General features: G+C 35.2%; 22 protein-coding genes and 4 pseudogenes across 26 annotated transcripts; 13 read left to right on the top strand and 13 right to left on the bottom strand.

Annotated features, from left to right (window-relative positions):
• Positions 1–2469: 2469 nt before the first annotated feature.
• LOC144425876 (2-Hydroxyacid oxidase 2 pseudogene) lies at positions 2470–2775 on the top strand (annotated as a pseudogene).
• A 2527-nt stretch (positions 2776–5302) lies between these two features.
• LOC144425875 (sodium- and chloride-dependent GABA transporter 3-like) lies at positions 5303–7844 on the bottom strand. Its single transcript, XM_078115635.1, has 4 exons — positions 7722–7844; positions 7385–7591; positions 6212–6385; positions 5303–6061 (listed from the first exon to the last, which is right to left on the bottom strand). Exons 1-4 carry the CDS (start codon positions 7842–7844, stop codon positions 5936–5938), a joined length of 630 nt encoding a protein of 209 aa, XP_077971761.1. The 3' UTR covers positions 5303–5935.
• Positions 7845–7975: 131 nt separating this feature from the next.
• On the bottom strand, positions 7976–12377 carry LOC120345679 (sodium- and chloride-dependent GABA transporter 2-like). Its single transcript, XM_039415213.2, has 10 exons — positions 12222–12377; positions 11667–11798; positions 11159–11331; positions 10461–10543; positions 10139–10271; positions 9732–9866; positions 9496–9599; positions 9085–9178; positions 8419–8562; positions 7976–8071 (listed from the first exon to the last, which is right to left on the bottom strand). Exons 1-10 carry the CDS (start codon positions 12367–12369, stop codon positions 7976–7978), a joined length of 1242 nt encoding a protein of 413 aa, XP_039271147.2. The 5' UTR covers positions 12370–12377.
• Positions 12378–19730: 7353 nt separating this feature from the next.
• On the top strand, positions 19731–29142 carry LOC120345991 (sodium- and chloride-dependent GABA transporter 2-like). Its single transcript, XM_039415614.2, has 13 exons — positions 19731–19912; positions 20328–20459; positions 21708–21880; positions 22634–22716; positions 22908–23040; positions 23328–23462; positions 23808–23911; positions 24206–24299; positions 24817–24960; positions 27070–27207; positions 27346–27552; positions 28178–28351; positions 28490–29142. The coding sequence occupies exons 1-13, from the start codon at positions 19765–19767 to the stop codon at positions 28613–28615; spliced, it is 1791 nt and encodes a 596-aa protein (XP_039271548.2). The 5' UTR covers positions 19731–19764; the 3' UTR covers positions 28616–29142.
• Positions 29143–35947: 6805 nt separating this feature from the next.
• Positions 35948–37003, bottom strand: LOC120345682 (2-Hydroxyacid oxidase 1 pseudogene; annotated as a pseudogene).
• Positions 37004–45815: 8812 nt separating this feature from the next.
• Positions 45816–67344, top strand: LOC120345469 (sortilin-like). Its single transcript, XM_039414926.2, has 17 exons — positions 45816–46084; positions 46432–46571; positions 47796–47883; positions 48415–48578; positions 49731–49888; positions 50454–50581; positions 51645–51792; positions 58923–59032; positions 59679–59825; positions 60212–60323; positions 60793–60961; positions 62063–62250; positions 63087–63276; positions 63539–63734; positions 64400–64569; positions 64984–65146; positions 65572–67344. The coding sequence occupies exons 1-17, from the start codon at positions 45866–45868 to the stop codon at positions 65587–65589; spliced, it is 2508 nt and encodes an 835-aa protein (XP_039270860.2). The 5' UTR covers positions 45816–45865; the 3' UTR covers positions 65590–67344.
• Positions 67345–68658: 1314 nt separating this feature from the next.
• On the bottom strand, positions 68659–74020 carry LOC144425751 (P-selectin-like). Its single transcript, XM_078115326.1, has 9 exons — positions 73833–74020; positions 72608–72790; positions 72071–72256; positions 71358–71543; positions 70855–71055; positions 70312–70443; positions 69770–69921; positions 69419–69567; positions 68659–68822 (listed from the first exon to the last, which is right to left on the bottom strand). The coding sequence occupies exons 1-9, from the start codon at positions 73903–73905 to the stop codon at positions 68681–68683; spliced, it is 1404 nt and encodes a 467-aa protein (XP_077971452.1). The 5' UTR covers positions 73906–74020; the 3' UTR covers positions 68659–68680.
• Positions 74021–74193: 173 nt separating this feature from the next.
• LOC120345468 (sushi, von Willebrand factor type A, EGF and pentraxin domain-containing protein 1-like) lies at positions 74194–86915 on the bottom strand. The gene is made up of 28 exons (XM_078115634.1): positions 86804–86915; positions 86482–86594; positions 85764–85942; positions 85297–85346; positions 85040–85211; positions 84405–84504; positions 83784–83937; positions 83262–83427; positions 83069–83171; positions 82167–82320; positions 81244–81415; positions 81063–81165; positions 80579–80732; positions 80273–80438; positions 79858–79960; positions 79602–79755; positions 79026–79208; positions 78490–78675; positions 78229–78397; positions 77859–77955; positions 77271–77421; positions 76858–77043; positions 76540–76722; positions 75985–76170; positions 75561–75732; positions 75023–75125; positions 74762–74915; positions 74194–74405 (listed from the first exon to the last, which is right to left on the bottom strand). The coding sequence occupies exons 1-28, from the start codon at positions 86862–86864 to the stop codon at positions 74194–74196; spliced, it is 4086 nt and encodes a 1361-aa protein (XP_077971760.1). The 5' UTR covers positions 86865–86915.
• A 3580-nt stretch (positions 86916–90495) lies between these two features.
• LOC120345788 (integrin alpha-X-like) lies at positions 90496–105081 on the top strand. Its single transcript, XM_039415336.2, has 10 exons — positions 90496–90761; positions 96614–96702; positions 97596–97726; positions 99177–99294; positions 100014–100188; positions 101606–101678; positions 102470–102612; positions 103049–103154; positions 104131–104248; positions 104906–105081. The coding sequence occupies exons 1-10, from the start codon at positions 90520–90522 to the stop codon at positions 105022–105024; spliced, it is 1314 nt and encodes a 437-aa protein (XP_039271270.2). The 5' UTR covers positions 90496–90519; the 3' UTR covers positions 105025–105081.
• Positions 105082–105170: 89 nt separating this feature from the next.
• On the bottom strand, positions 105171–108281 carry LOC120345789 (phospholipid scramblase 1-like). Its single transcript, XM_039415337.2, has 2 exons — positions 107689–108281; positions 105171–107269 (listed from the first exon to the last, which is right to left on the bottom strand). Exons 1-2 carry the CDS (start codon positions 108078–108080, stop codon positions 106843–106845), a joined length of 819 nt encoding a protein of 272 aa, XP_039271271.2. The 5' UTR covers positions 108081–108281; the 3' UTR covers positions 105171–106842.
• A 1752-nt stretch (positions 108282–110033) lies between these two features.
• LOC120346048 (phospholipid scramblase 2-like) lies at positions 110034–112701 on the bottom strand. Its single transcript, XM_039415682.2, has 2 exons — positions 111763–112701; positions 110034–110769 (listed from the first exon to the last, which is right to left on the bottom strand). The coding sequence occupies exons 1-2, from the start codon at positions 112152–112154 to the stop codon at positions 110355–110357; spliced, it is 807 nt and encodes a 268-aa protein (XP_039271616.2). The 5' UTR covers positions 112155–112701; the 3' UTR covers positions 110034–110354.
• Positions 112702–117615: 4914 nt separating this feature from the next.
• On the bottom strand, positions 117616–120574 carry LOC120346372 (phospholipid scramblase 1-like). The gene is made up of 2 exons (XM_039416088.2): positions 120204–120574; positions 117616–119336 (listed from the first exon to the last, which is right to left on the bottom strand). The coding sequence occupies exons 1-2, from the start codon at positions 120551–120553 to the stop codon at positions 118922–118924; spliced, it is 765 nt and encodes a 254-aa protein (XP_039272022.2). The 5' UTR covers positions 120554–120574; the 3' UTR covers positions 117616–118921.
• A 1692-nt stretch (positions 120575–122266) lies between these two features.
• LOC120346316 (uncharacterized) lies at positions 122267–125485 on the bottom strand. The gene is made up of 3 exons (XM_039416025.2): positions 125279–125485; positions 124288–124526; positions 122267–123238 (listed from the first exon to the last, which is right to left on the bottom strand). Exons 1-3 carry the CDS (start codon positions 125465–125467, stop codon positions 123190–123192), a joined length of 477 nt encoding a protein of 158 aa, XP_039271959.2. The 5' UTR covers positions 125468–125485; the 3' UTR covers positions 122267–123189.
• A 2888-nt stretch (positions 125486–128373) lies between these two features.
• LOC120345686 (uncharacterized) lies at positions 128374–135316 on the top strand. 2 transcript variants are annotated; one of them, XM_078115387.1, is made up of 11 exons: positions 128374–128506; positions 129197–129278; positions 129983–130115; positions 130348–130571; positions 130821–130955; positions 131668–131755; positions 132301–132475; positions 132972–133047; positions 133568–133777; positions 134109–134247; positions 134530–135316. In XM_078115387.1, exons 1-11 carry the CDS (start codon positions 128433–128435, stop codon positions 134772–134774), a joined length of 1581 nt encoding a protein of 526 aa, XP_077971513.1. In that variant the 5' UTR covers positions 128374–128432; the 3' UTR covers positions 134775–135316. The 2 variants fall into 2 exon arrangements, with proteins under 2 accessions (XP_077971513.1, XP_077971512.1); XM_078115386.1 differs by having other exon boundaries at positions 129197–129284.
• Positions 135317–136345: 1029 nt separating this feature from the next.
• LOC120345998 (uncharacterized) lies at positions 136346–141520 on the top strand. 2 transcript variants are annotated; one of them, XM_078115491.1, is made up of 6 exons: positions 136350–136632; positions 138183–138302; positions 138529–138706; positions 139465–139647; positions 140354–140464; positions 140879–141515. In XM_078115491.1, the coding sequence occupies exons 1-6, from the start codon at positions 136478–136480 to the stop codon at positions 141089–141091; spliced, it is 960 nt and encodes a 319-aa protein (XP_077971617.1). In that variant the 5' UTR covers positions 136350–136477; the 3' UTR covers positions 141092–141515. The 2 variants fall into 2 exon arrangements, with proteins under 2 accessions (XP_039271559.2, XP_077971617.1); XM_039415625.2 differs by lacking the exon at positions 139465–139647 and having other exon boundaries at positions 136346–136632; positions 140879–141520.
• Positions 141521–142692: 1172 nt separating this feature from the next.
• On the bottom strand, positions 142693–148791 carry LOC120345530 (mRNA export factor RAE1-like). The gene is made up of 11 exons (XM_039415011.2): positions 148605–148791; positions 147749–147873; positions 146862–146954; positions 146652–146729; positions 146475–146570; positions 146024–146095; positions 145429–145536; positions 144829–144938; positions 144347–144419; positions 144015–144209; positions 142693–143547 (listed from the first exon to the last, which is right to left on the bottom strand). The coding sequence occupies exons 1-11, from the start codon at positions 148660–148662 to the stop codon at positions 143461–143463; spliced, it is 1095 nt and encodes a 364-aa protein (XP_039270945.2). The 5' UTR covers positions 148663–148791; the 3' UTR covers positions 142693–143460.
• A 3945-nt stretch (positions 148792–152736) lies between these two features.
• Positions 152737–157459, top strand: LOC144425729 (NADP-dependent oxidoreductase domain-containing protein 1-like). Its single transcript, XM_078115281.1, has 6 exons — positions 152737–153035; positions 153441–153640; positions 154055–154235; positions 154903–155066; positions 155562–155754; positions 156445–157459. The coding sequence occupies exons 1-6, from the start codon at positions 152860–152862 to the stop codon at positions 156593–156595; spliced, it is 1065 nt and encodes a 354-aa protein (XP_077971407.1). The 5' UTR covers positions 152737–152859; the 3' UTR covers positions 156596–157459.
• A 4100-nt stretch (positions 157460–161559) lies between these two features.
• LOC144425801 (phospholipid scramblase 1 pseudogene) lies at positions 161560–163795 on the top strand (annotated as a pseudogene).
• A 125-nt stretch (positions 163796–163920) lies between these two features.
• On the top strand, positions 163921–166945 carry LOC144425800 (phospholipid scramblase 1 pseudogene; annotated as a pseudogene).
• A 7-nt stretch (positions 166946–166952) lies between these two features.
• On the top strand, positions 166953–174939 carry LOC144425799 (magnesium transporter MRS2 homolog, mitochondrial-like). The gene is made up of 12 exons (XM_078115469.1): positions 166953–167091; positions 167468–167538; positions 168150–168186; positions 168750–168862; positions 169797–170000; positions 170538–170668; positions 170747–170863; positions 171953–172121; positions 172553–172635; positions 172972–173089; positions 173281–173391; positions 173465–174939. Exons 1-12 carry the CDS (start codon positions 166980–166982, stop codon positions 173597–173599), a joined length of 1401 nt encoding a protein of 466 aa, XP_077971595.1. The 5' UTR covers positions 166953–166979; the 3' UTR covers positions 173600–174939.
• A 2863-nt stretch (positions 174940–177802) lies between these two features.
• LOC144425683 (melanoma-associated antigen D2-like) lies at positions 177803–179538 on the bottom strand. The gene has a single exon (XM_078115192.1). It carries the CDS (start codon positions 179494–179496, stop codon positions 178855–178857), a length of 642 nt encoding a protein of 213 aa, XP_077971318.1. The 5' UTR covers positions 179497–179538; the 3' UTR covers positions 177803–178854.
• An 8081-nt stretch (positions 179539–187619) lies between these two features.
• Positions 187620–193166, top strand: LOC144425874 (uncharacterized). Its single transcript, XM_078115633.1, has 7 exons — positions 187620–187778; positions 190163–190318; positions 190857–191013; positions 191325–191533; positions 191855–192005; positions 192798–192959; positions 193032–193166. Exons 1-7 carry the CDS (start codon positions 187620–187622, stop codon positions 193106–193108), a joined length of 1071 nt encoding a protein of 356 aa, XP_077971759.1. The 3' UTR covers positions 193109–193166.
• A 618-nt stretch (positions 193167–193784) lies between these two features.
• On the bottom strand, positions 193785–202430 carry LOC144425861 (uncharacterized). Its single transcript, XM_078115608.1, has 4 exons — positions 201501–202430; positions 200625–200743; positions 195969–196204; positions 193785–195632 (listed from the first exon to the last, which is right to left on the bottom strand). The coding sequence occupies exons 1-4, from the start codon at positions 202400–202402 to the stop codon at positions 195072–195074; spliced, it is 1818 nt and encodes a 605-aa protein (XP_077971734.1). The 5' UTR covers positions 202403–202430; the 3' UTR covers positions 193785–195071.
• A 14819-nt stretch (positions 202431–217249) lies between these two features.
• Positions 217250–226971, top strand: LOC144425658 (thyroid receptor-interacting protein 6-like). 2 transcript variants are annotated; one of them, XM_078115112.1, is made up of 9 exons: positions 217250–217329; positions 217778–217932; positions 221408–221545; positions 221914–222111; positions 223099–223216; positions 223614–223729; positions 224194–224324; positions 224817–224937; positions 225627–226971. In XM_078115112.1, the coding sequence occupies exons 2-9, from the start codon at positions 217792–217794 to the stop codon at positions 225744–225746; spliced, it is 1083 nt and encodes a 360-aa protein (XP_077971238.1). In that variant the 5' UTR covers positions 217250–217329; positions 217778–217791; the 3' UTR covers positions 225747–226971. The 2 variants fall into 2 exon arrangements, with proteins under 2 accessions (XP_077971238.1, XP_077971239.1); XM_078115113.1 differs by lacking the exons at positions 217250–217329; positions 217778–217932 and adding an exon at positions 219775–220046.
• Positions 226972–232845: 5874 nt separating this feature from the next.
• Positions 232846–236665, top strand: LOC120346007 (uncharacterized). The gene is made up of 3 exons (XM_039415637.2): positions 232846–233489; positions 233958–234042; positions 234588–236665. Exons 1-3 carry the CDS (start codon positions 233474–233476, stop codon positions 236101–236103), a joined length of 1617 nt encoding a protein of 538 aa, XP_039271571.2. The 5' UTR covers positions 232846–233473; the 3' UTR covers positions 236104–236665.
• Positions 236666–238131: 1466 nt separating this feature from the next.
• LOC120345683 (uncharacterized) lies at positions 238132–250749 on the bottom strand. Of its 2 annotated transcripts, XM_039415220.2 has the most exons (26): positions 250591–250749; positions 250178–250273; positions 248893–248966; positions 248578–248719; positions 248408–248492; positions 247898–247944; positions 247758–247814; positions 247557–247681; positions 247067–247289; positions 246596–246766; positions 246031–246105; positions 245729–245849; positions 245390–245655; positions 244984–245214; positions 244691–244792; positions 244183–244325; positions 243812–243967; positions 242707–243458; positions 242313–242465; positions 241685–241951; positions 241268–241498; positions 240910–241049; positions 240541–240821; positions 240028–240191; positions 239038–239160; positions 238132–238692 (listed from the first exon to the last, which is right to left on the bottom strand). In XM_039415220.2, exons 1-26 carry the CDS (start codon positions 250612–250614, stop codon positions 238304–238306), a joined length of 4638 nt encoding a protein of 1545 aa, XP_039271154.1. In that variant the 5' UTR covers positions 250615–250749; the 3' UTR covers positions 238132–238303. The 2 variants fall into 2 exon arrangements, with proteins under 2 accessions (XP_039271154.1, XP_077971221.1); XM_078115095.1 differs by lacking the exon at positions 246596–246766.
• Between the last annotated feature and the right edge of the window lie 1143 nt (positions 250750–251892).

The raw sequence follows: 251892 nt of genomic DNA, 5'->3' as shown, positions 1-251892 counted from the left end.
CACTGCTGAAGCACAGAAAGATTTTAAGGAGGCCACAGAACTATTGAAAATTGCTAGTTTTATTTGTATCACTATCCTTAATTTTGATTGTAGTACCAATGATTGACGATGCTGTTTTCTGCCACTGAATGGTAATTTTCATTCTAATTATTAAAGGGAAAGTGCCCATTTTCGCAGAAAGATTTTGGTTTTTTTTTGTAATTTTTATCTTGAATTAAAAGTTAATGGGCCACGAGAATTTTTGGGCAACGAAAATGAACCATAAAAGAAGAAAAGGTTGAGAACCACTGGTCTAAGCCAGTGCTCTTCAACCGGGTATACAGTATACCCAAATGTATACCGGACCATAAGTTGGGTATACAGCTGATAAAGGGTATACGAAGGGTGTACAGCCTAAGTCATGGATTCTAAACTGTAATATATTGAATTATAAAATATTCAAGCGAAGACAACAATGCAAACAAGGCGCACATGAAATATAAAATGGTATTTACGCGAAGACCGACTCAAGCACATTGTTACGTCACAAATTATATAGATAATGTGGGAACATGTCTGGGTAGGTGATTTTGGCTGCCATGCATGTTGCTCGATTTACAGTGAGCAATATTCCCGTTCACGCTAAGGAAAGGCAGTCAAATCAGAACGTCTATAACTAGCCTATTAGATTGCATGATAATATTGCAGTACAATCTGTGCTTGAAATTTAATGTCTATTTAGGTATTTAATGAACATTGGTATTTGTAAAGTATACAAAGTTCTTGAAAATTGTAAAAGGTATACCACGATAAAAAAGGTTGAAGAACACTGGTCTAAACTAACCACAACACTGGCCAATTCAATGACCTTTGTAATGTGACAATATGTCAAAGGATTTTGTCTATTTTTATATTGAAATACCACAAAATGCGATTTTTTGATTACCCTCTAGCAAATGCGACGCGGGCCACAGATAATGTGATTTTTGAGGGCTCTGCAGCTATATATATATAACGCGGGCCAAAGATTGTGATGCTACAGTCTACGTGTAGTACTAGGGCCTGGGTTTGAACCATCCTGATATCAGTAATCAGTAATTTATTTCTTCATCATGCTGAAAGTACGAACTATAAATACACAAATTAAAGAAAATGCAAAAAAAAATCGCATCCCAGGGTGAAAGGAGACGCCGAAAATCAAAGCTGGTTATCGAGCGGCGGCACCCTTGGGTAAGTCTAACAGTAACTTGATCAATAGAATAAAATCGAAATAAATGTTTGATAAATAAATTTGAACACGACCTGGTATATATACCAAGCAATCGCCGTTTCAACAAAAGGAAGGCCAGCCACCCAATGCACAACAGTCTACGTACCGGTAAAGTGCGAGACATGTTACATCACAGTAGAGATGAACCATTAAAAACTAACGAGACTAATTTTACAGTGTTCAATCAATTGTAACTCATTAAACAATGCACAGGGTATAATTAAAAGACTCAAAGCATTTTTGTACAACGGGCATGTAAACATTTTGTACATACACTGCGTAGAATTTCGTGAAACGGAATCTCCATGTCATTCGAAGAAATAAACCGTACGGCATAGTTTAAAATGCGATAGGAGAATCCAATGTTATTGATTGCGAAGAAATGTCATCGCAGAATTAAGATCGCAAAATTAAGTGTTGTCGAGTAGATTAAAATTTCTTCACACAACATTTTAATACTGTAGTAGCCTACAATGAAGCTCATTTAGATTTAGTCCACATGTAATTTCTCTTCAGTAATCGTGTTTCATCCCAGGGTGAAAGGAGTCGCCGAAAACCATCAGTAATCGTGTTTCGCTACACATGCAATATGGACAACTGTATTCGCGTGAGAGATTTTGAAATGATGACCGCCAAGCTATTACCCAGAGGACTTCTGGATTTTTTCAGATTTGGGGAAACTGACAGCCAGACCCTTGTAAAAAAATTAACAGGTTTCGATTCTTGGCGTTTTCAACCCAGGGTTCTACCAGCAGTTCTATGCTTGGAAGAAACATAAGCTTCCCAGCGAAAGCCGTTCCGGATGTTTTGCGATGGTTTCAGCTGTACATAACAAAAGATAGATTGGTTTTTAAGAAACTAGTTCGAAGAGCAAAAAGAAACGGGTACAGCGCTATAATTGTAACGGATGATTATGTTGCTCAAGGTAAGGAATACGTTAACTTGTACAACGACAATGCAACCATCCCAAGTTTGGCAACTAAAAGTATCCAAGAGAATTTCTATGAAGATATTTTTGAAAGGATGGACGTCTATGATTTGAGTATGGACCAATCGATAACTTGGAAGGATATTGGTTGGGTAAGAAGTATCTCTGATCTACCAATCATAATCACGGGAATAATGACCGTGGAAATTGCCTTGGGAGAAGTGGAACATGGCGTTGAGGCAATAGTCGTTTCAAATCATGGAGGACGGTCCTTACATGTACAATACCTGCAATGCACGCACTCTCGAAAATTGCAAAAGCTGTAAACGGAAGATGTGAAAGTTATTTAGATAGTGGGATTAGAAATGGCGGTGATGTAGTAAAAGCAATTTGTCTTGGTTTGAATGCTGTTTTCGTGGGAAGGCCTATAATTTGGGGTCTTGCTTGTGGTGGGGAAGAAGGAGCTCAAAAAGGTTTGGGAATATTACATGATGAATTCGAACTGACAATAAAATTGCTCAGAGTTAATTCTATCAAAGAATTACAATCTGTTCCTGATCTTGTCGTTCATGAGTCAAATATATTGTCACGACTATAATCAGGTTTTTATCCAAGCTGCGTAGTCGCAGAAACGTTTCATTCGAATTGGAGTTATACATACGTGAAACAAGAGAGCTGTGCTCAAATATATGGACACGCAGAGTAAATCGCCAGTTTCCGAAAATTGTATGCGGTAACTTTCCAGTACCTTATCGGGGTTACTTCTATATTACCAGATCAGGTCCCACAGACCACCGTTCGGCATAAAAAACTTCCCACATTCGCTAAACACCAGATCCACCGACAGACGCCGAGCTTGGAATCAGCTGATGTGCGTCCGCAGAACGTTCAGTGATGTCATAGCAAACAAAAAAGAGCTAAAAAATGTATTTGAAATAAATAAAAGTAATAAACTTCTGGAGAAAATTTCATCTTAACCACTGAAAATTTTAAAGCAATTGGTTCAGTAATCGAAGAGAAATGCGACTTTTCAGGTTTCCAACTGAGTGTGAAAAAAAAATGCAAAACGATCCATAGGTCCACTACGTGTCCAAAATAGAGACTGACTTTTGCGTTTGATTTGCGGATAACAATTTTACGAGTTTTAAAATTACCTCGACTTCAATGCTAAAACAATGTCAGACTCTGCGGACTTCCTAGCTTTGATATATTTATTACGTTATTGTAAGACATACGAATTACATGACGTTAATACGTTGATCTCAATATCCAGATATTTTAATGTAAAGGTCATTTTCAGGTAAAAGCTATTAATGTCCTGATAATTTCATAACTGATTTTAATTTTCATATGACTGTTTCATCAAGTCACAAATATATATGATTCCAGAAGTTAAAGAAACTCACTAAATGTATAGTATTAAAAAAATAACTTAATGAAGATCCCCAGGCAATGGCCTATGTCCAGTGGCATGCCTAGAGGGGAACCAAAGGGGCAACCGCCCCGGGCAGCACGTTCTAGGGAGCAGCAAAGCCAAGATGTAGAGTTTGCGTAATTACACATGTTTTTCTTAATGTGTTTTTATTTAATTAGAAGCTGACATAATGTGTTTAGACTTGTATGATTGACTGTGGTGAGTCAATAATGGATGTTTCAACGACCCTTGACCCCAGAAAAATTCTTACTATCCTATTTTACAATTGCAACATTTTTGGTGCTCATTTTTAAGGGTGGTTTCGCGAGTTAGCGCCTTGAACTAGTTTTTATGTTTTAAACAATTATTTTAATTCAAAATATGCAACCCTGTTATTTAATTAACATACCGGTAGAAAAGTTTAGCCTATTCTGTCACAGTTATTTCTAGACCAAATTTTGATTAGCAGCTATCAAACTATACAAGAAGACAGAATAATCATTGAGTTATTTGATTCGTACTGAAATTTCCGAAACATATGCAAAAACTAACAAATAGCATGTAGAAACGCGAAAACGAGGTCATGTTTACAATCATGCCAGAATATCTGTATGTGTGGCTGCTAAAACGTCAACTGATACGTCGCTTTTCCGAAGTGGAAACAGAGATTTTCCAAAAAATGCTAAAGATTTTTTTGCTTCGTTTGTTGAGCTTGGATGGAATGCTTTTCTTATTTTGTGCTACTCGATTGCTAATTGCGAACGATCTTTCTCAAAGTTGAAACATATAAAAAGGTCTTCGATGTCAAATTAGCCCCTGTCAAGTTTCTCTTTGATTAGCATCGAAAATAAATCCCTGACGAACGATGTGAAATGACTTGCTTTTTGTCAATAAATGAGTTCGATCTTATACATGTGAGTTTGTTGCTTAGTTTGATGATTCAATTAACCATACAAACATTTCACTCTTACTTGATCTTTAATTTATTCATTCTCACGCATAACAACATCTACAATTTCCCCGTTATATTTTTAATTAAAGTTAGGTATGATGGGCATCATTATCAGAAACTCGCCCCGGGCAGCAGAAAAAACTTGGCACGCCCCTGCCTATGTATCCATTCATGCCCTGAAAATTATCGTTTTACTTAGTGAACGCGTCGTTATTGAAAACTTCCTGGTTTATGTAAATGCAAGACGCATTCGATTTCCGCAACAAAAGGAAGGATGTTAACTCTTACGGCTTTATGCGCGACTGTAAACATCCCCCGCCATGACAATTTCAGCTGATGCTACTTTGGTAATTGGTATACGATTTTAGTTTGAGTTAAGAACTGAAATAGATGATAATGTTTCTAGGCGATTAAACGCATACCAAAATGACGCTACAATTCATGTTGAGATGACAAGCCGACAAACGCCAATTCCCAAACATACTACTCAACCGAGCGTCATTGCAGTACGATATAGTATAGGAAAAACAACTAACAAATAAATCTGACTGCTTGATGATTTTTAACTTCGCCCTATGAGTAATATTTTACGGGATTGGCCAGAAAAGTCAGTTCCAAGAGGATTCTAGCGCCTAACCCTGGTCTGAACTTTCAATGATCTCCCAAATTGTCTTATCTGCAATTTACTCAATTGTGCTGACAATACGAATCTTAATCCTTGCTTCGATGTAAGGTCAAACCAATGAACAACAGTTCAAAACTGTAGTTGATTTAATGTACCCGATTTATCATTTTTGGGGATAGTCAAACTCGATGTCATGGTCGATATTTTTCAAAGATATTATGTAATTCTACCGACTCTGAATAATATTGAATACACTGAATAATCTTTGGTAATGCAACAGTTATTTTTCAATGTTCAATTACGATACCAACTAAATCGAAGCAAAGAACTGTTAACGTCAATGCATCGAGCGTCACCGATAATTCGGCAAATCCGAATTATCAATGGCCCATGCCATTGAAATCAATAGTTCTAACGACGATTGCTACAAAGACAAAACACCAACCAACCATGTTCCAATACGGGTAAAGCGAATGCAATTAAAATACAACAATTCACCGATACATACAAACAGCCACGACATGGCCAGTTTCGACAACCTTACGAGTCAAATACGCGATGCGCATGCACTGCAAGCGGTGGCAAAATATATAGTAAGAAAATATAAACACTAAAAGTTTGAAATCCGGCCTAAGATAACTATTTTCATATCAGATTGGCCGTTTACAACGTAACATCTCTTTCAAATGAGTTCAGAACAACAAGGACAAACACAGTCACCATACAAAATGACAATTTTTCCAAATTAAAATTGAACTAATCAGCTCTCATAGAAGAGATTCGTTGCAACGGTTGTCAATATCATCGTCCTTGCTGTCTAATGTTTTTAAGTTCAACTCATTTTTGATTTCTTCTCTGCAACAATCACGAATTTGAATTGAATTTTTAAGTTTCTAGAAAAAAAAAAAGCAAAATGTTCAATCAAATCAAAAAGTTCTAAACTTGAATGGTGAATAGTTGTGTAGCTTTTTTCAAATTGTTTCTATTATACGGTATAAAAAATACATTATTGAGACGAAAACATTGCACGAACAACGCCTTACCTCCCAAAGTGTAGCGCCTTCTGTTCTGTACAGCACATACACTGCTCCAATAGGAATTGTTAGCATCGAACTCAAGGCAGTCATCCATCCTAAAGCATCCGCCCATGCAGGATAAACATACGATCGTCCAAGTGTGAGTGGGCGATAAGAAGATAACGAATATATTATTAGAGCCTGTTTATACAAAATTATCATTATAAATAACATGAACTAACAAGCGATCTATGCTTAAATAAATGGACACAAAAGTCGCGCATCAGTACGTCGAAGTTGCACTAAGTTTGCTGAAGAATGATCGACACACAAGCGTTACGGAATACCGTGTTCCCATGTTTCATGACAATGTGTGTCCATGAATTAATATTAAACAGCAACAATTTGGGCGAAATAACGTGTCCAAAGAAACAAAAATCGGCCATCCTTCTATAAGTACGGAAAATTTGAAATTTATTGATACTTTAGAGTTTAGACGCATACTGAAGAAATTTTTCCCGACAGCAACAACAAACAGTCAAAAATTCAATTCATATGGGCATTTCGTGTTCAATTATGAAACACAGGGATATGGTGAACTGCGTCATTCCCTTTTTGTTCCATATGAATAGTAGGTGCTATATTGGAATGCTATGTCAGCGGTTGTGTGATTTTAGTTTGGGTTATGATCTGAATTCCATGATAATGTCTTTATGAGATTAAACCTATACCATAATGGCAACACAATTGGGTGGCACTTTGGTATGCTATCGAGATCACGTTGGGCAAATGAGATCGCATACCTAAGTGGCACCCAATAGTCGAGTGTTTCATAGTCAAGTCAAGTTTATTTTTTTTTCATTCAATAAAAAAAAATATCACAAGCACAAATTACGAGAAAATTATAATTTGCATAGTTTTACGGGAGAAGGGAAGTCGTGGGGAACCAAAGCTGTCGAGCAGCGAAACCCGAGGTTCTATTATCTTATTCAAAAAGTTAGAATTCTAGAGTTTTGAAACCACTGATATTTACGGCGAGTACCGTATGAAATAGCTAACTAACACCGCTCACCAGAGACTACATAGTAGAAGTTATATTAATTGAAGCCATAAGACCAACATATGGATGGGGAATTCCCATCTCAACGGAATCACGACATAACCGACATCATTAAATTCAACAATTTCTAGATTGATTACCGTTGACAATGCGGGTCCGATAAATTTCCAGCAGATCTTCAACAAAATTCTCGAAACATCAAAACCCAGCATAAGTTTCATTTTATCACAAAATCGATCAACGCCATAAATCCAACCTATGGCTATAAATTCCACCAGTGAAATGAAGTACAGACACCATCCTGTTACTGCATATGAGTTGAAAATATTTAAAACATATATTCCTCCCTGTTAAAATCAGAATTAATGTCAGAAAAAATTGATTGTTCCACAAGACCTATTCTTTACACTGGAATGATACAATGATATGATATATTGAAATTATTTTCACCGCAAATATATTTGTACAAAATATTACCTTAGTCAGCATCGGTAATGAGAGAATGAATAAAACTGCTGCAGCGACTCCAGTCCAAATCTCGTTCGCCCAGTTAATTCTGAAGGTTCCATTACATTTGAACCCACGTACATTTGAACCCATGACAATTGCACCTGTATGCTATTGCACCTATGGAATTTTTTTTGTTTCACGGATAGTTAAACCCATACTAACCCTAACCCATGGGTTTTAGCACCCGCATATAGATTGAACCCGTGGATATACGCATAGGTTCAAATGTACATGGGTTCAAATGTACGGTCACCAATTCTGAAGAACCGAGGAAACTGATCCCTCATGCATGCGATGAGCGTTTCGTGATATACAAACTAAAAAACAAAAAAAACGAGTATTACAGTATAATAGGGACTTGTATTCATTTGCATATCATTTAGTTAAATTAGTAATGCAATTGTGGGGTATTGCAAGTAACATGACTGATATATAGAACGTAGACATACGCGATCACCATTTAATACCCATAAGTATGTTTTTACCTTCGAGTTTACCGGCGCAAGTTCTCGACTCCTTAACTGAAAGTGGAAAGAGTGCTGATAGACGAAGTACAAACGCACTGATCACTCAAAGACTTGCGAAAGGGACGTTAGTACAAAGTTAATAGTAAAATTAAATTAATTACTAGAACAACAAAACAAAATAAATGAACAAAACAAACCTGGCTATCAAACCCAAGCAGTAGCAACATGACAAAGAACAGTGCGCACCATACTTGAGGCAGAGGCAGCAATGATAACGCTGTGGGATAGGCAACAAAAACGAGACCAGGGCCTGAATTTGCAACTTCGTCCACCGTCGTATTCTAGATAACAAGAGAATGCTGCTGATTTATACGGGCACGACAGCCAAAACGAAGTAGTATCAAATCTTAAGCAGTACCGGTAGTCAGATCACTGAGATGTGATCATCGAACCACAGCACGCAATTCGCAATTTTCATGACGCCATGTCGCCATCCAACAAAACATTGAACTGAAAAACGAATCCCATAGAGCCCACAGATATTATTTAAATAAATAAAGTAATAGACTTCTAGCGACAACAACAAGCTTTGTCACGTGAAATGGTGCTGTAGTTGAAGAGAGAGACGATTTGTACAACAACATATTATTAACAAAACGATCCATAGGTCCATTTCATGTCCAAAAATTGAAAATGAAACTGTACAGGATGAAAATAAACTAAATGCAATACAAACACGTTCTCCGACGGTATGAAATAGATGGAAAAAATGGACGTGTTATCGATCCAATTCTCTATGAATTTTGCTAAAACGTAGAACTTCCCAAAGTTCAAAAGCGTGTAATATAAATGCAACTTATTACCTTCGAATAAGCAAGAAATCCGAGTATGGAGAACGTTGCGAATCCAGCAAGAAAGCTTATGACTGCATTAGCAACCATAAGAAATATTGAATCCCTGGTAAATAAAGAGCAGAAAAATTTGCCGAGTTCATAAAATGTCCGCTTCGGTTTTTGATAAGTTCTTTTCAGCAACCCCATTGATAGCGAATGTTTGTTCATTTGCTACTTTTGTTTTAACTGAGTTCTTATCTTGCTTCAGTGTTTTGCCAATTTGCTTAAAATAGTGACGCCAATCCGGAACTAAGATTGAATAGTTAGCTTTTTTTTATATCAAATGCAGGACAATTAACGTTTGAAACGTCACAGACATGCGCTAGCGTAGAATAGTTCGTTCGTCTGAACTTGAGAAGACTATGATAGTTCAATAAATACCTTAAAAAATTGTGATTAAATTTGTTGTATTGCCCGAGTGTCGCAATTCCTCCAGCACAAACTCCAACAGAAAACAATATTTGATCAGCCGCATCTCGCCAAACCTGAATTCAATAAATTTCAAATTATGGAAAAGATATATAAATTCGAAATCAAGTTTATGTTATATCACAGTTCTCATAGCAGCAGATAGGTACTAGTATGAACTTGTATATCAGTAATTCCTCTTCACTTACCTCCACTCCAGCTAACTTAGTTATATTCGGGCTCAGATATAAATCAATACCGTCTTGCGCTCCATCTAAAGTCACTCCTCGAACGAATACGACAATCAACATCACAAATGGCAACGAGACTGTGAAGTAGACGATCTGTAGAAGAAGAAATAAAAACGATCAGAAATTTAAGTAAATAGTGAAATGGCTGGGCCACTAATAGCGAAAATAGCATTCAATATTTTGGTTATATCCAAGTTCATTCCCAACACCTAATTTTAAACATGATGAAGAACTCTCTAACTTTTTGACGACGAACTCCTTCATATGAAACTACAGCTATATGCTATGCACTTTCTTAGAAGCATAAACACTAACTTGGGCTATGTTTTGACGCTAGTGAAAGACGAGGAAAAGATGATGCCAACCTTACTAGTCCATTGAATTCCTTTCCAAACGGCAAAGTAAGCGAGAATCCATATAACTGCATGGCATATAAGAAGGTCATATTTCATTTCTCCCAAATTTTCAATTCCATCTGTCATCCCAAGGATGCGATTGCTTAATACAAAACGTATATTATATTGCTTACAACCAAGATGTACCTTTCATACTCTTGTAATTTTATTTAATATATTCAGCATAAGAAATTTATGATATTGTATTATTTAGCAGAAAGGACGCGCGAAAAAAAAATCCCCTGGGATATTTTGAATTCATAAAAGATTATTGAGCACTATAGAAACGTACTTCCAAAATTCTTCAACGGAGGATTGTACTGTTGTTGAGTTCATATACAAATATGTTCTGTTCATCGATCCAGTGATATTCACCTTTAATGAATGTTATGAAATCATTCTAACTGATCAAATTAGAGCAATGTACAGACATGTAGAAACGAATTGCCTTTACTCGTGGGCAACAGAAAATCCACGTGGGATGGTGTCGCATAATCAAAAGAATTTTTTTTAAATCAGCAAAATCTGAGATGAGGTGAATGGCATGAAAACAAAAATTATAAGAGTATTAGCAGCCTTCAAGTAGAAAATTTCACCGCTGCAAATTTGGGAAAGATTTTCATAATATTTTAAAAAAAGGGCATGTTTTTATTCAACTAATTCCACAATTACAATTCAGTCAATTCAGAATTCTTTGTGTCCGAAGTCGAATATTACAAACAGCAGATTCAGAGTGATAATATGAAAACTGTGACGCCTTGTCCAGTTACTTACAAGTGTGTTGTGGTCACAACAATTCAGTCATAACTAGCTTTATCGGTACTCCCAAAATATGTGAACTAAGATGGCGGACACCGGAACGTAGAATGTACCCGCCATCTTGGTTCACATACTTCGGGAGTACCGCTTTATCAATGTGAGAACTACGCTAAAGAAAATTCACAAACAAAACCAAAACAATATGCTTGTTCTACGTTACATGTAGATTACCTGATTTTCGATAAACAGTGGAATGCAACTGTTCGTATTCCAGGTATTATCGCATCGTGTCCAAGATAAATTCTCAGTCACGGACGCAACAATCCATCGAAGAGTCCAAGTTAACAACACGGGGTAGTAAACATTGCATAAAAACATAATGATGGGGGACGCGAACCCCATTCCTTAAATATAAAACATTCCATGCTTAGTTTGGTTAGGTTGGTTAGTTAGATAATATCGATACGAACATAAATGATACCATTATCAGCAAATTTGGGATGCAAATAGGGATGTCGGATAAATATAGCTTAAAAAACTAAAGAATAAAAATGATAAAAAAATAGTTTTAATTGAATAATGAATTCCGAATTCCAGGTGTTGAATGTGGAAACTGAGTGTAACGTTTATTTATTTGTTTCTGACTCTCATGGAATCCAACCATGTCGAAATCAATAGTCAAAGGTGTTGCGCAAACTTAAAGCACAGGAATGTCTGCTCTATATATCGAATATATTACCTGAAATCAATGGGATGATCTTCCACACTTTCACAGCACTTCGTCCAGTATATTGCCCCAAAGCACTTTCCATCAAAACCAAGGGAAAAATCATAAATATCGCAAATATCAAGTAAGCAAACAAGAATGAACCTGTGTAAAACAAAACAGTTAAGAAGTTTTTATTACCTTTTCACGTTTTTGATCTAAGAAGGCTGGTGAAAACAGTCACTTATATATACAGTATATATATAAGAAGATGGAAATATCATAATGCTTCAAGTTCTGCACACCTGACAAAAATTTATCCATTGGGCAAGGTTTGAGGCAATCATCGTGCTTGATTGCGATTTTACAATATTAACAATACCAAATACTGAAACCAAATTATGAATTTGCACGATTGTAAATATTACCAGTTCATGAAAACGACTTCCTCCAATGCATGGAAAATGAAAATGATAAAGCTAACAATCATCCGTAGATGAAAGTATAATCGGTAATGACTTTGCCTTAAACGCATAACAGTAAATAAGTTAAAGTAATATATAGTAAAAGCTAATGAAGATTAGATACCTCCTCCATTTTTGTAGCAAATGTATGGAAATCTCCAAACATTACTAAAACCAATCATAACCCCCAGTAGATTAAATATGTAATCAAAATTATTTTTATAGGTTTGTTTCTGGACTCGAACTTCTTTCTTGTCTTTTAAATCGTTCATTATGAAAGCTAATTGCTGTAATATATATAAAAAATCAAAATTATTTGGACGATGCATATGACACACAATTGAAAAGTAAACTTACACAAACGAATTAAACGATATTGGTCAAAATTACTTCAGTATCTAATTCACAATTTCCTCTAAACGTGATTCTTCGCTTGCGTAGAATTAGAACAAATTGGGCATTTTGATGCCACTGCTACCATGGTGAATAAAATTTCTCACTCTGGTGGAGTGAGACAATAACTTTTGCATACTCAGGAAGTTATTGTAGAATCGTTTGTCAGTCTAGACACGCGATATTCGGCACTTCCGTTTTAAGCCTTGGCAGCGGAAAAACTTGCATTTGCACTTGCATACAATTAATTAATCAAATCAACAACTCGAATGAAAACATAAAAAATACAAATTTTTTGTCGATTTTAGTATTAATGTTCCCACAAAGCCTCCTTATTGGCAGTGGTGGAATTTTTGTATGTGTGTGTGCAGTCATGTGCACATTCAGTGCCCATTCGTTTTTGTGTAGGACCTTAGTCGCGATCTATTTTGAAGAATTTAGTCGATCGCGGTCGAAAGCAGGTTGGCGACCCCTGCTATATATCAGTATTTAATTAATGTTAGTGAGTTCGCTGCGAGTTTGCTTTGAAAATGGTTCGCGGCTAACAAAAGTTGGCAAGCACGGTTCTAGAATCTAGATCAGTGCTTGTCAAACTTTTTCAGTCCTAGATCCGCATTTCAAACGTCAAAGGTATGAAGAGCCGCACACAAACAACGCAAGGTAAAATAGCAACAATCCTTAAGAGCGTATTTAAAATACCAAATCATTGTAACAACACAACACACGTAACAACTAGGGCTGGGCAAAATATTCGAATGGCATTTTACTATTCGAATATCCGGTATCACGTGACCTGCGCCGCCCTGCTTGGACATCGAAATGGCGCGTCTCCAACTCAATCGTAAATGGACCTTTCCCCGAGCATCGACTTCCTTGTTTATTTCGTGACATTGGCCAATCAGCAAGATGCAAAAAGTGACGTAACAATGATCCCTTTTCGCACCCGCTCAGACACTTTCTCACTCAGACAGATTTTCAAGCGTGGTCGTAAACAGTACCTCATTTTTGCATTTTTGAACTCTATTCGTAGTTTTCTGTTGTGTTTCGGAAACTTAAATATAAATCAGATAATTCAATGATCACTCTGTCTTCCTAGGAGTTTTAATTTAATTGCAGTAATAAAAAATTAGTGTAGAGATAGCTGTGATAGACTAGGCTAAAATTCTTCATCGGGACTTTTAAAAAAAACAGATTGTTGTATTCGATGAATCATAATGATGGTTCGAAACTCATACCCCATTTTACAGGCTCCAACTCGCAAAAGTACTCCTAAAATAGCCCCGAAAATTTTCGGGGGTCAAAGGACTGGGAAAGATCCATTGTGCAAGATTTCCCAGCGGCGCTCGCTATCAAGAAAAAACGACAAATTTGAAAAGTCGTCTTTGCGTTGTGTGGTTATATGCTTATCTTTGAACTTTAAATATTTCCCAGATTTTAAACTCCGCATGGTTGGTGACATGTCATTAGCCATTTCTTGCATTACCGAACATAAAGTTGATTACAATTAAATGTTAAAATGACTTTTCGTTGTTAGGTCGTTAGATAACTCTAGTTATATAAATAGCATAAATTTAAAAATGACCAAAAGTTTTTCCAAAAGCTGGTATGCGTTACTTGTATGAAAAACATTCATTAAGTTGTAACCAGATAAGAAAGGTCATGTCCTACTATCTTTAAAGCACTTTGTATTAGCTCTTTAGTGATCCCTTCCACCCTTGGCCAAGTAATGTTCCGAATATGTAAACATTTTACCTGACCATGCATGACCGTTGAGCCAAGAGTAGAACGTGAAATCAATCGCGAATTTCGTTGTAACAATGCACACTGACTCGTTCACGAATTGTTGCGTCTATTATCTTCGAAAATGATTACAATTGTTAAATTTTGAAGCATTTGGGAAGTAATAATTAAGCCTTAAGGCGTGACATAATCAAAATCATTAAGTGAAGTGCTGAATTTGCAAATTCCGTAAACAAAATTTAGCATTGCTCAGTAGTGAGTATTTTAGCTATAATAACCATCGGGGTGTTGTTTTGTTGAAAAAAAAAACGTCAAAATTGCAGGAATAAGTTATAATTAGCGTCTGACCCTTTATTGGGCACAAACAGTAGTGGGATTCAGCCGGTCCGCACCGGTTCTATAGAACCGTCTTACGGAATTTTATGAGATCAGCGAACCGGTTAACATTATTGGTTACTGTCAATGATTTTATGTAATAGAACCGGGTAAAAAAAATATGACTTTTGTGATGGAATCGGCTGACAAAAAAATTGAATCCCACCACCGGGCACAAAGGCCTAAAATGCCTTTATTGCCAATTTATTTAATCGCTATTTTAAATCAACTTTCAGAATTCACGCAATCGTAAATTTGCTAGGTTTATATATCTAATACTAAAATAACACGAACACAATAGAAAAACATGAGAAACTCAATTATCATGTTAATAAATATCTGCATTTCGGTTACCGTTTACTTTAAACAGGCACGAAATTTACAAGCGGTGATAAGGAAGATCAAATCCAGGGCAGAGGATAAAATTCAGAATCAAATTAATTTGGTTTTGAAATCAGCCCTTATTGTATTTAACAGCTGTCGCCGATGTGAACGCAAGGGTATACTAGAAATATGTACTTCGATATCCGGTGGCCCCCTTATTCTTGCAAAAAAACGAGAAAAGGCGGGAATATAGAAAACCAACTTTAGGATATTGCCCCCGAAACGAGACAATCAGCGATTATGATGAAATTAACCATTAACCAGTAAAAAACGCAATATTTGCGACTTTTCAATGTTTCTATTAATTTCCAAATGGAGTATCTACCTCCGACGTTATGGATCCCTGTTATGTATAAAAAATATTCAATATTCGAATATTCGGTATTCGTTAAAAATATTCAAATCATTCGATTCGAAAAAAGATTTGATTTTGCCCACCCTAGACTAACAGCCATTTAATTTGGCTTTGATTTCTAATAAGTTTGTCAAAACGGGTCGTAATCGTGGAGGATGCAAGGTGCAGTAGCTGTTTGAGATGATCGTCATATATTTCGGGACTATTTTCGATTACGGAACAAAATTAAAATGCTATAGAAATTAAAATAATCATTGAGGTATTTGATTTATACATAATATTCGGAAATGCGACAAAAACTGAAAATCTACGAAAGCAAGCCAATGATTACAGCCATGTCTAAACTCTTTCCAAGTGAAAAGTGTCCGAGTGGACGCGAAAATTCTTACTGTTGGATCACTATTGCATCTTGCAGATTAGTCAACGCTACGCAAATGAACTCGGGGGAATTCATTCGACTAACTAATAGACTTCCGCATTCTAATTTCAAGTCAATGATTAGTTTACAATGAAAAATTTTAAGCATTAACAAGAGCCGCAGGAAAGGTTGTTGAGAGCCGCATGCGGCTCAGTGGTTTCATGAAATGACACTGGCTCTCTGGTCAATTGCAGACTGAAATTTAAACATTCACTTTATAAATTACTCTAGAAATAACAAATTTAAATGGTTGAAGGCATAGAAAATGTCTGACAGACAATTGCTGATTCTTCGTACTCTGGGTCTTCCTACTAAAATTCTTGATCCTCACTTAAAAATAGCGTATATTAAGTAGTACATTCTCAATTGTAAGATACATTTTGTATTATCTCTTGGAAAATTTTGTTTACTCGGTTCAAACACGAAGCAACTTCGGATGTAGCACCTTTGTGCAAATCGAATTATAAAACAGTGTATACGTTTGGCCCCCGCGTGGGTTCAAAAACCAGAATTTTGCCCGAGTATAAACATAGGCTGATCTATCGCCAGTTTGACAGATCCAGCTTATTCTCGCCGAAGCAATGCAATGTCGCCAAAATATCACTTTGCCTTGAATACCTCTAAAACTTACTTTTAACACTATTGTTATTCGAAGGGGCGCAAACAAGTAATTGACGGCAATGAAGTGCGTCTGCCGAACCGTAATTGTTCAGTGACAAAGCCAAACATTGTTGTTCTAATGCCACGATTTCTTGATCTGCAATTTCACAGACATTACCCCCAATACGGCGCTTATTAACAGTGTTGTACGAGCAGTACTGGATTAACCATTAAACAAAATAAATACGTGCTTAGAGCACCAGGGGTAAAAAGACACCACAAAAATTTCCATAGACAATTTTCAATGGTGCCTCAGTGTTTAATGAAACAATTCGGATTTGTCAGACGACACAGACCTCAATATTGGCCCGGTCGGAATAAAGTGATCGAGCACCATCCTAAATGTTTGTAAGTACGTAGGGGACTTTTTTTTCAAAAACAATAAAATTATGCAAATCCACAAGTAAGCCTGTAGAGGACAAGCGCAAAGTTCAGTAATTATCCACTTTCTTATTTTATAAGCTGAGGTTAACATTAAAAAAAGCATTTCCAATTTTTCTAAAATTGCTATTGTATTTCGTTTCCATCGCGTTATATCTTGTAGAAGTCAAAAATAGGGCCACTCAATCACATGGCTCTACGCCTATTTAACAGCCCGTCACGGTTGGCGCGAAAGCCGACAGCTGTCCTGACTGATGGCGAGTGGTGCAGCAATCTACTCGCATATCGACCCATGGGATTTGATTCTACGTTATAGGCACCTAGTGTGAATTGCCACCGAACCAAATTTATACTCGGTTATTGCAGTAATACTTGGCAAGAATTTCTCAGGTCCACTTGTGTCGGCGTTTAGAATGCCCGTGGACTATGTTTCGTGAGTCTCTTACTTTCTTTACTCGAGCACCTCTCTGATAATTCGAATAAAACATTGCTGTTAAAAACTATTTTGACTTTGGTACTAATCATTATGAACTAACAAAGAGTGCCCTTTTATAGAAAATATTAATACTATAAATTACACAGAGCAATAAAATACTATAGTATTATGATTACCTATGAATCTCATCAGGTTATATTAGTAAAAGTTGGAATTAATAATAGTAAGTTGGATAATCAATCTATGCGCGTGGTTGAAAGAGTAAACATAATCCAACAGTGGTACCGTATTGTTTGTTTCTGACGCTGAACGTAGGGAGCGATATTCCATGTTCAGAACAAATCAATACTTCTTGACAATCTCACCAACGTGGAGATAAACCGTATTTCCCGGCAAATAAGTCGCTTTTATAGACACAAATTTTTGACCTGATTTGAGAGGGGGTGGGGGGATTCGTCTTAACAGGCGAGTATGATAATTTTCATTTTTTTTTGGTGTCGCCTTATTATTCAATTCGGACCATAAAATATCTTAGGCTATAGCATCCCCTGACGCAACTATGATATATGTATAATACCATAATTACGGTAATGTGAGGTATATTTAATTCCTTTTTTTAACATAAATTTACTCGGTGGGATATTATCGCTGACCTAAGGTTTTTTACGAAAGGAATTGAAATTTTTTTCATTTCTTGCAATTTGAAGCGTATAAAATAGCTCTTATATATTATTTAGTATATTTCGCAAATTTTATCGTTATCCCGGCGTCGTTAATGACAATATCGTTCTGTTAAAGTTGACTTTTAAATCAAAAGTTAAATCAAAAGAAAATGAAATCAAACAAAAAAATTGGAAAATCAAAAATAATAATAATAAATAAAACAGAAAGGCACAATAATAAAAGAGTAATGTAGAATTTTGAATTTCATGTTCGTGTGCTCATTTTCGTACATTACATTTATCCAAATATCATATCCGTGTGTTGTAGGAGCGCGGAACGGATTAGGGCATTTACAGGTAAAATGCGTCCCCACTTACGGAATTTTCTACCTACGAAGGAGCTTCCGGAACGAATTGATTTAGTATAGTTTATAGGAATAGTTTCTACTGTAAATGGTTATTTTCTTGCGACAGAATTCAAATTTGTTGACTGACTCAATAGCCGTTATTGCCATACAATTATGACTGAATCATGAGAAATGTATTCGGATATGATGTATCTGAAAATATCTTCTTTCAACTTTGTAATGCCGCATTTCTATCACCAGCAATCATAGTTTTAATTTATTTGTTACATTTTATTAGTGTCCGGTGCTCTGGTTTAGCAAATATTAGTAATATTATTTTGAGGTAAACCCATGGGAGATAAATATGTATGAAATGTTTGTTCGAAGTGCACATCAAGAAAGGAAGTGATATCTGAGACGAAACGTAACGATAAAGATTATTTGTAACCGTTGAGTTTCTACAATCGGCTGCTTGATTAATCGGTCGACTCTAACAGCTCAGACTGCCGCTGGAAACGACAAAATATAGACAGGGCGGAACAGAAATATAAGATGAACAGGAAAGATAAGTAGCCTACTGACATATAGACATTTGATTTCCTTGCTGTTGAACGTTTTCGAATAAATCTAAACCGGGTATATGAAGTAGCGGGGATCATACAGTTGCTTACTATAGAAACAGCTTGCGATTTTTACAGTTAACTATGATTTGGCTTTTTATTAAACGAGTATATTGAAAAAAGACGAACGGCTGACATAAATTTATTTTCAATAAATTCATTCTAAAAATACTGAAACACATCACCCTGAAAATTATTCCGCTAACCTTTTTCTTGTTTGTAATGGCGTTTGTCTTTTTTTGAGCGTTTCAGCAGGGTTATTGGTGTTTTTAGATGTGGTGTTCTGACTGCTGGATTAGCTGGTATTCCTTTATTGAGCCAGTCAACTTGCTGACATATTTTTTTATAGTATTCAATTCATATTTCTTGTTTAAAAAAAATTTGATAATATCTAATTCAAGTTATCTACTTTGCATTTCTGTGAGCGCGTGGTTCGTGCTATATAAATCGGTTCACTGGCGAGTGTTTTTGTCCTACCTATGTTTGTAAAAATATCTTGATAAATTAGCGCGTCAAAATATTTAATACAACCATTTCGGAGAAAAACTATTTTATTTCATTCGAGTTCCAGTTTTCCTGACTCGTATTCGTTGTTTTGTTTTCGAAATATAGGTTGGCTTGTGATGAACTAATTGTCGCAATGCTATACTATCAGTGTCACTCATTGGCAATTCACTCTTTTCCTGTGGAATATGTTCCAGGAGGCAAATGATCTCGACCGAGTGTTTAATATTCCGTGCAGCATCGTGCATTTTACAAATTAAAAGATTAATGATCTGTAATTTCGACCAATATCGTTTAATTCGTTTGTGCAAGTTTAATTAGCTGTTGTGTGTCACATGCATCATCCAAATAATTTGAATATTTCATATATATTATAGCAATTAGCTTTCACAATGGACGATTTAAAAGACAAGAAAGAAGTTCAAGTTCAGAAACAAACCTATAAAAATAATTTTGATTACATATTTAATCTACTGGGGGTTATGATTGGTTTTAGTAATGTTTGGAGATTCCCATACATTTGCTACAAAAATGGAGGAGGTATGCAATTTTCGTAGCTTATACTAGATAGCTCTTTAACTTTTTTACTGTTAAAGTGTTTAAACTTTGAAGAGAAGTCGACTATCGAATATAACTTCATCTACGTATGATTGTTAGCTCTATTATTTCCATTATCCATGCATTGGCGGACGTGAAGTCGAATTCATGAACTGTCAATATTTACAATCGTGCAAATTCATAATTTGGTTTTAGTATTGGTAATATTGTAAAATTGAAATCAAGCACGATGATTGCCTCAAACTTGCCCAATGGATAAATATTTTGTCAGGTGTGCCGAACTTGAAGCATTATCCATCTTTTCGTATATTTATATATAAGTGACTGTTTTCACCAGACTTTTTAAATCGAAAACGTGTAAATATAATAATAAAAAAAATATTTTGTTTTGACACAGGTTCATTCTTGTTCGCTTACTTGATATTTGCGATCTTTATGATCCTTCCATTGATTTTGATTGAAAGTGCTTTGGGGCAGTATACTGGACGAAGTGCTGTGAAAGTGTGGAAGATCATCCCATTGATTTCAGGTAATATATTCGATATATAGAGCAGACCTTTCCGTGCATTGAGTTTCCACAACCCATATAACTATTGAATTCGACATAGTTTGATTTCATGGGGTTCGGGGCAAATTAAAAAAATAAATAAATAAATGAAAGGTACACCTTTCTTCCTTAATACCTAAAATTTGGAAGCGATTGATTTATTAATTGCAGAGAAAAGCGATTTTTCCGCACCAAAAAAGTCGCCCAACAACAACAACAACACTAACAACAACATAACAACGAGTTAGTGATAAAACGATATGAAGTTTGTTGGGATTTCAGCCGTGATGTTCATATTTAACCACAACAGTCGCGATGTCCTTGGGGAATTACCAAAATACAACATGTGTACAGTATTTGTTTTTGTTATTTTAATAAGTCTGTCACATGAATATTACCAATGGTCAAACGATAATCTAGATCGGAAAAAATGCAAAATAAAACCATTCTTTCTATCCTATTCCCGGCAATAAGAATGATTAGTTGTCGGGGAATTGTGACATCATAATGGAGTGTCTGCTGCATGTGTCTTCAGATGACGTGTAAAAGTCGAAAGCATTGTGATCATATTTATTCAGCAATCTTAGCTATACGAAACACTTGGTTGATAGCTACTTCACGGATTAAATAAAATGCAACATATTTATCGTTATTTGCACAAATTCTAACTAAATTACTCTGCTGCTGCGTTTTTTCTAACAATGTCCCATATTTAATATATATATTCAATAAACGGTGGAATATTGTCGTTTTTGCTAAATGATTCGTAGAGAAGGGCGATCATTCCCCAGAGAATTGTAATATCATAGTATGGTTGTGTCTTCATTTATTCTTCAGATCTTCCATCCTAATCCCCCGCAACTCTACATCTGGCACTCAACATCATTAAAATACACAACATGCGAGTGAACGAATGATAGACTATTGTCACGTAAACCAACTGATGCTTGTTAATAACTTATCCATACTGCCCAAATTCGGGGAATGCAAACACTGAAGCAATCAGTCTTCTAATTAAGTAATATATTAGTAATGGCGTAGAATCGTAGAATTCAGTTCCTAACCCCAACCTTAGGTTATAACTAATTTTTTTTAGTTTTTTAAGCTATATTTATCGGACATCCCTATTTGCACTCCCAATTTGCTGATAATGGTATCATTTATGTTCGTATCGATATTATCTAACTAACCAACCTAACCAAACTAAGCATGGAATGTTTTATATTTAAGGAATGGGGTTCGCGTCCCCCATCATTATGTTTTTATGCAATGTTTACTACCCCGTGTTGTTAACTTGGACTCTTCGATGGATTGTTGCGTCCGTCACTGAGAATTTATCTTGGACACGATGCGATAATACCTGGAATACGAACAGTTGCATTCCACTGTTTATCGAAAATGAGGTAATCTATATGTAACGTAGAACAAGCATATTGTTTTGGTTCTGTTTGTGAATTTTCTTTAGCGTAGTTCTCACATTGATAAAGCGGTACTCCCGAATGATGTGAACCAAGATGGCGGACACCAGAACGTAGTATATGTCCCAGATTAGGGTTGTGACATAATTTTAGGTAGAAATACTACGGGAGTCACTTGGTAGGCCCCGAACTCGTAATAGAACAAAAATAAGGAAAATTGGGATAAAGTTATGACCAAACCTTAACTGGTACACATACTACGTTCTGGTGTCCGCCATCTTGCATGGTTCACATATTTTGGGAGTACCGATAGAGCTAGTGATGACTGAATTGCTGTAGCCACGACACACTTGTAAGTAATTGGACAGAGCGTCACAGTTTTCATCTCATATTATCACTCTGCATTTGCTGTTTGTAATATTCGATTTCGGACACAAAGTTAAGGAATTGTGATTGTGAAGGTGGTTGAATTATAACATGCTCTTTTTTAAAATATTACAAAAATTTGCAGCAGTGAAATTTTCTACTTGAACGCTGCTTATACTATTATATTTTGTGTTTTTATGCTCTTTGCCTCAACTCAGATTTTGCTGATTTTCAAAAAAATTTTCTCGATTATGCGACACCACTCCACATGGATATTCTGTTGCCTCCGAGTAAAGGGAATTCGTGTCAATATGCCTGTACATTGCTCTAATTTAATCATTTCGAATTATTTTCTAACATTTATTTAACAAGGTGAATATAACTGGATCAAAGAACAGGACAGATTTGTATATAAATTCAACAACAGTACAATCTTCCGTTGAAGAATTTTGGAAGTAGGCTACGTTTTTGGTGCTTAATTTTATTTTATGAATTTAAAACATCCCAGGAGAATTTTTTTCGCGCATTGTTTTAGCGGAATAATACAATATCATAAATTACTTATGTTGAATATATCAAATAGAATTACAATAGTATAAAAACTATATCTTGGTTGTAAGCAATATAATATACGTTTTGATTTTAGCAATCGCATCCTTGGGATGACAGATGAAATTGAAAATTTGGGAGAAATGAAATATGACCTTCTTATATGCCATGCAGTTATATGGATTCTCGCTTACTTTGCCGTTTGGAAAGGAATTCAATGGACTAGTAAGGTTGGCATCATCTTTTCTTCGTCTTTCGCCAGTGAAAAACCATAGTCGAACTGGGTTAAAGTTTATGCTTCTAAGAAAATGCATAGTTGTAGTTTCAAATAAAGGGAATCGCTGTCAAAAAATTGGTGTGGGTGCTTCATCCTGTTTGAAATTAGGTGCTAGGAATGAACTGTATATAGCCAAATTATTGTATGATATTTTTTCATATTAATAGTGGTAGACCAATAATCTGTCTAGTGCACAAACTGTCCCTATTGTTTCTACTCGATTTTATTTTTCTTCTACAGATCGTTTACTTCACAGTCTCGTTGCCATTTGCGATGTTGATTGTCGTGTTCGTTCGAGGAGTGACTTTAGATGGAGCGCAAGACGGTATTGATTTATATCTCAGCCCGAATATAACAAAGTTGACCGATGTAGAAGTAAGCGCAGATGAATTACTAATATACAAGTTTATACTAGTACCTATCTGCTGACATGAGAACTGTGGCATAACACCAACGTTTATTTTAAATATATATACAGGGTGTTCATAAAGTCCCTTTACAGTTTCAATTTTATTATGAAATCAGTTCTCAATATATCCTAAACAGATTTATTGTTTTTAATCAGTAATTGTATTTTTACCTCTTTTGATACATCTGTGAGGGCCAAAACAATATATGGTATCGAGAAATTATCTTTAAAATTAAAAAAAAAATTAGGACTCCATGGACACCATATATATATATATATCTCTTCTATAATTTGAAATTTATTGAGTTCAGGTTTGGCGAGATGCGGCTGATCAAATTTTATTTTCTGTTGGAGTTTGTGCTGGAGGAATTGCGACACTCGGACAATACAACAAATTTAATCACAATTTTTTAAGGTATATTTTGATCTATCAGAATCTCCGTAAGTTCAGATGATCGAACTAGTCTACGCTTTCGCATGTCTGTGACGCTTTCGAACGTTGGACTGATTTTCCCGCAGTTGATATAAAAAAAAAACTAGCAAACTATTCAATCTTAGTTCAGGATTGGCATCACTTTTCCAAGCAAATTGGCAAAACACACAAAACAAAAGTTGCAAATGAACAAACTCACTCTTCTAATGGGGTTGCTGAAAAAACGGAGCGAAAATTTTATGACTCGGGCAAATTTTTCTGCTTTTTATTTAACAGGGATTCAATATTTCTTATTGTTGCTAATGCAGTCATAAGCTTTCTTGCTGGATTCGCAACGTTCTCCATACTCGGATTTCTTGCTTATTCGAAGGTAATAAGTTGTATTTATATTGCACACTTTTAAACTTTAAGAACTTCCACCTTTTAGCAAAATTCATAGAGAATTGGATCGATAATACGTCCCTATTTTGATCTGTTTATCGATGTCAGTTGATAATGATTCAATCCATACTGTCATAGAAAGTGGTTGTGTTTCATGTAGTTTATTTTCAACCTACAGTTTTATTTCAAATTTTCAATTTTGGACACGAAATGGACCAATGGATCGTTTTGTTAATATGTTGTTGTTGTGAAAAAACGCTTTACAGCTTGTTGTTGTCGCTGGAAAGCTATTACTTTTATTTATTTAAATAATATCTGTGGGCTCTATGACATTCGTTTTTCACTTCAAAGTTTTGTGTGATGGCGTCATAAAAATTGAAAATTGTGTTCCGTGATCACATCTCAGTGATTTGGAGTTCAGACTACCGGTATTGTAGAAAAGAGTTAATACTACCTCGTTCTGGTCTTCGTGTCCGTATATTCGAGAATCCTTTTTTGTTTTCTAGAATACGACGGTGGAGGAAGTTGCAAATTCTGGACCAGGTCTCGTTTTTGTTGCTTATCCTACAGCGTTATCATTGCTTCCTCTGCCTCAAGTATGGTGTGCACTGTTCTTTGTCATGTTGCTACTGCTTGGGTTTGATAGTCAGGTTTGTTTTGTTCATTTATTTTGTTTTGTTGTTCTAGTAATTAATTTAATTTCACTATTAACTTTGTACTAACGTCCCTTTCACAAACCCGTAGGCTATCAGTGATCAATTGGAACTCTTGTAACAGGACTCTTTCTACTGTTAGTTGCGGACTCGAGAACTTGTGTCAGTAAAATTGGAAAAAACATAACGTAACTGGTAGGCTTGCACGTAATTGACAAAAATCAATTCCGTAATTACGGCCAAATCGATTACGTAATGACCCCGTAATTGCGATATTTTTTCACACATTTAAACTTATCATAACAACAAATTGAATCCACTTTATTTTCGATTGGGACATCGAGTTTGGGTTTTCATATTCCTGGCAGTACTACACGCCGGCGACAGACGTTAAGACAAGAGTGAATTCAAATTAATTTTATTCTGATTTCTATTTTTGTGCTAGCTTTGATTTCCTTTATCACCTTAGCAAATTAACCGTCCCAATTTTATGCGATCAATTTTATCATTACCGACACTGGTATACGGATATTTATGAAACGATAGTTGACTTTTTTAAAATTGTATTAAAAAAATGACGGGTTTCCAATTTATCCATGCCACGACAGCGTATTTTCTCGTTTGATTGTACTTGCGCTTGCCTCGCGACGAAGACATGTTATTGCACCGTTTTTAACAATATTCGACTTTACTACCTAGTCAGCATTTTAAAATAATTATTGATGCCAACTTACTGACGTTATTCCGATTACCATGCTTCATTTTACATTAAACCATTTCGCGGCCTAAATGCTGTAACACTATTTGCAACAAATTTAGATCAAATATTAATTATTTGCGCATAATTTAAATACCGTACTTATATGATATTGCTTTTCCGAAAATACAAAGTTATATCGCAAAACAATGCATTTTGTGACATTTATTTTGCACTCACGAAAAAATTAACTTATTTTTCTAACTCAAATCGACGATCCTATCAGCCAAGATTGACACAAATTTGGTCGAGTGTCGGAGGTTTTTAATAATCAAAATAAGTTGCCGCATTTGGTAAAGACAGTTAATCATATTTGGCCGAAATATTGCGAAGCATTGTGAAAATATATTGAGCAAGGACTAGTCCGGACTGATATAAAACGATAAAACCGGTAACAGAACATCAAGGTTTTGTAATTGGAAATGGTTCTCGCACAGAATAAACACACTGGCTCATACTTGATATTTGATAGTAGTTAAATTGGGAATATTGAACTGTTAAAAACAAAAAAACGATCGTCGAAATTCTTAAATCTCGTTGCCTTGGGTAAATATAATCCAATGATCAGAACATTTTCAATTAAATACTGCACAAAGATAGTTATACATTAAACATTTAGGCTACAATTTAGCTTTTTTTTAAATTTCAATCATGCATTGTGGTGGAGAAATCCCACTATTTAAATACGGTAACTATAAAAATAGAATAGGATTCTGGATTCGATTTAAATATTCTAAAACAGTGGTTCTCAACCGCCGGTCCGCGAACCGTCAACGGTCCGCAAAGGATTTTTACCGGATCGCGGGAAATCCCGTCATATTGTTGTTTCTCTCCGTCTCAATCGCTTTACCGATGCCGAAAAGACGAAGTTGCGTTGGTTCATTACGCAATTTCTCTTCCATCGTCATATTGCTGTTTGATAAGCGCGACATTAATTATCACGGTGACGTATTGGCAATAGAGAGAAAAGTGAGAAAACGGCTGCAAATACTGAAGCTCTAACTTCTTCTACTTTTTAAACTTTCACTTTTTGCAATCGACGGAATTGCCTGCTTTGAAGAGAGCTCGTTTCAATGCGAAAGCGCTCGACCAATAATTACGACTTTACGTAATTCGTAACTTCCCTTCCGTAACTCGAAATAATTCCGTAATTCCGTAAATCTGTAAATTACGTGCAAGCCTAGTAACTGGGTTATTAATTTAGATGGTGATCACGTATGTCTACGTTCGATATATCAGCCATGTTGCTTGCAATACTTCACAATTGAATTACTAATTTTAGACTAAATATTACGCAAATGAATAAAGGTCCTTATTATATGGTAATATATACTCGTTGTAATTTTTAGTTTGTTTACCATGAAACGTTCATCGCATGCATGAAGGATCAGTTTCCTCGGTTCTTCAGAATTAAATGGGCGAACGAGATTTGGGTTGGAGTCGCTGCAGCAGTTTTATTCATTCTTTCATTACCGATGCTGACTATGGTAATATTTCGTACAAATACATTGCGGTTTAAATATTTTTCAGAGGTAATATCATTGCAATGTATAGAATATCTTTTACGGAACAATCAATTTTTTTCTGAAATCAATGTTTAGGGACAAAATTTCTGATTTTAACAGGGAGGAATATATGTTTTAAATATCTTCAACTCATATGCAGTAACAGGATGGTGTCTGTACTTCATTTCACTGGTGGAATTTATAGCCATAGGTTGGATTTATGGCGTTGATCGATTTTGTGATAAAATGAAACTTATGCTGGGTTTTGATGTTTCGAGAATTTTGTTGAAGATCTGCTGGAAATTTGTCGGACCCGCATTGTCAACGGTAATCAATTTTGAAATTGTTGATTCAAAGTATGTCGCGTATATCAAGCACTCGACTATTGGGTGCCACTTTGGTATGCGATCTCTTAACCGACGTGTACCACTTGTCTTGTCACCTTGGTATGCGTTTAATCACATTAAGACATTATCACGGAATTCAGATCCTAGGCCGACCCAAAATCACTGAGATTCCACAAACGCTGAGATTGCATTCCAATATAGCACCTACTATTCATATAGAACAAAAAAGAATGTCGTAGTTCACCATATCCCTGTGTTACATAATTGGACACGAGGTGTGCATATGGATAGTATTTCTGACTGTTTGTTGTTGTTGTTTGGGTGACTGTTGTTGTTAGAAAGATGGCCGCTAGAGGGTTGTTATTTTTGTTGCCTGCATGGGACACGTTATTTGGCCCAAAATGTTGCTGTTTAATATTAATTCATGGACACACATTGTCATGAAACATGGGAACACGTGTTTCCGTAACGCCGATCATTCTTTAGCAAACTTGGTGGTCAACTTTGCCGTATTATTGCGCGACTTTCGTGTCCATATATTTGAGCATTGATCGCTTGCTAAGTTGTTAGTCGATCAAATTTATAAGGATATTTTGATTGAACAGGCTCTAATAGTATATTCGTTATCTTCTTATCGCCCACTTACATTTGGACGATCGTATGTTTATCCTGCATGGGCGGATGCTTTAGGATGGATGACTGCCTTGAGTTCGATGCTAACAATTCCTATTGGAGCAGTGTATGTGCTGTACAGAACAGAAGGCGCTACACTTTGGGAGGTGAGGTATTGTTCGTGCAATGTTTTTATCTCAATAATGTATTTTGTTTTATACCGTATAATATAAAAAATTTTGAAAAAAGCTACACAACTATTCTCCATTCAAGTTTATAATTACCACATTTCGACTTTTTTCTAGAAACTTAGGAAATCGATTCAAGTTCGTGATTGTTGCAGAGAAGAAATTAAAAATGAGTTGAACCTAAAAACATCAGACAGCAGGGACAATGATATTAACAACCGTTGCAAGGAATCTCTTCTATGAGAGCTGATAATTTCAATTTAAATTAAGAAAAATTGTCATCCCCTGTAAATTGATGTTATCATTTTATAAGTAGTGGCCGTGTTTGTCTTTGTTATTCTGACCGCATGTAGACCAGATATTACGTTGTAAACCAGGGGTGGCCAACCTTTCACATACCATGCGCCACGTTTTAAACATAATGTTTCAGATGCGCCGTAAATCTCTTTTATTCCCACGCCTAATGTCCGCTTCTTGTTGAAATTATATAAATTTATAATACACACACATATATACACACGTATATGTAGTTTTTACAATTTACAACTTCACATGAATAGAAATTAAGCAAGGAAGTATAATAAATAAAACTGATCAATTTTATTTAAGTACCGCCTTTATGAGACTTTTGCTGCTGTTTTACTTTCGCCAGTTTTTTTTATTCTTGGAGTTAAGTTTGTTACTGAGAGGAGCAGTGCATTCTTCAAATTTAAATCTGTAAGTCTTGACCTCGCTTTGCTTTTAATTAACAACGAAGAGAGAAAGGTACGATTAAGAAGTAAAGTTAGGCGTAATATTGTGACAACAGGCCTTTAGTATCAATATCTACTCTACTCTACCCTCGATTCTAATTGGCCTTTGCTAATCAGCTTTTTGGCCTAGCGTGATTTTACTCCAGGCTTCTTCGAGATTAGTACTTGCGTCACAGTAAGCGATTTTACGCTTCGCTTTTGTTGACAACGATCATTTGAAGTTGGATGAAAAAGGTGGTATTTAGGGGTCATTTTCAGCATGTTGTGGGTTGATTTATAATGAATTTTTTAGGCTTGGGCAATTCAACTGGTTGTTCAATGGTTATTGGGAGATATTTGGGAAGTCTGGGCAATGGAAAATCCATGTTTCAAGCTGATAAATGACGATTTTCTATTTTTCCAGAAGTTCTGAACTTTTCAATTCAGTAGGGAAAAAATAGTAAATTTTACTAATTTTTGCTAAAAGTCTAGAATGAATGTCAGAAAGTCCGTTCAAAAGCTAACGTCGATAATCGTCTGTTGTTTCTAATTCCAACAAGCCGTAAGTGGCCGACATGGAGTAAGGAGAATAGATTTTAGGTACAATCAAAAGTCACCATGTTAATCGCAAAAAAAACGGCTTGGCGTGGAGAAGCCAAGTGCAATTAACAATTTTGGCATGAAAAGGGTTACAGATGCAATGCGCCACCTCTAATCATGCAATGCGCCACGTTTGGCGCATGCGCCATAGGTTGGCCACCCCTGTTGTAAACGATCAACCTAATATGAATCTAGGTTTTTGAGGTCGGATTTCAAACTTTAAGTGTTTGAATTCTCTTGCCATATATTTTGCCGCCGCGTGCTGTGGCTGCGCATCGCGTATTCGACTTGTAAGGTTGTCGAAATTGTCCATATCGTGGGCTGTCTCTATTATCGCTGAACTGTTGTATTTTGATTGCATTTGATTTATCCGGATCGGAAAACGTTTGGTGACAGTTTTGTCTTTATTGGTTTTGTAGCAATATGAGATACAACTGTCGATTTCAATAGCAGGGGCCATCGACAATTTGGGTTGGCTTGCAATTTTTTTATTTATCATTTATTGTAATTTGTATGCTGATTGTATATTTTCAACAAGGTGAAAAAATAAACAACTGATTACTGCGTTTGCCAAATTATCCGCGGCGCTCGCTGCTTTGACGTAGACAGTTTATTCACCGATTGGTAGTTTATGTGCTGGGATCTTCGTTAATCAATTGCGTCTTCTTTGCTTTGAGAAAATCGCTGTTCTTCGCCTTTGCCAACTATATAAAGTGACCTACTGCCACTGATTATTCGTATATGTTGAATTTGTGACATCTAACAATAAGATTGCGATTTTATGGCTGTCTTGTTTGTAAATAAAGTTTGGGGAGAGGTGGCAAGTTCCATATTGTCACGCTAATAACCGAATTGCGTAAGTAATTTTTAGCAGTTTCGAGAAAAACGTAAAAAACTTCCTAATGATATTGTTATGCCATTGAGAGTCAATAATTTGCCATGGTTCAATTTTTTTTTTCATCGTAGCCGGATTTAAGTTAATTTGTATCACGGAGTTAAGTGACGTCATAATGGCGCACTGTGACTCAGGCAGAAATGTGTCTATGACTTGGGGACATACGCAATTTTGTAACTTTACTATATGCACCAGTCCTGAAAACTAAACATTCCAGAAACGAATGTAATTCTCAGTATCTACAATGTCTAATCTTCAAAATAGCTAATCTGTTTCAATTACATTTTTTTTATGTTTAAAAATATATATTTCATCAATATAACACGCTCTGCACACCCACCGAAATAAGACTAAGATTAAATAAATATAAAGAATAAAACAGCAATGCACCCAATATAAAAGCCAACCAAGACAGTGAATATCACAAGTGCACGTCTTCCTATACTGTAGTATAAATTCAAATTATTACGCGCTAAGCTAGAATCCGAGATGCAAAAACTCGAAAATACTTCGCCGAGGTTATTTTGCCTTTGTGACGTCACAATAGTCCTGCGGTAACAATGATAATTCATTATGACGAAACAATTGCACAAATGTGCATGTCATACTAAATCTCCATTTTTATGGGTTTCGGAATTCTTAAAATAAAATCTGAGTCAACAGACATGTGCGCAGCATTACATAAATACCTATTTTTATAAAAAACTCAAAATCGCCAAAAATGACTTACGCAATTCGGTTATTAGCGTGACGATATGTTTTCCAATATGTCTCGTCTATAGATTTAGATTTCGGGCTATTAGAAGACGTGACATAAGATATTGATAGTCTCATTATTCTCTCATTCAAAACACATTTAATACCAGTGGTTCCATTACATTTGATCCCGTTATTTGACCCACGACAATTACACCTGCACACTATCGCACCTATGAAATTTTTTTTTACGGATATTTGAACTTATACTAACCCTCAGTGGAGGCGCGTGGTCATTTTGACAACCGGGGCAAGCTACTGCGGGACCAAGTCACCCCCATCTACGGGGACAGGATGAGCGCTGTAAGTTCTCCCATCATTTTATGAGTATAAAAACCATTCCATCGGTAACAACCAATCGGCAAAAGCGAAAATTTTTAACGATAAGAAAGTGTCTTTAAAACCGGTCCAAGTCAAGGGATTAATAAATATAGACATAGTTTATTTTGAAACCTCTTTCAAAAGGAAAGACAATATTTACCCAGATAAATACAATGACATATTAACAGAAACTTCGGGAAATCAGACAAAACCTAAAATAAGGTTTAAAACGTTACTATGAAGAAAGGAAAGGTAATGCAAAGATAAGGACATGCGTCGCTCACTCATAGATATATATGCTGCTAGACTTCTACTGCTTGAACATATATGCAACACGCCGCGGTTTTTTGGAAGCAAAATGCTCAATAACGCGCTGATTAAAGTCATGCATCCCAGAAATAACGTCTCTGTGAATGGATAAAACAGCCAAGGAATTTAATCTATCTTGCTTCATTGTGTTTCTGAGATACGTTTTAATACGCTTCAGCGTGCTGAATGTTCGCTCTGCGTCGGCGGAAGAAATAGGCGTCGTCAAAATGATGTCCAGAAATTTTGCAGACGCCGCAAAGGTAGTTACTAGAGTGTTATCTATGAGGAACCCATAGAGCGCGCAAGTTGATGTGCTGTTCAAAAAAGTTTGATTGGTGTATATACATCGCAATTCATTTTCCAATTCACCCACGTTTATCATGGGGTAAAATTTGGAGACAGTAGCCAACAAATGGATGGGAAATTGACGTGCAAATTTTGAAACATTTTTGGGGTTCATCAAAGAGAACGCGGCAGGGTGTTCAGTGCGCAGACGATCGCCTATTTGATTCACCAGAATGTCACAGCATTCCTTTGCAGACAAAATCAAACGCTGCGTTGTTTGCCCGCGGCGTAAAGAAGCACTCCATGTGTCGTCGTATTTTATTGTTTCCCGGATACGAGATACAGCATCGCAGAAGTCTGAAATACACGACTGCACAGACGCTCCATCCATTAGCCTTGACTGCAATGCGCCGTATAATACATCCACGTGATAGTATATTGTGGAGAAAAAATGAAAACTCACCATCTTCTAGCAGACGCTTTAGACCTGCCGCCTCCCTCACAGAGCGTTCGTCCCAAACCGGCGAGCTCTGAATGCCATTGAAACACTCAATGAGCTCAGACCTAATTTCGGACACGCCCTGCACAACGCGTGATTGGAAGTTCCAACGTGTTGGTGCACAAGCTGGGAGACGGCGGCTACATATCTGGCGAAGGAGGTCAGAGCGCTTCGGCGAAACGGAAAAAAAAGAAGAAAACCCCGAAACATTTGCAAAAAATATACGGACGAGAGGGGTATCAAGTCACATATTTTTAATAACGAGGTTAAATTGGTGTGCATAACAATGTAAAAAATGCGCATGAGGAAAATCTTCTTTTATATAAGCTTGAACACCATGTTTCGACCCACTCATGACTGCCGCGCCGTCATAAGTTTGAGCTATCAATTTTGACTTCGCGTTGTAAGGCTGTAACACTTCTTTCACTACAGCCGATATCCCGCAAGCCGTGCGATCAACGATTGGTACAAAGCTGTGAAATCTCTCGGTAGGTTTACCATCTTATACAAAACGAAAAATCACAGCCAGTTGGGAAACGCACGTGATGTCAGTTGTCTCGTCAGACTGAATTGAAAGGAACTGGCAATTCTCAATTTCCAGAGCCAAATGTTGTAAATAAATTTTATACATTGAGTCGAGCAAATCATTTTGGATATCCTTAGATGTCCCTTTCGAAACAGTTGCGGCATCAAGATGATCTCTCAATACTGTATCTAGGGATGCGGTGTATTCCACCATATCCAAAAATACCCCTCTATTAGAAGAGCCAGCCCGTTCACCGTGCCCACGGAGGGACAGCTCGTGACAACCAATGAACTTCGAAACATCTATCAATCGATCGAGAACATGGCGGTTTTTCTCGACGTTTTGGTTGTGCCGACGAATAGAAACCGCGCGTCCTTCATCCAACTGTGCTGCAATATTAACATTTCCGAATGTTCGGTATTTTACTGCATTGTCCAGATGCTCCATAGAAGATTGATGATCCCTGGCACGCTCGGAAAGATGTTTAAGATCTCTAAAACCAAATTTACACCAGCGTGAGTCACGGGCGGTAGCAAAAAGTAGGCAATAAAAACAAAAAAGTGCATTTTTGTCCTCGCTGTAACACAACCATTCGTGTTTTTGATACCAAGTTTCTGCGCAGAATGTACGCCGACGCTTTCCTCCGTCATGGGATTGTTCCAGTGAACAATTTTTTGGTTGATAAGGCCCAAGACGTTGTACCTCTAATTTTTGTTCCAGCGGCAGCTGCGAAAACGGAGTGCGAAGTAGTGCATCAACCATATTCATTATGAGGTTTAAGGCTAAGAAATGCGAAGCCTGAAAGAAGTGAGGAGCTCAAAAGGAATGTGGAAAATCGAAAGCAAATGAACTAAAGGTCTCTAACTGATTCAAATAGCGAAACAAGCGACAAAAACGAAGGCGAGGAAACTATCAACTCTTCAAACAACCAACGAACGAGAAGGAATGCGTGAATATGTCAACACGTTGTTGTAAGAAACGTCGGCATTGTGTCGTCATAATTTCGGGGCTAGCCCCTATGATTTAGTAAAAGAAACAGAAAACAAACGAGACAAACGCGGCGAGTGGAAGATAAAAGAGAGAATACGATATACAATGAGCAACCGGGGCAAAATCGGCGTCGCCCCGTCGATGTTAATTGGTTATCGCAAAGTTTGGATTCTTTTCGATGATTACTTATCGCTGTAATACCACGGTGAAACCAAGATGATGAGTAAAGTAAATATTGCTCGACTAAGCACGATAATTATAAATTACCTACACAGTTGTTGGACACGAAGTGGACATAACGATCGTTTCAAAATTTTGTTGTTATTGTTATTTGTCTCCGTCTCCATTTTAAAAAAATCGCTTTTCTCTTCGAATACTGGACCAATTGCTTTGAAATTTTCAGTGGTTGAAGATAAAATTTTTCTCCAGAAGGCTTTTACTTTTTTTTTTGCTATGACGTCATCAAAATTATTGCCATTGGGTGGCGCTACGTGTCCATATATTTGAGCATAGCTCTCTTGTTCTCAATCCGATGGTCATTTTCCACAGAACGCTTCATACAAAAGAGGAATGTCGAATCCATGCAACCAAATCTATTATTTCCTACAATTCGCCTGTATAATTTGTCAAATTGTTTGAAGGACCGGTACAACAAATCATACTACATCTTTTCCGGTCGTATTTAGAATTTCAAGAGTGCCGATGCCAGACATGAGTCATGACGGTTACGTTACATCCTTACAGCTGTTTCCACTCTGCTAGTTATTTTTCGTACAATAGCTATACCAACACACACGCACAGAAAAGAAATTGAACTAAAGTAACCAAAGCTGAATATAAGATTATACGATTATAAACAATAAGTGTTACATATACGCTTTACATTCGTTCTACGAGATATGGAAATCTCTTGAATTTACAGTGCAACACACCATTGCTTCGATTTAATTGGTATATATATATAGTAAGTAAACATGTGCTATTGAAATACAAATGTAGCTCATGTCGAAGATAAGAATTGTATTGATGATATTCAGTGTCGGCTTGCCATTTCGACATCAATTGCAGTGCCATATTGGTATGCATTTAATCTAGTAAAAACATTCTCATAGAATTCAGCTCATAACCCTAACTAAAATCACCGAGATCGCATACCAAGTTAGCACCAACTGAAATTGCCATGACGGGAAATGAAATCGTGACTTGATGAAACAGCTATATAAAAATTAAAATCAGTTGAATGAAATTATCAAAACAGTAATAGCTTATTGTAATAATAGTCCACCTGAAAAGGATCGGCGTAATGAAATAAATATATATATATTGAATACTTGTGCTCAACGCCATGTAATTCGTTTGCGTACATCGTGCAATAAAGTAATGAATAAATCCGTATTTCCTTTGACAAACCTTAGGGGTCAGCAGAGTCTGACGTTTTCTGGCATGAAAGTCGGGAGTAATTTAGTTATGCAGGTCGAAATTTTAAACATTCCGCTGCGTTAAACTGAATTTTATCATATAAGTCACAACTCGAAAAGAGTTTGAAACTACAATAAAACTCGCAAACGCTTTTTTTAGTCCAACATTTGTCATCTATTATTTGAAATACCTCTAAAGTCGAATGAAACGTTTCTGCGACTCCGCAGCTTGGATAAAAACCTGATTATAGTCGTGACAAAATATTTGACTCATGAACGACAAGATCAGGAACAGATTGTAATTCTTTGATAGAAGTAACTCCGAGCAATTTCATTGTGAGTTCAAATTCATCACGTAATATTTCCAAAACTTTTTGAGCGCCTTCTTTCCCGCCACAAGCAAGACCCCAAATTATAGGCCTCCCCACGAAAACAGCATTCGCACCAAGACAAATTGCTTTTGCCACATCACCGCCATTTCTAATCCCACTATCAAAATAAATTTCACATCTTCCGTTTACAGCTTTTGCAATTTTAGGTAGCACGTGTATTGCAGGTATTGTACTATGTAAGGACCGTCCTCCATGATTTGAAACGACTATTGCCTCAACGCCATGTTCAACTGCTTTCAAGGCCATTTCCACGGTCGCTATTCCCTTGATTATGATTGGTAGATCAGAGATACTTCTTACCCAATCAATATCCTTCCAAGTTATCGATTGGTCCATACTCAAATCATAGACGTCCATCCTTTCAAAAATACCTTTATAGAAGTTCTCTTCGATACTTTTAGTTGCCAAACTTGGGCTGGCTGCAATGTCGTTGTACAAGTTAACGTATTCCTTACCTTGAACGACATAATCAACCGTTACAATTATAGCGCTGTACCCGTTTCTTTTTGCTCTTTGAACTAGATTCTTAGAAACCAATCTATCTTTTGTTATGTACAGCTGAAACCATCGCAAAACATTAGGAACGGCTTTCGCGACTTCTTCTATCGTGCATGATGACCAAAAACTCATCGCAAAGCCAGTCCCGGCGTTTTCTGCAGCTTTGGCGGAGTCAATTTCCCCCCTTTGTGATGGCATTTTCTGTAAACCGAAAGGGGCAACGCATACTGGGAAGCTTATGTTACTTCCAAGCATAGAACTGCTGGTATCAACTCTTGAAACATCTCTTAAAACCCTCTGTTGAAAACGCCAAGAATCGAAACCTGATAATTTTTTTACAAGGGTTCGGCTGTCAGTTTCCCCAAATCCGACAAAATTCAGAAGTCCTTTTGGTAATAGCTTGGCCGCCATTATTTCAAAATCCCTCACGCGAATACAGTTGTCCATATTGCATGTGTAGCAAAACACGATTACTGAAGAAGAGAACTCCGAAAATTAGTCTGCATGTAGGCAAGAGCTACATTGTACTGCGTTATCAAAATATAGTGTAAACAAATCCTAATCCACTCTAATCAAACGACAACACTCAATCTTGCGTTCTTAATTCTGCGACGAAATTTCTTCACACACAATGGCAGTTGATTCTCCTGTCACGTTTAAAAGTATGCCGCGCAGTTTATTGTGAGCATCATGAAGTTTCCGTTTCATGAAATCTGAAATCACGAATTTTTACGCGGTGTCTGTACGAGATGTTTGGATGCTCGTTGTATTGAAATGCTTTGAGTCTTTTTAATTATACCCTGTGTCTTGTTTTTTTGATTGACAAATATTAAACATTGTAAAATTAGTCTCGTTGGTTTTTAATGGTCCATCTCTGCTGTGATGTAACACGTGATTTATATCAAGGTGGTCCAAACCCAGGCCCTCGTACCACACGTAGACTGTAGCATCATTATCTGTGGCCCGCGTCATATTAGCTGCAGAGTACTCAAAAATCACATTATCTGTTGCGCGCGTCGCATTTGCTAGAGCTAGAGGGTAATCAAAAAATCGCATTTTGTGGTGGTTTTTCATTATACAAATCCTTTGACATATTGTTACATCACTAAGGTTATTAAATTGGCTAATGTTATGGTTAGCTGAGACAATCGGATAAGTTAAGTAGCGTACTTATCTGGCTTAAATCGTTAACAAGCTTTCTGTATTTTTGGTCGGAAATATAGGCTAATAACATATGCTTCATAAAAAATCAAATGAAGAATCTATTAGCCTAGATTGGCTATACCCGCTGATAGCTGTTATGGCCTCACAATATTACCCCCTAAACTAAAGCATTGTCTTATGCCGCCAGCCTAAATCGCCAACCTAACAACAACCCAAAGCCAACCCAACACATGCTGCCTGCGTGTCAGAACATTTAGTGATCACCCTCACATTTGACAAAATTTTGTAATCGATCAATTTGCAACTTATTTTGTAAGTAGGAGTTTGAAAAGCAAGCAGACCAATTCGCACAGATTATAACTGCATCTGGGAGGGAAAATACCACAATGCTTGATATCGTAAGAAATGTTTGCATGCATTTTAGGGAACCTTGAGTCCTTAACTTTAAGCACCATTAGTCACGCTTTATGATTTTACATTGCCCATCTTTACTGTGACGTAATAGTCACTTATTCCCCCGCGCTTTACGGCCTTCTAGAACTTTCCTTGCCACGAGGTAGACTCTTGTTGCGCTTTGCTTATTGGGGAGGATTCTGCGCGACTGCAGATTTTATAGTTTATAGGTTTTACTCTTTTCTGGTTACATCACTAAATGATTATCAGGTAGGAATTCTAGAATTGATATGATTATGTTTTTCCATATATTGTGAGGATTGCTGTGTTTTGTTGTATCGAATATGTCGCCTATTGTTTTTATTTGTATCATAGCATACTTATTGCTGTTCTTTGAGTCCTTGTCAAAAACAGTCAATTTATCACTAACACTAATACTGTAATAGACTGTTGTCACTGACGTCAACATTAGATGTGTTTAAACAAGATAATAAAGTTTCTTTCAACGCAAGTCTACGGGATTGTTGGTGTACACGTTGCAGTGTGTGTTGGTCAGTTGGTGCATAGATTGAAGACATTATTTGGAGGCCCAAAGGACAGAAAGCGTCTACAGTTACCTTGTATCTTGGAGTCGCAGTGGGACACATTAGGTGCCGTACCCTACGCGTACTTATCCCACAGATAAGTCTGCAACTTGTGCCGGTGGTAAAATAATATACGGTAATCTAAAACGGCATTTTGGAATCTTGTGAGCAATAAGCATTTTCCAAAGTTACGGGTCTTTGCTTTGATAATCTTAACGATATTTGAAACGTCTTACATTTGCGAAAGCATTTTTTTTCGTTATGAATAGTCTGAAGCTAATACTAAATTTTGATGTAGATGTAGAACGATTTATCAATGACAAATAATGATCAAATGTGTTGGCACAATAAAGGTGTTTTATATTGCGCTGTTCACCTATTCTTGGAACTACCGAGGCCCGCGAACATTGAAAAAATAATTTTGCGCCACAGACGCCGACAGCCTTGGACCACTCTTATTTTTATATCCCCGCGCTTTGCGGCCTTCATTTTTCTTGCCACGAGGTAAACGCCTCTTGCATTTTACAGAATAGGCAGGGTGTTGTGCGGGCGTAGATTTGCTGTTTAATAGATTTTGGGGTATTCCTATGGCATACAGTCATACACGAGTCCCCGTTAAAAAAGTCACTTTATCACTAACAATGTACACTAAAGTTACTACATGACATCAACACTAGCCGTATTTAAGCTTGCATTTGTAAACTCCTTTTAAATGCATCTACACCTAGCTAGAAGGTTGCTTAGCTTAGAAGGTTTAGGATGCCAAGTTAGTCACGGGTTTGTGGAATTTTGTACTAGGGCTTCGTACTAGACTAGGGCTACTCAACTATTTTCTTCAGAATTTATAAATTACCGGGGTCCGATCATTCTAAAAATGATATTTTAATTATGCTGACATAACTTCAAATCCATCGTTTAACAAAATACAACAGCAATACTCATTACCAACTGTTATGAACTTTGACCGATGCTGCCAGCAACATTTTTTGAGGGGACGCTTGCCTTACGCGCCGTTTTAGACTACACACGGTGGCAGTACTTGGTTCGAAAAGCTAGCCGTGTGTAAATGTTGCTTCAACAGTCTTTTTATTATTTTACCTTTAATACTGACTAAGTTATGTTAAGTTGCATGTATTGTACAGTGACACGTCTATTTGTCGATTGGGTTGAGTACCGGTACGATACCTGGCAGTGGTGCACCCGTGTTGGTCCTGCAGTACCGTCAGAGGACCGAATATCGTGTCAAACTAGTTTATCGTGTACCTGAAAACAGTGAAATATTACGAAAAACGTTTAGTACAGCATTTCTCGGATCTACCGCCCAACCACATGGGAATACAAAGCAAAATCAACTCGTCCCCTCAAAAAGTCGTCACTCTCTGTCGAGTCGTATGAAAGTCGGTAATTATCACGCCTCGGTAACGGTATGACAAGTTTTAGTTTTCTAGCTCATTGAATTTCAACCGGCGCTCCGCGGAACAAAGGTGTTCCATGGGACATCCTTCAGCTGTTGCACTTCAAATTGTTGTCCCCTGTTTTATATTTTGGCATATTTTATCATAAAAAAAATCCATATTACCATTATTGCCTAAATATCCACCAAACACGTAGGCTATTTAGTTTTTAGGAAGATTCTGTTGCGTGTAATTAACCGAAACAATAGCTAAACAACATTTTTAACGGGAACGTAACAATTGAAATGCCGCTCGGAGGCTATTTCAAGCATGGTCGTGAACATTGTCCCGTTTTCGTAATGTCGGGCGTCATGGATCAAATTCTCATATGTTTTCAGAATTTAGATTTGAATGAAGCTGTCATTTTGTCTAATCACAGAAAGTGTGTCCGAGTGGTCGCTAAGCTTCAGTTTGCATCTTGCTGAAATGATAGGGAAGTAAACAAGTAAGTCGACACTCGGAAAGACATATGTTCATATTGCTATGGATCTTTACCCGACCTTTGACCCCATAAAATTCTTCTTATACTTTATCATTGCGAAATTTTCAGAGCTTATTTTAAGAGCGGTTTCGCGAGTTGGCGCCTGTAAAATAGGGTATCAAACCAAAAATAGGTGTTTTAAACCATCATTATGATTCATCGCATACAACAATTAAAAAAAAATATACCGGTAAAGAATTTTAGCCCAGTCTATCACAGCTATTTGTATGTATGTTTAGTCTATTTGCCTCAAAAATGTAACAGTATCTGCATAATAGTTTAACGGTATAAAAGAGACGGGATACCGGTACATGTTCAAGACCTTACTGGACTAAGACAAAGTTATACGAATGATGCCCTGGAATTGTATTTGTGCTCTCACGCATATCTTTAACTGCTCCTTACAATCTGGTAAATACATAGACCAGTTCAAATTATCCAAAGTTATTCCATTGTTCAAAAAAGGAAATGCAAAGGATGTAAAAAACTACCGACCGATCAGCTTACTTCCTGCATTTTTCAAAATTCTAGAAAAAATTATGTACAAGAGACTCAACCATTTCCTGGACCAAAAAAATTTCTTTTATTCCCAGCAATTTGGCTTTCGCCAAAATCACTCAACATCTCTACTTGTCAGTAAAATTTTAGGATTTGAAAAGAATGAGTATACTCTTAGCATGTTCTTGGACCTTTCAAAGGCATTTGATAGTATTGACCATGACATATTACTAGCCAAATTGTATCATATTGGTGTTAGAGATCAGAGTTATAATTGGTTCAAGGCTACTTATCAGGAAGGAAACAAGTAGTAATATGCAATGACTTAGCATCTAGCACATACTGTAATTTGACTGTAGGCACTTTACAAGGTTCTATTTTGGCTCCATTATGTTTTTCAATCATTATTAACGACTTTCCAAATTCTCTTCATCACTCTGATATCATACTTTTTGCTGATGACTCAACGCCATATCTTCGAGGCAAAGACTTGCCTGAACTTTTGATCAAAGCAAATACTGACTTGGAAAATATTCAAGCTTGGTTGTCTGCGAACAAACTCTAATTATCTCTCTAGCTATTAATTTGGAAAAAACTAAATATATGGTATTTAGCGCACCAAAGCAAAAGTGTCCAACACCGCAACAAAATCTGGAATTGAATGGAATAACGAGCTATTTGGGTGTAATAATTGATGATAAATTGTGTTGGGAACAGCACACAAACTTGAATCTATCTAAAACAAGGTCATCTCTAGGTGCTATTACGAAAATAGCCAACAATTTAAATACATCCTGTTTGATATCCCTATACCACTCTTTAATAGAAAGCCATATTCGATATTGCACTTCGACTTATGTTCATCGCCAAACGTTCATTATCAGAAAAATTCAAATTTTAAGTTTTTCATAGAGGAAATCGAGAAAAAGTTGATGACTTATTTAAAGAGTATGGGCTGCTACGTGTTGAGGATTCAGCTAAATTTGAACTATGCAGCATGATGTTCTCTAGCTACAACGGGCGACTTCCATCCAGTCTGAACAGATTGTTCCGAACAAACCCAAATTCAAATGGCAGAAATAAAAAAAAAATTTTCATTCCATTTGTTGCTAAAAGTATCTCACAAGAATCTATTGCAGTATGTGGACCAAAAGCTTGGAATTCCCTACCTAATGGCTTAAAAAAATCAAAATCAAACTCAGAATTTCGTTCCAAACTTATGCAACATTTGTTATCATCATATTAACCAAAATCTTTGTTTTGAACATATTACTGTTTCGGAGTTTATTTTTTTTAGGGAATTCGGTTACTAAGATGGGCTACTAGAGACTATTTGGATTGAAAGCACCAACAGGAAACTCCGAAGGATATCAAATCACCACTCAGTAGATGGCGACTTCAAACACCGCATGCTACCTCAGCAGGGTGCAATATGAAACAACGGACTGAATTAATATTTTAACTCACCCTTCTAATCTTATTATCATGCTTAATTAGACAAAGACAATAAAAACAGCAAATTAGGTTACAGATAGTAAATTACAATTACATCGTTTGCTAACACCGGTTGTGCTTCATTTACTATCAACATGAGTTTACCTGGTGGCAATCATGCACTAGTAAATTACAATTACATCAAATTTGAATTCAGCCATCAATAGAAACAGTTCTCTTTGTCAAAGTAGCACGCTGGGTCCTTTCTTTTTCATACAGGTCATTGCACAAAATCAAATATATATTCCTCCCTTCCCTCACCCCATGAAACTATATTAGGTACTCTATTGTGATCCTAATATAATTAGGGCAATCCATGACATGGAAACAATGCTTCTCTTTATAAAATATTAGCCTTAATTAAATAGTACTTTTATACATTTATTTTCTTCTGGAAAAAATACAATCATGACAGGTTTTGTGCAAATGCATTTCATTAAGTTTAATTTTCCTTTAATTCTTACCACATTCAGCTTGAATTTTATAAATAAAACAGGAATTTGACACACGAACTGAAGTATTTCACCAAAATCTGTATGGTTCACATTTTTGCTGAAACAGATATATTCCATCAAAGACTCTACTAGTACCCTTGAGTGACGCATATCATATAGGCACAAGAACCGCAAATTTATTTCTTATACTTCGCCCATTCATACTATATGGTCTCACCACTCAAAGGCGCTGTATTTGCGCCTAATTTTGATTTCATTGTTATGTATATGTTTATTTGGTGTTGTGTTGTCTCTATTTTTATATATTGTCTTGTCTTATAAACTCCCCTGTATAAACAGTTTTGTATACTCCACCCTTACCACTTTCACCACACCAAACGACCCATTGCCCCACCTTGCACAACTGTCTATATAAGGGACCATATTATACATATTTAATCTAATGTTTTTTGTTTTATATTTGTCAGAAAGGGTGCATGCCGCACATTTGTGTTTTAGGCCAGTACGGTCTTGTGCATGCATCCCGTCTTAAATATTAATAATTGTTCATTTATTTATTTATCACTATTACGAGACGAATAAACATACATACACACATACAAGACACAGATGTGCGATATGCACCTCAACAAGTATAACTGCAGTTTAGGACTGCTGCGTTATAGTAGGACAACAGACATGCAATATACAAATAAAACTCTTGTACAATAACAATACACAGTACAAAGAGGTGCCCAATGTTTGTCACCATAAGGGACAGTTCTGTCTTTACGGCCCACCTGGCGTGGTTACGGCAGCAAAATTTTACCTGCCATAGGTTTTCAATTTGCTGCCGCTGTAACGGCAGCTCGTCATTGGTTTGTGGCAGCTAAAAAGTCAGTCGCCATAGGTTTGCACGTAGCGGCCATGGTATGGAAATACCGCCATGGTTTTGCGGCAGCTGCGGACGCCACAGAATACTTGAAACTGCACTTGGAGGTTTGGGTTGCCTTAACTTACATACAGACAGATACCGGTACCGGTATAGCAAGAGCTGATATGATAGCCTACATGTCTGGGGTCTAGTATAGTTTAGTACCCCAAGTAGGTACCGTACTTCCTGTGGATGTGGCATAACAAATTTTGGATCTCCTGAAGTACACGCCGCACGTACTTCTAGTTGGCCTGGCTCAACAATATTTGCATATGTCATTCCTAACCCCCACCTGACTACGGTACGTCATGCGAAAACTACCGGTACATCACTGCAAATTCGCAGAGACGTAATACAGCCCTCCAAAGTTACGGATGGTCGCGCAGACAATCATCCGGAATCGAGCAAGCCACGGTATTTCTCTCGTTTTCTCCTCAATGCGATACCGATACTGCGATATGAGTCTAAGAGAGAGATCGCTGGGTCTAGTATAGTTTAGCAGTCTCGTGTAGTTTCGTACGGTACGGTACCTAACGTACGGTACTTCTAGTGGGCGTAGCATACCGTAACAATTTTCTGACATGTCAATCCTAACCCCCACCTGACTACGCCATCAAAAAATTACGTCACTGCGATGTCACAATCGCGTTATAGAGCTTGCTAAAGTATAGGGACTTCTCATGTTTTAAACTTGTTTATAGGTTTTGCGGGTCTCGTGTAGTTTCGTACCTAACATAGGATAGGTACTTCTAGTGAGTGTATCGCAATAATTTTTTGACATATCAATTCTAACCCCCACTTGACTATGCCATCCAAAAATTACGTCACAATCATGTCATAGAGCTCGTCAAATATACATACGATCGCCCGAAATGGCATCGGCGCCGACGATAAAGAACTGACTAATGTCAGCGATCTCTCTCATATTGGGATCGTTGCGACGAGAAAACGAGAGAAATAGTTATTCGATTTCGGATGCTCGTCTTGGACAACCGTTCGTATAGTTTGGAGGGCTCTATTACCGTACGTCACTGTGACGTTGTAGTGACGTAATTTTTGGATGGCGTAGTCAGGTGAGGGTTAGGATTGATATTTCAAAAAATTGTTATGCTACGCCCACTAGAAGTGGATTAGGTACGAAACTACATGAGACCCGGTTTTGCTTGCCCTCCAGAATTCTCCATTTTTAATTTATGTTTGTTATGGAGTTTTCGAAATAAACTATCTATCTATCTAGCTACAATAGTCCGAAATGGCATCTGTGCCGACTATACTGAACTCACTAACGTCAGCGATCTGGGTCTGGTATAGTTTAGTACCACATGCACTTCTAGTTGGCCTGGCTCAACAATTTTTGCATATGTCAATCCTAACCCCCACCTGACTACGTCACCGAAAAATTACAACATTTCGTCGTCACAGTGGCGTAATGAGGCCAAAACGTGCAGACGGTCACCCGAAATCGAGCAAGCTATTTCTCTCGTTTTCTCGTCACAACGATCACGATCAGAGAGAGATCGTCGGCGTTAGCGACTCGTTATCGGCGGCGCAGATGCCATTTCGGGCGATCGTAATTATACTTTTGCAATCCTATGACGTGATGGTGACGTCGTAGTGACATCATTTTTGGATGGCATAGTCAGGTTGGGGTTAGGAATGACATATGCAAAATTCGTTATGCTACGCCCACTGGAAGTACTACTTGTGGTACTAAACCTTACTAGACCCCATTTTTTGTTATCTAGCTAGCCGATCTGCCAATGCCATCAGCTGTCCATTTCTCTCAATTTTGTATTTTTGTTTCATACCCCAGTCAGAAATTTGGAAAATACTACCAATGGCGTTCATAAAATTTATATGCATATTAATCATCACTGTTTCGCTGATAATAACTGGTAAAGGTGAGGACACTGAAAGTGTTTTATCTATGCAAAAGCATATTGGTGGTGCAGAAAAACTTGTTACTTTGAAAAGGATTATTCGTGATGTTGAGACTGGGTCTGGTGAAACTGCGACCGACGAAGAACAAAATATATTGAGGAAACACACTGATGTGGTATGATAAAATTTTTTTGAAAAATCACTATTCTCTGAATTCAATCTGTTCAAAATATTCATCTAAAAAATTAGTTGTGTTAGACCAAAACAGCCCAGTTACGCACCCATACCCAGACGAGGAAGCAACCCATTAATTCCCTCTTCTTTCCAAGATAAACCTTACTTTGTTGTAATTACCAATTACCTACAGTAGTCATCTCTTAATTAACTAGAAAATTTAGTATGCAGCTACATTAGTACATGGAAATAATTTTTCCTAAATATTGAAAGAGTTTAATATAAAGTAATGTCTAGGCGTCCAACCTTTGCAATTCAATATCTATTATCGATATGTTATCATTTCAGCATGTGTTCAGCAATGACAGCAACCCATCAATATCTCTAATATGGACTGGTACAGAAGGTGCCTTAATTGCTTTAACAACAATGGGAAATGGGATAACCTTAATTCCATCAAGGCTTTACAGAAGTTCTAACTTTGGAAGGTAGATATGATTTTTTGCAAGAAGTGTTGTGTTCATTCAATGCACTAATAGCGGTCAAATACAAAATATGCTGGCACTAATGACTTAGAGCAGTGGTTGCATTCCCCAGACGTCAAACTAATTTTTGTGAACTCTCTTACTTTTAATGCATAAAGCAGGAATTGCTCAAATTTATTATTATGAACATAAGAATGTATGTCATGACAATGGCTATTGTACGCTGTTTGTTTTGTAGTAATTAGAACAAGCGAAAACACATGTCAGTTGTATCAACGTTTATCTTGTTGGTTTACTTGCTGAATGTGCCTATCGTTAATTGTCAGTTTAGTTTATTCTAATTATTAAAATTTGGCATTAAATATAAATGTCGGAAAGTTGGCGACGGGGGTCGAACATTTTAAAGTGGTCGGTCGGAAGATATTTATTCGTTGAGCGTTCGTTATATGTGATTTTAAAAACCTATTGCGAATATTTCAGTTATACTTTAATAATGACATGTAAATATTTGTATATAATATTATGTATTATGAATGCTATACACTCATTTCCTGTAATATTTTGTCTGATACACTGTTGAAGGGATTACCATTTTAGACAGGAAGCTTGACAACATATTGCTCGTAGATTGCACTCATGTGTCTTCATTTGATAATTCATAAGACACCCACACCTCTATAATACCTATGATACCATACATACAATATTCAAATATGAATATTTTCTTTGAGCAAGCTTAATTTCAACAAATATGAAGATGTAGTAAAGCAGTAAACTGTATTTCATTTTTAAGTTCGATGAAATTTTTTTTTATTGCAAATCTATACAAGAATGCATTCAATTTCAGGAAAAATCCATCTAATCTGGGGCTTATCACTGCTGTACTTTCTTATGGTATTATTGTAGAATATAATTCATAGTTTTTTACCTGGACTTCTTGTCTTTGTAGATGTATGTCAGTATGAAATAAAAAGTGTATGCCAGATATTTCATACTGGTTTACAATGTAAAATGAGTATTAACTTTGTTTAGTTCCAACTTTTGATCACCCTTGAGCCCTGGCATTTAATTTGGGGAGTTTGATTTTCTTTAATTCTAATTTATTTTTGTTCAGTTCAATTATTCGCACAAACAAAAATCATAATTTCGCATTATATGGAAGCCAATTTTCTCACTAGAATGTCGAAAGTCAAGACTGAGTGACAATCAATACTATTTGTTTTCTAGATCTTTTGTGGACATATCAGACAAGATCGAGCATGATAGAATTCTGAACAATCATGGAATGCTTGTCAGTCCAGTTGATTCCAACAATGTGAGTGTGTATTTTGTTTTTGAATTGCAGACATATATATGTATGGAATCTTGCTTACAATTTTAAAACCTAATGGATAAATGCTGGTATACAATTATTAGAAATGATATTATCTCAATTACGATCTACTAGTTTTTAATTTTTCTGGAACTAAATTGCTTCCAAATAGTAAATTGTTACGTACGTTATCATCATTAACTTATTTTGAGAATGGAAGATTTTGTTATGATTGATGAGCCTTTCTGTGTGGATAACATTTTGGTTAACATCCTGATGTCACATGTTAGTGGTCTCGGTTTTTCTTGGGAGCGAATCCAGCCCCATTGGCTTCTTTTAATCTTTCATATTGATGACTACATGGACAAAGCATTATTTGTAGTAAATTTGTCAAGTGCTACATAAAATAATAAATAACTCCCGTAGTATGTGTACCAGGTTAGAGTTAGGGCATAATTTTATTCAGATTTTCCTTATTTTAGTTTTATTACGAATTCGGGGACTTTCAATAGCAAGAAAAATTGTTTTTTCCAGGTGATGTTGGTCACTGATCAGAGTTTTTCCTTATTTGCTCGTGGGATGGATTACAGGAGCGTTGTGTATATTACTACAGATAATGGTCAAAGTTTTTCGAAGAGTAAACTCAAGTTTATAATTGATCCTAGTTCTGTCTATTTCAACAAATATGATACTTTGAAGTAAGTAAGACTGAAACTTGTTAGGTTGTTTCACTTGTTTTTTGATAAATTTTAATATTATCCCAGGAGAGTGGAAAGATAATATGGCTGAAGTGTGAAATTTCGCCTATCAAAATTCGGAATATTTAGAAATAAACCCATAAGAAAAAAAATTATAGTGGGATAAAAATGTCGTTTAGAGCTGAATATCGAGCGAGTTTTCAATCTTTATAATACTTTGTATAGTTCTAAAAAATTTTTTTTTAAACAGAATAAATTTTGCAAATGCTACCAAATATATTCAAATACCAAAATTACGGCTTCGTATAAGGTATAAGTATATATTGCAGATAGGTTTTGGTTTTTATTGAATTCTAAAAACTTTCACTGACTAAAAGCATTTTTTTATATAATAAAAAATTTATTGCACGAAATTCCATTGTTGAATGGTTTGATCGTATATGTTGTAAAGGTAAAAACATTTGTTAGCTGCTACATCATGTGACCATTACTATGCACAATTATTCCAGTCATATTTACATGAATGTGAAATGAATCATGTGATATTTATGAACTGCTACTCAAGATTGTAAAAATTGACATTCCTTTCATACATGGTTTGTCTGGTATTATACCAGATTCATTATATGAGCTGGTTAAATTTTAATAATTTGCCACCTTTAATACAATAAGGATTCGGGAATACAAATTCTTTCATATTCAATACCAAAACTGGTAATCTAATTCCGGGGTCATTTTAGAGGTGACATAATGTCAGAAGACATATTTCTGACTCATTGTTCCACTTTGTCAGCTGCTTTGTGGAATGTACTGATACAACATGATTTGCATGTTAGATGGCTGTTTTGCTATCTAAAATAACATATTCAATGAGATAAATCCGAAATATTTGAAAATCTATGTTATTGTATGATACAATTATCATTAAATTGCATTTGGACTTTATTCTGTTAATAAAATGTATGATATTGGAAATTTAAAGATCTTGAATTCAATGTTTTGTGGTTCTCTTTATGTAGCAAAATTTTTAATTTCAAGTTGAAAAAATATTAGGGGGGAATTTTTAACGTTGAAATTTTCAGTAATTATTTGAATTTGTTTGTTCTGATACCTGTTTATTATTATTAAAGCTTATCGTGATCATTTTTTTAGAATCTTGGCAATTTCATCTGACAACCATGGCTTGTGGATTTCTTATGATTTTGGTTTGGTATGGCGACATATATCTGATCATGTGATTCAAGTAAGATGGGATCCTACAGATAAAGACACATTTTATTATGCAAAAGATCCAACTGGGAGCATGATTTGTAAGTTATAATTTTATATCATACAACTTCACTTTCCAATGGTAATCTTCCTAATGCGTAGGCTTTCATGATGTATATTTAAGTAAAAATCTTTTTGGAAATAGGTGTTATTGACATTTATCGATCATTTACGATCTAGTTCATTCCTCCTTATCTTAAGTTTTTTTAGTCCAGGCTATTTCATGTACATTTTTAGCATTATGTAAAGGATATGATTTCCATATTCACTCCGGGGGAGAGGGAAAATTCTAAGCGACTTAATAATCATAACTGCAGCCAGTTGTCTGTTTACCGGTCCTTATTGGGCATGGGGTTAGTTGACCAGTTATTCTGTTCTGATAGATAGGCACGGTGGTGGAGAAAGCCATAACCACCAGTTATCACGTGAACCCTCTGATGGCTTGGAGTCCAGCAATCCTCTCACACATGAGCTATTTATTTTCCACATGATTCAACCCTACCCGCGTAAGGTGGCAAGTATATTCTTTACTTTAGCATGAGAATCTAAGTTCTTTTTCATTTATATATTGTCACTTTAAAACTACTATTTTCATTTTATCATCAGCTGGTGCCTTCAATAATGAATTGTATCGCGGTAAAGCATCGTATATAGAATCAACAAAAATTGCGGAACATATTTATAGCTTTGGTGTTCAAGGTGGATTCATCTTTATATCAGTGGAATTTCTTTCTGTGAGTGTGCATGTTAATAATGTTGGATTAAAATTAATATTTTTGGAATCTAAGTAGTTTATAGAATGTTTGGTACTCCCATAGTATATGTACCAGGTTAGGGTTAGGCCATAATTTTATTCCAAATTTCCTTATTTTAGTTCTATTATGGTTATAACAGACCCGCGGGGGTTCTCGAACCCCAGTTTTGTGAATCTTGCTCTAAGATACACCGTTCTTTTAATTTATTCAAAAGAAAATTAAACAAATGTACTTTATTTATTCATATCATTAATTCATATCCTTGCGGACACCCTGTGCAGTTATTATGACCCGTGGGGGTTCAGGGGGGAGTTTGGGGACTGTTTGTGTTAGCCAAGTGAACATCCCCCCTGCCCATAGGTTTCAGTCCTTTTACACAACTTGATGTAAAGTAGGCGAACAAAATTATTTATCTTCATATTGGTACACGCGCTTCTGAAGAATTATTCCTCAATTAAAAATTTTTCTTTTGTATACTAAGGGGTTTATTGAATGTTTCACTACGTTTTTTTTGTTGTCGTGCTATTGTAGAATTTTCTCTGTATATATTGGACCATCTATTTCATTTTTTGCCACTATGAATTTTTTCAATTTTTTTTTATAATTTTGAAGCCCAATATTTCACCCCAAGTTTTGCTTTTTTTATTTCATGAAATCATATGTCATTTGTCATCATGGTATGCACACACTTGATACAGTATTTGGTGCAATCACCTCAATATCATTAGATTGAATATTTTGTGACATTGCATAGTCGTTTAATATTAATGTTCGTATATTTGAGTACCAATGTCTGGTTTATAGCTATGATACATATATGAAACGTAGCAGATAAATATGCAGCAAAGCGATTTAAAATTCTTGAATTCATTCCAAGCTAATTTTTTCATTAAATCAACTTGATTACGGTAATTCGTACTCTTACTGTAACTGGAAGCAATAAGCAATACTGAAAATCGGAATAACATTATGACCTGACCTTAACCTAGTACACACACTACGAGAGTACCGTAAAAACAACTTATCATATCATTCTCCACAGCACAATGGAAGTAGAGTGATGCATGTGTCAAAAGATAAAGGTGTTACGTGGGATGCGGCTCAGATCCCTTTAATAAACAAACAACAGTTTTATTCTTTACTTGACATGTCTGAAGATATGGTATTTGTGCATGTGGATGCAGATGGAGGTAAATAGCGAATTTTCCAAAGTCATTTAAAATCGTTGGTGGTTAGCAAGTTAGAAGGGAGATGGGGATATTTTACTGTTTTTGTGGGTAAATATTGCCTCGTATTTCAGGGGCGCAGCCAGGATTTTTTCAAGGGGGGGGGGGGGGGGGTTACGGTGAAATAAAAACGCGTTTATAGGTCTTTAAAAAGATGTTCCGACGATGGCAAAACAACATGTGCGTCGCTGTGTCTCATTAGCCTTTCTTTGCATGTCCTACTTTCAGCAATCGCCGACCATTCTCTTTGGTCAAAACAAATCAATCAACTTTTCATTTCAATGCGCCGTTAACTATATTACTGAAAGTGAATTCGTCGCAAATTCAAATTCCTGTGATATTTGCACATAACGCTTCTCTACTTTTAGCGGCGATTTATCAACATATTATTACCAGTTTGTTAATAATGCATGCTATTACTTTTGGCAACAGGGTTAAATTGGTTTATCGTTGTTTCAAGCAAGAAATAAGCATTTGTTTTTTTCGCTTATTCAGCAATCGTAATTCAAATATTTCCCTACGCGAAAGAAAGTCTTCACTCCGCGGGGTGTCCTTGCGTTTTAGAGTTTCAAAGTGATGCCGAAAATGCCGATGATAGAGAAACACCGACACATGTGGCTATTTGTCGCCAGACCCTGCCCCCTTTGACAGGCGTCAATTCGTTTATTTTGTTTTGGCATGTCCCATTTCAACCTTTTAGTAATCGCCGATTATTACCCCATTGTCAACAGTTAAATAAAATGCCATCCAGTGTTAACTCTAAGCAAATTATGAGTGCGAAAGTGCTTCGCAGTCGAAAAAAAAAGTGCGAAAGTGCTTTTGCCGATTTTAACAAGTTAGGTGCCCTAGCCTTTCATATAACCCATTTAAAACGGCATAGATACTCGAAAAAGCGCTCCTCCGGTTAATATTATGAGTTACAGAGAAGCCTTTTCGTTAACGAGTTCCCTTTAAGCGAATTCATGTTTAATTAAAACAAGCGAATTCATCGGCAACGAAATGACATCTGCTAACACCTGCCGCGGACAAAACTTCCATGCAATGTATCACGGTGTCAGTTGCTTACTCGCGTAAACAGCAAAGACTTTCACATTTGTTACTCCTTCCATCTAACAGACACGAGGCAGGCTGGAAACCATATTAGTTACAGGGTGGATCGTTTGTACAAATCCCGTGCAAAATAATCAACTAATTAGGGTTGGATGCGCTGGAAATTCAACTTTTCAATTTATCCCTAAACCTAATCTGATAATTATTAATTTGTGATTTTGATCCACTTTGAAAGTCGCCACCCGCTGTTGTAAAAGATAGGTTAACCTACGTTCTCTCCGAAATATTACGCAGGATACTCCCCTGTTTTAGGAGATAGGTTGACCTACTTTCCTTTCAAACTTTTTCCTCCGAAATATTACACAAGATCACTTTGAAAATCCTCCGGTTCGTGAACTAGCGTGACCTAATTTCTCATTTACATTTATATTATACTATTTCAGAGCTTACCCAAAGACAAGTAATTTTTAAATGTCGACATGCCTTGGTTTGCGTGCGAGTTAGTTTAAATCGGGCAGAAAACATCATATATTGGCAAAATGTTCAGTAATGTCATGTACTTTCAGCATTCATAAATAGCACTCTTTGTAATGCTGCTGACCTAGTATCAAATATTCGCATCACAACGCCACTTGCGAGGTTCCCATATATTTCAATTACACTAATAGGAACGATGACACCAAAGAGTTTTTTTTTGCTAAGGTACACTAAATATAACGAGGGTGATTCTTGAGAAAAACATGAATATAAAAAATAAACGAATGATATGATAGTGGATCCCAAATAATTTTGAGAGTGTCTCGAAATACCAATCCATTTGATAAATAATTTTTATTCGACCACATGACCGCTGGTATCCTGAAAATTAATGTTGAAAGAGAATTACGCATTCTCAGATATCGGACATCCAGTCGCGATATTCAATCGTTTATATGCACAAATCTCACTTTAATAGTAATTGCTACCCAAGTTTGTGAAGTTTAGAAACCAACAAACAGAAAATAACTTATCCTAAAACACAATTAAAATTCAGTCGGCAATAAATTCGTCGCCAAGACGATGTCATACAAAACAAAAAGATTTGGTCGCGAGAGTTACGTGCGTTGTTTTTTAAGCAGAATGTAAAAAAATTTATAATTAATAAACGGGAGTTACGACGCCCTTAACACATCGTGTGTATTAAACTTCCCTGGTAAGTACTATTATTATTGTACTTATACACCTGTTGGAGTATTTCGGACAATTTCGAATTTAAAATAAATGAAAACCCGACATATAATAAAGACGCAAAAGAAAAATGAACATTTATTGAAAAAGTTATTATTTAAGAAAGACAACATGATCGTACAATTCCGCCAAAACCTCGATGTTCGCAAGTGGTATGATAAATAAATACTTCCCTGTATTTGATCAATTAACTTCAGCGTATCGTTGTTCTGCCAACAAACAGCCGGGTGCAAAATATTTCCGTCCTGTGATATGCTCACAAATATTCTCGATATTAATATCATACCCTCGCGTATGTACTTTCTATTAGCTCTTTAGTGATCCCTTCCATCCTTGGCCAAGTCATGTTTCGAATATGTGAACATTTTATTCGACCATACATGGCCGGCGGGATGTTAAAATTGTAAACAAGAGAGAGGTAAAATCAATCGCGAGTTTCGTTATAACGGCTCGTTTACGAATTGTTGCGCCTGTTATCGTCGAAAATGATTACATTTGTTGTATTTTGAGGCATTTAAGCAGTAATAATTAGGGCATGACATCATCAAAATCGTCAAGTGAGATCTTGAAATTGCAAATTCCGTAAATAGGATTGTGAATTATTCGGTAACGAATTCAGCTTTAAGGACCGTCGGGGTATTGTTTTGTTGAAAATTATTATTAATGTGAGAGCGCCAAAAACATACAGTCCATACCGATGCGACTGCAATTTATATGGTCGCAATTGGTGTGGCGCATTTATTAATAGTGTAAAATAAATTAAACGAATATCAATTATAACCAAGCCTGTCAGCGTGTTTATTTTCTGTGGGCAGGAATCGTAAAATACCACCTTGAGACAAATTCACTTCTATTATAAAATCTTAATTTTCAGTTATTATCGTTATATAAATACCGTGTGGCAACTTTTTAATTTATCGTCGACCGAAAAACCGCCCCACACTCGTCCAAACGTGTGTCGAGCTTGAACGACAGGAACAGATTCATCGACGACCTTAATTAGGGAAAATATGTATTTTATTGGGAATGCAAAATAAAAGTAACAAAACGCATTTTTTTGTGATATAACTTTGTATTTTCGGAAACGGGTTGCCGTGAAAGGTAAAATTTGATCTAAATTAATCGCAAAAAGGTTTTATTTTAAATGTAACAAAACACATTTTTCGAGATACAACTGTATTTTCGGATACCGGGTGTCATGAAGAGTAAAATATGATCTGAATTAACCGTAAATAATGTTTCATTCCAAATGTATCATGACGCATTTTTTGCGATATAACTTTGTATTTTCGAAAACGGGGCGTCACGAAAATTATTAATCTAATGTTTTATCTATCGTCTAACTAACGTCTGGAACACATCATTTTCGGGGAGAACTCTATCCCGCGAAACGTCATTTAATTTAAAATAGAGAATGTTTCACGCATTTCAAAACGGAAAATCACCAGTAAGTGGACAGGGATTCAACCCTCCGGATTCAGTATTCTATATCCCCCCTGTCAGAACTTTCTGAAGAATGGAACAAAGAACCCCTCAAACCGCCGCCGAAGGAGGGGAGTATTTTTTGCACTAATAATTAGGGCGTGACAATATCAAAATCGTCAAGAAACTGGTGAATTTGCAAATTCCATAAATAAAATTGTGAATTGCTCGGTAACATTTTAGCTATAATTATCGCCGGGGTATTGTTTTGTTGAAAACACGTTGGAACTTGAGGGAATTAGTTACAATTAGCGCCTGACCTCTATTAGGCATTCGAGCACTCGAAAAAAAAGCACTCGAACCCAATCTTTTTAGCATTAAGTCGCATAAGTAAAATATCCTGTAAAAGAAGTGCTGTTCATTAACGTCATCTCGTCTTATGACCACGCAGAAATGCCTTTATTGCCGAATTATTCAATCACTATTTTAAATCAACATTCAGGATTGTCACAATTTCAGATTTGCGAAGTTTATCACCATAGAAATACATGAGAAAGTTAATTATCGTCTTAATAAATATCTGCATCACGGTATGGACAATAATATTACCATTCCCATAAAATTGGGACGGTAAATTTACAAATCTTGATAGGTAATATTAAAGCCAACCCAAATGTTAATTTGAGTCCTCAATGTCTTCAACAGCTGTTGCCGATGTGAACGAACGGGTAAACCCGAAATATAAAACTTCGATGTCCGCCGACCCACAAGAATTCATATTTGTAAAAAAGAGAGGGCGGGAATATAGATTACCCAAAACCTGGATATCGCCGCCAAAACGATCGGTGACAAGAACAATTAGCGATTACAACGGAATTAACCAGTAAAAAGGCTTTGTTGTCGATTTTTTAATGTTTTCACCACGTTTATTCGGTACTCCTTAAAAATATTCGATTCAAAAAAATATTGAATTTTGCCCACCGTCCTCGCATATCAATGAGAAATAGTTGTGTAAATATTGCAAAATTACGGAAAATGCCACTCCTTTCAACATTGTGATTACAATAAAATGGCACTTAATGGTATTTTGTGAATTTGGTGATTTTGCAAATCTGTGACATGCTGCTAAAAGTTTCGTCTGATTTGAAAATCGTGCAGTTTGGTCACAATTCATCCGAAGTGACTATAACACATAACACTTTTATAGTCATTTTGAATTCATCGATATCATTGATAGTCACATGACCATTCCATTCAAAGAAACGCACTGCACTGCCTATTATTCCAACATCTGGTTTCGAGCGTTTTTTGCGGGAGAAGCGGAATCGGTGTGCTTGTATAATAATCATATTATAAACAAGAATTTTGCCGTTAATGCAAAAGCTTTATCTCCTATGTCTGCATCTCATAGGTTAGAATTCCCGTAAATATCGTTATGATATGCAGATTTGAGTTACAAAAGTACTAGTATGTTATTTATTTGTCAACTTAATACTCGAAAATATTTGTTAACTTTAAAATTTTTATTCCATTCAAAATCGGAAAAAAGTGCTATTTTTCTTCAAAATCGGAAAAAAGTGCTATTTCGCAGTCCCTAAAAAAAGTTGCGAAAGTGCTTCGCAATTTTCGCAAAAAAGTGCGCTAATAGTGAACACTGATGCCATCGTCATGATTTTAATTGAAATACCGCAAAAAATGTAAAATAAGAATAGAATGAAATATTAGCAATCATGAAACATTAAGAAATAGCATAAATTAATGATATTTGCCGAATGCCAATGGTTCATAAACTATTTTTGAGTCCGTCACGAAATATCAATCCATTTCCAAAATAAATATATTTGATGTTCCCGTATTTATAACTTCATAAAACGATTACAATCATTTAAAAACAAGCTCATGTATCGTACTGATTGGGAACGTCTGTCAATGTAAAACTCTTGCTTGTTGCAATTAACTGTTAATAAATTCTAATTTTTATTGCAATGCATCGAGACCTATATTACTGAAAGTGAAATCGTCGCGAATTTGAAATCCCGCGCCCGTGATAGCTGCATTCTGCGCATAGCGCTTCTTCACTTTCAGCGATAATTTAACTATAATAATTTAATTATAATTTAATAACATATTGTTACCAGTTTATTGAAAAGATCTGGAAGACAACGCATGTAACTGCTTTTCGCAGACAGACGATTCCAAACGAGTCTTGGACGAGTTTGCTACCCAAAAATCTCGAAGATTGAACATTATTCTTTAAAAAAAAATTTCCCTAAGATTGAACATTATATTACGATACTTTTTACTCGAAGACTGAACATTATTTTGCAATGCTTTGTTTTCGAAGATTGAATATTATTTTATGACACCTTTTTTCGATGCTGCCACATTTGGCAATCCTTTGTTAATGAACCATACATTTCCAATAATTCATTTTGTCTGTTATTTGCCTATGAACCTGGTGCCATCGCTTGTTAAAGATGCACTACATAACTAAAATTCGTAATTAGCGATAAGCCGATAACCAACGATAACGTATGTGATTAAAAGTATGGATGCGTTGAATGTGGCGAGGCGAGAGCGCGCTTGTGGAATAGTTTTGACGGCAATAGTGTGATACGTCCGTTGCTATTTGTGTCAAGTGAAAGGTAGTACAATTGTATTTAAAAATGTTTAGTGTAGATTGTCACTTCCGTGACCCCCCGCTGGCAACTAGATCCACTGCCGCGTAACAGCGATAACGAATCGTAAACATAAATAATAAATAAGGACGCTGGGCGAAAGTGATAACGCGAAGAATAAAATTATTGCAAGTGAACGTAACACTATTAAAAAAAAAAAAGATTCCAAAGGGGGGGTTACGACCCATGTAACCTCCCCCCTGGCTGCGCCCCTGTCGTATTTGGTGTAATTTTAGTAATATTGTTTATTTATTCAGTATTATTGTAATACATATTTATGAACACATTTTTCACTCTGTAAAAAGCCAGAGTGCTTGTGTATCATTATTCAAGGACCCCTTCGGATCAGGGAATCTCAAAATTTTAAAGCAGTACCCTCTTTTTAGAATTTAGAATCAAGTCTCTTGCCCCACCTCTAAGAATAACTAGCTTTATGTGCCTTCAAAAAATTGTGGGATGCGCGTGCGCCCTGCTGTTTGTGAACTACTGCTTTAGATTGAATAAATTACGAAAACACCTTTAATGCATAGTAAGGAAGGAAATAGGCAATGAGAGGAATATATTGAAAAAGTTTGGGCTCAGCAATTTTCACAGCTGCAGAATGTCAGGATTGTTTTGCTTTACATGGGTCATTGATAAATCGAGCCTTAGTTGATTCAGGATTCAATTACCGCAATTTAGTTGAATAATATTTTCTGAACTACTATTATTCTTTAGGTTCAGGTGATGGAAGTATTTATACTTCAGATGAACGAGGTATTATTTATTCAAAATCACTCGACCATCATTTGTATCCAAGTTTAGGAAGCGTGACTGATTTCTATAAGGTATGATATTGAATTATTTTATTGTCCATAACTCAATTTGTTGAATTTCTTAGAATTCATAATATTGAATGATTCGTATGAGCTTTTATATAGGGTTTGTTTGTTATCTTTGATAAATGAATGATTTTTCATTTCCATTTCTTTCTGTTATGAAAATTTGTTTCTTACTAAAATTTCATGTTTTTTATCATTTAATTCATTGGAACGTGGGCAATGTGTTAAATGCTATTATGCAGCCTGGATCTCTGGCTGATATATTAGTTACAGATGCAGTTATGAGTGTATCCATATTTTTTCAGAATACTAGATTACTCTGGTCGTTTGACCATTCTTCAATGTGGCAAATCTTAACATCTTTTATAATTATAATTGTGAGATTCAGATTCCCATAAATAATATTTTTATGAGAAAATTTGCTGAGAGCTAGGTCACACTCACTCACAAATATAGAAGATCGATCTCTGAGCAAAGTTATGGGCAACTACTAAAGTGCCAAAAGCCACTGAAATCATTAAACAGTAATTAGCAAAATGACAAGACGCTGTATGTTTGTGATCACAGTAACAATGGCAAATAATTGAGAAGAAGGCTGGCAATTGTGTATGACATGTTGTTGTAATCTCCTATTCACTTTTATATATTATAGGTTTCTAGTCTCGAAGGTGTTTACATAACATCACAACTCGAACATCAAGGCTCAACTATTCATTCAATGATTACTTACAATAAAGGAGGAACATGGCAAAATATTGATTCGCCAAAAAACAGCGTTTGTCCTCCTACTGAGAAAGTGGTAAGATGAAAATTTCATTGTTTACAGCTAATACAGGTATTGTGTACTAAACTGCAAGTCCTTTCTCCTTGTTTACTTTCTACTTCGGATCTATATCTGTCAGTTGCCACAAGGATGCTTGAACAAGATAGTATTATCAAAATAAATCAGAAAAACATAATCTCTTTCTGAGAAAATTTTTCTTGTTCAAGATTTTTTTTGGTTCTATTTTTGAAACCTTTTTTTTTCAGAATATTTCTTTAGTTCTAATCTCGGACAGTTTTAATCACAGACCAGAATTTTTTGTAGACTTTGGGTTAATAATCGTCAACTTGGATTACTTCATGCCAAAGGCACACTAACCTTCCCGAAGTGTTCAAATTGTTTATTTTTGTTTTGTTTTTCAGTGCTTTCTTCAAATTCACAGTTTGTTCAGTCGATCAAAAGGTGTAGCAATACCTGAGTTTCCTAAATCTTCTGCCAGTGCTACTGGAATCATCATTGCTCATGGAAATATAGGTAGAATAGTAATCTTCTTAAATCTTTATAAGACAATGTCTAAATATTAAAACCAACATATGGCCATATCTGAATTGTGCTGCAAGGTAGCATGACAAACTTCCTATGTGTCATCCAATTTTGTCTTGTACTGTATACTTTAGTGTTTTTATATTGGTATTGCCACACTTTCGCTAGAAGTGAATAAAGAGGAATGTACTTGAGGGGGGTTTCAAGTTCCCGTTGCCTACCCAATTTGACTACTTTTTGGTTTAGGATGGAGGCATTGCATTTAATCCAGACGTCTTTAACCGTGATGCCGACAATTATTATATCTGCAGGAGATAAATGGAACAATTACTATTTGGAATTGAATTGAATGTTATAAAACTTTGAGAGAGTACTTATGAAATTATGAAAATTTGATTCTAGATTAAACTTTATAATTTTCATTCTTACCTTTTATTATACATTCATGTTTTTACAACAGGTGACGCATTGAATTTTAATACTCCCGATGTATATATTTCAAATGACGGTGGATATTCATGGCTTCAACCTCCACATTTGAAAGGTCCTCAATTCTATGCTATTGGAGATTCTGGTGGATTGTTATTTGCCGTCAACTATTCAAAATCGGTTCCTACTAACGTTATAAAGTATGATTGGTTAGATGTATTGAATATACTGATATTCAGGTTTTGTTTGTTATTGCCCAAACAGGAAGTAAAATAACTCGAAAGAAAAATTGGGGTGGTTTGATTATTCACTCTTTCATGTAGGTATCGATTTTAATAATTCTGTGACTGTGAATAAGAATTGCCCCAAATGACAGAATTCTGTTTATTCATAAATTAAGAAAATGCTACATTTTTCAAATTACTATATTCAATTCATACTTAGCTACTTTGACTAGTCCAGCGTTTCTCAAACTGTGTTCTGCGAAACACTGTTGTTCCACAAACCTCTTGTATATATGTATGTTTATTTGCCTCAAAAATGTTACAGGAGCAAAACTCCTAGGAACACTCCTCTTCGGAGCAAAAAATTGTGACTAAATTGGTCGTCATGACGATCTCGGTCATACTTCGGCGACAAACAGGCATACAGGCCTTGCTATCTAAACAAGTGGACAGGCCTTGTGCCCGTTTGGGAAGTGTGGAGTTTTCGTTAACTGTTCACTATCGCCGTAGACTAAAATTTTTGGAACTAACCACACAGCAATTTTACCTTAATTTCTTAGACACTTTACTAGTCAAGGTCAGGAATTCAAAATATGAAGTTTATCTTACATGTGTACCCGTATTTGAAACTTTGTATATGTTTTACCCAATGTTGGGTGAAAGTCCCTAAACCTTGTGTTGTGAGTCAAGTCAATAACGAGTATCATAAGAGTCTCGAGTTGATTGAATCACTGAATTAACTAGCAGTTAATTGATGACAAGTTCAAGTCATTCCATTTAGCCACATTCTCGATAAATGGTGGAATTCACTCACAAAAAATTTTACATGAAATTTACTCTGAAAAAGCCTTTCGGCACTGTTTAGATGTAGGTTTGAAGTTTGTCCAAGTGAAATATTTTGTGGGTTTTCTTAATGAAATTTTCATAGAATACAAAATGCATTCTCTTTTACTTACCACAATCCAACTCATACAAGAGTATCTTATCATTCAAAATCTTAATGAATAGGCTCTTGTTTTTCTATTGCTCAACAACACTTTACACTCCCACTCAATCAAATGTTCACTTTTTATTCAGATATTCTATGGATGAAGGCCAATCATGGGAAGAATACAAATTCGTTGATTCGCCTATCCTAGTAACAGGCCTTTCTGTTGAACCAGGTTCAAGAAGTACAAGCTTAGGTTTATGGGGATGGGATAAGAGTGGTGATGGAGCATGGAGATCTATTACTATGGATTTCTCAGCTATTATGAAGAAACCTTGTATGATTTTTTTTTATCACTGTATCAACTTGATTTACGTTTATATTGAAGGTTTATAGCAGAGGTAGGCAAGATGTTTAAACCAGGGGCCAAAAATTTTCTCCACCTAGACTGGCGGGCCATGTAAGTGTGACGTAAAAAGTAACATGTTATGAACTACGGTATATTCACAGTGTGACAAAAGCAAAAGTGGAAAACAATAAGCCCAGAGCGTGCCAAAACTAAATGTGATCGCAATCTCAACAAATTCCTTGAGCTATTTTTTAGCTTAAACATCAAAATTTGGTTTCAGTTTGGTTGTAGCAGCCAGCATCAGGTGGGCCAGGTTGAATTACCCGACAGGCTAGATTTGGCCCGCGGGCCGTAGTTTGCCACCATCAGGTTTATAGCGTTGAATGGAAGCTATGGTTTTTGAATTCACGTTCAATGAAGGATTTTGCGCAAATGATTATATTTTTATTATTAATTCTGAATGTATTTGGGTGATCGGCTTATTTTGGATGTCCCTGATGACAACGATAATATTATTTTGTATTTTCGAAGCTTGACTATGCAATAGTGAAAGAGCATGAATTGTGTCAAATGAATGGTTATGAAATTGCAAATTCAACCTTCAAATTATTTTTTAAATGAATATTCAGAACAATGATTCAATACCAAAACATTATTATAGTAATTTTAAACAATTGTTGAGCAGATTTGGATTCACTCTGATTGGAATAAAAAATCTAAATGATTTTTTTTAATATAGACAGTAAGACTTTTAACTATTAAAAAAAATTCTCATCTCTCCTGAGTTTTATCATTTTGAAGTTTTGTGTTTCATCATTTTCTAGGTCAAAAGAGTGATTATCAAGACTGGAAAGCTCATGAATCGAACAAAGAATATGGAGAAGATAGTTGTCTTCTAGGTGCTGATGTGATTTTCAATAGAAGGAAGAAAGGTACTGTTTGTATCAATGGCAAACAATATCAGAATGCAGTAACATTGAAGCCATGTCAATGCCAGAAGACAGATTATTTGTGGTAAATATGGCAACTTCGTAGCAACTTTGTGACTATTTCTTTCTAATTGAGGAGATTTATCAGAAAAACCCAAGTTTGATCTCTTTCCATTGTGTTTTTGCTTATGTATCTGATCACTAAATAAAACTTGAAACTAAGATCTCTAATATTGGATGTCTAAACTATTATGTTCATGTGATAAGTTAGCACTATCATGCTTGTGTATATTGTCTTATATTGTATGTTTGCTGGGAAGATTTAAAAATCTCTTCCGTATTTACAGTGATTATGGTTATGTTCGAGAAGGCTTTGATTGTGTCAGGGATGGAGATTTTCAGGCAACACATATAGATATTTGTAAGAAAGATCAAGATGAAATTATAAAAACAAAAGGTTATCGGAAAATACCAGGAGATAAATGTCAGGGCGGTTTCACTCCAAATTCACAAGTCATTCCTTTGCATAAAAAGTGCAAACCTGTGAGTATTAAAGTTATTTGATAATTTACTGATCATAGAGCGAAGATCAACATGATGCTCCAGACAAGATTCTAGTTTAGCAGCCACTGAATATTCAAAATCTCTCATTATAGAAATTTATTGAAATTGTTCATTTCAGACCAGTGGTTCTCAACCCTTTTTTCTGTGGCCCACTTTTGTTGCACGAAAAATCCTGTGGCCCATTAACCTTCTTATGCAAGGGGAAAACTACGAGAAAAATTTTTACATTAATTCCCTTTCATCCAAAAACACTAATAAATGAAATGAAAATTATCACTCAGTGCAAAAAACCACATCATCATTCATTGCTATGACAATCAAATTCAACTAAATTTATGTAGCAATTTTTAATAGCTTATGGCCCCACCTAAAAATGATTCTTTGGCCCAGCAGTGGGCCATGGCTCAACAGTGATCTAGACTCACTACCCGATGTTGCATGAATGAAATGTCCTATGCTGCATTTGAAACACTCTGTGTTCCCATGTCTCGGTATTTACTTGTGTAAAGCCTTGCTAAGAGCAAATCTGTGAAATCCATGATGACATCTATTGGAAATTTTTTATAAAATTGAGGCTTCGCTTCAATGTTAATTGTTTTTACTTATTATATCATAAAATTTTTTTTATTAAAAAAATCTTTCAGAGTGAAGAGAAGAAAGATGATTTTGGTGTCGATAAGGATAATTTTTCACAATATCATCCATCTGGAGAAACAAAGAAATCGACATCTCCAGGAGTAATAGTTTTCTTGGTATTTGTTGTCGTTGTTCTCATCCTTGCACTTGTATATATTGTCAGAAAACGTCAAATGAGGTAACTTGATTTTAAATATGTTTTATTGATACACTAACTAGAAAAATGAATTCTATATGCACATGAAACTTTAACCAGATATACCCTTTGAAGAAGTTATTGAGAATATAGAATATATATTTCAATTTGTATCAGTCTGCCAAATATGTTATAACTTATATTATATACAAGTTTTGTTTGTTTTTATCGGGTGGTCTATAATCATAGATAGTATAGAAAACATCATAAAGGCACTTACATGAATATGTGCTGAATTTCACTCAGTTGTTATGCATTGTTTTTTATTGTGTTTCTGCCTAGTGATTTCCCAGATAACTGAGTATATTCAGTTATCGATTAGGTTTCTGCGGGACAAACTACAAATATTTCCTCTCTCATAATCTTTAACATAAAAAATTTTAATTATTGTTTTAGTGGAAAACGAGTAAAGTATGTTCCGTTACCAACATCTGAACATGCAGCAAGTTATGGTACTGGAGCAGAATCGAACTCACTTATGGAAGATGGTGCTGTGAATGGTACAACGCCTCGTCCAAATGGAAATAGTAGCATTTCATATCATGATGATTCAGATGAGGTATGATTGACAAATATCATTTTTGTTGCGTGGCCTTGTTGTTACATTACATTCAATTTCTCCAGAAATTACCTCAAAGTGAGAACATGCTCTTATTTACCATCAACGAGTATTGAAATTGTAAGGTGGCATCACTTAGAATATAGATACTCACAAATTTAATGCTGTGATACTTCCCATTACTATTGAGCAATACTTCAATGCCAAATACAAGATAAGCAATGAAATTTACTAGAAGGTAAAATCAATTAACTTTCAGGTTTTTGTTGAAAAAACAGGCGAAAAAAAATTATTATGCGATCCAGCTTTGGGTCACGACCCACAGGTTGGGAAACAGTGGCATAGACTTTTAGGTTGTAAGAGATTGGTGTTCATATGTTTGAGTTTGATCCTTGATTAACATTATTTTTTTTTCTGTTTTTTAGGACATGTTGATTAGTTGATGAGATAATAGTTGTGTATCCGTCCGGCATTTGTGCAGTACTATCGTCTTCTCAGCCAATAGATATTGTCGCTGTAGTAGAAGAGTTAGATTTTGTTCACTGATATTATGCAATGTATATTTATTTAATTTTGCTTGAAAATATTCTTCACCAAAGCCCAATACTGTCATTTCAACAACCTTGACATACGTGCTTTTCAAGACATTACCCCACACCACATGTGCCTTTTTGATGACAAATGAGTGGGCAGTCTCTTGAAAAACATAAATGTTTGAAACAATGCCTGCAGTCTTGGAAGAACAGGCACCTATAGTAATTATTTTTTTGGAACTCCCGTAGTGTGTGTACCAAGTTGGGGTTAGACCATTATTTTATTATAATTTTCTTTATTTTAGTTCTGTTAGAGTTCCATGTTAGCCAAGTGAATTTACCCCTTGCCCATAGCTTTCCATTCCTTTACACAACCTGATGTGGAATAGGCGAACAAAATTAGTTACCTCTATATTGGTACACAAACTTCTGGAGCGCCTATTTTTTGATCTATCTGAACACAAAGATTTATATTAAGTAGATTTGATTCTTCATCTGTGAAGGGTCGTGAGTTTTGAATAGATCGTTAAAAGTTGGACACAAAGTAATAATAATGTACTACAGGGGTGTGAAAACCTGCCAAATGTGGCCCACAAGGGAAAATTGTGCGGCCCACGGGGAAGTGCCAATTTGGAATCATGTGCAGCTCACGAAATGAGTTTTTAATTTAGTTTAATCTGGTACGTGCGAGTATCCCAATCCCTTTGCCTTGCAAAGCTTATAACACCGAGTTCATTTATTATCTATGACGTTACAGTTTCCTTTTTGTGCCTGCAGCTAATAGAAAGCCTAATATCTTGGATAAAGGTGCGGCCCACGGTTTCAACCACTTATTTGTATTTGGCCCCGCTGTATTAAAAGTTGCACATTCCTGATGTAATATATTGATTAAGCAGTCTTGCCAGAAATATATGGAAATTATCATTTATTTTGTAATTATTCTTGCTATTGCATTATATGTGCTTTGTGGTGGCACACAGTCGGGCAAAGTTGAAATATGTTTTGGAGAATTTTAACTATTCTTATTTACTCAAAGAAATATGTTCTACTTTTTTTCTATATATCTATTTGAGTTTTGATTAGGACTATTCTCAGCCCAATTATACTCTTCTGGATCATGGAACCCTGTCCAAATTTCTCAAGGTCCTTTTTCAAATGCTTCTCAAAGCTTTTTAATTTGACTGAATTCAGTAAATATTTCTATTATAGTTAACATGGCAGGTAGAATGCAGTTCTGCTGCAATTTGGTCTACATGCAAGCTCGTAATCTAGTCGTGGTCACCCATATGTTACTGCACTCAAGTTTATGTATTGTGTTTTTAAAGAATTATTAAATTCGTCGCAGTTGACGTACTTGCATTACCTCTCGTTTAATTTTGTGCAGGTTCAAGTTTTATGGTTTTCTACCATGTGGTTCCTTAGTTTTTTCATTTGCAGTGTTTATTGGTTCAACGAAAATTTTCAAATAATAATATTTGCTTGGTCATGGCGTAGCATGACAACCATTACCCTGTGTCATTAATTACCCATAGTATTAAGATATGATCTGTACTGAGCTATTGCATTAGTTATATTCACAATTTTGGTATTTGAAATGTGGTGCTTGTGAAGAACTTTTGTTTTTTTTTGTGGCCTTCCTACGAAAATATAATGCTATTGATAGAGGCTGCTGTGAAAAAGGTGATGTCGGAGCAAAAGTTTTTGTTCTGTTAAGACTTTAGAGAGATTTCCTTGATAGATGTTCCCCGACCAAGACCTCAGAAAAATTCTCCCCATACTTTACTATTGAAAAATTTTGAATGCTCACTTTGCGGGTGTTTTAGAGAGTTGATACTTACAAACTGATTTACATGCTCCAAACCATCATGTTCAACCTCGTGCCGCTTACACGTACTAATAGGTAATAGCTAATTTTGGCCTAATCTATCGCAGCTTTTCCGAGACTAATTTTTGATTACTGAAAACTGACGAAAAACGAGGCAATGTTTACATCCATGCGTGAATATCTATCTGAACGAAGTATGAGCGGCTGAAAAAAAAATAACAACTGTTATGTCACCGTAGACTTTTGCTGAATGGTCATTGTTACGGAAATCGATGCTCGGGGAAATATCCATTGGGATTGAAATTAGAAGCATCGTCGAACTGCAAAAATCAATGATAAACAAATTAGGATGAAATGTTTTTAAATAAACTACCACTAGGCGTTGTGACGCAGTGCGAGTTCAATCAGTTTCAATGAAGTTGCTTCTTCAGCAGTTTCTTCTTCATTCTTCATTCAAAAATATTCCGACTTTCAACATCGGAAAAATTCATTAATTACCATTCAACTTAACAGATACGTATTAATAGAAAAACACGAGAGCAATGCTCAAATATTTGGACACGGGAACTAAAACGAAATAGCACCGGTATCGAATACGTAAAGGTATCGTCGTCTTCCCGAATTCGACTGAATCGCAAAGCCGGAACCGCCACAAAACGAATCCCAGAATCCCAGAGAAATAAATGAGCGAAATAGTCTTCTAGCGACAACAACAGTATTTAATCATTGGAAATTGGCCCAGTAGTTACATAGGAAAGCGATTTTATCACAACAAGAATATCAACATAATAACAAAACAATCCATAGGCCCATTTCGTGTCCAATCAATAAATCAGGTTGAAACTTTTCACGACATAATTATATGCGAAAGATGATCGCACTCGTCGCCCATATGTCGGTTCATGCAATCAGCCTATGTTACATCAAGTTATGTAAAGGGACTGAAACCTATGAGCAGAGGGTATATTCACTTGGCTAACGCAAACAGTCCCCGAACTCGTAATGATAAAAATCGGAATAAAATTATGGCCTAACCCTGACCTGGTAAACTACGGGAGTTCCATTCCCTCTATATGAAATAAAAATACAATTGTAATATTTAAATATTGAATGATGTGGTACGACTAACAAGTGACAGACATTGAAGCAAGTAATGAAAGTGCATAGTTTATTATTTCAATTTTTGCAATCATCAGATTTTTTCTCACAAATGTAATTAGCATAAGTGTAGCAGTCCACGTCGTTCCAATCGAAGTTGCTAGAGTAACGAACACTTTTTGGCCATGCTGACGTCATCTTCACGCATCCTTCCGATTTTCTGAAAAACAAATAGATTAATTTCACATTGCTCACGAACGCTTGTAAATTATTTGGAATTTGTACCTTTAATATATAATAAGTAACGGCAATGAAATTCATCAATTTTGAAATTCACTATGTATGCTTGTCTATGGGAATCCCACGGGATGGTACGGCACACATTTATATTCCACGCGAAACAGTAGCCATGTCCCTGCAACTTGAATACGTCAGAGTGAATCTTAATCTTCATACTTTTTTTTACCTTTTGAATGTTTTTTACTCTCTCTTGTATCTATTGTTTATTTCGTGGTTGGACAACGACAGGGTTGTCAATGGGAATGAAATCCCCATGGTATGAGACAGAAAAATATGTCCCATGGACAAGCCTGGATATTTATAAATGTAAGGTATATACTATATATATAAAAAAAAGTTCGAGCAATCTGGCATACTGACCAAAAATTATTTTGGTTTCAGTCAGGAATGTGGAGTTGGAGTCGTTCTTGCCAAACTCTTCCGGAGTCTATTCTTTGTAAAAATAATTAGCTGTTTGACAAATTTTCTCTGTTTTCAAGCGACCACCCATAGTTTATGTATATATATATTTCTTACCTGTAGTTATCTGGTTGCTTGTGAAGTCCGTCACGTTCAAACCATCTGTGAAATTCTCCCAATGAATCTCCATCAGCCCACACAAAGTTTCCATCTTTAGCAGACAATCCTATCCAAGCGTCCGGAAGATTTTTTAATTCCATTATTTGCTGAAAATGAAATTAACATAAATTGACGATTAAGGCAAAAGTAACTTGGACGTAACAACAGCACACTGGACGCAATCATAGTATTATTTTAATATAATAATATTATTGTTTAAAGCTAATCGACCAAATAATTGTTTTAAAACTACCTTAAAATTGAGTTTTCGAGGTGATCCATTGTGATACTAAATGATATATATATTACCTGTAAAAACTGGTGTTTTCTGATTGTATCAACTTTGACCAGCTGACCACCTGCCAATTTACAGTTTTCTTCTGCCGCTGACCATGTCTGATTTTCACAGTGGAATGTATAACAGATTCCATCCAGTGACGCATATTCAACTTTACAACATTCTGCAAAATAATCAAAATCATTAAACCGATGCAAATAATTGACCGTAATCGTTTAACAAGGCATTTGTTAAAAAACTTAAATTTCAAAACTATAATTTGTTTCGAAGACCCGAAAACTAAAATTGTTTCCCCGCTTGAACGAAATTAATAAAATTTAATATAGCAGTTTTTCATGTTGAAGAATATCGTTCCACTTAAAAGAATGAAAGAAGTTTTACCAAGCTTCCACTAGTGCATAGACCACCCTTGTCAGTTATTTAAGAGCATGTAGCACATTCACTTTACATAACCTAGCAAAACCTCGGTCACATTGAAATTGGGCATTGCATTGCTAACTATTACGAACAATACATGTACGTGGAATCTTTGTCTAATATTTAAATAAGTTACCCTTCTCGTTGATAATTTTTTGTGGACACTGCCTTCCTCCGTTTTTGGACGGAATTCCTACAATGACTTTTTGAGTTCTCTTCCCATTATATCCGCATGTACTCCAAGCGCTCCATGACCACTCACAATCCACTATGAAAAGAAGATTTGGTTACAGATATTTCAATTATTGCGCCTCATTTAATGCCTCTTAATACTGCATTTGATATCAATTCTAATTATATATACATGTTTCTACAAAGGTAAAAATGTCATTGAAATTATGATAGTTATGTCAAGTTAAAAAAGTTGTATCCGAGAATTCCAGTCTTAGATAGCTGTACTTCTACGGCAACGGTTGAAAGTGTTAAAATTAAATTGGAAGGTAACAAATGCAGAGGGCCAATAGTTGATTCTACCTAAATTTATATTCGATAAAATGAGACATATTACTTGAATGTCATTGGGTAAAAATGATAAAATAAAATAGTTACTTTTTGTTATATATTTATGCCAGATTCGTAACGATGTGTAACATCAAATATATATATCAACAAAATTTACCAGGACAAGCAGCATCTGGTCCGATCCAAGTTCCTTTATCCGTACATATCTTTTTGTGCTGCCATGCATGAGCGGACGCTTTATAATTATTACAGATTGTTCTGCATTCAGAACCAACCGGGAAATCGCCGTCCTCGAGTTCTCCCGGGGAACAGACCAAAGTGTTGCCATCGTGATTGGGTAATTTCGGGCAAGTAATCCCTGATAAATTTAATAAGGTTTAATCACAGCATTAAATTTTTGGCTCATTCCTGTTTCATGTAAACGGCGTCAAATTTTTATTTCCAGCTCAAAAAGGCATTGCATGCACCGGCTTGTCGCATATATAGCCGATATGTTATGGAGTAAGGAAAGAAACGAGTGCTAGGGTCGTCGATGTATTTATTGATCGAGTCGGAAGGATCTTTGTCTTATTCTATAGCACAGTTGGGTGGATGTATGTGTATTTTTATCTAACGATAAATCGAATAGGAGAAGAAACTAAATCCTACGAGCGTTCTTACGTCGACACATTCCATCCATATCTGTCCATCTTCCAGTTGAATCACAATTCGTTTCAAATATTTTTCCTTCAAGTCTATAGCCTGTCATACATTCGAGTCGACAGAATGTTTGATACAATGAATTTGTTTTAATCTGTTGGCATTGAAACTCTCCATTTTTAACCGTGGGAGGCACCGAGCATGTTTCTGAAAAGAAATACATAACCATATATATACTATTTGTATACGACTATTATTACCGCCATTCGCTATAAGCATCAAGTATCCACCGATGGTACTCCTGAAGTATGCGCACCAAGATGTCGCACAACCTGAACCCTAAACTGGTACACAACCCGAGTTCAGGCTGTGCGCCATCTTGGTGCGCATACTTCAGGAGGTCCACCACCGATATCTAATAATATATATGTAAAGAGCTATTTTTTTTTGAATGACCGAATAGGCATATCCTTCCATTTTGTGGCCCTCCGGGGGTTAGGCATGGAGTTTAAACCGAAAGTGTGTAATTAGCAATGACAATCTAGATAAGACTAAAGCTTAACTCCAATTAGATTTTATCTTTCATTTTGCTATTGTTACAACTGTACGCATAGCAATATTCAGCCAATCATCAAAAAAGTATCAGTTTTTTAGTTGGGTTAGCGTTCCTTCAAAATGTCAACGCACACACACAAAAACACACATAGGAAATTTTAGTACATTATTCAACTTACCAACACAGGTCGTTTCTTCTCCTGACCAAGTCCCGTCTGTTTCACAGGATCTAATTTCATCTCCATATAATGAAAACCCCGGGAAACAACTTGTTTTGCAAGACGTTTTTCCTGCAGCTGAATTGTCACCAACACATTCTATTTTCCCGTTCAATGGTGTTTGGAGAACTGGACATGTTGTCGACACTACATAAGCGAGGCACATAATTATTAAAATACTTGTGTCTTATTATATATATCACATATTTATAGGCAAATTATATTTTCACTTATATTGGAGTTACAGTCAGATTTCAAATAAATGAGCCGTATGAATGGTTATTCAAACGTGGTGATGTAGCATAGGACAGCCTTCAAAATTAATTTGCATAAAATCAAAATCTCGTCTGTAGTTACACCAGCATGGCATATCATGTATTGTGAGGCGTTCACATCTATCCTACATGTTAAATAAAAAAGAAAACATTTCACTTTCTACAAATAATTTATTACATTTTCAATCACGCTGTCTGGAAAAACGTATAAATTGAAACTTACCGACACATTTGGAACTTTCTCCAGACCATATTCCCGAGGTATTGCATAGCCTAACATCTTGTCCAATTAATTGATAACCAGGATCACATGTAATTTTACATGCAGATGTGTAACCATCAATCTCAGCTATATCAACACAACTTATTGATCCGCGTGGTGGAGGTTGCGGTGGTTCGCAAGTAGCTGTAGAAGGGATAAATTGAAAATAGTTTTTTGAACTTGTGTTTAAATTCTGCAGAGTTCACGTACAAATGATAGCTCTTTATCTAATATTATTATAGGCAATGGAGATTTCCATTAGCTAATTTAATATATAACTTTCTACAATTACCAAAAATTTCTTTCTTGCGCAATTTGTATGTTAAGTATGCTTATTAAATGAGCCAGGGGTGTGCAACCTTTAATACAGGAGAGCAGATATAAATAACTGAACGAAACCGCGGATCGCATATTTTATTTAATAACATAGGCTTCCTAGTAGTTGCAGACACAAAAAGTTTGGTTAATGATCTTAGGACATGCGTTGTTGGCTTCGCACAAGGTAGCGCAACGTTATAGACATGATAAATTGAATTCAGGTATAGGCTTTGCGACGCAAAGAGAATAACTCGCACATACTAAATTGAACTAAATAAAACAAAAATCGTTTCGCGGGCCGCACATCATTCACTTCTCCGCGGGCTGCACAATTTTTTCTTGTGGGCCGCACTTGCCCGCGGGCCGTAGATTGCACACCCCGAAGTGGGCCATTTGACGTAACGACCAATAAATTTGTCAAATATTTAAACTGTGTTAAACAATAAATCCACAAATCGAAACCAAAGTTTAACAAGAATCACAGATGTACTCAAACAGCGCCAGAAAACTCAATCAAAGCAGATTCGTACATGACATTTATACAAAGAATACTCGGAAGATTGTTGTTCTAATAAATGGTTGACAACCTGCACATAGAGCTGGCGTGGCGTCCCATAGATGGGGATAAATTAAAAAAAAAAGATCTTTTTGGAAGTATGTTCAAACTAGTACATCTGTGTAACTGTAGTGTAGAAACTATTGGACAGTTCACGTACAAGCTCTTTATCTGAGATTCGAAAAACTAATGATGTACTTGAACAGCGCCAAAAAACGAACCAGCAGCACTCATTCACAGCAGATTTGTACTCGACTTTTATACGAAGAATACTCGTAAGGTTTTTTATTAAATGGTGGAAGTATTGCCGACCTGCGCATAGAGCTAGTGTGCCGTCCCATAATCCGCTGTCAAGGCAATTTCTTCTTGAAGAACCCATGACCATTTCGAAACCAGGAAAGCATTCAACATCGCAGTGTGTACCAATCCATTTTGTTTTGAAGTTTGGAGTACATATATATCTTCCATTCAAAGGTGGTATTATATCTTCGCAAAAGCTTGCTGTAGTGGAAAACATATATGTAAAAAAAATTAAAACAATTCAGTTACTAAAACTGTACTGAAATACCAATACAAACATATTTGGATATAGGATATTCGACGATATAACAGCTGAAAACTATGGTTATTACACCAAAATATTTCTTGAGAATAACGGTTCCGGTAATAACGGTTATTCAAGAAATGAATAGCAAAACTTGCCTGTACAAATGGGAGCATAACCCGACCATTGACCGTTGTTAAGACAATATCTCACTTTAGGACCGTTCAAACTTAAACCGTACATACAGGTTGTGTGACATTGCGAACCAAGTCCACTTTCTCCTTCGGGTCCAAAGCATTCAACAACTCCATTGTTAACTTGGAATGGATGGCAACCAATTTCTGTCATAAAACATAGACATTTGTTACAAAAATACACATTGACTAACTCATTATTTCAATGTTTCCAACCGTGGAGAAATTCTTTCCCAGGGAGAATTTTGCTATGCATTCGCTCTACTATTACTAATATATTTAGTTTTTTTTTCATTTTTACTACTAAATACTTTTGATGAACAAATAATCAAACCATTAATCGTACAAAAATCTGCGACTCGCGCATAACATTAGAAGCGGATCTATTAAAGTTCGAACAAATAAGGAGGTTTTATGCACTGGGAGGGGAGATAAAGAGTTCAGGAAGAAACAAAATGAGAAATTTAACAAAAAAAAGTTAGGGAAATGCACTATTTGATTACTTTTTTCACAGATATTATCCAATGCTGGATACCACGATGTTGATTTTTCATTTCTCTCAAGATCGCACGATGTGAACGTTGGACCATTGCTTATATACCCAACCTCACATTGCAAATTACAAACAGTTCCCAGAAAGCAGCCCATTTCATCACACTGAACAAGAAATATGAAAAATAATTATTTAATTTGACGCGGAATTTGTGAAGCTATCTTCACGAATCACTATTACGTGATAAATTTGCAAATAGGTAAGCACTTACCTCTTCCAAACATGAAATTTTTCCGTTCGGAACTTCTCCAAGTTCAGGACAAAATAAAATGTCTAAACTTCTTCCGAAATTAGAAACGTCCACTGCTATGCATCTACAAATAATTGTGAACAGATCATTGGCGGATATAAGGGGATGCAAAAAAAGTGACGGTGAAAGTGAATATATATATAAATCTTCACAATGCATACAGTATTTAAAAACAGAAAAATAACCACTCATTACAGTCAAGACTATTAATTTGGATAAATTTGAATGGTTGTAATATTTTTAATAAGTCCAATCGATTGATTCAATTGCACCATGAATAATTATTTTGACTTTCGATTAGAACAACTTTACCTTGCATAACTTTGTATTCAAATAAAAATTTATTGCAATCGAAAAAAAAATGTGAGATTGTCCACCGAAGTTCAGACATAATTCACAGTTTAAAACGAAAGTTATGCTTCGTGCATTGTTTGTTAAATTTCACAACGTGGTCGGTACATATCTACGCAATTTTATCAACTTGTGATCCCTATTTTACCTTGGTACAACATTTGACCACGATCCATCTTTATCGCATGTTATATTGGAGAGACTCAAGTCAGAAATCAAATATCCCGAGTCACAAACAACTTGACATATTTCATTCTGGCCGTTTCCTGTACATTTAAGATATCCGTTGTTTGGAAGATTCATCGGAGGACATTCGATTTCTGAAAAAAATGAAAAATAAAGTCGATTTCCACATTTTACAAAGTACAATATGTCATAAAACCTGATCCAGTGTCTATACTACGAATAGCTAGCAGAGTTTGCATGCTTGACTCAACAAACTTGTCGAGAACAGCGATGTGATTTCATTTGCAACCGAAGTTTTTTTTTCAAATTGTATTCGATTGGAAGGTATAAAAATTGAATGAAAATTTTCACCATATAGAATAAACGCTATACTATTGTTGTCTTACCCGTACATGTCACTTCTCTTCCTGTCCAAGTCCCATTAGCCAGACAAGCTTTGAGTTTATCACCTGATAATTTATATCCAGGAGAACAGCTAATTTTGCATGACATTTCTCCTGATACTGAATTGTCTCCAATGCATTCTATTCTGCCGTTTATTGGCGATCGAAGAGTTGGACATACGGTTGAAGCTAAAATTTTAGAAACTATTTCACTTAGAAATATTTCGGGTGGGTCCGTATGGTTAACTTTTTTATTGATTGAAATAATTGTAACTTAACATATTATAACAAAATGTTGTATACTATGATAAAGTGTGAAACATTTTCAATCGAGCATTTACATGTGCAAATAAAGTTATATATATTCTAGATTTACGTTCAGTGATTTGTTCCTATTTAGAATATGTTGAATTTTGCTATATTGCAGAATATTACAGTTGAGTTTATTTTAAATTTCATTCTGTGAACTTCTGGATCAATAGTGATATTCTTCTAAAAAAGTCTATTTTCACAGTGAACACCAAACTTTCAAGGACTCCATCAAGAATATAAACTCACGTAAGCATTTAGAATCTTTTCCAGACCATATTCCTAATGTGTCACAGTATCTGACATATTGTCCAATGAGTTGATATCCGTCGTCACACGTAAATCGACATGCCGATTTATATTCACCGGCTTCGTCCGTATCCACGCAAGTTATCGAGCCGTTTGGTGGAGATTTTAGCGGTTTGCATGACGCTATAATAAGGAGATATAAATGAAAGTATAAAAAATTACAATATGGTTATAATATACCCATGAACATGAGTCAATTTAATGATTGAACATACCTCATATACAAAGACTTTAAACATACAAGGACCTGATGCATACCTGTGCATGTTGGCATATCATTCGTCCACTGTCCATCGTCACCACAAACTCTCAAAGCAGAGCCTGATAGCAACAATCCATACATACAAGTAATGTAACACTTAGAGCCGATGCCTGCCTCACCAACTGGCCCAAAACATTCGACAACAGCATTCTTTACTTTGAAAGGCGTACAAACAACATTTTCTGCAAAAAAAGATAATCATTACATTTTATGCAACTCGATTTAAAATCAGATTAAAGCAATATTTTTTGTTCACGTTAATTCCTTCTCCCCTCCTAAACCAGGCTCTTAATAACACATACTCGATTAGTATTCAATATGAAAAACAAAGAGCCTTGGAATACATTTTAGACATAATGTGATAGGTTTAGCTATACTTCATCACATTAATTCTATTTTAATCGCAAACCTTCGCAACGTGTATGTTCTAACAGCGGAATCCATCTTGCCAATGTTTTCTCCCCGGGATCGCATGAAGTGGATGTTGGACCTTTGCTTGAATATCCATCTTCACATTGTAAATTACATTCAGTTCCCAAAGCACAGTTGCCCTCATTACACTGCAAACAATACAAATATATTTTATAATATTAAGTTATTGAACACGAGGTGGTGTCTGGATCGTTTTGCTTAGCGTTGTCGTTGTTATGGACCGATGGATGTAAAATTTTTGGTACTGGAAGGAAATATTCGTCAAACGGCTATCACTTTTTCAAAAACTTGTCCGAGTCTTAGTAGATCCAATATTTCACCCCAAATTTCATAACTTGTTTTATTTTAGTTCATTCATCCAAGCACTGTTTTTACTCCGGTATGTGTGACCCTCACGAGTCACGACTGCCCCGCGTTTTGATTTTGCGAATTCTATGTTCGCTCACATTCCGTGTGAATGGCGTAGTCTGCAGATTCTGCGGCTAGGTTATGGAACCTTCATGTCCATGTATTTGTGCATTGCTTTTTTTGCATTATTAAGTAATATGCCGTTAGTGGATCTTACCTCTTCAGAACAAGTTATTTTCCCGTTCACAATGTCGTTGATTTGAGGACAGCCTATAACTCCACTACTTCTTCCAAATGCTGCTAATCTGACGCATCTGAAAACGAGTGTAGGCTTAAAAGCATTACGATGTTGTCATAGTGACGTCGCGTTCAAATTATTAAATCTTTATCAAATCAGAGTGGGGAGATGAAGCTGTTGCTTTAGGGTTGTGTATAAATATATACGGTACTACTCAGAAACTGCATGAATGGGGAAATTACAAATTTGAAGTTATCAATACAATAGTTTATGACTGTCCTATCGGCGAACTATTATCACATCTAAATCATGACTTGCATGTATTCTCTTAGTACATCTACAGACTTACCTTGGAGGATGATCCGGCCATACTCCGTTGTAACAAGATATACTTGATACTGTACTGTCAGAAATCAAGTACCCAGCAGTACATCTGATTTCACACGTCTCAATGTTTTTGTTCTTCACACATTTCAGAACACCGTTCATTGGTCTTCTCAAAGTAAGGCATCGTTTTTCTAAATTGATTTCGTGATAAACTCAATAAAATGACATCTAGGAAACAGAATTCGTCATTATTTTATGATATTCTTTTTTTTCTGTAACATACCGTTGCATTTTGTATCTTTCCCTGACCAAGTTCCATCTGACATGCAAGCTCTTATGTCATCACCAAATAATATATATCCCGGTATACAACTCATCTTGCAAGAAAATCCACCAGGGATAGTTTGGTCACCAATACACTCCATGTTTCCGTTAACTGGTGGCTGCAGTTTTGGACAAACTGTCGACACTAAATGATAGTTATACTCAATTACATTTTTATAGAGTTAGTCGACTTTGCAATAAAGGAAAAATGCCTAATTTTATCAATGAAGTAGAGGCGGAAAAAAAAACATTTTTTTTCCCTTTTGCAGGTTTCCTGATATAGAGTTAGTCAGTCATACGGTGCTCGACTATTTTCTAAAAAAAATTGGATAAAACTTGTGTATTTTGTGAAACAAGATTTTATTTTCTGTTGCTATAAATTGTTGATTCAATCATGTTTTATGATCGTACCAAATAAGGATCAAGTAATACGAAAATGCGAAATGAAACACCCGTATTCAATACAGTTTCATACTTTCCAGGACGCTAACTCACCTATACATTTAGCATTTTCTCCAGACCACAATCCTGATTTATTGCAGAATCTAACTTCAGTCCCAACTAATTCATAGCCTGCATTACAAGTAACTCTACATGCTGATATGACATCATCGGTTTCATTTACATTCACACATGCTATGGATCCATTTGCTGGGGCTTCAAGTGGTTTGCATGATTCTGGAAAAAGTTGAATAACAATTGTAAGAAGCATTAAGAATTTGGGTGAAAATGAAGATTTATGTTAGTATGATGAAATGAGAAATTGTTTAGTAGTAACATCTGTCTAATTTTAATATCTATTAACGCAACCAAGACATTTATCAATGGTAAGTGTGAAATACTATTGTATCGAAAGTTATCAAAACGCCATGTATATATAGGTATTATGGAACTATAAATATGTGAGTGACTTTCACCATGTTCGATGGTTTAATACAAAAATATTCAAAAAAATATTACAGTTTGAAGAACTTGGTGGAATGAATAAAAAGTTCAAAAATAGGCGAAAGGAAGGCAACTGATTAAAAAAGTGAATCTCTGCATAAAGGTACACATGTTTGCAGTTCTCACCTTTACAAAATGTATCGTCTATTACGGGATTCCATGTGGCTGATTTTCCTCCCTTGATTGGATCACATGAAGTAAATGTTGGCCCATTGCTAATATAACCAGCTTCACATTGTATACTACAGGTAGTTCCAATCAAGCAATCTACTCCATTGCACTTCAAAACAATAAATAGGTTACAGGATGGTGAATTTGGTGAAGGATATTATTTTATTCAAACAATTATTCATTGATAAGGATAACGAATGATATTTCTTACATTTTCTGAGCATGTGATGTCGGCATGTGGTATTGTAGCGATTTCATCGCAGAAAACAAGATTAAAGTCTTTACTCCGTCCAAAATTTGATATCGCTTCACATCTGAAATGATTGAAACTCACTGTTAAGTCAAATCACATAATATCATAATGTCTTTTAAATTTGTAAGATTGAAAATACGGTACTCCCGTAGCATGTGTACCAGGTTGGGTTTAGACGATAATTTTATTCCGATTTTCATTATTTTTGTTCTATTACGAGTTCGAGGACTGTCTGTGGTAGCCAAGTGAATATATCCCCTTACCCGTAGGGTGCATTCCCTTTACACAACTGGATGTGAAAAAGGCGAACGAAATTAGTTACCTCCATATTGGTACACATAAGACATACTTCGGAAGCATCGGGAATTCTTACCTCGGTAAATCTATTGACCACGATCCGTTTCCAAGACATATTACATTTGATAACGAGGCATCGGAAATCACGTGACCAACATCACAAACAACTTCACACTTTTTATTGTACCCGGTTCCAGAACATTTCAGATAGCCGTTGATCGGTTCTTGCAAAGAGGGACAGCCTATTTTCAAACGAAGGTATGAAGTTTAATTTTGATTAAACGTTCAAATATTTAAATATTTTAACCAAAAAAAGCCCAAAGTGTTTCGATTCTATTTTTGTTTGACAATTTTTCTCTCAATACGTAAAATTAAAATATACCTTTACAGATTGTGTTTTCAAAAGTTGGATTCCATATTCCTAATGTTGCTTCAGTGTCGAGTTTGCATGAAGTAACTGTAGGACCAGTACTAATATACCCATCTTCACATTGTAAATTACACGTAGATCCAACCAGACAGTCTGTTCCATCACACTAAAATTAAAAAAAAAATTATTTGCTGTTTGTTAACATAAATATCTACTTTGAAAATTTGTAATCTATGGAAGTAAAACGGGTTGCTTAGGTGTAGCTAATTTCGATCGACGAATAGGTCTAAACCACTTAGTGAGGCATTAAATGAGACCAAAAACATCTACTTGCTCCCACATTCATGTCTGGTTGCGACAATTATAGAACGAGTATATCCAGCACACTTCTGAATATGTTATATAGTAAGAGTGTTGCAAAGAATCAAAGCAAGTTTATCAAATATTTTCAGCGCTGCAACGTTGGAAATAAAGGAAAAACGAATAAAAATCTTACATCGTCTGAACATGTGATGTTTGCATGTGATGTTGCGAAGATTTCCTCACAGAACACAAAATCAAAGTTGATGCTTCGTCCGAAATTCGACATAGCTTCACATCTGAATATTTGTAAAAAAAAATATTATTTCCTAATCAGTGTTATATTGATAAAAATTACCAAAAATAATAATTCTTACCTCGGAACATCACTTGACCATTTTCCCGCTTTATCACATGTTATATTTGACATCGTGAAATCAGAAATCAAGTACCCATCACTGCAAACAACCTCACACCATTCAGTATGCCCAGATCCTGTACATTCAAGATATCCGTTTGTTGGATCTTCTAAACTTGGACATCTTGTCGCTGGAAACAAAGGTGGAATTAATTATTTGGCTTCAGTTTGATTAGTGAATATTACGGTGCTCCCGGAGTATGTGCACCAAGAGAGTCACTTGGCTAGTCCCCAAACTCGTAATAGAACTAAAATAAAGAAAATTGGATTAAAATTATGGCGTACCCCTAACTTGGTACACATACTACGTTCCGGTGTCCGCCATTTTGATTCATATACTACGGGAGTGCCACCAATTATTCAACTAATGATTCCAACTAATTGATAATCGTACTTGCTAAACTTCATTATTGAACAAGCATTTGGTTTTATACTTCAAATGAATAATATATATATTATTATTCAAGCCATTATACCCGGTGTAAAATTGCCACGATCCATTACTGTGAAAATACTGTAGTTGTTGATTTTTATTTACTAATTGTCTCGTGAATTAGAAACGTGAATGAACATTTCAAAACTGGGTAAAAAGCTATTTTTTTTATCTTATTCTCAAATTTAGTTGGTTCTCTTTGATTACTGTTTTCTGATAGATTAAAAGAAATAAACTGCGTAACCAAGCGAATTTTCTCTAATTTATATCGAACGGCTCTGTTTTACTACGGTACCTCGGGTCCATATATTTGTGCTTTGCACTCTTATTTCATGTATATATTTAATATCTATCCCCGCGAAATCTATCAGAATAGCCGAGAATGTGGAAAAAATCATGGCCCGTCAACAGTCTAAACCCGAAAATTGTTTCTAAATTCTTTACTGCACCTTCACACTTGGTATTATCAAACGTTGGATTCCATTTTGCCGATTTTTCGTCATTGTCAAGATCGCATGAAGTTAATGTCGTTCCGTTGCTTATGTATCCCTCAATACATTGCAACTTGCATGTAGTTCCAACCAAACAATCTCTTCCATCACACTGTAAAGCAATGGAAAAATGTACAGTCTCGTAAAACTATAACAGGGGTGAAAAACTTATTTTACAGAGAGGAAACTGAGAGCAATACCACGGGGCGAACCGATTTTAAAATAACGCAATAAAATACACGAGGTATTCTATCTTGACTCAGTAAATCAGTCAGTCAGTAGTTGATTTTTTTTTCAAATGCCTCAAGTACTCAATTGTACATACAGAATGCAGAAAAATAAAAACAAAAATGCATTTCAGTGTAAAGGGGGCGAGTGAAAGGCTGTCAAGTAGCGTCATCTATGAGGGAGTTCTAACATTAAATCATACTGAGGAAAAAAGACAAACATAGAATACTAACAAAAGCCGGACTTCAAGATACATCTAAGCGACCCGATATTCCCAGTATAGTTCGTTCCAAGTGGAAAAAATGACTCTTGGCACGACAAGCGGGATAACCATGACAACCACAGTTCATGGAATAACAAATGGAAGGGTAGCTACCCCAAAGCTGGCGTACAGTTGGTAAAAATGGTATCTTTTTTTTAAGTGTTAATTAGTAGATTCCATCAATACTAATCGATTTACAAATTAATTAGTTCAATCAAATTGATATTTAAAAAGGTATAAAAATATTTTTAGAAAAGATAATTTATTTTAAACTCCGCGTGGTATAAAAAAATTACAATACACGAGATACAGGGCAAAAATTCCGATACCATCGGTGTTTCAAAAATTATATAATGGGAAAAATTCTCACCTCGTCAGAACAAATCATGTTGGCGTTGAGTATCGGGCTAAGTTCTGGACAAAACATAATGTTGAAGTCAATACTTCTTTCAAAACTTTTTACAGCCGTACATCTGAATATAACAAAAATTAGTATACATTGAAAAGTACGGTCACATTATAATAATTTATTTGACCAAATAAACAAGATAAACAGACTATACCTTGGAATATTATTTGACCATGATCCATTTTTATGACATCTTATGCTGGACAACATTGCATCGGAGATAATATATCCAGAATCGCATACAATCCGACATTTTCCTTTATATCCGGATCCTTCACAATTTATTATGCCGTTTTTGGGTGGCTTTAGAGTTGAACATCCTTTTTTTTAAATAGGGTCACGCAATCATTAGAATGTAGCATATATAAATATTCGCTATTGAATAGAAATATATTCAACTCATACAGAACATTGTCAGTAAAGTTTAGCCAAATTGCGTGCCTTTTATTAATATAGAAATATAGAATTTGAGAAATTAAATAGATGATAAATATATATAAATTTTTATAGAATTTGAAAAAATCAAAATACAATAGCTTTCAGCAACTTCTTCTGAACACGATTTTTTCACACAACAACGAAACATTTCCAAGAGAACGACAAGAATTTATCAAAAATAAGTAGGCCTACACTTTGTGTTTAAAATTTGTAAAGTTTTTCAACGCCGTCTCCTTACCTTCACACAGAGTTTTATCCAATGTTGGATTCCATTTTCCAGATTTTCGTTTCTTGTCGGAATCACACGAAGTAATAGTTGGACCTTTACTAATGTATCCATCTTCGCATTGCAAATTACATGTAGTTCCCACAAAACAATCCTTCCCGTCACACTAAGTTAGAAAATATGGAAATCTATAACTTTTTTTCTGCATATTTTGTTTTGTATTTATGACCAATTACAATTTTTCAATCTGTATAATTTCATTTCACACCAATGCCGGCAACATACGAATTTTACTGTTTGTGATACGAGATTGTTCAAAATTTTGTCATGAAAAGTAAAATAAACTTATTCTTATACCTTTTATTTTACAAATGTTGTTAGAATAATCAACTACATACATATTCAATATGAATATTTTGAGAATTATCATATTGAAATGGATATATGTAAATAATCCTATTTCCACCACCTCGCCTAGGCTGTAATAAATTGAGTAGGCAATTCCGAAAACGAAAGACATTCCTGATCTTCCAAAACTAGTAGCTTCACACGTATCGTTAGATATCTGTGGATACTTATACAGAGCCTTCGGAACAAAATGAGGGGAACACGCGTGATATAAAATATTCTTACGTCTTCTGAACACGATAATTTGGCGTTGGCTGTCGGTTTGATCGTAGGACAAACAGATTCTGTGACTGAACTTCTTCCGAAAGATATCATTGGGTTGCATCTAAATTAAAATAGTAATGAAATGAATTGGTTTGTATTTTCACGTTGGTACAAAGGACTGTGGATTGAAAAGTAAAGGGGAAAATGAAGGAAAGTATTCAAAATGCGATATACAAGGCATCATAAGATGTTTGCTGATTCAAATAGATTAAAAAACAATGAAATTGCGGCAAATACAAAATAGCAAAATACTGTAAAATATGTAGTTTAATAATGATGAAAATAAACTTGTGTGGGTGGTTGTTTCCTCGATTTAAACCCCAAAAGAATTCTTCCTATGCTTAACAATTCTCGAAATTTCTAATGTTTGCTTTGGCGGTATCTTCGAGAATCGGTTCGCTTAAACTAGTTTATATCTATCTTGAAAATCACTATTTTGTCCTAAATAGTATTTTAAAGATACTGACAGATAATTTTAAAAGCTTAGTTTAAGGAAGTCGCACCAAATATATCCATTGCCTATTCTTTAAGACAATAGAGTACCATTTTTAACGTGGTAATTAGCAAAATAAACGTCATTATTTTTACAAACGTACCTCGGCACGATACTTGACCACGTTCCATCTTTTCGACACGTTATGGTTGACAAACTGGCATTGGATAGAATAAAACCAGATTTGCAGCTTATTTTACATTTGATTCCTTTTTTATCACTTCTGCAGTTTAATTTGCCATGTTTCGGTGCTTTCATCTTTGGACAACCACGCCCTAAAGATTTAATATTTATATTTGAATTTCATTCAACGATTACTATTTATTTAAGATTGTAATTTAAAGTATTATATATCTCTACCTTCCAAATTTTTGTTGCAGCCATGAATCTTATCGTCCTTGCAGCAATGCCTAAAAACACAGATATTGTTTACTCGGATCGCATCTCGTTTTTAAATTTAATTTTGAAATAAAATACAATATTTCCTCCATTCGATGTTGTAAGCTTGAAATATAACCTAAAAAAGTTGTCGCCTCCCAACTTCAACTGAACTATTGGTAGTTTTAGATTTTGGTCTTTTTACGTTGCATATCAAACGAGCCCAAATTGAATTATCTCCTTTTTTTACTCTCACCACGAATTCTCAAATGTTTTCATAAAACAGTACCTTTTGTAAATAACATACTTATATATATATTTCACAAAATTCTGTATTCGTTATTTGAAAACGTTCTGAATAACCCCTAAACAAGTATGAGTTATTTCTTAAGTCAAACTTGACAGAATTGGCATGTTTTTAAATTCAATCGATATAAAAAAGAACTCACCGACAAACTGAGAATCTAGAACTTGGATCACTGTTACATTGATTGTGAAACGATCTGTATATGTTCTGTCGTTCATTTGAGTTGCATGCAATGTCTTGCTTACATCTCTTCGTGATTCGAACAGAGCCGGTTGAGTATGCCGTTGGTTTGATAGTTCTTATTTCAGTCAAACAGGAACTCTAAAAATTAGGTAAATGAACGTTTTTATTTTTTTTTATTTTTGTACGAAATTGTTCAGGGTAAGTTCCGAGCCCTCAAATTTAAGAGAAATGATTGCTGTTAGAATAGCTGAATCGATACCTTTAAACGCTTAAGCATCGAATTGTTTTTTTGGTACTCCCAAAGTATGCGCACCAAACTGTCGCACAATCCGAACCCTACCCTAGTACACAACCTGAGTTCAGGTTGTGCGCCATCTTGGTGCGCATACCTCAGGAGGTCCGTTTTTTTCTTGTGACAGTGATGCCAGAAGACAGGGGTTTGAAACGAAAGTTGTACGCTATCCGCTTTCAAGTACTTCCCAGAATGATGTGGAAGGCTAAAGTCGTTTACTGCAAAGTTTGCAGGTTGAATTTCCGCTGTAAAGGCACATTTTGGTCAAAACAGTACATCTGTTATTAACTTTTTGTGAGTTCAAGACAGGCTTTTCATTACCGGTGTTACCTATTACTATAAATCTATGAGTAATATCATTATACCTACAGGCCACAGCACTTACCTGACTAGGCTGACATTCAATCGGTCCATTTTTATTACATTCTTTGTTATTCGCAGCATTGTCGCACACATAGCAGAACGTTTTTCTTTCTTTTATCCGGGTACTTTTTCCTTCTGAAAATATATTGAATTATAAGGGAGTCCCAGAAAAGTATTCTGCTTATAATTGTTATAAAACAAACAAACAAAATAATGAAGAGCGAGAAGAATCACTAATATCGGACGCGAAACAAAACATCTAGTGTTTTGTTGCATGCATTATTTATTTAAAAGAATAAATTATAAATAATTAAGAAAAATGATTCCACATATGATTTCTTTACCTTTAAAGAGCAGTGATGCTACGATAACAGCTAATATAATTATTTTTCCTTTGTTTAGCATATTTTTAACGCTACGCAACAAATTTGCTTTCTAGCACTTTGTTGTAAATCTAACATAAAAGTAAAAGAATATAAATTAGAAGTTGTTTCATCAAATTCTATAATTGTGAAGTTGTTATCAGCAGTTTTGGAAAGTGGCCATTGATAGGTTCGCAATCACTCACTGGGAAAATAAATATCCATTTTTATTTGAGTCTAAAGATATCTTGACTTAGAACTAACATACAACTATATCTTATCCTCGACAGCGAATAACTTCTAATAGGAGTTGTAACAAATCTATTGCGGGCTACGCACATGAGAAATTCACTACAAAGCATTCTCTATAGCAAAAGTCTAATATATATATCTATACACCGAGAAACCCCTGTATTTCTTACTTCGGCTCTGCTGATATTTGCAATAAGGGCCCAGAACGATACGACCTAACATTCCTAGGACTAACAGCCAGTTTTGATGTCTTGTTCTAATTCTACCAAATATTTATACCGACAGCCTCATTGAAGCCCAGCTTATTCCCATACTTTTCACAAGAGGCTTCAGCTATATTATGTATCATAATCTTCGACTATTAACTTAGGAAAAATCAGTATTTCAAAGGTATTATACTGTTTTTGTCTTCACCTCTACGGAAATAAAGATTTGCTAACAGAACGTGCATGGTAAATTAAAGTGTAATCGTTGGAATGGATTAAATTACGCGGAATACTATTCATTATACTGTATATTTTTAGAAGCGAAAAAAGCACCCTAGACTGAGGAGATATAGCTACTTTAATCTGATAATCCGATTCATGATCGCATTGAGTAAGTGAAAACCCTGCATTTAGTGACAAAACCCACTTTAAAATATAGAGACTACGTAAACATCTATGACAAAGCACACAATTTGTGGACTTATAATAAAAGGCATTAATTAAAGAAATATATTATTGTATATCTACTTCTGAGTGAGCAGAATAAAAATCATATGAACACGCATTTTATATGAAAAATAGAATTAAACTTGAAAAAATCTGGTCTTACGAGTATACAGAATCTCTCTTTGTTTGTTTTTCAACCATTTTTTATCGTGGGAAAGCATATTTTTGTTTCCGTCGACATGATTTTTTTGTATGTCAATAATAAAATTTGCAAAATGTTTTTGTTTTTATTTATATATTTAAGTTTTTATTCTTTCCATCAAAATCATTTCTTTTCGCGTAAAAAATATCATACCGATAAGATATGGGATCATATAACATTGACATATCATTGACTTGTGATCATATAAACAATTCACAATGTTAACATTTGAAACTTTGAAGCACACTACTACACTTATTTTATTTAGCATTGCTTGATGATCTTTGCAGAGATTGTATTAGAAGATTAGAAAGAACTTATGTAGAAAACATAAGTTTTCCACAAAAGAGAAACCGCGATAACCATGGATTTTACGACAAATTCCCCACGTTGAATAGAATTTACTTTGAAATCCAAGGAAAACATTTTCAAAAGGACATGGACACGCAAGTCTAGTCAATGCAAAAGTAGATGATGCAAAGTCGGCTGCAACCAATTTTAAACAAACCACCACCGCATCACAAATTTGACTTTTTAACACGATTGAGTATAGTAGGTGCGTCACAACAAACATTTCATGTCAGGTACGATCAAGAATTTTTATCCTCTGAGAAATAATTCACAAAAATAATACACCGCTAGGATTAGTTCATACGTAGTATTCATTCGCATTGGCAAACACATTTAGATATTGACTGTGAAATTGGCGTTAAGCTAGTGTGATGAATTTTTTTAAACGTAATTAGGATAGGATAGAATTTACATACTTATATAAATCGAGGAAGAGGACGGCTCAATCGTATAGCGTACAACAGCCTCTCGCCCGATTACCAGTCCATGTCGGGTATGGGATTAGTTTACACAGTTACTTCTTTCGGATGCATGGACTTGATGACAGAGGAACCCGTAACCGACCAGCGCTTACGTGAATCACCATACGGCGACGAGGAGTCCAGCAATCCCATCGCACATAATTATCCCTGCATGGGATTCGATCCTGCGAACCCAGAGGTGCATTGGCGAGCCCATTCCATACGCTTAGCACGATGCGCCGCAGCGCTGATTCACACTCGATAAATAGTTTTGAGCAATTGTACATTCAAACACATTAATAATAGAACAAATTTTTACTGTAACATTGTATTTGTTTAAAACATATCTTATGTAGCTTCGTTTAAAATCATAACTACTGTCATGTGGCAACCTGCGGAGAAGGTCATTCAAATGACGATTTTGACCATATAACCATAATAACACCCAACTGTATAATATCATACAAACCTATTCAGATAATGTTCACATTCCCGCATTATGTATACTAGTGTATACAAGTGTGTGATTACGTTTATAATTTGGATTCCCTCATTTCCTTATAGTTGATCGCCTTTAGGTATTTAATTTTATTAGAATGTTAAAAACATAGTTTCGATGTGGTTCACAAATGGTAATTACTTGATTAACATCAAGATTTTGGTAATTTTACACATATCTTATCAGCGTTTGTGACCTATAAATTATAGGTATTACATGATCGTCATGCGCCACATAGAATATGTAAAAACACAGGACTCATATTTTCGTGAAAACTTTTCCGGTTTGTGGAGGTGAGCGCTTATTGATCGTTACCATGCCGGCACGATTTTCTGGATAAGTTTTAAAAGTTTTAAAATGTTGTCCTTTTGCTGACCGTAGTTAGCTCAGTTGCAATCCATCAAACTAAAATTTGACGCACGCGGACGCACAATTATAAAATTTCTTCTGTAATTTGACAATTTTATAACTTTTTTCCAACAATTGTTTATTAATGATTTTTCGGAGTCTGCCGTGATGTTTGAATTTTTTTACTAATTAAGCTTGGTGATATAGTAATCAATCAATAAGCTCCAAAAACCGATTACTACTGATGAGAATTACCGTGAAAGCAACAATAACTTACATAGTTATTTTACAGTGTAGCGATAAATATTTTTCGAATGCACATATGTATTTTAGTAGAAAAAATCTAGTTTGCAGAAGGTCGCAACGTGAAAAATTGGTCGTTTCGAAAACTGTCAATGTGCGTAATAGCTACTCTTTGTTGGTAGAAACTTTTGTTTAAAGTTGTATTATTGCTGAATACCAGCCTAATTATGGTAGTTGAACCGAGATAGAATATCGTTGCGATACTTCGATTTTGAAAAATATAGTTTGATTTTTCATACTGTTAGATGTTAGGTAAAGTGAATATAATCATGGTAAAGTGAAGTAAGAATAACGAAGGCATACTGGTTGTTAGTTAGTACGAGTGTTATATTTACCTTTGAGATAAAGTTCTGATTTTGGAGACCTCGATAGCGCATTAGGCAAAACCTTGCTTCTTAGTACATGGTTTAACAAGGCTATGTCGATTGGGAAATATTTGTATTATGTGAAGACTTGTAATTTCCTGCTTCATATATTGGCGTTTAATGAGTTTAGTTGGGATTGCGTTGTTTGCTTCGATACTACACATCAACATTGCTAAAAAAAAAAAAATTTTTATTTCATCTCGTCGTATGCAAACAAATCTTCTATTTTTAAACAGTTGTGCCTAGACTTCCATTTTGTCAAATATGAAAGTAAATTCTAATATGGGCCAACGAGCGAAGCTAACATGGATTTCGGCGATTATTCGCTGCATCATGGCGACCCTTGTAGTTGAATGCTACAATGTCGACAACGTAACGGTGAAACGAATAACGAGGCCCAAAGGTTCAATGTTAGGATACAATAAGATGCTGCTATCACGGGAAGACGCATTTCATTTTGGATATGACTTTGCTTTTGATGTTCACGCATCTGATAATGAGACAAGGTAAGATGTGATTCTTATACTTTGTAAACGGATGTGTGATTCCATTTCTAGGTACCATAGAATCTCTAGATAAATATACTAGCTTCAAATTTGGTCATGGCCGATCATAATATACATACGATTTCTCATTTAAAGTCTATCAAGATAGGTTGTGCATTGGATTATTTTATCACAGCAGTGCAGCTCATTTGATGAATGTTGGTTGTAACTATAGTAAGTTGGGCGCTTATTTTTTTTCTTATAATTCGTTCATCTCGACCCGCTGCTAATGTCTTGTCACAACAAAAAACTTTCCACAAATCAGCTAAAAAGTTGGAACCAAGACACACGATGCATTAAATTCCCAGGGCCTGTTGTATTGATTAACATTTTAAAAATTAAATTTGTATGAGTTAGTTCGTGTGGCTTCAGACTCTTGCTTGCTAGTAAAGAAACCATTCATGTTATATTTGCGGCTATAAAAATAAAACTAGACCTTGAAGGTTTTTTAAACATGAATTGGTCCGTGGGATTAACCCAAGAAATAGCAGCAGGCTTCCCACATAAGTGCTGAATAAAAACTGTAGGCTTGCTTACTTTTTATTGACGACCAGTAAATACTTGGTATGCCACCCAGCGCTGATGCGAAATTTATTATTGACCTCAATGAACTTGCCACCATGATTTCTATCGTTAGTAAAAGCAATTTAAAATGAATCGATACTCTTAGGAGTGGATAGCTAAAAATATAACTGTGCCAAATTACTAATGATCTTGCGGATTCGTGGCAGACAGTCGATTTGTTTGATTATAACCGGATTAGAGATCAATGCCAACATAAATAACAACGAATATATAAAGTTTCGTATGAAAACAAGGATTAAAATATTTGATTACTTGATTTGCTATCGGTGACGGTTATTGTTTCTGAGTATGTAGCTTCAAACTAGATATTCTTTCAGTTAAAACACCGTTTGTTGATTGTCATAATGTAATTATAACTACTAGGACTTTCAGAATATTATGTGCGTCGCACTGCCAAAATACTTTACATTATAAGTAGCAATCAATGCCAAAGTATGGCTAATTAAACCGCTTTAATAACCCCCAAAATTTATGTTATATAAAACTTTAATGGTTCAGAACCATTTTGAAACAACATTTGTTTTAAACAGCTAGGCACGAGTCAGTCATCAACAATATATAACAACATTTAATTTATTGAGCTATTGCAAATCTCAAACCATTTTTGGACTTCCGGTTCCGGTCGGGATCAGAGTTTAAATTTTGAGTTCGCTTATGGAAAAGTGAGTGACTTCACGACTCCACGATATTGCATTGATAGCGTTAAGACAACCTCTAAGTTTACTTAATACCAATATCACGTTAAATCTATATATCGATTACAAGGTTTAGTTCTTAAAATAATTCCAGAACTGTCCAACTTTAAAAAAATTGGCAAAGGCAATCGAACCTCCATGACGCCTTGTATTGTGTATATAGATAGCTATATATGTGTGGATGATTAATTGGTTTTCGTAGCAACTCGAAAACGTGTTTCGAATCCTCACATTACGCTATATACATACCATTATATTTGGCGGTAATACTGAAATAAATTTACTAAAATTTTATAGTAAATGAATTGGAAATTTTCAAAAAAGCATGAAGTAAAATTTTAGCTAATGATAGGGGAGCGTTACTATAGGGTCGCAACTTAGATAAATATTAATTTATTATCATATGATTGCCAAGTTAAATTACGATTCCACGAGTGACTAACAGTAGCTCTGCAAAAACATTAGTTTTAGGTTCAATTTAAGGTTAAAAATATTGAGGTAAAAAATTTTGATGTGCAAAAATAACCATAAATATATTAATTAACACATCGTATCAATAAGACCTCTATCATAGTTATTATAGAAATTTTCGACGTGAGTATGAAAATTCGTCTGTATTTTGTCCAATTAATTTATAGAATTATCGATTAAAAATATCAGGAAATTCCATTGAAATATAGAATTTTCATTTTGTGTAATGATTCGTTCCTAAAAATTCTCTTGTGTACATATCTGTGGGATGAAGTTTTGTGTTAAAAAGGTTTTCTTAAGATCCCTCCTCAAAGCTCTTACATTCTAAACAATAATTTTAAGAAAAATTGTTAATTTATAAATATGTTTTTCTTGCGCTTGCGTTGTATATCTTGCCCTTCAAGTTTTGCCTTAAAAACGTCAGAGTTACGGATACTCAAAGCAATTTTTAATTAAACTAGCGTAGCCAATCGAGGAAATTTTGTCAAGTAGCCTACGGTATTGTGGTAGTCTTATACGTTAATTTATGTGTTTTAAATAACGGAAATAAGAAGAGCAACCGTGTAAATGCTACAGACTTTTTATGCAAATTACAATATTTGAACTTGTACTTGAGCCAATTTGTCGGTTGCTTTGAGGACACGTCGCTCAGTGATTCAAATTCTATGAAATTTGTCGACGACCTGAAGCGGAAGAGCATGTTGCCAACTTCCTTATATTTCAAACACGATTGACATTCACACTTTGCATACCTTTGCATTAATGATATTTAATGATATATATATAATTGCCTTGTTTGGTCAATCTGGTAACTGGTATGTTAACGTTATCACACACATAGTTCGTAGATTTGATTGGTGGGCTAAAATAAAGTGCCATCCTTGAAACTTTCGGCGCTCCAGAAGTGTGTGTACCAATATAGAGGTAACTAATTTTGTTTGCCTACTTTACATCAAGTTGTGAAAAGGGGGGAAAGCCTATGGTCACTTGGCTAGCACAGACAGTCCCCACGCAATAGAACTGAAATTAAGAAAATCAGAATAAAATTATACATAACCTTGACACTGGTACACACACTAGAGCAGGGGTCGGGAACCCATGGCTCGCGAGCCATATATGGCTCTTTTGGTGACGGCATATGGCTCTCAGAAAAATCTAATATCCCAAGACTAAGCTTACTATTGTTACGAGATTTCAAACTCTTTTATAGCCAAATTTGGCAGGAAATTCCCAATACGTTTGAGAACGCGCGTCCAGCACATGTCTATGATATGTAAGATAATTACCAGACATGCATTGTGACAAACAAGGGGAATCTGGAACATATATTGTGACATCACAGAGCGATAGAGTTTTAAAAACACTACGGAGATGCCTAAACGAAAAAGGGTGATGAGTATCGTAGATTTCAACTTGGGCTGCATGTGAGCAACCGTTCAAGGCCCGCAGCGACTAGATGCAGCATCAGAAATCACATTAAATGTATATTGACATTGTATGTGTTGACTTTTGAGTGAACATTTCAGGCCGGATTAAGTGAAAAAATGTTTTATGGCTCGCACGGAAATGCAATTGAAAATATGTATATTTTATGGCTCTCTTGACCAAAAAGGTTCCCGACCCCTGCACTAGAGAGTACAAACTTTTTATATACACAAATTAAAAAAAATTGATTCAATGAAATGACGGATATATGTAGCGTATCATTGACAACATTTTTTTGGTCATTCTGTACTAGAACATGCTCAAATATAAACATTTACATGACGGACAAAACGACGCCGTATCAAATCTTTCAATGACCGGTAGTCTGACCACCGGATCGCTCAAATGCGATCGAGAAATCGCCACTCGGTGCACAATTTTTAATTTTGAGCAAGAAACGAGTCCCATACAGCCGACAAAAATTTTTTAAACTAAATAAATGTAATATTCTTATATCGACACCAACAATATTTACCTACACCGGAAATTTTAAAGCAATTCGTGCCAAGTATAGTAGATAAAGAGAAAAGCAATTTTCTCATAAACAAGAATACGAACAACAACATGATAACATAACGATCAATAGGTCAACTTCGTAGTCAATAATTTTTAATGAGTCCTAAATCGACTTTTGTCCAAAGTGTTGTTGTTGTTGTTGAACATTTCTTTTAATGTATGAATAGTGCTTAAAAATAATTGTGGTTTTTAACGTACAATGTGGATAATTGGCATTTGTTTGTGCGCTTGATTAATATATTACAAAGGCATCATATTTTTTTTATCGAATTCGCTTCGTCCCTTTCCCATACGTTATTTATACATCTTGTGCAGATGATCTAAAAATTAAACATTATCGAACACGAGGTGAGCTATGGATTGTTTTGTTATTATTATGTTATTGTTCTTGTCGGTATTTTAAATTTCTTTTTTCTCCAACTACTGAACCAATAGCTTTAAAATTTTCAGTGATTAAGATTGTATTTTTCGCTAGAAGACTATTACTTTCATTTATTACAAAAATTTCTGTGCACACTATATGTATTATTTTTTTTTGTGTGCGATGTCGTCATCAAAATTATAAATTGCGCACCAAGTTGATATCTGGTGGTCAGGCGAAGTCGTGAAGATTGCGGTACCGGTGCTGTGATAGTGCTACTTTTTTTGGGATTTCGTGTCCATATATTTAGCACCGCTCTCTTGATTTCAATATATTTGTTCTTATATAACATAAAAACGTTAACTACGCTGATGACAATGGTTGAATTTTCAACCAACACTTGTCAAAGCAACACAAGATAAATAGAATACAATAGACTAAATGATACATATTTGACTCTAAAAACCGTTATTTATCATCTAAAATTAGGTTTTTGAAAAATGCAATTATTCAGAGCAAACCATGACGTCAGAAACAACGTATTTCGTATATAACCGCGATACAATTCAATTTTAAAATATTCTATATTTAGCTCAATAATTGACCTACTACTTACTTACTGTTAAGCTATGGAAAACGCACACACATCGTTAATTGAAGTAAAACTTTGTCAGTATAATAAAAAAGTACTCCCATAGCGTGTTTAAATTTTATTCCGATTTTTCTTATTTTAGTTTTATTACGAGTTCGGGGACTGTCTGTGTTAGCCAAGTGAATATACCCCCAGCCCATAGGTTTCAGTCCCTTCACACAACTTGATGTAAAGTAGGCGAATTAGTTACCTTAATATTGGTACACATACTTCTGGAGCGCCACTTTATCAGTAAAATAAAAAAATGCTAGTGAACACATTTTCGAACCGTGATCTGCTGCAAAATTTAACAATAGACAGGAAAGTGCATATAATGTTATTATGGATAGATAAAGGTGATTATTTTGGCATAGTTTTATACAGTCTAATTTTATGTGTACAATAGATTTGGTCAACGTGACTGGAAAGCTGAACGTATAAAAAGGTCAATAGACATAGACAACGCCGAACAATAAAGTCAATTATTGTTCAATGAAAGTTGTGCACTTTCGAATATATATTTCATAAATATTGCAATGAAATGTATATTTAATGACATTTTGAAACTCTCTATACTGGTTAATTAAACTAGAAATAGCCACAGAATCATTTTCAGTCCACTTTCAAAATGGTAAACGGGCCTGATAAAAGCGTAAAAGAAAAATAATAAAACTTCTAGAAGAAAAATGCTATTATGATATGAACAAACAAATCACAAATTAAAAATTCACATCGATATTTTATTGAGGTGAATAATTCGTGAATACAAAACATAATAATACTCTGTAGATGTGTTTTTACAGCGTAACTTCCAAGACATCAACAATGAGTTCTATGCTCTATATTTCTCTGAACTTGTACATACATATCTATTTACATATCCATTGTTTATTTCATTATCTTCGACAAAAGCAAACAAAGAAAAATGAGAAAAATTGGAAAAATAACTGGAAATCCAACCAAATTTACAATATGGTCTGAAACTAGCAATAGGGGATCGGGCTTGAGTTCGAAGGCCGCAAATTTTGTATAAATTTTTTTTATTTTAACCCACATTTTCGTTTTTCAGGTTAATAGTTGGATCCTCAGACGTTCCTGTTTCTAAGCTTCACAAATCCGCTGTAAAAGAAAACCCTGGTCAAAATCAACAAAATTCAGGTATGTGCTTGCGAAAGAGATTTCACTGTTAGCGTTATATTCTATGTAGCTTTTTAAAGCTTATGACTTTAACATGTTATAACAGTGAAGAACCTGTCGTATATATATATATTCGTTTGTTTGCGCTCCAGAATGGTGTGTACCAATATAGAGGTAACTAATTTTGTTTGCCTACTTTACATCAAGGTGTGTAAAAGGACTGAAGCTTATGGGCAGGGGATATGTTCACTTGGCTAACACAGACAGACCCCGAACTCGTAATAGAACTAAAATAAGAAAAATCGGAATAAAATTATGGCTTAACCCTAATCTTGTACACACACTAAGGGAGTTGTTTGTTAATTACTTTGAATCCCGATTAGCTAATTATCACCATGAGTCATAAAGCCCATTATAAATGATTTTTTTTTCATCAATTTACAAATTTGACACAGATTTGAGCAAGAAGAGCAATTACAATTTCCTTTCCTGTGTTTAGGCCACAAAGTAATGAGATAGAAATTGCATCAAATTAAAAAACCGAAAACTATACCTTCTAAATTTTGTCTGTCAAATAAGGAACTAAAGTATACTAGCCTATATGAGGTAAAAATGGAGGATATAACTATTTTATTTATATTTATAACACCTTTCAAAAATGAGATCAAATAATCAAATACAAATATCTATACAAAGCTAAAGTTTTGAATAAATTTTGTCAACTCTGATCATGACTCATGACTCGTGTATACAGCTATATTCAATTTGTTCAGTTATGGACTGATCAGAACTGATCAAGCATGATGACGTAGCCAAATTGAATGAAAATATATCGTTTTTACTCGTTAATCTCATTTTCTGGTGTTGATTTTGTCTAATCCTGTATTTCATGGACTAACCAATATTATTACCAGGTCAACTGTTCTCATGTTCTATCGAAACCGCAAATTTTTTCAACAACAAATCATGTGACACCTTATCCGACCCCACTCGTTCACATCGATTGTTCGGAGGCAACACTGTAGTAGAGGAAGATGTTATTACGGTAAAGCCTAAATATTTGATATACCGCATTCCAAGGTCCATAAGGTGCACCGTAAATAAATTGCTTGGATTAGAGTTAAACGTAACCGGTACTGGTTTTGAGTGCAGGCAATAAAGTATAAAGCACAACCTGACCTACACATTGGACGCACTGTCTTATAAGGCGCATGATCGAATTTCGAGAAAAAGGGGATTTAAAGTGCGCTTTATGGTCCGTAAAATACGGTATATGAATAGGCTACATATAATATTTTGTTTCGTGTCTGGTTCATTTTACACCGTAATAATATAAATCGAAATACTTCAACAAATTCAAAGTTGTCATGTTAATATATCCTTTTAAACGATGCAAAATTGGTACATAATGATATGTCAAGACATCAGTTGAGAAAACAAAACATCTAATATAAAATGCTTTCCAACAACGTTAGTAGCCTACTTGGCTATGTGCATATTGATTCGAAGCCTTGTGGTTTCGTTTTGGGCAACCTTTCTGTGAAGAAATCCTTTAGTGATTAAAATTCCAATCAACACATTTTAAGTATACAATTTTTTTGGTGTTTGCCTGACTTTTAACGTTGCCTACATTCACACCAAATAAATGTTTGGCAATCGCGCCAACATTCAAATTTCTAGAATGACTTTCACCTGGAATAGACGTCAAAGCTTACATGGAAATTTGCCAATAACTTATCACACATTCGACTTATCTGGTGTCACGTGTTACAAAACTAGTCACGTTATTTGAGCACGTGTCTACGTCAAAAATTTGACCTTTAAATAAGTGTTTTTACAGTAACTCAATTTCAACCACTTCCAGTCTCGCGCATACAAATTTATACAAATTATACCAACTCAATAAACCGGTAAATTATACCCGAGATAGCATATGTAGTTTTATCGTCCAGACTCCTTCGTAAAAAAACTTTACCAAATTTGAGAAGCTTTGGGGGAATTTATTTTAAAAACCCTGCATAAAAATAACTTGTTCAATAGATTTGGGAAGATTCGTATAGCAATGTATTCTCTGTTATTTTCATGTTCTAAACTCTAAAGACTCTCACGATTTGCAAACTGGTGTTGGGTTTGAAATTGATATCTGAAATACCCACCATAACTGTTTCTGTGATGCTTTTATCCATGAATCTTTGCAGCGTAAAATCGTTTGTCTTAAAAGTTGAAAGTTTTAAAACGATTTTTGAGGCAAAGTTCATGGACATGAAGTGCAGTTCTGGCGGTGAGATGTGTTTCGATTTGACTGGTATCGCTTTCTAAACGAAGCTTTCGCAGAAACCACGATGACACATTTAAGGAAGTGTAATGTTTATTGATTGCTGCATACAGAGGCTGATTCATTAGCCTGAATTATTTTTCTCTCTTTCATGCATTTCCTTGAATAAACACTACATTGAATATTCATATAATTGAAATTTCTCAACTCTTATTTCAAGACATGTTCTCCGATGCAAGAAATGAACTGTGAAGTGGTCATTTATAAGCCAGGATTTTGTTATCAAACTACCGACAGAGGGCAAACATGGAAACTAACTAAAAATTCAGAGACTAAAAGTAAGTAATGATATTCGGCAATGGACGCTCCAGAAGTGTGTGTACCAATATGGAGGTAACAAATTTTGTTCGCATACTTTACATCAAGTTCACCACATCAAGGGACCACAACCTATGGGTAGGGGGATATATTCATTTGACTAATTCATTCATGAACACCATAACGTGATAGGTGGAAGAATACGTAGCGCGTGATACGAATGTAAGAGAAGCATTTATTTATGATTTAGTTCAAATCGTTTTTTATAATTCATGTCGATAGAAGCTTGAGGCATAATCTCGTTATGTTTGAATGGATTTTATTTCAATATGACCTTCCAGGGGTGGGTAAGGTTTTGGGACCAGGGGCCAAATAATTTCGTCCACCTAGACTGGCGGGCCATTGAAATGTGACGTAAAAAGTTACATTTTTTTAACAATATTTACAGTGTTACGAAAGCATAAGTGAAAAACAATAAACTCGAGCCAATACTCAATTTAATCACAATCTCAACAAATTCCCTGAGCTATTTAGCTGAAACATTAAATTTTGGTTTTAGTTTGGTTGTGAAAGCATCAGGCGGGCCAGATTGAATTACCCAACAGGCTGGATTTGGCCCGCGGGCCGTAGTTTGCCCATGTCGGCCTTGTGCATAAATCTCATTATTCTCTAATCTTACTATCAACGCATTGTCATTATCAAATCCCCATGTGACACTGAAGTTGTAACCATTTTACAGATTGTCCTATATTCAATGTTGAAGTTATGTTTGTACTGGATGGTTCTGGATCCATAGGATATGCTAATTTTGAGATGGTTAAAGATTGGGTGATCAAAATAACTGAAAAATTCGATATTGATGGAGGGTCAGTCCGAGTTGGAGTTGTTCAATTCTCGCATTGGTATAAAACAAGGTAAGTGAAAATCTAAAATATTTTTCAAGCATGGAAGTTCTGACTGGACTGTAAGTTGTATCTTGCAGTGCATAAAGAATTTGATTAAAATTGTTTCCACATTTTTAAATAGATGTGCTCATGCCACCATCACCGAAAATGTAAACCATAACTAGTATTGGTACATTTTACAGCGCTCCAGAAGTGTGTGTACCAATATGGAGGTAACTAATTTTGTTCGCCTATTTTGCATCAAACTGTGTAAAAGAACTGAAATCTACGGGCAGGGGGGTATATTCACTTAGCTAACAGAGACAGTCCCCGAACTCGTTATAGAACTAAAATAAGGAAAATCTGGTACACACACTAAGGCGGTACCCATTTCACATCTTGTGTTTGTAATTAATCTAATTAATGTAAATAATTATTTGTAGCAATGTTTAATATAATAGATTAATGTTTAGTATAACAATGTTAGGCCATAATATTATTCCGATTTTCCTTACTTTAGTTCTGATACGAATTCGGAGACTGTCTGTGTTAGCCAAGTGAATATACCCACTGTCCATAGGTTTTAGTCTCTTTACACAACTTGATGTAAAGTAGGCGAACAAAATTAGTTACCTCCATATTGGTACACACATTTCTGAAGCGCCCTACGTTTAATATAACAATTCTTCAGCGGAAAGGCAATTTTTTATGGGTCTTAGAATGTTTTACCAAATATTGATTTTTCTAAGTCTTGCGACATTTTGACATTAAATTCCGAGACTGATTTATAAAACAAAATCATGGAAAGCACCGGTCTACATTAGCAAAGGTTATTTAGAAGTTTGATTAAGAAAAGGTCAAAACGAGTAGTTTGTTGGCAAAAGATTTTACAATTTTCTATCATTATGGTCACCGAATATATTGTAAAACTTATAGTACTGAACTTGAAACCTGCTTCCTAAGTGGCTCTCTATTTGAAAGAAAGTTGTATCAATTTACATTTGTTTTAAATCTAATTGATGAACAAAAAACCTAACTGATTGAGCTAAAAAGTCTGCCGAATAACGGTGGCAGTCGTTCGTAAAGCTTTTTGCCAGAGAGTTGGGGAGTTTTTATTACACTCTATCGATCTTAAATATTTTTGTTCAATGTAATTTCTTATCCATTCGCATTTCCACATCTTACGATACGATAAAATATTGCACGTTTAAACTTTTTGATAACACTTTGACATTGATGACCACTTTCTGTACTAGTATAGGTCAATGTCTGAATGCCAAGTTTAGCTGTCAAAGCTGCCTATCTCAATCCCTTAATGAATTGGATCTTATTGTAATAGTAGAGAATATTTTACGATAAAATGCATTTGAAATATTTCTTCGGTCCATCGACACTATGATGGTTGGATAGCTTTGCTGGCGATTAATACGTTGATTATTTGTTACAGAGACCCGGATGATCAACCTCTAATGAAGAAAGAAATACTTCTTGGGCAATACAGCACTTCAACATCTTTTTCAGTAAGTTTCATGAGTTTATTGTTACCTACAATTGCCAGTCTGTCAAGCAAGTGTGTTTTACCTCATCAAACAACATTTTGTCAGTCTATTATGAACAAGCGGTATGACCAAAATTGGTCGACAAATCATCGAAATAATACTGGCTTATATAAATGTTCCTCAATTTGAAACGGTGTCTTGTCTTACGTGTCTCACTTGCACCCCGTGACCCACATATCCCAGACTTGCCCCACGTGTTTCCCTTGTATCACTCTTGTACCACGTTTCCCACTCGTCGCTAATACTGCGTGCATTTTGCTAAAATCGTCGATCGTTTTGCCTTAGGTATACATTATGGTTGGTTAGCGTTGGAAACCATACCATCACTGAAATGAAATCGAATTACTGAAACATAATACAAAGTTGTAAACGCGACGCGGATTGTGATGATAAATTATTTAATCTAATCACGTGGTACAAGTGAGACACGTGGTACAAGTGGGACACGTGGCACAAGTGGGAAACGTGGGACAAGTGAGACACGTGGTACAAGCGGGACACGTGGCACAGGTGGGTCAGGTGAGACACGTGGTACAAGTGGGACACGACATTTTGGAGACACCCAATTTGAAATATATTTCGTTTAATGTTAATAATATTACCATTATTACTACAATGAATCATGCAAATATTCTGTTAATATTATGTATAAAGTGAGCAGTTGCATCTTGCTACAATCAATATCGTTTCTAGATTGCAACATACATTGTCGTTCTAAACTTTACTTTACTATGTTCATTATCAAATTACAGAGAGCTGTAAGAGGAATCAAGCTCCAATCCTTCACTACATATACTGCTCATGCATTGAACGTAACAGCGGAACATTTCCAGGAAAGCGATCGATTTGAGGACATAAACACGAAAAAAGTTGTCATATTGCTTACTGATGGAGCGTAAGTCTTCTTGATGAAACGTTTTAGAGACTTGAATAGACTTGAACTTCCGCAGGTCTCGATTGATTCTAAATTCGCTGGCACGTACAACCCAAAATTCGTTTGTTTCAGTAGTTCTTGGCCGTCTGTAACTTACCTCAGAAAAGAGTGTCGAAATTTTCTGAGTATGACGTCATGTGGTAGCAAGTAATGTGGTAAACAATTAATGAAGTAGTACGTGTAACTAGATTATACACGAATTTGACGAATAGGCTTGCAACATCAAGGAGAAAACTTTTTTCCCAGAACTAAACTTTGTAATATAAAATTTGTTCCGTCAATAGAAAGTTTTTGATAAACGTTCCCAGCTCCTTTTCTTAGTTGGTACTGCATTCGGGAAATAGTGAATTGTTCCGATCTCTCACACTGTTCATAAACATCTTATTCTGTGTTTCAGATCGCATGATTTCGATAAACTACCTGCCACAGCCGACTACGTTCGATCTCTGGGAATAGTAACGTATGCTGTAGGAGTCGGAAAAGCAATTATTGATGAACTTCGGGTGAGTATATTGTACGAAAATGTGAGCACTCACGCAAGCAGTATAATCTGTGAGATAAGTTATAGCAATCTGCCCGAACGAGGCTTGTACATAGGACATACTTTCCGTTCAATACCCATATGCCTATGTATGCCTGATCCATCCATTGTCACGGAGTTCCTTTTATAATATTAATATGGAACACAAATCAGAACATAACTAAGATTAATAAATTTATGAAACTTCATATGTATCTATTTCCTGCTTCAACATCGACTATGGAAGATTTTGGTTAGTTTTATTCCGTAATATTCAATTTTCATCACCAAACATCTTAGCAACCACAGTGTTTGTAAGATACAGGAACTTATATTTACGATTTAGTTCACTTTCAAATCTTTTTTATAATTCATTCATATAATTCATGGAACTTTTTATTGGCCGAGTTCTAGGCATACGCAGTCTATACTCAGTTATACCACGACACTTCATGTGACTGCTTCCCTGCTCCACAAATTAATAAAAACTAGAAATTCAAAGTGAATTTCGGCAATGAAATAAATTGCGCGAGATTTTAAATAGCCTTGTAATTACAAATGGAACGTTTCCAAAGGTAATGACAATCTTATAGCCAAGCCAGGCTATAAAACTATGCAAATTTAGGGAGGTGTCTTATGCTATTTAGTAAAATGAACATATAACCAATCGGCTCGTTGCTGGAATAATTGGACTGTATCAGTAACAATGTAATACAACTATGCTATATTAAGAATATGAATGATAAATCTTAGTATTTCTAACGTCTTGATACACATCAATACAAATGGATTTCTTTAACAATTCTTGAAGACCGAAGTATAGCAGGACGATTGACTTTGCTATTCATTCAGTCAATTTGACCAGTTTTAAACTATAGTTGCACCCATTTACAGATATTTAGTAAATTCCAAACATTACTGCATATCAGATATAACATTGCATTACTCAAATATTTCAGATAATAGCAACGGGGAACACCTCAAGTTCTGATTATGTTTACTGGGCTGATAATTTTAATGGATTGGACCGAATCGTTTCAGAATTGCAAACGGAAATTTTGAAAAACGTTCTTGAAGGTAGGTAAACACAAAGATGATAAGATTCATTATTAGTGATGGAATCAGGCTGTGACAAAAATTTTACCGAAAATGTGAAGGTGAATAACTATAAAGAAATATCAAAAAAAAATTATTACACCGTTACCGTACATGGCACCAACATCCCCAGAATCCGCAATCTGCTTTTATTGTCTGTCTAATCATTAACTCCAATTGAAAAATAAATTGTTAAATAAAGATCTCATTCATGATTCATATTATACAGATTACACAAACGCACAAACGCCTCATGACGGGTAAATAAAATGCGTTCGTAAACCACATCAATAAAGTAAATAAACGGACAAAACAAACAAAATATCAGCTTAACCTGCAAAGATGTTTTGTAGGATAATATGATACTTGGTCAAGTTAAACTGACTTAAAGAATGAATAATTACGTTTAACTTTGATTCAAACTTAATTTTGCCTTTGCTGAAGCAAGGCCCCCGTTTGTGACTAAAAGAAGTCGTTCTGCGCGGATATATTTAAATCCAGATTGCAGGCAATTTTCACCCAATTTAATGTGAATATACTGCCCTATTTGGAAAGTTATATTGTCGTGAGCTAGGAATATCTTTTTAATATATCTATTATTATAATTTATCTTAATTTTATGTTCATTTATTGTTCCAGGTACAAATGAAAAAGCATCGGTTACATATGAAATGGAAATGGCAGAAGATGGTTTCTCATCAAGTGGTCGAACTTCGGTGAAATATTTTAAATTGTTTATTCATTTCCCTTTTAAATAATTGTAGGAATTGCACTGTTAAGCAATAGCCACAGGGTTTGTTTTACATTTGCTTGCATTCCGGATTCAGACTATTGACCATAATGCAAGTGAAATGTAAACAAAATTTGGGTGAGTTATTGATGTTTGTGCAAGTTTTGTGAACTGTTTGGTTGATTGAAAATCCGTGTGTTGAGCCCGTATGTTGTGTGTCCTATTTTTGCGCGTCGCGACGAACATTGGCGCAATATACATTGAACTATGCAACATGCATTGAACTGATTAACCCAGCACAGTGAAAATGTGTCACGGAACCGTGATGAAGTAATCAATTCTGCGGCGTGATGGACAATGTAAAACCAAGGTGAGAAATTTATTCATCTTCGTTTATGTGGTTTTGTGTTTGCGCGACTGTTGTGAAGACAGTTCGAGTTAACGAACGCAAGACAAAATCATTGTCAGTCAATGCTGGGGTCATAATCCACAAATCAGACCAATCAACAAACAATCTATGTGTAGTGGTAACTAATCACTATATTTTGGTGACTATATTTTCCGTAAAACATTTACTATTCTATTACTATTTCGTTTTTCATTATTATTATTATGTAGAACACCTAAATAATCTGCTAGAGGTCAATGTCATCCTGATTATGTATTTTTTGTCTAGACTTTCGCTTGGCATCAAGAATTTCGTCACTGTGTAAAGAACTGTCACGTTAAGTTTTAATAACATTTCCTGTGAATCAGGTGGTAAGATTAGATTCGTTGTGTCCGTTTGAGAAGTACAGTTCAACTTGAAAATATGTTCGAAAACTGATACAATATTTTACTTAACATTTACTTGAAATTCTATATTCAAAAAAATGTCACCGAGAATTTATAAAATCGAATGTCCTGTGATTCAGGTAAATAACAAATATCCCTAGTGCAACAAAGAATTATAGTACTATAGATGAAGGACCGAATTTTTAAATATACAAAATGATTTATCACGCTATCCAAACCTTTTCTTGTTATTGAACAACACAAAACCCAAATCCATGTTTAACCGCTCAGAGGTCGAACTGTGTAACTGGAGAATTATCAACGATAAAATTCAAATGCCCTTCCTAAGTAAATCAATGGTAATCAATTACAGCAATGCCTTATTTTACACAGTTTATTACGAATTAAAGTAATTAATCGTCGACAATATTTTACAAGTAAGTGTTGAAACGTTAGTAACGAATTTCAGTTTTAAAATTTTAACAATTCATTCAAAGAAAAACTTTCTGATGTAATTTCTCTTGAACATTTAATTGGCCAAATCATAAAGTAATAAAGAGTCCGTAATGTCTCCAATAAACATTTCTGATAATAAAATCATTGTCCATTAAATAACCACGCCTGGTTCGGTAAACAGTTCTAACTCCATCAATAGTGTGTTGAGATAATACCATCTTCGCATCAAATTGAATGATTTCTTTATCAGAAAAGGTCTTACGATCTTAAAAAATATACAAAAATTTAGAACTTAATACCCAATAAATCAACAAACTTCAACATGTCGTCAACGACAACGACATTAGGTTTGTCAGTATGCCTGTCTTTGAATCAATGAATCACAAGTGATAGATAATATGAGAAAATATTTTGCTCGATTTTAATGTGATTTTATTTATTTTCAAACTCAAAGCCCTGTGCGGTTCGTCTGACTCAAAACATTCTAATTTCCGATGAGACATTTTTCCGTGTTTGATACGTTGAATCATCTATATACAGCAAGTATATTCATACATTATTTTATGTGATCATTCGTGAGAATAATAATCAAGGGTAAAAACCCGCAGACGATAATTCAATTATTGTCATTATTCTTTTTTTCGAAGAACATCATGTCAATCAGAAAAGTAGCTGATAATAGAAGAGCTTTTGCTTTGACATCCAAATTCATCGGGAAATTGATACCAAAGTTTGTGGCGTCAGTGAACCACTCTTTTGCTAATCCTGCATACTGCCTAGCCAATCGACCAATAGTCTGAGATTCGTCCGCGGTCTTGATTTCGAACGGAACATCTTGAGGACAACAGGGTCCTGACCAGACACAGCACGGACCTTGAATAATGAGGATCGTTTCGTTTCTCTCGTTTTGAATTGCATATTTCGGTTTCCAGGCAGAACAGAGCTGAATTATTCTCCCAATTGGAACCCCTGTTGGAGATTCCACAGGAACTATAAACGCACATGTTTCGCCACTGATGCACCAACAACAACCAACGCAACATCTGAAATTGATAACATATTTTTTAAGCAACGCCATGAACACATGTATATAATACAAATGAAAGAAGTTTATTTGGTAAATATTTTATTTCATCTGGTTGTCAATTTATAAGTTATTGAAAAAATAAGATTCAACCTATACTAAAATTTCGTGGCAGATTGGAGTTAACATTTAAGCGGTGAATAATTCTCAATTTTATCTCGTTCCGTTGTTGGAACTATTTGCACTTTTCGCATGAGTAAAAAAATACTATGTATGGAAAAAAACAGGTTTGTACATTTAGTTCACTTGTAAGAGTAATGCTATTATTATGATAAAAACTTTTTTTTTCAGTTCAGGGTGAAACTTCAAATACAAGTATGATAATAACAGCAGCATTAATAGCACACATTTTTGGATATGCATTTTTGGAAAGCTTACCTGAAATCACGATAAGCGCGAATAACTTCTTTGCCAGTATTATCAACAATATGCATTTGGAATCCCCTCATGTTCCCACAACATAATCTCATGCATAAATCAGATTCTTCGTAAGCAAAATAACATTGCTGACCAAGACTGTTTTTGATTGCGTATCGATTTTTAGTTTCAATACCAGTAAACGCTTCAAATAGCTCGACTTGTTGATGTATCAAGATCTGATCCAATTGTGTCAAATATTCCAGTCCGGGTGGTACTCCTTCGAGTGCCGCCGGCCTTACCATCCATTGAGAGGCACCTGGAGGAATAACTGCTGGTTGGGAGCCGGATCCATACTGTGTAGGCTGTGGGCCCATCATCGCATCGCCTTGTGTTTGGTATTTATATTCCATTTTATGAATTTTCAGATGCTAATTGGAAAAAGACTAAAAATTATGCAAATATTCCCAGAAGAAACTAAAATTATTCAACAGTAATTCATTACAATATTAAAATTACTGTATCGAATTTACCTGACCTAAAATCGAGTTTTTTTTGGATCGAATACCTGTAAACTGTAATAATGAGAGCTATTCCAAATTTTTTTTTTAAATAAAACACCTAGCCTACCTTAAGTTATAGCCTACAAAATATGTGGGAACTTTAATAGATAGCTAAAAAATTTCATTGTCTATATCGTTTTGCTCTACATTTTCGAGAAGATGTTATAACTATTTTCTATTTGATCATCATCAATAAAACATGTTTTTTTTCTGCTATCTAATATACTCCAAGCGTCCCAACACAAATGAAAAATTTGCTGTACATTTGTAACCAAGGTGGCAAATATAATTTCAAACTACTGAAAGTTTAAGGTCATGTTTCCAATGACAAATATATTAAAAATTATGGTAATTGCTGATTCTTTTGTATTCTAATCAACCGCGGGCCTGCCAATTTTCTTGATAACAGGGCGTTGCTTAAATATTAACAATGTAAGCTGCATATATTTCTGTATTCTTGACAGTGTACACAGTCGATTTTGCACCAGCTATAAAGGGAACCATCGAAGCAAAAATTAATTTGAAACCTTTGCCGATTCTTTCCACAAGAATATAAATATCTACACTTGTTTCAAATATCTAGTACTGTCCCTCTATATATCTCTTTCTAAAATCATAAAGTTGGCGATTCTCTACTCACGTGATGATGTGGCTGCATGGAGTCTATGGTAACGTTAGGTAAAATTCGATAAGTCATCATATATGAACCATTCTTTGTGGAGTGAAAAGAGTAAATATTAGGAAAAGTAACAGGCTTGTTTGGCTGAAGCTAACAAATTTCTATACGACAATTAAAGGTTTTTTATTAGAATCGGACGATATCATCAATGTTTGCGGATGGCCTGAAACAACAACGTATATATATCTCGTTGCTCGTCTGGGCTTAACGATCGCTATTCGAATAATTTCTGTTTTGTTAAAATTGTCACAAGCTAATATACGGTATGGGTCGAATATTTTATCTTCTCTTATTTGGTGCTAAATTGACATCACATTACTATTTATTTGTGGAAAACCTTTATTTCATATACGTTTCAGAGAAATACGTTTCAGTCGCCAGATTTTTTCTACATCTACATTCACGGGAAATAATGTCTTATAACTTTTTCGTATGTTGGTTTGGTCCTGAATCGATGTGACTGAGAAAGATTTAAACCACAATGCTAATCTTTACTCCACAAATTGTTCGTGGTGAAAAGTTCTTTTTGTTTTTAATGAACCTTGTTTGATTCGCGTCTGTATTTTGAATATATATAAAGAATTTTGTACAGCAATTAATGACGTGATATTTCAGTTTATCGAATTCGTCCTTCCGAAGCTAAGCTAAAATCCCTATGATACAATAGCATAACAACGCCTTCTACAAGATGATAATTAGAAAAGTGACAATCAGACTTTAACAAGCATATTGTCATTATGTGGTGCCATGATATATTTTGTAAATAATTGATAAAATTAATACAACTCTCGGGTTTATTTTGTTGATCTGCAAGTTTGGGTGCATTGTGTAAACCTAAAAATTTTGAGACAAGAAGCGTACTAAGTTGCACACGATGCTTCTCCAAGCTTCGGCGTTTCCTATTACATATTTTATACGTGCGTGGTCCCCAAACGGCATTACTTTAACATTTAACCCATTGGTTCTTAACTTTGTGTTGGAGCGGAATTCTAACGAAACATTCCAAAGGCTGGAGGAACCACTGCGCAGTAGTTGACCTTTTATTGTTTGAATTATATATACCATAAATAAGTATGAAAAAAAAAACTACCACTGGTAAAGCAAAATGATCGTGGTGTTGATGAAAGTGTTGTCGTGTCTAATATGTATTTGATTATATGCAAACAATATATATACATATTATATGTTGCGGAAGCGCAGGACCGTAGTGGCGGAACCCCGACAATCACTGTTTTACCCTGTGACCATCATGTTATTCAATTGACCTTTGTTCCGATTGAAAATATACCATGAGAACCAGGGCGACGCCCTGTTAAATTTTGCAATTAAAATATTGAATAACGAGGAATATCAACAGTTTTTAAGATTGAAATATATACAGTATATTGTATATTTGACATTACATTCTTGAATAATAAAATTTAAGTTGAACTCGGGCTCATAAGTTAATTATTTCTCTCGAAAAACATCATGTCAATTAAAAATGTAGCAGAAAGAAGAAGTGCTTTTGTTTTGATATCGAGGTCCATTGGAAAGCTGATGCCGAAATTTGTGGCATCGGTAAACAGCTCCTTTGCAATGCCAGAATATTGTCTTGCTAGTTGCCCAATAGACTGAGATTCATCAGCTGTCATCACTTCAAATGGAACATCTTGTGGGCAACAAGGTCCAGAACAGACGCAGCAGGGACCCTGAATGACCAGCACAGTTTCGTTTCGTTCGTTCTGGATTGCAAATCTTGGTTTCCATGAAGACCACAGTTGAATGATTCTTCCAATCGGAACTCCTGTTGGTGATTCTACAGGAACGATGAATGCGCAAGTTTCATCTTTAATGCACCAACAACAACCAATGCAGCATCTAAATTTACAGATAATTTATTGGAAACGAAGTGGATTTGTTGATCGTTGTGTGAAAAAAATTTACTGTTGTTTAGATGAAGAATCGCTCTTTTCAATTAGAGGACCAATCACTGACAAATTTTAGTTTACTCTCTGGGCACATTGTTTTACCGAAATTTTGTTAATTTTAATAAATGACGTCACTCCACGGACTTTTCGCATGATTGGTAATGAGAATCACGTAATACAAGACGCTTATGTCATAATTGTGACGACAATACTTTGTAACCAAGGTGGTTATGAATGTTCCCCCGACCCTTGAAAGATTCTCCAAATACTTTATCATTGCAAAATTTTCAATGCTGATTTTGAGGGTGTTTTGGAAAGTTGGTTCTTACGAATTGGCTCAAACATGTTCAAAACTATCATTTTTATTCGAAACACTAAACCACGTGCCGTTTATTGGTACTGATAGCTAATTTTAAGTTAGTCTATCGCAGTGTTGGTATCACATTTTGATCATAGTAACTAAAGGTCTTCGGAAGACCCAATGGCAATCAAGTTATTGGATTTGCAACTATTTTTTGAAAATAGAACGAATAGAAATATAACTAAAAACTGAAGAATAACGCGCGAAACTACCAAAAAGAGGCAATGTATACAACCACGCTTGGTTTTCTGTCTGAGCGAAAGGGGTGTCTGAGCGGCGGTATAAATTCTTATTGTTACGTCATTGTTAATTAACTCATTGCTGATTTGTAATTGTTAGGGAATTAACGAGGAAATCGATGCTAGGGGAGACAATCGGACACCTCGGCGTACCGTACACCTACTTGGGCATAGCCATCTCGCTGTAACGAAATGTATATACGGATCGTTCTGATACTTGACTGTTGTTGCTGAGCTAATTATCGATATGTTTCCCCATCTAATTCTTACTATTTTTTTTACAAACGAAAGGTCTATTTAATTCCTGTTGGCTACGAAAATTCAGCCAAAATTGGTTTCTCACCTAAATTGGCGATAAGCATGAATAACTTCCTTTCCCATATTGTCGACGATGTGCATTTGGAATCCTCTCATGCTTCCACAACATATTCTCATGCATAAATCAGATTCTTCGTAAGCAAAATAACACTGCTGACCGAGACTGTTTTTAATTGCAAATTTGTTCCTGGTTTCAATACCGGTAACTGCTTCAAACATCTCTACTTGCTGATGAATTAATATTTGATCTAGCTGAGCCAGATACTCCAGCCCTGGTGGAACTCCTTCTAATACTCGAGGTCTTTCCATCCATAGACCTTGTACCGTAGCACCAGGAATTTGCTGCACAGGATTACCATATTGAGTCGGTTGTTCTGTTTTCACTTGTTCTTCTGCGGCCTGGTTTTCATATTCCATATTTTTATCAATTTTAACTGAATCTATCTATAAAAAGGGCATTTTTATACAAAAAAAAAACGTGCGCAAGATCTCCGAATCTTTCAACTTAAAATCCTAACTTCAGTAAACTTGTCTTTAAGTTATAGATCATAAAAGAAGTTACTGTCAAACAATTGATTATCAGTTCATATTTAATGCACAATGTCAATGAGAATGTTTCTTGCTTCTTGGTCAATAGGCATTGGATATCACAATATTAACTTTAATTCTCATAATTTGAATTTTATCATTGATGTAATAAGATGGAAATTTTTTTTTATGAAGCCGTGGGGAAATGAAATTTCGGCATCAAGCGCACGCGCTAGATTTATAGGTTATCTTTTCGGAATGCTAACGCGACTTCCTCCATGAGCACCACAAAGTTCCTCTGACAACATGCCATTGCTAAGGCAGTCAAGTCCTTTAAAAAACCAAATTCCGCCCTTTGAAATCCACTTTAGTAACACATCCAATAAAACTTCAAACTGTTTATCTTGTCTGTCCCTGAACACACTTCTCATAATCAAGCCTCAACAATTGTCACCTGAAATAGAATAAAATGCACTTGCGTTTGTCATGTGAATTTTATGAAAACTCGTGAACAGTACCGTCATCAGTGCCTTTCAGCTTTAAAAAACAAGTGTTATTAACTGAAAACGTTGGTATTTGCTGGCGACAAGATGATAAAAATCCTATTAGCATGTGTTCCATATGAAAATTATTTGATTCCATTCCGTACCACAAACTTCAACATTCCAGGTTTGTCAAAATTACCGTTTTAGTTAAAATTTACAATACTACAGAAGACAATTGCCATTGTATTTGTGGTAAAATTACTGGATTTGTATAATGTATTGATGCAGCCTCTGGTTTATGTGTACTCTTTGTTTTTTTATGAGTACATGAGCAAATAGCTGGCACAATAAATTATCCTTACTGCGATAAGCGTGTTTGAAATTCTCTTTACGTACCAAAAACATATCACGCATCATATACACTGGTTAAATTAGTCAGCATCTACAAATATGACGTTATCCAAGATTCGAGTCGCGTGATGAATATATCAATATAGATTATAGAAGATATCAACACGACGCTATCATGCAGTGCTGGTGGAGTAACGTATAACTATAAACAGAACTCTCTACAGTCTACACTACAGGGTATTCGACAAGAATATGCGGAGAAGCCGCTCTATAGAAAAACTCTATAGTGTGGTATGTGTCACCGGTCTCACTTAATTTTCGTGTAAATAAACCTATCAACCAGATGATAATGGGTATGAATACAATGGTGTACGATATTTAGACCATAAATTAGATAGACCATAGCTGATAGAGTGGTCGATAATGTGGTACAAATAGGCGCTTTCTACAAGTTAATAATTGACAAATGTGAAGGATTTATGATATTTATACTAATCAGAGCCAAATCATGCCTTTCAAGGGCCCTAAGCACCTGAGACTTTGGTGACCACATTTACTATGGACCTTTATTACTGCAATTAAATTAAAACTTCTAGGAAGACAGAGTGATCATTGAATTATCTGATTTATATTTAAGTTTCCGAAACACAACTGAAAACTAACGAATAGGGTTCAAAAACGCGAAAACGAGATAATGTTTACGACCACGCTTAAAAATCTGTCTGAGTGAGAAAAGTGTCTGAGCGGATGCGAAAAGTGAGCATTGTTACGTCACTTATTGCATCTTGCTGATTGGCCAATGTCACGAAGTAAACAAGGAAGTCGATGCTCGGGGGAAAGGTCCATAAAAGCTAATGTCAAAATTATTTTGTGTACGCTACTTTTATTTTATTCGCGTAGGATGGGTTTTTAATGACTAAGGTCAATTACCGTATTTAACAGTAACACTGAGACTGTGACCGTACATTTGAACCCATACATTTGCACCCGTATATTCGCGGGTTCAATCTATATGAGGGTGCTAACATCCATGGGTTAGGGTTAGTACGGGTTCAAATAACCGTAAAAAAATATTTCCATAGGTGTAATAGTATACAAGTGCAATTGTCGTGGGTTCAAATGTAATGGAACCCACCGAGACACCATTGAAGATTTTTCCATAGAAATTTTCTTCGGTGCCCTCTTGGTGCCCAGGGCACGTGTGTATATTACGTAATGGTTGATCCAGCCCTGATACGAATACGTACATAGCTAAATTTCACCACGTTACTTGAATTCCGAACTATGACTTCTATATCCCAAGTTCAAAATAAGCGGTGGGTTTGATCCAGGAATGCTTGTGCATGTCTGATTCCCACAAATATTGCCAACCGTCCTTTATTTCAAAGGACAATCCTTTATCTGAGATTTTTGTCCTTGTCCTTTTTAAGATGATAATTGTCCTTTATTTTTTCCAATGTCGTTTTTCCCGATAGTTATAGTACTGTGTTTGATATTGTTTCGTTCTTAAATCGCCTCCGTTTATGTATTTGCAAGCTTTTAATTATTCTTTTTAATTTCGCTTCGGCACAGCTCAAATAGCCAAAGAAATACCAATTTTATTAACAATTTCAAATATTTTACATTAATTTTCCGAAGATGACAAGTGGCAACACTCCAAGATTTAAGTGAATTCTAGTTCAATAACTAGAATATAACTAGAATTTTAACTAGAATATAATTGGTCTCTAAGATTTTAGATTATTTCTCAACTCTGCGATAACGTATTCGGAAAAAAGATTTGACTTTGATGAAAATTCAACATTTGGAAAATAATCTCTTTTGGATAATCTTTCTCCAAAATATCAGACACTTGTAAAAATTGTAGAGCATTTGAAGCTAAAAGACAAACTTAATTTGAATATGTTCAACCTTCTTGATGAAGTTGCACTCATTCAAAAAAAATTTGATACGATTCAAAGCACTAAACTGTTCACAGAATGCAGCTTGATTTGGTCAATGTTAAATAAACATTAAATGAAAAATACATGAAGATTTTTTAATATATCTTTTTAGCTTGTATATAATTTGAATTTGTAGTTCATTGTTTTATATTGTTCTTTTCTGCAAGTTACAAAATAAATGATGACGGTAATCTATGTCCTTTATTGAGACTTTTCATAGTTGGCAACCCTACCCACAAACAAACAATTTCATTCTACGCCTCATTATTATAGATACAAGCAATCAGAACCAATACAACTTAACACAAGGTAATACAGTGAATTATATATAATTTTCAAAGTGAATTCTAAGCAACAAGGATTTTCAAAATGTCATATTTTGGCTGAAATAAAACAGCCATCTGAGCATTGCCATTGAAATAGATATACCGTGGCAACAAAACTTATACTAGGAAGCGAAATAAAAAAAAAAAAAAAAGAAGTCGATGCCACATCAAAGAAATATTAAGATGTTTTTTAAAAAAAATGTTGCGTATTTTACAGCATATTCTTGAACAAGAGAGCATTGTTCAAATATATGGACACGGAGTAGTAGCGGTTATACAGTCTTTCGCAATAGCCTACCGTACTCACAGTGTTCACGACTTCGCTCGATCGCTGCGCAAAGGCTGAATAGCAACGAGGGGCGCTATTTTTAAGTTTGATGACGTCATCGCTAACAAAAACGAATCTCGAGTGCACAGAAATTTTTAAAATGAATAAAAGTAATAACCTAAGAGCGAAAACTACAATCTTTACCCACTGAAAATTTCAAATCAATTGGTCTAGTTTCTAGTACTTGAAGAGAAAAGCGAGCAACAACATAACAAACAAAACGATCCATCTGTCCACTCCGTGTCCTAAGATACCTTGAATGAGTTATAGTCAAAAAACAATATTTTAATCAGAAATGTGGCAGAGAGCAGAAGTGCTTTTGTTTCAATATCAAGGTCCATTGGAAAGCTGATGGCAAAATTTGTTGCAACGGGGAATTCCTTTCCAATGCCAGCATATTGCCTGGCTATCTGCCAATAGACTGAGACTCATCAGCTGTCATCACTTTGAAGGGAACATCTTGTGGGCAACAAGGTCCGGAACAGATGCAACAGGGACTCCAAATGACCAACACAGTTTGATGAAGTTGGTTCTGGATTCCAAACTTTGATTTCCACGGAGACCACAGTTGAATGATTCTTCCGATCGGAACTCCTGGTGGTGATTCTACAGGTACTATGAACGCGCAAGTTTCAACTTCAATGCACCAACAACAACCAATGTCGGTTTTAAATTTACAGATAATTTTATTGGATAATTATTTGTGGATTGTACTTCAGCACATAGCCTTAATTTTTCTCACTCAAATTGATGATAAGCGCGAATGACTTCTTTGCCAGTATTATCAACAATATGCATCTGGAACTCTCTCTTGTTTCCACAACAGCAACCAGCGATGAAAGCAGATTCTTCGTGAGCAAAATAACATTGCTGGCCGAGACTGTTTTTGATGCACTTTATTTTCCCTTGCTCTATCAATTTAAACTGAGTATATTTATAAACTGTTTACACAAAAAACATTTTTTATGAATAGATTTAATTTAAATTGATTAGAGATATGAAAATCAGGCTTGCTTTTGCTTCAATATAAAGTTAATATATATATTAAATAAAATCACTGATATTGAGTCAAAATAATGTTGCCATCCGATTGAATTGGAATCCACTTTTTGTTTTGCTGCAAAATATATGAGTGAGAATTAGGCTACTCTTCTCAATCACGATATATCAATAAATTTTGCAAATATTATTCATTTTTCGTGTAAATAATTATCTTATTATATAATTGTCATACATAAGTACGTTACTTGCCGATGCTCTCCCTTCAGAATGCTGACGTTACTCCTCTCACAAACTCTCCCAAGCTGCTCTAACAATATGTCATCGATATGGCAGTCAAGCCCTTTATGAAACGAAATTTCAACTCTTGAAATTCACCTTAGTAACACGACCAATGGGACTTCAAACTGTTTATAAAACTTTTCTTATAATCAAGTCTCAACAGTAAAACAAAAGGACCACTTACGTTTGTCCTGGGATTTTATAACAACTCGTAAACAGTACCGTCATCCGTGATCTAAAAATAGCTGGTATTTGTTGGCGACAAGATAATGAAAATTCTATCAGTTTCATGTGTTCTGTATGAAAAATATATCGTTCCTTTTCGTACTACAATTTTCGATATTCAGGGCTCGCCAAAATAACCTTTCTGGTTAAAGTTTATAATGTTACAAGGGACAATTGCCATTGTATTTGTGGTAATATTACTAAATTCGTATAATTTGTTTAGTAAGCCTTTGGCGTACTGTCTGTTTTTCACGAGTACATGGGAAAATAGCTGGCAGAATTAGTTATCCTCCTTCCGGTAGGCGTGCTTGAAATTTCTTTACCTACTCACCCACGCACCTACTTACTTTACCTACCTACTGACTGAAAACATATCAGGCATCGCAAACTTGTTGCAGCGTTATATTTATACAGCTAAAACTGGTCAGCATTTACAAACCATAACGTTACCTAAGATTCAAATCACGTGATGCAGTAGTACCGTAGTATTATCTTATTCCGTTCCGTTTATATTTATCCAAAATTGGTATTAAAGCAACATGACGACGCTGCAACAAGGCGACCGTTAGGTCATCGAGTCAGGCTTTCAAAAAAATTACTAAAATTAACACCTACTCAACGAAGTAGTGCTACTTAGCAACACTGAGAATAATTTAAAACAGAACAAAAAATACGTAATTGAATATTATACAATGCTGAATGAATGATAAATACAGTTGTATATTGTATCTATCAATATATTTTCTAAAAGGTTTGCGAGAGAAGCATGCATAACTGCAGTCTTTTATTTTCTGTCTAATTTCATTCCAATTAACCGCACCTTGGACAGTATATACATTTGTAAAATCTGACCTTGGAACAAATAGGTTGTGTTGTGATGGTCGTGGATTAAGCTTATATTTTGAAAATACTTCAAAAATGTATTTGAGGAGCAGTTTTGTTTCGTTCGGTACATGAATTTTGCAACTTCATATCGATATAAATTTGAGAAGTTCAAATTCATAATAATACGGTGTTGTATGTACTTTCTAACTGCTGTTGAAATGGCTTTGTTTTGCAGTACACTAGGCGTTTTTCACATTATGTTTTGCCGCATAGCCCCATATTATTATTCTTTTATGTGGTGGTATGTATATGAATAACAAATCTGTAATAAATGAAACACATATGCTAGTTTTATGAAAGTAGTTCAATGTGAAAACTAAGTTCAAGTAACAATCAATTTAAAGTTCCAAGTAAGAAGCTGCTTTTACTTTTTTCAAGTTTATACCATCAAACTACAAATTAACACTCGCGTGTTCATTCCTAGAAATTACAATATAATTAATCTTTTCAGGATTCACAGTTAGCATGCTGGGGTGCATCCATTCGCTAGCCTTTGAGAACTCAGGATTGCAATAGGTTTCTAAATAGCGAATGAAAATTTTGTAAAACCTGTCATCAGCAAAGAATTGTTTCAAAATTTACTGAATTCATTTTTAAATTATGAATATCAAACAATATCGCACATGATGTCATTTGACATCTGTGTCCATGTATTGTGATATAAACAATGTCGTGGACAAAATTTTACTAGGAAGCGAAAAAAACATGGAAATCGATACCACATCGAAGAAATATTAAATTAATTTTACTTTTAAAATTAAAAATATTGCATAATTTTCAGCACATTCTTGAATAAGATATCTCAAATTTAAGATATATATATACATAAGAGTTAATCATTTTTCTCAAAAAACATCATGTCAATCAAGAATGTGGCAGAAAGAAGAAGTGCTTTTAACTTGATATCGAGGTCCATTGGAAAGCTGATACCAAAATTTGTGGCATCGGTAAACAACTCCTTTCCAATGCCAGCATATTGCCTGGCTATCTGCCCAACAGACTGAGACTCATCAGCTGTCATCACTTCAAATGGAACATCTTGTGGGCAACAAGGTCCAGAACAGATGCAGCAGGGACCCTGAATGACCAGCACAGTTTCGTTTCGTTCGTTCTGGATTGCAAATCTTGGTTTCCATGACGACCATAGTTGAATGATTCTTCCAATCGGAACTCCCGTTGGTGATTCTACAGGAACTATGAACGCGCAAATGTCACCTTTAATGCACCAACAACAACCAACGCAGCATCTAGATAAATAATTGGAAGTTATAAAAAAAATTGTTTTTTTTTCCTTTTCAACTAGTTCAACTCGTTGTCACATTTTTGGTAGTTGAACATTGAATTTTTTCCCAAGAAGGCGGTTATTTTTAAATATTTTCAATTATTTTCAGGGACACATTGTTTCAAGAAATCTTGATGATTATTAATAAATGACGTCATAACTCAGATTTTGCGCATGACTGATATGATGAATCATGTGATACACGAACCCTTACGTCAGGGGTCGGCAACCTTTTGTCGCTCGCGGGCCAAAATTAAAGGTTGCAAGTCATTGGCGGGCCGCACATATTTTTAGAAAGTCAAAAATCGAATGAATGACCGATGAATCACATTTTATCACACAGATCATTTTGATATTTGCGACCATTTGAATATTTTTTTGCGCCATTAAATCATTTGCACTTAGCATCAACTTTTCTGCATTTTGTTGCCATTTGTCTAAAGTATATTTAAATTATAGGCTCATTAAACGAGTAATTGTGAATTTTATACTTGTTAGATTATAATATAATTTAGTCTACGCGTAAATTCTTTTGCGTGAAGAATATAATCGACAAAACAGATATAATTTGTTACTATAATTCAGTGAAGCGTCGCGGGCCGGATTATATTGCTCCGCGGGCCGGATGCGGCCCGCGGGCCGTAGGTTGCCGACCCCTGCCTTACGTCTATCTGACGAAGATGTTCAACTATACGTTCCAAACAATTTCGCACATTTCCGACGTCCTGCTGTTTGCGCTCTTAGTGCAGCGAAAGTTTTGTCTTTTATGTCACAGTGAAAATATTATGAGGCAATAATACTCAAACACGAAAGCTAAAAATTGATATCTCACCTAAATTGACGATACAAATGAATAACTTCATTTCCCATATTGTCGGCGATATGCATTTGAAATCCTCTCTTGTTTCCACAACATAATCTCATGCATAAACCAGATTTTTCACGTGCAAAATAACATTGCTGACCAAGACTATTTTTGACTGCATATCTGTTTTCGGTTTCAAAGCCGGTAACTGCTTCCAACAACTCGACTTGCTGGTGAATTAATAATTGATCTAGCTGAGCCAGATACTCTAGCCCTGGGGGAACTCCTTCTAATGCTGGAGGTTTTTCCATCCAAAGACCAGGAGGAACGGCAGGAGTTTGCTGAGCGGGATTACCAGTCTGGTTTTCATTTTCCATTGCTCTATTAATTCATAAACTGTATCTATTTAAAACACATTTACATAAAAAGTATTTATATCCGAAAACAATTCATATATTCGCTCCCAACTAGGCCTCCCACATTTATCACATCTACTGGAAAACCAGGGAAGAGTTGAAGAGTTTTATGAAAACAAAATTATTTCTGTTCGGCGCAAAAAGTACGTGATGAAGTGGTGTTAGCATTAAACCCAATATCTCGAACCGTTTTGATTTGAAACACTGGTCTCAGTAGACTTGTATTTGAACTTTTTATCGGTGTTATAAATCATACCAAGAGAACGACCCTCAAATATATAGACACGAAGTCATAAACGGAGTAGTTTATCTAGGAAATTCAGAAACAAAGAAAAGTAATATCCATCGAGCGACAACAACAATCATACCCACTGAAAATTCCAAAGCACTCCCGTCCCGAATTAGGGAAAGAGTGATTATTTCATGACAACACGACGAAAAGAATGACTATCAGCTAGATTTACGTTCAATAAAAATAGTTCAGTGGTCTAAGATTAATCAAACTAAAACTATATTTAGATTTTTTTAGCTAAAAAATAGCCTAATCAATTTGTTTCAATTGAGAATAAATTTAGTTTTGGCACGAGGGTTATTGTTGTCCCCTTATTCTTTTGTAACACTGTAAATATTGTTTATGAAATGTAACTTTTTACTTCACTTCTACATGGCCCGCCAGTCTACGTTTTTTGGTCCTTGGTTCGAAAATCTTGCTCACCACTGAATTGTATACGAACAAAATTCGGTATATATTTTATATAATTTGGGATTCAAGTCAAAATATTATTGTGCAACTTCAGCCCTTTGAATATGTTAACGTTATCCACTAAGATCCTATTTACTTTAGAATCACACACAGTATAATGTCTCGTGGTCTAGCTCAAGCTCTCCCGCATTATTCAATAATTTCCATAATCTTCAAGAAATAACTTGTTAAACTTTGTTATTTTTTAAAGAATCTTACTTTCTAAATTGTAACGTATATGTATTCAAAATATCCTTGTTTCAAACTGCTGTTCTTGGCATCTCGGGGTTTTCAGAGTGATCTTCGTGCCTATAGAGTTTGTCGCAACAAATAATGACAATAGCCAGTGGTGAAAGTACCGTGACAACATTATTGAATTCGTGTCGTTCATTATGCAAGGTGTCACAATAAATGATGATCATTGCGGTAACGTAAATGTAGGGATGGAGTTTCCGAATGCATAACATTTTGCATCATGTCAATAGTTGAAAAATTTCCTGTGTGTATTCATTGTAATTATAGAACTGCATCATATCGAAAAATGCTTAACACAGAAATATATATTTTGCGTCCTTGCAAGTAAATGACTCAATCTGGTTAGAACAGTGGTGCCCAATCTTTCTCAATACCTTCCTCCTTTAGCCTATTCCGCGCATAGAAACTGAGTTTCAGTTATTTTTTTCAATCTTTAATGAATCCCTAGCTAGTTTTAAGCGCTCATCGCACTCTGACTTTCCTTTATTTTGAATGGTTTATTATGTGTTCATAAATATTTAAAACAATAATTCGAAATAACTAAACAATATTAGTGAAACGTGGCCAAATACAAACTAAAATCCCCCCCAAACACAAAAATTTCTTTCTGGGGAAAAATTCCTCTCCAGCTGGGAAACGCTGACAAACTACTGAGTTTAGGAAATAGAACCAATATATACATTACATTTATATTATTACAATTTGAAAGTTTCATTTGAAAAACTGAAGGATATTCATCACATGTTTCCATGAAACATATTACAATATATCACCTAAATAACAATGGTTGTTATAAGCATCTACGATACTATATATATACATATTAAAACAAGCTTCTCTTAATACGTCAAAGCGATAATATAAGGCAGTATAACGCAATGCTTCCTCAAATAAAATATTTAAGAACACTATTCGAGCTGTTGAAGAAGATTCAAGTGAAAAATACAAATAATTATGTTGGTACTATCATGTATATGACCTGGTTTTGAAATCATGCTGATATTAAATATTCATGCAATATTGAATAGGAAAATTATAATCTCAGAGAACGAGGGCAGAAAACATACCGATCAGGATGTGATTTGAAAGTCCAGTTTATTCAGCAAATATGCAACAAAATGGATAAGTTCAAATCCTGATTTTATTATCTGTATAACAATTGTATATATAGTGAGACGTGCCAAACTCTGTATGCTATGATTTTCAGTTTGAAGTATGGCCTTTGGGAAACTCCTGGTAAATAATATTCTTATTCGGCACGGTACAAAATCCACGTGCTGGTATATTCCGCATCGTTTGTTTTTTATTGGTGAGCACAATGGCCATATGTATACAAGGCCGTTACAAGATACATCATATAATTTAAAGGCTCAAAAATGTTTGAATACGATTAAACATTTATCATCTTGAGTTGTTTATTTTTTACTATGTTCATTGAATTTAATTCTGGAGCTCGAATCGATCACTATTGTCTACTCATGCAAGTATGTAAAATATAAAGATATCAAATGAAAAGGGTGAAATAATATATATATATATATGTTAGAAATCATCATAAATATGTATTTGTACAGTCATTTTTGTAATTTGAAAACGGTTGTCAATACATTTTAAATTGACGGTGTTTTAAGTTCATGTCATCGACGTATCTGAAAAAGATCACAAAGTTCATAACAATGTACGACACAAATGAACAATCTATAATAGGGGTAGAGTCTCTAGATGTTTTGACCGGTATAAGCAATGACAGTTGGCATACAATAAAATACTGTTAATTTTACAGTTTCGTTGTATGATTGTTGCGGTAATTTCAACCATCTACTTTGTTTGATTCCGCGCGTCTTCGTATATACTTGAAGGCGATAAGTGGTAACACTCGACTCTATGGCCTATGCTGAGAAATTCAACCATAGGGGACTATTAGCCAGATTCTAAAAGAGCTACATTGTGCTGATAATTTATGCTTTATAACCTTATAGTATTTGGTAGAAAATTAGATATTCGGGGTTGTACACTAGTAATATAAAGCAAGGAAAGGTTTCTTGTGGGTGACAAAAATTGCCATTTAATATATGTGGAATAGAAAGTGGATCGTATCCAGGGTAATGCCCAACTATAAATTTACTAATTACCATCAATGTAGCTAATTTTTAATTGTTAATCGTTATATCGTATATTTGCGACATCGAAATATTTCAACCAATATGGATAAAGAGGTAAAACATCTATAGGTGGGGTGGAACGAACTTAGGATAGCTTCAAATGGTAAATAAGTTTGCAGGTACTAAGTATTCTAATTAAGTCCGTTGGTTTAGTAGATTTAGATTTAGTTAAAATGTCTATTCAATGCTCTGAGTTTGCTTTCTAATCGCAAACGATAAATTTGATCAAAGTGCTTGTCGCGTTGATGTCGCATGACCAACTAACTAACTGTTCGACAACGTTAAATTATACTTTTGAAAAATGTTTGTTAATACAATCAAAACGATTCCAGTCCGACACACGACTTCAAATACAGTACGACAGTAGGATTTCAATAGTTTTTTTGTTAATGTAGAGTATTCTGGCAACCGGAATAACAGTGATCGCTCGCAATTTCGCCCCAGAATAAGTTTCCTCGCCTCCAAATACCTGTATCGTTACTCCCACTGACCGACTTTTGAAACCCATTCATATATACAATCGCAACAAATTTTACCTGGACATGGCGCTATTAATCATTGGATGTCGTGTTGATGAATTTGGCACCAGGCTTGGTGGATCCGTCATCGATGTTCCCCAGTTTTCAGATCCAATCCTTTCTGGTCTTCCTTGCGACGGCAACATTTCTCTTAACGTCGACCAATCCTCGCACCTTGTTATTCTATATGATGGATAAATACATTTTTCTTCATTCGCTCTGTTTATCTCTCTTAGAGATCTTTGATGTGGAGGAAGCTAAAAAACAAAATGTGGCGTTCAACTAATTAATTATTTTATTAGATTTGAATAACAAAGCAAAAGTTTTTTTCTCCGAATAAATAAATGCATATCTCACTCCTAGGTCAGCCAAATGATCTATATCATTTTTAAAAGATTTACTCTAAGCGGTGACGCGCATTCACTCAGAAGTAAAGAATCGTCTCTGATCGAAGTGTCGGAGGAGCCAAAAACTACTCAAACTATTTCGATCTATGACGGCTCTTTTTGCGGCAGCGCGCGAAACGAGCAGTTTAAGTCCATCCAATCAGAAAAATTTTCCTGAAATATATAAATTGGATTCACCGGCACAAGAAAGTTATGCATTCGCGCTTTGCTTTCTACCCTTATGTAAACAGTAATTCTGACTGTCTCCAGAAACAATAGGTAATGGAATAAGAGTTATAGCTTTTCCATAACCGAACAGCTATTTGAAATGCGGAAGGATGTATTTCTATCGAAGATTATTTTGAATTTATATTTTCTTATTTTCTTACCAATTTAAATTTAACAAGCTATCGTTGTTGAGACAAACTGATACAGTAGTATAGTTGATAACGGAAACCAGAAATAACATAATTGATAAATATCTAGTCCACCATATATATGTCAAAATGTTGCTCAAAAACTTTTTTCGCTAATAAAATTGTCAAAACACATCAGTAATTTTCAATCATATGTTCTGAAGTGCAGAGTCTCAATGGTTGAATGTACGTTTCGTAAATTCTTACCCACTCTGGTGACAAATCTTTCACAGATCCTTCCTTGATGATTGGTTTATGTCGAGGTGCTGGTGCCGTACTTCGCATATCCGTTGGGTCGTGCGACTTTGATACCCATACTGTTTCAAGCGATGGCGGTTTCTTTGGACCGTTGCTGAACTTATATTTATAATCTCCAAAAATACCTATTGCGCTCATTTTATTACGGTTTTCAAAGTATCTGTGCAACAATGTGATAATTGTTAAAAAAACAGTGCAAAGTTTTGTGTCTGCCGAAAACTTTACGAGTAGATAACACAACAAAAACATTTTAATACCTACTGAACCTATCGACGTTTACACGATATTTGATCTATAGAATTGGGTAGATAAACGAGGCCACGTTTTGGGCTCTGAACTCTAGGCCAGAACTGTGAGATTTATTCATATAAAGACATGAAGTGTGAAGGAGAACTAAAACAAGTCAATTGGTCTTTGCAGAATCGTAATGTGTTTTGCGAAAATGGTGACCTACAATCATAATTTTTTTTATTCTTTTATGCAACATCTATTCTCACACATTCGTTTATTTTTTATTATATTCAGCATATTAACATGTCTTGATTACGCAAAAAGGAGACTTATGGTTGATCTTTCTAAGCGCTTGGAGCATGCTGGTTACATAATTATCTGCTAAAGCAACCCTACGTGGTTTAGCTTTCATATTTCAATTGAAAGGCAGTAGTTTGTCCTTGCCTGTGTCATTGGAGAGACGTGAAAAATCTTGTCTTGCTCGTCTATATTGTTGAATGTATCGATTGTTCAAACCATTAATTATCATTTGCCATCTTTCCTTCATATGACAATACTCGTTTTTCATATTTCTGTTGCAGCAAAAATATTTCTAGTTTCTACGAGCGATTCCACTTCTATATCAGAACATTTGAACCTAATAGTTTGCGAGACTCTAAAGTTTTTAATTTCCTCATATCGATTACCTCACGCTTCCATAGAATGAAGTATCGCGCTCTCTCCATTGTTAGAAATAGTTTTGAAACACGCTTTATTGGGGAATTCATAATACTACACAGCATTTATAAGTTATTCGCATTTTTGGAAGAATTTATGAAGTTGAAAATTGTTGATAAACGAAACGCGCCTTTGGGTTACGTTTCGTTTTCATTTCACTTTTATTTAAACCAATTCGGATAACGATTCGCTAACAGTAATCGCGATCAATTCACTAGAAAATCCTATTTAATTTCGCAAATGCTTTTCGTATATTGTCGTTTGAGAACTTTAATGGTTTACTGAGGCTATTGTGGGTTTAGGATTTAAACAAGCGAGTGTATTGTCTACGCGGGTAATGGTGGAATACAATAGGGCGTCTGTCCTCTGACAAACGTGTACAAAAAATATTTAATTTTTCTGTAGCTGCCCACGGGTGGTCGCAAAATATGAGAATAAAACATTTCAATGAAGTAGGCATCCCCACATGATTATGCGCATTCTAATTTTTGAAAAATAAATTTGTTGCTATTTTGTAAACTAATAGCCGAGCATGGTACGTAATATGATTGACAATCCATTCTAAGAGTTGTGACTGTTGGTCATTTTCAAATTTTCATAATAAAGCGGTGCTGTACATTCACATTATTCTTGGATGTTGATTCTTGGGTCGATTGCAATTGCAATTGCAATTGCAATTACCTGGCGTTTTTTACTCATCACGTTGCACAACATTTATCACACAATTATCACCGACGTAATCTGGACTTGAATGCGCATCGTAAACTACAAGACAAGAATACGAATAATAGATCCTTAGTTCATAGTGTCCACTAATATTAATAATTTAATCTCCGGAACAAAAAACGAAAGTATTTTTATTATGCCATGCAAACTGTGAAACGCAATAAACTTTACGTTTTTTTTTGTCATCAAATTAAACACAGTACACCCGTGAGATTTACCCGTGTCCAGAATTTAATATAGTTCTTAATTTATCACATATTGTTGACTTTATAAGTGATTAATCAAGTATATTGGGTAAGTGGTCCTTCATATCTAGGGAAACCCTCGTGCTCGTTGGTGGTTGCGTTGGTAAGAGCAATTCGGTTCTAGGCCTAAAAAATGTGGTTATATGTAACCGACGCTTGTGTTTTTTCATTTAAATAATTACAAACTTCAACTTAGTTTTCTTGAGTAAATTTAATCCATGGTGCGCAACAATGTAGACGGTTATAAATTACTTGAATGAAAGACTGGCATATGCTGTAATTTAAAGCATTTGATATGAGTTCAAAAGTTAAAGTATGTGTTCATGGACTGACAAAATTATCAAATTCTTTAGATAAATATTGTTCGTATACTTTAAAAAATCATAAAAATGCTAGGAACCTCATTTTTAAAAGGCAAGCAAGAAAATAAGTCCCGAATTATAGTTTGGTTCAATTTAGTGTTCATATCCCGAGTCTATCGCCTCATGTACGTAGGTATAATGCATTACGTAAACTATGTAAAATGGGGCAAATACAGCTCTATTAATTTCATAACCTACGACGGTGCTGTCTCAGGGACGTGTAGAAATGTGAAACGCCAGAAAAATTTCAAGCGTGGTTGTCTAAAATAATTTCATAGAAGGGCCATGTTTAGTCAAACTAATTATTCTCAATGTCCTTTATGGTTCTGTGAACGTGAGTTAATAATACTATCTTTATTGTGAACTATATCTCATGTTTTTTTATTGTGTATCTACCTTATCAAAACTATTGAATCCATGTTGGTGCCATTTATGATCCATTACCATACGAGGTAATCTAACGACGGTCCATCCTCGGCTCAACTGAATCATTCAACCCTTTCTGAGCCTATTGTCATCAAATCGCATTTACTTTTGTTGATGTGTATCTGATTTCCTGGGCTTAGGAGGAAATTCATTTGTTGTCTTGCGTTTGATATCACGTGAACAATGTTCCCGCCTTTGTCAATCGGGTTACCGCTGACAACAATATCTTCACTGCTTTGTAAAATCGTGTAAGAGGATTTTAGACATCTTCTGGAAGAAGAGTACACATGTGAAAACATTTAACAATATTGATAACATCGTTTTTTAATGCATTTAATTCAATTTTAGGTTTTGGTATAAACAGAAAGTAATGTTTTAGATGTTTTGTACATAAACATGGCTAAACTAAATAAAGAAGCAGTGGGACAATATAACTTTGTAGTTGCTGATGACACTTTAAAAGGAAGAAAGTGAGTTATTTTTTTTTATTATAGTTTCGAAGTAAAAATTTGGTTTGAATATAACTCGGTTTAACATGGGAAAGACAAATTCGCTGGTTTGTAGTAACGTGCCTTCGTACAGTTGTTACCTTTTCTGATACTTCCCAAGATCTAGAAAAAAAATTTGCTTAAAATGATTGCTTTAACACATTTAAAATTCTTGGTATAAATTTGTTTTGTTTATGAAATCCGAGGATTTGGTGCTTTCTTGTACAAACTGATTAATTTTCGATTATTTATTAGGGGTACTGAGTGCGTGAGGTTTCGAGTTTGAGTCTCGGATAATTCGTTACCAAAAATCCATTCAAGCAAACTAATTAATGATGTATATTATTAGATAGACCAGGGCTTCCCAAACTTTCAAGCTCGCGACCCCTTCCTATATATGGAAATGTGTCGCGATCCCTGTTAAGTTGGTTGGCATCGTTATGCAAGCCTCTTATCCGATCGCGAGATTAATGTTTTGCACTAGTTTTAATAATTGTGTTTCGAATCAAAAGTCTAAAATATTGCATTATGTGGAATTGGTGTACTCTTTGCGACCCCTCAGATTTGTTGCACGCCCCCCAGTTTGAGAAGACCTGGTTTAGACTATTTCGACGATAAATTGGAATATTGGACATAAGATAGAAATGTAACATCGTCCAATTTTACTTTCAGTGCCTTTAAGCCATCTCATGATGACGTGAATAAAGATGCAAGCGTCGAACTCGTTGTGAAACATCCAAAACACCTTCAACTTGTGAAAGTCAGTTTATACTACTTTTTTCTAGTAGAATGATAGTCATTTATCAATAGCAAAACACTTTTACTCATAGGCATATTGAACGTTATTCTAAGACGCAAACTATACCACGGTGCTACAAGGATTTGTTGAAATTATTCTAAATGGTCATTTTGATTTAGATAATTAAAATTTTGTGGCAGAAATATATTTTTCTTATACCATAAATTGTTAATAGGTATCGATTTTGGTATAAGGTATAGTTAAAAAGTGATGCGAAAACGTTATAGTGTCAAGACTCGATAATCATAAATTCTGTTAGTAAAATTTTCAGTGATCGATGTTACGTAGTTCTCAAATTTTTTTTTTTTTGAGAAGTTTTGGGATCGTGCATGGTCATTAAACATGCATGCATGGTCAGATTTATCATTAAACACGGAATGGACCTATGAATCGTTTCGTTAATATGTTGTTGTTGATCATCTCGTTGGTAATTTTTTCTTTTTGTGGGAAAAGATTGTATTTTTCGCTTCGCTTTTCAAAAGGCTACAACTTTTGTTTATTTCACAAATTTCTGTGGGCTCTGAGGGATTCGTTTGTAATGTGCGATGACGTCATCTAATTTAAAAAAATGCGCTCTTTGTGGCGGTTCCGCTATAGGCCTATACCCGTACTAATCCGTGTCTATATATTTGAGCATCGCTCTCTTGTTATTTTTTCAGTTGGAACCTCCAAAATTATTTGAAACGAATTATCACTCCGATTTCCGACCGCCACCAAAAGAAAATTTAATCTATCACACAATTGATGAATCTAAGAAGTACTCGATATACAATCAAAGACAGAAGTTACGAAGTAAGTGACGCAGTTTCTAATTTATAACGACTCTATCTCATTGAATACAGTTTCCAAACATATGTCAGAATTAATACATTAAAAAATTATCGGAAGGCAAAAATCTCACATGGCAGATGATTTTTCTCGCTTATTTGTTGACAAAGATGCTTGGCTATTACGGCCACTCCTAATTAGGCTATTTGAGCTCATTAATGGCAGTCACCATTTGTCTCTCTCATTGGAAATTAAGGTGCTCCAACTGGACCGCCTGCTCGTGGTAAGAAAATCGTTTCCAAATCGAGGGAATTCAACGATTTTGTAACAAACAAAAATCGAGTTTTGAAAAGTTTGATCGATAAATCTAAAGGGGACGGCTCCATACGACAACCTTTTCCTGCGAGAGCAAGAACTGCGGAACCGGCAGTGGCGAAAGAAAGTGGAATAACCAGAGAACAAGAAAGAAAAACTGCTGACGTAAGTGAATGACGTAACTTGGAAGAATACTCCGTCAGTGTAAATGACGTAAGATAAAATACACAGCCTTATATCGAAAGTACGTCAAAAGTAGAACATATGCCTCAAGCTCGTCAATTTGTTCTTTATAACAGATACAATCATCAAAGTAAATTCCAATCTGCCTCACTAAAATTCAGAAGCCAACATATCTAAATGGCACTGAAGTAATGTGCCATTTTAATTTACAACTCTTATTGTTGCCATTAGTTTCAAAGAGCGATTGTGCAAGGCCAACCTGATTGGAAACATAAAGAACCGAAGAGTTACGATGTTTTGAATCCTGAAAAACCGAATCAACTTCGAGAAACAAACCCGTACGGTGCCAGGATGGAAAATATGCAAGTCAGTTTTGTGCCTATACCTTTTTCCAGCGGTTCACAAAAATAAACGCTAAAATGAGAAAACAGTCTCCTAAACTGGACTTGCCATAAACTAAATCAGTGTTTCCCAACCTATGGGTAGCGACCCGAAGCTGGGTCGCCTGAAATTTTGGGCCGCTTGTTTTTTCAACAAAAACCTGGAGATTATGGATTTTATTTTCTATTAAATTTCATTGTTTCTATTGTATTTGTCATTAAAGTGTTGCCCAATATCTGTATATCTGGTAAGTATTACAGCGTAAAAACTTGGGAGCATCTATTTTGCGTATAAGAAAAGCTACACCATGATTTTTCGAAAATCGCAAACAAATAATAATGTTGAAATAATGAAATAAATAATAAGATAATAAATGTTAGATATATATACATATATAAATGATTGTTTTTTTTATTAGTAATTTAATTTTACGTTCATAGAAGCAATAAACGTTTTTAGTATTTGGCCATATTGTTGGGTCGCGAGATGTTACAAACTTTTTTCTTTTTTTTTCACAAAATTTGGGTCGTTTGAAAAAAGGTTGGGCTTCGGAACCCCTTGTTGACTAAAGTATATATTAACAGAATGTATGCGAGATATCAACCGGCATTTACGATTGTAATATCTCGTCTAATAATATAATTGTATGTGTCCTGCCACAAACCCTCAATTTTTATTCGGCTTTTATTTTTAACAGGAATCAGTGGCTCAGAGGTACATGGAAGACGAAGACTATTCCACGCGCAGTAATACTTCAATGTCTATATTGAGTGACAGACTATTCGGTAAGACTAGTCGGTAAGGTTCGGTATAGGCTTACCTAAATCGTTTTGCTATCATGTTGTTGTTATGAAAAAAACGCTTTTCTCTTCAACTACTGGACCAATTGCTTTATAAATTCAGTGGTTAAAGCTTGTTGTTGTCGCTAGAAGGCTTTTAATTATTTAAAGGAAAAACTGTGGGCTCTGTGGTATTCGTTTTTCACTTCGAAATTTGTGTGATGACGTCCTCAAAATTAAAAATTGCGCTCCGTGCCGTCGTTCCGTGATCACATCTTGGTGATCTGGTTGTCACACTGTAAAAGATTTGATATCACTCCGTTTTGGTCCACTTGTCCATATACTTGTGCATTGTTCTCTTTAATTGAAAAGTATCGTCAATATGATTACAACTACTCGCATGCAATGTGAGTTTCTGCAAAATTTCATAAAAACCGACGAATGATTTTCATTCATGAAAACGTAAAATCAATTGTAATGTTGTGCCATATAACCAAGTTAAATCGCGCGTTTCAAACTTTCATAATTCATGAAATTGAAAACAATTCCAGTTGATAGCCGTCCACAGACAATGCAAAGTGCTAGAACATCTCGGCTGAGTGGGAAGGCATCGGCGATTGAAAGGGCATCGAATACCGATCCGATTGAACTGATGAATCCATTGACAACAATACAAGAGGAGGATGAAGATGGTGACGTCATAGCAACAAGACGGTCTCAATCGAAGTTTGATACTTATTATTAACTGTACCTGTAATAGCGCTTGTCGCATAGTTCGTTTCAGCATTGCCACCCCCTATCATTTAACTCAGTGGTTCCTAGCCTTTTTCATTAAATTCCTTTTCTGAAACTCTTTATTTTCCTCTCACTATGCATTAAACTACTCTACTCATTCAATCTTTAATGGTTACTTATCTAGTGTTATGCACAAATCGCATTCTAGCCCCTGTACAATTTAAGTAGTTTATAGTGCGTGCAGTATATAAGTACTATTGTAATAATAAAGCAGTATTATTACAGCAAATACAAGGCAAAATACCACCCTTGAACAGAATTCCCCCGAAACGTGGACTTAACCCTATGCAAAAAAAAAACTTAATTGAAGTTTTCGCCGGATTGAAACCACGTCGTTGACGATTTTAGATTGGAGTAACATGTAGTTGGTTATATATAGATAAATATATAATTATATAGATTTAATATAGAATTTATTTTTATTCAGAATATTGCCTCGCTCACTTCATTCTGCTCCAGATCACATGAGCGTTCAAGGAAGATCTAGGGTATTGAATAGGAAGGTATGTCTATCGCTATATTTTGAAGCCAATTATTCGGGGTAACTTCACTAAATTTATTTCGCTAAAACCTGGACACAGGTTGGCATTTTGAAAACTGGTTTGGCAGATCCAATCTCCTTGTCCGACATATTTAAAAAACATGAATGGCGGTGAATAAATCATTTTCACGGTTCCAAATAGTTTAGTGCTTTACGACAATAAGAATCATATTTTGTTTTGTAAGCATTTTGAATAGTCTCATTGAAACGCATAAGAGAAGTTTTATCGCTCTCACACTACCACCACAACACACAAAACAAACAGCAGGTAATGCATTTGTATTAGACCAGATGCCATTAGAAATAATCCTAGTGTATTTAAGGTCTCCAATTCGTAAATATGTTTATGCAATTAGATAAAAAAATTTGAAGCAAAATTTTTACTAGGTTTTGACCACCATTTAATGACCTGGTTTTAACGATTATACAGTCAATACTCATGAAAATTTATTTTATTCCTAATATTTTCCTATTCTATTTAGCCAAAGAACAAGCCCGTAAATTTATATGTCAAAAAGGTTCCGGATAAAAGGTTTTACAGACCGTCGAAAATTCGCCAAACTCCAAACGAAATGAACCAATATAAGAAAATGCGAAACCGAACATTTTTTAAACCATTGGAACAAGCTATTCCAGAAAAAGATTTCACCGATCATGAAACTAAGTATCAACCGGAAAGGCAACTTCTGCAGGTGAATTTTTATGTAACGTCAAACTGAAGTTTTTCTATCAATGTGGCTCGCTGTCATTAAACAAAATTACCGAAAGCTTACTCATTTCTTTCTTTTATAATTACATGTCATTTGAACGTTCTTACTCTAATCAATATATATAGCTTAAATCTTAGAATGGTATTGGTTCTTAAAATAATGTTTATACTGGGTTTTGGTCATGTCGGGAGCTCATGAAATGTTCTTCTGGCAGGAACATATAATTTACAGGACTGATAATAACGCAGTGATCTCCTTTTTCTGAATACTCAACAATGAAAAGACATTTGAAATGTTTTATTGATTATTACAGGATGCAAGATGGAAGATTAGACAAGATCTAAAAGATGTGAGAACAAAAAACATCAATAGTTTAGTTGACAGGTTTGCCCAAAGAGCGCAATTGAAAAATGAAGAAAATAGAGGAAGGCTTGGACTTCCGACATACGCAGGTTAGCTCTTTAGCCCCAAAGTTATTTTTACCATAACCTCTCAAGCAAGCAAAAATTACGCTTACGCTCGCCAACATTATGAATTTAGTGCTAACAGTACAATAAATGCACTCGCAAATGTGTGTACTGCAAAAATTTAGGAGCAATTTTGTGCAAAGCGTGCGCCAAGAGGCCCGAATTTTACATTTGCGCATATATATATATATACTATCGCGGTGTTTTATAACGCAGTTCGCAGTTTTTCGTCATCGCCCGCCACCAAATTAATTCATTCATATACAGGAAGAGATCCAGTCAGCATCTACAAACTTCGAGACACTATACCGAAGGGAAATCAGCCCCAAACAGATATCAATGTCACCCTTCCGGTTCGAAGAAGAATAACTCCGTCCATTGGATCAGTACAGAGGGCACGAAACTTGAGCACTTATGCAAACGTTTGGAATCAACCGTCCGCCCCGCCGAATTGGGGACCACAAAAAGTTGATCATGGATTATTTTTACCCCCAATGGCAGTAAATACTTGAATAGAATGCAATTTTTGCATGCCACGATATTTTCACTGCTATACGATTGAATGAATTTTCACGTCGAATTTATTTTTATTCATTTCTTATGGAAATTGATTTAAGGGGTTCACAGGGCAGTGTTTTTCAACAATTTCCAGCGCCCCTCTTGCCGGTCCGCGAGGAAATTTGTTGTTTTGTCGTTTTTCTGCCCGTGCAATCGCTTGGTAATCGAAATGACGAAGTTACGTTGCTTTATTGGACGTTTTGTCTCCCGTCATGAAATTGGTTATTTGGTAAGTAAGGTATTCATTGCTGACGAGAAATCACACTTTTCAGGTTTCTATTCGCCGCAAAAAAATTTGGTTAATTTTCGCAAGTGTCTAGAATTTACACATATATACAAGTTTAGGCCCAAATCGCTCTCGCATTAAAGTAAACTCACAATGTTACATGGGTATTTCAAAATCAACAAATCATGAGACATATGGAGCAAAATTTTGAAGCGTGTTGTATTTCCTTTCCAATTTCCTCCCACTGTAGTTCAGCATCGAAGTACTTTTTAACAAATAAATATAATTAATATATATAAATAATACAAATAAATTAATTTTATAAATATAATATACTCAATTATTTATTATATTATAAATATACTTATATTATTTAAAATTTATGCACTCAATAAATACTGGATGAAATTTGGATGTCAATAGGAAAAAAATTGTTAAATTATTTAACCCAAAATTTTCAATCCAGACGCTCGTTTAATAGCAAGAAAACTAGGTACTCCCGTAGTATGTTTACCAGATTAGGGAAGCCCTAATTTTATTCCCATTTTCCTTATTTTAGTTCTATTAGGCTACGAGCTCGGGACTGTCTGTTTTAGCCAAATGAATATAACCCCTGCCTATAGGTATCAGTCCCGTTACACAACTTGATGTAAAATAGGCGAACAAAATTTGTTACCTCCATATTGGTACACAAACTTCTGGAGCATCGAAAACTTATTTAAATACCAACGAAGATTAATACCTTCAAAGTTTATTTTCTTCAAATTTTTATCAAGAGGTATCGCACGATAGTCTTCGTCATATCAAATTAGACGAAAAAATGACGAATCAATCAATGTAGCCTACGTTGTTTTTATATATCGTATAACATTATGTTAACATAATTCGTGAGACAATAACGGGGAACGTCAGATTATTTCGTATGCATCTGTGAAGCGTAAAAATGCGCAGATATGGAAGTGTGTAGGCTTTAGATGGGTGATATTTGATGGGCCGTTTCAAAACGATCCATTTATTAGTGAAAACACGTGTGATTGACATAAACGGACAGTCAAAAACGGGAAACACATGTAAGATTCGTTAATAGTTTGAATATTGTATGAGAGAAAGTTTTTTGATACAAGTACGTGGCGTTGCGTGGTTAAACATTCGTTCTGCTCAATATAATCCGTATTACATCTATCAAAGATTAGAAGGTGTTAGGCAGTATCGTCATTAATAACCTGACGAGGAACGACTAATCTCCAAGTTATTTGTTTAATTTAATTGAACAAGTATTAAGGTAATGTAGGCTTTTGAAATAAGAAAAAAGAATCGACTGTAGTCGTAACGGTTACAGCGGGTGTTTACATAAACAGAATTTATATACCTTAACACAGAAACTTAGTTTAATTAAATCCAGTAACTTTTTGCGATATTATACGCTATACAATGCATACTCCAATCGTCGATTTTGCTTCATGCAATAATGTACTAGAAAATCCAACCAATGCTGATAGCTTTCTGCTGATAGATATTGGAGAAAAGTTGTATAAGTCACTATCGGAAGTTGGGTGTTGCTGCTTGATAAACACTGGAATTTCAAGGTAGGTCCAATGCAACGTAGGCTTTGGTTCGTCTTCCAGCGAAATTGTGCAAAAATATTACTTATTTTGGGAATCTTTTTAGATAGTTCCGCCACTAATGCATTTGTGAAATCTGAATGAAACACTCCGCCACGTTTCAAGTACTGCATATCGCGCTAGCCACGTTTGCTTACCCTAACCCTGACTTCAGTGCTGGATTACATCAATGAATAAAAATTGTAACTGGATAATAACTGATTTTTATTTTGAGGAGTAACGGGGGCTTCCTACCAAAATCCTATATAGTTCGGTAAAATTATTTGGAAAATCACAGTTATAACAAGAGAGCTACGCACAAATATATGGACACGTTAGACCAGAGCGAATCAGTCCACCGATACCTTTGACGCTACCGGTACGGCGGTACCCTCAAAAAAGTTCTGAATTTCCAGTAGCAAGAATTTTGCAGAATCAAAACGTACAGCCAGTCATGACACTGACTAAAATCCGTGTTCCCATGGATAAAAAATAATACAGCAAAATTTTAGACGAAATATCAAATTTCATAGAATTCACGCAAAATTTTGAAATAAATAAAAGTAATAGCCTTCTAGCGAAAAAATTAATCTTTAACAACTGGAAATTTAAAAGCAATTGGTCCAGTATTCGAAGAGAAAAGCGATTTTTTAAAAATGGAGACGGAGACAAATAACAACAATAACAACAAAATTTTGAAACGATCGTTATGGCCACTAAACGTGTCCAATAACAACAAAATTTTGAAACGATCGTTATGGCCACTAAACGTGTCCAATAAACGTGTCCAATAAGTATCTACTTACTAACTTTTGGCAGTTGAACTTAGAAAAACGAAAAATAAAGGCAGAATTTGAGTTGGATTTCATTTTGAATCCATTGATAATGAATGATCTTATAGAAATATAAGGGGGTAAATATAAGATACCTTAAGTCTTACTGATTTGAAAAACATTCCATTACCTTCCGACGATATATATATATATATATATATATACGTTTTTGTAAGCAAATGAAAGACTCGACTCGTATAAATTTTCTATATATTTTTAAAAGTGATCAAAATATTCCGATGCATTACCCGTTGAAGTTGTATAATTTGAATATATATATTCCGACAAACTGGTTTCTGGGACTGCTTTATAGAAATATTTTACAAAAATCAATCGATGATTATTTTTAGTTTTATACAATAAATTTCATGAAAGAAACACGAGTACTCGGGAAGTTCCAACTCAATTAGTATTGTTTTTTTTGATCATTTTTATTAGCATTCCACGTAATTGTAATTTAATCATCAAATCTGCGCATAGTAGGATTGTATTTTATATTAAGATCGGGATAATTTCTAAAGTATTTGGGTTCCTGTTACAACGAGAATTGATTATACCAATATCAAATTCATAAATGAACATCGAATAGAATACGCTAACTCAGAAAAACTAAATACCCAAAATACGTCTCTGACAAGATCGCAACTGTTGCCACTTTCCACTACTCAATCAGATCTCGAACTGATATTTTCTGCTTTACAGCACTGATGTTGATGCAATTAATGGAGTAGCTGAAACATTCTTCACTCAGCCGATTGAAGAAAAAATGAAATACAATTCAGATGGAATGGAAATTCGTTATAATGTAATGAAAAACAAAAGGTTAATATTTTAATTTGCCAATTTTTTATTATCTGGGTATAACAAAATAATGGTTGTTTTTTAGGTTTAAATTGCAATGCGACCAGACAAACGTTTCTATGATTAGCATCTTTGCTTATCATAGTTATATATATATATCATTTTGCTAGTGTCTTGGGCAATATGATCTATGTTCATGTCTGTAATTACTGAAAGTGACAAATTGGCATTTTTGTTTCTATAAAAGAGAGTCTCACGTCGAAGCGATATCAAGCGAGGCTGAATATTTACGTTTCACCTGCTCAAGCTCAAATAAATGGCGTTCAATAAAAGGATTTGTGGAAGGCATGAGTGAATTTCAGAACAAGTGCAAACAAGTTGGTTTCCTGATTCTCAGATCTTTAGCGATTGGAATGAAACTAGAGGTAAATAATGGCTGCACAAAAATTTAAAATATTGATGACGAAATGTGTGGCGAAGTTTAGAAAACATAGCGAAGGCCTGGCTTATCTAACCCACGAAGACCCCAAATACGCATTCTCTTGGCTAGAGCCTAGGCCAGGGGTGGGCAACCTCTGGCACGCGTGCCGAACTTGGCACGCGAGCCCATTTATTCGGCACGCGAGCGAGGCTTCAGAAACGAAATCATTTTTTTTTTCAGATAAAAAGTTTCAAGACTCTGAATTATCTGTTGAAACTCTGCGTCCGTTTATTCATTATTGTTTGTTAGCAATCCGTTATTTATTTTATCTTTTTGTTCTTTCATGACATATGGCTTCAAGGAAATATATTATGACGTCACAACTGAGTGAGCTCTCGACAATTTTGGTCGGCACGCGGAAGAACTTTGTCATTAAATTTAGTCGATTTTGGCACGCGAGCCGGAAAAGGTTGCCCACCCCTGGCCTAGGCCTTTGTCACCTTAGCTAAATGTATTACAGTAACAGGAAATATATTACCCATTCAATAATGAGTTAAGAAGATTTTACAACTAAAGCCTTTTGCTGAAAATAATTTTGATTAGTTAGATTTATGGACACATGCAGATTTGCTATTAGAGTTAGGCTTTGAAACGAATACATTAGTTCCCCCCTTACGAAAAAAATACGGCAGTTTGTCACTGTAGCTTATCAAGTAAATCAGGGAATCATTGCTAAGTTAGTTGTACGAATTATTTTGTCAGGACGAAAACGCAATGTGCAACTTACATTGTCTGGTGAACCAAGAAGGAAACAATACTTCTCTCAAGTTTCTGAAATATCCAGCAATCACGGAGAAACCGGAAGAGAATGCAATACGATTTGTAGAACATACCGACTTTGGGACTATAACGCTTTTGTTCTTCAATGACATTAGTGGTTTTCAGGTAGATTGCAGCGGAAACTCTGGCGAATGGAGTAATATGTGAACGTCGGCATGAAATACCTAAGTGCCGAGCAATATCCTATATATATTTCAAATCGAAATGCGAACACATTTTGGATCGCTTCAAATTTAGTGTAATAGGGCACGGTCTCATTATAATTCTCAATTTGAAAAGCTTCATTGGGTGACATTATAGCTAATATAATAGAATGTTTTCGTGTTGTGTAATGTAAAGGCAGATGGGAACGGTCCGATCCCTAGCTTGATCTTTATCGCACCATCTTTCTGCGATTGCCTGATCCGAACTCTCAACAACGGAACCAGACTGTATCAGGGGACAATTGATATATATATTACTGATTCCCTACAACATCATGCCTTTAATTCGGGCAACTAGACAAACATTTAGTGATAAATAAATAACTATAAAAATATTTCTATTTTCTGTAGCAAGCACATACACATTTAAAAAACTAAGCTATATCGAGATTTTATGTAATTTCCGAGTGAAATAGGGGTGTTTGAAATGAGTCGTGTTGATCGCTTTTTTTTTGTTCATTGTAAATACACCTTCGTGATAAACGATTTAGTGGCAAATGGGCGATACTAGAATAATCAGCTGTTCTCACCATGTTATACATTCTTCTGGTCGGGATTGTGCATGTCCAATACTATATTTAAAACACGATAACATTGGCATATTCCAGATTCAAAACTCGGAGGGAGAATACGTCGATATCGAGTTTGATAAGAATGGAGTGTTGGTACTCTGTGGTGAAGAGATGGAGATTTATACTGGACAAAAGTTAAAAGCTGTGGTGCGTATAATCAATTTATTGTTCAAAACTGTCGAATAGTTTAAATTCGAAGACTGGGAATCTGAAATGAAGCTTTTTAAAAAACCCGCTAAGGATTTTAAACTAGATAGCGATCGGGGACCGCCGACTTATCGATCTGCGGTTTCGATTCATTCGCGACACCGCGTGTCCCGTTACTAATTAAATAATACCTTGCTAATTATACGACAAAATTTAATCCAAAATCAATTGGCTTCTGGTCCGAGATATGATGAATGCACATGCGAAATTTGGAGAAGATTCAACCTCGCTTCCGTGAGATATCGCGTAACATACCAAAGTGTCTAAAAGACAAACACCTATCAACATACTTACCGATCGAGGTCGATAAGTAATAATTACGAACTCGCCAAATATTAATTCCTGCATTCTTAGAAACACAGAGTAGTCGCAAGGAGATCATTCCAAGGTGGAAACACTCGGAGATCAATAGGTTACTTTATGGCATCGGACAATCATTGTAGACTGGGGGAACTGCGAACAGAAAATTGTGAACAAACGAAAAAAGAAGATAAAAATACACTGACGTCTGGCCAGTATTATGAAAAGAGATTCAATGGGATTTTTAATAAACATAAGACTGATTAGACTCATTAGAGAATTGTCAAGACTGGTCAAACCAATTTCATCTAGTGTCACATAGATGTACACAGAATAGAGTTGCAATAAAGAGAAAAAACCTGTATATGAACTGAATTCAAACGCCATATTCATCCTATCAGCCATTCCTATTTGTTACTACATGGTAACTAACGAAACCCACGCTCTAACAGTCAACAATCTGAGAATATAGAATCAAGAGAACGGCGCACAAAAACAAAAATGTCGACATGGCAAGTGCTTCATCGCGCGTGACATGAGCTGTTCAATTCAACTAGTGGAAAATGGAGCGCTCGGTGGGGTAGTTAATGAAAAACGCGACTTGTTGTCTAGAAACAATCGTTGGGGCGGGAGTTAGAGGGAAGCCGATAAGACGGCTTGGGCATATGGCGACAAATATATTTCTGTAACGTTTCCTTTGACCAAGATCTTCTTCGGACAAGCATTTTACAACTATGACAAGAAACGCAATTGCATGCACATAATTAATGGTATCAAAATTTGGGTTAGAGAGAAATAACTAAGATTGGGACAGTTACAGAAATATATTTGTGTAAGTGTGCATCAAGACTCTTGAATTAAATAGAATAGCCATTTTCACTCTTGCTATAGCACCCTTGCGTTATACGCATACGGATCCACCTGCGCGCAAAGGCATAGAGCAAGGAAAGGTAGTTTCACGTAACTCCAACTGTTAGTTTCATTTTGATATGATGCAATTTTCTTGCGAATCGAAGAAAACAAAGCAGTGACCATTTCAAATACGATATTTAGATAAAAATTTCGAATTAAAATCTTATCGAGGCCTTCAGAACAGCTTATGACGAGATAATTCGGTTCAAATCACGTACTTGATCGCGAAATGTACAAAGAACCAACGGATTATCGGTGCCACACGGACCTCCAGGATAAGAACTTCCCATCGTGTTGTTATTGCGGCTTGGAAGTAAGATTTCAAGTCAACACCTCGCAGAATATCCGTTTACTCACGTGGTCGAAATCGTATTTTGAAACGCACCGGAGATATACGATTGGGTGGAACACGAGCATGCATGGCTCAGCGATATCGCACCTCTCATTGATCTGCGCGGCCCGATATGGAATAATCCTATGCGAGAAGATTGATGGACTCCTTGCCGCCGTAGGGTGGTTCACGAAATCACATAAGGTTAGGACGTTCAGTCTACACTTACAGCACACCATTAATTAAGTCCATGCATCTGAAAATAAGAAACTGGCAAACTAACCCCATATCCTATATGGATTGGTTATACTTGTAACCGGACGAAGGGCCGTGGTGCAGTAGTCTGAACTCTTAAACGGTTTTTCCCCTCACCCCACTGGGATAAATATGTACAATATATCAATTCTGTAACAAGCGCAATAATGCGGTCCAAAATATTCTAAATTTCCAAAATTTTCCTTCCATCCGGTTTAGATGTAAATAACTGCCCAGGGAAAAAGTCGCAGAAGCTATAACAGGCACCATGACACAGTTCAGGTATATCAACACCATGTTAAAGAGCGTGTTTTAGGTGGACAAATCAAATTGGATCCCGTAAGCAAAAACAAGTGTAGTAGACAGTAGCTTTCAATATAAAAAAATTTAATTTACATTTCAAACAAGCATCGCAATCGAGGATTTGTCAAATAGGAATGTTATCATTAGTTAAATCAGGCATAAAAATGAGATAAGTAAACAGTTGTCCCTTGTCATCAATAGGCAAGTGGTAATAAACCCAAATGTTGACAAAAATAATAACCAGCCAATTTCAGCCTTACTTTTAAGCAGATAGATCATTAGATTATACTTAATGTTCCAGATGCGTGGAGTTCAGGGCATACTAATTGCATCATGTTATGAAATCATTAAAACTTAATGGATCATTTTTAAATTGTAAGCTCCTGTTCATCCTACATCACATATTCCATCATCACTTTGATCTTCATTAAGAAAATCTACCAAAGATTTATCGGTACTCCCATAGTATGTGTATAGGCCATAATCTTATTCTGATTTTCCTTATTTTAGTTCTATCACGAGTTCGGAAACTGTCTGTGTCAGCCAAGTGAATATACACCCTGCCCATAAGCTTCTGTCTCTTTACACAACTTCATGTAAAATAGGCAAACAATATTAGTTACCTCCATATTGGTACACATACTTCTGGAGCGCCGAATTATCATACTAATATACATAGATTTACTACTGATATAACTTACCCAAATAGTAGTAAGTACGTTATCAAATGCATAATCAGTTGAACAGTCTCGTATGAAACTAAATGGCATATGTTAGTTCAAGTCAAGGCAACCGAATTGGATGGTAACTTGTCATTGCTGTTACAATTATGTTATTATTTCGCTTTTCTTGGTTTCATTTCGTCTGCACAATTTCTCAAAAATATATATGATTTGCTTTGTGGGTTATAATGTTCGTGACCCTGGAATATGAAAAAAATGAATTAAAATTAAATATATTGCAATACTAGTGTAAAAATGCAAGTAATGACAACATCATTAACTAACCTAAACGATTAAAGAGTCTTGCCGCACACACTACACAAATATATCTCTGTAACCGACTTCCTCAGACGTACATTATTCAAAGCATAGAAGAAAGATAAGTAGTTAGTCTTGTAGAAATCATGAATTAGTTGGTATTCAGCACGATAACAATGCACAAATATATAGACAACCAGCGAAATTTGAAACACCTTTTTTGAGGCATTCGCTGGACCAGAATTCGCATAACAACACGCCTTTTTAAATGATGCTAAATAACAAGATATGTAAAAATGTAGAACTAGTAGTCTCCTATAAGACAAAAAAGAGAACAAAGATAGAGTTTTTTCAACACCAAAATCAAGAAGCAAATATTTAAGCGAAAAGATACTTGTCCAAAACATACCTTCGACCAATCATAACTGGCTGCATATGCAAATATTTGACCATTCATATTAATAGCACAGCAGGAAATAGGTTGATCAAGCTGTTCAGAACCTTTCAATTTTGTTCTGGCATCTTTGTCCCAGAAGCTGTATCTTCCGTCTGATCCTACAGTACTAAGAGTACCATAAACAGGATTGAACGATATACCATTCACCTGAAATACAATAATCAGGTTGATGACTAATAATGACTTCGTGCTGACTCAATTCTGTTTAGTAGATAGCACGTCATATCAGGAAACACATAATAAGCTGTTTGAAAAGGTTATATAAACTTAATACAAAGACCTACTGCATAAATGTCTTGTGGTACCGATGATGAAGCATTAGCTGATCGATGACATTTGAATGTGAAATTGTCTCGTCTAAAGTAAAATGAATAACAAAGTAATCACTGAATTGTTGTTTATTAATTCACGAATGTTCCAACAGATAATATAGCCATCAAAAAGGGTTGCCAGTGATCTGATAAACAATACTCAGGCCTATGTGTAGAGAGCAAATTACATTAAAAACCTTTTCTACAGTAAGGACAGCTTAATCAGCTACCTATACAAGTTTTATTTGAATTTTGTTTTTAACAGTGCGTATATTGCATATTGCTTTAAGAGTTGAGAGATGCAAAATATGCAATTTAAAAAAATTGAGTATCTCATATAGTCATAATATGAATATGCAATATGCTCATTAATGATTATATCCAATTTCACAACAACAAAAAAATCTAGGATAGAGAAAAAAAATAATTAAAAAGTGTAAAAAAACAACACTCACGGATTGGTTGGTTGAATGTAGTGAATAGCAACTCGACCTTCAATACTGCCGAGTGCAAATCCAACAGGACGACTTTGATTTTTGTCTTTAAATATGCTGATGCAACGATGCTGGAAACAACAAATTGACACACAGAAATCAGTGTAAAGTAGAGACAAGAACGAGTCTATTGGAATGACCCAGACCAAACGTGCAGTTGCATATTTTCAAACCCAAAACCAAAAAAAAAGTTTGAAAATACCCAAATGATAGAAATTGACATGGTGTAATGCATTGCGGTGTCTTATACATCTATCTTTAAGAAGAATTGAAGTTACTCAAAATTATAACGAAATTATAATGACATTGCTTAACTTAAACTTGTTTGACAAGAACTAAACTTGATTCTAGTTGATTACCATACTTAATAATTCATTATTGAATTAATGAACTTAACTTGGATTTGGGAGTTGAAGACTTCATTCATACACCAAACCAAACTTATACAATATCTCAATTCATGTGTGAAAAACAAGAACAAAGCAAATAGAAAAATACAGACAGAACATTTCCCACTATAAAATTGAAGAAAATTTTTGAAATATGACAATAATATAATACTTGATATTTTAAAGGTGATTCAACTTTCTGATATTCTTCTGGGCCATTCTCCAATTTATAACAAATAAGTTTCTTATCGGCACAGCTAACCATCGCCATAGGATAAACCTGAAAAAATATACATACTGATATGCAATAAAAATAGCAAAATTATGAAACACAGTAATATACAGAAAATTACACATGATTGGCTGAGAAAAATTAACACGCTTTACTGCTATCAAATATTTACACCTACACACAAAAGACATCATTATTTTGTTAACAAAATCCTATATTATCATACTGTCAAACTTTTTATTCGACTACCAATTGTGATGTTGGAAATTTAAATCTTATTACAAGCGCCATAAAGGTTTGATTCATTTGGGAAAGATTTCTGAGCTTTAGATGTATCTCGATGATTCACATGGTGCTAGTCAAATAAAAGATGACGACTAACCATATCAATGCATCTGAGGTACTTAACTAATAACCATACCCAAAAACAAAATTCGCCATATGTTGATCTACTATTACCTTCCTTTCTTAAAAATCGAATGAGAAAATCAGAAAAGGTACAGTGAGTCTGCAAAAGTTCATAATATTAACTTACAACATCAGCACAGTAAACTCGTTCTGGTAAATTCATTGTTTTTATTGGCGCCGCTGACCTTGTATCCCAAAACTGAAAGAAAAGACGCATAAAAGTAATTATTGGTAACCAAAAGTAACTGGTATCATAGATATTTTATGCTTTATGCTTGACAGAGAATGTAGATCCCTGTTTGCTAAATCAATCTTTCATTTTCCATTATAATATTCAGTGGAGTTGGTTATTTGTGTTCCTCTTGATAATTTATATTAAAACATAATCAAGTCTTCCAAATTTCTAACAACATTGAAAATATCATTAAAAATTGTCTTTCGAAAATTATCACAATTACGTCAGGAAAGATTGCTATTTGACTACAAAGCCATTTGCATCATTATTTTTGGTAAAGTGAAAAGACTTTACCCCAAAAATCAATTTCTTACGAGAATTTAAATAAAAGTATCTATCGTACCTTCAATGTCTTGTCCCAGCTTCCAGTCATGAGGCAAGAGTAATTGGATCCTTTTATCCAATGGCAGGTTTTAACAGGAGCATCATGCTGGGCAACCTAAAGTTTAATAAATAAAATTATTGTATGTGAAAAAAACAACTAGGTTTATTCATGATAAATCGATGCATTGATGCAGACCTGAGTAAACTGATTTGACGCCAAATCATACATTTTTGCAGTTTTATCAGCAGATGCAGTGAATATTTTGCTTCCATCCTGAAAAGAAACAGCGATAGATATATTTTTTCCAGCCAGTAAAAAACGATAGCATACTAAATTATAAAAATAACTTGAGCATACAATTGTACTGTATATTGTACTGTATACAATCAATATTCGCAAACTCACATCATTCCACGCAACATCTAAAATTGGACCTTGGTGTGTTTGTTGAACTTTAGGAACTGCTTGTCCGTTATCTTGTACTTGCCAACACCTCATCTGAAAAAATAAAATAGTTTCAATTGAGAGATGTCTCCTAAAATAGACTCCTGATAGTATATTAAATAATGCAATACAAACGGCGAAATATATTGCCTAATGATACTCAGAAAAAAATACTTTTGTTAGTTTCATTCTGTTCAACACAGAAATCAAGATATAGTTTCAATTTTTAGAGTCAAGAATATCAAAATATTGAACATTGAAAAGAGGAGAGATTCAGCAAAACAGCCAATCGGACATGCAAATTAAGTAGTATTAAACGAACAGGAAATTTTCTATTAATTGCATCCTATCGAATTTGTTATTCCCTGAAGTTACAATGACCACAGCACAGAAAAGAGGACAGAACAGAAAAGAGGACAATTTATCTATCAAAAATTAAAATTAATTATATAATATTGTGTTGAAAACCAGACATTTCAGAAATGTTTTAAATACTGAAAAAATGTATGTCAATTGTAACATAGGATAGGATTTACATATTTATCCCAGGGGAGAGGAGAGCCAATTTAATCACAGCTCAATCATATGGTGAACCATAGCCTCTCGTCCAGTTACCAGTCGATGTCTGGTGTGGGATTAGTTTGCCAATTATTTGTTTCAGATCCATGGACTTGACGGTGGGAGAAGCCTTAACCGACCATCTGTTACATGAACCACCCCTAGGCAATCCTCTCACACTTAATATTCCCCACAAGATTTGAACCCACATGATGGTGGCAAGCGAATACCCAATGCTCATCCAACATTTGTCAAAATTTAAAGGTCTGAAAGAAATAGTCGTAACATACATCATTAGCCCATGATCCAGCCACTAGTATGTTGGATGTAGGACTGAATTCCAAACAACTGATACTATCTTCAGGAGGACTTGCTACTTCAAAATCCTTCATTGGATTATGATTTCCAGTAGTTCCTGAAAATTATCAGATATATTATAATGAAAGAGTCAATAAAATAGTCAAAGAGCCATTTTTACCACCTATGTCTGTATGTATCCTACTGGTAGTGAAAAATGTTATCACTGATAACAATTGCTCTATTTATATTTAATGATGTTACCCTTTGGAATAACTACAGTTTTGGTAGCTAGATTTCATTCTTACTCAATTAAAGAAGTTCCGTGTTTTCCCCAAAATAGGACCTACCCTGGAATTTAAATATGATTTTAATATAAGCCCTCCCCCTAAAATAAGACCTAATCAATAACGCGAATTTTTTTTTGACCTAGTCGATAGAAAGAAATCTCTCCTACGCGTTTTAAATAATTGATAATATATGTTTTGCAGATATTTTGAATAAAAACGTGTTATTTATAAGTAAATCGATATCGGTTTTCATATTTTGTATATTTGAAAATCTTGTAATTCTCTGCTTTGTTATTTTGTTTTTGGTAACTGAAAATATAAGACATTCCCCGAAATTAAGACCTAGTGTTATTTTTCGGGAAAAATTGAAATAAGACCCAGTCTTATTTTCAGTGAATTACGGTAAGATGTAAGACATCTGAATACTGCTGCCCATTCAACCATTTCAGGACAGCAGGATGATGCCTTGCTGACTGGTGTTATTATAAACACAAAATGGTCTACTGTAACATTGATACAGAACTTCAAAAACAATGTCAAACAAGAATGCTCTACTCACCAGTACTTGTGGATGAATTCCCAAATGACGAAAATCCAGAACTTCCAAATAGAGACATGTTTTAGCTTTGATACGGTAATCCTATCTAAAATTATCTTTATTTGAAACAAACTTTACTGCTTTTCAAATTACATACAAGTTGTTAATTGAAATCTGTTTATCAATACAATACTGATGTCTGTTTCGTATAGTCAAGGTAAAAAGGCCATGGCAGATGGCTGTATGGTTCAATTACCAATTATTTGTCTTAATTTTGCATGTTAACTTTTTTTACTGGGTGGAAAAAAAAAACTTGACTATGACAATGTGAAGATGAATAAGCTTAGCAGCCCTCCTTCACGCACTCCTCCTTGGCCTGAATAGCCATTTCAATCAATCATTTATTTTGGTTCTCTGACGTAAACAATACAAAAAGTAAACAGACAAAACAAAATGCAGAGATACCTGGGAGACGGGCATAACTTAAAAAAAAGTTGAAAAGCGTACATTGTATGTGCCCGCCCACCAAAAAAGAATAAAACAAACACAGAAAAACGCGATTTACAATCAGGCAGTACTTTGAAAGCAATTTAACAAAAACAGCAAATTGAAGGGAATAATTGAATGCAATAAACTTCTACCTTTTAAATTAAAATGTGTAACACAACAGTGCTTTTCCTACAAAAACATGGAACAAAAAATAACGGACCTCCTGAAGTATGCCCACCAAGATGGCGCACATCCTGAACTCAGGAACGCAAAGGAGCTCAAGCGGTTAGAATTTAGAAATTTAAGCCGCAAAACCATAAGCTGCATTGCAAAACCTTTTTATGACGTTGATGTTAGTTCTGCTCAAATCTTTTTGTTACGCAACAATGCCAGGGAGTCGTCGTTTTTCGGCGTCTTGTGGTTTGATCGCACCATTGATACCTTACCTTATGTAGTCATCAATGATCGCACCAGCAAAATTGCGAAGGCTGTCAGAGTGATGTCGAAAGCAAAACCTCTCAGTGGCGCACAGAAACGCGGCAGACGAGGAAGCACGTATGAAAGTAACCAAGATATACGGCAAATTTTAGATTACCATTGCCTTTTAATAGCGACATGTTATGCTTTTTGACGAAATAAAAAAAGCGTTGTTTTAGCTTATGTCCGAGAGTTTTTAGGGTCATTTCCACGAAATATTTTTGCGGGGGAGGGGCACGAGAGTCCTGCTACGCCACTGTTCAAGCAGACACGTCCGCACCCGACGACGATCGGAACGGACTGGGATTTAAAATCACCCGAACCGGAATTACTTCATCTGTTTTTGGCAACAACCCAGTAGTAGTAGATGTAGCAAAGCCAGTAGTAGATGCTTTGTTCGGTTGTTTTGAATGGCATTTCTGTACGTTTTCACATTATTTCTGAAAGTACTTTTACACTCACATACTATGCGGATATATTGGTTGTTGTTCCTTTTTGTAGCTCATTGAGGCGGACCTTTTATTATTGATGTCTTCTTGTCGGTGGATATACAATACAATTTTATTTCGATCTTTCTTCTACAAAACAGAACACGAATAAAAAAAATAAACAACACGGACAATGGCGACGGAAAGGTCGGAAAAATCTAGAGAAAGCTCTATAACAAGTGCTGTAACCAGCGTTTGTGCCTACTGCCTATTCACCCACACTCATAGAAGTAGAAAAACACATCCCGACAATTTTACTGAGAAGAATAAATTAATAAACGGCATACGTGTGTTATAGATTCACAACGGTAGGGTGTTTTGAAAATGATCGTTGAATTTCGAGTTTCCATCAGTACATATAGCCAGTATGTTCCCCAGCTTTTCTCTTTAGGGGGGGTGTTCCAAAATTTAGGGGGTGGTAAATAATTTGCTATTAGAGATAAAACTAGGCTATTTGTATTCTTAAAAAAAATGGTATGTATTTAAGAAACGATGTTCATGGGGGGCCCCCCAAGTTGATTGACGGCGAGACAAAATCCACAGCAGAATGAATTTGTAGGGCCAGAAAAGGGGAGCGAGGAAAAGTACGGGACGACACGGCTGGGGTGCAGGGCGCGCTTAAGCGCCCTGAGAAAATTTTGAGAAATAGGCACCAAAATAGGCTCTAAGCTTGATTTTAGATACACCTAGCATCGCAGTTTGTTATGTAATAAAATCAATATTTATAATATTTAGCTGATAGAATTCTCGGGGAATAGATAACAAGCACGGCTTTCAACCGTAAATATATACTACTACGTTTCAACAAGTAATTTGCAACTGATAGTGACTAATGAAGTTACTTGCTCATCTGGCATTGTATGAATGGCTACTTATGGCTTGTTTTGTTACACATTTCTAATTTGTTTGTTTGACTTTTGTATGAATTAAATTTTGAAATACGCTCGCCAACTGATCGTAATGTCGCATAATGTTGTATTCCTTCAGAACTGAAATATTTTGTAAGAAGACAAATCGCTGAAGTTTGATTTTTTTCAATAAAGAAATAAAAACGCTGTCATTCATCTAAAAAACGTCTGTTTTCAGTGCCTAGTTTTCGTTTTGTGACATCTTTAAGCTTTCCTAATATACGGCTGATATCTAAAATACTGCAGTGTGTAATCATAATACCCATACCTATACATAAGATACCGGAATAATTCAGTTGTTACGAAATAAACGTGCTTAAACTGTGATAATGATGTAACAATAGACGGTATCTGAAACTCAAAAGGTACCACATGAAGGGTTAAACTATTTCACTCAAGTTCGGCGGGCCATTTTAAATCGTCACGCAGGCCGTAATTGGCCTCCAGACTGCGGTTTAGAACCCCTCAGTGTGGAATCGCACCTCAAAATTAGGGGGGGTGTTTAAAATTTTAGGGGGGGTGTTCACCCCCTATAGGGGGGGGGGGGGGGTGTAGGGAAATCAATGCATATAGCATAGTGGGACTGAAACATTGTCAATGAATTTTACAGACTTGGCTGCATTATTTAATCATGAGAATTTAGCAGCACATATCAGCAACCTGTAATCCTGCCGACACTGAAAAGTATTTTTGAAGTCTTGATATTCTTATGTTGCAAATGACATGATCCGATGAGCGTGAGCGTGAAATGCTGTGGTCCAGTGACACGAAATATAAAAATAAGGTGGTGTGCATAATATGGGCACGAGAGAGTGCCGTATATAATATAGTGACTAAAAATAATTATTTGAGGTAGCGGAAGAAATATATGTCAAGATTCCGAAACAAGCCGTGGTAAATTTGACGAGATGTTATTCATTTACAATTTTTATCAAGAAATTCTGAAAAATAAACTGTCATTATTTAGTTCATATGTCATTGAACATAATTGGAATCAGTTTGCAATCTAATTCCTCTTTGATTGATGAAAAATATGGTGACGTTTGTGGTATTCACTTTTAATATAGGCTTTCCTTGATCTATTTGCATCTGCAACTTATTTTATTTCGAGAAATAATTAAATGTGTTTCTTGATAAACTTCGCTTTTGTGTTGAATGCACAATTTTTGCATTGCTGTGTCCCGACTCTCGTTGAAGTAATTCAATGCAATTTCAATAACGCAGTTCCGAACATATCATTTGTAATGAACGTATATTAATCTTTTCGAAAGAGTTTGTTTATTTCTTGTTGTCGTTCGCAATTAAATTATACACCGTCGCGGCAAGAATACTGTTAAACTATGTAATACTGCATATAACAAATCAATTAATAAATCCCCATATTTTATTGATTGAAAAATTAAAAGTTTTTGGTGGCTGCTCCAATGCTTTAATATTATATCACGATCTGGTTAGGGGAATTTCAGATTTAAATCTTCAATAAAATTGTAATATATAGCAATAAAACAATTTTCAATTATTTCTATAAATGTGTCACGACAAAGCATGGGAATGAATGGAACGGATCAAGAAAAACGACTAGCTAATACCATAATAGCTTTGATATATTTGCTGATAACTTCTTACGCGTTTGTACCGTTGTAGCCAACAAACAAGCAAATAACAAAAAGAACAACAACAACATAATAACAAAACGATGTCCATCAACGTGTCCAACAAGAACAACAATAATGCAAAGCGATCGTTATGTCCACTAACGTGTCCAATATTTGATTGATATTGCTACAGCGAAAATCACGTTGCCTTGGTTTAGGACGCCATTTCTCGCTCGCACTGTCCCCTTCTTTGCGATAAACGCCTGTCGGTGCTATTATAATAAAGGTTACTGATCGGCTACCTGAACAAGTCACAAAAATGACAGCATTTAAAAACATCAACGATATAACACATGATTTGAAGACGCTAGGATTTGAAAGTGGTTTATCTGCCGATGAATTAAAATATCTTCCACTTCGTGCAAGATCTCATGCCTTCACTGTTTGTATTTGCGCCAACATTGCTTACCTCACTGCAAAATTGAATGAAATAAGGTGAGAATTTCTATTTTGAAATTTTAATATTATTGTAATTCATGGTCTCTTTTGGAGTTGGTACGCCTTTGATGATGTCATCTCAGAGGCCAAGGAAAGACGATGAGACAGTTTAACCGCATGGCTAACCAAGTTTTTTCTGTACAATTGTAGTAGGGGATATTTACCAGTTATTTGTTTCAGATGCATAGAACAACCAACGGTTACATGAACTACCTACCCTATGGCGAGGAGTCTAGCAACCCTCTCGCTTATTCGTTTTTCTTCTAACAGTTTATATTTCACTGAAATGACAGGGTTGATCCTAGATGGTGAATCACAATCTTTCGACTGGATATGAGATAGTTCTGAAGTCAATTCAGAGACTTTATTTCCAATAGAGGCTGATTGGTTATTTATATTCAGAGAAATTTTATCTGAGATTCGACATCCTGTAAACAGAAAAACATTGAAGTTTGTGAAACGTTTAAGTTATCGTGATGCAATAAAGGTTGGACTTATTGGTTGTGGAAGATTAGGAACGCAAATTGTTAAAACACTTACAACTTTTTCTGATGTCCGACCAGGAGAAATTATGATATCAACAAGGAGACCTCATGAACTTGGTAAATACAACTGGTGAAATGTAGAGTAGTTGTATAGCTGGCGACTATATTTATAATATTATGTTAGTTAAATCTGTGAAGGCTCAAATGGTGCCTTAGTTCGAAATTGGTAGCAGATACAGCTGTATTTATGAAGTGTATACTATCTCGACAAAATGATTCGGAAAATTGGAATTTAATTGCATGTCCAAGTCACTTACGTGGTCATTACTCCTGTTGTTGCACCTCCAGTGAACTGATTCAACTTTGCTCTTGCAATTGAACTATTCATTAATGGAGCCTTATTATTGACTGATTGACTCTATTATTTAAAATCTATTCTATTGGTGAAATGACAAAATTTTTTATGATTTGAAAAAAATCTAACAGTTTTTCCTATTCGTTGCGTTATGTATAAAATTATTATATTTTCAGTTTCATTACGTGAATCTGGAATCGAATGTATTTTTGACAACAAAAAGGTTGTACAGAACTGTCATCTTGTATTTCTCGCATGCCTACCTTGCCAAGTACAAACTGTTGCTGAAGAAATCAGAGATCACATACCTAGAGATTGCATTATTTATAGTGTTGTTACTTCAGTGTCTTTACCGAGGTAAGTTAGGAAAAATAGAGTATCTATTCTATTATAGCAAAGAGAAAAAAGTAAACTTTATAGAATTTTTTTTTTCACCAAGTTACAAGTTCAATAACAACCAATAAAATTAAGCTTGGAAATATTTACCCCCTTTTTGCATAGTTACAAAAGCATAATATAACTATCACATAATTCTTTAGAATATAATTGCTCTATCCAGAGTTCAATGTTTTTCATTTATCTCTGATCGACCAATTTGAAGGCAAAAAGTGATTTCGTTAGTTCTGAGGTACAATCAGTGGTGGGATTCAAATTTTTTGTCAGCCGGTTCCATCACAAAAGTCATTTTTTCAGCCCGTTCTGTTACAAACAGAACATTGACAGTAATCAGTAAAGCTAACCAGTTCGCTGATCTCATAAAATTCCGTGAGACGGTTCTATAGAACCGGTGCGAACCGGCTGAATTCCATCACTGGGTATGTTCCTACTGTAACTATCATTTTCCTGGATGCAAAGCACAAAAACTTTGGTGTATAATAGGCTACCAGATATTTTTCTGTTGAATGAAGATTTTCTGACATTCAACTTTACTATTAAAACGTTAAAAATTCATAGTCATAAAAACATTAATGATATCATAGTCCATGTGCCTGACACCAAACTTTATTATTTTGTACTTTGCGAGATTGAAGCAGCTATTCAGACATAATAACATGGTGAAAACAGATTTCACCTGGCCAACACAACCTGATGATCCTTCATGGCCAGTTGGGTGTGATGTTTGTGAAACTTTAAACCAAGTTGAATTTGCAGAACTCGCATGTCCTGTCAGTGACAGAGCAAAAACTGGTTTGTTTTTTCAATTACATTTATTTGGGTAAATTTTTATTGTGCTATGTGCTCATTGTACCATAAGTTTTCCAGCTAACTCGAGTATCTAGATCAATTTTTTTTTTTCAATAAAACATACTTTTGCCTTACTATCTCTTATTTGTAGCTTATTGTTAGCTAGTTATTTTTGGGGAAGGGTGCGAGACTTGACAAATTCTAAAAAGGGGGCATGCTTAAAAGTTTGAGAACCACTGATCAAGAGTGAGGGTAGTCAATAAGGCGATTTGATTATAATCTGAATCACAACCCTCTTTGGGTTTTAGTTGCACCAGGATACACTTGGTTGTAGATGCCAAGCAAACCTATTGCACACTGAAGAATACCTGAACTTACATGAGGTTGTTAAATGTCTGTTATCAAAGAAATTCATAATTGAGTTGGTCAAGTCTAGATATTCCTGATAAAGTATTTTATGCATATTCATAATGCAACGTTATTTGTTCCTCAATACAGATGCAATTGTATGGCCAAATCAAAAATTATCTGAAATAGCATTGTATGCTGCTCTCAACATGTGTCCGATGTTAAATGTTACTGCAGATGAAGCCATCAATCTTATGAATGTTGCTTTCATTGGACCCAACAGAAAGGAGCTTGATTGGAGTAAATTTTTAGAAGAAGAATCAAGTGAATTTATTAAAGAGGGGTAAGTAGAATAATTGCATACACCACACTGTAATAAAATTAGTAACATTTTATGACTTCTAAAGAGAGTAGGAATTCTGCGTGACACACCATGCTGATCGTCAGGAATATGCTTTAAAACACTCCGGATTACCCCACGTGGGTTCGAATCCCATGGGGGGGAATTATGTGCAAGGAGGATTGCTGGACTCCTCCCTGCCATAGGGTGGTTCACATACCGCTGGATAAGTAAATCTTATACTTGGGGCAGCACAAAATGAATATTAGTCCACTTTGCTGGTCAAAATGACGTGCTGGTCAAAATATGATTTGATAGGTCACATTGACACGGCATCCAAGGCCCGATAAAGAACTATGATTTAATACCATCTTGGTCAAATATCACATATTCAAAGTGCAATTTATTATTTGTAGATTTTAAACTATACATTATAATTTTTTTGAGTATATGTTAATCTTGTTTGGCATTTTTTTTAAAAGTCTATAAAATATATTGAACTCAAAAAAAATATATCTAAATTTTCAACTGAGAAAAGAACGAAAAGTAACTGTCAATATCCTATGCTCAAATCTAAATAAGGTGTGGACTGTTTCACTTATCAAGCTGTCCGGGTGAATTTATGCTGCCATCGAATCCATGTGAAAGTGTTGTTTCAGCGTCATTGCTTACTTCTTTCCCAATTTTATTCAGAAATCTTCCTGTCTTTGATTTATTTCATGTTGGAACGAACGATACTCCATTGACCGAAGTTTTAACCAACAATATTGAAATTCGAAAAGCAATCACAAAGCGATTTTGCTTGGTTTTTGATAGATTTCGTTCCAGTGATACAACGACTTGATTTATTTGTGTCACTACACATTTTTAATATTTAAAAAAAGGTAAAACAAATATGCAAGCATGCTGATTTTTAATATTCAATATTTAATAAACAGCCGTTGCTCAGTTTGACTCATCAATAAATTTTATTTATATAAACAAATTTTATAGGTATGTCACCTATTTGCGTGTCTATCTCTTATCGGAGAGGTTCCCATTCAATTAATCGAAACTTAAGTAAAATATCACGTTGTTGGCCATGATATTCTGATCGAGCTACGCAACTCATTTTGATCTTTGGTCGGCCGATAACAACCTCACAGACATGTCTCGAACGAGCAACAATGCTTTAAAAGTAACGCAAGAAGATTTTCGTAGCAGAGCCGCAAAAGAGAACAGCTTTTATTCAAATGTCTCAGAGATATGCACGCGCTCTGATGAACAAATATTTGACCCGTCCCTCCATTCTACTAAATTGTTAATGTAAAAATAAAGTACGATCATAGTCACCTCGGCTACTTTTCAGGTTTTTTTAAGGAAAAATTTTGAGCAACTGGTGCAATGCGTTTTTTGCACTAAGACCATATCCAATGGTTCTATGTAGCGCCATCAAATGAGGCAACATATTTCAAACATCATTTGCTTATTAGTTTGCTAAAAAAAAGTTGCAAAATAAAGGCAGGATAAGATTCGACAACACGGGCAATTCCAAATGAGTTCAAAGATGATATTGAATGCGTCATTTGTAGATGTCTTGCTAATAGCAAAGGCCAAAAGTTCCATAAAATCGGTGGGACATAGATGAAACTTTGTTTCGCGGTGTGTGATGATATTCTGCCGAGCAAGTCTGAGGCGTTAAAATTGAAATGGACGGTGTAATGTAAACTCTGACACGTTTTTTTTGTAATTTTAAACGTTGAGTTGTTCTATTCGATGGATAACACTGATTTTCTTTACACGGATCGTTACTGTCTTGGGATGCTAGACGGCATAATTAATGTTTTCACGGGGTTTAAACTTCTACACCAATTGCAAGCCTTTATTAAGTCTTGCCAATTATTATTGACAGGAAAATTATTCTTTCCAAGTGATTCCATATGTAATGGGAAATAAAAACTCAGCCCAAATCGGAGGTGGGAAATTGAGATAAGAAGGTTGGGAACTGACTTATCAGATCATCTTTTTAGTCAAATCGAAACAGACGCGGCGTCTGTTGACGTAATATTGGATGTAAAACATTTTTTTCATTACAAGGGCTGTTAAGTTTACAAGTAATTGGGGTATATAATAATGTAAAGTCAGCTTTTGAGCTGAGCAGATTCTGAACGGAGGTGACAGTATATTTGCACCCGCAAACGACATTGGGGACGTTGAACCAACATACATTTGCGCTTGCGGATTTTAGAACCGCATATATATATATAGATAGCACTCATGGACATTTGCACCCATAGTCATTTACATATTCATTCGCGGATGTTTGTGTTTCAGGCGAGTTTTATCTCTTTATTGGAATTTTTATTGAATATAAATATATATTGGAAATGAAGACAGGTTGAAACTGTAAGTTGTGATAATGCAGTGACACCAGGATCAACGTCCCCCCTAGAGCTGCGCGGTTTAGCATTAGCATTTTCCTTATTTTAGTCCTATTATCAGTTCGAAGACTAGCCAAGGGCCTCCCGTAGTATTTATACCTAAAATTATGGCCTAACCCTAACCTAGTACACTTATTACATTCCGATGTCCGCCATCTTGGTTCGCATACTTCGGGAGCCCCCTTTTTAGTCATTTACTACTGATACCTACCTTTTTAGTCATTTACTACTGATACCTACCTTTTTAGTCATCTACTACTGATACCTACCTTTTTAGTCATTTACTACTGATACCTATCTTTTTATGGAGTGATACCTATGATTAGGCTTACCATACGTCCCGGTTTAGCCGGGACAGTCCCGGTTTTAGCATGTTTTTCCGCCGTCCCGGCGATGGACTTAAATGTCCCGGTTTTGCAGTATGACAGTAATAATTTTTCCATTTGATATCATTACAAAATTTTGTTTTTAACGGAGGCAGCTGATTTACCCTGATTTGCGTCTCACTTCACTAACTAGTTCAGATTGAGAGAAAAATTGTTATGTCATAGTTGTGATTTGAAGTATGAACCGCGCGTTAATTCAACACCCAACTGTACTGTCGTTGTATCATCAAAATGACGGAAACAAAGTGCAAGTTTTATAATTGTTGAAAATATAAAAGTTGAACGATTTCCAATGTTTGAAGCAAGGACCAATAGAGAATAGTTTAATAGGATTCACAGCTCATTTTGATGCCCGTAATCTACCCACAATGGTATGGAAAACCTTTAAACTATTAGTAAGCCTTTGGAATCGAACTAAGGTTGGCTTGTCAAATCCGCGCCGTCCCGGTTTTTTGTTTCAGAAATATGGTAAGCCTACCTATGATACCTACCTTTTGAGTAGGGTCCACTGGTCTTACTGCTGTCAAGCTGAATCGAAAAGTTCTGCATGATGAAGATTCAACAGTAATTTTGACCACTAGATCCATTTCTTTTCTATCTGTGGTCATTGTAAGACAAAATTGCTTTACAAAATTGACACAGAATGTACTACAATATCAAAGCTTAATTGGGAGTATCTTCACATTTTTCATACTCCAGATAATTTTCACAATGGAGGCCGGGCCATGATGGTGACTGTGTCTGATAATTAATTAGGGTGATAATATCTAGAGTTCAATTTCCATTATTTTTTAATTGTTACGTCATTGCTGAAAAAGTAGAGAAAATAGGAGGCGCAGTTCTTACCACTTCATGGCAGCTCCTGCCACGAACGAACCGCGGCAGCTCTTGCCATGGTTTCATAGCGCCATTCAGTAATCAGTATTAACGGTATATTCACAAATTAATGTCCCAGATTTTGATTTTATCATGCGGAATTATATCTACTTAAACCCTAACCCCAAATCCATCAAAACTGTATCCATAATAAAAACGTTCCAACTTCCTAATATTTGCACCATAAGAGACAGCCCTGTTATTACGGCCCACCTGCCGTGGTTACGGCTGCAAATTTTACCTGCCATTGGTTTTAAATTTGCTGCCGCGGTAACGGCAGCTCGTCATTGGTTTATGGCAGTTTAAAAGTCAGTCGCCATAGGTTTGGCCGTAGCGGCCATGGTATGGAAGTTTGCGGCAGCTGCAGACGCCGCGTCATTTGATGATTGTGACGTAGCCTGAAAAACGAAAAAAAATCTGCGGGTAGGTGGATAGAATAGAATCCACCTACCCGCAGATTGTTTTTTCGTTAAATTGATTTCAGGAGGTATTGATCATTAAAATCTTATCACTTTATGGCCGTGGGGGATTAGCCTCAGGCATCAAGTTTGGTAGCAGAATCTCGTTTTGTTTGTGGAAGTTGAAAAGCGCACAAATGATATGGTTATAACTTAGGTATATATTGAACAGAGCTCGTTCAGGCACAATTGTAGCGACCGTCACTCGAGGAAGAAAACAAGAAACTGCAGTTCAATACGCGTCACGAGATAGGTACTATCACACTATTTTTCTATTTACATTTGGGTGAGAATATTTTAACATACCGGTACCGTAACAGATATTCGAGAGAGAGAACTGCGAGTGTTGGCATACCGTAATTGAGGTAATTAATAGGTACCGTACCGGTCCTTTAATTATCGGAATGTACCGTACTCCGAATTAGCGATACGGGAAGAATTTTCATCTAATTCTACCGGTACTGAAACGGACCTATAGTCTAGATATCTTTCAAAGGACATTTTATACCGGTATTCCTCGATCGATTACCGTTATCATAGTAAAACAGTGAACTTTGGGGGGCAAGTTCAAAAGTCTGCTAGATCAGAGTGGTCCAAACCCAGACCTGCGGGCCACATGTGGCGGTGGCCCGCCGCTTCATTTTTTGTGGCACGCGTCGCTGTCACCTGTCACTGAATTAACTAGTGTTACGGTATACCGTACTGTTATGGCTATCTGAGACAACTAGCGAAGTTGAATGATGTGCTTGGCAAGTCTTAATGGTTAACTGGTTTTTATATTTTCGGTCGGGAATATATGCTAACAAAATAGGCTTCATAGCAAACTAAAAATCGATTGAGGAATCTATTAGCCTAGGTTGACTATGCCTGATAAGTGATACCGGTACGGTAACTAAATATTAATGTAATGGCCGACCAATAAATTCCTGTCGGGTGTTTTTTCGCAACCAGCCTAAACAGTAGTACAAAAAAATGCTGCCTATATGTCAGAAAATTTAGTAATTTCCCTCCTGTATCTCAAATTTTGTAAAATTTGGTAATCAATAGATCTTCAGTTATCTTGTAACATGAGTTTAAAAAGAAAGCTGACCAATTCAAACAAATTTTTGACCAGATATGGGAGAAAAAATACCACAATGCTTGCTTAATATGTCTGCAAGTTCTGTCGGTGTCAAACTATAACGGCATTTTCTCCGTAAAGCACTGTTTACCTATTCTTGGCATTATTGTGACTCGCGAACAATACAAAAATTGTAGTGTGGCCCGTGAGACCGACAACCTTGGACCACCCTGTGCTAGATGAAGCGACCTTACGGCAGTACGGTAGGCTACCGGTACTACTCTATTACCGTACTAGACTTCTACTGTACGATACTTCTTTTAGAAACCCATCCTGCCATCACACTTTTCAAAGGCAAATTTCTTTGCTGCTTATTGTTAATTCGGTAATTGGAATCTTTTTTTGTTTTGTTTTTCAATAAATCTATTAGAAAATAATCATTTTCAATCTTCGAACTTTCATCCAAATCCATGATTCTTGTGATTGATATTCTCATTAGACAGTTAGAGCTTCATTTTCAAATATGACATTTCGATATCCTATAACAAGCTTTTTCACTATTTTCATAATTAGACCGTATTGTTAAAAAATACTATAATGGATAATATATTATCTTTTGTTACACATTCTCAGACGTTTTATTCCTAAACTTAAAATCATGCAGAGCACTGGCAATAATGTGCCAATGGCACCACAAGGTACCAATTTCCAGTCCCAATGGATGGCAAAGCCCGGATCAATGGTGGGATGCCCGCCTGGCTTAGAATATTTAACCCAGCTTGATCAACTTCTTATTCACCAACAAGTCGAGTTATTGGAAGCATTCACAGGCATAGAGACCAGGAACAGGTACGCAATCAAGAATAATCTCGGCCAACAGTGCTATTTTGCGTATGAAGAGTCTGAGCTTTGTCACAGAATTTGCTGCGGCAATGCTAGAGGATTTGATATGCATATTGTTGACAACCTTAATCAAGAAGTAATCAGAGCTCGTCGTGAATTCAAGTGTTGTGTCGGGTGCTGTTGGTGCATTAAAGGTGATAGTTGTGCATTCATTGTTTCTGTGGAGTCTCCCGTAGGAGTTCCCATTGGAAGAATTGTTCAGCTTTATTCATCTTGGAAGCCTAGATACGCGATTCAAAACACCAATAATGAAACAGTTCTTGTGATTCAAGGGCCATGTTGCATTTGTGCTGGTCCCTGCTGTCCTGAGGATGTTCCGTTCAATGTTTTCACTGCGGATGAGTCTCAACAGATTGGCACCCTGGCCCGTCAATACTCAGGATTGACCAAAGAAATGTTCACCAACGCCACAAATTTTGGAATTAGTTTTCCGATGGATCTGGATGTCAAAGTTAAAGCTCTGTTGTTGAGTGCTACATTTCTCATTGACATGATGTTCTTTGAAAATCAGAATCAGTGATTTCACATGAAAAATTAAGAAGATATTATAAAAATAATTCTCATTCATTATAATGTTTTCAACGTTAACTAATATTGCATTTTTTTATATAGTTAGAAGTGTTCATGGCATATTGAAGGTTGATGTTTATTACCATTACATGATTTTATTAATATTATAATGTGGAAATTTTATTTTCAATTTCTTTTATGAAATAACAATCAATATTGCAACTTTATTACACATTACACAAGTTTATTCTTCATTATGATTTCACAGTTCATGTTGTATTTTTTGATGTTTTCTATATATTGCACTGAAACCTGATATATAATCCTTCAAACCAATTACCCTCATTGAATTTTTTACCGAAGGATGCCCAAATCTGAATATTTAACTACTCCAAATACATTCCAAAATAATATTTTTAAATATGGATATCGAATATATTATAATTGGATTATGTTTACCAGGGGAATTTGCTCAAATCAATATAGCTTCATGATAATTGAATTTAGCGCTGAAAAATAGTTGAAATAAACTTTTTTTGATTGTTTTTCTATTTTTAATATAATTTTGGGATTCATAATATATGAAATTCTTAGAAATTCTTCCCTAAAATCAGGTGTCTTCTATATCTCATATAACCGATTTGATAAGTATTCAATTCCCCTTGGGCATCCATGTATGCCTATGCTTTGTGCAAAGCGATTTATTTCTTCAATGCATAGTTGTGCTCATATCAGATTCTTCCAAGATTATCATATATTAATACATTTTACCTTAAATGATTGCTACCTGCCTGATCTGTACAGCTTCATGCTTTAAAACAAGTGCACTGAAAGAGAGATCCAGAAACCAATGTATTTTTCCTAATAAACTACTCCTAGATTGTATTCAGTTCCTGAACTTTATTGATTTATTTATGATATTCTGTATTCAAATGTGTAGATTTTTTCTTTCAAATTGTGTATATAGATGGTATAATGCTTAGTTTATATATCTAACTCAGTATCTTAGTATCAATCATTGTTTTGAAATATTTTTCGGATAAAAAAAAAGTTTTGTCACTGCATAATTCCAATACTGAAACACCTGTGAAGATCCATTCAATATTGATAGATTTTCAAGTGGTTTTTGGAAATGCCTGGTATTATAAGTTTATGTTGACAAAATTTGAACTTTTTGCCCATTTCTGTATCAATATTTTCTCAGGCTCAGGACAATATAGTAAAAAAATGTATAGTTTGCTTATGTCAATATTGGAAAATTTTACAAATAATTGCTGTATTATTAATTATCATATTAATTATTCAATATAAACAGTTTATCATAAACAAACATCTCTTTGTTTACTACCTTACCTACTATCATGCTGTATTTTAACTATACTTTTCTGATCTATAATAATGTATTAAATATTGCATATTTCCATTTCCAGATGTTGATATTACTGTATGTATTAGCAATTAGATTAGCACTAGTGATATCAATTGTGGTATTCACCAAGAAAGATCTGCATTCACGATGTGAATCATGACACTCCTCTCTTGATATCAACTATGGGATTATAGATTGCCGAGTTTTTATAGGAGACTGAGATGCTAAGATTTTCTGAAGTTAGGGAAGTGGGCTATTATTATTAATATGTTGCTTTGCTGTTGACTAAGCCAAAATTGTAGGTTTACATGGATTATATTATACAATAAATTTTAACATTTTTTTTAGCAGTTAGATTAATTTAGCTTTTTCCATCCATTTGCTGTCACAGAAAAAAAGATGCAGAATTCATCACATATACCTATGGCTTCCCCAGCAGGGGCCGTTGTAGCCCAACCACAGTGGATGGTGAAACCAGAATCAATGTTAGGCTGTCCACCTGGTCTTGAATATTTGACCCAGCTCGACCAAGTACTTGTTCATCAAAAAGTCGAGCTGTTTGAAGCAATGACAGGAATAGAAACAAAGAACAAGTATGCCATAAAAAATTCACTCGGCCAGCAATGCTATTTTGCATATGAAGAGTCTGAATTCTGCCACAGAATTTGTTGTGGTTCTTCCCGTGGATTTGACATGCACATTGTGGATAACCTTGGCCAAGAAGTAATAAGAGCTCATCGTGAATTCAAGTGCTGTGCAGGTTGTTGTTGGTGTGTTAGTGGTGACACTTGTGCATATACCATTGATGTTGAAGCACCTGTGGGCGTGAAGATTGGTAGGATTGTGCAGATGTGTTCTTTCTGGAAGCCTCGTTATGCAGTACAAAATGCTCAGGACCAAACAATTATGATTATCAAAGGTCCGTGTTGCGTGTGTTCTGGCCCATGCTGTACAGCCGATACTCCTTTTGAAGTTTTTTCAGCTGATGAATCTAAGCACATTGGCACAATTGCTCGTCAGTATGCTGGATTTACTAAAGAAATGTTCACCGATGCTACAAATTTTGGGATTCAATTCCCAATGGATTTGGATGTGAAAGAAAAGGCTTTGCTTCTTGGTGCAACCTTCCTTATCGATATGATGTGGTTCGAGACTGATCATGATGATAATTGATCGAAATGTTTCATTGTATAGTTTTACACCATATAATAAGTGACCTAGTAGGTTATTATTCAATGTAGTGAACTAATTTCTAAACATATAAGTATATTGAAGTGTCATAAATAGGGTGTCTAGTTTATTAATGTAATTTATTATATTATATACCTTTATTTAGCTATACAAAGTTACGGTAGTATGCATGTGTGACTTTCAATATGTATATTCCTAATCTTATGACTGATACCCTCTGCATTTTTCATTCCACTTCCATTTTTAGTTGTAAAAACTGTCAAGGATACTTGTATCCAAGTAGTCTAGTATTTCAAATTTATCTCAGCACAATTTCTTTAATGAAAAATTATATGCTTTTTGAGGAACATGCAAAGGATAGCTTATTATGCTGTTGTCACTGGATAATAGCATATTACTTGTAAATTACAACTCGTCAACTCATTTGGATTTGTTTTCAAATATTCTGTATTTCTGGATCTTTTTTATGAGCCAAATTCTACATACGGTATATCGTTATTTTTGATTCTTTGTAAAATAACCTCATTTTTGTGAAAATATTTCAAATGGTTAAGGTGGACGTCTGCAGAAATCGTTTTTGTATCTTTCTGCTCAAGCACATATCTATTGCAACCTTTCATACACATTTTGTTTTTAAACCGATTATGTTATTTTCCTATTGCATAAAGTTTTTATACGGTACATTGCACATATTTCACTGAACTGTGTTTTCTTTTTATACATGAACATTGAGAAAACTATACACAGGAACAAAATTTTACTATTTTTTGTTATATCATGATAATTGTTTGAAATTCTAATCCTATTTAATTCTACCCAAAAGATGACTGATTTAAATCATAAAATTTGGATAGAAATGAAGAAAATAAACCTCGTAAATTTCTTTTTGAGAACCACTCAAAATGTATCAGCTTTTCTAAATTTCAATTTCGGAATACGTTGTGGATAAATATATTAAACATCATCCATAGTCATCTGTATGTATCGCCTTGATTTTCATCTTTATCAACGCCAGCGATAGTAATTTGATTTCAAATAATAATTTAGATCCCTTTACAAAACCTTTTTACTATACATTAAAATAACTTCAAGGGGACGTGCCAAACGTGGACTTCAAACTCAATCAAGGGGACGTGCCACTTCGGCGTGTGATTCAGACAAGTACTTTTCACTAAAGTCCCAATTATGATATTACCTTATAAAAATTTCAGCTCGTTTTATATTTAATTTATTGTACATTCCAAGCACCAACTGATTATGTCATTGTCAACTTAAACCTATTCAATCCATATATACAAAAAACATTTCAATACTTTGCACAATACATTCCAAGCGCCAACAGATTATGTCAACTTAAACCTATTCAATTCATATAAAACCTTTTCAATATTTTGCACAATTTTTTTTCAGGGATATATTGCACCTCTTATACTGTTTGTTTTTTATTGTGGTGTGAGTACAGAGACTGTTAAACTTCATTATTGCACATTAATGATCGATGCTATTTACTATTACCGAGATGTAACTATCAGTAATTACCTAATTCTTTTCTCTATTGAAATTTACCTGACATTTCATATATTATTAGCAGAAGAGTCAGTTATTCAAATATATTAAATTGATCATGTTTATGATGACTTCATAGCATTGGAAATAAGTGACTCTTGGTATTATTATAAAATGCACGAAATCTACAATAAATTCACAGTAACCAAACAAATTCTGAAACTCTGGGTTGTTCTGGTTCAATAATCTATTTTGAATTCAATAATATGAATGTTGATGGTATACTATTTTATTATAAATTCTGTGAATTATTCTTCATATTAGTGTCAATGGTCAATTCATAGACGATTTTTGGTCAACATGACTGCATGCATGTAGTAGACTTATAGTTATAATAGGAAATCAAAAGTTAATCGCTATTTAATAATTTCGATAGCCTAATAGATTGATTATATGTACAGTATATATATACTATTGCGATATACTGATATTAACCTTGCACTAATACTTTTAGATCATAATTTTGTATAAATAAATATAATGTGAACTATGAATATTGGTGGAACTCCTGTTCTTCATTGTATGCGAAAAATACTCTGTCATAGTTGTGCTAATAAAACATACAAGGGTTTATTCATTCATACTAAACGGTGTTTAAATGGTGAGTATTCTTTCATCAATTAGCTTCACAACTGAATATCTGATTGTTTGGTATAAACTGAACACCAAATGCATTTTCTACTTATATGGCTTATATACTTACATGTATGAAGCGTACAAACAAAATAATTATCTATCAAAAATGAAAGTGTTTGTAGTTCGTGGAATGTAAAAATATGGGTTGAAGGTAATTGGTGTCAGATAAATTGTCACATATTATTGTATCCAATCCGTGAATATTATATGGATTTCAAATTTGTTCATTCTATTATTGTACAAACTCTAAAAGAGGTTTTCACTAATGCTATCATTCTGAATACTGGTTTGGTTTGTCAAAATAAAGTTGTGCCATCAAGTTTCCCATTTATTATTTATAGGTTCAATACAGAGGACATGTTCAGGAATCACCTCATCTGTGTTATCACAGAAAAAATCAACATTTCAAGTTGTGAGTGTTTGTATTTCATTATATCACGCTCAGTATAGTATGGCTATGCAATGTAAATGATTTTAGGTATATTCTCCTTGACGTCCTCAGCTTCATCGAGACAACAAGTATAAATTGTAAATTTGTTGTAAAAATTGAGTTAAATGTACGGCAATACCTATCATCTGACTTTAACGCTGGATTTTGGACCTCATATCAACTATCACTATCATAAAGATAATATATTTTTATTTCCTCCTGTCTGTATTCATTAGCCTGACAATAAATATAGGAACTTTCCATTGTTTTCATTTCACACATGAATCTATTATTCACTGGTAGGCGTATATTACCATATATCAACATTACCTTTAGTCATAATATCCTGGATTACAGTAGTTTTTGAATACATATCATGAATCAATCATCCACCTGCTAGCCACAGCTTTCGTTTATTGATCTTTGCTTTTGAATTAATAGTATATCAATTGCAAAATTCAGTATTCCTGGTTTATGTGCATATTTTCAAATATCTGAACTAATCCAGTATTTTTGTATGTTTTATATCCACTATTCACACATGGATGTTTATAAATGTTAATTGTTCTTACTTTCAAAAAATTTGTTTTCAGTATCATATCGATCCAGATGGAGGTGTTGCAAACTATGGTAGGTGTGTTATGATTTGGTAATGGTAATATTGTTGCGCATGTTGGTTGTAGGCCTATATATTGTATGGTTTTTGATCTTAGATGTTATAAAATGTGTAGATGAACCATCGAGATTCTGGACCTTCAAAAACTACCGAGTTCCCCCAAAAATAAGACTGGGTCTTATTTCAATTTTCTTCCGAAAAATAACACTAGGGCCTATTTTCGGGGCTTATATTATATTTTCATTTATCGAATTACAAAGTAAAGAGTTACGAGATTTTCAAATATACAAAATATGAACACCGATATCTATTTACTTATGAACAACATGTTTTTAATCAAGATAACTGCAAAACAATTGATTATCAATCATTTAAAACTTGTAGGAGAGATTTCTTGCTATCGACCAGGCCAAAAAAAATAAGGTCATTTTTAAAATTCGGGGTACGGTAAGTCTTATTTTCAGGGTAGGTCCTAATTCCGGGGAAATACTGTAGTGGCTTCTTTCATATATGTATTGGTACTTGAAAAAATCTCAAATGATTCATTTTTTTCATTCAACTCAATTCTACCTTTCAGAAGTTCCGAAGTTAACTTTCTACAATGAACTTGGTCTGTCTGCGAGGGATTTACGATTTCAACACTCTCACATGCTCTGCGCAAGAAGTTCTAAAATGATACTAAGAATTCAGGTAGATTGTTCACATATTTTCTGTATTTTATATCAAATTATTTTCTCAAAAGTATTAAGCATTTTGTATTTCGGATAAACTTCAACTAGAAAATGATAATTTTCCAACTTATCTGTTGTGTAATATTTTGAATCAGTGTTCTAAAGGTGTGTGTACTAATATGGAAGTAACTAATTTTGTTCGCATACTTTACATCAAGTTGTGTAGAAAGACTGAAACCTATGGGCAGGGCGTATATCCACTTGGCTAACACAGACAGTCCCCAATTAAAATAAGGAAAATCGGAATAAAGTTATGGCCTAACGCTAACCTGGTACACATATCTAGGGAATACATTTGAAACTTGTGACAAATCATGTGATATAGATATCATATTCACTCAGTGAACATGTTGTAAGCCTTAGGCCATATAAAAGACCATGTGACAATTAGCGTCTAAAGTTACACCCAATTGTTTTTCATTCTTCCGTATCAATGCACATAAAAACACGAAAATGTATACAATGTAATACCACTAATATAAGCTTAGACTGGTGAAAAAGTAATTTGAATTTACAAAATGCCTGAATGTGGTTTTTATTGAATTAAAAAATGAAATTTTCTACATTGCAAATACTAGTTCATAACTCATTTCAAAATGTGTCAGTAATTACAACAATGTTTTATTCATGTAACACAAGATTAACGTAGGCTGGACACTGGACAGAGCAAATCAATCCACTTTGAATGATTATCATTTGTCTTGTGAAGAGTTGAGGGCGTGAAAACCTCATGAAAAATTTATTCAATATTTTATATTACCACCTTACTGGTATTTGCGGCTTTGAAATATTTTTATGTAAGCGTTGTTTTATCATGCTTTTGATAATTCTTCTGGTACAGTCATATTGAAATTCATTCTGGTGTACAGTGTCTGTCCTAAATTATATGCCAGAAATTGAAAGCTGTCATCTGCCAAAACGCTCTTCTGCTGATAGATTCACCAGCCTTGAGCTCACCGAAGTTGCAACAATCAGTGGAAGATGACAAACTCAGACTATTTTGTAAGAATTTACCAGACACACTAACAGAGAATAAACTTCATACGAAGCACTTGCCATTTGAGTATAGAGTATTAGAAGCAATTTTATCATTTGGTGTAAGTTCCGCCTACTTTATTTTATCCAATGTTAAAATTATAGCGATATTTCTTTGTAACAATGTAATATGAATTAGCAAATATGAATGGCTTTTTAGATATGTAGCTGCATACAGTCACCAAATTACCCACCTATATTTCTCTTCAAAAAGTTAATTCATTCGAACTATATTGTTATTCTAGTAAGTTATAATTGAAAATATAAAACGGTTAGGTACAGAATGCCATGCCATATTTGGATGAAAAAGTTGATAAATTGAACTTTTTTGAAATACACTTTAAAAAAAGTCAGTTCAATTCCAACACATTTTCCCTTATTTGTCTTCAATTTATATTTTACAGAATGATTCAAGCTTTAGGGGAATGTATATTATGTCATTGTGAATTGTGATAATCTTTTATATCACATAAGGAAATTCCACTATTCTATTTGTCTACCACTGACCAGTATTGCTCATTAAATGTAGGTCCTAAAAATCGTCTTCTATAACTTTTCTCTAATGACGTTATTGAAATATTTTATTAATGACATTCCAGATAAATTCAATGACTGCAGATTTGCAGGAATTAGAACCAACTATTGAACAACTTCTTCAAACTTTGACTGATCCCACTAATATGGATGTAGATCGGTCTCTTGTACATATACTACTGCAGTATAATTCAATGTAAGATAGATTACCACGTTTAATTGAGCTGTGATGGTTTTTCTTATTTATTTACTAAATTTATCTCTCTTTCTGCAGGTTGAACAAATTTTCAACGATTGTTAAAGAATATTGTCAGATGTTGGACGATATTCTTGAATATGAAGAAGATTTAAAAGATCTTTGTATCAGTGTGGAACCTCGTGATAATATCGAGTAATTTTTTTTTTATATGAAAAAATGCTTAATTCAAATAATTTTTTCAATATAAATATATAATATAAGTATACATTTTTACAACCTATTTATTTAATTTTTGAACACCTCTGACATGGACAAAACTATTTTAGCTATATTGTGACATTTTATCACCACCCATGTTTCAATCAACTTAGTTTTGCCGTTTTAATATCTTGAAATGGAATTGATTGAAACAGATATGCAAATTCTATGGTTTTTTGGTATTTCATGACTTTTCATTGATTGATATTTAGTTAAGCGTCGGTAATTAGAGTCATCAGGAAGTCACATCTGTATGTCATGTGGGACATAGGTCAATCATTGAAAAATATATTCAAATATCTATAAAGTGTTAGGGAGAGGAAAATTTGATGCTTATATACAGCAATGAGAAAATACGGAAATTTCATTCATTCAATTATTGTTTCACTTTCATTTTATTTTGAAAGATCTTTGTATCAGTGTCGAACCTTGTGATAATATCGAGTAATTTTCATTATTATTATGACTTATGAGCTATATGAGAAAATACTTAATTTAATAAGTTGAGGCAGTTTTTCAATATAAATATATAATATAAGTATACAGTATTACAACCTATTTATTTATTTTTGAACACCTCTGACATGGACGAAGCTATGTTAGCTATATTGTGACATTTTTTCACCATCCATGTTTCAATCAACTTAGTTTTGCCGTTTTAATATCTTGAAATGGAATTGATTGAAAAAGATATGCAAATTCTATGGTTTTTGGATATTTCATGACTTCATTGATTGATATTTAGTTAAGCGTAGGTAATTAGAATGATCAGGAAGTCACATCCATAAGTCATGTGGGACTCAGGTCAATCATTGGAAAATATATTCAAATATCTATAAAGTTTCAGGGAGGGCAAAATTTGAATCTTTTATACAAGCGATAACTAGAAATTAGGAAATTTCATTCATTTAATTATTGTTTCACTTTTATTTTGTATATTCAATTGAATATTTGGCAATATATTACACTAGACCTTAGAATGTTTAAAAAACAGTTTCCATTTCATATTATATTCTTGTTTAGTTCTTCAAGCTTATACACTGTATATGTATTTACTCCCAATGCAATATTTGGCAATGACGATCACACAGATAACCATTTACATCATATCAAACCTACACAGAAACAAACACAGTTTCGAATAAATCTCCTTGATGAAATGGAATTACTGTTGGATTCATATCTTAAAGAGGTCAGTATGTAGTGTATAGAGAAAATTTTTCAGCTAATTTGTGATGCTTATTTCTGATGTGTGGAAGTTGTTTTTTTAGAAATATATTGCTTTAGTGCCTCCTCCCTCTTATTTTTTACCTTATATAGTATTGTTGTAATGCATATATACGCATACGTTATAAACTGTTCAAAACCAACAAAATCTAGGGTACAAGTTACGCGTTTCACAAACAAATGTCCTGTTGAATATTTGATTACAAATACAAATAAAGTTTTTATGCATAGCCTGGGAGAGTGATTAGGAGCTTAAAAATAGGCCAAGGCAGGATTGTCTTGGAAACCTTTGCTTTACTGTAATCTAATTTTTAATATGTTCCTTTTTTTGTTATGCTCTTTGTAATTCTTATTCTCAATATACTTTCACAACACCATTCTATCACTATTATTCAGGGTGAAGAAATTGTAAATAAAGTTACAGAATTGAAGCAAGCCATTGATGATTCAAATAGTGCAATATTGATTAATTTGGACAGGTTAGCTTATTTAATTTACATTAATTTGTAAAATGATGACTATGTAATGTAGGCAGAAATTTTTTTAGAATATTAACTACTTGAATATTACATCTTTCCAGTGTTCTTTTTATATATGATGTTTAATCATGCATTGGCTCTGAACATGGCCCAGTAAAAGTAGCTAATGAAATCTAAAAATATGATTTTTGCTTTGTTTGTCATAAGCATAAATTGAGTAAATGATTTTTCAGCCAAACAAGTGTTATGATAATGCTTTTATCCAAGTGCTGCATTTATTTGCGATACCTTGTTTTAACCTCTTTATTATATTCATCATTGGTTAATTATTTTCAGTCATCGGAACATGTTACTGAAGTATGAACTTCAATTAACTATGGGAATGTTTGCATTGACCATCTGTGGAATGGTTGGTGTGGCATTTGGAATGAATTTAAATTCGTCTTTGGAAGAAGTAAGTCAAAACTAGATATGAATACAACATATCAAAGTAGAATATTTCAAAATGTCAAGTCATTTTTGTAGTTTTATTTCACTTTGTGAATGTCAGTTTTTTAACATAGAATAGCATGAATTCCAGGTTCATTCATCATTTCACCATTTTGGGCTTTGTTTGAATTGTAAAATCGTGTTTTTATTTTTAAGGATGCTAAAGCTTTCTGGATAATAACAGGCAGTATGTATTTCTTCTCTGGAATTGTGTGGATGTCTTTACTAAGGTACATGAAAAGGAGCCCAAAAAGTTTGGCCATGAAGGTTAGAGTTCATCACATTGCTATAAGTATTCATAATGAGTAGATAGCAAGTCTTACGCTCGTTTGTTTTTCAGGGAATCAATGTTGACACGAAACAATTCACGCCTAAGTTACCTTCGATACGCAATAATGGTTCCAAACCAAGCATATCATCAGTAAGAACTTATTGCTCACTCATTCAACGCATTTTAAAAAGACCGTATTTTTAATAAATGTTTTATGCTGGTTTTATTCACATATATTTCATTGTTATTTTCGTTCCATTTCTGTTTGTGATACTTCTTATTATTTATATTGAATTTGTGTTTAACAACCTGCACTTTGCCAATAGTAACCTATAACAACACACCAACGAACTGCCCCATTTGTTTGACCAACGAGTCTCATGTTTTGTTAAAACTCTTTTGTTCCTGACTATTGTTTGTGATGTTCTTTGTTGCTACGAGGTTTGAGTTTAAATCGTAGATAAATTTTGTTTAATATCTCGTCCCCTTGTTAGGTCAATGAACTGCTTGTTTAGTCTATAAGCTGACATGTACGACCCACACTTGCTTGATCACAAAACTATAGGTGCATCACAGTAATGCCTCATTGATTTCCATAGTGACTAAGCTATTTTTGGACTTATATAAAAGATGAGTGAAATATGACATGCTCAGTCATTCATAGTCGTGTGATAGTTGGGTTATAAGCGTAAAGGTAAAATCAAAAAGTAGGCCAAAGTGTTTCATTACACTTGAATCGAGGTGTGATCATTACATAATTTCTTTGTTAAATTTATTCAGACTCACGCTCTATTGTCAAAGTATGAGTCATGATTCATTGTGCCATTGTTCAACTCCTGAATATCTATCATCGTATCACGAGCTTTTTTTGCCACAGTTATTTGTTACCGCTCTAAATTAATACTCAAGAATCGATTTCAATTTACTTTTTTAGTACCCTGGAAGGAAAATAATTTTTCAGTTAGGATTGTGTATATCAAATAACGGAAATTTTTTTTTTCAAAGATTTGATAAATGCCCTTAACAGTAGTATTCTGAACCTTTCTCTACTATTTCATTTTGTGACCTAAACTGAACAAAATTAGATATATTGAAGAATATTTAAATCATACTTGGACAACTGTTGAACAATAATCTGGTAAAATGTGATTTGAATAAATGAATCCCAACTGTTAAATATTTGGTGCGTTGATCTGATTTCAATAGATATGATTGTTGTCAGAACTGCAAACTGGCTCCTGTCCCTCCAAACAAAGTTTTCAGCGCCATTCTCAATAGGCTGTGAACTCTCATCCATTTAGTCAGTGTACCGGACTACTAGACAAAAAAATTCTATGCAATTCCACATTAATACTGAGCTGATAAATAGTTTGTACTCTGATCCTACCGTGTTTCTTCCGAAAATAAGACTGTCTTTTTTTTTAATTTTTTTCCGAAAAATAACACTAGGGCTCATTTTGGGGGATTTCTTTTATTTTCATTTATCAAAATTACAAGATTTTTAAATATACAAAATATGAAAACCGATACCCATTTGGTTAAAAATTTTGCGTCATTGACTAGGTCTTATTTACTGGGGAACACATCACATATCATTGTTCGTAGTGTCAGTTGCCCTCTCATTCATTTTTGACTGAGTTCTCATGACCTTGCTTGGAACAAACATTCTTAAAAAAAAATATTTATGTACCACTTATCTGTGGCAATGTAAAACCTTAGGAACCGATATCCAATGTGTATCGAGGAGTAGGCTATATTTGAAAGGGAGGTATGTCAATGTATCATGCTCAGCTAAGGAAGTTGGCACCCATTGTTTGTGAGTTGCCAATTGAGTTTCATCATTTTATTTGCGGACAGCAGAAACTAGTAAAAATTACATACCACTCTTTTGGCATTGAAATACTGACGTCATTCTGCCAATGTTTTTGTTAGTCTGCATCAGTATGACAACAACAAGTTAAAAAAATACCAGACTTATCAACCACGGTAGCAGGAATGGGAAATTTTGTAATTTACATCACAAGTGTGTGGGGATTGGAGAAGATCATATGTTTTTACTTTTAATCAATGCGGTTTGCGTGTTTTCCCCCCAAGTGGATTTTTTAACTTTCAACTAATCACTGACTAGATAAGGTTGGGCTTTTTAGGGTAAAGTGGTGTGACTGTGTGATTCCATTTTGTCATGTCTAGGGCTGGGCAAAATATTCGAATAGCGAATCGAATATTAAATTATTCGAATGGCATTTTACTATTCGAATATGGGGTACCACGTGATCTGCGCCGCTTCACTTGGACACAGAACGTCTCTGAACCGATCGTGAATTGCGCGAGAATTCACCTACGACGCTCGCTAACAGACAAATTTGAAAAATCGTCTTTGCGTTGTGGTGTTATTGGACACGGTTCCATTACATTTGAACCCACGACAATTGCACTTGCATGCCATTGCACCTATGGAATTTTTTTTGGTTTTACGGATATTTGTACTCATACTAACCTAACCCATGGGTTTTAGCACGAGCATATTGATTGAACCCGCGGATATACACATGGGTTCAAATGTACGGTCACCATTGGACACGTTCAGTAGACATAACGATCGTTTTAATATTACGTTGTTATTGTTATTAGTTGTCTCCATTATTTTTAAAAAATCGAATTTTCTCTTCGAATCTGGACCAATTGCTCTGAAATTTTCAGTGAGTAAAGATTGATTTTTTTGCCAGAAGGCTTTTACTTTTATTTATTTCTAAATTTCGCATGAAATCTGATATTTCGTCTACAATTTCGCTGTATTATTTTATCCATGGGAACACTGGCTGTCCGGTTTGATTCTGTAAATTATTTCTACGCGAAACTCGGAATTTTTTGTATGGTACCGGTGGCGTCAAAGGTAAATACTGCTTCGCTCTGGTTAACGTGTCCATATATTTGAGCACAGCTCTCTTGTTTGTTTTCTTTGCGTTTCAATCGTTCATATCAACTCCCTATTTTGCAAAAAAGGTGCCGGCACCGTTCCCTAAATTTAGAAACGTCAAATCAGATATTCAAAATAAATATCCCAGATTTTAAACTCCTTATGATTGGCGGCACGTGATTAGCCGTTTCATGCATTAACCAAACATAAATTTGTTTAACGAAAATTAAAAGTTGAATTAACTTTTGCGTGAAACCATACATAGTATAACACGATCAAGCTATGACCAGAAAAGAAATGGCAGGACATATTTCTTTTAATGTACTTTCAAATAATTCTTTAGTGATCCCTTTCGTTCTTGACCAAGTAATGTTTCGAAAATGTAAACATTTCACTCGGGCATGCAATTTCGATGTAACAACGCGCACTGTTTACGAATTGTTGTATCATCGGAAATGATTACATTCGTTATATTTATTATTTTGAGCATTTTTGCAGTAATAAATAGGGCGTGACATTATCAAAATCGTCAAGAGAAGTAGAAGTGAATTTGCAAATTCCGTAATAATAATTGTGAATTACTCTGTAACGATATAAGCTATAATGATCGCGTGGTTTGCTGAAAGAAAACGTCAGAATTTGAAAGAGTTAGTTATAATTGACGCCTGTCCATCTATTAGGCACAAAAGCGCAATTTTTTTTCAGCATTAGATTGCATATGTAAATTATCATTCAAGAAGTGCTGTTTATTAACGTCATATGGCCACGCAGAAATGCCTTTATTGCCGAATTATTTAGTCACTATTTTAAATAACATTCGGGATTGACGCAATCGCAGCTTTGCGAGGTTTATCTGTAAAGTAGCATAGACACCACAGAAAAGCATAGCAAAGTTAATTGCGGTATTGTCTTAATAAATATCTGCGTCCCGGTATCGATAATGATATTACCGTAAATTTACAAACGTTGATAAGTAATATGAAAGCCAACACAAATGATAAAAAATGGAATAATATTAATTTGGGTTTTGAAATCAATTCTTAATGGTTTTAACAGCTGTTGCCAACGTGAATGCACGGGTAAATCCGAAATATAAACTTCGATGTCCGCCGACCCGAAAGAATTAATACTTGCAAAAAACAGAAAGGGCGGCAATATAGATTATATATCGCCGCAAAAACGGTCACGTTACGAAAATAATCAGTAAATATGACGAAATTAACCAGTAAATAAAACGCTTTGTAGCCGATTTTTCAATGTCTTTATTAATTTCCAAAGGGAGTATCGACCGACGTTCTGGACCTCCTGTTGTGTATAAAAAATATTCGTTATTCGACTTCGATTCGAAATAAATATTCGATTTTGCCCACCCCTAGACTCATATCCTTGGATGCTGGCCATTTCGTTGAAACATCTGTAAATTTCTTTATGGTTTCTGTTTCCTGATCCGCTAAGCAATTCTGAGTCTCTGTGCTCAACTTAACCCTTAATCAAGTAAACATGACATTGCAAGATTTAGTGCAGTTCCTCCAGCAAACACACATGAAATAAAAAAAAGTATGCATACCCAAAAAGAAGAATGTAAATTCCAAAACTACGGTAAAACAAAATCGATATTTCATAGGATCTCAATGAAAGTGACTTTTGCAAGAGTAACTACACCTGCTCGCATCCAATGGTGAGCGTGAGCTCTTACCATAATTTGGTATTGCGGCCTAAGATATCTTTATTCCAACAGGCTTGTAACAAATTGGGGAGTGGGGGGCTATGCTGGCACATGGAGCATTTAGGAATTGTAAAGCTCCCAGACTAATGATGGCTCCTTCTAGTGTCAAATGCAAGGTGTGATAAATTTTAATTTATCTAGATCAGTCAGTTGTGCACAATCTGTGCCCACGAGCATTGCATGCATAATAGCAAATTGAAATTAATTAACATTTGTTTCCAGTCAGACCACAAAAGTCAACAAATCAGGGGCACCTCTAAATAAAACAGTAGAAAATCTCGCCCATATCAATAAAAAGGCTTTTTTTCAAAAATGAAGTTCAACAAAACATTTGACACAGTCTGTTCCTGTGTATCTCATTTATGTAGAGTACAAATAATATCAACTTGCATATAACAGTATTGACCTGTTTTGATAGGGGTTCACAACTTCCAGGCAACTTGTCATCAAAAAGGGTCTATAGCACTGAAAAGATATGAAACACTGATCTAGTTCAAGTAGCTACATATATTTGATAGCTGTTTATTCTGAGAATCATAATGCGCAGGAGTGTGAAATATCTCAAATTAATAGCTGGTGGTTTAAATCAAAAACATTATTGGTATTATTTCACTCTGAGATTGTGTTTATCTCTGTTGTGAAAAAGTAGGTTGACTTGTGCTCATTGAAGAATAATTAAAATAAGGCAACAAAGTTTCAGTTGCACATATTTGTGCTCAGTAAAGATTCAGCTTCCTTCATTTCACTCTTGAATAACCTTCCCTGCATTTTTATCAGGATCGACTTTAATGTGAAAATCTCAAGTACTTTATTAAATCAGTCACTGGGTTGTGTTGCATCCCTGTACTGAGATTTCCAAACAGTGGAATCTGATTTTTCATACAGTTCGGTTACAAAATCAAGCAATCTCAACTTCGTTACTTCTTGATATGCTCTTGGTCCCCATTTGAAGCTGTGTTGAGGTGGATCACTTCCTGGAGTGCGTGTAACATCAAGATACATTTGTCTTGCAAATTCATTCATTATCAGCTTTTTCACATCCCCAAATTCAGCATGGCGAACTGTGGGTTCAATCCCCAGCTTCTTCAATGCATGCCAGAATGGACCATCTTGCATAACATTCCCTGACATAAATATCAGAGTCAAAATTATGAAGAGAAGACCGCGTTTAGCTTCGTCTTGGCCAGGCACTAGAAGCTGATCAAGTTTGTTGCGTAAAATGTAAGCCTTCTTTGTTCCTTCTCCAATTTCAACTATCTCCATTCCAAAAACTTTTACAAGTTTATCATTTGCAGCCTTCATAACATTGTTGAATGCAGTTTTTTGTTCTTTAAGTACATGCTTCATGACATCAGGTCGCTTCACAGGTGTTTTACTCTGCTCACGTATAAGCATAAGATAAACTAATTCATTAGCTCGACGCATAATATCTTCATCATCTGTATTTATGGCAGACATATTGATTTCACATGAAGCCTATGCTGTGAAATGTATAAAACATATCCCTCATTAATATTAAAGTGGAAATTCGTAAACGGTAAATGTAGAAATTAAACAAATAATTCGCATAGAAAAAAAAACAGACAAATCCTGTGGATATCGGTGAGGCGGTAGGCTAGTTATGAAGAATGTTTAGCTGCTGAGTCGGCCTCTATCAAGTTTCAAGCTGACTAAAAATAGCGTAGGGCTAATGAGACTTGCTGGGATTCAAGCACGCTCAATCGCCCTGGGAACATTAGGCTGCAAAATTCATTCTAGATACACATAGCATCACAGTTTGTTATGCATTGAAATTAATAATTATAATAGTTAGGTGATAGAATACCCCAGCAATTAAAAGCAGAATTTTCAATGGGGAAATAGCTGAAAGTAACTAATAAAGTTACTTGCTTATCTGGAAAGCACAGCCTCATTGCAATATATATATATAAAAACGAAATGGCAACATAAGTTAGTTGTGTTTTTGTAGATGAGTGCGATTTAAAACATTGCTTCAATTTGGTACATCGCATTCGCAATTACGCACTCATGACTGAAAATGTTTGCTCACAGATGTATGTCAGAATGTGGATCTAAACAACCGTACAAGCAGGTCATTCTTTTGGCATGTGATGGTAAGTTGGGAAGGTTTTCGTCACTCAAACTTTGATAAAAATTTATAATTTTAGCAGCATTAAATTTCTTTTTTGCAGCTGAATCGACTTGCAAATCGATAAGTTCGAAAAGGTGAAACACACAGAGCAGCAAAATGTTAACTATTTCACTTGAGTTCGGCGACTATATTAAAAGAGGTGAAAGTACGCGCCCATCCACCGAAAACAGCTGAATAACATACACAATTTAAAATCAGGCAATAACTTTTGAATGTAAAATAATGAAAACTTCCACAAACTGTGCGAGTCAAAACGATGCACGAGTCCACTTCCTGTGCAGCAAAATAATGATCAAATGGTCCTTGGGGAGACTAATATTTTATAACTTTATACTGACTGACTGTTATGCTAGGAATGTTATAAAACGCGCTTTTCACGACAAAATTTACCCATCACGTCTTCTAGGTACCGTAGTCTACCGGGGAGGCGGACAACTCGACTACGGTACACCGACAACTCGACTAGTCTGTCAGCCGTACTGGTACCGTCTGAAATTTGAACATAACTTGGATAAAATACACGAATTTTTTATTAACGCATAAATTTTCAAACATTTGAAGCCTCTAAAGTCTAACGTAAATATTACTTTCAACTTATACGGTACGTACGTACCGGTATCGCGAATTAATGATATCGGCTATGCACACTCATAAAGTTTGTATGGACCCGTATGTCTGTATGTTGCTTTCTCAACTTGATAATTATGAATTTTCTTGAGGCTTGTATATTCAAAACATAGTTAATTATCACTCACAACGAACCAATGGCGCGGCGGTGTGGCTCAACGGGCTAAGCGTTAGGAATACGCTCGCCACCGCATCTCTAACTACTCTGCGTGGGTTCGCAGGTTCGAATCCCATGCAGGGATGGTTATGTGCGAGAGGATTGCTGGACTCCTCGCCGTCGTTGGGTGGTTCACGTAACCGCTGGTCGGTTACGGCTTCCTCCACCACCAAGTCCATGCTTCCGAAAACAAACAATACAGTAAGTATAAGTATAAGTTTATTTCGACTCCATAATCAGCATAACAATACATTTGACAGATAAAAACAAATAAATAAAATCTGATTATGAAATCAGGGGAGCAAACAAAACCTTAGATAAGGATTATAACGTACAAAATATAAGATGAAAGGTTTTGCCAAGAGGAAGTGGTACGTGTTTACTCACCTAAAATTATCAAGTTATTTCACACACGCTCACATGCACCCACCAGCCACACACAACCACTGAGAAGTTATTTAAGTAAGAATGAAACGCGATAAATTTAGGGTATACTATACAGTAAACAAAAAAATAAATACTAGAAAAGAAAATTATCTGCCACACCATATTGATATTTTTGTAATGGTTGCCATTGCCAAATTGATCGCTCTTCTAATCGTTAATTAGGTATATAAAAGGAAGATTCTATTGAAAACATATTGCCAAGCTGATTATAGTTGGAGTCAAATGCCAAGTTGCCCAACCAAAGTTGCCAGAATTGGGTGCATGAAGAGGTGGGCGAGACCATTTCATTCCCCAAATTAGAGCCTATTATTGCCAAATTATAGTCCAGATTGTAATAAGTAATTAAGTTACCGGTAACAGTAAAATTACTATAATTAAGTAAAGTAGGATGTGGAAATAAATTGGTTACAAAGGGTCTAAGTGAGGTTTTTCATTCTTGGGTATTGATTTCAGACAAGGATATGGGAATGAGGTTGTTATTTCACAGGATATCGGGAGTCTTTTTTTGTTTTTTTCCTTATGTGTTTTACTTCATTTAATCACATTGAAGTAACCTGAAAAACAAAAAATAAAACTGCGAGTAGATGTTTCAATGATTGGGTGAAGGGGAACGCTCTGAACTATTTATTACAGGCAAAAAATAATTGTTTAATTAAATGGGATGTATTGTCATTATATAGCGATGGATAGATGATCTATGATGACATTCTGCTTGGGACAGAAAAAAATTTATCACACCATGCAAAAAACACACAAAATTTTACTATCTATACCTTGGCCAACAAGTCAACTCAAACACCATGCCTTAACATAAAACGCATGCATACATAAATGATATAAAAACCACATCCAATTACAATGACCCACAGCAAATTAAAATCTGAAGGGGAGAATCCAACATAGCTCTACTGCTCGCCTAGTTGCAATAATTAGTAACCTTGCAGGAACAATATTGTACTATCTACAACCCTTATACCACCACTCAAACATAAGACCAAGCGTGTATGATAGGGACATCACAGCTAGAAAAAGATAAAAACACGAGCGTGAAGTGATAGAATGTGTGCAGTTATTTAAAGAAAATATCATCCGAGTACGTTAGCTACCTATATATTTAAAAAAATATATATATACTCATGCATGTCACAATACCATTTCTTTGGTGCTGGACTAGTTCTGGCCAAGTCGTGGCAAGATATTATTATAGTCGTGGCACAATATTATTATAGCTGTTCAACATTTTCATTAAAACAATAATGTGCAAGTGTGGAGTGTCCCAAGTTTTTGTCATCGAATACCACCAGTAGTAATTTTTAATATTTAATATTTGGAAACTAAATGAGACTTGACTTGTTTTTGAAAAGATTTTTTGGACTTTAACGTCTTCAAATTTAAGGGAAGAGAATTCCAAAGTTTGGGACCAGTAAAAGACAAGGAATGCTGACTCACGGATTTACTCATGAAAGGTACGAATAAATCAGAACTACTTCTTCGGTTGGAGGTATTTTTGACAAGTATGTCATTAAAGCAATTGGGCAGCGCATTATTATGGAAGTCGTGAGCTAGAGATAGTATTTCAAATTTCATCATATCTTCAACCTTAAGTATATTTAGTGATTTGAAGTAAGAGTCTACACTTTCACGTTTTCTTTTACCAAAAACTATTCTTAGAAAATTATTACAAATACTCTGCAGTTTTGAGACAAGTGTTTTATTACCATGAAGCCAGACTGAACAACAATATCGAATATGGCTAAGTAGTAATGATTGAAACATTGCTAGTAGAGCTGATTGGTCAACACACTGGGATACTTTGGCAGAAACTGCTAGGTTTCTTTTTGTTTTACCAATAACATGCATTATTTGTGATTTCCATGACAGATTTTCATCAAAGATAACTCCTAGAAATTTTATTTCTTTCACTCTTTCAATTTCATTGCCATTGAGCAGTAGTTTTTTTGAACAACTCACACTTTTATGCTTGCTTGGATGGAATAATACAAATTTAGTTTTGTTAGCATTCAGAGATAATTTATTAACTAACATCCATCTATGAATGTTGGTTAGTTCTTGGTTTGCAACTGTGAATAGATCTTCAAGGTTTTCCCCATGAAGAATCAAGTTAGTGTCATCAGCAAACATGATCGACTCAGAGGATTTCAGACACCTGGACATGTCATTAATGTAAGCTAGAAAAAATAATGGGCCAAGTAAAGATCCTTGTGGAACTCCGTGCTTCATGACACAAATATTTGTAGAGAATGAGTTGTCATATTGCACAATTTGCTTCCTGTCTTGAAGGTAGCTCTTGATCCAATTGAATGGAACGCCTCTAATTCCATAGTGATAGAGCTTACTTAAGAGGATGGAATGGTCAATGGTGTCAAAAGCTTTTGAGATATCAAGAAATATTCCAATTGCATGTTGTTTGCATTCAAACGCATTGGTCAGTTTGTGTACCAAAACATTAGCAGCCATAGCAGTGGAGTGATGCTTGCGGAAACCAAATTGATGCGAGTGGAAAACATTGTTAGTTTCAAAGTAGTTTGACATTCTACTATACATTATTTTTTCAAGAATCTTAGAAAATGATGGTAAAAGACTAATAAAGTAGTAGTAAAACTAATCCCATACCCGACTTGGAATGGTAACCGGACGAGAGGCCGTGGTTCGCCATATGGATAAGCCGTCTTATCGGCTTTCCTCTCCCCCGGGATAAATATGTAAATCCTATCCTATTCTAATGTCAAACTAAAAACGCGCGAATTTTGCGCTGAATCTGCCGATTCGCCGACAATCGTTTCCACACTGACAGTTGCCAGAATTCGAAATCTTTCCGATATCACACCGTAAATAAATAATAATACGGTTACACAGATTCGATATTTAACAATATACTACTATTAAATGTCCTCTTTTCTTGAATATATGAGAAGTTTGAATAAAAAAAAATATTCACGAACATTTCTCGCTACGATCCCTACAAAATATTTCCAGATACGCCTATTAGGATCTGACAACTTTTGTTGATGATATTGCGCATTTTATCAGAAATCTCGTCTGGAAGCAAATAGGTTTATTTCATTTCAATTAGTATACTGTGCATTAGCGTATCAAACAGATGCCTCCTAAAAAGAATAAGAGAAATTTGTAACAAGGCCCTCCTGGCGTGGCGAAAAATTCACTTCTGGAAAACTATTCGATACTACCGACACCGTTAATCAGTACCGTAACCTCAGAAACAGTCACATCCTTCTCATAAACATCACCTGCAATAAAAAAGCCGGGTTGCTACTGAAACAAAACTGAGGGAGAACTATCTTGATATCACTGATAACTCGCCAAAATTGGTTGCTAGCATTAAACGGGTTGTCTCACACATGCTGGAACTTCATAATTTATTCACATATATTTTCATGTGAAACTGTATTATATCATCTTTCACTGCAATAAAAGGGTCATCTTGATACTTGTTCCGAACACACATGCTGGAACTCCATAATTTATTCCAATACAATTTCATGTAGTACTGTATTGTAATGAATCGTTAATTCACAGTGATAAATGAATTGTCATCTTGATACTCGTTCTGAACACATATGCTAGAACTCCATAATTCATTCACGTATATTTTCATGTAGTACCGTGTGCAATGAATCATTCAGTTCACTATAATAAATATAATTTTCACTGTGAAATTATAAAATAGATAGACTAATTTGGCAATTTTTATCCTAAACTTTACGCCTCACTCATTGAACGAAAAATAAATATGTTGAATTATTGTAGCTTATTTGAAGATCTTGTCAAAATTTAAATAGTTCATCTGTAATATTTATTCATAAATATTTAGTACTTCTGTAAGATTAATTTTATATTGTTGCATTTTGACGTGCTCAAAATTCTCATTCCAATGGTTGATCTGTGCACTTATGATCAAATTTTTGTAGGCTACATCTGCATCCAATTAAATTAAAAATAAAATTATAATACTGTAATGCATATGTTATATATTTCTAGACTTGCAAATTGTATCAATCAGATTTTTATTTTTCGTTGTAATAATTGTCGAACTTGGTTTTCCTAATGGTGATTTAATTCATCCTATAGGCTACAGTACCAAACTTACATCCACGAAAATAAATTCAATGAATTTGGAAATTTATTAATTCCCCTGTACTGTTTCAGATCAGATTATTTCCTTATATAATGTATATAGTTATTTTTATTATATATTAAAGCTCATATTGTAACAGAACCCGTCTCAATTTATTTATTCAAGTATTTGCCTTGGGTGGTAACTGACTCAGATGACCGTATACCGAAAACTGTATTATGTGTTGTTTTATTTTTTTTATTGTATCATTCTGTTTTCTGGTTTGACAAAAAAAAAATTCTCTTTCTCTCTCTTAAAAACTTCTTAAACTAGTCAAATTGAAAAAAAAAACCAAGAGAGCTATGCTCAAATATATGGACACGTAGCGCCACGTAGTTTTGATGACCTCATGGAGAAAAATTTTATCTTTACCCACTGAAAATTTTAAAGCAATTGGTCCAATAATCAAAGAGAAAAGCGATTTCTCCAAAACGATACAAAGAACAACATAACGATCTTTATGTCCACTACGTGTCCAAAAACGGCCACAGACAAGCAGAAGCATACCGCAATATCTGCGCTAAATTTTTCCCAGTCACGACTGTTCCTTTGCATGTATCAGATAAAAAAACAAGAGAGTTACGCCCAAATATATGGACACGTCTGTTCGCAGTACAGTACGGTTTACCGTACCGTCAGATCACAGTCTACAAATATATTCACACCAAGCGAAGCAGTACAGTAGGACACAAAATGGCGTCCGATGACCGCAGAACGCCCTTGACGTCATAGCAAACAAAAAAATCTCACAGAGCTAACAGAAATATTTGAAATAAATAAAAGTAATAGCCTTCTGGGGAAAAATATCATCTTTAACCACTAAAAATTTCAAAGCAATTGGTCCAGTGATCGAAGAGAAAAGCGGTTTTTTAATATTTCCACTAGGTGCCCAAAAAGTGTCAAAGAACAACATAACAACAAAACGATTGTTATGTCCACTAAACGTGTCCAACAAGAGAGCTACGCCCAAATATATGGACACCTCTGTTCGCAGTACAGTACGGTTTACCGTACCGTCAGATCACAGTCTACAAATATATTCACACCAAGCGAAGCAGTACAGTCGGACACAAAATAGCGTCCGCGAAGTAGTATAGTCGGACACAAAACGGCATCCGATGACCGCAGAACGTTCAGTGACGTCATAGCAAACAAAAACAAATCTCACAGAGCTAACAGCAATATTTGAAATGAATAAAAGCAAGAGCCTTCTGGAGAAAAATTTCATCTTTAACCACTAAAAATTTCAAAGCAATTGGTCCGGTATTCAAAGAGAAAAGCGGTTTTTTAGATCTAAGGTCCACTAGGTGTCCAAAAAGTGCCAATGAACAACAAAACGATCGTTATGTCTACTGATTGTCCAAAAGGTGAGGATTATAGTCCTGATATAAGTGCTCAAACTTCAATATCGTATGATGACTATTCGGACTCAATGCTACACTCCACTGAAAACGTCACACTAGAACCAAAATCAAATCATATTTTACTTTTTCTAATGCCCAACTGAGATGGAAGTACAAAAGAGACATTAAAATTTTTAAGAAAAGGCAAAATTACAAACAAAGTTAAAAATCAAGCCACCAAAATAATTGAAAATCGAAATAAAACTATCCAAAATCTGAAGCGTAAATTAAATCGCAACGTTTCACACCAAGAACTAAAGTGCCTGAAATTACAATTGCACCTCGTAAAAAGTACGCACTCGGCATATGTGAGAAGAAAAAAGATGGTATTTCATGGATAAAATGAAGAAAAAGATAGAATCGTAAGAACATCATATTTTACTTTTGAATGAAACAGTGGTGAAATTTACTAGTTCTCGGAAAAAGGCAGAAAATTTATTCTCCAGTAGTTCACCAAAAAGTGTTCACCTGTATAATTAACAAAGTGCCTATAGCTAATATACCTATTTCAATAGGAGAGCTCGAAAGACTTTCAGGTCGCAAACCCGAAACTATCCCAAACGAAGCGCGGTCGAACTCATGGCAAAGGAATTAGGCGCAATTGCGGAGTTTTAGGCGGCAGAAGCTCTTTAACGTGAAATGGATGTTACGCTTGAGTTTGATGCAACGACACAAGAGGGCGTTCATATTAACAGTGTTTATTTCACAACGGAGACGGGATGTGTTTCGTCTGCAATCGAAGAGTTGGCTGGTGGAACAGCCATGATTATGCTAACTACATTTGCCGCACAGTGGATAGTATGGCAGAGACATATCGTCACGCTAATAACCGAATTGCGTAAGTCATTTTTAGCAGTTTTGAGAAAAACGTAAAAAACTTCCTAATGATATTGTTATGCCATTGGGAGTCAATAATTTACCATGGTTCAATTTTTTGATCGTAGCCGGATTTAAGTTAATTTGTATGACGTAGCTAAGTGACGTCATAATGGCACACTGTGACTTACGCAGAAATGTGTCTATGACTTGGGGACATACGCAATTTTGCAACTTTACTATATGCACCAGTCCTGAAAACTAAACATTTCAAAAACGAATGTAATTCTCATTATCTATAATGTCTAATCCCCAAAATAGCTAATCAGTTTCAATTACATTATTTTTTATGTTTAATATTATATATTTCATCAATATAACACGTTCTGCACACCCACCGAAATGAGACTAAGATTAAATATAAAGAATAAAACAGCAATGCACCCAATATAAAAGCCAACCAAGGTGAATTGGACTCGGACAGTAAATATCACAAGTGCACGTCCTCCTATACTGTAGTATAAATTCAAATTAATACGCACTAAGCTAGAATCCGAGATGCAAAAACTCAAAAATACTTAGCCGAGGTTATTTTGCCTTTGTGACGTCACAATAGTACTGCGGTACCAATGATAATTCATTATGACGAAACAATTGCACAAATGTGCATGTCATACTAAATCTCCATTTTTATGGGTTTCAGAATTCTCAAAATAAAATCTGAGGTAACAGACAGGTGCGCAGCATTACATAAATACCTATTTTATAAAAAACTCAAAATCGCCAAAAATGACTTACGCAGTTCGGTTATCAGCGTGACGATATGTACATAAGATGTGCCGCAAATCATGCTGCTCTTCTCCAGGTTGCTAAACTTCTAAAACATCAACGAAATCAGTCCACAAAATGCGGGGAGCAAGTCTCCGGTCCTGCCCATCAATCATTATAAATTTAATTACAGGGACATGCATCGCAGACAACCAAGTCAACGATAGTTGATGTCTGGTCGGCGTTGCCATGCCAATAAATGAAAGATAATGAATATATATATATTTTTCCTGTTGTTAAATTATTTTTAATTTAGGTCAGGTCGTTCTATCGTGAGCGACAATAAGAAACAGACAAATAAACAGCTAGCTACATAATAATTTTTATCAAATTAATTTTGATTTGCCATTCGCGGCTACCAGGGTACCTTGATATTGCTTCATAAAGCTAGTCTTTTTTCGAGAAAACGGGCATGTAGTAGCGGGCTGATTGTGTGTGTGCTCATTTCATTTGTGCCATTTAGTTGAATATGAGTAAAGTACTCATTTTAATTACATGACGTTTTACCTCCCTCAAGTTCCATTGTGGCATATATGTCATTATATTTATAATTCATCACCAAGACGGCGGCTTGTAAAGACGTTTCATTTTTTCCCAAACGAAAATATATATATCCCCAATCGGTAAAATTTACTTACATTTCTTAAAATTAGTTAACATCTCAATATTTTACGTCACTGTCGTTATTAAGAATGTATGTTTGTACGGGTGATCATTTTTAATAGTGTTTTGTGTTGCTCGAGACAGTCAATGGACGCCAAAATGCCAGCGGGATGTCTTTCACGATACTAACGTTCAGTTATACCAAGAAAGAATACTCATTTTATTATGTTTGTCTGCCAGGTACACAGGATAACAACTCTGCAAATCAAAATGAAGTTTATTAAATTAATAATGTCGAGCTTATTGCTATTGACAGCTGAAATTTGCTCAAATAATCTTGGTAATACTTTTCAGTTATAATAGTGTGATAGTCACATTTTCTCAAAGACTTTATGTTAAAGTTATTTCGTATTTTGTGGCATATAAAAATAGCACGATAAAATTATTTCGAATATTTTGCCTGTTATGTTATTTGTGAAGGAGTTGAAAGAATTTCACGTGGTACATTAAACTTATAATTAAACAGTTTATCTTGTAACTCACTTGTTGTAGAAACTTTAAACGTACTTATAATATTCTGCTACCTTTATCGTTGATATAAATTTTTGAAGAAAAAATATGCTTCCTTCTTTTTACCTCAAACTAATCAATTATAAAAATACAGAAGATAAATTTGATTACAACGAGTTTGAATATTCAACAATTTGAAATTCTGCTTAACGATCATCAGTGTGGCAAATTAAAGGTTATATACTGATGTAAGCACTCCACTGGCTTATCTCAATTCCCAGTCAACGGAGTTCCGATATACAATCTCACAATATGCGTACTAGAAACTGTGATGGCGTAATTGATTTCTATATTGACACTGCGTTTCATTGACGTTGCTAATTCATATATCATTGTACATTATTAATTCAGTGACATCAACACAGATCAGTATCTCACCACCGAGACAAGTTTTATACGCAACCGAAGGTTTCAATGTTAGTATCGTTTGTATAGCTACGGACCTGAAAGAGAAAACAGTGCGATGGGATCATAATGATAGACAGATTGCCAACGTTGCGCCACCAACAACGGTGTTTTCGGTAAGATGAATTGATGATAAATAGGTCTGGGCATTTTCGGATACCTGATAATTTCAGAATTGGAGCGTATATTTTTTCGAATAAAATCGAACTTCAAACACTTGGGAGATATGTATTGAACTTTTTATTGTAATGGGTCACAATAGGAAACACGTTTCATCAATAACTCGCTGCAAAAAAAGAGTCTTATGCCAGGATTGCATTATAAAAATATGGCTTCGATAAATTGAGAGATTCACCTCGACCTTTGACGGACAAAAAAAGATGGCGGCGATCCGAAATTTTGTCTGGAACGATTCGAATATATATATATACGACTGAAAATTCCCAGCCCATGCTGATAATTTATTTTTCCTGAAATCTATTTGACAACGAATATTATTCTATCAAATCTAGTCATGACTGTCTAACTCTAGTCGATGTTATTTTTTTTTAAATTTTTGTCTCTGTCAAGATATGAATATTCGGAGTTACTACATTTCAAACCATACATTTTATATTACATTTGTTTATACGTTAGAAAATACATTTTTTATAGGATCCCGCTGATCGATCTAAATATGATATAAAAGGAGCTGATCCAGAAGGAGGGAACTTTAGTTTTACTTTGCTCAACTATAACAAAGCTGATGCCGGCGTTGTCACATGTGATGTTGCTGGAGTTAAACCCGTCAGCATTCGATTGGAAACATTTGGTGAGTTCAATGCTGGAAGTAGAAATATAAACCGAGTACAGTAGTGGGGTGGCTCACGTAACCTGTGGTCTGTTCGGGCTTCCACTACCATCAAGTTTATGCATCTGGATTCTGGAAACAAATAACTGGCAAACTAATCTCATGCCCTACATGGACTGGTAACCGGGCGACAGGCCGTGGTTCGCCACATGAATGAGCCGTCTCATTAGTTTTTCTCTCCATAAGAATAAATATGTAAATCCTATCCGGGATATATATGTAAATCCTACATCAATTGTAAAACATCTTTATAATAACGTTATATTTTATAGTCGAACCAGAATACATTTACATGACGGTAAACACGCCGTACCGAGAAATGACTTGGAATGACGGTTCGATTGGCATTGGGCTCGATATGCAATTGTCGCATCTAGTGTCTTGCTCTGTCATTAATAGCCAACCAGCTGCGACCATACGATGGCTTTGGAATGAGGACGATGGCTTCACAAATTTATTGAATGTTACCGAAACCCCTCAGGTTTGGTATTCGGGGAGCTTTTAGCACGACTTTCTAGCTATTATTACGAATGAACGCAATAAGCTCTTTTTGTCTGAGCTCGTTGAGTCAAAAGTTATAATGAACTACTTTATATCCATTCACATGTTGAGGTTACCGGTTGTAAATTAAAATCTTTCACGACATTTCCCGAGAACTTACGCTTTGTTGAAATTCTTTGTCACTTACCTGTTTCATTGACTTGACTTAGTCACTTGCCAAACTGTGCACATTTCGGTCACAACAGATGTGCCATGTCAGTGCTAGCCTACCACATTTATACCGGCATAATGTGTTATTTAGACAAGAGACCAACTACACAATCTTACATCGACTATCGAATTGGATGTGAGTTTACTGTATCAGTCAAAGACTGACGAAACGACAAGTGAAGACATTGATGAAATCAGCAACATGACGATTATAGAAATTTCAGATACGGATTCCATGAATGGTATCATTTTATTTTATGTAAATCGCAAAGTCCTATTGAGTTTACTCTTTGAGTACTTTATATACATCATAATAGGTTCCCAAAGTGCTCCACACGGAGCCCCTGAGCCCGCGAGCTATTTTTCAACTCATTTAAATACTGACTTGGCTAATTTTGTAACTGTCCAAAGAAGTAATAATGGCATTAATAAAATTTGAAAATTGCAATTTAAATATTTTTTGAATACAAAGCAGCAAATACATCCGAGTCATAAATAAGGTAATTTTAATTTACTCATGAACGTAAATCGGTGAGTAACAATTTGTTATTTGTTCCTATTCTCATAAATTTATTGTGGGATCTCGTAAATAACAGCCAACCTCATCAAGATTTCTATAACCACATAATTCGGAACCTCTGGTATACATGAAAAAATAATCGGTTGCTTTGGGGTGGGTTGATCAAAATAAATTACACACTAATGCCAGCTTGATATTATTATGCAGACCTTTGTAAATCGCGTATCAGCAACAATCTATAATTCTATACGATCATGAAACAGAACATATCAACTTCCCATGAGTAACTCACCATTCCGCACTTTTTAGTCTTGTATTGTGGGTATGTAGTAGTAGGTATATATTAATATTATTCTGAGATACGCCTTCTGAACTGGCGCTCAAAGGACTGCATTGTACTGGACTTTTCACTGAAAACTAGCTGATACGATGTCAATTTCTCACTATACATAATTTAGGAACGCTGCATTTATTAATCAGTCTAACAAACTCTGGTTTATTTGATTATATTTAGGTTCCGTGGTTGATGAATCAACCCAAACTGTGATCCCGGAAGTATTTACGGAAGAAGAAGAACAAGAAATAATGTCATCCGGTATGTTGTCTTGTGAAGTCACAGTTGGTGATAGAGTATACGTTGAATCTGTCTATATTGATTTCACCGATGTTAATGCAGGTAAAAAATTTTATATTCTGTTCTTGTTACTTTCGGTGTTTATTTGTTCACTCAATAATTTGATTTTTACAGGCGAATCAACGACTTATATGACAAAGTACTCTCTTCTAATCGGAGAGTTAATTTTTCTGTTGATGTACTTGGATTAATGCGAGAGAACTTGTCTTGTTTTTAGAATTATTTATATTATTGCGTAGTCCACATCATCGTAAAACATGTTAGGAAGACCCTTTTTTATTTAGATAATTTCGAGTACAGAGCTGATTTTTCATTTTGCAACTTTCATCACGTTCATCAAATCTTTTCCCTCTTTTTTGATTCTCATCCAAAAACATTAAATTAAACATTTGATTGAGTAAATTATTATTCATTTGATGATTGGCGTTCAATGTTTTTTCAATTCGTTATAATCGTTTTCGTCTCTTATTTCACATTTCTTTGTCATAATTCACAGTTGTTTTTGAAATTGATAGATTGTTAATAGTTTTGCCTAGATATATATACGGTTTCATTGGAAATTAATGATTAGTTTATGAAAATGGAATAATAATCAACGCAAACACCTTTGTCAGCGTCATGCGTGTCAAATCATGTACCCATATTTTCATCTTTTTGTAAAGACAACTTTTATTGACCTAAAGAAATTTAGTAGCCCGTGGCGCTATTATATTGAGAATACAAAAAGATTGGATTGCTTCGATTCGTCCTTGTTTGTAATTATTCCACCATTTCTATGAAAGTCTACCCTTTGTTCAAAATAATACTTCAGAATTTTACAAGAGGTTTAATGTATTTTATGAAATTATACATGAATTGCATAAAACATTGAAGAAATGATTGTAACTAACCTATTGCAAAAAAATAAAAACACAAAAAACTACGCACTATCATAGAAAGAAAATTCGCATTTTCGATATAAAACGCACACTTTATATTTCACCAAGCACGGATTATCGATGGAACTTGCTTTTTAAGTACGCAATCCATATATAAACCTTGCTTAGGTAGATTACACTTACATTTTATTCGTTAAATAAAGACAATACAAAAGCAACAAAATCCTATTTTTTGTTTCTGATAGAATTTCGAGCAGAAGGAGCAGAATTACAAATAAATATTATAAAAATGGCCGCGATTTTTTTTATTTTGCGTTCATTGGTGAAAAAATAAGCAGCAAGAAAATAAAGTAAAATACCAGACATGCTCATTTTTATGGGACAGTTCGGAAGTTATTTCAGTTGGTTTTCTATCATGAGTATATTCATAATTTCTTATATCAAGTTTCAACCTTAAAGCCGCATGTGTTCGAACGGTATGTTTGATTACTACACGCAAGTTAAAATCGCTAGAGCTTTCTATATATATATATAATCATTGGTTTCAATTAAAATGAAACTGTTACTGTTATTTTCTTTGGGTTATTCGATGCCAATAATATTGACGCCTGAACATCGTCTATCGGTAATGTGAATTGGTCCGGTGTTTAATTTCCGAAATGACAACTATTCTTGTTTTCGTATAACGGCATATCATTGAAACCATAAAAATATAAATGTAATGAGAATGCAAGCAAAATTAGAAGGTTAAATAATTATGGTTTTTAACGTAATGTCAAATGAGTTATTTCCACGAGTGCCAAGCTACCAACACCTAGGTTTGCCCGCAATCTTGATGCAGTAACACTCGGGTGAAAAAACTCAAAATCTCGATATATCAAGAAAATATAGTCTTTGAATGAAATCGTGAATTTCAATTCACACTTTTTCAAAACAATCGCTTGTTTTGTGAAAAAATGCTTGTCCAAAGAAACAATAAATTAAAAAAAAATTTTTCAGCTTTTTCCGCTGTCGACAAAGATGGGTATTTTAGTTCAAATATTTCTGAATTGTGTATTGAAATGCTTGAAGAGTTCACTCAGTAAGCTGCCATTCGGGATAAATTTCTGTCCTATCAGTGAGACAATGAGATGAGAAAAATATACGTGAACCTAAGCTTGAAATTGGGCTCCCAATCTTTAGATTCTTGTGTGAATCTTTCCTAATTTAAACCGGCATTTTCGTAACGAGTGCATTATATTTCAACTAGTTTACAATACAAATAAATAAATGCGTTTTACCACGTAGGCCATTGTTGTGGCATAGATTGTGATTCTAAACCACAATGGTTACTGCTCTGTCCGGGCAAGTTAGCACTTGAACCCTGATAAGGCGGACTGCATGATGCATATTGGCTGGATGAGCCTGTGTGTGCCGAAGAGTAGCGTTGAGGGTACGTTGATAAGTGAGAAGGGTCATAACCGTAACTACCTTGCTGATTACCAGTGATGTATTGCGTGTGAGGGTGGGTCGCAGGATGTGCTCCGGTTGATAGGGAGTGTCTCATATCTAAGCCAAGCGGCATGTGAGAATATCCACGCGAAGATTCCTCATAGTAAAATGGCGGACCGTACACTGCCGAACCAGATGAGGGACTCATCGGAATGTCTTGATTCATTGAAAGGCCGGGATAATGACTTGAGGTATGACAAGGTTTTCCGTTGTTTATTAACACAGGAACCATAACTCTTCTGGGTGACTGCAATGTTCCCATGTGATCAAAACCCCCCAGACCGCTGCCCTTGTCCTGTTTCGATCTTTTCATTTTGTAACGATGGTTTTGGAACCATATTTTCACCTGGAAATTTTGTGTATATAATTAGTATAAAGTTTAGTTCTCCACTATCACAACACGAGTAGGTATTCTAAATATATTTTGAAATAAAAATAAAATGATTCAACTAACGTTTTTTAGAAATTTGAAGCTCAAGTTGGACATGAAACTATTTTAATTTAATTTTAATATTGATTAACTCATGTGATTTCTACACACTGTCTAAAAGATATATTAGTGTTAGTCATTATGTTAGCGTTATGTTTATCCTCGGCTCAATTTCATGCTGCTGAAATCAGAAGCAATTATTCGCGACTATCGATACTTTTTTTAAAATTTCATTTGAATTATTTGGAATACCTGTGTAGGAGTTAGACGAATAGCATTGGCTAAGGCTTCTCTTTCTGGCGCAGACAAATATTTCTGGTGACGAAATCTTCTTTCCAATTCATATGTTTGTGCTTTAGAAAACAGAACTCTTCTTTTTCTTTTCTTTCCTTGCTCGCTTTCAGAATCGTTCGGCTGTTCTTCATCATTTTCATCCTCAGTTTGTGGTGATTTTTCCGCCGAACAAGAAGTGCTATCGGGAGCTTCGTCTGTAATAAAATTTGAAGCAAATTTTATGTACAATTCTAAAAGCGAAACAAAAAATAATGTTTTTAACCCGTGAATTGAGACGACCACTCAGCATTACCAATTAAATATCTCTCATTGCCTTTATACGTCATGCGTTTTGTCGGGAAAAAATGTTTATTGATGATCTCAAACAACAGCCAGATGTTAGGCCAAAAGCCCAAGTCGAGTTATGTCTCTGATTATCGCCAGTTACCTATGGATTGGGTAATTGTAGAAAAGAGAAAGACACAGTTATTAGATTATTGTATTCTTTTTTTTCCTTCTCTATTATGACATGGTTTGAAATCAGTATATAAAGTAGTCAACGATACGGGCGCTATTTTTAACATTGCATAAACTTTGAGACCTTGTTCACCATAAAGTGACAATGTGACCTTTCACTTAACACCACCAATGTAACCCATTTAAACTGATTCTATGCCACAGTGACATAGAAAAAATCTGAAATGGATGAAGCGTATTCAAAGAAATTGATCATGAGAATAATTTAGTACAATCTCAAATCTATGTTTTGGAATTACAATATGATTCTTATGGTTTCATCAAATTCGTCACCTAACGTGTTTCACACAGAGGGAACACACAATGTTCTTTACAATCAGCCAATAAGGCTAAACAGGTTTCAGACCGGACACACTCTCCAGTTTTGTTTAGCGTTTACTCAATTTTGTCATATTTGATGAGGTACAGAGGGTACTAGGGTGTTGTATATACTAAACGTCAAGTCCTTTCGTTGTTCTATTAAGTTATATTATGCTGTGTCTGAGAAAGTTAGACTGTGATCTAACAAAAGCTTACTTGATATACTTTCTATTTCGTGGAAAGAGATGAGGTAGTGGACATTGATTCATGCCTAATGAATCCTCTTTTAATTATAGACATCAGTCTTATCTCGTATCTCTCAACTGACTCGTTCCTTCATTTTTATGTGTTTATTAATGCACATCGTTCACGCCCAGTATACAAAACATCGTTTCAAGTTGAATTCAGTATTATTTTCATCCAAATGCATGAGGTAATTTGTACTAAGCATTTACTCGCCGCCAGTTTGTCTCAATTTTTAATGCAAAACATAAACAATTGAAAAGCAAAATAATTGTTATGAAATTTTTGTTATCAATGTTGCGATGAGACCAAGTTTGTCCGGCACTCTTTATGTTGCATCGGCTGTTAAACAAGGTTGAAAATTATATTTATCACGTTTTAAATTCTTGTTTTGAAACGTTCATGAATTTACTTTCTGATCAAACATTTTCATCGGGAAACTTTCTATAAATACGCCTCAAAATGCGGTTACCATTGACCTTAAACTCTTGGAAATTGGTATCAAAATGGTCCTATTTTGACGGTCTTGAAAGTTCTATATGACGTCACGCGACATTGTTTTTAAATGGCGTCGGTGACCGTGACCAAAGACGACATTAAGATGTGTTGGGTAATGTAGCCACATCAAACAACTCGAGAAGTGAAAACTTCACGGACGGAGAAAGTGGCGCGGCGCGTGGGAACGTTTGGTAACCGCAAGTTCAACTCATTTTAATAACCCCATGTTCGTAAATGTGCGACAGAATATAGTGATGGAGTAAAATATTTATACATAGTGTATATAGAAAGTCAAAGTCTAGGTTACTGAAACCATTGGACATAATAACGTATATCAAATGTATCCACAAAGCGCAAGATATTTTCTGTTTATCGATTATCACCTACATACCTCTTGCATCGTCTGTTGATCCTTCACAGTGCTTAAGATAGAATCTAATTCTCAAAATATGTTTAATGAATGACATGTTACCCCCAAAGCACTTTGACGTCTCACGATCCCTATCTATCTCTGCCATTGTTCTTGGATCGGATGCAAGCATGCATTTAATATAATCTTAGATGAGCAAATTTTCATATAAAAATCACAGGATTACGATTTTCCAATCCCTACCTTGAATCAAGAAATTGTTTTAGTAATCGCAACAAGGAAAGAAATACAATAATTTTCGTGTCTTTGGAGAATAAAGTCGACAGTACGGCCATTTTGTCCAACGGCTTCATCGTGCGTGTCGACCTGTTGTCCCATTTTGGATATGAAAACATTGCTATGCAAATATACCGTCCAGTTCGTGTTTATACTTGTTTAGCTCGTTTTGTTTTACGGAAGAGTTGGGCAAATATAGCCACACAAGTCGTGGTGTTTATCACCATTGGCTGATTTCTTGAATGACTTTTCGAAAATAAATTTGGTCATTCCCAAATGACTGTTTCTGGAATATTCATCCACAATAGAATACGTAAACTGTTTCCGTCAAAGCCTAAACATATTCTTCTTTATATATTACAACCCCAAACAGAGCACCCAACATTATGGCACTTAAACCTCGAATTTAATAATTGTGAAAATCGGGTTATTTCAATTGCCGACAAAACGACTAATCCGGTGCCGCTATGACGAGAATACATGCGAAATTGCTGTTTGTAAAAATTTATATACCTCCGAGTATCATTCTTTAAATTTGGTATTGCAAAGGGGTTTCCCGTAAAATAATATTTAAAAAAAGTAGGCGCCAGTGAAGTTGTACTCATTTGTTCATACGATACTTACTATAGCTGATTTTATTACGTTAATACTGAGCGAAGATGTCACAAATACGGTGGAAATTTAAATTTTGAAAAGTAAGTTAATTAATAGCAATTTCGTTGAAACGACCTCATATCTCAAGACCTTTAGATCGAGACAGGCAGATCTAATTGTGCATGTCGCACTAACTGTTGATCAAACAGTAGCTAATACTCTGGACTGTCACGGTGGCAACAGAGGCTTGCATTTTTATTGTTGGACCACGTTTGAAAAAGTATGTCTGTGCGGTAGAATGAAAAAGGTTGATGGGGCAAAGAGAGGGTCAAAGGTCCGGGCAAAATGTTACTTTTGAGTTACTGCTTTTACTAAATTTCACTGTACAATTGACGAAAAAAGCACAGACGAATCGAATGAGAAATCTATAGCGTGTTTTCAAACTATTTCAAATAAAGTTAAGAACAATACTACTCATGTGAGAAAAGTAACTAAACATACCGCGAGAGAAGATTTCGAAACGATTTTAGATTAGTTCTTCATGAGGTTCTAAACGTCTGTTCCGTACAAGGCATAAACGTAATGAGGGGCATTTTATTCGTAGAAATATGCTTCGGTTTGGAAGCCGTCATTTTTATTTTCAGAATGCGAATATAACTAACATATTTAATGTTTCATCTTGTTCATCTTAAATCCTCAGCTCTGCGCCGCTAAGCGTATGAATTTTTCTTTACGAATGCGTCAGTTTAAGGAAATTGCGAAACTCTAATTTTATTCCAAACGTAATCCTCATGATTTTGGATACTGGAATGGTTCGTTTATGAGGACCTGTCTAGTAAACAAGAAAGCGTGTTCGTCGGTTAAGGTGGTTCCCATAATGATGTCGAATATGATAAAGCACGATCGACAATAATTTGAAATCGTGCGAATATTTGTTTTACATTCACGATAAGCTACTGTAGCGCAGAAAGTCGGCTCTATGTTGCGATTTTGTGGTAGTAACGGTCGCATGTTGCTTGCGAGAACGTGATTTTATTTGAGAAAGTAAAACATACATACGCATCAACGGTACGAAATGTTTTTCTCATGAATGAACCAAAGTTCATGTCGACCTCCACTGGTGGCCGATGCTGCATCAACAATACTGATTTAATACTGTCAAATGAGTATTTTTCTTTGGATAATTGAGATGACCAACACAGATGAGGCAAAGCAGATTCAATTCTCTACTATTGGAGCCCTCAATATTTGTTTATTTGAAGTCGAGTTGTAAGTCGGGTCGGGTCAGGTGAACAATTCCAGACTAAATAATATTCACGGTCGTACTTTGTTCCTCGGCAATACTTCATAAAAAGACAGTTTGTGCAATACTTTTTAGACCATAGAATATTAGCTAAAAGCTACGAAATTGTAATACATACATTAATTTATCTTCAAAAAATTAACATGAAATATCGCTTCTAATGCAATTTATGAATATGTATTTGATTCTGATTGACACTGGTCTTCATTTAGATTTTAAACATTCTCATATCTTCATACACCTCTATTCGGACATTAACAGTTTGCCAACACATTCACTGTACTTCAACTTGCAATTCTGCCATTTGTGGACCGACATTAATTTAAATCCCCTCTAAATTATGGACCGATTACTGTTATAGTTTTTGCAATTTTATTCTTTGATTCACCATGTATTCGTATTTTTAAACGTGTATCTTTATAACGATAATTTTTAAAAACAACAATATGACCTTTAAAAAGTGGTTGTATTTTCACATATGAAATTATCATTTTTTATTAAGTTCAAAGATTACCTTCGTTTGTCTCTTCCTTTTCACGCGGAATCAGTTTCGTGAAATTGACTTGTGAATCCCATTCACTATTTGATACCGGATATTCTTCTTTTCCATCAGAATCAAGCTTGTTTTGTGTACTAAAATGATAGATTATCAAAAATTAGTGAAAGAGGGAATTATTCTGAACTCGCTTCAAAACGAAATTTTCAGAATGAAAAAACTTGTCCAATTTTATCCGCACATACTAACATATTGTATCAACTAAATGTAAAGTAAAATTGTAGACGTGTGAGCATAAAACCATTGAGGATAAGATATTAGTGATTGAAATGATACGCAGAATTAATTGCATGTTTCTAGTTGTTCAGAAAAAAAATATTACAATGCTCTCTGTCTTTTCGGAGCATGAGATGTTGAACCGCACAGGCGGGCGTCCATGAGAGCAGAGATTGGAAGCTATTTACGCAACCGACAACTTCTCCTAACTTGTCGCAAAAAATGTTGCACAATTGCTCTACTAATGCATCTGGTTCGTCATTTGAGGATATGATTTATAAATTATCACTTTACACTCGTTTTTGTCTATTATTGTTTTTACCAATTTCCGAACATTTAATCAGAGAATCTCCATCTAACAAATGTTAAATATGTTAAAAAAATAGGAAATTTATCTATTTCTAATTTCCGCGCATGTTAGTTGCAGTAACTATAGACTTTTGGCAAATGAATCGAATTCCTATGATGGAGACAAACTTTTAAGCAGAAATAAGAATAATTGTTTTGATGTGCTACATAAAATAAGTCAAATTCAAACACAAACGGTTTTTATATCTAAGTTACTGTTAAAGAAACTGATTCCAGGTTTTATTCAATAGTTCAATTCATAAACTTTACCTTGAAATATCCGTTTTTCCAGCACATAAAATATCTCGGGGTTCATGAAAATTTGACTCCAAGATTTTTCTATTCTCAACACAACTTTGTTTGTAGCTGACTGAGTTGTAAGGAGAGCAATCGTGATTCGTTGTCGAACATGGCGAGCCTGACATTACAGGCGACCCGACAGAATTTAATCTCATTCCCGATGAAGTTTCCAGATAACCGATCTCCGCGTACTTCGGAGGTTGAGTGGATGTTGGTGACGTTTTGTCGAAATCAAAATATTCAACGTATTTAGTCGGTCCAGATTGTTCGACACTAACGGTATCAGCTTGCGTTAAATTCTGTGGATTTGTCGGTATATCCTCGCCCTTATCAAAATATGACGGCGTCTCTCGGTAACTTTCTGGATAAGAAGAGGTTTTATATTGACAATTCGTGGATGGATAATTCAAACTTCTGCCAGGGAAGGTGTAATGTAACTCTTCAGCTTTGAAGGGCGTTGAGTACAAAGCACTCGATTCCAGATGTTGATTTTGGCCAAATCTGAGACCACCTCTCTCACTTGCGTGTCCGTAATCTGTATTATGGCGACCCATTCCGGACTGAATTCCATTTTCTCCCTTTAAAAAATGTTCTCGGTTGTGGCAAAGCCCACTTCTTCCAGCCGAAACCGGTAGGTCCAAAATGTCTTTGACTGAAAAACTACTTGCTTTATTGTTCGGCAAATTGCAGTCCACAGATCCGACGTCTTTACTCATCAAGGTCATGTCTAAGGCACGAGATTGGGGCAAAATATTCTCAGGTTCAAATTCCTCGCCCCGGCGATCACGGCAAGCTGTTGGGTCGAGTGTATTGCTCGCTGGAAGATTTGAGTCGACCGAAGTTGGTAGATTATCACTGCGCAATAACAGCATTGAGTAAGTAAAATATAACTTAATTTACGATACTAGAGTATTGAATGAAAATATATGCTATCATGATATTTATAAAGCAAAATGAGGACCTAGTCGCCAAAACATTTCAAAAATAGAACAAATCGAAAGAGATATCTATAAATTTAGTTCATGTCACAACCACTAATCATCACAATATTACAATTCGGAAGTACTGGATTGCCGAAACATTAGACTGAAGTACTTGTGTGGACCTTTACGCTAGATAACACGCCAAATCTTAAGTACCGCAGTTTTATTGTAAAAAGCTTGGCTGAAAATGTAACCACACGTAATCTGATATCGCATGGCTACTTGCTAATTCACGGCCTGTCAGGGAAATACTTCCTCCAAAATAAACGTAGCGTGGAAAAGTTACGTCGCTGTCGGGATTTTGTATTGCATGTCACAATGATATGCTCTCCCATTTTGTGTCCACCATTTTTTTTTTTCATCTTCAAAACTTAGCTAAAAGCGTTCTTATATTATATTGTTGGACAAGCCATAAAGATTTTTCACACTCGAATGAAATTTTATATCACTTTTATCAATAAATACTTTATAAGTGGATTCAAATGTAGCCAATTCAAGAAATACACCGCGTAAACGGCATAAGATGAGGTGTAAATTCATCAAGGTTTTTACATCAGCTTTACAAACTATACGAATCTACAATGAAGGTGTTCAGGGGTTGTGGCAAACGCTGTAACCCAACACAGACGGGAACAAAAAACAACAATTATACACACCTTACATTTAAAAAGCGAATGTAATGAAACTTGACTTAGTTTTTAAATTGGTACAATGTCATTCAACCTTATGAGGACCAGCAACGTTATATATTTTAAATATTGAATTTTAACTACTTGTTTGTGGTATCTTTGTTCTTCAACCTATCTATTGAATTAAAATTTTATGCAGTGAAATTTCAGCATACATCAAAATAACTTCGTTGCAATGCTTATTTTCATCTAATAACAAAATATTTACGTTCGTATCACCAAGCCATATCCATATCCATTCAATGGCAAAAGTTTTAAAGAGTTTAATTATGTTCATGAGCTTTTTGGATCCAATATACGTTTTGTACCAAAAAAATACATGCTAACTGCTGATAGGATAGTAATAAAATGTAACACTTTTTCTGCGCGCCACCGGAGTTATAGTTAATTTATAATACTAAGACTGGAACAAACTGATGAATTAAATAATTTTAGTCATGCGCCGACGTGGAGAGCTGCGGTAAAAATCAGATACTGCATTTTCAAAAACCCTATTCTATTGAAGTGATTTAAATAGCTGTTGAGGACCTTACAAATATAAATATACATGGTGTCCAAAAAAATCTCGTTACAGTTTTAAAAATATATAACAAGGTTAAATGATATATTTTTGCTAATTGTAAACACTAAACAGACTTTATCGAAACACTGTATATCTCTTTCTATCTACGAAAATGACACATATAACCTTGTGTCGACTCAAAGAGAAAATCTGGATCTGTATTATTTCTCTGTCCAACACAAACTATTCAATCGAAATAAATCATTCTGGTAGTGTATCTTAGGAAAACTGTTTCTAAATAGATATTTAACGTTTTAAATACTTTGAAATTAATAATTTGTTATTAAATTAAATTATTTCTATTTTTAAATTGCTCCACAAAACTGAAATTGATGTCCTGTACTACATTCCAGTCTATACGTTTCTGCTTCAAGTTACTGAAGAAATTCGACCAAATAGTCTTTCTGTTGAGCAGACAAAAAACTTGTTGCCTAAATTCAATCAAAATTGACATTTTTCCCCATTTGGCGGCCGTACAATCCCAGGTGAAATAGATCCCGAAATGATTTGCGTCGATTGTTGTCAATTTATCCGGTTGCTCTGTTCATCTAGTCAACCGTAAATTTTCGGGTGGTATGGATTACACCCCGTCGCAGAAAGAAAGATGGTCGTTTTGTGAAAATTCAGGCACACCTGGAAAAGTACGATCTGATAGATAATTCAATACCCATGCACACCACGCTCACATAATACCGCGACAGACGATTCCTTGCACGCGAAATTACCAAATGGTTTGGGTATTCTACGCGGGAGAGGGTATGAAATCTACCGTCAACTTTTATTCACGAAACACAGGTATACGCGTCTGCTATTCATTCACGGTTTCTATTACCCATCCATCCCTTCTAGTTTACAAACTATTGTTTGCGACTCGTGGGACCACTTAACAGAAGGTGCGAAAACAGCTTTTGACACGAAATGTAATATGACACTTTATTCAAAATGTCGACCAAATTTATAAAAAAATTTTCCTATTACAATGCTGAAATCTCACTATCTATTTGCATTTCAAGACTAACCGGGAATATTGTATATCGATTGAAACTCATAATAGAAAATTTCCATAGTGTAGCATGATTTTAGGATGATGTATTTCGGTTGATGATATGGCGTCAAAATTTGGGAGGACGTCGAAGACTGGATTAAAAAAATATGGGGTAAAATAAGTGCAAAAACCCTATCACAAATGAGCATCATTCGCATCTACACTGCACAGGTGTTTTATTTGTATTGGCTACAACATTAATAAAATCAATGCATACTGAGAAATTGAGATATCAAGATTAAATTACGAGTAGTCAACAGTGAAATTTTAGAGGCAATGTCTCAAGATTGGTTTTAGTATCCAAATTTTATTTTGGAACATATAAGGAATCCTTTGTTTTTATTACTTTTACAGAAAGCAAGCGCTAGAAACGTGTCTCCAATCGCCCGACACGTATTCATAATAATATGTACTTTTTTAACGAAGTCGGACCTTTGAGAAACTGCAACGAAAAAACCATGCCATACGATGACATAAAGACGATCGTTTATGCAAAGTTGTGACGAAAAAACTGTTTTTCGTTCAACCTTACATTTTCATATCTTACATTAAGAATTGATGAGTTTTTTTTATTGGATATTTTGAAATATTGATGTTTTCATATGATTTGTGTGGATTTAGGTCTTACACCTCGAAGTTTTATTGTCGCCGATAGTTGGAAACAACCACAATCTTTGCGAAATAAAATGCTGTACCGGAATATTCTCACCGAAGAAAGCTATTTTATTTACGGTTTTTACGTGACTTGGTAGATCCAGGTTGTGACAGGAATATAAGGTTCTACATTATTAAATGCTTCCGTGCTACTCATCCTACGTGATAAAATTGATATACAGACAAGATTATATTCGACTCTTGACGTGACTCGATAATAAATAGCGAAGCTGCTTGTCAGAAACAATAACTTTATCTAGTGTATTTGTCAAACTGATTTAGTGATAGAAGTAATTTACTCAGCAGGCGTATATGACTTCTTGACATGTCGATGGGTGATTAATGTTTATTTCCGAAAAATATAGAAACAATAATAATACTTCGGTGAAATGGTCGTTCCAGCATATAATAAACAAGTCAAATAAAGAAAAAAGGTGTCTGTCATTAAACGTGTTTTATTATTTCGAGTTATATATATTTTTTCATGCTTTGTATTCACAATAATATTTAATTCACTCATGCAGATAACAAGGATTCGAACATTCCATCTCAACTTATGTAAATTTGATGGTAGTTTTGGTTTAAATCTGTTCAATTTTATAATTTTTAGACTTAATTTATTCTGTCTTTTCGAGAAAAAATTTACTAAACAGTAGATTTTAAAATAGAGTTATATATGCAAAAAATGATTTTCAGAAAGTAATCGCAAAAAGAAACAATTACCTGCCACAAAAAGTTTTACTCTTATCTATAAGTTTTTTTTATAGTTTGACTTGATCGTCTTAGTCTTAACGAAATGGCTGTATCGCCTGATTTACCCATTTCAAATCTTTCATGATATTGGTCACGTTATTCAAAATTATACTTTGAACTTTACTGAAAAGAGGTGCAAAATACTAGACTCGGAACATTTTGGTAAATGCAAACGTTTTAGATTTTTAGTAAAGCTAGTATAATTTTCATAATTCATACATATATTTATTCCATACAAGTTGAGTGCAAACAAGCTATAACTTGAAACAACGAAGATTTTATAAATGAATAAGATTAGTATCGAAAAGTCTCAGCCGACTGTTTTAGAGTATTTATTGGAATCCGCCTACGGAGTAACAATGCCGGTTGAGACTTGCCTTGACAAAGATAACGTTCGACTATTTCGATCATTTGTCAATTCCAATCGAGATTCCATATACTTTACCAATTTCAATTGTCCTAATAAACAGACATGCCATATCATCTGATTTCAATGTGCAATGTAAATTTACGTTATTCTATCAATCAACTAAAAATAAGAGTGAAAACACATGAACACAAATATGATGCCAAAAGCAAACGTTTGTGAAGTGTCTCCCAATCTAACTGAAGTGTTGAGCAAATCGACTTAATTGGGAGTACTTTAATGACAAGTCCTAAGAAAACAATACTAATGTCAGCGCCTGTTTACAGTCACACATCTGCACACCGCAATCGTACATGATTTACTGTTCCAAAATGCTGAGTAATATTCAAGAAGCACACATTGGAGTAAACTTACGTAACATAAAGTTGGATTTCGTTGATGTGAATTGCCATTCAAAGGTATGACGCAGCTTGTCTTTTCGGTTACATGTTGTTAATAGTATGAAAGCGCATATAAAATAAAAATCCACATATACGATCGAAAATAAGTTATTATAATCTAGTATCACGTTGCTTCCACGAGAGGAGAAAGCGTACGATTATAAATTAAGTGACTTGGCGATTTCACGTTATATGAAACGCAATTAACCTGAATATATCTGAGTCAATTTATTCAAAAATACTTAAGGAATACACGAAATAGTCTCACCTGTTATCCATATTGTCAACTACAATGTCGTCAATTTTTCTTGCCTATACAGATTTTATCATTGATCTTCTTTAATTCATGTGTAGATCAGAATATAAATGTATTAGATGAGCTTTTTCAGAATAAATATAATATAAATTTCGTATCCTCTGATTTCTGGAACAAAGCGCTGTATTATATTTGAGATGCGTGTAGGTAGGGTCGTGTATTGTTTAAACTGTAGAAAAACGTCCTATCCTTGTTTGCACAAACAGTGTTTGTTATCGATAAGGCATCACTTTACCACCGTGAAGCTGTTTATTAATTAATTTTATTTTCGAAATTCTCTTTCAGTTTGCGTGATATCATTTTGGTCGTTACCCAGTTCTCTTCAAACAGACGCCGTGAAGATCAACCCCCTAAACAACAAAATATCACAAGACGTTTTTCTATGCTGTTGTGTTGTATATATTTAATACCATAGATTTTGGGGAAAATGCATAATTTTGTAAAATTATGTCGCAGCACTCATCGAATAATAACTTGGATGGTCTATAACAAATTGAAAAGATTTTAAATATGTATCCCGATTATATGTCCTTGGTGATAATAGTTGTTTATGATAAACCTTATTTGGGGCAAACTTTTGAAATTTGAAAAACTCTAAAAATGATCATTCAACTATTCTGTAAAGTTGCAATTCTTGATTTAATAATGTTCGTTAAGATTTATTTATTATATACATTGATAGTGATGATTGTTCAAACGCCACTAAGTTCAATATCTGCAGGTAGGTTTTAATTTTATCATTATTCATCTTCCAGATCTGTTTTTGCAAAACGTTCTGGCTGACCGAGGCAGTCTCACATCAATATTTGAAAATTAGTCAGTACCGCATCGCATCTGACCCGCATAAAGTATATTCTTAGTAATAATCCAAAAAGAGCAAGTGTAAAGCCAAGCGAATTGTTATGTAGTCATCACAGAATTGTTTTGACGATTAGAGAAGCTAGCGTGATAACATGGTCTCTTGGCCACAAGCGTGTGAAAAAGCAATGTCAAGTATTTCGATAATATAACATGATCGAGTAAAGGTACCGGTCGGTCACGTTTTATTAATTTGGGAAAAAAGATGGATAAAGCTCGTCCGGAACATTTTTTTTTCAAAATAGAAATGACAGCTACTGATAATTGACTTTTCAGACTGACAACTAATGTTCATCCCACAATTCATTATGAGACATGACGTATTTATTTATAATAAAATGAAGCATTTAGCGATATATATGCCCGATCGATTTCGAGGTCACAATTATGTCGTGTATGGGTTTCAATAAAATCACAAATATGTTTCTCAAAATACAACCTCATGGTGTCGCATTTCTCATTATTTCCGGTTTAATTCAAGCGACGATAGAAAACCGAGCGTAGTCCTGCACGATATATTTTTCGGTTGTCGGTTCGTTAAGGTGTCAAGCTATTGTCACGAGATGTGATTCCCGTGTAACGTGACACCGCCCCGCATTTCAGGGAACATGATACATTTCGTTCCCATTTCCCCCGTGAGAGAAAACTGATCACGGGCGGGGGCGCGGGGTATGTTTATAGGCGCACTGCTTGCTGTCGATGTATCGTTGGATTAATGTCCAAGCCAGCGGATACAGGTGCAAACGGACCAATGACTGTATAACCAAAATTTTTTAACGATGTCTTTCATTGTTTACCCATGTTTTAATTGATACTATTTAAACTAGTAAACATACCCCTCGTGGTTTACAATTACCATGCACGTAGACGATTGTCAATCAACAGAGAAAATAAAACGCAAATTTGGAAATGTAAACTGGCAAGTTTAATTTGTTATGCATCCTTGAAACTCTTTCCCGGTCGATTACGGCACGCTTCATATATTTAGTTTCAATTACAAAAGTCACTCACGGTTGAAAAGTCAAGTTGCAAGTTTGAAACACTCATATTATATAAGCGTACAATAACGTTCGTATACTGGGTATTTGCTCCGTGGAAGTTAAAGTTAAGTTGAAGATAAGAATACAACAATAGCCATTTTGAACGGGCATTCCCAACAAGTTCTAACTATAAATATCTCTGGTATTCGGTAATACTATCGGTGTCATCATCAGTTTTATAAATTTCAGTTTGATAGATATAATTTTCATATCCAAAAAAGACATAATTGCGCAGAAAATTTTTTTTTTATCATAATAAAAGGCTTGGTATTCTTATATATTCGGTACAAAAATATGCCACGTAAAAATGGTGTTTACAAATCTGTAAAGTAAAATTTTAAAAATGAAAAATATTACATAGGGATAAGACGTTATGCGATGTACAATAGCGACTCGAAAATGTTCCCATATTAAAATACAGAAATGACACCCATCAATAACTGGCGACTGCTGAAAAAACACGTTGTTAATGGCCCAGCTAAATGAACAGTTCACCGTTTTGTTCCGCTCATTAGGGCAACATTCGACATTCCTGGATTATTTTTATGCTAGCAAGCTCTTTGTCGGCGCCGGCTGTAGAATTTTGGGTCATCTTGTCAAACAGAAATTCACAATTGACCCATAACTCTTCAAACTTTTTACCGTGTAAAAGACAAACAAAACATTTGTCATTTTTGCGTCGAAGATCATAGTGGCTAAAGTAGAACGACTTTTAGGGTCGCTAAATGCAGTCTTGTTATTAACTAATCCTTTTGCTCATTTAGAACAATTCAAGATTTCCACGTATGATTGTATCAGAGGGTAAGGTCACCAACCATCGTTTCATTTCTAATAGTAACCATTGTATTCAACCAAATCATGCGAGTAAGTCTTTCTTTGTTTGCGATTCCACAAATGCCGAAACGACATTGACAATCTGTGCAAAATTTTTGGTCGTTACCGTTTGCTGTGTCACGCAAGACAGGCAAACTGCTCCGACTCGGCTACCGTGGCGACGTCGTGTCTACTCCATTTTTTTAAACGCTTTGTGTTTACGCAAAAGCGGGGAGCATGTCGCGTCGGAGGCTCACCCGAACCACCATTAGCTATGCCAAGTTATTGGTTGGAATTTGGTACTAATACCCTAGATGACCTGAACTTTGAACTCTTTCATATTTATCACCATATACCGGTAATATACGATCATGCTTAAGATTTGGATATATAGCTTTGCATGTCCATGGCACTCACAAGATCAATAAAACATTCGTTGTGTAATTACACTGGTAATGGTGTGCAAGGGCGGGTATGTTGTTACATTTTGTGGTGTCGAGAAATAACAAAAGAAATCGAACGACCAAATATAAATATAAACAACACAAGCAGACATCAAACACATCAATTTATTAAATATTATTGCGCATAAGGTATGTTTACATCTAAACGAATGAACTCCATGTTTCTTCTGTTAAACATGTTCCGCATGTTACATAAATTGGCATACCTACTGATAAATTGAATACATAATGTGAAGATTTTACGTGGAAAATTCAATTCTCAATAATACCCCAATTCTCTGGAATTCCTCCGCTAGTCCTGTTTTGGTTTTAACGATAAATTTTAATGATCGTTTACTTGGATGGTTTGTACGACGACCAACTGTATTGAAGGTGCTCATTTCACTTTTCGAATGAATTTGATACTGAATTACTGCACCTAATTTGTTTATAAAATGAATTTTATTTATTAGCAACACACGCTATTATGAACCACTTATAGAAAGAAGACAATCGCAGAAGAATAACCGATTTGTACTTGCCCGAGTTTATTTTGATTTATTTCAAGTTGACCATATCGCATCGCCGTTGTTTTGAAGGTCGAACACCATCAACACTGTTCCGAGATAGCTCGACTATTTCCACTCAGCAACATGGCCGCCATTATCCTGGGCTTGAATTCCCCTTTTTCGTGGAAGCGAGCAATATGTCCCATATACATGCTTGATTAATAAGGCATGTGAAGCGAATGTCTGTTCTTTCCCTTCCCCCATCAAACACTTCCCGAGTTAACCCGGATTACCCTTTATAGCTAGAGATACTCTCAGTGGCAGGATTGTGATCCAAATCGTGTAAACTTGACTAAGTGAGGTTGTGCATAATTTTTAAAATTCTTACCCAATTACCTTTCCCGTGCGACACAGATAGATAATGATTTATTTCCGATACAAGTACATAACACAGTAAGCATAAGCAAACAACAATAAGCATAAAATATATACGGAAGGGGACGGGGAATACTTCCAAGGTCAACAAGGTCGACCGACCCCTAAAACGTTAGCCTATTAGCCGTTGGCCTATTAGGCGCAGTAGCCTCGGTCTCCTTCTTTCATTTGCTTTGCAACATTTTGTCACGTTTAGACTGTGTCAGTTTAAGAATGCTGCTCTTACTGTCACTGCAGCTCTTTTTCATCAGCATTTTTATGTAACAAAGTTTTGTTCCCATCACAGCGTGCATCCATGAAGTAAATATTTTGGGCCCAGATCCCATGCTCAACATTTCACCAAATATCTGCCTTGAGATAAAATAAAAAAAAACTTTTTCCGAATACAATGAACTTAATAGTTTTTTTACTACACCCCGGTTGATAGGAAAAAGCGAGAGGTCATTATTATTCAGTCATTTTTTTTAATTAGAACCTATTGCCCAAAACACTAACTTACCATAAACTTGATGCAAGTTGTGAATTTTCATTATCATTATATAGGTAACGAGTCCCTCTTCAAAATACGTTATTTAATATTCTGAGAAAAGGATAATTGGTTCATTTGTATGTGATTTTATAGTATAGCGAAACTAGATAATTTTTCAAGAAGGCATGTGCTCGAAATGCAACTTTTGTACGTTTTATTCTTAGGTCGGTCGTAGTAAACATGAATGAGGACAGTATTATCTGACAAGCATGGAAATAATAACAAAACGCTTGCGTTGAAAACGCTAAAATAATATTACGTATTTTGTACACGACATTTCTAGTTTATATGTAGTAAATTTTTCAAGGTTTTAAAATGTGAAATATCAACTATTTGATCGCAACTTTATTATAGAAATTTTAGTGAATCACGGAAATCTACTTCCAGCAACCCAATGTTGATAACCTAAAAGCAATAGCATATTAAATAAGTATAAGTGGTAGTGTTGCATGAATAGATAGGGAAGTAGCAATAAGCGGAAGCTTAATATCAGATACTTCGGTACTCCCGAAGTATGTGAACCAAGATGGCGGACACCGGAACGTAGAATGTATACCAGGTTAGGGTTAGGCCATAATTTTATTCCAATTTTACGTTTTATAGTTCTATCGGGGACTAGCCAGGTTACTCCCGTAGTATTTGTACCTGAAATTAGGGCCTAAACCTAACCTGGTACACATACTGCGTTCCAATATGAATCTATGATATAATACCTGGGTCTTTTGGGCTCGGGTACTAACGATACTTCTATACGAGATATATAGTACAGATACAATTCAACAAATCACAGCTAATCTTTATCGGTCGCATGGCAAACTTCTATTTTTCCATCTCTGTCTTTGTGTTTGAATGCATTGGATATTCAAAACGTCTCAGACAAAGACAATTTTATCAACCATTCGGGTTTGATATTCAAATTCAATGCTAAATTAAGCATGTTCACCAGTTTGATCACAAATCGATTTAGAAGGTAACAAATTCATTTGAATTCGATGCTCATTGAAATACTATTATCAATTTTGTGCGATGAAAAATCGCTTTATTTCGAGTTGTTACTTGATTGTTTGTGATTTTAGTTTTGTGAATTAAAGTCCGAAGTAAGCTTACCGTGTTTCCATGAAAATAAGACCAAGCCTGAATTTTAAAAATGATTTTAATATAAGCCCTCCTCCTGAAAATAAGACCTAGTCAATAACGTGAAGTTTTTTTTTTGACCCAGTCGATAGAAAGAAATCTCTCCTGCTCGTTTTAAATGATTGATAATCTATGTTTTGCGGTTACTTTGAATAAAAACGTGTTATTTATAAGTAAATGGATATCGGTTTTCATCTTTTTTCCATATTTGAAAATTTTGAACTCTCTACTTTGTAATTTTGTTTTTGATAAATAAGAATATAAGACATCCCCCGAAACTAAGCCCTAGTGCTATTTTTCGGAAGAAAATTGAAAATATGACTATTTTCGGGGAAACACGATAGTAAGCTCGACTTGGCTCGTAACTCTAGAAAGACATATTCAACGTTTTAATATGAGAATTGAAATGAATTTTTTTAGTTTAATTTGTGGATGATCAGATGACTCCTTATTTCAATGTCTAAAGTTATTAATCTTATGCATCAAAATCTGACCGTGTAACTATGTTAGCAGAAGAGGGTTGGACACTAGCGGCAGTATTGACAAGCGTAGCAACTCACTTTGGCAAAATACATGTCATAGCGACATCACGCGATTCATATCAACGCCAATTGATTTTGTGATTAAACAAATATAACGGCAAATTTTATGTTGTACAATCGAAGGCAATCGCTGCGTTTCTTTGTATTTTTTTCTATCCCTTGTCCTTGTGTACTGGAAACGGAGAATATGAGGTATAAATTCGACATATCATTTTGATATAGCAATAGGAATAGTATTTTGGTTATTCGCTGCCAAATATTATTCGGTTGCTTCATGTGTATATCCGTAGTTTTTGGTACGGCTTCCCTTTATAACTGTTTGCATATAAGTTTATGCATCACTCAGCAGTAATTTGTAATTCAAATTTATTTCATATGTAGATTATACTATCACGCACATGCACATTTTTTTGCTATATCTAATTGCTATATTTGCTGCTGTAATGCAGCAACAAGGTGTCGTCGACTAGATGACTTATAGTAGTGTCTTTTGCAAACCCGCTTCAATTGCTGTGAATCCATGTTTCGCGTTTTTTTTTAGTTTAAAATGTTTTTCTTTTGCTTTATATTGATTCTTGCATGATTAAATACGTGTCTGAATCTGAATATAACAATGGAAACTTCTCACTATTGTTTGTCAGTTCTCGTTTGCATGGCAAAATTGCAAGCAAGGCATATGAAAAGAAAAATTCCGGACTATAGTCTCCTATCACCATGAGTCATTCAGGTCTCAGATAAAATTCTGAACGAGTCCTGAAATAAGAATGAGTTTCAGAAAACAGTTCCTAAATTGAAGTGATCTAAAGCAAGTAAGTCAAAAAAAAAATATATATATATGCGTATTATAAAAAATTACTTTCAATTTTCTGAATGCTTTGAAATACCAACTCACTAAAAATCTTCGGCATTTGAATAGAATATCTAGCGATAGGTTAAGATTCCCGCATCATTTTATAATTGGTTGGATGTATTATTTTGTGTTTGTTTAATCCATGAAAGATGTATCACAAACGCAAGGTCTCTTTAGTTGCGCAATATTATGGTATTAATATCAGATAAAAAATTTAATTGCTTGGACACGAAGATCGCCTATCGGTACTAATACTTAGGCTTAGAAAGGAGTTTCTGGAAAGATCGACGAACAAGCATGACGGAACAAAAAGTGTTACCAATAAATTAAAATAAAGCAGCAAAATTTAGGGTGAAATATCGAGTCCCACAGAACTCAGAGAAAATTAAATCTATGAATGTAATAGCCTTTTTGGAATAGTAATAGCCTTCTTCCAAATTGGAAGCGCTGAAAATTTGAAGTTAGATTTATTAGGTTTATCAGTAGCAGAATGGAGTGTATTTTTCACAATAGAAAAAAAAAACGTAAAATTTAGCAAAACTTTTCATAGGGCCACTTTGTGTTCAATAACAAATAAAAGCAGGAACGAAGGCCCGCTTGCAGATAATTTATTTGCGAGTAGTATTTACTTGTTAATTTGATAACATTATGATCGAAAGTAATATTGAGACAGGTTGATCATATTGAGGCTAAGCTATATTATATAATAGCCTATATAGAATACAATCAGTTCGCACGGCTGTATTTAAATTTCATAGGAAGCTGTTGATATCAACATATGTGCAATGTTTTAACAGCAGCTTCTCTTAAAAGTGAGAGTGTCTCCCGCTAATTAGTTCCGTGTAGGTAAAAATTACCGACGAGTACAATGCCCGGGCAGTGTTAACTTATTACACGGCGGAAGTTGGTAGTTAAGTGCCGAATAATTATAAACTAATTGTACGCTACTCAATCTATCAAATCAAGTCAACTAAAGATTTAATAGTCGTGTGTATATAATATATAGAAGATTTTGCAGTGTTTCAGATCGTGTAGATCGTGTCGGTCGTCTTTAACAATCGTCTTTAGCGGTGATAAGTTTTAGACACAGAATGAGAATTGATAATATTAATATTCGCAAAAGTCGCACTTGATTTTCACTTCTAATCAAGCTTGTTAGCGGTTTTTAAATCACCGCTTGGTACTTTTTCGTAGTTATTTACCCTTCAAAGCGGTGTATATGTTGATATTAATGTGTCAGCGTCCGCAGGGTTCTTGCATTAAAAATGGATCGAGCCATATTTTGTGCGTTATCACAGTTTACTTGAGATATATTTTTTATACATTTTCGTGTATGCCTCCGTGACGTAATTCTAGTTTTATCACGTTTACATTTTGTTCAAGGATCTAAATGGATTCATCTCATCATAAATGTTAAGCTATAGAGTGAATGCAGGATTTAATAAATGCGTTTCATATTGAAACAACTAATTGACCTACTATTGAACACGTGATATTCAGACAAAGATATTTTTGAAAAGAGAAACGATAAAGAATAGTGATTTCTGACGTAAAACCATCCTCTCGTTCCATGAAATGCACAACACGTCTTGTCTAATCTACTACTATGGAACAACGATCAACGCAATATTTCGTGAGAACTGTGACCTATATCATCACAAAGCGAGCTTGAAGTAATCTTCGTAACCTCCTCCACTGGTTTTCCCCTGTCGATTATATTCGCCTCCTATAAAAGATGTAAAACGAGCGATGCGTGCGAATATATATCGTTATGCATTCGAGAATAAAAGTTTGGCCCCGTAAAATAGTTTCTATGAGAATACGATAGCGAAATGTTTGATAGTTTCTATCGATAATAATCGATAAAAAGAAATGGTTTACCGGACAATCGATAACTGAAATATTAATTGTCGCCGGCTACAAAGTTTATTGATCTCGGATTGTATCATTTATAATATTTGACGAATACTGAACGCTTTATAGTCCGATGATTTAGGCGAGTATCTATTTTTAGATATTGGTATACCACATATTTATTTTGTCTTTTCGTTGAATTTTCCTTCTTTGTGAGTATATTGTCGGTTACGACAGGATATTTTACTTGCTTGCCAATATTGCTATCTCACTTCCGCCTAAATTCCTCGGTGCCTCTTCCGTCAAATAGCAACTCATGCGGATCTAATCGTCGAGATTCCGTCTTCATGGGAAGTCCCTTGATAAAAGCGGTTTGCGTATAGTAACAGATATATATAATAATATTCACATTACTTTTGAAATAAAATAGTTTAGAATATTTTTATTGCTCGAAAATGTCACACTCATACAAATGGAGGTAAAAAATACTATTTCGAGTATCATTTTCAGCCAAGACATCGCCGCAAACAAGCCCATGAATAAGATTGATGTCTGAGGTCTGATGTCTCTTTCGCTACCAGTACATTTATTTAAATACAGTATTTTAAAATGGGAAACTATGTGAACATGGAGAGAGGTAAAGTGTTTTTACGATGACATTTCGTAAGAGCAAACTCGACACCAAATTTCATAATCGTTCTCTACACGATGAAAAAAAATTCTATTACATGACATTTGGCGGGATAATTTTCAGTAAAATGAAGTCTGGATTCCGGTTCATTTAGTTATTTCTCCTAAATGCGACATATCCAACAGTCAATGTATGAATAGCCGCCAAAACGTATCTACCAATCCTAGTGTATTGGAAGTTATTATATCCATAAGTGCTATTTGATGACGTTTTTCCTGTTCTAGGGCCGAACTATATCCTGTCATACCATGCAGTGAAATTGTCGAAACGTGACGAAAGTTGTGTCATAAAGGTAAAAACATTATTTCAGTTTCATCTACAGTCGGTAGAAGTAAATATTGATTTCGAAAAATGTCAAATCATTAGTAAGAGTTTCGAAGAAGTATTTTGTTCCGAATAAGACAAGAAACAAGCAAGACAGCGGAGTAAGACTTTAGAAGGATATATGTTATTAGTCATCGTTCCAGATTAAGTGTTGATAAGTTAATGTCATTGCATGTTTACAACTTTTGGAGCTTAACAGTGTTTACATTACTCCTTCTGCATAGTTAATAGCGAATCAACATGATAAATTAGTTCAGGTTAGATATTCAAGGCAGGGAAAGTAATATCGTAAAATATTTAACCTTTTCTGACAGCTAATTATATTGAGCACAACAATGGAAATATACAGTATAGGCGAGAGTAAAATTTGAGTATTATTTCAATTTTAATCATTTTGTTCGACTGTACCTTCTCAGATTTAAAAAAGAATATGGCCGTTGAATTATCCTGGCTTGATGACGAATTGAACGCTCTGGGTGTTGCAGAAAATGCTATGAATGATGTCAAGAGCAATCCATACGAAGATTTTGCTTATGAAATAAACACAACTGTAACACCAGTTCAAAATGGGGTGAATATTTCTGCTATGAAATTACACTACTAATCATTCGCTTTATCTAAACAAGCTCAATTGAAGAATTTTTTGTGATACGACTATATTTATTGCTTGTGTATATTGTATCAACGTCACTATATCGAAGTCTGATGTAAAAACTACGGCATTTTTATATGGTCGTGCGCAATAGCGTGCTAAAATACTGCGATAAGATATTGGTGCTTTCCCAGGAATTATACGCAAATCGGCCTTAATCGGAACGGAATTGTTGAGACATGGCTTAATGGCGTCGAATAGTAGGATTTATCACATTGGAAATTGATGAAACTACTCCTCTCATGATTTTGTGTTAGAGGTTTAAAAGTTTAGCTTCACATTTACGCAAACCGCGTTCTATAACGTTTCCTGCAACCAAGGTCAGACTTCCTTAGTTATTCAAACCATGGACAGACCAAACACTGCAGAATTAAATTTGTGAATTCGAGTCGAAGTTAATCCTTGTTTAGAACCTCGTCCGGAGCGGCGAGTTAGATGCGTCATAAAATGCGGAACTAACTTTTTGACTTGCCTTATACTACCTTATTTTTAAAAATGCACAATTCACATAGGCTAAATCATCTTTGGACCATCAGACGTTTGGCCAAATTCCCATGACGTCCACCCCACCCTGAGTGCAATAAAGTAAATTGTCAATACCGAACTGGAAATACTCCGGTTCTTTCAAATTATAATAGCTATTCACCTAGCTTGTGCATAGATTTGTTAAGAGTGGAAAACATATAAAAAAAAAAACGTCGTATACTGTATATATGAATTTGAGCCTGCACAAGATCCATTTTTGGTATATTCTGAATATGTTGCTACTGTACTAATAAGAAGACGATTTTCAGCAAATTTTCTAATGCGATTTGATAAACCGCATGATATTTCGCTGGCTTTTTGTGTGATCACAGCTAAACAAACATAATAACGAAATCGAAACTATTATTTACCTCTGTAAATCTTCCACGCATAATAAACCATTATTAAGCTGCAAAGGACTTGAGAATAACCGGAATCAAATTCTTCCGCTAAGTGTATGAATCATTCTATATCTAAAATAAAGTCCAACTTTTGCATTATTGGGCTGCGCTGTTTTCGACGTTCGTGAAACGTAATACGATATTATGAATCGCTATAGCTAGCGTAATCTTAGTATGTTCGGTATGTAACATAAACCAGACCAACAAAGACTTAAAAGTTTTGGCTGATTACTGCCAAGTCGTGTAGAAACAGCACTGAAAAATATGACCTAACTGCCGTATTAGAAATTTACTTTTGGAGTCTAAATTAAATAACTGAGCGAAAATATTGTTTGCATAGGAAACAATGAAATAGTTGTTCCGTACTAGCTTCCGTAAATGATAGTGTTAGTAGAAAGTCATATAGCCGAGTAATCTGTTATAATATAAGCTTGTGAGTACCGTTCTACTTTAATACAGTAATATATAGGTTTACGTTGAAAATGGTATTCTATTTTTACTTGAACGTGGGTATTTAGTTAAGTTAGTCGGTAATATGAATTGTCGCTGTATTTCATGATGGTTTGTACTTGCTCACTGTTATCGCTGAAACAAAGCAAACAATTGGTATATGGTATAGAAATGGTGTATATCGGTACACACGGACGTACTATACCTTATTATGAAACTGCATATTATCGAAATCCATTATTTTCGCATTATTATATTTCATTATTGTCTATTATCTCGTTATTCTATAGCAGTTACTTGAAATCATGAAACTTTTGCTCGGATCACGAATAATTCATCTATGCGTGTGGTGGTTAAATCAATAGTATCGAGAAATGTATTTTCGGTGCAACAACCCATTAAGTTGTGATTGATTATATTATGTTATTTTTGCATAGATCATATCACCACATTCCCACAGTTTCTGCATAGGTTTTGCGCTTTATCAATCACGGGCTTGCCCTCACGTCATCCCACGTCACGGTCGTATTTGTCTTGTTTGAATATCGATACGTTCTGCCTTATTTGAATAGTGTCTTCCCGCGGCAGTGCGAACAAACAAGCTTTGTTGTATTTTGAAGTTTCTCAGATTTAATAATCAGGATGCTTAAATTTAAGGTAAGTTTTGTTTTATTCGATAATCCATCGTTAGAAATTTTAATATTTGATGTTCCAGGTTAACAGGGTTAGGTAAATTTAATGTAAATAATTTTGTATTTCACACCTATACCCATAGATTATAGCGGTTGCGTAAAGTTCAGGTAAATACATTTCTCACAATAACAAAAATTCGCTAATCGCGCACGAGAGAAATTTAGTCTACTTTTAGCGCTGGGAAACCAAAAGTATTCCTCCATACATGGAAATCCAAAAAAATGTTTTGTCGTCTAGTCACTCGAGCGTGTGATATTGTCGTTTCGGCGGGGTCTGCCATCGTCTCGTTTGCGTAAGCTAAGCGTTGTTTGTGGAATTAGGGGCGGATTCTCAGAGCTCAGTAACTTTCATAGTATTGTTAAACCGGTTTTGTGTATCGACGACGGGACTCGTACTAAAACATTGTGCAGTTTTGTGTAATATTGGGGACGAGGTATCTTGATTAAAATCTTAAGTAAATATTTTACAGAATCGCATGAGCTGCCTCTGTTTATACATATCTCATACAACATGGCATGCGTGGGCCACTCTTCAGCTCTTAGATTTTATTATGGAAGTGAAAATGAGTTCGATGTGGCGTTTTATAGTTTTTTACGCAAGCGTCTTTTGATATCTTAAATAAGGAACCACAGCCGCCAATAACCATTACTGAATTAAGAAATCGTAAAGTCAACATTTATAGATTTACCATAATCTGAGTATTGAATGCATTCGATTGTTTCCTGTTGACTTGAAATTCCTATTTACCAGTATATTTAATTTGCTTTTATTGATAGATTTAGGGTTCGTTCAACTTGAATATCAGACCCCAATCTTTTAGCAGACTACAGATGACTAGGATACGATAATTCTGATCACAGGATCAGTGATCATCGTATGATTCCCACTAGTGGCAGAGTCTGAATCCTGAACTAAACATGTTTTATATGATTTCCCCTATTACTGTATTATTGAAAAACTAGAGGAGATGAAGTATAAAATATAACATTCAACATTTGGCACCTTATTCCAATCGTTGAGCAGCACTTAAATTTTTCTAACATATTACAGTATTATGTAGCATCGATTTTGTACGTTTGTAAAGAACGAGCCTGAATACAGGAATAGTACGGTACCATCCGAAACCATACCGTTACTTTGTAGGCTCATGCAATTCAGTTGGGCTATTTCCACCCAATGTAACATATCAATTTTGATTAAATATAATTCGAATGCTCCAGTCGATGAGATAGATTGGATAATATAAATATTTTAAATTACTTCCTGAAAAAGGTTCTAAAATTACATTCTAACAACCTTCGTGTAACAATTGTAATTTCATTTAGGTTACCAGATCTCAATCGAGAGAATCACCTATAACAAGTCCAACAGATACATTAAAGTCTCCGCCAAATTTTAACATTCCACTGCCTAAACCACCTCCACCAGAAGAAATCCAGGAAGAAACGAAACCATCATTCCCAGTATGTATACTCATTATCAATTTTTGAAATAGATAATGTAGTTGCAGACCCATATACTGAGTTCAATATTGTTGTATGTACTATTTTATTAACTTTTAAATATTATAAAGTTGAATATTTTATCCAGGGAGTGAAAACTCGTTCCCATGTAAAATTCTTAGTATGGCAAAAATATCAAATTGTCTGAACTAGCCAACAAAAATTATGCTCTAAAAGAATTATTTCTTTTATTCAGAATCGATCCAGCAAAGCTTGTATAGAATCAAAATGCATATCAATAATTGCATGCATAGGCCTGCCTATGATTATGAAAGATCAATATGCAGGTAGACTAAACTGTTTTAACGCTTTTACATTTTCAAATGCAGAGTCTTGACCTTCAATTAGATACAGAAGAAACCACTCCAAACGGTGTGTTGTCAAAGAGTAACGGTCAAATGGCTCATTCAATATCATCGTCAACCCCTCTTGCTACATCCACAACATCTTCCGATGCATCAAGATCTAAGGAAGATGAATTGGACTTCTATACAAAATCACTTATCGATAAAATGAACAGTCCTGGGGTAAGAGAAAAAAAACAAATTGTGCCATAGTCAGAATGCTCATTGCAAAAATAATTTGCCTGATTTAACAGAATACTAAGACTCATATTTTTTTTAAATTTTAGTTTTTATGAGTCTTTGCTGTGTGTATTTATTCACTTTAAATGCATACTGTCGAATTATGAATTGTAAATCTATTCTGTTAAATTTGGAATCATGTTATTCCGGTAATTGGTTTTCTCTGCAATATTATTGAATATGCAATTAGACTCTTGATTATACCAGTGCAATGGAGAATCGAATATAAAGATCCTATGTTCCTAATTCGATATATATCTGATTAGGAAAGTGTCATTTTCAAAGACTCTCATAGTTTCCTGTTCCTTATTCTGTTCAATCGAAACTACCATCTAATTATTGCAATGTTGACAATCTGTTACCATGATGACTTCCTGAATAGGAAAATATTAAATCTGCATCGCTGCAACTTATTATGTTGTATTAGAAACTAACTGCACAATCTTGTTAATTTGATATGATACCATATTGCAATTACTGGTGCATCCCACATATGCTTTTAAATTTAGAAATTGGCAATAAAAATATGCCTCATCGGGTCGGATTGTTAGCGTAAATGTTCAAATTTCCACAATAGCCATTTGGTTCCACACGAGCATTTTGTTATTTTAAGCCCTATGGTGACACACCCTAAATATCTATATAAGTTTTAATCTGATATTGTATTATTTATAAAGCTTTCTTATGAATGCTAATTGTGTTGGTGCCTTACATTGGTGGGTTATTTTCTCAGTTTTAATTACTAGAATGATACAGAATTAAAATTAGTTATAATAAAAATCTTTGTAACCATTCGAATTGTCACTTTACCAAGGGTGTGGTGTGCTGATTAGTGTATCCCGCGCTAGGTCAAACTCATATCGAATACTTTAATAAAGAAATATATTAAGCATTGTTAAATATGTTGAACAATGACTGTCTATTTTTTAGGACAAAGATATGTATGGTTATTGTGGAAAATGTAATGGTATAGTCGAAGGGGAAAAAACAGGTTGTGAGGCAATGGACAAAATATTTCATGTCGATTGCTTTCGCTGTAAAACTTGTGGTAAGTTCATGATATTTACTTCCGCTAACTGAGCAACATTGTCAAAAATTGTGCAATTCTTTCCAAGTTTTGAATGAACTTCCTTATTTGAAAGCAAGCAGAATTCATTTTTCTTTTAATCTATTTTTTATTTGCCCCTAGCTAAAATTTTGTGTTACAGAGTTTTATAGGAATTCAATGATCTAAATCTAGGAAGTTGTTCTTACGCACGTATTCGTGATCACTGATCAATACCAATACATTGCGAATGTGAAATAGACAATAAGTTCATTGAACATTGAATTTCCGGCAAAAATTCTAGATTGTATAGGCAACTTATGTGCCTTTATTGTATCACAATGCTTGGTAAAAATATTTTTCAATCATTATGTTGCGCAAAACCAAATTTTTTGTTCAGATAAATTACTCCATGGCACTCAGTTCTATGTAGTTGAAAAGGAAACGTTCTGCGAAGATTGTTACATGAGTTCTCTAGAAAAATGCACAGTTTGTTCTGAAATCATAACTGACAGGGTACGTGCTCACTCTCTTTTTACTTTATTATGTTGCATGTCAATATCGATTTAATCATAAAACTCTGTATTTTTTGCATAATATAGAATAAAGAGAATTATTCAGTGTTAACATGAGTGCATTACTATTGATTGACTTTGTTTCCAACTTTGAATACAGCACATTATTTATTAGCACATTATTTTTACCAGTTTGTTTAAATAAAATTTGTAAGTACAGCATCATTCAATATGCATAACATAGATAGAACATATTTTGAGTGGATAATTCACTGATTATGCTGTTGAAACTCAGTAAAGTAAACTTTTCATTCTCAATACATAGGTACCGTAACAAGATTCTAGCCTATCTAATTCATTTTGCTGAACTTGATGATGACATGAGAAATTCTACATTTTAGAACTTGTACTGTATAGTAGCTGTCATTGTTAGCATGAAACCTAATCATTTTAATATTACTCTAGATTTTACGAGCAACAGGGAAACCATATCATCCTGCATGTTTCAAATGCGTTGTTTGTGGAAAATGTTTGGATGGAATTCCGTTCACAGTTGATGTCACTAATCAGATTCACTGCATTGAAGATTTTCATCAGTATGTTTATGATAATAAGATTTGTGTTGTTTGGTTGTATTGTATCAAGAAAATTAAGAAGTGTTTCCCCTTTCTGTGCTGTACGAAATTTTGATAAATATCATCATTCTGTTCAAAACTTTGAGTTTGAACCACGAAAAAACATTAAGACCAGTATTATGGAGTCAAAATTTGGAATGTTTCCACTGAAGTTGTTTTTTCAAACTCTTCAGAACGAATTTTGAGTCAGAATTGCATACTTCAGTGATTTTAAAAAAAGTCCAAAACTTTTGTACTTTAACTCAAGTTCATAACCGTCTGTCAAAGAAGGCTTTCAAGTTGCAACAGTCAAAAGTTTCTGTTATCAAAAATTGATTTTTCCAGAGGTTGGAATCTGATTCAAATATCTTTGAACCCGGTGTCTGGGTTGGATTGTTCTCAGCTTCCATGGCCCTCATTAGGCTATTCAAATATGGCATCGGCATGACATGTTATTGTGATTTTGTTTTACAGAAAATTTGCTCCCAGATGTTCCGTTTGCCAGCAACCAATCATGCCTGAAGCAGGACAGGAGGAAACTGTTCGTATTGTAGCGCTGGACAGAAGTTTCCATGTTAATTGTTATAAGTGCGAGGTAAGAAAGGGTCTATAGTTGAGAGTACATTCTTGCTGTAACAGGACTCCCCCCCCCCCCTTGTATAGGGCTTATGCTTGAGATGTTTCGTATCTTTGAGCACTCTGTGATTATTGGTATTGAAAATGGTAACTTGGTGGTTTGACCTTCATCATATCATCTTGCACTTCACTTGACTTGCGCTAAGATCAACAATCTTCAACCTTCCACAGCTATGTGCTGACTGCTGAGCATTGAGTATTTCAAAATCTCAGATATAAGGTTGAATTTGATATAAGGTTGAAGCATCGCACTTGAGCATGTAGCTCATTCCTCATCGGTGCCTTTCTGTTTAGAGCCTTTTTCAGAGTAAAATTGTAAAATTACATCTGAAATAATATATAGTATTGAATTTAGATCTTAATTTTGAATGTATTCTGTTTTCTATGCCAGTTGTGAACTGTCAATATAATAGTGTGATTGGGTTGGCAGCGGATTTTAAAGCAATACCGGTTCTGTTTTTGGGTGTAGGCAATGAAGTATAAAGCAAAACCTGATCCATAAATAAGGATCAAAATGCTCTTTACCTTATGGTCTGTAAAATACGGTAGTTAAAGCTAAATTACACATGCATGAAAAAGTTTTTGGTTGCTGTGGAGTAATTTTGAGTAAAGTTATTAGTTTTTCAAAATTTCTATTAATTTCAACAGAAATGCGGAACCAAGCTGACTTCAGAAAAGGAAGGAAAGGGATGTTTTCCACTGGATGGACATATCTTGTGTCGAGATTGCAACACAGCTATGGTACAGGAACTGAGTCAGAATATTTAGTAGATGATGTGAAATTTTGCACAGGCCTTTCTCATATCCCTTTCTTCGCATTGCATCACGAACTAACTCGTGTTGATACCAGAAATGAATAAATCCATGACATTCCACTCATAAAATTCTGGCTATTACAATGAAGTTGTTAAAATGTTGATTCAAAATTACTAAGCATGTTTTGGAAAAACAAGGATTCATTTTAAAAAGTGATCTCTCTAAAAAAATCTTGTGTCATCCAATGAGTATTTCAACAGGTTGGTGCTGTGTTCATCATAAAATGCTCAAGTAATGTTTTCAGTTTGAATTTACTTTCTTGCTTAAGAATATTTGTTTGATTTTCTTGGATAGTCGAGCATTTGGTTATATGTGGAATGCAATCTCATAAGACATGTTAATGACATCTGGTTTGAGTCTGGTTTTGTTCATTGGTCAACCATTGGATTATACTGTCTTGCCAATAAGATGAGCCACTTTTGTTTTGTGTCTCAGTCAGCAATCTTGGCTTTTCACTTTATGATTTTTACCTTTCATCAATAACCATCCATGAATCATTTTCATCTATATTTCATACATTGGTCAGCGTTGTACTTCTTTTATCAGGCTTTCTGTACATCACTGTTGGTTTTCTTGACCTCAACTTGAAAATTTAGAGTCCTATTAATTTCTGGCCCTTGTAATATTTCCTATACAACAGACAGCCAATGGTATCTTCCATGTTAAAACAAGGATAATGCAGTGTTCAAGTCCTGTAATGCATTGTGCATTTAATTTGCAAAATCCAAAAATATTTTAAAAACAAGGTGAAAAATATAAAGTTCAGTGCTATGAAAATAATAGAGCTAGTCGTTGAAATCTTATGAAAACAGTATGTTTACATTATGAAGTAAATTTGCGTAAAGTACTGGGTTTCTTCTTTAGTTCTCACCACTTAATTTTTAAAATATTGTCATCCTATTCTGAATAATCACTACTGCTGGTGTCATTGTGCTTAATATATTCCATCATTCCTCAATAATACAAATGAACTCAAAACTTGATATATATGTATATTTGCCTGCTTATAGCCAAATAATTTTGAATTGTAACTTTTTCATTGTGCTGAAATATCTGTAAAATTGTGATTTTGTTGCACTCTCTTTTCTGTAACTATATGTTAGCATTTTAATCTTTTAAAATTTGATCAATATCTTTGCTTTTTATGCTAATAACTAAAATATACACTGCAGCACGAGCTTGTTCTATGAAGTTTCTCCAACTCCATTAGAGTATTGCCAGACCAATGCCGAGCCCGGTTTCTGATAGTTTTTTGTTAGAAAAATGAACATGCCCAAGGACGCATAAAATTTAGTCTATACGTTTACGTATTTTAAAAGATTGTTTTATTCGACAATACAGCAATTTCGCAAAGATGGTTGGAGACGGTCGAAGGATATGACTACGCTTGGTTTTAAACTTACCGAATCGGTAAGGCGTGACTATGCCTCATGTTTTGTCCTATTGACAAATATATTTATGAATACGAGAATATCCCGATCCAAAATGCGGTTTCGATTGATGACTCTATAGTGACACAGCGTGTCCCATTACTAATTAAATAATAACTCGCTAATTATACGACATAAATCATCCAAAATCGATAGGTTTCTGGTTCTGGATATGATGAATGCACATGCAAAATTTGGAGCAGATTCAACCTCGCTTTCGTGAGATATCGCGTGCATCTAACAGACAGACAAATACCTATCAACATACTTGCCGATCTTAAGATCGATAAGTAATGATTCAATACCGACAAGGTCCAATCAACAATAAGTAGACGATGACGTACCAACGGTAACTTATGCAGTCGCAAACAGATATTCAAGCATGGCTGCAACTAGCAAACATGGGTGGTTTTCGCGATTCTGCGTGGTATTTGTCAGTTTCCAGTTGTGTTTCTAAAATCGTAAATCAAATAATTTAATCGTCATTATGTCGTCTCAGAAGCCTTAGTTTAATTGCAGTAAATCAAAAATTAGTCCCGAATGAGCTGCGATAGACTAGACCAGCGTTTCTCAAACTGTGTTCCGCCAGCTTTTTTGGAGTGTTCCGTGGGACAGGGATCGAAATTGCGACCAAATTGGTTGCATGACTTTTTCCGCCGTGCTTCGGCGCTTCTGGGTTGTAAATTTGTTTTCCAACTGACGACAAACATGCGGGCAGGCCTTGCTATCTAAACAGGCGGACATGCCTAGTGCCAGTCTGGCAAGCATGGAGTTCAGACTCTTTTGGCACTTGACAGATTTTCAGTCGTGGTTTCAAACAATACCTCGTTTTTGCGATTTTGAATGCTATTCGTTAGTTTTTGGTCGTGATTCCGGAATTTAGGTATGAATCAAAGATGTCAATCATCATTTTGCCTTCTTAGGAGTTATTGTTCAATTGCAGTAATCAAAAATTGTCTAGAAATAACTGTGATAAAACAGGCTAAAATTCTCTATCGGTACGCAACGTTTTCTGCAAAGGAAGCACTCGTGGCGCGTGCTTTCGGCGAGTCTGTTGCTGCAATGACATTGGTTGCTGTGTACGTTTCTCGTGCAAAAATGAACGTCAAACGTGCATTTTGCGCTAATAGTACGTTAGTAATAGTACGCTAATAGTGCATTTTGCGCTAATAGGTCACCCTAACTTTTATACTGCTTACATGCGGATATTCATGACAGCAATTGTGTTGCTAACAGCTAACCTCAGGATAGTTGTCTAGAAGTCTTGTATATTTGTTTTGCTATGATGTTATTGATCTATATTTTGCAATATAGAATTTACTATTCAAGACTTCAGAAATGTAGAATTTATATTGTTGAATAAATTGGATGGGTTTCCCAACTTTTGGGAATTTATTGTATTACATTCACAAAAATATTTGTCCGGCCCGTTTGAGTCATAACTGGCCCGCAGTCACACAAAAGTTTGGTGACCCCTCATTATATTGGATCGGTAACAATTCGGGGAATAGCATTTTCCTGCAGTGCGTTTCGTTATCTAAAATCCTTCTGTTTTGCCAATCTGTCCCATATATGTGATCCGCCCAAAAGGCTTGTCTGATGCGAAGATGGCTGTTTGTTCGAGCATGTCTGATTTTGATAAGATGTCGCAGAATTTTTTTACATTAAATTGTGTTAGTGTGTAGGTAGACTCATGAAACATCTTCCTAAAATAACATAATTGGCATCGTTCGTTTTACATCTATTCACGTTCGTCTTCAACTGTACGGTGACAGCTTGCGCGGATCCGTGACTTCAACAGCCCTCAATCCTGAACAATCATGTTTGAAACATTACATTAGCCACAAGTAGCGGTATTGGATAAAAATCATTTAGCCTATCAGAAAAATCTTCTTTTAACTGAATATAAAATATTTACCAAAAAGCATTCAGTGGAATACTAATTTGTTGTTCCCCCTGTTGTTCATTCCAAATATTTTGGCTACATTGGGATAGCGTTTATGATAGTTTTTGTGTGCTTTATATGTTTTGGTATTTCCACGTTTTCTGAATGTGAGCACTGAAAGAATGTTGAAAACGATTTTTGCTTGGCAACGTACACTAATAATTGTTTTTTTTTTAAATTCTACGCAACGTTTCGCCTGTCTTTCTATTTCTCAGTCTACATGTGCGGATGTTGGGTAAATAGTCGGAATAAATCTTCATTTCGTTATTTTGTGCATATCCTACCGGGCGCTTTGAATGAGAATTAGCTGCTATAATTTTGTTGCCTGCTTTTTTATTAATTGTTATTAACTAATAATGTTATTAGCGCACATCGTCATTATTAACGTCGTCTGATAATTACAGAGCTTGTTCACGTCTATTACATTTACTTCCATGTTCACAGCATGAATGTCAAAATAAAAATTCAAGTTGTACGTCTTTCTGTTCATTTATTGCCAGTTTACATATTATGATTTAAAAGGTTAATTTTAATAGGAATATTTAAAGTTATTTCCACATAATTTTCAATTGTTTCACAGATTAAACGTAAATAGCTAATTTAATATTGCAGTCGCTAGTGATTACTCTGCATATATTTTGCTTTGTTTTCTCGAAACACTGAGCGCCATCTTGGGGCACATACTACGGAAGCACCCAGAAAAGGAGGGTCCGGTTGTATTCTACGCTGATCTACAAGCGTAGTGCCCAGATGATTATTAATATCCCCATGACACACCTTTGTGATCAAGCAATGAACATTTCAGAGACTCGCTGAATCCCAGTGCAATATTTCAAATATCTCTTTTTGCCTGAATTGTAAATGTATGAGCAAACCTGATCCTCAACATGTAGCTGGTTTAATAATAGTGACAAACTCCGTAGGTATTTGATAAGGTACTCCCGAAGTGTGTGAACCAAGATGGCGGACACTGGAACGTAGATGTGTACCAGGTTAGCATTAGGCCATAATTTCAGGTACAAATACTACGAGAGTCAACTAACTAATCCCATGCCCAACATGGAATGATAACCGGACGAGAGGCCGTGGTTCGCCATATGATTAAGTCGTCTTATCGGCTTTCCTCTCCCGGGGATAAATATGTAAATCCTATCCTATCGTAACATATATATGCCATGCCGTTTAGGCCCCGTGAGTTGGGTGTATACACTCAAAAAAGCAAAACTAAAGGCGACAAACAAGTAACCGGAGTTTGAAAAACAGATGCTTCTGTCACACGGTTAAAACAAAATGGATTATAGTTTAAGTCAAAGCCTCGTACAATCGAAGCCTCCGTTGTCCAAGTGGAGTAATGCTAATGGAAGATTTTAATGGATTATAACGTGTGAGCTAAGTAATCGGTACTCCCGTAGAATGTGTACCAGGTTAGGGTTAGGCCAAAATTTTATTCCAATTTCTTTATTTCAGTTCTATTACGAGTTCAGGGACTGTCTGTGTTAACCAAGCTAGCCCTGCCTACAGGTTCCCTTCCAAAATTAGTTATCTCCATATTAGTACATATACTTCTGGAGCGCCAAGTAATCAGTATCAGGAATTGAAGTAGTTTTACTCCCAAAGGTCAAAGCACCAATGATATTTGCCAATGCTCTATGACTATTTCTCTTAACAGGAAATTAAACAATATATTTCAGCTATAATATCCTTTTTTAAACGTTTATAGAAGAGAAGACCGTTGTTGTTTTCCACCTTTCTTGCACGTGTGATCGGAAAGATATATATATAAAATATTTTCATTTCACACTCCATAAGTTTCTTACCATACTTTCTGAATGGATGTTGTACATTGGCGAGAAATTTGTAGCGAAGTTGCGTGTATTAAAAACAAATAAAGGCTGGATTGCAGCAAATATTGCAAATGGATCAGTTGTGAATATTACCTATCTATGGATGATGCATAGTGCTATCTGGCTGTAACGTTCTTTTCCAATACGATAACATTGCGAAGATGCAATTGAAGATTATTGAGAAATGTACAATTTTGTTTTCTCAAAACCGTTTATTCAGAAGGTCTGAGTAAACATTAGCGATTGATACGAAAAATTGAAAATGTTTCGCACTAAGAAAATTGTTAATCAAATCAACACATCGTCTCGTTGTTCTGCTTATTAAAAACGTAGAAATGCTATTGCAACAATATTTAAGTGCCGTGTAGTTTGTGATCCACATGCCATTGTGAATTGTTATCTACACAAAACTTACATATCGTCACGCTAATAACCGAATTGCGTAAGTCATTTTTAGCAGTTTTGAGAAAAACGTAAAAAACTTCCTAATGATTTTGTTATGCAATTGAGAGTCAATAATTTGCCATGGTTCAATTTTTTGATCGTAGCCGGATTTAAGTTAATTTGTATGACGCATTTTAAGTGACGTCATAATGGCGCACTGTCACTTAGGCAGAAATGTGTCTATGACTTGGGGACATACGCAATTTTGCAACTTCACTATATGCACCAGTCCTGAAAACCAAACATTCCAAAAACGAATGTAATTCTCAGTATCTACAATGTCTAATCCCCAAAATAGCTAATCAGTTTCAATTACATTATTTTTTATGTTTAAAAATATATATTTCATCAATATAACACGTTCTGCACACTCACCGAAATAAGACTAAGATTAAATATAAAGAATAAAACAGCAATGCACCCAATATAAAAGCCAACCAAGGTAAATTGGACTCGGACAGTGAATATCACAAGTGCACGTCTTCCTATAATGTAGTAAAAATTCAAATTAATACGCGGTAAGCTAGAATCCGAGATGCAAAAACTTGAAAATACTTCGCCGAGGTTATTTTGCCTTTGTGACGTCACAATAGTCCCGCGGTAACACTGATAATTCATTATGACGAAACAATTGCACAAATGTGCATGTCATACTAAATCTCCATTTTTATGGGTTTCGGAATTCCTAAAATAAAATCTGAGTTAACAAACAGGTGCGCAGCATTACATAAATACCTATTTTATAAAAAACTCAAAATCGCCAAAAATAACTTACGCAATTCGGTTATTAGCGTGACGATATACATATTATAAACCAAACCAACCGGAAGTCGGGTATAAACAATGCCATGTGATCCCAAATATCAAGCAAAGCCAGAAACAAGCATATAGCTCACGCCTCACATACTATATATATTGATACTGACATATTGCGCACATATGCAAACATGAAATTTTTCTGAATTTGATATAAATATAAGAGTATATAATTAACAAATGCTTGAAACCCAGATTTCCACCCTGGTAAACATGATTGTGTTGAAAATATTGATTGTGCAAAGTATTTTGGGTCGTTTAAAAATTTGTACAAGCAAAAAGCCACGTGCTCTGCACAGTATTCATAAAACATTATCAGATGCCCCGTTTGAATGAAATGGCGCTGAGCATCAATGAATCACAAATCAGAAGGTATTCATTTCATTATTGCGTCGCAATGCTTCTTCGTAAGAAGGGTGTGAGCTTATTTTGGCGAACAGCACTGTGGATAATTTTGAAATGTACTGGTGGAATAACACCGTATGTAAATCTCTCCACGTACGTTCAAATTAATGAAGAAATATTTATGGCTACGTGGGTTATAATCCAAACACGTCCTCATCGAGACACTTGAACGCAATTTACATAGCTCTTCACTTGATTTCGTCACTTATCAGCTACAACGAAAGCTTGGGGACAGTTGGCTTCTGTAGCGAGTGCTTCTATCGCCACGAAATCCATACTTGAAAAGTACTTATGACGAGTTGGAAAAATAACATTGCTTCATATTTGACATATTATATGGGATCACCTGGATTTAGTAGCTCGCTCGATATTAAAAGTGTAGATTATAACGGCTCAATACACTCTGTGTATGAAACATTAAATAATATATATATCACATAACAGATGTCCCCACCTTTGTATTTACAAAAGGTTGATCTATAGTGACGAGGGTTCACGAAAGCTTGTATTGTGAATAAATTAGTCGAGTACAATGTCTTAATTCTGACGCGGCATACGATACTTGATGGGACGTCCTCAGTTACCAACGGACAAAGAAAGTACAACAATAGCAGCGTATTAGCTCGTTTTGTTTTCGTTAAGTCCGTACGAAGGCTCAAATTGTGTATGACAACACATTGATTGCTGCGTTTGTACGTAAGGTAACTTGATTCTGCTTAGAAAATTGCAAGTATACTACGATACCTGTGGATAAATATAGCACATTTAAGCAATAATCAACGCAGAAAATTGGATATGATGACAAATGTTGGTAAGTAAAAATGACAATTTATTTATCCATTTAAAGAAAAAATACCTTTACGGCAGTAAGTTATGTTCACTTCACCCTTAAGCGTGTTTTGGAAAAAATAAAAATGTGTGATCAGCAGATATTTTCGAGTTAACTTGGATATAACTTAAGACAACTTTAGTAATATGACTTAATAACTAAAAATGCAGAGATTTTAATATAGAATCTTTTTATGCCGATGGTATACGTTTGCACCACATGGTGCAGTAAATATATATAGCCTACACATAAAATGTTAGCGGAGTTGGCGTATAGGATATCTGGAAGACACAGATAATCAATTTAATTCAGGTAAAAATTTGAATTAATGTATCGTGTTAAAACTTGTATGATTTTGGAAGCATGTTTATCGGGATCAACTGTCATGAAAAACTGTTGGAATTTGTCACCAAATGTTTTTTGCTTAAAAATATTATTCAACTTTTACAGACATTGGAAGTTCATCGCAGTCAGTGACAAGTTCAATTGTATCAGTATGCCTCGTTTCAACTATTGTATTTGGGATATTTTCATGGTAAGCATTTTTCATTTCTTGTCGTACGACAATGTAATGTAGAGCCTGAAACCATCCAAATTGCGGTTGATGCCATATAATATACAGTCTTCAGTGGTGGGATTCAATTTTTTAGTCAGACGGTTCCATCACAAAAGTCATATTTTTCACCCGGGTCTGTTACAAAAAGTCATTGACATTAACCAGTAATGCTAAGCGGTTCGCTGATCTCATGAAATTCCGTGAGACGTTTCTATAGAACCGGTGCGAACGGCTGAATCCCACCACTGACAGTCTTAATAGCGATAGATATATGGCATAGATATATCTATTCCTAGTTAAGACTGTCTTACTAATTTAGGACCGCTATTTGTGCATTACTGGTTACAAGTCGATTTTTAGCAAAGCCCCACTTTAAGTAGGGGTAACCACTAAACAGGCATTTATCATCAAGTGTAACACATCGTTGATTGAATGGGAGCAAATTTGCTTTATTTTTCTAACGTTAATAAAAACTTTGTTGTGGTATTCAGGTTATATATATTATATATATTTGTTTATTACAGGCTGAGAAAGAGATTAACCGTTGATTGGTGGAGAGATAAGTGTTGTGGGGATACCGAATCTGGGTACAGTTCGTCGCCTGGCATGAATAATGAACCAGTAACTAAATTTCCTCCAGTAGTGCAAGCTCCTCCAACCGGATTTGTAAACGAGTTTGATGACATTCGAAGAAATAAGAATAACCAGGGTCGGACGAATCAAGCATTTGAAGGGAATAACGGAATTTATAACAACAATCGGAAATACTCTGATGAAGAAAATTTAAGAAATGCACATAACTTGAGTGTGCCAGAAATTAACACGCGTCCACCACCGGATTATTACTACGTTGAACATATGAGACTATCAAAGTGGCGGAATATTCCACAGGATGAAAACATGATGGATAGTTTTCGTTCAAGAACAAGAAGCAATACTAGTGATTATAGGAGAACGGCAAAAGTGATAAGCAAGCCAAGTATAACCTCCGATTATGTTTCAGACATGGAAGGGTCGTCAGATTATCAGCATCATCAGAACATTATGTCACGAAGACCGACAGGTGGAAGATATTCGAGTAGGAAAATGGCGGAAAAGAAACGACGTCGTCGCAAGCATCAAACGAAAGCAGCAACAAGAGGAAGTTCTAATCATAAAACCAAATATGCTACGGCATCCATCCCGAGTATAAAATCTAAAAACTTACGTAAACCTATAACCAGAAGTCTCAGCTGCACAGCAACGTTACCAGAGAAAGGCAAAAGCCAGGCAATTACCAGCATGCCGATCCCACCACCTCGATCAAAAAAGAAACGTAGTGCAAGTGATGCGCATTTGTTTATAGCCAAGAAATCTTTTAGCAACTTGAATAGGAATAGCAGCCAAAAACATTCTCTTCCCCATGACGCTATACGGAGTCAAAGTAAGCTAGATAAAGTTACTAGAGATGCCAACACGGTAAACATAGATCAAACTGAGTTGCATCAAAAAGCCCCTATAAATCCACAACCTATAAAAGCAAGTGGGCTCGTAAGAAGCGAAACTATCATGGAAGTGCCAATATACGTAAAACCAGGAAGACCGAAATCCTACCAACCAGGTTCTTCTCAAGATTTCGATATTTCAATTTCGCACAATGAGAAAACTAATATGAAGAAATCGCGAACCAAACCACCGAGAACACGTGCCAGACGCGATGGACAGAATGCACATACCCGTCGTCGTACTGGAACAACGAGTCACGAAAGGCGGGAAAGGTGGCAATTCGGTTACGGGTCACTGCCGGCAGACTTTAGCAGCAAACTGCACTCGAGTATTTTTGCTGAAATAGGCATGACACCGGAATCATTCGTGGCGTCTATAGAAAAACTCGATTTTGAGAAATTGTGCCGCCCTGTGCCAAACATAACCGATGATCAAAGACAAACTAGTCCCCGCAAGCCAGTAATAGACAAGGATACGCACGGCCCGGACGAACAAGAAATATTAAAAAATACTTACAAACTTGAGGAATTTGGTATAGTTGCGACTGATCTCTAATACGGAAATACCTATCTTTATATATATATAGAGCAGTATTGCTTTCGAATGTTCGCAATCAACTTTCTTTTTCACATTTGGAAATTCATAATATTTATACAACGAATATAGCGATTTTGTTTGTGTACAAGCGCCTCCCAGTACTTGGATATTTGTCAGATATTGTAATGGGGCGCGCTGAATTCAGCATCAAGTTCTGCAAAATTAAAATATCGACGAGTAGTTTAGGCGAGAACCTAACGGAAAACCACATTCGGTCGGAATTGGCGTTTGATATTCATGCCCCAATGTTTTATCTGGGGTGTGATAAATTAGTCTATATTAGTATATATATATATCTGTGAAACTCCTACACGAATTTTGTTCCTATAAAATCTGACTTTTCTGGGGCCTTGTTTTGAGTGTATATGGGAACTACTGTCCCAGGGTGGTCCAAGGTTGCGAGGTTGAAAGGCCGCAAAAACTTTTGAGAAGGTCTCGCGGCCGCAGTCGGAGAAAACCCAGAAGTGATCAAAACATAACAAGTTTACTTACTTTGAATATATATTCAAGAATGAGAGTTTACCGTTCTAATCAGTTTTTTAAGGGAGATATATAAAGCCTTAGCAGGCTTAGATATTTTAAAATTGGTTTTCGAGAAATACCGTGGTATTTTCGGTATATTTTCTCGTGTTTGGTTTTGTACTTTCGCTCAAAATGATATTCTTTCGTGACGGATATTACTTGAAACACACCAGACACTGTGGTTTAACGTTGTAGTGGGTGAGGAAATACGTTTCCTCTCAGTTTACTACGGTCACCCTTTTTTACACCCGTTGCATGATGAATTGTTATATTTGTAAAAATTTATTACTTGTAGCGTGAGCAGGCCTAGTGCTACGTTCAAAAAACAGCCAAGTCCGTCTAAGTTGGGACCTCAGACGAGATGAAAAAAAAAACTGGATCGCGCGGCGCTAAGTCAGCTCTGCGGTTCGTTACTGCTGTCACATGGCCAACGCTTGAAAATAGAGGGTTTTTTCAAATGAGGAGTTATTTGGCGCGAGCTCATCTCATCGGCTTGGTTCCATCTGCACAAGACAAGTCATTCTCATTTTACCGATCACAGGACGTCATTCCCATATAGGCACCGTCTTGACGTTTATAGATACAACAATGAAATTCTGTGATTTTAACAAACATCAATCCTATTAGGAAAAGGACTATTCCCAGTTGAAATAGTTTAAAAAGAAATCAAAATAAATTTGCTAATAATTACAAATATCTGCCAATGGTTTAGTAGTATATATATGCCAAAATTGCTTTGCGGGCCGCGCGGAAATGTGTCGGCGGGTCGCATGCGGCCCGTGGGTCGCAGTTTGGACCACCCTGGTATAAAGTATGAGATGTACCTTACTGATAGGATCAAACTCTAGCAATCTTGGTCAAATTGGCATTCTTTGTCAACGATATGGTGCATGCCAAATTACGAATGCCGAGATACCAATAACGTAACTGATTTGTTCTGGCGTTTATGGCTACGGAATTCCTGCGTCTGGAATTATTATCCAGGATTTCCTGGCGTAAATATATATGTTGTTTGGACAGATGTATACATTTTGATTTTTACTGTGCGATTAGTTTGCAAACATTAGCAGGCTATATATTAATTAAAGGAGAGAAAATGGATCTTTAGTGCACCGAATTGGGTATTCAAGTAGTGTGTATACCAGGTTAGAGTTAGGCCATAATTTAATTCCGTTTTTCCCTATTTTAGTTCTATTACGAGTTCGGGGACTGCCTGTGCTAGCCAAGTGAACCCCTGCCCATAAGCGTCAGTCACTTTACACAACTTGATTTGAAGTAGGTGATCAAAATTAGTTACCTCTATATTTGTACCCACACTTCTGGAGCGTCCCAAATTGGAATGACTCAATATCCTCAATGTTATGAAAACGAGTAAAATGTTCAACATAAAGGCGCTTTTCTCAAGTTATTGAAAACCATCACTTAACGATCCCTTTGCAAAATACACAAGAGCATCACAAAAACTTGTAGGCACACGATATTTATATGCAATAAAAGGAATATCCACGTAATGGAAAGCACTTCATCACTTAAAAAGATTTCGAAAAGATAAATTATAATATATAATTGACTCGAATTAAAACTTCAATTTTAATTTAAAAATTGTATTTATCGCCCGTTAAAATTTCGGATCTAATTAGTCGTCTATGCATTTACACGAATCGCTCCTTTGAAATTCTCCACTTAATTTAGGTACATATTGGGGACAAGTATCAGTGCATTCAATAATATGACCCAAGAGACACGGATGGAAGGTACCGGCAGTAAACATGCGACCATCAGATTCACCAGGCGTCTTGACCCAGGCAAATGCATCCAGTCCTTCTTGGCCTTCAGGTGTAATACAGGATTTCGCTTTAACGTCACCTCCTGGGTAGTAGTAATCGCCGTCGTAGTCCCCAAAACCTGGGTCTCCGTAGTCCTCGGCACCACCACCACCTCCTCCTTTACCTGCTCCTCCTCCTCCAGCGCGTTTTCCGCCTCCTCCCCCACCGCCGCCGGCTCCACCACCACCTCCAGGGTTGACTGTGAAAAATATTATTATTATATTAAATTTGAATGAGTACAAACTAGATTCATCCAATTTTTTTGTGGGTTTTAATAAGAATTTGTAGCATGCAAGGTTTTCCCTGCATTCAGGCACAATCGGAAGTGCGCTGATAGATATGCTATTGAGAAACTATCCGTCACTTTAAATTATGTTTAACTTGTAAATACCGTGGTTGGAAAACTGGTGGTGAAAATTTTCTACATCACCTAATTAATATTTTACATGAATTATCATTCATCGAATCTACTTAAAACTATATTAGTGCAGTTACACTCTATAAATGAAAATTATTCATTCAAAGAAAATGTTGAACATGTTACCTCCTCCAGCAGCCTCGTTATCGTATGCGTAAACCGGCGCATTTCCATCATTAGTTCCATCCAGTGACCATCTCTTCTTTCGTTTACCAATAATATCAATATCGTAGTTCGTCGAATCGTCCTCTAATTTTTAAAAAAAAAATGAAACAGTTAGTTAAATGAAAATCTAAATAAAATTAACCTTTAAACCAGGGGTCGGCAACCTACGGCCCTACGATCACCATAATCCGGCCCGCGACGCTTCACTAAATTATAGTAACGAAACATCCGTTTTGACGAATATATTCTTTAGACTAAATGATATTATAACCTAACAACTATATAATGCACAATTACTCGTTTAATGAGCATATAATTTGAATATAATTAAGTAAATGGCAACAAAATGCAGAAAAGTTGATGCTAAGTGCAAAGGGTCTAATGACGCGTACAATATTCAAATGGGATTTTATGAGATGCAATGAGGAAATAAATCTATACTCTCTTCAAGAGATGTATCACTGCTTGATTTTTATTATAAAAAGTACCATCCGTTCGGTTTCTCAACTTTCTAAAAATATGTGCGGCCCGCCAATGACTTGCAACCTTAATTTTGGCCCGCGAGCGTCAAAAGGTTGCCGACCCCTCCTTTAAACGACCTTATGGTTCGCAAATCATGTATTTCTCAAAATATTTTTACCTAATTTGTTGGAGTAAAGGCGCAATAGATCTTAACCCAAACGCATCAACTTAATCTAACAATTCTAAGATAATATTAACGTAGTTTCGTTACTGTCAAAGAACTATTTTCTGCTAAATTATTCGGTATATTTATGGAATCAAAAAATGGCGTAGTGACAAACTTGTTACCTCTATCCAAAGAGTATATACAATTAAAACTGGCTTTAGGATTGAGTGATATCAGTCTTTGCCCACCCCTTTGAATTGTAACGGATCAACTAAATAACGGCGATGGAAATAAGGCATTCTGTCCAAACCAAACCAACTTACCGTCTTCAATGGCAACTGCAATTTCTGGTTCTTCGATCGTTATGGTATTAGCAAGTTGCTGTGCTTGATGTTGACGCAACGCTGCCCCTGTTTGCCAACTTGGAGTGTCTCCTTTCTCCACCATCGGTGGATCGTATGTACATTCGTTAATTTCCTCAATCGATCTGAAAATAACAATATAATACTAAAAAATATATAATTTTAAATAATTTTTTTGTCACGAAGGCTGAGAATGTATGTAACTTGATAATATTGCTTAATATTGTATGGAATACACTTTCATACCAAAATGGGAATATACAGATAACGACTTGGAATTCCTGAATTTGAAAGTAAAGCCACGTTTGCTGTTTGGCAGATCCTCTTCACCAACGACGTGATAAAAAAGCTATGTTGAAAGTAACCTTACGTAATTATAATTATCTATAGATTCACATGGTTTTCAGTTTTGGACATGTAGGCTACAAATGAAGAGCATAAAGTATAAAACTATAAATCCAAAATCGTAATTACCTTCTTGAAAATGATCCGCCATTACGAGATGTATCAACAATATAATGCAATCCAGTTTGGCAATGAATTTCCTCAGCTAATTGTCGATTAAACGTGCTGTTTACAAATGAACCGACGTTTACTGAGAATCCTCTCACATTTGCAGGCATCTTTTTCAACACAGATATAATATGTTCCAAGTTAACAGTCCATTGCAAGTACATAGCATTACCGGCATCCACGTAAACCCAAGAATTTGGGAATTTGTTTATTACTTGTTCAACACGGGCGGCGTAGGCGAGCTAAAAGTAGAAAATTAATCAAAAATGGTTAATTCGTTTTGTTTTGGCGTCTTCAACTTGACCATATTGATTGTAGTGGCGAGCATACCTGATATTCTGTATTGTGATATTCCGTTTTCGAATTAAATGTGTGCATAAGTAACGAAGGTTCCATTACAATTATGGAAGGAATCTCCGATAGATGTTCAGCGTAATAATCCAGCTTTTCGTCATATTCCTCCCAAGTACCTGTGAATAGAATATTTTGTTTTATTATTGAATTTATCAGACAAAAATATCATCAGCTGTAATCATCACTACTTCTTTTTTTTCTCTTCAATATAACTGGGATCAGTCAAGTTAGGTACCTATTTCGTCACACCCTTGGTGTTATTGCTAGCTGGATCTTGAACCAGAGTTTTCAAACTTGACGCAAAAGTGGTGAAAAATTCTTCATTTCGACTTACCGATTCTTTCCTCAGGCATGTAATGCCCAGCCTCCACTTCTAACACTAAGCCCTGCGAAGGATGCATGAAAAATACAATAACTGGGACAGTTGCATCATCACAAGCTGATCTTTTTACTTGCTGCATTGTATAGAAATCGTCGTCCAAACCGAGCAGCCAGAAAGCATTTCTTTCTACGTCAAGACCAGATGCTTCATCAAGAGTGGTGACCATAGTGAGTTGACTCAATCCTAGATTAATATAGATTATTACAAAAAATATTGAAGATAAGACAATGTGAAATAGTTGATAATACGATCAGAGAAGTTGGCCGAAAGAAAGGGAACAACCTAGAATCAGGTGAAATATGAATGATCTGGAGTGGCAACGAGAGATTAGTGATGTAAAATGAAAAAATAAATCGTTCTTCTACTTACCGAGCGTAGCCTCATATTCGTGACCGCAGATAAAGTTTTCTGTCAAATTTCTTGTTGTGAAAGCCTGCACCAAAATGAGAGCAGCACACACGATTCTCAGCAAAAGTTGGATGTTACGGAAACAAGCAACCATCAGACCCGGAATACGAACCCGGTACCAGCAGTAGATTACTACAATCAAATATGGCACCATGTTGATCATAGCCCAGGACATACCAATCATGTACATGTAGTAGAAGTAGAATTTCACATCTTCGGCGATGATAGCTAAAAAATAAAAATTATTGTACGTTGTATAATAAGAAAATAGTTTGACATCTAGCAAGCAACTTTGTCTGAGTATGAAATGGTCGCGGGTGTTAACTCGACAAGCCATATTTCATATTTACTTGAATTTTTGTAAAATGGTAAAAATCGACGCGTTCTTTTCTTTTCTGCGTGATGTTTCCAGACGGGCGCATAAATAGTTTTTTTTCAACTACGTGCACTATCATACTATATTTACTGTTATCATGTCCAGAGAATTGTAAATATAGTCATAACTCCGGAAAAAGCTGTAGAAGCCACTGCGCAACGGCAAACTGAATCGCCTCGTTTACTTTGGCGGGATCTATTTGTAAAAACGTACCTTTAACGATAGCATAAATGATTGTCACCAACATAATGGTGAACATAATGAAATGCATGTAGCAAGCACGAACATCTTCTTTTCTGAATCCTACTTTTGATAATTCATCTTCACCCTCAGCCTTCTTTTTGGTAGTCTTGAACGTCAGTTCACCTGAAAACAAAAAGTATATTTAGTGTTGGTTTTCAACAAAATTGGATATTACTATTCAGAAAGACTAAAGTGGCATTTTCAAGCAGATGAATAGCTAGCCAGATGTTTTAGTGACTGACGGATGGGCTGTTGGTTTACTCGCATATAGATCAAGTTATGTTTATTTAATTATGTTTATTTATTTAAATTTATCTAAAATCTGAATAATAAGTAATGCTTGTAAACTGAAAAAATCTTTCACCTTTTCCTTTCAAAATCTTCGTTCCCACAATACGACGCACACCATTGAAGTACGTGAACCACAAGTTCGTAGATGCCAATTCTCCGTTCCACATGTCTTTGACTCCGAAACGTGGAGGCGGGAAAAGCAAGAGAATGTTTCCGAGAATGTAGTAGATAAAGAAAGCAAACGCAAACTCGAGACCGATTTTGGATACAGGCCAGAGACCGAAGAAGATAGCCCACGCAGGTACAAGCTGAAAAAACGGAATTGAAATCGAAGCGCAGAAATAGTTGAAACCGCAAGAACTGTAGAACAATCGCTGAGATAGTGAAAGACCAGACTGCATAAGTGGGAATTCGTCCAAGAAAATCTGTAAATTTCCTTTGCACCAACGGGAACGTTGTTTGAAAATTTCCGTGATTTCGTGAGGTGATTGACCAATAGCAAGTACTTCGTGATGGTAGGCTACACCCCATCCCATTGTACAAAGCCTAAGAGACAGCAACGTATCTTCTGTAAGACAACCGACGGGGAAATAACCGACATCTTTCAGAGCATCAGCTCTCACGATGAAATTTGTTCCACAGCAGTTGACAGCACTCCATCTGTCCAAACTAGGTTCGATACGATGGAAAAATGAAACGTTAAGATGGTCCCATACGTCTTCATCGGGGTTTACATTGTAGAAAAACTGTGGCGTCTGTACTAGACCAAGTGGACGGGTACGCTTCTCAGAAAACACCGGTAAAACCTGCATCAGGTAGTTACGCCTGTAAATCAAATGAAAAATTCATTGTAAAAATTTCAAACTTCAATATGAATGGGACGTCAGGTGCGTTAATGAGCGCTGTTAAGTTTTTAAACATAACAGTAACAGTATATTTCAGCGTTACATAACATAAAGTTAGATTGCCCGCGGGCAGTTGTCGGTCGGTTGTTATTGGTTGATATTTTATGTGAAATTTCGCCATTAATTTGTTGCTCAAAAATGACTTTGTGTTACATTTTCATGGAAATACAGTAGGTATTTATTACAAGCCCTATGTCTAAATCACAACAATTCTACTGAGATTACATTTTAGGAAATAACACGTATATATTGTCGAAAATTTATTCACCGTACCTGGGCATAAAATCGGCATCGAAAATAGCAACACATTCTCCTTCAGTCTGTGCATCATCGAAAATGAAGTGGAGAGTATGATTAATGTTTCCAGCTTTCGCGTGATGAGGAATTCCAGGCAACTTGGGACGAGCAATGTAATGGAGGTACATACCACTAAAGAGTAAAATTGCGTTGGTTAGAACAGTAAATTTTCCCGAACATTCAGTTTTAAAAAGAATCTGAATCTACGTTAATCATTATGTCTCAAGTTAAGTACTAATCCTGATTCACGCATACAATATATTTCCAGTCAATCGCTACTAATATTCTAGAATCTAGATTTATAAGATTGGTCAGTGAATCGATCTCCGAATCCTATTTGGACTTACCGCTTTGTTCTTTTCGACAAAACCCAATTTTCAAGATTTTCTCTTTTACCGTCATCAAGTACGTAGACGTGTACGTGCAGACCTGGTGGAAGTTCCATATGAATAATTTCGTGTATGGTTCCGGCGACCACTTCAAGAGGTTCCTGTGAAAATAAAAAGGGATAGATTGTAAAATCTTATTTTTGATTGAAATATGGGAATTAAACACCATTTACACGTTATTCAGATAAAAATTGTGAAATAACAGTGCTTCCAAGACATGTACCATTTGTACACCTATATTTTTATCAACTTTGATACTCGAAACTTTTATAGCGTCGTTGGTCACTGGAGAATTTGCTATTACTGATATATCAACTCTTGATTGACGACCCACTTTGCTTTGTAAAAACTTTTCATGAAATTAATTGTTTTCATGCACATACTATTCAATTTTGTTCAATCGTTTGTCACAATCTCAACAATTGTAATCTACATTCTATTACGTTTTTCTTGAAAATAATATTACCTTGTACGTAGGCACCATGATACGGCAAGTATGAAATTTCGGTCGTTCAAAAGCATTGCCAGGGGGCGGATTACGAGATATCCATCTCCAAAGACATAATCCCTGAAAGAGTAATGTTAAGATTACACAATTGATCATGTGATCACGTGAGTTTAATCTTGATGACTCGGTAATGGTTCTATTATGATCTCTGCAATCGTGCAAGTTTTAAATATGTCATCTATTTAATTTACCCAAACACTATAACTACTAAAATCTAAAAAAGATAAAATTTTAGTTCCAAATAGATATACCTGGAGTAATAGAGAGGGTGCTGTAACAATTTCAAGGGAGGCAACGACGATACAATAGACTCTGTTCAGACCGGGTGCGTCAAGTGTGTACGTAATTCTGACGTAAACGTAGGCCAAGAAAGACAATATGTAGGTAATGTAAACAGCTTGATATGCGTAGTTATTAGTCTTGAACCCGACTTTTGGTACTGGAATCGAAGCCTCTGGAGCTGGTGTGTCATCGTCGATAAACTGAAATATAAAGAAAATAATTTGAGATTTACCCAAAGTTTATAAAATAACTTTTCAGGCTTTCCGCTGAATGCTTTAATTAGAAAGTAGTGATCAGCTTCATAGTTGCTATCATTGAATACCTAATTAGATTAATAGCGTTTTGAAAATGAATCCTGATAGATAAACAACAAACCTCTTCAAAATCGTCCCATTCTTCTTCTTCGTCAAAGTTTGTTTGAAATGGAATCGGCATATCATCGTTAACCATGTCTGATTTTAGGGATTTAGAGATTGGTTCTGGCGGTGGTGGGCTTGGCGTCATGTTTGATTCAGGGTGACTTGGCATGTTGCTGCCCAAGTAATTGTCATCATCGTCCATATGTGACATTGGTGGTTCAAAGACTGGGGTTTGGACATCTGTCCTATATGACGCACCTTTTGGATAGGATGCTTGACGCTCTGCAAAAAAAAAAAAATGATTTAATTATTATGGCTTCGGTGTGTTTGTGACGCATTGTGGGATTTTACGTACCTGCCATAGCATTGGCATGCGCTCTAGTGAGTGGCCTGATCGTCAAGTTTCTTGGCCCAATGCCACTATCGCTACTATCATATGATTCTTCCTCACGTGATTCCCAATCGTTGCCTCGACGCTGCAGAAAAGAAAACATATTAAACCACTGTGAATTCATAGTCGTATCTAGGAGGGCTAACATATAAATGTACGTTACCACACTGTTTCTATTAACAACGATATTAACCAGAAAAAATAAAAAATAAATTGAATATGACATAAAAGATTGTAACAATCAAAATCTGCCAATTGGCACTTACCCTTCTCATACTGCCATCTACTTGATCCCTCACTTGCCCGACCTGGGATTGAACTGAATTCACAGCATTGTAAACCTAAAATAGATAAATACACAATTGAAATATTTAGCAGTAAAAATATTTATCGGCACCCTAATTATGTTTTGAATTCGAAGGTAAAAGAGTAAATAAATTGATTATTACGAATGGTCAACTTTAGTTTCGGGCCAGATGTTCACGCTCAGAGCATACTTATTGGGATTCTAGATGTATTGATATCTTTTGCGTCACAATTTTTATCCCACTCATCACGAAGTAAAAGTGAAAAGTATTCCGCTAGCGATATCAGTTGTCGCCAAGGAACACCCGCGCGCTCAATTGTGATTCTGGCGTTCAAGAAGAAACTTTGGGATGTTTAAGCTTCAGTTGCCAGTATGAACTTGTTTTTTAATTTTACTTCACGAATATTTGAAATTCGTAATCGGAATTTCAAATATTATGTGACTCCAATTATTTGGTTAGTTTGATATTCATTCTAAGTTGTGTTAGTTTGTTTTAGTGACTTTTCAAACAATTTGATATTGACCTGCTGTTGGCACTCTTCAAGTCTTTTACTGAAATATGATGTCATGTCGCCGGTACGACTGGACTTGTCGTCTCTGCCGTCCATACCTCGCGATATTTGTGAGCGCAGACTTTCAATTTCATCACGCGCAAGAGTTATGGTGCTATTAGTTCCGCTGGTAGTGTGGTCAATCTGTAACGATTGAAACAATGAGCCCACGAGTCCCAACCAAGGTGGAATGAACAGGTATATAAAGTTCAAAAATTCAGACAGATTCGGACTGTAGTTTCAATAATATGGAATGGAAAGTCAAGGTTCAAAACGTCATCGGCGCGCAATGATTATATCCTGTTTTTTTACCACTAAAGTGTACTCGTGCTGTTGACGAGCGAGACAACAGAGATAACATTGCGGAAAATGCTATCGAATTTCCAACATCATCCAACAAATGTATTTGTTTTTTCTGTTTGCAAAAAGATTATGCTGACTTACCGATCTGCTATTGGTCGGTGTCATCTCGGATGTGCTTGATATCGCTCTGTTTGTTGGTCTGATCGTGCGATTGTTGTAATTAGAAGGACGGTCAGAAGATTCAGTTCGGTTTTGATTATTATAACTGTACGTCGATGTTACATCGTCTGGGTAGTTATCTCGTTGTGAGTATCCCCTGCTAGCTGATGATCGCGAGGTTTGCTTTTGCATGTCTTCCAAGCGACTGAAACATAAATATAGGAAACATAAATTAAGGTTGAATATTTCGATCACTGTACACAAAAAAAATGTCAGAATATCTGCACAAGTGTCTACTGCACGTTAACAAACCGTAATGTAGTTTTGTTAGAATATGGATATTTGGATAAGATAAGTAATTTTTAAAAACATAATTTTGCTGTTTGTCGTCTTACCTCTGTGCCCGCCTTTATCCATTGAGAAGTATTAATAGATATGCTATTTCTTTGTGTATATCATTTACCTAACTTACCGGTTAAAATAATTTGCTAGTTCATCAATGTCGTTTTGCTGATCATCCCCATTTGTGAGAGTAGTATCCGTTCCTGTGCTCGTATCTTGCGAGTATCCGGACTGCAGGCGACGCATCTCGTCATTCTAAACAAAATATGAAGATATTGGAAATATGATAACGTACATTGGGTTCCATTTTCTACAAAAAAATGCAACTTACATCCATTGGGTCAGGGTAGTATCTCCCACTATAGTCAGATGAGTGATGAGTATCCCTCTGAATGAATAAAAAACATATTTATATCCTATTACATTATATAGTAATGAATAAATATGTTCATTTTAAAATATTATGCTTACAGATTTTCTATGACTACGTCTACGTCCATGTTCGGTGTCGTCCGTATCTAGAATGTGATAATGATATAAAAATAATAAATCTTGTGCTTGAAAGCAAATAATGGGTGTTATAAATTTTGATCCCGCGCTTTACCAATGAACATATGGGATGGGACTATTATACCAGTCTGTTGCGCGTGACTCTCTGTAAACTGCAAGGGCATACATATGAAAAGCTGAAATTTCAGGCATCCTCACGCCAATCTGGTTGCTAGCTAATTTGTCGAGAGCATTGTGATTTTGCAGACTTGTTTACGTCGTGTACTATAAAGTGATTGTGACGCATCAGTGGCTGTCGTGACGTGCGCTTGTTACGCTTATTGTGAACTTTTTGTCTCAGACTGCCTTCCAGGTATATATTTTGCTTTTATGTTTTATTACTTTATACTGTTCAATAAATGACATGCTGCCCGACTGAGGTTTATTTGGATCGGGTTTATTTTAAAGTGTATCTTCCATATTCTTCCTTACCGTAGCTCTCTCCTGAAGTGTATGAACTCGCATCGTCTGATCGTTGGTTATGCCAATCGTTGGATCTTGATGAATTGTCGCTCAACTAAAATTGTATTAGTCAAAATAGTTATTTGTTATTCAAGATTTTTCGATTAATTATTTACGAAATAAGGTTAAAATTTACTCACCGTGGAGTCAGTTCCGGTTGTCGTTCGGCTGTGGCGTTTTCCACTTCTCGATAAGCTGTGGGAGGATGCGGTACTGCTAGGATCCCCAGAATATCCACTCTGGTATCGACGTCCTGGTCCTGGCATTGTTCTTGATTGGCGGCTTAATTTGAAAAAAAAAGATTAATAAATTTCTGCCAAACATGTGCTGTAGATTTATTCTCATTACATTCTGGGGGCAGTAATCGCATTGAAATAGTAGCAGCGCAATGCAGAGACAAAATTAACAATTTTTTTAAATTATATATTCACACTGTTTACGTTTTCTATACTCACTGTGAACTAGTGCTGTGGTCCATATCATCAGTTTCTCTATATGAAGCTGTCGAAAAATCTTGGTCGGTATTGTTCTAAAAGTAAAAAAATGATGTAAATGTTATACAGTGTGCGTATCTTCCAATATACCTCGTATATATATAAACCTAATGGGTTACTTTACATGCATTCTAAAGTACATGTATTTGTTATTGTAGCATTCAACATGACAATAGAAAAATTAGTTTATACAGAAGACGAGTTCAATTTGGTTCTACATAATTATGGATAATCCTTCTTTAAAGGAATTAAAGGTAATTTAAAATAGCCATCGTTTGGGAGCGACGTCTGTCTGTGTCCCTATCAGCAGTATATACTTCAGAAGGTTTTGCTTCCTATTAGTGTATATTAAAATATGGCAACATTAATGTATTTGCCGCCAGCAGATATGTTTTTAATAAAAGTATTGTCTTCTGTCGGAGAGGCATGTGAAAGTATCACAAATACTTGACTGCGAAATAATAATGAATTTGTGCAATCAAGCATTACCTAACTGGTTCGGATTCCAATTTTAATATATTTGAAATAAAGAAGCAGCGCCGTTTTAACAAAATTAAGTACTGAATGCTGTTAAATTTTACGCGGTCACGTGAATTCTTATATAAAGAAAACATCGAGCAAGTTTTTAATTCTGAAGATGCCAGCTGAACCAGTATTTCAAGTATATGAGTTACAGTGAATCACGCATGCCCCGAGGCTATAAGAACTTTACATCCAATGTTTTAATGGAACAAGGCAATTATGAAACGATAACCTGTTCGTTACGCGTGAACACGACGTGACGTATAAACAAGTTATTCTAATTTTATTGTCAAGGTCATAACTAAGAAAAAATAAGTTTAGATGTAACGGGGTATTAATTGGGGAAAATTAATTGGTATTTCGCGGTAAAAATCTGTTTACTAGTATAGTTCAACAACAGGTCCTTTTCTTCTGTGTCAACTGACAAACTACGGTTCACGTGTTGAAATGTCAAACACACAGCCAATACATTCACGGGAATTCTTTACAGCTTTATTGTATGACTAAAACCATTAGTCTTCGTCAAGAAATGCCATAAAAATGACAACCAGGCAAAATACTTTGATAAACAGTCGTGCCCAATGTTTTCCGTTTCTTGCCACACAAGCAAAAGTATATGAAAACTGATAAAATATTATTGAGAAGACTTGGGTCCAACCCATTAATATATTTCATGTATAGGAGATTGTTTCATTGCAAGTAAATGCTTTAATTATGAGCATACCGCTGCGGATGAACTGTAGCGAGCTGAGGGATGTCTTGGTGTTGTGTGACTTCCATCACTGTTCAATCCACTCTCCCTACTGTAAGGACCGGAGTGCTGAAAATATAACAACGATTCATTGTTGAAAAATTGAAGCTGAATACATTTTTTGCAATGTATGTAATATATTAACATATTTTCATTCTCTAATCGGTCTTTCATTACAAACGATAAAATCATAATTATGTTTACCACCACTAGAAATGAGTTTGAAATTAAGGTCAAAATAGGCTATTGTTGTCAAAGTTTAGTTTGAAAAAGGTCGAGTCATACTTTCTACAAGACACTTTGTACATTTCCAGATTAAAATAGGTTTTGAAGTTCTCCAAAGCTTACTTTACGAATGCAAGAGTTAGATAATATATTATACTCACCCCGTTGCGTCTTCTGCTTGTCATGATCACAGTCGGAGTTTCCGTCCGTAGTCACGTCAAAACAGAAATGAAAAGTGAAATTGGCGTATCTTATTGGTTTTATTTAAAATCGCCTTTCACTGTGAATAGTAGAACATAAATGATGCAACTGTTAAATTTCAATGTGAAATATTCATTAAAACGATAAATTACAGTATTCTCATAACTATATAACCAGCGCTTCTAGGGAAACTGTCTCCACAAAACCAGCGTATAAAATAGTGACATACTGCTTAATTAAATCCTTTCTCCACGTATGAGCAAACGAATTCAAATGATACAACTTATTTGAGGCTCACGAATGGCAACTTTTAACCTCATCTGTGAATTATGCTACATAGGCTATATTGTAGACTGCAGACTGTAGTGAAGTAAAACCTATATCAAATATGGTGTTCGTTCCAGTGGTCCAAAAAGTATCGACAGCTAGTGCATCCCGGGTTGCGCGCCTGATTCTTGAATGAATCTCAACAAAAGAAATTCCTAATATCCTTTCTACAAGTTCAATAGCAATTAGTCTGGTAGCGACAACTGATATGCCACGCGCTTTCTGCGTGATGAGTTTCGTAACTGACGACAATTCTGGATGTTGAGTTAGTTCATGTGACGGCTTTTTGCCCGGGGCATCTTTCCGATCCTGGCGAACGACAATCCGTTGGCGAATAAGTGTTATTTTATTTTAAAAGTGTGACATGTAATACAGCATCGAATGTAACTATATTATATTAGCGACTGTTCAATGCCCTGCAGATATCGTAAAACTAAAAGGCCTTGCCCTCTTACGTATTGATTGCACCGAGATTTCAGGAATTGCATCGGGGAGTTCACGAAACGTTTGATTTCTGATAATAAGTTTTAATTGCCGCCCAACAATAACTTCTGATAATTAGTTGTTTTATTGAGCGGAAACAGCGACAACAAACTTCGTGATTTGTATTTTTGATCTTGTGCGAGGATTAAATTGACAAAATGGAATCTCTCCCAATTATGACCAGTTGTTCAGTATTTTGCACTTTAATATATTTACAATTTTTTTACAACCGTTTGTCATAAGCACCAAGTTATTATTGAAGCAAGCGTAAGTGATGACTCAACTAACAAAATATATCGAAAGAAAGCATCGATTTTTTCCAAGTCCAATATTCCAAGTCCAATATCCAAGTTCCAATATCGAAAGAAAGCATCGATTTTTACCAAGTCGCGACATCACAAGCAAACGCCACCAAACAGTGACAGAAAATCTGCTTAATTCACTGACCATCA

Source organism: Styela clava, chromosome 8 (genome assembly GCF_964204865.1).
Source record: "Styela clava chromosome 8, kaStyClav1.hap1.2, whole genome shotgun sequence".
NCBI classification, from domain to species: Eukaryota; Metazoa; Chordata; class Ascidiacea; order Stolidobranchia; family Styelidae; genus Styela; species Styela clava.
This window is presented reverse-complemented; position numbering and strand designations above follow the sequence as displayed.

What these genes read in the sequence shown, in the direction of transcription:
- LOC144425875 (XM_078115635.1), bottom strand. Translation starts at nt 7,844, where the DNA reads ATGGGTTCAAATGTACGTGGGTTCAAATGTAATGGAACCTTCAGAATT. An exon ending in CATTACCGATGCTGACTAAG is followed by an intron (nt 7,592 to 7,721) that starts GTAATATTTTGT and finishes TGATTTTAACAG; the next exon opens with GGAGGAATATATGTTTTAAA. An exon ending in TCGGACCCGCATTGTCAACG is followed by an intron (nt 6,386 to 7,384) that starts GTAATCAATCTA and finishes TTGTATAAACAG; the next exon opens with GCTCTAATAATATATTCGTT.
- LOC120345679 (XM_039415213.2), bottom strand. Translation starts at nt 12,369, where the DNA reads ATGAACGATTTAAAAGACAAGAAAGAAGTTCGAGTCCAGAAACAAACC. An exon ending in TTGCTACAAAAATGGAGGAG is followed by an intron (nt 11,799 to 12,221) that starts GTATCTAATCTT and finishes TGTTTTACACAG; the next exon opens with GTTCATTCTTGTTTGCTTAC. An exon ending in TCCGTTGAAGAATTTTGGAA is followed by an intron (nt 10,272 to 10,460) that starts GTACGTTTCTAT and finishes TTTTGTATTAAG; the next exon opens with CAATCGCATCCTTGGGATGA.
- LOC120345991 (XM_039415614.2), top strand. Translation starts at nt 19,765, where the DNA reads ATGGACGATTTAAAAGACAAGAAAGAAGTTCAAGTTCAGAAACAAACC. An exon ending in GATTTCTTGCTTATTCGAAG is followed by an intron (nt 24,300 to 24,816) that starts GTAATAAGTTGT and finishes TTTGTTTTCTAG; the next exon opens with AATACGACGGTGGAGGAAGT. An exon ending in TCGGACCCGCATTGTCAACG is followed by an intron (nt 27,553 to 28,177) that starts GTAATCAATTTT and finishes TTGATTGAACAG; the next exon opens with GCTCTAATAGTATATTCGTT.
- LOC120345469 (XM_039414926.2), top strand. Translation starts at nt 45,866, where the DNA reads ATGGCGTTCATAAAATTTATATGCATATTAATCATCACTGTTTCGCTG. An exon ending in AGAAGTTCTAACTTTGGAAG is followed by an intron (nt 46,572 to 47,795) that starts GTAGATATGATT and finishes TTTGTTTTCTAG; the next exon opens with ATCTTTTGTGGACATATCAG. An exon ending in GCATGTGGATGCAGATGGAG is followed by an intron (nt 51,793 to 58,922) that starts GTAAATAGCGAA and finishes ATTATTCTTTAG; the next exon opens with GTTCAGGTGATGGAAGTATT.
- LOC144425751 (XM_078115326.1), bottom strand. Translation starts at nt 73,905, where the DNA reads ATGGTCATGGGTTCTTCAAGAAGAAATTGCCTTGACAGCGGATTATGG. An exon ending in AGAAAGTTCCAAATGTGTCG is followed by an intron (nt 72,257 to 72,607) that starts GTAAGTTTCAAT and finishes TCGCTTATGTAG; the next exon opens with TGTCGACAACATGTCCAGTT. An exon ending in TATGGATGGAATGTGTCGAC is followed by an intron (nt 71,056 to 71,357) that starts GTAAGAACGCTC and finishes TAAATTTATCAG; the next exon opens with GGATTACTTGCCCGAAATTA.
- LOC120345468 (XM_078115634.1), bottom strand. Translation starts at nt 86,864, where the DNA reads ATGCTAAACAAAGGAAAAATAATTATATTAGCTGTTATCGTAGCATCA. An exon ending in GGATAAAACTCTGTGTGAAG is followed by an intron (nt 83,428 to 83,783) that starts GTAAGGAGACGG and finishes TTTAAAAAAAAG; the next exon opens with GATGTTCAACTCTAAAGCCA. An exon ending in ACATCACATGTTCAGACGAT is followed by an intron (nt 80,733 to 81,062) that starts GTAAGATTTTTA and finishes TTTTAATTTTAG; the next exon opens with TGTGATGGAACAGACTGTCT.
- LOC120345788 (XM_039415336.2), top strand. Translation starts at nt 90,520, where the DNA reads ATGAAAGTAAATTCTAATATGGGCCAACGAGCGAAGCTAACATGGATT. An exon ending in TCAAAATCAACAAAATTCAG is followed by an intron (nt 96,703 to 97,595) that starts GTATGTGCTTGC and finishes TATTATTACCAG; the next exon opens with GTCAACTGTTCTCATGTTCT. An exon ending in CAATTATTGATGAACTTCGG is followed by an intron (nt 103,155 to 104,130) that starts GTGAGTATATTG and finishes CAAATATTTCAG; the next exon opens with ATAATAGCAACGGGGAACAC.
- LOC120345789 (XM_039415337.2), bottom strand. Translation starts at nt 108,080, where the DNA reads ATGGAATATAAATACCAAACACAAGGCGATGCGATGATGGGCCCACAG. An exon ending in CGCGCTTATCGTGATTTCAG is followed by an intron (nt 107,270 to 107,688) that starts GTAAGCTTTCCA and finishes TATCAATTTCAG; the next exon opens with ATGTTGCGTTGGTTGTTGTT.
- LOC120346048 (XM_039415682.2), bottom strand. Translation starts at nt 112,154, where the DNA reads ATGGAATATGAAAACCAGGCCGCAGAAGAACAAGTGAAAACAGAACAA. An exon ending in CATGCTTATCGCCAATTTAG is followed by an intron (nt 110,770 to 111,762) that starts GTGAGAAACCAA and finishes CTGTAAATTTAG; the next exon opens with ATGCTGCATTGGTTGTTGTT.
- LOC120346372 (XM_039416088.2), bottom strand. Translation starts at nt 120,553, where the DNA reads ATGGAAAATGAAAACCAGACTGGTAATCCCGCTCAGCAAACTCCTGCC. An exon ending in CATTTGTATCGTCAATTTAG is followed by an intron (nt 119,337 to 120,203) that starts GTGAGATATCAA and finishes TTATTTATCTAG; the next exon opens with ATGCTGCGTTGGTTGTTGTT.
- LOC120346316 (XM_039416025.2), bottom strand. Translation starts at nt 125,467, where the DNA reads ATGAGCGCAATAGGTATTTTTGGAGATTATAAATATAAGTTCAGCAAC. An exon ending in AAGATTTGTCACCAGAGTGG is followed by an intron (nt 124,527 to 125,278) that starts GTAAGAATTTAC and finishes TTTGTTTTTTAG; the next exon opens with CTTCCTCCACATCAAAGATC. An exon ending in ATTAATAGCGCCATGTCCAG is followed by an intron (nt 123,239 to 124,287) that starts GTAAAATTTGTT and finishes GATCTTTTTCAG; the next exon opens with ATACGTCGATGACATGAACT.
- LOC120345686 (XM_078115386.1), top strand. Translation starts at nt 128,433, where the DNA reads ATGGCTAAACTAAATAAAGAAGCAGTGGGACAATATAACTTTGTAGTT. An exon ending in ATTGAGTGACAGACTATTCG is followed by an intron (nt 131,756 to 132,300) that starts GTAAGACTAGTC and finishes AAACAATTCCAG; the next exon opens with TTGATAGCCGTCCACAGACA. An exon ending in TGGACTTCCGACATACGCAG is followed by an intron (nt 134,248 to 134,529) that starts GTTAGCTCTTTA and finishes ATTCATATACAG; the next exon opens with GAAGAGATCCAGTCAGCATC.
- LOC120345998 (XM_078115491.1), top strand. Translation starts at nt 136,478, where the DNA reads ATGCATACTCCAATCGTCGATTTTGCTTCATGCAATAATGTACTAGAA. An exon ending in CGATTGGAATGAAACTAGAG is followed by an intron (nt 138,707 to 139,464) that starts GTAAATAATGGC and finishes TTATTTTGTCAG; the next exon opens with GACGAAAACGCAATGTGCAA. An exon ending in ATGACATTAGTGGTTTTCAG is followed by an intron (nt 139,648 to 140,353) that starts GTAGATTGCAGC and finishes GGCATATTCCAG; the next exon opens with ATTCAAAACTCGGAGGGAGA.
- LOC120345530 (XM_039415011.2), bottom strand. Translation starts at nt 148,662, where the DNA reads ATGTCTCTATTTGGAAGTTCTGGATTTTCGTCATTTGGGAATTCATCC. An exon ending in CTGGATCATGGGCTAATGAT is followed by an intron (nt 146,955 to 147,748) that starts GTATGTTACGAC and finishes TTATTTTTTCAG; the next exon opens with ATGAGGTGTTGGCAAGTACA. An exon ending in CCAGTTATGATTGGTCGAAG is followed by an intron (nt 143,548 to 144,014) that starts GTATGTTTTGGA and finishes TTCATATTCCAG; the next exon opens with GGTCACGAACATTATAACCC.
- LOC144425729 (XM_078115281.1), top strand. Translation starts at nt 152,860, where the DNA reads ATGACAGCATTTAAAAACATCAACGATATAACACATGATTTGAAGACG. An exon ending in GCAAAATTGAATGAAATAAG is followed by an intron (nt 153,036 to 153,440) that starts GTGAGAATTTCT and finishes ATTTATATTCAG; the next exon opens with AGAAATTTTATCTGAGATTC. An exon ending in CAGTGACAGAGCAAAAACTG is followed by an intron (nt 155,067 to 155,561) that starts GTTTGTTTTTTC and finishes TCCTCAATACAG; the next exon opens with ATGCAATTGTATGGCCAAAT.
- LOC144425799 (XM_078115469.1), top strand. Translation starts at nt 166,980, where the DNA reads ATGAATATTGGTGGAACTCCTGTTCTTCATTGTATGCGAAAAATACTC. An exon ending in TGGATTCATATCTTAAAGAG is followed by an intron (nt 172,122 to 172,552) that starts GTCAGTATGTAG and finishes ACTATTATTCAG; the next exon opens with GGTGAAGAAATTGTAAATAA. An exon ending in TAAATTCGTCTTTGGAAGAA is followed by an intron (nt 173,090 to 173,280) that starts GTAAGTCAAAAC and finishes TTTATTTTTAAG; the next exon opens with GATGCTAAAGCTTTCTGGAT.
- LOC144425683 (XM_078115192.1), bottom strand. Translation starts at nt 179,496, where the DNA reads ATGTCTGCCATAAATACAGATGATGAAGATATTATGCGTCGAGCTAAT.
- LOC144425874 (XM_078115633.1), top strand. Translation starts at nt 187,620, where the DNA reads ATGGATGTTACGCTTGAGTTTGATGCAACGACACAAGAGGGCGTTCAT. An exon ending in CACCAACAACGGTGTTTTCG is followed by an intron (nt 190,319 to 190,856) that starts GTAAGATGAATT and finishes CATTTTTTATAG; the next exon opens with GATCCCGCTGATCGATCTAA. An exon ending in ATGTTACCGAAACCCCTCAG is followed by an intron (nt 191,534 to 191,854) that starts GTTTGGTATTCG and finishes TGTGTTATTTAG; the next exon opens with ACAAGAGACCAACTACACAA.
- LOC144425861 (XM_078115608.1), bottom strand. Translation starts at nt 202,402, where the DNA reads ATGCTGTTATTGCGCAGTGATAATCTACCAACTTCGGTCGACTCAAAT. An exon ending in GGAAAAACGGATATTTCAAG is followed by an intron (nt 200,744 to 201,500) that starts GTAAAGTTTATG and finishes CTATCATTTTAG; the next exon opens with TACACAAAACAAGCTTGATT. An exon ending in TTCGTCTAACTCCTACACAG is followed by an intron (nt 195,633 to 195,968) that starts GTATTCCAAATA and finishes CAAAATTTCCAG; the next exon opens with GTGAAAATATGGTTCCAAAA.
- LOC144425658 (XM_078115112.1), top strand. Translation starts at nt 217,792, where the DNA reads ATGGCCGTTGAATTATCCTGGCTTGATGACGAATTGAACGCTCTGGGT. An exon ending in AAACGAAACCATCATTCCCA is followed by an intron (nt 221,546 to 221,913) that starts GTATGTATACTC and finishes TTTCAAATGCAG; the next exon opens with AGTCTTGACCTTCAATTAGA. An exon ending in TTAATTGTTATAAGTGCGAG is followed by an intron (nt 224,938 to 225,626) that starts GTAAGAAAGGGT and finishes TAATTTCAACAG; the next exon opens with AAATGCGGAACCAAGCTGAC.
- LOC120346007 (XM_039415637.2), top strand. An exon ending in GTATTTGGGATATTTTCATG is followed by an intron (nt 234,043 to 234,587) that starts GTAAGCATTTTT and finishes TGTTTATTACAG; the next exon opens with GCTGAGAAAGAGATTAACCG.
- LOC120345683 (XM_039415220.2), bottom strand. Translation starts at nt 250,614, where the DNA reads ATGACAAGCAGAAGACGCAACGGG. An exon ending in GATGCCGATTTTATGCCCAG is followed by an intron (nt 243,459 to 243,811) that starts GTACGGTGAATA and finishes TTTGATTTACAG; the next exon opens with GCGTAACTACCTGATGCAGG. An exon ending in GAAGATTTTGAAAGGAAAAG is followed by an intron (nt 242,466 to 242,706) that starts GTGAAAGATTTT and finishes TTTTGTTTTCAG; the next exon opens with GTGAACTGACGTTCAAGACT.